The 248,091-nt window shown below is 40.9% G+C and overlaps 8 protein-coding genes across 14 annotated transcripts; 4 read left to right on the plus strand and 4 right to left on the minus strand.

Annotated features, from left to right (window-relative positions):
• The first annotated feature begins 55,260 nt into the window (after positions 1 to 55,260).
• Positions 55,261 to 56,924, plus strand: hes1 (hes family bHLH transcription factor 1). Its single transcript, XM_088313106.1, has 4 exons — positions 55,261 to 55,586; positions 55,688 to 55,783; positions 55,902 to 55,989; positions 56,098 to 56,924. The coding sequence occupies exons 1-4, from the start codon at positions 55,479 to 55,481 to the stop codon at positions 56,628 to 56,630; spliced, it is 825 nt and encodes a 274-aa protein (XP_088169232.1). The 5' UTR covers positions 55,261 to 55,478; the 3' UTR covers positions 56,631 to 56,924.
• Positions 56,925 to 118,202: 61,278 nt separating this feature from the next.
• On the plus strand, positions 118,203 to 122,050 carry LOC148324196 (uncharacterized). The gene is made up of 3 exons (XM_088314087.1): positions 118,203 to 118,999; positions 120,032 to 120,145; positions 121,394 to 122,050. Exons 1-3 carry the CDS (start codon positions 118,360 to 118,362, stop codon positions 121,483 to 121,485), a joined length of 846 nt encoding a protein of 281 aa, XP_088170213.1. The 5' UTR covers positions 118,203 to 118,359; the 3' UTR covers positions 121,486 to 122,050.
• A 1,565-nt stretch (positions 122,051 to 123,615) lies between these two features.
• Positions 123,616 to 146,316, plus strand: psmd1 (proteasome 26S subunit, non-ATPase 1). Its single transcript, XM_088313295.1, has 25 exons — positions 123,616 to 123,802; positions 124,424 to 124,467; positions 124,555 to 124,628; positions 125,682 to 125,851; positions 125,983 to 126,191; positions 126,281 to 126,424; positions 126,507 to 126,733; positions 126,865 to 126,925; positions 127,019 to 127,147; positions 127,595 to 127,683; positions 127,775 to 127,853; positions 127,986 to 128,159; positions 128,250 to 128,361; positions 128,596 to 128,792; positions 128,943 to 129,038; positions 129,260 to 129,324; positions 137,295 to 137,409; positions 138,458 to 138,574; positions 139,200 to 139,302; positions 142,660 to 142,829; positions 143,681 to 143,773; positions 143,867 to 143,953; positions 144,181 to 144,348; positions 145,911 to 146,062; positions 146,183 to 146,316. The coding sequence occupies exons 1-24, from the start codon at positions 123,787 to 123,789 to the stop codon at positions 146,055 to 146,057; spliced, it is 2,886 nt and encodes a 961-aa protein (XP_088169421.1). The 5' UTR covers positions 123,616 to 123,786; the 3' UTR covers positions 146,058 to 146,062; positions 146,183 to 146,316.
• Positions 131,369 to 135,480, minus strand: htr2b (5-hydroxytryptamine (serotonin) receptor 2B, G protein-coupled). Its single transcript, XM_088313296.1, has 4 exons — positions 135,445 to 135,480; positions 134,433 to 135,027; positions 133,071 to 133,271; positions 131,369 to 132,555 (listed from the first exon to the last, which is right to left on the minus strand). The coding sequence occupies exons 2-4, from the start codon at positions 134,689 to 134,691 to the stop codon at positions 131,603 to 131,605; spliced, it is 1,413 nt and encodes a 470-aa protein (XP_088169422.1). The 5' UTR covers positions 134,692 to 135,027; positions 135,445 to 135,480; the 3' UTR covers positions 131,369 to 131,602.
• A 4,441-nt stretch (positions 146,317 to 150,757) lies between the features above and the next one.
• acap2b (ArfGAP with coiled-coil, ankyrin repeat and PH domains 2b) lies at positions 150,758 to 183,217 on the minus strand. Of its 5 annotated transcripts, none has more exons than XM_088312474.1 (26): positions 182,736 to 183,217; positions 174,475 to 174,532; positions 172,445 to 172,564; positions 171,902 to 171,955; positions 170,817 to 170,875; positions 170,000 to 170,183; positions 168,226 to 168,270; positions 168,046 to 168,141; positions 164,429 to 164,503; positions 163,637 to 163,648; positions 162,340 to 162,396; positions 160,803 to 160,915; positions 160,476 to 160,527; positions 160,279 to 160,379; positions 159,989 to 160,094; positions 159,543 to 159,751; positions 159,324 to 159,393; positions 159,047 to 159,141; positions 158,601 to 158,794; positions 157,949 to 158,050; positions 157,262 to 157,354; positions 156,668 to 156,900; positions 156,441 to 156,550; positions 156,257 to 156,367; positions 155,586 to 155,647; positions 150,758 to 151,578 (listed from the first exon to the last, which is right to left on the minus strand). In XM_088312474.1, the coding sequence occupies exons 1-26, from the start codon at positions 182,786 to 182,788 to the stop codon at positions 151,475 to 151,477; spliced, it is 2,568 nt and encodes an 855-aa protein (XP_088168600.1). In that variant the 5' UTR covers positions 182,789 to 183,217; the 3' UTR covers positions 150,758 to 151,474. The 5 variants fall into 5 exon arrangements, with proteins under 5 accessions (XP_088168600.1, XP_088168599.1, XP_088168603.1 ...); XM_088312473.1 differs by having other exon boundaries at positions 158,592 to 158,794; XM_088312477.1 differs by lacking the exon at positions 157,949 to 158,050 and having other exon boundaries at positions 182,736 to 183,216.
• A 944-nt stretch (positions 183,218 to 184,161) lies between these two features.
• On the minus strand, positions 184,162 to 192,849 carry ppp1r2 (protein phosphatase 1, regulatory (inhibitor) subunit 2). The gene is made up of 6 exons (XM_088312238.1): positions 192,465 to 192,849; positions 188,254 to 188,361; positions 187,981 to 188,064; positions 187,046 to 187,155; positions 185,738 to 185,905; positions 184,162 to 185,400 (listed from the first exon to the last, which is right to left on the minus strand). Exons 1-6 carry the CDS (start codon positions 192,593 to 192,595, stop codon positions 185,381 to 185,383), a joined length of 621 nt encoding a protein of 206 aa, XP_088168364.1. The 5' UTR covers positions 192,596 to 192,849; the 3' UTR covers positions 184,162 to 185,380.
• A 5,306-nt stretch (positions 192,850 to 198,155) lies between these two features.
• On the plus strand, positions 198,156 to 227,059 carry rnf13 (ring finger protein 13). 3 transcript variants are annotated; one of them, XM_088313548.1, is made up of 11 exons: positions 198,156 to 198,375; positions 200,314 to 200,431; positions 203,090 to 203,276; positions 203,394 to 203,474; positions 207,204 to 207,326; positions 217,918 to 218,005; positions 219,043 to 219,133; positions 219,220 to 219,325; positions 219,516 to 219,609; positions 224,900 to 224,980; positions 226,421 to 227,059. In XM_088313548.1, the coding sequence occupies exons 3-11, from the start codon at positions 203,163 to 203,165 to the stop codon at positions 226,783 to 226,785; spliced, it is 1,143 nt and encodes a 380-aa protein (XP_088169674.1). In that variant the 5' UTR covers positions 198,156 to 198,375; positions 200,314 to 200,431; positions 203,090 to 203,162; the 3' UTR covers positions 226,786 to 227,059. The 3 variants fall into 3 exon arrangements, with proteins under 3 accessions (XP_088169674.1, XP_088169673.1, XP_088169671.1); XM_088313547.1 differs by having other exon boundaries at positions 200,369 to 200,431; XM_088313545.1 differs by lacking the exon at positions 200,314 to 200,431.
• Positions 227,060 to 228,353: 1,294 nt separating this feature from the next.
• LOC148324202 (profilin-2-like) lies at positions 228,354 to 234,793 on the minus strand. Its single transcript, XM_088313164.1, has 3 exons — positions 234,502 to 234,793; positions 231,623 to 231,806; positions 228,354 to 229,662 (listed from the first exon to the last, which is right to left on the minus strand). Exons 1-3 carry the CDS (start codon positions 234,643 to 234,645, stop codon positions 229,565 to 229,567), a joined length of 426 nt encoding a protein of 141 aa, XP_088169290.1. The 5' UTR covers positions 234,646 to 234,793; the 3' UTR covers positions 228,354 to 229,564.
• Positions 234,794 to 248,091: the final 13,298 nt, after the last annotated feature.

Raw genomic sequence — 248,091 nt, forward strand, 5'->3', positions numbered from 1 at the left:
CCAGCACCTCTGTAGAGTGGTTGCGACACACCCCTCAAACTGCCAAACAATCAAGTCATTTAAACAGAAAAGATTTCAGGAATGTATCGTAAAATTATCAGCTTTTATTCTTTGATTTGATTCCGTGTTCCATATTGCCCGTATGACTTTGATATGAAACAAGTGTGGTAGGAAAAAATACACAATATGTAGAGGCCATAGAGTTTTACCCCTCACTTATGGGTTGACTTGGGTTGGGGGCTGGTTTATAGTGGGCCCCCGGAAATTTTTCTCCCCAAATCTACACTCCTACTCACAGGAATATATTCTCGCCCTGGGAGAACAACGATTTACTGTTGTGGATGACAGTATTAGATGAGGACATTCTCTGCCTCTTCTTCTTGCTGCGGCTCTTTTTTCTGATCATACGACCAAAAAAAGTACATTATCTTTAAAAATGAAATGAACATTTACATGACTAAATATTAAACGAAAACTGCAATCTGCAATCCGAAATCAAATTAGTGCGTGTAAATGGCTGAATGAATGACATTAACTTTGTGCACTTTGTAGGGTTTGGACCGTTTCACAAATCATGTCTGCTTGTGCACTGTAAAATCTCATAAATATCGATCACTTAAGTATGACAGAGAGAGCGTGTGACCGGTGAACATGGGTTCACTGTATATCATTATTTAAAGGTCTTTCTACTATTAATCGGCGTTTCCAGGATGCCAGAAACCACCTGCCGGCTGTGTGTGTATGTGTGTGTTTGTGGGACCACAAACTCAAATGTACCCAGCTTCTCACGCAGTGTTCCCGCAACAAAATCTGCTCTTGTATCGGGGGCCGCCACTACAAACTGTGTATGAGAGGATTAGGGGCTCCTTGACCGCTCCTTCAAATGCACTCCCAGCACGGCCGCCTCGATTATGACCATTAGATACCCCGACCATGAGGGCCACATGAAAGGGAGGAATACACGCGGCTTTTCCCAGGGCCAAGTTTGACCACACGCCTGGCAAAAATGAATGTATAATCCGAGAGCGGACAAAGGCGAGCGGAGAAGAGTGTTGTGCTAGCTTGCTGAGAGAGGCTTTATGTTTCTATTGCCTTCATTGAGCCTGCGAGTGCAATAATAATGATTCAAGGCCAGATTAAAGCGAGGACAAGGGCAGTGTAGTCTGTGAAGTAATTTAAGGGGTTTCTTAATGGGAAAATTCTTGTGCAAAAAAGGACTTCAGATGAGAGAACACACTCACACGTGGTCGTGCATAAGTGTCCAGTGGTGCTGCAGGCGGTGCAACAAGATCCCATATTATATCCTAGCCGCCTTTTCTCTGTAGGTGAAAATGCTTCGGGGCGCTGCATCTTAACGTAGCTACTGTGTGTTCGACCCTCTGAAGAGGAGCAAACACCAGCTGAAAGGTGGACTGCCTCGGAGCATCCCAAGTGTTCCATGCAGACAGAAACAGTACAGAAAGCTCAATAGCACGCATTCGGAATACACGTCAGCGTAGAGCAGTCAGTTAGTTCTGTGTATGATAAGTACAATTTTATTGCTGAGTCTACCATCACACCTCAGCTACAGTCATAACTCCTTCTGAATATTCCCCTACGGGATGCCGACAAATCCCCAGGAGATCCTCAAATGCCCCGTTGCTGTCTCCCTCTCCCTGAGGCAGAACGACTCCCCACGCTGCAATAATCTCTTGTGTGTTCATTTCGGGTTAGACAATGTATTGCTGATAATATGAACCTCTGCACTATTGGGCCCTTGGGGAGATGAGCTCATCACATTTAGGTTCGGGATTAAGTGAGAGACAGGACAATAACTGAGGCGTGGGAAGGAGGCGAGGGACCCAGGTTAGGAAACGATGCAGGTTCACTTGCTTCCATGTGACTCAGACACCTCTGGGAATGTGCTTACAATATAACCAAAAGCAATGTAACAGTACTATACTGGTACATAGCTAGATTCCAATATTCAAAACTTTTACTTGTTCCAAAACCTCTTTAACAACAACTGTGACACAATATTGATTGAAGAAAATTCAACTCAATTCGTTCATTTTTTTTTTGAGCTGTTAAGAATTAGCTGTTGCACTGTATATCTATAACATCAATGACAATAAACATATAATATAAAAAAATACAATAAATATCCATCCATCCATCAATTTTCTATCTATCTATCTATCTCCCAAAACGTCTAATTAAAAATTAGCTGAAATGTATGGACTTCAAAATCAAGATTTATTACTATGTTTTGCTTCTAGATGCTGTGATTTGAATGACTTCAAAAAAATGAGTTTTTGATTTTGTCACAGGCTACAGTTGTTTTTTTCGCCGCTAGAGGACAGTGTTGTTTCTGATTGGTCAGTGCGAGGCTGATGGATGACAATAAAGCAGGAGGCAGCAGAAATAAATAAACACATAAATAAACAGGAGGAATCGCATTGTGAAGTGAACTTAGTTGCTTATGGGATTCCTTCCGTTTTAGTTGCTGAAGCACATCGCATACGTTGTCATATTTGTGTTAGTGCAGGGATGTCCAGTCCTCAAGACCCCCGCCCACTTTAGGTCTATCCCTATACCAACACACCTGATTCAAGATTTGCAAAAGCCTAATAATGATCTTGATGATTTGAATACGGTATGTTACTGTAGGGATGCATCTAAAACAGGCTGGATAGGGGATCTTGAGGACGGGACTTGGGAGCGCATGTGCAGGAACAAAAAAATGTTGGTTTACATTGTAAAGGAGTTCAATATTGTGCCAAACATTAACATCAGAGGTACGCCATTACCCCTTTTTCTCACACCGGGTTAGCTGGTCAGGTTAATAGTTAATTATTGACTCTTACTTTGAAACCTAGCATTTAATGCTGCTTGTTATGTTACCTGTTTTTGAGTTTCACGTGGTAAAATTTTAACTAAACTTCAAAATGCCAAATTTGTTACACTGCATTGGCACCTGGATATTTAAAATTTAATGGTTAATATCCATAGTGTCATTTTCTTTTTGTTATTGTGGTTAATTTCTCCCCAGAAACAAATCTGCAATGTGTGTAGTTGCCATTTACAAACATAACATTAGTTGTTGATCATTTTCTCCGATATGAACACGTATTTATTATTATTATTATTATTATTATTATTATTATTATTATTATTATTGTTTCCAACATCCTTAAACCACCGTGCGCTATGAGAGATCATCAGGTGTGCTGTGAGAACTATTTTGTCAGAAAACCTCTTTGTTCAAATCTTTACACAAGGAATGTATTGTGACAGGCTAAAATAATAAATGTTAATATCAAAGACATAAGATATACAGCCGTCAAACTTAAATATAAATGTGCCACAATGAATTTCTTTAATGAGTCAAACCTTTTTTTGATTACAATATGAATTAAATATATCATTTATTTAAAAAAAAAATGCCCGTATATAAATTAAACGGTAGATACATTTATATGCCACCAGTTCCCCATCCCTTGTATACAGTTTACTTTTTGCAACTTTTATTTTTGCTGGTGTGTGGTAAGATATTTCCCAATGTAAAATAGGTGCCTTGACTCATTTTAGGTGGGGAAAAAACTGCTTTAACAGATGTTTTCATAGTTTGGGCCACTATTCGTAGGTTGACAGATGTATATCCCCTTTGTGTTAATTTACTGATATGAACCCCTTGGAGGTGGCACGCAGTTGCTTGCACACTTTGTACATCAGGAAGTCTCATGTTTGCTTCGGGGATCACATTACCACACCAGAGGTCTACCAGACAGGCCGACAGACAGCCTGTATCACCACCCAAGGTAACAACAACAAAAAAAAGCCGCTGATGGTGGGTGCAGTCAACAGTGTGGTACTGGTCCAAGGATGTCTTGGCGTGCTGGTCTTTTCTGTGTTGTTCATCCTTCCGGGGGAGTGTGTTGACTCAGATGCAACGAGCAAACAGAACCGGGGTGAAGCCGCGTGGGCGCTCCATTCTTATGGAGCCGCGGCCCAGTGGATTAGGCTAATGCTGGACCATGAAGGGGTGTTGCAGGGCAGCCTTCAGTGACAGGAGGTAATGGATTAGGGCTTTGTCGGGGCCCATGTTGGCCAGAGGGACCTGACGATGAAGGATGGACAGATTCAGGGGGGGGGCAGATCAGAGTCCAGGGGCAGCCCAATCATAGATTAGGTCATGTTGACGAGGGATTATCCCATCGCTGGAGTTGCTGAGGTCTGATTGATAGTCGGAGAGATATTGAGCAAATCTGTTCTGAAAGTTAATGTGACGTTACAAGAGAAACCCATCAAGAAAGATCGTCTTTGCAATGTGGAATAATAAGCGGGTATAATGCCACCTAAATGTCAACCAAGTAACGTTAGTTGCATTTACAGTATGCTGTGAGGATTATGTCAATAAAATGCTTCTGGCTTGGTGGCATTGTGAAAATCAAGGTGTTTGAAAAAGGTTCCAGGGTTGTTTTTACAAAATATGCACTGTATTTCAAATCATAACTCCCAAGTTTCCTCCTTTGAAATCATCTTCCTTGAGCCTCTGCCATGCATTCATGCTTTCCTTGAAGGATTCTTCCTGCATCCTGCGCAGTGCCGTCACCACGGCCAACCTTATATATTGACATTGTTCATGTCTTTAAATTGGACCTCCTGATGATTTTCATGGAGCTTGGGAAACAGGAAGCCGGGTTGGGTGAGTCACGAGGTTGCTCCAGCACGTCGCTACCAGGAACGGTGAACACAGCGTTGTTAGCAGGCACTTTGCCATGGTGAAGCAGCAGCAAGTTGCCCTGCAGCAACCCTCTCCTCTTCTCAAATCAGTGACCTTTGTGAGCGTGAGAGGTTGTTCATCTTTATGTGCCCTGCAATTGGCTGGCATCAAGTCCAGGATGTACCCCACCTACTGCCCGTTGACAGCTGGGATAGGCTCCCTTGTGAGGGAAAGCAGCTTAGATAACGGATGGATTTATATGAAGAGCGCTTCAAGACCATAAATATAAAACAATCAAAGGTCACTGATTTGAGAAGAGAAGAGAGCTGTTGCAGGGCAACTTGTTGCTGCTTCACCATGACAAAGTGCCCGCTGCTCTCAGTGTTCACTGTTCCTGGCCTCGCCATGCTGGAGCAACCTCCTGACTCACCCGACAAGGCTTCCTGTTTCCCAAGCTAAATGAAAATCATCAGGAGATCCAATGTAAAGACATGGACAATGTCAATATATCAGGTTGGCGGTGGTGACGGAACTGCTCGTTGACAGCTGGGATAGGCTCCAGAAAGCCCGCGACCAGCGTGAGGATAAGTGGCTCAGATAATGAATGGATGAAGGTATTATCCTACTATATACACAGCAAAAGCAGCACAGTGTCCATGGAATTGAAACATGACATATGGCAAAAAACTTTAATTTCTTTGAATTATGTCATTGATGATTTTATAAAGTACTATATTATAGAGTGCTATTTTGTTGTTGTTTTTATGGGAAGTTGTAACATCTCAATGTCATTTCCATTAATTTTAATAGGTAAATATAATTTGAGATATGAGTGTCCATGTTACAAATTCGACTCTTATCTCAAGGCACCACTCATAAAGTATTAATTATTGCCCATGTTAATTTAATATGTTGAGCAGTTCATCGTAGCAACATGCTGTTTGAAAAAGAAGCTGTTTGGGCGTCCAAGACCTGAAACAATGTCTTAGACAGGTGACCCAATAAATCACACAATGTACTTCGAATAAAAAGACGACTACTGACTTTATAGCTACTGTAGATTTAGTAGCCCTAAATCCCCACGCATGAAGAGCGATCAGGTTCCCGTGAGCTCTGGCGATAGCACTGTTCACCGGAAGTTGCTGTAGTATGATATCACTCTTGTTTTTTTTTCTGTCTGAAATGTGAAAACCAGATTTGCTCTTTTTATTGGTTGCCTTTGAAATTTGGCACACTGACCCTCCTCCACTCTCGGTTTTTACTGCCTGCTGTGGTTTATTTCTGGAGGCCTGCCCAAGTGTGCCTGGTGTTTACTTTGCCACTTGGGCTAAACAGTTAATTGAGGTGATTAAACGTTTACACGAGCTGTTGGAACACCCCAAGGAGGACAAGAAGGAAGACTTGAAGTTAACCTTGTCAGTCCACAGTTGGCGGAAGCAAGGGAAGAACAAATCAACCATTCTTGGCGTTGTGGCACTGTTTTTACATCCAAAGGCACTAAATGTGAAAAATGACATCCACGTTTAGGGATGGAAAATGAAACTGCAAGGAGGTCAGGTTACGTTGTGTTTGTTCGAAACGCCAATGTTTTTCCTATTCTGAGCTAGAGGAATAGTAAGCGGCCAAGTTGAGCGAAAAGAGTGAGACGTGACTGACATGTGGCGAGAAGGCACCGATCCATCTCTTGTCGAATTTGTCACCTCACCACGCTCCGTGTGTCACGGCCAGGCACTCTCCTGCCGTCGGGCGTGGGTGGCCTCCTGACACACGCTTCAATGTGTGTGTCACGTCCGTCTGGGCTGAAAGAGCTCCCGAACACGCACCCACATAATGACGCTGACATGGAGCCATCAGGCTCGTCACAGAGCCCAGACGGAGTCCCTGGCAAGCGCAGCTCATCTCATCTCAGCTTCAAGACACTTTTTCACCACCTCAAAGTCGTGGCGGTGCCTGCTCTTCCTCTCTGACTCTATCACTTGTCAGCAGCATGGGCGTAACCAATGACTGGCAGTGTAGGCGCAAATAGTTACATTTGATGTAATTACAACAATAAACGTATTTAGCCTTGGAGAGCAGGACTCTGTTGCGAATTCCAAATTTGCTAATAGCATGCTTTTCACATTGATTTTCTTGGTGTTCACCACGGGGCAAGGCACATGGACAATGATGCTCTGGCGAAAGCTTGCCCATATTTGGTAGTGGTTGTTTAGCGTCCGACGAGGATTTATCACTTCGCCAACCTCTCTTCTGGCGGATACGCTGTCTGACATCATAGCGATTCCGCACCCAACTTGAGCATTTTCCAATATGCCGCGTCCTCGGAGCTCATATACAATAAATGGTCAATGGCACGCTGAGCCCTGAAAAGTGCTTTTTGAAAAGCCTTAAAGATCTCTTGTGAAGTTAGTTCGGAAGATGACGAATTAAATCTTTTTGCGTCACGAGTAAAGTAATTACCCCAAATACAAATAACAAAGCATGGAATTTTTTTTTTACTTGGTATATTTGACAAAATCATGGTTTTCCCAAAGTGAGATATCACCGAGCGACAAATACGGAAGTATGACCTCTTACCAAGAGATTTATGGCAGAGCTCACATAGAGAGTATATTAGGCCAGTCGAAAATTGACTCGGAAAGCAAAATATCAAACGTATCTTAGTGGATCCAGGTATTTGAAGAGTTGGAGCAAGAGGAGCTTGTTATATTTATTGAAGATCCAAGGACAAGTAGAGGTTCTTGAGAAACCTTTCAACTAGCTTTGAGCTAGTACAGAAAACGGGTTGCTCAGTGGTTGCGCTAATGCTTCACATAATTCGTTAGAAAAAGTCAAGATTAGCCTGGGAAGCCAAATGGAAATGTATAAAAAACGTATTTGACATATGACAACCTGTTCAAGTATTTTGTATTTAAAGGCTGATATAATGCCAAAATGTTGTGGGGTGTGAGGCAATTCATTAGGGATCCATTACAAGACATTTTGATCAACAATACATAAAAAGTGGAGGGAAAAGGGCAAATGCAGGCTGAATTCATGTCTCATGCAGAGTTGCTCTCTTAATGCTCTGAGAACAATTCTTTATTTTCGGGGCATCTGTCGAATGCAGGTGCACCTTGGCATGAAATAAAACCAACTGCTGTCAACTGACAGACAATCAGAACATGCTGCTGTTCCCGCTGCTCAGACTTAGCCGAGATTCCGTGAATTCATCTGCAAATTTGGAGCGATCATTCATATTCACTGAGGAAGGCTGCTTGTGTTCACATGGCAGATGCCGCTCCATTTGCTGACGCGTTACATATTCAGTGGAGTGCATTCCTGCAGGTGTGTTTGTAGGCAGCGATCTGCCTTCGATGCACCCACTCAGCATTAAGAGTCAAAAGAGGAGGAAGGCTGGATCTTAAGTGACAATAGCCCCCCTCTGGACTTTCTCCGTGGGTGTGAGTGGGAGGCATTTAAAAGCCATTCACACCCTGTCGAGACCCCCCAAAGACGCCCCCACATTCTGGGGATGACTACCTGCCCAGGAGCTCCCTCTCAACCCATCTGTCCCCTCTCGAGGCGGAAGGAGACGCCCTCCTACTCCCTCCGCCTGACTCGGTTCTCCACGGTGCTCCTGTGAATTGCTGCATGCCCGAACGCACAAATACGCCACTGGCTAATTGCTGACTCAGCTCTGCATTAGGCTGACAGTGCAAGTGAAGTAAGGCAGGGTGTGTGTGTGGGTGTGTGAGAATACGTGTAGGAGGTTAGTGGGCTGCTGTTTGTTATATTGGTGGACTCTGTTGGTATGCGTGGGAGTTAGTCAGTGGGTGATCATTAGTGGTGATGGATGTGTGTCCGTTTGAGAGTGTGTGAGCGGACAGATACACGTGTAGGCGGTTGTGGGTGTGTGTCGGTGTGTGTGTAGGAGGAATTCAGTTGTTCATAGCAGGCGTTGGTGTAAGTGATTGTGGGCTGATGAACTAACTGAAATTGACCATAGATTGTTTCAATATCATCCATGACACTTCACTTTTAAGTCTTGGCAACATACTTTTACCCGTTTGACATTGTAAAGTTAATCGCAATTCCAATAGATCCATTAATTAGCCCACTGGTGTAAGAGTACATGGTACCCCTATTTTTGGGTATTCACTTCAAATATAATGCATATTAATCTGCTGTTTATTTTTATAGGTGCCCGTAAATCGTTGTTATCCAGCTGGTATGTTATTTGACGTAACTACATGTGTGCATCTAAAGTTGAATTTAAGAAATATTTTGACCCAAGATGATCCATCCATGAAAATTTAATGTTCACTTGTTTGTTATTTCTTGCAACATGGTCTCATTTCTTGAAGAAAGGTCGCAGGTTATTCCCATAAGTGGCTCTGTAGGAACAACCACACTGTGACCTTCATCCCAGCATGCTCGGCCCATTAGTCCAATTTAATCAGCTGTCAAACTCCAAATGCACAAAATATAAACTTTTTGAAAAGCGGTCGGTTAAAAGAAGGCGTTATGGATTCCTCTCAGCCTCCTGTTTTTAAACCTTAGCTCTTGCACAGAAACTTGCAGAATAAAACCCCCTCTATACAAGGCAAGGGAGAAGCTCAACCTCATCCCCATCCCCTCCCTAAGTGGGAGGATGACTGTCGACGTGAACACTTTCTGGCAAGCGGGCATGCCGCCGGCTGCACACGCACGAGGCCTGCAGGCGTGGGAAAGACCCGACTGATTATAAGCAGCATTTGGTCCAGTTCTAACCTCTGCAGGCTTTGGCTTGGGCTAGTTGCCCCCCCCCCTCTCCTTACTTGTTTTCCCTCATTCTCCATGTGTGAGTGGAGGAATCACAGGAGAGGAGGTTAGTCAGGGAGAGGCCCACAGCTGCGGCCGCGAGGTCTCGGCTTGTTTATTTGGGCAAGCCAAACCAAAATAAGCTCCAGCCAAGCGTTGCTCCTGAGGACTGGGGCCACTGCAGCACTTTTCATCCCAATAACGGCGAAAATGCTCAGCTTGTGGATGCCGCACGCCAAAGTTCACATTTGTGGAGGAGGAAGTGAAGTGCAGATGTGGACAGGATGGATGCCGTTGTACGGTTCCTCTCTCGTGCTCAGCGGTCACTGAATGAGTTCCATTGTTTAAAGTAACAGCGGTTTGCCAAATGGAAATGCCTTTGGGAGAAGATCCAGAAATATTTTCGCTTTTTAATGCAAAAAGAAAGCTCTGTCGTAGGGTCAGAAATAGGCCATCAGAAACCTGTACAGGAAATGTTTCAAATGTTTTTTCATGATTGCTAGCTAAGATAACTTCAGCACATTTAAAAGTTTTATTGTTTTCTCTGTAAATTCTGAACATGTCAATCAATGTGCACCTTCCATCAGAATAAAGTGAGCAAATTATTGACCAATCTCAAAGGTTCCTTTCTGAACCAAGATTGTCGAGAAAGTGGTTTTTAATCAATTTGAACTCAAACAGACTTTTTGATGAATTCCAATCTGGATTCTTACCTAATCAAAGTAGAAAAACAGCTTTTCTTAAAGTACAAAATGATATAAAATTGCACACTGATGCAGAGAATGTGCTGGTGCTCGTTCATAACATACTGTTGAAATGGTTGGAAACTGGGGTGGGATTAAAAGGAACAGTCCTAAAAGGATGCAGGCCCTTTTTGGAGGAAGTTAGTTCTTGACAATTTGAAGTTTAGAATCTGATCGAATGGCCATGACATATGGGGTCCCTCAAGGGTCACTCCTAGGACCTCTTTTGTTTTATGACAGATGACACAGCAAAATTTATGGCAGCAATTCAATTTGCAAGTTATGTCACTGCCTGACCAGGTATTCTCATTTGAATTCCACAATCCAAAAATATGCTTGTAATGGGTAATTGAATACAACTGTGCTTAGGTTTGAACGTGAGTGTGAATGAATGGTTGTTTGTCTTTGCTTGTCTCTACAGTATGTGGACTGTGATTGGTTGGTAATCGGTCTAAGTTGTGGCAATAATGAGAATACGGGGCATGGGAAATGAATGTAATGATGGCTAGTTAATGCAAAGCATAGATAACAATGACAATCTTTCTGCTATGAATTATGCTTTCTTTGAGTAACTTTTGACGTGTATTCTTCTTTTCACATGACGTCAACCATAGAGGTGCTTCATCTTTTCCAGTAACTGTTGCAAAAAAGCCAAGATAAATCAAGATAGCCATAATGATTCATGAATTTCATCACGAATGAATTTGATACCCGCTAGGTTGAAGTCCTACAAGATTTGTTGCTATTGCAAGACAGCGGTTTTCTGGAAATTTAGATCCCCATTTTTCTGAAAATGTTTGATAAATTGTGATTAGTGCAACTTCCAGGGCATTCAACTTTAGAAAGTTCCACTTTTTTTATATCCAACCTTTTCTGCAGACCTTTGCCTCACGACGAGAGTGTTACCTTTCACTGAGCCGTGAAAGGCTGTGAACCTTAAGGCACATTTGGAAGGTCCATAAAATGTATAGAGTCACAAAAAAGTCTTTGAATTACCCACCTGCCCTACTATCACTCAGGTGATCTATATTGGGGGCCTCTTTTTATATGCAGAATAACAATATCCCCGTCCTGCTTTAAGTCACAACACTATTGCTGTCCCCCCAATTCAAAAGGTCACCTGACTCAAAGGTGAACAGGTGTGCCCCAGGCCTTGCTCAGCTGCGTGATTGACAACAGCCCGCCCACGATCCCTCCAGCCGCCAATCAAGCCGCCTTGCCCGGCCCACCTCCTCTCTGCACGTCTGTTGCTGGCTGTAAAGTTGACAGCTGACTAGTTGTCCTGCTTATCTTACTTGCCACACCCATCCCACCCACTCCTACCCTGCTGTGGAAGTCAGCAGTTTGCTCTCTATTGTTCTTTCATACTTTGCACATGCTCAAGGCCTTACTTGCCATACCTTCTCCTCTTGACCTACGTACGGCCCCTGCAAGAGTTAACCCTTCCCACTCCAACAAGTCCCTACCCCTCCTTCCGCCAGTCAGTCAACACCTTAGGTAAAAGCCCTCCGAGTGTTTGCACCTCGCGGCTCTGACTATGCGGCCCACAAGAGAGGACATGTGTCAGTGGATCCCACAGACAAAGCTGATGCTGTTGCTGGGGTTAAAGGAGGGGCAGATGTCCATCAGACCCACTCCACCTAAACATTGACCACCACCACATACGAGCCTCACATCAGCTTCTGTCTGATTGATAGCCTCAGTACTAATGCAGAGTTGCAGAATTCTGGTAGCCCTGTGAAAACAGTTGCTTTGTGAAGCTAAAAAGAAACTCTACTGTGTGTTTTATTCTGTTGATCACTTTGGAAATGTAGGGTCGGTCTACCAGCCAGTTGTTGGATGCTCAAAGCCATTAACCACCTGATTCTTAAACACCCTCCTCACGCCCTACCTCTAAGCAACAATTTGCACACTGCTCCATGAGATTCCTGCGTGTTATTTGCTGGCCTCCGCCTCCCCCAACCCAGTCTCCCCTGACTTGTCATTCTGAAGTCTGACAGCCAGTGGGTGACTTTAGACAGGTCACATTGATCTCCGAGCAGGAAAGGAGTTGGCTTAACAATAGAGAACATGTCTGTTGGAGGGCAAGCCTCAACTTGTCTGTCCATAACAACCACCTACAACATCCAACACCCCCCAACACACACACATACAAACATATGTCGCAGCCTTGGTGCGGTCCTTCCATACATATGTGAAAGTTGTTCTATATAGTGGCATTGTTGATATTGTGTTCTGAATATTTGTCTTAAGGTTTATAAAAGGGGTCTGCAAAAAATCGATTCACTCAACGAGATTTTATGTCAAAGTTCACAATCGTTTTTTACGATTTTTCTATGGTGAAGCTAACACTTTCCTCCAGCAGATGGCAGCGCGGAGCCAATTTGTTGTGGTGAGTCAGCAGGCGTAAGCATTAGCAGAGTCACACACACGACGTCATCTAAATGAGCCTGTGCCCTGAACCATGCAGTCGGAGCAAAACATATAGTTCTAAATGTTATAAGAAAACAATGTTTGTGAAAAATAGCAATAACCATCATATTAAATCGCAAATCGCAATATAATCAAAAACGGTGATATAAATGTAATCGTCATACAAGTATTGTAATTTGAATCGGCCCGGGAGGTAAGTCAATCATCCCACCCATAGTTTGTGATAAACTCACGCTTTAAGGTTCAAACCGAGACGATTACAGCGGGAGAATACATTTACATCACGCACGTTCAGCATGAGACATGAGGTGCATTCAAATACCGCTTACACAATAGAACATTTCAAACTCAGAAAGAAAAAGACTCCCAGTGTTGAACATCAACTTCCAATATCCAACCAGTGTGGGCTCGATAAAAGGTGACACATATTCAGAAGAATGATGTTGGGGAAATCACTTTGCTATTTTTCTTAATTGCGCTCAATCTTATAATTTATGTTAGAATTTTAGAATTAGAAATCCCTTTATTGTCATTGTACTCAAGTGTGCAACGAGATTAGAGAGCTCCCCTCTCCAGTGCAATACAACAATAATACAGACAAATATATAAATTAGATAAATAAATAAGAGAGTGCAACGGAATTTAGTACTGAATAGTGTATGTAAATACAATATATTAGAATCAATTACTCAACTTCCAATGTGACAATACTTCCATCCGGCGTTCTGCAAGTTTCCCCAATATTAGTAGTCGGGATGTCAAATGTTCAATGATACTTTATACTGACGAAAGGCTTAAAAAATAACTACTTTAAAAAAAAAAAGACTCTTTTTACTTTATCAAAAAAACAAACAAAAAAATTATTATATATATATATATATATATATATATATATATATATATATATATATATATATATATATATATATATATATATATATATATATATATATATATGTTGCCACTTTTTTTCCTGTCACTGCCAATACTTTTAAGAAATTTTTTTATTCATGTCAGAAATCCTCCTTTGTGTCATCATCCCTTCCATTCAAGAGGTCACTGTTATTTGATGACGTTCTTTCTTGCGTCACGCACGACGCTACGTGTTGAGGTTGTTGCGAGTATGTGTGAAAACAACAGTAAGTGTTTTGAGCACATCCTGGTGTAGGAGGTGATGATAGTGCACTAAATACTGATGGATATGTCCCTGTTCCACAGATACAGTTGTCTGTCTAAAACACAAGTCTGCATGTTGGCACACAGATATATTAACATTATAAAATATATTATTGAGTATATCCCGCTAGCTAATCCTTTTTTGTGATGTGTTTACATGCATGAATCACAACCTGTTCAACTCGAAAAACTTGTGTGAGTGTGTTGGGTGGTTGTGATGTAATTGGTTGCTGCTTTCTGACTTTATAATTTCTCTTGACCTCTGAGGCATCGGGGCTCTTACACAATAAACCACAGTTTCACAAACCTCTCCATCTGTCACCACTGATAAGCAGTCATTTTGAGACCAGGGTCACATAAAAACAAAAATCAATATTCTGTGTTGCTTCGTCACTATCTCCACAACCAGAATTGCCTAATTGGTCCGGGAGGATTGTGTAATCATCTGGTGATGCTAATTTACAGCCTCTCCTCTTCCTGTCTGAGAATACTCATTACTCATAGTTTGTTATTGACCCTGTTTAGATGTTTTGTATAAGAATGTGTAGCCACGATCTGTTGTGTGTGTGTTGGTACCTTTTGAGTTGATCCTGTCTGTTGGCTGACAAATGTCCAGCATGGAAGTCTAGTATTTCAAGCTTGCCTGTGAGATAGCACTTTGGAATTTGTGCATCTCGTCTATTTCATATGATCCTCTCTTGTTCTTAAAAAAATCTGTTCAATTCAAGCTTCAGTCCAATATTGACTTTCTAGATTAACATTTACAGACAGGACAAAAAAATGACACCATACCATCAACACCTTAAAATGTAGTACTCTAATAATGCACAGACACTAAAGTGGCTGCATAAGCGTGATAATCGTTTGCCAAGGTTTTCAAAATGGTTCAATCAAGCAAGACCTACTGCTTGCCACCGTACATGTATAAATATAGTGTATGTAACAATGTTTTAAAATTTGTTCTATACATGTCATTTTGTCAGAAACTCAGAGTAACGACTTAAACATTGACTGAGGGCTTTGTGATATGGTCTGAAATTCATATTATGGTATAAATTGAGTACCTTCACTCTAATGGTGAGTGTAATAGTCTCAAATTCATAATGGGAGTATTTCTGAATTGGTTATTTAAATGTGAAAGGTAAATATTTTCTGTTAGATGGGCCAGAAAGCATCATATTTATGCTTCTGTTTGCGTCGTGCGCCATCACTGATCCATTTTAGTTTTTCAAGCATGCGCTTACTATGTAGTTGTTGTCTTATTTTATTTCTAGATACTTATTAATTATAATACAAATTTGCTGTTCAAAGCTAATTTCTATTCACTCTAATATATATTCTCAATAGACTTCTGAGAAAAGTATAATGAACATCAAAGCACTTATTGTGATTTTTCCCTGACTCTGCATCTTGCATTAGCAATTAGCATTAGCTTCTCAATTTTCTTATGTTGTCTCTTCCTGCTCCTTGTTTTGTGTTAGATGACTTATTGTCCGTCAATAATGGTAGCACTAATTTTTAAAAGTGCCACCACGGAGGCAAGCATTGGTCACTTAGAGGAGAGGATCCGCTTAGCGCAGCTCGCCGAGCTGCCCCATAGACATTGTGGATAGAGTTGTGTAAGATTACGATTTTGATCCAAAAACGATAAATCATTCAGCCCAAGACTGGACCCGTGATGATCAAAACTTTGGGCGTATGGCAAGCATCAAATTGCGACTTTCTGTCGGCACTCTGGTGACAAACTGGTGGCATTATCCACAATTTCTCTTCCGTGGATAAACACAGAGTTGCTGGCTTTTACCTGGAAAAGAAATGTTCACCTGAACTCCCCGGCCCCGGTGTGTGTCTGTAAGGGCTTTGATGGGTGCCACTCTGGGTCAGCCCCTCTGCATCTTTGTGTGACCTGGTCGGCCACGCTGAATAGTTTCCCCTGTTTGTGGTGGCTCCATGGGGAAAATACACATATTCTCTTTACAACAGGCTCTGTGTGAAGACATTCCCACCTGTGACTTGAGCTGTGAAATAGGTTGAAGGCATGTGAGAAATATCAGTCGGAGAAGCCTCACAGCTGTAGATCTATTATCACCTATAGCTGCGCTCGATAGATAGGCCTGTCTAATATGATACACATGAGTCATATCCAGTCTGGCAAAGACACTGCATGTCTATTTAAAGCCAGCTGGGTAGTATTTTTATACTTAGTGATTATTTAATATCACTGATTATAGACTTGACTCACACCTAGGGTCAACTTCGAGCGTCCAATCAACCTACCCTGCATGTTTTTGGAATGTGGGAGGAAACCGCAGTACCCAGAGGAAACTGGACAAAAGCAAATAATAATAATCATTTCTACAAAAATAATCGCAGCAGTCGCTGCTCGGGCCCTAATAATCCAACGTCCACACTTTCCACAGTCTGGCGGTCCACAGCAATTTCACATCGGTGTTCAACGTAGCTCATTGCTTTTGAAAGCGTTTAGGCCAGAGAAGACGGCACATCACTGAGTAATGCAAATAAAGATATGCCTTTCTTTTAAAGTTCACTTTAACACTAATTGACTCTCCTGTGGTAATTGATCAACTCTTTTCCTCCTGAGGATATGTGCCAGAAAAGAACAGTGCCTTTGATATAAATCCTCCATGGGAGTTTACGGCGCTACCCTGGCTGACACCCGTGAGCTTTCCATGGAAGAGGAGCATTGTGGAGAGCACATTAAGGGTTTCCTTAGAGTCTTAGTTGATAATACCAGCCGGACTATCTCGGATTCATCCATATCCCTAAAACAGCGACCAGTATAACAAGGCTTTGATGGCTTGTAATTAATTACCAATTTACAGTCCACAACTTTTTATTCAACTCTGGTGTAAGCTGTGTGCTGCGATCCACTGTCAGTTTAGTACATCATCAACTAATTTTTTAGGTAAGTAGAAAATGTTGCAGGGCCAATTAGGGAAAATAAGCGCAAGATAGACGAGCCAGCTTGGGTGATAAATCCTCAAATAAAATCCACATAATTAAGACGTTCTCATTCAGTGCTCTTAATTGGTAATTTCTCTTTGGTGTGTAGTTCTCCTGTGTCCATAGTGCAATTATTTAAAAGGTAGTGATTCTTTGCTTGGTTAGTGAACTGCTCCATTGTGGCTGGGTGACTGATTACCATTGGCTCAGCACGGGCTTTCGCAGCCACATGTGCAGCTTGTGCAGGATTCTGGTCTCCCAAGGAGAGGTTAAGGAGAGGAGTCAGAGGCTCCCTGAGAGCTACAGACCTGCTCTTTGCCACCATGTCATCCATTCTGCACCCTAATCGAGTTATCATATCAACAAATCTCCCATCAGGGGCACCGCAGCTGACAGTCTAAGAAAGACATCCACAGGAGCAACAAATTTTCAGCAGCGGGGCATTGCAAAGAAGAGCCGTGGCACCTGTAAAGGTCTCCTCTTCTGCCCACGGACAAGGCACTCCCGCTGGGCATCATGCAGCTCTCTGGCCCCTGGTCAGCCATGGAGCACAAGAGCAGGCAAGCAGGAGCCATAGTTAATGCTGTTCACAATAGGCTACGTACACAATAGAAGCACTATATCACCAAGACTGTCAATAAATTTAAATACGACCCACAAACAATTAGCTGAAAGGGCAACGTAGTTTCATGGCCATGGGCATCCGCTTTGCAGAAGGGCGGGGGGGGAGGTGGGGGATGTGCACCCACACGTCAATGGCAGCTGCTGATTGTGCCAAGAGAATACGATCACGATCACCCATACATTACCGGCTGACCTCAAAGTGTGTCCTGCCAAAATGAAACACATGCTTGGCCATTACACTCGTCGTGAGATTGACTTTTATTTACTTATTTTAACAGGAAATGTCAGCCTATTGTTAGTTTTTGTGGTCATGTAGAATTGTGTAGTTTCTTTGTTGCTTGATTTACATTTTTCACAATATCAAGCAGCTGGCTGCATATAATGAGCTTACCCATATATATATATATATATATATGTATATATATATATATATATATATATATATATGAATTCATCCTTTTTCTACATTCTTCCTTGAAATCAAACTGTAGTCGTGTGCCTGAAATGAACCAATAGTAATCTTTGATTTGGGGTTGTTGTTTTGAATTACCTCAGTCATGACATATTCATCCAAAGGTCGGTGAGGCATTTCTTTTATGATCAAAAAAGTGTACAAGCTTAAAAAAAGTGCCAGTAAACCAGAATTTCTGTTGATGATCACGTCTCCAAAAGGATATCACATTAAATTCTTTTACTTTTAACAACAGACGGCTGTTTTATAAACACGTTTCCAGACGAAAGAAACTTGAACAACAAATCAGAAAGATTTAAGGGCAGTCTCTTTGCATTCGCTTCATTGGGCCCTTCCATAAATCATACGTCTGCCCACTACAGCGCAGCTTGATCCATTGGCCGAGAGCCAAGCCGGTGTCCGAACAAGGCCCTGACCCGTGAACCTTGGCCAGAGCTCTTGGGCCAATGGGGTGAGGCCATCAGAACTGCGACCCCAGCAGGCAGGGCTACCTGCTGCTCCAGCACAATACAATTGGACACAGCCATCAGAATGATGGAGCACTGGGAATTCTCCACGCTGACCACGCCAATGGCTGCTGACCGCTACGCCTAACGTTAGTTCGGCCATTCCACTATTCAAAAGGCTTGTGAAAAATATTAGAGAATAAATAGACTTTACTATGTTTTGGTCTAAATGCCCTAGTACTTGCTCTTGGTTATGTTGGCCTTTTTCAAGAGATGAAAGTGGAGGATATGTGCTGTTTCTTTTTTTAAGTTTATTTCAGGTTGTGCAATACATAAACAGATTTAAGACAATCGAGAACATTTCCATTAACGCCTTTGCCATTTATCACTTAATTTGCATATAATAGTTATTTTTTTTGCCCGAGGTCTTGTCTTTTCAGTCACATTGTTTTAGGTGGTTAGCGCTTGCTGACATTTATTCCGTCTGTCTCCTCCTCTGTTTTGTTAATGACACAAAGTTCACACTGGTAGTATAATTCCCAACATTAGACCAAACTAAGAAAAACTCTGCAGGATGCTCACCCCATGAAGCGCTTACCTGCTGTTTGCCTATCAAGAGGGAAGGTGTGCCAGTGATTCTCTGCTTGGCTCTGTGTAAACTGAGGGCATGCTTGGGTATTCACACAGACATCCCCCTGCATACACCTTCATCTAAAACACACACCTGAGTGACCCCCTCCATAGTTACACAACTGGCATCTTCCATGCCCTGCCGAGTTAAACGCTCCGTGCAAACAAATTCACTTAACTGACAGGCAGCTTAGGCAAATGGTTTGCTTGGGCAGAGGGTTGAGTCTCTCTGGATTTTCAGAAAGGCTTAGTGAAATTCAGCTTGAGGCATTTGCATTACAGAACGATGCAAGAAAGAACCACCTGGATACAGCTCACCTCACCTGAATTGACAGGGGATAAGTGGTTGAGAAAGGGGTTAAACATATTCACTGATTAATATATGTGCATGCTTGATTTTAAAGTGAATTCACAATTCCTTGCACTGATCTGGTTTCGCAAAGACATACCTCTTTGCGTACGTGATTTTCGCAAATGGTTGTTGGAACAAGTTGTGGAAAACATTCACATACTATATATTAAATGTTCAAATTACTCAAGTGTATTTTTTTTTTCAAACTCGTGAATTTGATGACTGCAATTTGCTTCTGTCACAACTGTGACAGGAGAATGTTTCTTTAACTTAATTTTAACAAGACTCAAGAAGCATTTGGTGACTGAAGACAAAAATTGTTGAAGCTTTGTAGGTGGAATTATTTCCTATTCTCGTTTGACGTAAAAACTCAGTTGCTCAACAGTCAGGGGTGTCTGTTGTTGTCATAATGTGCCACACATTTGAAATAGGAGACAGGTTTGGACTGCTGGCAGGCGATTACTTGCACTGTTTTACAGTAGGCCTCACCGTTGCAACACATACAGAATGTGGCTTGGATGGCAATATTGCTCAAAAATCTGCATCTACAATTCAACATTAATTTTGTTTTCACAGCCATCATAGGTACTAACAATTATATCACATGGCTTTTGAATTTTGTGCAGATAACAATCCAGATTGTTCCTTTCCTCTTTGGTCTGTAGGGCACGATGTCCACAATTTCCCAAACCAGTTTGAATTGTGGACTCGCCAGACCAAACCACACTTTTCAATCTCAGATGAACTCGGGCCCATAGCTGGCAGCATTTCTGGGTGTTGCTGGTGTCTATGGCTTTCGCTTTGCATGTTTAGAGTTTTCACTTCCAATTGTAGCAGTGAACTTTGTAATGGTTTTGTCGAGCCCGCCTGTCAATCAATATCCATTACACATTGATGTCGGTTTTTGATGCAGCGCCGCTTAATGTATAGAGGTCTAAAATTAAATTCCTAAATTCCTGCAATTGTCTGTTGCGAATTGTTGCTCTTAAGCAGTTGGACTATTTGCGCGCGCAGTTGTTCAGAATGTGATGAACCATTAGAAGTGTGTCAATTTTGAAAGAAGGACAATATTTGCAGATGGCCGTTAGTGGATTTATCACAGTCTTGACATACCGTTTCCAAATTCCGATAGACTGTGTGCTTTTATTATATATAACTAATATTTACTAATTTCATATAGTTATTACTCCAGTCAAATCAACATATGTGGTTTTATTTTTTTGCTCAATAAAGCACTAGTTAATAACTCCTCTCCTCAAAACTTTATGAAATTAGTTGTTACATTTTTCATTGCTAATGAATGCACATGTCCCGCTGACCTAAGGAGCATGAAATCTAATCAATCCGACAGCTTGACCACACTTGGAAATGATCTTTTGTGTTATTTTTAAAAAGCGTCAGAGTTGCCTTCAAAGCATTTTAGCTTGGGGCCCGTAGATCCCATTACTCATCTCTGGAGAAGTCTAGTTTGGGGTCTTGACACTATGAAAGGGATTGTGGACATTCTGCCTCCTAAAGTCTTCTAGCTGCCCAGCGAGATGAAAATAGAGGGGAGGTGGGCGTGATATCGGCCTTTTAATAGGCGAAGCTGGACAGGCAATGCGATAGCAGCATCTGCCCGCTTTGTTAAACTCAGAGAACTTAATGGAGGAATGAAGCACCAAACCCTTAACAGGACCAGATGTGGACAGAGATGGATGGTTGTGAGGTCACAGGCTTCAACTGGCCAGCGGTCGTTGTTTCTTATCTCTGCCCCGTACTGGCCAATTGATTGGTTGTGGGCCGTTAGTCATCAAATATGCTCAGGTCTCTCGCTCACAGTCGAAAGCTTTGTCAGCTCTCATTTATATGCCACCTTATAAACGGGTGAATGTCAGTATCACAGTTAAACCGTAATATCATGCCGCTTCGCATATTACATTTAGATATGAAAAAGACCAATGCCAATTTCTGCTGTCAGATTTGTAGGGATTTTATTCTCTTTCAGAATAGAGAATATAAATCAGAGTGTTAATACAGCATCCAGGCGTGGGATGCTACAAACAAACATCATATATTGTATTTTTGGGGGGCATGAAATGCGACAGCCAAGGAGGATGTCTGCACTCCAGGGATCTAATTCAATTCTTAGGTATTACCCTTGCAAAAAAAAATAAATAAATAATAAAACAGATCTGCTGTAGCTGAGCTCCTTTGGGTTCTAGCAGGTGGTTGAGTCAAACAGCAATTAGTCAACTTTCCGGTTTGGCCCAAAACTAAGCCCATAGAAGCATTACCTCTGTTCACATGAACTCAAATGGAAAAGCCAGCAGGGATTCTCTTTTTCAGGTTGGTTAACTTTATTGTTTCAATTTAGTTTTTGGGATGTTAATACCATCCAAATCCCGACTTAGTCCCGTGGATCTTTTCATACAATGTCAACAAAAAGACTGGATCATGCATGTACGGACAAATTGCTTCACCGCATGGTCATTCAGCTCGTTGTTAGTCTTTAGCGGAGTGCTCAAACAGTTGATACTATACAGTAAAAGGGTGACTGTTAGACTCCCGCCCTACTTGCTTATTCTTTTACTCAAATCATTAAGTTCTTTGGTTGATGGTCAACTGTTCAAGAACCTTTGCTGCCTCACCATTTAATCTTGGTTCTCCTCTTTTTGGGTAGTCTTGAGCTGCTGGATGAGAGAGAAATTAATTGTGTGTTAAGCAGAGTGGAATTAATAGCGTCTCCTGAAACCTGTTGCCAATGCTGGCTTAGCCCTTGCCGATCCTCCTGATCCTGCTTGTTACAGGAGCTTGGCCATTGTGGATGGTGAGATAATTGTGTGGTTTCAGCCTCTTGTCTCTGGTTGTTTTGTTTTGGAGGGAGCGCAGGGATCTCCCCCTTTGTCTGTGCTCATGTTCCTTTCAGGCAGTATCACAGCTGGCCTCTTTAATTCACTAAAGACACTAGGTGACCCTACCCCCCAGGAGGCTACTGTAAACACACCCACTCACACATAAAAATACTGTCAACCATATTAGAGCATTGACGCGTGTGTATCATCAACAAGGTGCTTTTGAAGATTTGTCAAAAAACAAAAAGAATCATGTTGTAGTGGGTTTTTAGACTAGAAGAAATCCTGTAAAATATTTACGTCTGACATATCTGTTATATCTACTAAAGTAATCCTTTTCTCATCACATTAATTAGCCCGACTTTGAACAAAAACATCTTTTGAAGGTTCCAAATGTACGCGGTTGTTCCTGGGAATCCCCTGCATGTGTTGTCTAGCCATCTGCCAACTCTAAAGATGCCGACTCATTGAGCACCACAAATGGTACTAGTATACGGTCAAACAATTACCCTAAACAGCTTGGTAATGGTTTTACGGCGTCTAGAATGAGGGCCTGCAAAATAAAACGACAGGATTCCCACAAAAACCTTACATGGCTGTAAATATGTATTAACCAGAAAATGGGCCTTGTGTGGGATCATTTAGGAGAGACAAAGACAGGCCTTCAGACAAAGAGACAAGTTGTGGTAAAAAAGAGGGAATTCTACTTAGCTAATGACTTGCTCCATAGAAATGTAAAGTTTCTACTGAGTTTTTTAGGAGGAGCGGTGGTCCCACTGGTCAAGCCTGATAAACTGTAAAGTACCGAGGTTCAGGCCACTTTGCTGACTGACCATTGTGACCATGTTAATTCACTCAGCCTCAGTCATAGCTTTCATGCATAGTTCAGGAATAAACTAATAAACCACTGAAGAACAAACCTGTTGTTGAGTTTGCTCAATATGGAAATAGCTCATTTCTCTACTTACAAACGAAAATTTAAGATGATCTGTAGAGTACAAGCCAATTGAGCTGAGGGTCATTCAGCATCAAGGGCCATCTCCCAGAGTGTCGACTGAAACTCATAAGAATGGCCAACCATTAAGAGGAATTGACGTAGGAACCCTTGCGTCCATCTAACAGAAGGTCATTGATGAAAGATACAGATGAGCAATGATGGTGTCTTTTGTCAGCTTCACTCTCAACTCATTGTGAAAGTCATTTCTAGTACAGGCCATTTCGTAGAGAACCCAAAGGAAATACAATACCGACAACAAATAAAAATACATAGAAAGTACTTCTGAGTTAATTAAATTATTCTGAGAACCTCACAATGATATTGAAAGCAACGTATAAAGTACAAAATCGCGGAACTGTTGACTGTTCCCTTAATTATCTCATCTAAACTGTCGAATTAAAGGGCGATCAGTGTTTTTGTGTTGGTAAAATGGGGACTTGGAGATTATGCCATCGGTTGAAATGTAAAATAGTTTTTTCCATTACCCATAACCTCAGTGCGAACCTTGCTTGAAACAATCCACTGAGTTTCAAAGGCTGAGAGGCAGGGGCATTTCTGACAGGCAAAGCTAGAAAATTGTTAGGAATCATGAAAGGTAAAAGAACTGAACGTGGTCAACTGAACACACTTGGAATATTTTAACGGGGAAAACAATCATTTGAGGTTGCGTTTGTATTGTTAGTTTAAAAACAGAGGAAATTATTGGGATTTATATTTACCTTTAAAACAAAAAAAAGGGTTTGGTGTCCCTTTTTATGGGGCTCTTTCAGCAGTTCTGAATGCAACATGAACTGTTTCAGAACACATCCAATTTGATCTCCCTGCTTTCCACAGATGACACGGCTTCTTTCTGTATTCTTGTGTTTTTTTGCTGCCCCCTTAATTCCAGCCTTTGATCACACGCTGAGGTCACACAGACTGAAGCTTGCCCTCAACCCACTTGAGCACCACCCCGATCCCTCATGGGCAGATGTGGGACAAGAGCCTGCTCGGCTCCATCCTCTCAGTCAACACATTGCCTTCTCCGCCACTCCAAGCCTCATACAATAAGAAGTTGAGCTCTTTTTTTTAAATCTTCAGTCACAAAATGGACTCCAATAAAGAAGTCTTTTTCATACTTTTACAACAGTCGGCATATCGTTCAGAAAGTGGAAACTGCAGATCTGATAAAGAAAGACTACATTACTCACAGGCCCACATTTAATTTCATACCAATAATTCAGTGAATTTCCTTCAATCATGGTAAAAGTATAATTGAGAAAATTCAAATGAATGAACGAAATAAGTTTGCATGCACAGTGAGTAGAATACAATAGGTGATCTAGGCTCTTTTTTGTGGAAAATGCATATTTTGAGACTTATCAGCATTTTATCACAAATTTTGGATGTGGCATGCACTGTGCTGTCTAAATTACGACCGCGAAATACAAACTACACCATTTCCAGAACAAACATAGTGTCCCTAATCAAGCATGGAGTACCTAATGTACTGCTGGAAAAAAAAGTTATCATTCTAATTGAATATATACTCTCTAAATCGGAGCAGAAATTGAATACAGCATGTTAGCTGAAAATGATGACTGTTGCCCTGATTGCTAAGAGTCGAATCTTGTAGCCATCTGGTCATGTGTGGTAGTACAAGGTGCTTATTGGGATGACTGAGTCTTAGAAGAGTAGATGGATGCTACTGTTTAGGAAATGGAATTTGTGACTCATGCATGTCCTTGGCTGCCGGGATGGCCGAGTGGTCTAAGGCGCCGCGTTCAGGACCCAGTCTCCCCAGGAGGCCTGGGTTCGAATCTCGAATTTCCCCATTGTGGGACTAATAAAGGGCAAATTATTATTATTATTATTATTATTATTTAGACCTGCAAGTGAAACACACATTAACGCCTCTTTAGTGCAGTCACACTTGATTATGCATATGGTAGCAACACCAAGTAGACGGGGGGCATTCTCTGTTCACGGGGTGACGATGCATCAGCTGACCTACATTACAAGATGACGTGACAAGCTGAGGCTTGTCTGCAATAAAGATGATTACTCTGGTCCCGTGACTGTCCCCTGGCGATGTTTCACTTCATGGTTCAATTCAGTAGAGGGCCAAAAGCAATACATTCTGAGCATGTGGCTTTGTTTTTTTCAGGCGGAGCTTTGAGGATTTGCCTCACCATTGGAGCCATCTTACACTGATGGTCAAGTCGTGAGAGTCATGGAATTCCATGAGTCTTGAGAAAGATGATATTGATTAGCAGATCTTCAACAACGAAGAGTAGAAGCAGTTCCTCTTGCGGTAGAACTGCATCCACGACCTTTGGCTGTATGATTATGTGAAAAATAATAATCACAATTGCTTGATATTAAAATCATGGTTAATAAAAACAATTATCCATTGTTTTCAAAACTTTTCCTTTTGTAAATTACCAAAACACAAGTACTCAAAACTATCACCATGGTCTCATGTCCAATCATCCCTGTACGTTGAGTACATTTTTTCTTAAACACTGGATTCTCTTTGTCAACATTAATTTCTAAATATGTGGAATTCAAGTTTTCTTCCATTCCCATTCTGGTACAGCCACACGATTGCTGTATTGCTTCTTCACACACATTCAAACCGTGAATAAGCATTTTTTTTTATTATTAGTATCTATTTAGCCTTTATTTAACAAGTCTTGGGACTTCATGGGCGAACCTGGGATCTCAAGTATCATATTTCCTTCCACATCATGTGAAACGTACTTTTCATACACATTACCATGCGCATGGATGACTAGTACATCAATGTATAAAGATTGCCAAATTAGCCATTTTGCCAAAGCTTATATACTTTATAATCATATATATGCTGCCTATCGTTAACTGTGGAGCTCTAGAAATAACATCATATAGGCCCGCTCAGGGTGGGCTGAATCATAAATGCACACGCTTCCTGCACAAGTAACATGGTGCATTCAGGTCAATTTAATGACAGAACTTGCAGACATTCTGCACCATTTATCTTTATTTAGATCAAGATTTTTAAGATCACGAGAAACCAAACTCGAAATCACGATTTAATTTAATTTTTTAAGATTTCAGAACAGTTATCTTGCTACATTCCTGAACGAAAAGGCCGGTTAGTGGTTGTTTTTCATTATTTTGAGATTTCTCAGAGAAGCCAGCTACAATTTGGGCATACAAAGGTGCCCGCAGTTTGAAATGTTCTCATTCCTGTTCAAAGGGTCAAAAGCTCGCTGATACTGGATGAGTCCTCAGTCCACGTTAAAATACACGCTTCATGATGCTGGATGGTCTCATTGTTTTTATGACAGGTGGTCTAATAAATGTGTTAAGCACTGTAGCTATGCTCTTAACTATGTTCTATTTCTGTGTTTGCCCGTTGCGGGGAAGTAAAATTGATCTAGAGCTGCTATGGTTATGGTTGGTCGTAAAGCGGATAAGTACGCCTCTAAGGTGCGTCCAATCCGTGCTACTGATGTGTAATGACTGTTTAATCTCTGTATTTGCTCTTGGTTTAGTGTCTGATTACAGGCCACATTTTCCGTTTACATTCATGTTTAGCATCTGCCAGCTTTATACCAAACCACCATCCATAACTCCTTTACACTGTTACGCCAGTTAGCTGCTTTATTCAATGGAGACGCGCTATGGCAGTCGTTTGGGTGTGTGGTGGTCTGCAAGGATGGCAGTAAGTGTGCCATCGATCAGCCAGCCTTGCCCTTACTGTCTCCTAATGATGATATCACTGGAGCCAGACAAGCAGAATACACACAGACCCGCACAAATCTTGGCGCCTCGCCTCGGGCTGCACAGGTGACTCACCGTGGCCCCGCTGCAGTGTGTCATCTCAAGAGTCTGCCTGTGAGTGGCGTCACTGTGTGCGTTTATGAGCGCAAGAGAGTGTTGCTGAAATGGACCATGATTTAGCCAGTGACCCCCTGGAGTGCGCCTCGCTTATGAACTCATCTGTGACTCAACTAATAGCCAAACCTGCCGCCCATTTAGCCGTGACCTCATCACCTCTCAGTCGCACTGCAACTTTATGGACGTCACCGTCTGCATCACTCCGCTGGGGATAAGTGGATGTGTACATAACGTCCTCTTTAGTCATTTTCTCACCTCATCTCTGTAGGATCAGGACCAGACACGGTCAAGTGAGTTGCACTTTCACAAAGCTAGCACACAGCTTGAGTTTGTTTTCCTGCTTTGGGAAAAGTATCTTTTTGCAGTGCAGGGGACAATCACAACCTTCTATAATAATTGACATCCCTCCGAAAAATCTTTTTATGATTGCTTATTTTAATAGGTCTGATCATATTATACTATATATATGTATGTATTATAGATCTTGGCGCTAGACAACATTCCGTTCTCTAGCGCTAATGTGGATGTCAATTTGAGACGTAATGACGTTTTGTCATGTTGTTGACCTTTGACAGCAGCTTTAAAGAATCATGGATTGCCTAAAAGCCAAAGCAGAGGGCAAGTGCAAAGCTTGTCAGACAACAATCTGGAATAAATACTTGCGTCAAGTGATCAGTGTTGTTTGAAGTGATGGAATGGCAATGACTTTGGATTTCATTGCGGCACACAGAAGTGTCTTTTATGGCATCATATCAACCCAACATGAGAATAAAGTGGTCGGTTAGGGTCAAAGCTCTCTTTTATCATCCCGAGTGGGTGAACCTGCACGCCTGCTGTTGGATGATGTTTATAGTTCTTATCAGGCACCACAGCAGCCATGCATACGTGCACACACAGACACACTGCGGCGCACGAACACACACACTCACACTCTTGTCTAAATATACAATCCTCTGCCCTCTTGATTGCTTTACTGGGAGAAACTGCACACAAACCAAACAAACATGTGCACAGACACGCTCATGCTTAAGCACAGTTCCTGTGGCCTTGCAGTCTTTTCCCACACTGATAGCAATCTGGAGTATGCCATAAAACGCCTTCTTGGATCACAGGGCACAACAGAGGCACTCCTCTTGTCTCTCAGCCCACTTAGATCGCTCACAGCTTGCACGCCTGATAAGATGACCGTGGTGCCTTTCTTCACCCTCACAGCACCTCCTTCTTCCTCATCCAGTCACGTTGCCCCTTTCAGTAATTATTTTATATTTCCATTAATAGAGACTATATACTTTAGAAATTTACAACTACGATCCACTAGTTCAGCGTACAGCAACTTATTTAAAATTGGGCTTCAACAGCCATAGTCTCCTTGGCCTCACTGTCATTTAAGATTTAAAAACCTCACCAACCGCCCCAACATAGATAAGGTGGAATATCTTAGCTATTTCTATGATGTCATGATTTAATGTCCAATTAAAAGGAAACAGAGCACATTGAGATAGTTTAAACTGAACTCTTCCGAATATTTACTGGTGTTCGGGCATGTCCAGCTTTTTGCCCAAAGTAAATTATATGACCTCTCTTGAACCGCAGGGTGCCATAAAGCAAAGCCTCCTCGACAGGACCATTAAGTGGGCTTTAATGGAGCTCCGAGGGTTAACCCTTTATATAGTTGATTGTTTGAAGATGTTTGTAAAATATGTCATGTAAAGGAAATAATAGCCTTTGCAAAGCCAAAAGAAAATATATGCTTTGGAATTATGAACACCTAGCCAGCATCTTTACTAATTCTGCGAAAGTTATACTCTCCAGCGAATGTGACTCAATTGGTAGAGTCCAGTCCAGAGCCCGAAGGGTCGGCAGTTCAAATCCTGACACCGACAGTCCGCTGTCGGAATCTCCTTGAGCAAAACAACACTGAACCCTAAATTGCTCCCAGCTCTGTATTGTTAATGAGAAGCCGTTCTGGTTTGCCTTAAGTCCTAGACGAGGGGTGAGCAAACCATTTGATTGGTGGGCCACAATGGGTTCTAAAATTTGACAGAGGGGCCGGACTAGGAGCAGATGGATGGAGTGTTTTGGTAATCGCACCTCATCGGAGAAAAAAAATACATTTAATTTAGAATGAAAATGAACAAAAGCATGACAACAAAATATCTGTGTTTGACACACCAGAGCATTTAGAAAATAAAACATTAACAAGGTTTATTCGTGTAATTTTTTTCAAGTTTGGCGGGCCGGAGTAAAACGTTTAACGGGCCGCATGTGGCCCCCGGGCCGTAGTTTGCCCAAGATCACGATTTACGGTGCCAATTCAACATGCTGCAATGTTCACTAGACAATCCTGACGGGATCCGATGTTACGACGGTGTTCACTACATCAATCAGACAGTGAAATCCGCCAAGTGGCCATGTCGGACGTCGGTCTATCTAGGCCCTTATCTGGTTAAATAAAAAATTAAAAGAAAGTCTCCATTTAATTTTCTTCATCATGGATATACAGAAAATAAAACAGCGTAACTCAATGCAAATTAGCAAAACTATCCATGTCCATATACACACTTTAACTTGAAACAAGTCAGCAGGTTGATGAGGTGTTCAGCAGAAAGTTTGTAGAGGCCGTATCATCTGGTTTCCTTTTAGTTCTGCATCCTTGAGCAAAATCCCATTGTGGTTGGAACATGCGACGTAGTCACTGTGCAGTAAAACCTGAAACTCTCTAGCACGTTTTTTTGTAGCATGAAAAAAACATAGTTCATTTGATTGTTTTCTCACTTTCTTACGCAATAACTTTATGCTGTTTCGCTGACACACTTGTTCTGCATTTTCTCAGTCGCATTAAGATCTAGCAGAGAATTATGTCTCAAGAGTGGAGCCTCTTTTATGGAAGTGTCAAGCCTGATGATCGGAGTAATACATAGTAGGGGAGAAGGGTCATATTTGAAGGATCTACTGATTTGTAGGGGTGTGCAACTCTCCAATAAAAGAAAATACGATACATGGGATGTGATAAGATTCAACCATTGTGTGATATTAAAGTTGTTCTATTCAAATCTGTTTGATTCTGTGGGCTAATAATTTGATTCAATCTGGTACTCCTTAGTTCGAGAGGATATAATTGAATACATTTCTTGTTTTCATCTCACATACATGTGTTTGAATTTATCAATGCTGCAAATACGGCATTTCCTTCAAAGATATATTGCACCAATAAGACACTTCGGTATTTATATTGATAAAGGTATTCAAGTGAAATTTTTAGATTTGATGTATTTGCATCTTTTAAAGCATAACTCATTTTTTTATTCCAAACCTTTTTTATTTTTTGTTACACCACTCACCAGTAGGTTGTATGAGGGCTATGTGCATTCATTTGGAGGAATCCCTGCACAAGTCACATATATCAAGCAGCCTGGATCGGAGGTCCAAGAGTAATTGAGGGGGTTTGTGCACAGATGAGGTGAGGAAACACCTCTCACTAAGTCTTAAAGTTTTTGTTTTCAATATTATTTCATGTATTCTTGACAAAATTATTCTAAGAGCTGTACACTTGTATTGCCGCATCCGTGTTATCGCCGTTAAATCTTGAGGAGCAGAAACTGGAGAGCAGTGGTCAGTTAGGGACAGCGAGGCAATTATGGGGCAGATCTCTAGGGGAAGCTACATCTCAAGTCGAGCTGGAATCTGAGTGGACATCAGTTTTGTTTTGGACACTGTGGATATCTGTGACGAGACACAGCGGACATAGTCGTCCTTCTCCAACTGGAAGACAGATGGAGAGAACTGCTTATGTCATCACTACAGTGTGAGTGAGAGTGAGAGTAAAAGTGAACGTGCCTCAGCAGACATGTTTTATGACGTGGGTAGGCCGGCAGACGTGTGGCAGGTGTACATATATTTTTAGACTTTGTTGTAGCGTATCATTGGGGAGGTGGAACTGCCTGCTGCTTTTTGCAAAACGTGTTCAGTGACTAGTCCATTTAAGCATAGTTAGGTTAAGCAAGCATTTTTGACTTTTCAGACTTTGCATTTGGTAAAATGTGGGTAGGATGAGTGTTTATATCATGACATGTTATGTCCTTGACAGCCTGAAAATGCAATCTGATATGGACAGCGGTTTTAATAAAATGTCATCGTCGTGGAATGGATTTTTAATTTTTTAACCTGGAAACAGGAAAAACATCTGACAAAAATCAAGCAAAAGCAACCTTTGCACAAGGAGACGATGTCAATATTTGTGGTGGGAAGACAGAATGGGCCGCCTCCAAGTCTCTTAAGGCTGTTTCTGACAAGCGCTTTGTGTAGTTTGGCTGTGTGTGTCTGTGTGTGCTCGTGTGTGTCTTTGTATGTTGTGGAGAGTCTAGTGTTGGCATAGAAACTGTCTGCAGGAAACAGCAGTTCAGGCGGCGCTCCGCTGGCAGACGCTCTCTGCTCACTTCCTGTGAGCTGCGAGGCAGGCAGGCAGGCACACGCACAAACACATACACACACTTGCACAAGGTTGGAGCGGGGCTGGACGCTCGCCTGGAGAGCGGTCAAACGGAATGAGAGAGCCAGGGAGGAGGGAGTTCAGCAGAGAGCAGCACTTTCCCACAGTCGAGGGATTTGACACATGGCTCTCACACATTCCTCAGCCCTGCGGCCGACCAAGCAGAGGCTCTCAGGGAAAGTAGGGAGGAAGAGAGTCAGGAGGAGGAGGAGGAAGTTTCCACCCTTGGCACTTAAAAACAATATGGATATATTGTGTGCCTGTTTTAGTACATCTTCACATATATTTACTGTAGCTTGTGTTATACATGCAGTCAACCAGAGACAAGTGTGAGTAGACATCTGATGCATACAAGACTCCCTGCATTGTTGCTTTGCACATGTTTACAGGGGAAGTCAAGTCAAATGTTTCCTTTACAATAATAAAAAGTCTCACCAGTCCAAACACATTCTGATTAATATTGCGTTTGTGGGATATTAACTAAGTAGAACATCAAACGTGCAAAGTCCCATGACCAAACGTAGTGAAAGTGACCCTTTTGGAACTGTGACGTAATTTCCAGTCGACGGCAAGCGTCAGGACAAGGCAAAGTAGCAGTCCCAAGATGGATAAAAACGAGTACATTTTGCTGCTTAAGTCATGTTCAGACTACTGGGCCGCATCGAACATAGTATTGTAAAGAACATTTTTGACTTGACTTCTCTAGTGCCTATAAAGTCCAGATGGCCAAAATTTTACTAAGGAGTGAAATTTCACTTAAAGCCAACTTTTTCCTCCAATTTCTTTTTCTGCAAATGTCGTTTTTAAGCCCAGTAAAAAAAAAAATCTTTGGCTTTTTTACAAATTGTATAAACTGTAATAACATAGTCAAACAAAATTCAGGTTCACTGTCTGTCACAAGAGCATAGGCACACACATGGTTAACAAAAGTTTGGAAAATATTAGTGAGTACACCCATATATCAAAGTATTCATATGAGCATATCTTATTTCACTTAGAGTATTATCCATCGCTTGATTACTTTGTAACGCAAACACAAGCTAATTAAGTTGCCAAATGAGTGAACGTTTTCTCCTTCCACTTTTCTCACTAAATGGGGCTCAATGCATTTTCTTTGCTTGAATTGAGATTTTCATCCACCCTAGCATGTTGATGAAAAGCAGAGATAAAACAGTCACACGACTTGATCCATTTCTTCCGTGTGTCCGCCGACTTAGTCAAGCTCATTTTGTAAAAGAAGAACCATGGTATTAATATTAACGAATAAGTCAGGCCACAATGATCTGCGTGAAATTTATAATAATCCAGAACAGAGAGAAATCAGGAATGCGGTCTTGTGGTTCTGATTGTCACTGTCTGCCTCTTTGATGTGTGACCTGTGGGTCTGTCTTGTCGCGCTTCACCCTCAGTGCTTCCTTAAATAAATGTTCTGCTTGGCAGCATTTTAAAAGGAAGCCAAGGTCAAGCCCTCCTTGACAGTTAGCACATAGCGTGCCCCCAGACCACCCATACGCACTTATGATTGAGCGTGTGCATGTTAGTTCATGCGCGAGCACCCGCACCAAGGACCTGACAAGACGAGGGAAAGGCGTGCCGAGTCGAGTTAAACGTAATCAGACACAGTCGCTTTTTTTTTTTTTTCTTTTTACTTGAGCGCTTTGCCACTGTGGAGCTTACTAAATTGCCAATTAAAATGTCCCTTCTCCTTCTTCACAACCCTTCTTCCCACTTCCAAGCATGAAATTAGGATCACTTCACTTGCGTGTTCGTTTACAAACACAGAGTTAAAGAGTGTGGTCTGTGTTGGTAAAAATAACAACAGTAAAGCTTCACTGGAGGGAATTGATAGTGGGACAGAACCGTGATGTTATTCCGCCCAGCCTGCCCGTGACACCTTGACACTGCCACTTCCTGCTAATTAAGAGTCAGCAGTCACTTCCTTGTCAGCACATCCTCGTGTGTGCGTGTGCATGTGCGTGTGTGTGCGTGTGGGTGTGTGTGTGTGTGTGTGATGTGCGTATGATGGCCCGAGGTCAGTCGAACTGATGGGCCAGGTCAGTAGAAATAGGAAAGGATGGGTGGGAATGAATTTAATGTGTTTGTGTGTGATGCTGTAGTAGTCATAGGTGCGGTTCATCGGCCTCGTGCTTCTTATCTTCTGCCAGAGGTTTTTCTTTCAATGCAGGCTTGAGGAAGGCAGCTGCTGAACAGCTTAGTGTGCTTGTGAGACAATTTTTTTAATGAAATCATACATATGGAAAGAGTTCAATATCAACAAGCGCATAAATCTAGCATTTTACAAGTCACAATTAATTTTACTTGCACATTTCTTAAGTAGCAAGGTAAAAAAGGTTCCCAAAAAGATAGCAATGTCAGTCATCAGCTCAAAACATTGCGTTCATGACCCAAGGTTGTTAGCGGCCGACTGATTTGGATTTTGTTTGAGTCAATTGCCAATTCTGATAATTAACTGAAAAATATTCCGTTAATGATTAATGTAAAATATATGCTGTAAAATAATGTTTAAAGCTCCCCTAAAGCTTACAACAAAGATCTGAATTACAGGCAGAACAGCCCGCTAATGTCTTATGACCCAATTCAGGCAATAGCTGGGCAGCGATTGATCGTCACCTGAGCCCTGAGCAACTGTGATGTCATTTTCAGTCGACAGCGAGTGTCAAAATGGCCACCCACTGAAATGGATTAAAAAGGTAGAATTTTGTGGCTTGATTGACATTCCACAAATGCAATTTTAATCAGAAAAGTGGAGGTGCATACAACATATTGTAAAGAAAATGTTTCAGTCGACTTCCCACTTTAAGCAATGTCTTAATTTGTATGTTCCTATTCTTATTATTTAATCCGAATTTACTCAGTAACTCAATATTTTTTTATATAATATTATTTATTTTTTGAGGACTACTTTTTACTTTTACTGGTGTCATATTAATAGAGTCACAGTATTTTTGGCTGCTCTACCCACCTCTGATTATACAGTCGTACCAAAAGTGACGACTGCTTCCCACTAATGTCAAATGCTCTTCAAGGCAAACACAAATGATCTTTTGTTTCCAGATGACTTGGCAGCCCCCCCCCCCAAAAAAAAAAACCCTCACTTTTTGATGAGCAAATAGTGGTACCATACCACACAGATATACGCACACAGTTCCACACAAGTCCTAGTTTGGGGACTCGTATGACGTGTGCTTTGATGTTTCCTCAAGATGTTTTGTTCAGCATGGCACACACCAAGTAGGACAAAAGCATTGGGTGAGCCTGTGTGTGAAGGCAGCGGATTAGAGGCTTTCTAACGAAGGCTTTTTTTGATCCTCGGGCCCCATTTACCGTTCGGGCCTCGTGAAAGAGGCGGTCGCAATGGGGAGAGGGCTTTCGTGTATGGGATACTCCGAGTCCGTCTTGTGCGACAGTTAAGATGCCCTCGCCATTCGCCCCTTGACTCTACATTACTTCATTCCTCATTGAGTAGTGGGACATGGAAATTTTGTCGAAGGTTTGTTTTTTTGTTAAATATGCAACTCAAAATTAACTGAATTTAACACAACTCTGATAGTAGATTGTTCAAAATAGATCAATATTGGAATCCAATAATCAACATTAAATATATTCCATGATTATAGGCTTGCACCTCATTTAATGGCTTGCGTTGAGCCATATTTTGTCAGACTTCCCTTTCTTTTTCCAGGCAACACAGGATTTCACTGACAGAGCCTACGGTGCTTCCATTGAAATAACTGAGTAGGGTGCGTTTTTGGATGCTGTTAATGTCAATCAAAATATGCCTTTAAGCAGTCCACAAGCCAAATTTTGATCGTATGAGAATAAAAGAGATGAAGGGCGGAAAGAAACTGCTGTAATATCCCCCTGTCATTCAGGCCCGTATCTCATCATTAGTAAATATTTAGCTTGTAGGCAGGGAAGAGGTTGGGCGTCTTGCTGTAGGAAATCCTTAAGGATTTGCTGAATGCAAAAGTTGAATGCAGTGAGTGAACATGTAGAACATGTTTGCATACGTTTCTGTGTACATATGTGAAATTGTAACGCTTATGCAAGCAATGTAAGTAAAGCTAGCTTGATTTTTGTCTCTCCACCATCTGGGCTGACCGTCGTCTTGGGATTTACCTTCAGACCCTTTGTGGTTGCTTGATTTTGTTATCCCATGCAACCTGGATTGCTTACTGCATATGGTTGATAAATTCCTTAAGTCCGATAAATTCAGATATTTTCCTCTCCAAATGGGAATAGCACATAAAGGGCATGGCAACTCAAGCTATTTGGGGTCATTAATTGCATTTTTTCTTTGCCCTTTAAGCAGATGATCAACTTTGAAAAAAATGATAAAAACAACAAAATATACTCAAGCCGGGCAATAAATACACAAATCACTTCAATATTGTTGACAAAGTGATACTCAAAAGAGACAAATATTTCTTACCAGCTGCCCATGTGGCCAGTGTCTTTGTCGGCCTGAACAAACTTTTTCAAATGGTACCACCCTTTTAAATATCGCTCACATGTTAGTCACTAAATGAGTTCCAACAGAACGTACATGAGGATAGGTTCACAGTCAACTGAAAGCTAAACTCACCTAATTCTGAACTGAACCAAAATCTCTAAATAATTCTCGTTGACATATCAACTGTTAAAAAATGTGAACATATCCATTTCATGGCAGCCATTTTGGAAATTATGTTATCCGTGAATGTCGATCAGAAGCAAAGTACTGTGACTGACTTCCTTGTTTTGGAAACCGAACCACCAATAAAAATTTGAAAAAGATTGTAACTCGGGTCTCATCTCCTGTCACTATACAGTTGAGGACAGTTTTGTCACTTCTGTGTAACTCAGTAGGCTCCGAACAAGCTTTGACACAGGCTTGCTTATGGGTGTTCGCAAATTGTCTTGGAACCCACCTGGCACAAACAGACACCGTCACTGAGTAGGAACCGATCCCACGCTGCCAGCATACAAGCCAGGCGAGTGTACCACTATATATTCGCCTCGATTACGCCATCTGCGCCACAATTTAGACCCGCTTCCACCTGGTCTAAAATCTAATCTACTGTCTGTCACAGAATTGTCAAGTGCCCCCGGTGTCGGTGTCTAAAAGAAATACACCCTAGTCTACTTGAACGCCCAGTATGGCACAATTCTGCCAAGTTCCCTAACATGCTAAATTTGACTTGCTCTGGCCCAAAAATGAAGATCCACCAGTTTTTATGTATAAGACACATTTGCGACAAAAATTGTGTTACTACAGTTTCCCCTTTTCATTAAAGCTGCAAGAGTGCTTCACGGTAATTTATTGTTCTAAAACTGGTCTTTGGCAGTTATAATCTTATATTTACAATTATGGGTTTTATAATCACAAAATTTTTCATCTTAGTATTAATAATGCTATTTTCCATATTTACTATCGACGGATATCCTCGTAAATGATCTTACAAATTTTGTGTGTTTAACCTATGAAGTTCAATTTGTTTGTTTTAAAATATACATTTGACAAATCCAGTTTGACCACATTTTAATCTTGCAAGCTTTGAATGGCAACATTATTATTGTGGGTCACTTTGAAATATGCAGTCATGCTAAAGCAAAACTTTCCATGTCGCCAGTATAAAATTAATTATTACAACAACAAAATAACTGCCAGTTTTAATAATGTAGCCTATTACATTTCATTGCCGGTTGGCCCAGATGGCTGATAGGAGCATTCTATAGGATGGATGATGTCATAAACAAAGGCAAGACAGGAAGTAGATGACATGCGCCCTAATGCATGGCCGTCCATGGTCAGTGGGGGTGACAGAGGATGTGTTTGCGTCTTTATGTTTATGTGTACGGGGCTATATGGGGGAAGGGAGGGCTGCTGCGTGCCAGTAGGGTCCTGTTTGCATCTGTGGAGAGGCCCAGAGAGGCAAGATCTTATCTGGCGCGTGCCTGTGCCGCTCTTTCCCACACTCTGCATGCTTCACTGCCAGGAGGGGGCCGAGGGAGGTTGGGGGGGGGGGGCTTATGATTAATGGTTCTGTCCTGTCAACTTTACGTTGTTTTGACTGCCATGACATAATGTGCTTCAATACAGTGACCCCCTACCTCCACGCTCACACACACACTCTTTTGCTTTCAGCTTTTTTTTTTCCTGCTTCAAAGGTTCCGCACAGCAACAAGGGCCCCCTTTTCTGTGAATGTGGCATATTTGGCTTTTCATCAGTCTCCCCCTTTTTTATTTTGCTTAAAAGCTGCCCGAACTCTCCCGTTTGCCTATGTTTTTCACTTTGATTTTGCACCCTCCCCTTCGCTAGGTCCCCCACTATTAGCACCTTAGCCTGCTTTTCTTCTCATGAATTAGAAGTGGCGGAACCTTGCAGCACATATTGCATAGATTAAATTGCGGCATTGTCCTTGTCTATTTCAATGACGCATTGACAGGGACACACACAGAGTGTCTATCACATTCATACTGTATGTATATATCTTCGTACTGATGCCTTTCCAGAAGTAAAAAGGGATACTTGTGATGAGTTGAATATTTCTGTTTAAGTACCTCCAGCCTGGTGTGTTAGAAGGCGCAATTTGTTTGAAAATGTATATTATCTCTTAAAAGGAGACCTTAGAATAATCAATTTTTGCATATCCATCCTCAGGCTATGACATGTTTATATTGACTTTATTACTTTATTTTACATTCTAACATGTATATACAGTACATTTGTCAGCCTCTATTGTATGATGTGAACACACCCATGTTTAAATTTCAGGCTTTATGAAGAACAAAAAAAAAAAATAAATCTCCTGATGGTAAATACTGTAAGTTACACAAAACTGAAGGTAGTGTTGCTTAGGTAGTACAGTCAAACATCCAGAAATTGAACAACTTGTAATTTCCTGTATAAAAAACAAAAAAAAACAACAAAAAAAAAACAGAGGACCCCCTGCAATATTTATTAGCTGTCAACGACCCACCCAAAATGTCAACATGACCCACTTCTGGGTCCCATTCCTCCACTTGAGAATCTCTGATCTAAAGTGCAGCCTGGAGTTCAATGCAAACATGGTGAAAGAGCATTTAGCTGTTATGCTGCGCGCAAATGGAATAGGATGCCAACAGAAGAAAAATCCACCTCAAGTATAAATGCTTTTAAATGCAGGTTAAAAAATATGCTCCTTTTCACAAATTTATGAATAAGGTCTTTCAAAGCATTTTTAAATAATTTTCTTGCTCAGTAAGTTTGCTTAGAAATTAAAGTAAAGCCACGTTTATTTACTTTGCGTTTAAATGTCTTAAACTCTTTTGTTTGTAATGCCTTTCAATGTTTTGCTTTTCATTTTGTTAAGCACGTTGAGTTACCTTGTGGATGAAATGCACTATTAATAAAGCTACGTTGTCTTGCCTTGCCTTGTCCTACCTAAAGAGTTAACTCCATAAGTGTCTTTTTCTTGTACTTTGGAATTTTGGGGCGGACATCAACTATATTCAGGTAGATCACTATACCTCTGCAAGCAACTTCCTTTGTTCTTTTTGGCATGTTCACAGGATGAGTAGTTTGACTTAATTCTATTTTTAGTTTTTAGTGTTAAGTATTGCACAGGTATGACATGTTAAGTAATGTTCCTTAAAACTATACAAATGGTTTTATGATGGAGACAGTTTGAGCCGAGAAAAAACAGACGGGCGCACGATCCGGAGATGCAAGGCAGTCTCCAATTTACCACGTCACACTCACAGCCGACTACATCATCCGAAGGTGGCGATATTACAGTTTCCGTGCCAATGTCTACATGAGTCTAATATCTGTTTACACATGTCAAGAGCGCCTTACTTGGGCATGGCGTGCGCTCCGTACCTCCCTGATTTTGATGCAAATTATAGATTGTGCTAGGCTTGAACAGGAAAATTTCCATCCCATAATGGCGCACAATAGCGCCTCGTTACACACAATTCTACCGAGTCCAGCAAAATATCAAAAGAATGAAAACACCAACCCTTTGCGCTAGACTTGCGCCCGAAATAAAAATAGTGCCTAATGTGTTAACTTTGAAGGTTTCACTTTATTTGCTTTGTAGTTTGCACGCCATGCGTGTATATGTTTGCAAATCTGCTTTTGGTCTCTCAACTGAATTTTTTGGACGTGATTCCTCATGGTCTCACAGGAACATGTTCAAAATCCCTATGCGCGACACGTACACTCATGCAGCCTGCATGTGAACTTTTTCCACCATTCATGCGACAAAATTGTTACAACTCATTTGAGGAAAAAAAAAAATTGGGAGGGGAAAGTACAATCAACTGAGACGGTCTCATTTTTATATCACAAAAAACAGATGAACCAAGGGTGTGTTCACTTTTTATAGCCGCTTTCGCAAAATTTTTAAAAATCAAATGATATCAGGTTTTAGGGAGTCAGAGAGAGTGTTCATGTGTATTTTGTAGCCGCCCCCACAACTGGAAAAAAAAATCGATGCATCCTCCACCGGCAGGCTCCTCTCCCCAGCTGCTACTGTCTGAGAAAGAGAGGCGGGAGGATGCGAGTGCAGTCAGGAGCGTGCACAGAAGAATGGACGGAATGAGCATGTAGCAAAGGGAGCGATGAGGGAGCGGGGCTGATAGAAGGCAAAATCGGCCCAGGCTGGCTGACTCACTCTCTCTGCACCTTTCCTCCCTTCCTCAGAGACAGATAGATGCTCTCTCTCATTCCCCGGGCTGCACACAAACATGTACATACACACCCGTGAGCACACTCCTCTCAGCTTTCTGCCAAACCCTCCTGTGCCCCCGCTCATCTGCGTGGGGGGCCCTGCAGGCAGTCTGGGCCCTTACGTGCCCTCGCTTTACACACACGCACACACACATTTACACAGAGGAGCGTATGTGTAAGACGCGCTCTGATCCTGCATGCTGATGATGAAAGACAGGCAGCCAGGCTCCTGTCTCAGTGCCAGAGGGTAGCACCTTGGAGAAGCCTGTTCATTCATGCACCCCCCCCTCCATCTTCATCACAATTGAGCAAATCATATGAATTTCATCTATCTATTTTTATTTTGTTCCTGCATGATTACTCCCCCTTCCAACGATTGAGTTGTGGTCACCAGTCAGTGTTGACAATTTGAGTACTTTGCGTGGAGACAAGTAGGAAGTTGTTCTGTATTGATGTGTGTGCTCCACTACTTCGTGTTTTTACCTGCATAGCCCCCAGCCTCACACCTGGGCTGGCAAGAGTTCTGGTCACACCCGTCGTCTGCTGGTTCCCCCATTCAACACCCCCATCTCCTTGTCTGCCTCCTAACACTCATTAACTGGAAGGATGGTGCGAGACCCTCTCTGGCCTTTGGACATGAACAGTTCAGTACTCAGAGGTTTAAATAAAACCTGCGAGCCACATTCCAGTATCATTTAGGGGGAGGGTTTCTCACCTGTGTGGGTCTGCTGCAGCTGGTGGAGGTGATGAAGGCATGAATTAGCCTGCGCAAAGGAGGGAGGAACCCAATTGTTCTGGCTGATTGCACACATACTGTACACTCGCACACTAGCCTTGGACTTGTGAACCAAGCCAGAAGATCACATTGTGTCTGTCTCAACCTCTCAGATCGCACTGCCCGGCGCTGTCTCTCAATCAATCATCTCTCAAACATAAATTATGAGCTGGCGCTTTGTGTGCCAACTCTGCGGGTGACGCAAAAGATTGCTGGCGTCTCCTTGGCTCATCAGATTGATCATTGTGTCATTGGAGGATACGGGGTAAGATTTGAGGGTGGTATTAACGGATATTTAAAATGGCTTTACTATACATTATGTTGCTGTAGATTTGGATTTTGGAATGTTGTACTTATTTTTGGATTGACATTTTATCATAAGCATTGAATTGGCTCTCACACTGCAGTTGCTTTTTTTGTTCAATTGGTGGCCACTTGTTGTGATGTGTGCTGACAGCAGGTCGCAAGTTTGGAATAAGACGTTTGAAAATGCCCATGTTTGTAGCATTGCTGGGTGAACAAAACCGTCCGGGGCTTGCCCTTTACATCCTGTGTAGCTTCAAGATGTCGCCACTTGACAATCCCACTGAGCCCAAGGCACATCCTTTCAAGGTACTCCCGATCTGTTTGCAACAAGGGGGTTGATTTCGAGATAAATGGAGGCAGGATGATTCTCAGGCAAAGCAGTCAAGTGGCTCATTTGACAGATGTTGTTATCCCAACTGCATCTGATAGGCCATTGTTTAATCCTGTTAAGTCACCTTGCTCCAGGACATGAGAGCAACTTCCTCAGTGACGCCCTTTCTTTGAACCCTCAACTCATCAATGCACCGTATGAGAGAAGCTCAATATGTTCCATACACATTTCATCTGTATTATTGGCGCTACTATAAACCTTTGGGCTGAGGGTGTGTGATGGGAAGTGTCGGCTACTAGTGTGCTGCTGTATCTTTACATAACGTCTTGAAATTGCAATTTTAACCTCCTTTACTTTTCGAGGGTGCAGCAAGAGAGCTGAAGACCATTTACCACCCACAATCCATGTTACATGTGCCACAGGCAGAATAACAGAATACAAATGAGCAGGAGGCTAAATAGCGCAAGGACGTGTAGTGCCTCCGTCCATAGCAATCACTTAGAATTCAAAACATGTCCTTGGTAAACTGCTTTCATAACTGCTTGTGAGCGCTGGTCATTCTTTTATCAAGAAAACTAAAGTTCTGCTGAACATAAATGGTTAATTGAAGCATTGTTTTAAGTTGAAACAGCCAGGTGATTTGTCGTTACCTAATATTTTGTAAATTCTCTAGGAACATGCTCTCTTTAAAAACATGAACCATGAACACTTTTCATGTATTTAACATTGCTCTAATCCAATACGGGGGCCAATGTGGGGCTTGTACACTGCAACACTTGATGAACAACCAGGTATGTGTCAGTGAACTTTCTCATGAACCCAGCCTGCTGAGTTACTGTGTCGAGGATTGATGATGGAGAAGCGAAACTGATTGCTGAATCCGCGTGAGGCTCAGACTTTTAGCTTACAAGTCTCCCCGATCGTCTGGCAGTGTCATTTGGCGCTTCTCCTGGTTGAAAGGTGACGCTCTCTGATGGCGAACAATGGAGTGTGAGTTGGGTGTGGCTGTAAGGGAGGGGGACGAGGAGACAGGGATTGAAACTGACTATGGTTTGTTGGGGGTGTAGCAAGGTGAAACCTCCGATGCCCTGGTGATGAGGTCATACCGTTGTGAGTTCATGTGCGCATTTGTGAGAGGATTCAGTTCCCAGTCCCTCGTGGCTCCATCAGTGTCGTAATGTCATGGGAAAGGATTACAAACACTATCCCGGTTGTGTGCAGACGTCTCGATTTCCTTGTCAAAACCTAAGGGCCACGTTAAAGCCACAGTTTTGAAATGTGGCCTCAAACTAAAGCTCGTCTGAAAGCAGCGTGCTGCAATATTACCACAGTCAAAGTACTGGCTGAGAAGAACTCTCCCATTTGTACAAGATGTAAATCATTACTAGGCTTTGATGTTCATCCCATCCGTTCCTCTCGGCCTCCCGCTCGTCTTCATTACTTATCGTCACTCGTAAACCATAAACATTAGGAGCTGTACCCTGCTGCTATCCTGCACCAAAACGGGGCCCCTCGTCGCGGCACGCTGAAAACAGATCAACTTGGGGAAGCCGGGTGCATGAAAGGAGCACGCTAACTACTGGGGGGGATAAACGCATTCCTGCTACTGCTGCTGCTGCTGCCACCCCTGCTGGCTGGTGGCAGTGCAGGGGAGCTCGCAGCGAGGAGCTTTGTTGCCACAAAAGCGGGCGGCTGAATATTCCTGAGCTCGCTCAGATCTCACAGGCAGTGAGCAGCACTTGACCTTTGCAGCGCTAAAGGAATATGACAGCCGTGAAAGCGACTGAGAGAATAGCGAGAGGGCAAACGAAGGGGTGTGAGAGACTGAAGACAAAAGCCACGCAAAGTGCAGGCTGCCACCAAAACAGTTAGTTTGCAATCAATGTCAGTCACCCCCCCACCACTCCTGTCGGGACAGTTTGATTCCTACTTTTCAAATAAGGCGTCTATTTTTGGCCTGATAACAGGGCAGGCTAAATTGAAATTGGCAGCTCGACATTCTACAAATAATAGTCATCTTTGCTGGAGATCATGTGAACAGCCCCTTCTTTCACTTTGCTCGAGCCCCCACCCTCTTGCTCCTGTCGAAGACGAGAAAGAAGGAAATGAGGGAGGGAAAGAGAGAGAAAAAGGGCTAATCTTAGTGACAATTGGAGGAGGCTGAGAAGGCAAAAAAGGTCCAAAATTGAAAGGGGGGGGGGGGGGACTAGTGCAACAAGGAAAAAAAATAGTAATGTCCCAGCGATCAGGAGGAGGCCTTGAGGGGTGGTGGAAAGGGGGTGCACCAGAGAGGTGAGGATAGAAAGACAAAAGGAGGGAAGGAGGGAATTTCTTTAATGTTTCTGGCAGCCGACCAGCTGAGGTCTCAAGGTTATCCTGGCTTTGCAAACTCCCACGGGAAAGGTGGAGTGCTGAGGGCCGCAATCGGGGGGGCGCTTGATGAGGGCTGGAGGTGAAAGAGAGGAGGGGGAGATCTCCAGGAAAGAGGCTAATGCTCAGAGGGAGGGTAATCCTCAGGCCCTCTCGTCGGATAAGGTTGGCCTTGGCCCAGGTAGGAGGAAGAAAAAAGGCTCCGGGGCCTCCCAGGGCTTCCTCGCAGACTGCGGCGCCCAGTGCCAGTTTAGCACAGGAGGACGACTCTGTGAATGATTGTTGGAGCAATTAGTTGGATCACACTTCAGTGATAACAGTAATACCTCGCCGATTCCCATGTTGACTTATGTTTTAGCATTCTTCCCTCCAGGGAGGTCAGAGGTCAGGGCCAGTTGCTGTACAGAACAGCTGCTCTTGATGTACTTCGACTTCCACATCTTGCTTAAGGACACTTTTCAAGCCTAATTATATGCTGCCGTGTTGATTTATTCATGAAGGGTGGCAAAATTAGGCTTTCTATCCAAGCAAAGACTTTCTTTTCTTGTATTGCGTTGTTGAGAAGTATAACCACAATCCGTTCTGTGACACTGGTGGAGATTTGGTTTGAGGTCATTGGAATAATTTATTCGTAAACACAAATTGTCATCAGCACAAAACCATTACTAACAATACAGTCAGTGTTTAAAGTAACATTTCAAGATTAGCAAAAGGCATTAAACAAACTGCGCTTTTTGATGATGAATGAGGGGGGATAACTAACGTTACCGTCACTGATGCACATCATTTTTAATGATGTGCCATAAACGGTCATAAAAAAGGATCCACTGAAATCAACCGTGAATGTCATGTATAAACAAACTCCTGCTCCTTGTCAAAGAGCAAAAACGGACTGATTCAAATTCGCAACACCTGCAACAGTAAGTAATTTGTTTACAATAATCTGAGTGTTATGGCTGGATGGACGTACCACACAGCTAATGGAGCACAAAAAAAAAAAAAAAGGAAGTAGCAACCAACCCAAAGAAAATATAAACATCACGCAACAGAGCCAACATTTTTGCCGAATCGTCCACAAGACTACTGGTGATTATTTCCAACAGGCATGATGCTGACTGCTTTGTCTCTTCTGCTCAGAATGTGAGACATCTTACTTATCCAAAAGATTTTTTTTTCCTTCCCACTGCACAGTCCTTCAGGGTGTGTGCTGCAAAAACTCAAAGACAACCAAAACGCACAGTTAAATGAGACGTTTACAGTTTTAAAACTGCAAGCAATATTTGAATGCGGCCTCACTTTTAATTATCCCTCCCTCCCCTCGAGTCTCTATCTAAAGCCACGCCCCCACTGATGTGTACGAGACATGTACTGTTATTCAAATGGCATTAGCCACGTCTGCTACGATGCTTGCATGACATAGTCGTAACAGAATGTAATGCTAAATGTTATTGGTTGTAACTTTTATTTTATGATGTTCCATCCATTAGAAATCCATAAGAGGTGATAAGCGTACCTGTCGAGCACCTGCCTGCGTCCACCCCTGAAAGGCAGCTCCGAAGATGACCCTCGTTTTTTCTCAAAATTTGACCACTCCCTTCTTTTTAACTTCTGTTGATAACTGTCAGTGGATATTCCACAATAGTTTGAGCAAATCCCCTCAAGCCCAACATAACAGATCAAAGTGCCCACTGTGAGTATGTGGGCATGTGCATGAGAATAATTGACACACTTCTCTGTCATGCTGTCTATTATTTGTTGGTTTTTCCTCGGGTGCGGTGGTTTCCTAAAAAAAAAAAAAAAAAATCTGAGAGGTACAATATGTTTGAATAATGTTCTGTAATGTTTTCCCACAGATCATTTTTCTACTGTCAACTCACACTTCCAGTCAAGACAAAAATGACAAATAGTGACGACTTTGTTTTTGTAAACAGTAAATTCCACCTTTAATCCTTTCGTTCTGGCTAAAATTATATCCGCTACACTAAAGGAAAATAACAAAATGTGGTAGACACCAAAACCATAGAGTCAAAAGCCAAGGTCTGTTGAGGTACACTGTTGGCTCACATGATATGCTGACACGTGACATCTCAAACCTTGAAGTTGTTTTAAGTTTCAGGCATATTTTTCAACAAAATGTTGGTCGTGCTCAAGGACCTACACCACGGCTTGATTTACATTATTTTTGTTGAATTCATCCAGGTGATCCTTCAGCATGCATTGTGTTGTCACTGCTGCAATATTTGGTAACAGGAGGTGAGAAAGACCCCCCAAAAAAGTTCCCTTTCTTTTTCAGGCCTGTATTCAAAATCATCACCTTTATGCAAATGTGACCCTTATTGTGACATCTTTTATCTGTGTATTATGAATGTTTGTGGGGAGGGAGTCATTGAGTGCATGGGAAAGAGATCTACAATGAAGCTTTGAATATTTGTTTACACTAAACGAGGCTTATTAGAGATAATGATTCGCAGCATCAAGCTGTCAGTACAGCGTGTGTGCGTGTGTTTGTGTGTGCGTGCTCACGCATGCACTGGCCTGTCTTCAAAGACAAGCCTATGGCCAACAAACGGCCTCCTCAGGAGTCAGTAAGGTTCGATGCAACTGTAATTCAAATGTCACAAAGGGTGCACAAGCCACACTGCGATTATTTAAAAGTTATACACTCAGACCACTGATGGTTACTGAATAGAAAAGAGCCTGATTGTTTGAGTTTTCATTTTTCCAGTCGGAGAACAGGGGAAAGTGTATTTAAAACAAACCGTTGTAGCTTGCAGAGCCAGTAGTTTAGGAAATAAATACAGTGAAACAGCTTAGGGTCAACACATTTTTCCTCGTTATGAATCATATGGATTTTGAAACTATAAATAAATCTTTTTTTCTCTCTCAGTAAATAATCAATACAATGAGCAAACGATTGCCATTATCCATCCCTCCATTATCCAAGCCGCTTTTCCTTACGAGGGTTGCGAGCGTGCTGGAGCCTATCCCAGCTGTCTTTGGGCACTAGGCAGGGTACGCCCTGAACTGGTGTCGAGCCAATCACAGGGCACACGTAGATGAACGAACATGCCCATTCACAATCACACCTCGGGACAATTTGGAGTGTTCAATTAACCTAACATGCATGTTTTTGGAATGTAGGAGGAAACCGGAGTACCTGGAGAAAATCCATGCAGGCACGGTGAGAACATGCAAACTCCACACCTGAAGGTCGGAGCCAGAAACGAAGCATGCGCCCCTACACTGTGAGGAGCATGTGCTAACCAGTCGACCACCCTGATTGTCATTATAAAAACTTTTATTTACTGTACAGTCAACAAGTTCAAAATACAGTGTAGCAATAAAACATGCCGGCTTAACTTTGAGACGGCATAGAAGACTTTTCGCTTTTCAGTCTCACTTTAATAGTCTCACTTTGGCAGTGTGTTAATGCTGAAGTTAGTGCTTTGAATGTAAGTTTGCGTCATGTAACTAAAATAGCTTTTTTTTTCATCATCTCACAAACTACTTCGCTTATCACCCCTTCTTGAGGCTGGCCCTCCTTTTGGACTGTTACCCCAAAAAAACAAAAAAATTAAATTCACAATCAAATGCACAGAGTTCATCAACAGGGGTTCATGAACTGAGTTTTCTGCAAGATATGTCGAGTTCTTTGATGATATCGCGCAAGATGTGATTCAAATTTGGAACTCTGGAAGATTTTGGCCCGATTCGGACTTACACGACCTCAGGGGTGTTGGACTTGAGAGACAGAATCCACTGTAATGAGAACTATATTTCAGATTGAATCACACATATGGTGTCCCGAATGCATCACTGTTAGCCTCTCATCTTTCGGTGGTTTGGCAGTGGTGGTTAGCCTGTATTTGCATGAGTGGCCCTTACCCCCACCCACCCCACTACCTGCATCACCCGCTCCAGCTATATTCCCAGTGTACTCCAGCCTCAGGCATCCTCACCACAGACCCAGGCCAGCTCGTGGGTCCTCTCCCCGACCGCTTCCTCTCCACTGCTGCTGGGTTTGACTCGCCGTGACCCCTGACCTCCAGTGTAACGCTGCCTCCCCCACACATGCAAATGCCGCTCATCTCCTTCGTGAGGCATCAGAGAAAAGGCGAGCCTCTGATGGAGCTGGCGGGAAGGAAGAGAGATGTAGGAGTGACGTGGATGGAGAGTGAGGTGTTGTGGGGGGCTGAGCAAGAGGAAAACAAAGCAGAGGGGAGAGAGGGACCCCTAAAGGAAGTAGAAGCATCAGTGGCAGCCGCTTGGGGAGCCTCCGGCCTACAGCCCAGCGTTCAGGCCTTAAAACATTTTTCTCTGTTTTAGCCAGCCAAGTAGAGCCCAGCTCTACTGACTGCGAGGCTTGTGGTGACCCTCGCTGATCTCACTTTGTGTTTGAGTGAGAGAAAGCTATCATGAGTGCCTTCACTTTACTTGTTGTTTTCCTTGCTTCCAGGCTGCTCCAGGCACTTCTGTTTGTGAGTGCACGAGGAGAGGTAAGCGATGTGTGCAGTTATATCTGGAGAGCTTCCAAATCACCCCCCTTCCCCTCTCCTCTCTCCTCCTTCTGTTCTCGCTGCTCCGAGGATCTGTCAGTTCTCCTCTCGTCTATCTCTTTGTCGCTGCTTTCATCCTGCTCTCCGAGCCTTGGCTGGCCTCGCTAACAGCGACGGAGCACAGGTCCTACTCCACTCCCACTAATAACACGCAATCAAGCTGTGCTGGGATGTTGTGTATGAACATACACACCGTTCACTGTTGATGCACACCAACGCACACTCTATTTTCTCTGCAGTCCAAAATCAGTATCCACAATATCTGCTTTTAGAATTTTACATGGAATGCTTGATATTTTACATTCGTGGAATCAACAAAAAAGTCTTATCAAACATGGAGTTTAAAACATTTACACATCATAAGGCTTCAGCTGAGAGAACTAAATGGGGTGCTACACAGATGGTGAAGAGTGACTAAAGTGAGGCAGAGAGTTCTGTTGCTTATTGGCAGAAATAAGGACTCTTTTTTTAGGACAGTCTCAACTAACCTTTATTTATAAAGCACTTCAAAACAACCATTTCTCCATACAAAGTGCTGTGCGTGGAGTAAAAATTTGTCATGCATTCACAAAGACAGTTAAAACAAATTAGTAACGTAAAAACAGTAAATACCATAAAATACTAGAACAATGTCGAACCTCATGCTGAGTAAAAAGCCAAAAAATTGAAATGTGTCTAAAGACAAGTTTTAAAAATGGACAGAGGGGGGGGGGGGGGGGGTTCGATGCCTTTGGTAGCGTCTGGTCTGCTGACCTGAGGCAGCTGGCAGGTGTGTAGAGGTGGAGGAGCTCAGGGAGGTAAGGTGGGAGCAACCATTTAAAGATTTGAAAACAAATAAAAAGAATCTTCAAGTGAAGGGAGGCCAGAATTGGAGTTATGTGCACCCTCCTACGAGCATATCAGCAACAATGAGGGAAATATAATTAGGATGCACCCTATCAGGATAATGACTTGCATGAAAAGGACCTGAGAAGTTTTCCAAAGGTTCCTACACCCTTTCGGTTAGCCATCGGTAAAGTAGTAGTAGTTTCGTGTGGTTTTCACACCTCCTGTCTCATCCCTGCCATTTCCATTTTTGAGGTGTGTAGTCGAGAGCAAGTTTTAACGCTTGGTTCGACCACCAGGGTGAGATTCCTCTTAGTCAGGCCCCCAGAGTGCTAGCTGCACTCCAGGGAGCCGCTCAAGCCTCCACACGACGGCAACGTGGGAATCTCGGTCGTGGAGGATCGGTAAAGTTTCTTCAAACGGGTTTCAAAAGTTTAACGTCATTTTACTTTTATCTTATTACGATTGACTTGTCTTATTTTTACTTTATTTGAATGCCAGTTCGGATTGGTCAAGATTTTTTGGTGGTCGCAGCTTGAGCATAGAATGCAATAATTTACTTTAGATGAAATCGGACAATGTTTAGAATGTGCTCAAGACTCATTCACTTCTTCTAAGAAGTGGTTTGTTGTCACATTAGTCTTTTTATAAGGATGTGAACCTCTTGTGACTTTTTCAATGTGCTCATCACAAGTGTGCCTGATTACCCACCGTGTGAAGGCAGATGGTGTCAACAGTGCCTCCCTCAGTTGAACCACGGCAGCCGTACGGCACGACACCCTACAGTTGGCTTTCATGCACTGCCCGTCTGTCCGATTACCGCCCGCTTCTCCTGCCAGCCTTAATGAGGCTTAAATGCCAGTGTAATAATCTGTGAAGTCACGCAGCAGTGTTACTGTCGTGGCACCGGGGCCACCTTTTTGGCAGCAAAACCTGGCCACTACTGGTTTACACATTAAGGAATGAGTAATGCACGGGGCCTGGATGAACAAATTGTTTAGTGCGCCTAGTATCGCACACTTTCACACGTACTCCACCCCACAATTACTGTCTAATTTTGTTATTGCATTGTGTGGAGTTGCATGGTGGAGAGGACCTAAATAAGATTGTAACCCCCGGAGTAGTGGACTCAGGAAGAGAGGGGGTTACAGGGTAAGCTGAAGAGGGATGAGTTTAGAGAGTACTCAGTAGAGAACATTTCTGCCAAGACTGAACAATTCTAATTTTGATGAGCAACAAAATAATCATACACCTTCATTTTTGACCACCTTCTTTGCCATCAAGATTGAAAATACCCTGCTGTATTGCAGTTCCAACTTTGTGGTAGCAGCATGGATTTCTAGTCGGAATGATTTTTTATTTCCAGAATTTCCTGCTATGTCCAAAGCCTGCCTTCTAAAGTTTTATTGAGTTATATTCTTCTGAAGAGCTGTAAATGATCAACTTTAGCGTGGAGCAGAGGGTGATGATGGATTCATGTTCTTTCAGTCGTTAAAAAATCAGAGTGCCAAGTCATTGCTTGTGCCGCAGTATGCCATGTGCTCTGCCGCACCCTCTTTAGTTATAGATGTGTTGAGAAGCTTTGTCGTATTGCACAGCTGATAGATCATCATCATCTTTGTAGACGTTTCATGTTTTTCCAGTAAATACAGTGACTTTTAAAAGTCTACTGCAAAAAAAAATAATAATAGGGACCTGTCGCTGTCAGGGCAGATTTATAGTACTGTCAAAATGACAACTGAACAGGAGGTCAAAAAAAAATAAATACCAGCTTGTTTGAGTGCCCATGCGGCGCTTTGTTCAAGTTGTATTATACCTCATAGTGCTATTGCACACGCACGTAACTATAATACTAACTAAAAAATACACTCAATGGCTAATTTATCACTAGCATTGATTAAGATTAAGTTGATTAAGTAGAAATATGAAACCGGGGGCAGCAGAGTACCTCAACGTCCGCGTTCATGCGAAGCCCCCCCATTATGGAATTATTTGTGAGAAACTCTGGGCGAAGCAAAACTTTGTCTTCGTTCTGAAGTAGCATAAACAGGAAGAATTAAAGTGATACAGTGAAAGATAGTTAAGAAGCACTGAGCTAAAAGATCTGTGCTGTCAATTTTTCTCATGTTGTTGTTTCTGTGCATCAGTAAGGGTAGCTACTCCATCATCATTGCTTTGCTCTTAATTAAACTGAGAAGAAAAACAGAATAAACACTCAATGATTCAAAGAAAAAATGTGACATCAAACAAGTTGCATTGAATCAGTTTGTTAATTGTGCTAAAGTCAACCAATGAATTAAAAAATAAGCAAAAGGAAAAAACTCCCGAATGAGATTACCCCTGTTATTATGGGAACCAATTAACTGAATCCAAGGTTCTGCAGCATATACAGTAAATAAATAAAGTTGTTTAAATGAATATATTACATCCATTATATTCATTGCATCTGTGATTGTACCCAAAATCCTGATCGTGTAAAACCTCCTCTCGATTGACAGAGGTCTTTTAGAGGCTTGTGTGCTTCCCGTAGTTTCCATAGGATGGAAAAGCCTTTTAGTAGTAACAGGTAACACTTGAGGGGACAGACATCAGCCAGGTGCTGCCTGAAAAACCTCCGAAGGGGGCGGGCTGATGCAGTTCACCGCCGGAGACCTTTTTTGCAACATGAGCGTGAGAAAGTCGTTCAGGCAGAGAGTGTCTCAGAACGCGCGCTCTGTCTGATCCACATGGCTTCATTTGTTTTGGGGGGCCTTGCTCAGTCTTTGTGCAGGTGTGCAGTCTTCAACAATGAGACCTGCTGATGATGTGTTTGACAGAGGCAGCATTGTGGTACATGAAAGATATGTTCGGCTGACAGCCGTTTTGGACACCTGTACATAAGACTTGCATAAGACCATACACACTGTATGACACATGTGTGGCTTATGGTGTTTTCTGAAGCCTCTTTTGATGACATCAGAGCCTTTTCAGAGAACTCAGCAGTTGTTTGGCATTGTTTTTTTTACACAGAATAGATTAAAAAAAAAACAATTGATACACCTCTATATAAGCATCATTCGTCGCATGTGGCAAATCAAGATTGTAGTTAATTTTTCGGTCCTGTTCGCCTCGTCTCAATGGTGGCGATGAAATCACTGGTTTTTTGGGTTTTTTTTTTTTTTTTTTTTTGCTTCAGGTTATAAATACCAATGTATTTGTTAAAGAGCTTCAAAAAATAAAATTCCACAAGTCCCAATTCAGAGTGTTAAGTCTTAAAGAGGAAGACAACCCCAAAACATTCTTTGGAAAAATATGTTCTGTGCGCCTTCACTAGTCTCAACATGGTAATGACCAGTCATATGGCTTTAAGAAGTGTACTTTTAATAGTTTTTTTATTGTGTTTAAAATAAATGAGGGTGAGGCACGTATTTTTAAAATAATTTTCACAACTTTTAATGTTTTGTTGTGTTTCCTATTGTATTATGTAACAAGTAAACATTAGGACATAATTACAACAAAGTTGAATGATAAAGACAAACTACTACTTTTTGCCCCAGTTTTTTTTCTGTATGCAAAGTGATCACCAGAAAACAAATTATATTTGTTCCAGCTTCTGTTAAGAAACTCTAATTTAAAAATTCTCAATTCATTGCAAATCTTTTGTGGATTTTTTCATAGATAAACAAATTATTCAAGGTTATCACTTCAAAACAACAAAACAGAATAATAATCATTTAAGAAAAAAAAATTATCTGTGTGTTGAGGGAATCTAATAGATAAAGAAAACAAGAGGAGCAAACTATGCCTGCGCTGCACTCAGGCAGAAGTGACAAACCACAGCTGTCCATGCAAGAGTAAACGGGCACTATAAAGCCTCATCGCGAAGTATCGATCTGATAGTAATACATACTTGGTATCGATTCAATCGATAATTGGATCGAGTCGCCGACCACGAGTAATTGCCTTTTTTATCCAAATACACATTGTCACTCAACAGAAATTGCACAGACTCTTTTATATTCACAATCTTGAATGAATATTCCTTCAATGTTTGCGGTGGATGAACAACCAGCCATGATTCACCCTATTAGCAGTTTGAATGTTAGTGGAGGGGCGAAGCCGTCATTTGTCTCTCCCCCTCCTTTCCAGAGTCAAAGACGCATGCGCCTGCCGATTAAATCCGCGCGGCGGCGGGCTGGCGGTCGGCGACGCCCCGCGGACGGAGGCGGCAAGCCGGCGAGAGGCGCGCCTTCCCCACGGTCGCCTGCGCGCCACGTGTCGCGGTCTGTGAGGCGACTGCTGAGGCAGAGAGTGGGGAGAACAGTTTTACGTTTTATTTCAATTGAGATTATAATCTAGAGACACAACATACACGAAGTAACCCTGAAAAAGCAGAGCGATTAGAAGCCCTATTCCATCCAGCCGCCATAAAGATAAGCGAATGGAATTATTAAGAAGCCTGTCTTGACGGGTGGCTGTGTGGTGGCCACAGGCGGGGAGGAAGGCGGCATCTGCGAGCAACAAATCTCTCTCCTTGCTCTGGCTCGCATTCCGATAAGGAAGCCCGGGTCCAGCTCGCTCGGTAGGCGTGGTTTTCCCAGGCTTTTAAAACAGCAGCTGCTATTTACCTTCCCCTCTAATGTAAACCACCGCAGCCGACGCCGCCGCCACCGCTGCTGCCTCAGCCACGCAACCCACACCCTCCTCACCTCTCCCCTCCTCACATCACCTCCCTCCCCTCGTCTACGGCGCGGCGGCCAAATCTCCACGCACCGTGCTCGTAAAAACAACTTGGCACGTGCTCCAAATGCACGACTCCACGCGTGATTAAATGACAAACATCTGTACAGGCGAGCACACACAGAGTGCACAATTTGATTTGATTCCAGTCTACTGGTAGGAATAAAGACGCACTTGTTGTGCAGACCTGCTGATTTCACACAATTCCACGTGTTTGCAAGTTGAATTCCTCACCTAAAGCATCTAGTTTAGCAACATATCCTCCTGTTTTGTCATGTTCTCATTGAGGGGGTAAAACTCGAAAGACGACAACACTGACAGTCACCCACTGTTGTAAATTATTTTATTCACCATCAAAAAGATTTTTGATTAGATGTCTTGGCAGACTGCGTTTGATTATTTTATAAGGTGTAGTGTGGTTATATAGATAGATAGATAGATAGATAGATAGATAGATAGATAGATAGATAGATAGATAGATAGATAGATAGATAGATAGATAGATAGATAGATAGATAGATAGATAGATAGATAGATGGATGGATGGATACTTTTGTAATACTTCTTTGTGTATTTTTTAGACAATCATAAATATTTATATAGATTGACATTTTAATGTCTGAATTAGACAGATGGCAGTTTTTCAATGTTTTGACGATCAAATAAACAGTTGCAGTTTCGGTGGTCTGGCTGTGTTGCGTTGCCCGAAAGATGGACAAATGAACCCTTTTCAATATTTGAAATAAAGTAGCCTACATTAAAAATATATATTTTAATGACTTTATAAAAATGAAGTAAACCTCAAGTTAAGTGGAACGTGGCGGTGTGTTTTCTAATGTCAAGACCGAGTACGCCGCAGCGTGGGTGCCTTCATATCGAGTACGTGTGCCGTAATTGTTTATGTTTGCGCTCCGGGAGCGAAAGGGTGCCTCGCCGCTCGCGCCTGCTCCCGTGCGGGTGCCCGCCGTGTGATGATTGAAGACTGGAAGGCAGTTTCCCGGCTGCGCCCTCAGCCCGGGCGGCGCGCCATTGGCCGCCAGCTGCGAGCCGCCACGCAGCCAATGGGAGGGCGCCGACCACGAGCCGTCCTCCCCCGGGCCGCGTGCGCCTCGTCCTGATTGGTGGGAAGTTAGTGTGGGAAAGAAAGTTTGGGAAGTTTCACACGAGCCGTTCGCGTGCGGGGCAAGATATAAATACACGCCACACGCAGACGCGCCGACACACGCAGACGCACACTTGCAGCGGCACGTCACCCTATCGGATTCTAACTTGGTGCACTGACGCGGAACTTTTTTTTAATCAATTATTCTTTGCATCGGTGGACCATATTTTGCTGCATTTTGAGGGATAATTGATTTTGCCGTAAAGATGCCTGCCGACATGATGGAAAAATCGTCCTCTTCCCCGGTCGCTGCCACCCCGGCAAGCATGAACACGACCCCCGATAAACCTAAAACAGCCTCCGAGCACAGAAAGGTGAGTTTATCGACATCTACCACTTCCATATTGAGACACGTTAATATGCCTTTTACGCGCACTTTGGTGTTTATTAATACCACACTCGTTATTTCCTAAAGTCTTCTAAGCCAATAATGGAGAAGCGGAGAAGAGCCCGAATCAACGAGAGTTTGGGGCAACTTAAAACGCTCATCTTGGATGCCCTCAAGAAAGATGTAAGTACTTTTAGGCTGGTGGAGTCAAGTTGGGGGGGGGGGGAATAAAAAAGCTGACCAAAATGTGGAGATGATCGCCTGGATCCTGACTGTGTGTTTATGTTCCCTTTTCTTGCAGAGCTCCAGACACTCCAAGCTGGAGAAAGCAGACATCCTGGAGATGACGGTGAAACATCTCCGGAACCTCCAGAGAGCTCAAATGACCGGTGAGTTGCGGATGCACGATCGACTCTTCGACCACATATTTCTCCAAAAAAATAAAAGAAACAAAAGTGTCGGGAGCTGATATTAATTGCCGTCCTCTTTTTGCGCAGCTGCCCTCAACACCGACCCCACCGTGTTGGGCAAGTACCGCGCCGGATTCAGCGAGTGTATGAACGAGGTGACCCGCTTTCTGTCCACCTGCGAGGGCGTCAACACAGAGGTCCGAACGCGGCTCCTCGGTCACCTCGCCAGTTGCATGACGCAGATCAACGCCATGAACTACCCCAGTCAGCACCAGATCCCCCCTGCAGCCGGACCAACGCACCCCTCGTTCGGCCAGCCCATGGTGCAGATCCCCGGGTCCTCCCCGCAGGTGTTGCCCATGAGCGGCGTGCCGTGTAAGGGAGCGCCCTCTCCGGCCACTTTACCCAACTCGGACGCCACCAAAGTGTACGGCGGTTTCCAGATTGTGCCTGCCACGGACGGACAATTTGCCTTCCTCATACCCAACGCGGCGTTTGCCCCCAACGGTCCCGTCATTCCTGTTTACGCCAACAGCCCCGGGACGCCGGTGTCGGTGCCGGCTGCTGTCTCCCCCGGAGCTCCGTCGGGAAACACGGACTCGGTGTGGCGACCCTGGTGAACACTGCCAAGGAGCGTAAAGACTCTCAAATGACACTTGCTAGTTCTCTTTTTTGCTCCATGTTAGATTTTTTTAATTGTCAAATGGAAAAAGAGTATGCACTATATTTGTACAGCTAACAAAGCCAGTAAAGTTCATATTGAAATGAGATTTGTATTGTGGAAGTCCGTTCACTGCATTTTTATAAGAAAATATATATAAAGTTGTCTTTCCTACTTTTTTGAAGCCAAAGATGTTTAATGCGCTTATGTCGTTCTTCGTTTTGGAAGGCAAATAAATTTGTTACTTCATGAACACACTTTGTTTGTTTTTTTAACTTGTTTTTTTTTTTATTTATCAACAGTAATATTGTTCATTTGGACCTGACGATTTAGGAAAAGTTAACCATGTGCTATGAAATGTATGAGTTAACTGTGGAATAATGTTAACTTAATCACTCATGATTTCCACAAAATCATGACATGGAGGCATTTAACTTTAAAACCAAAGGGATGCTGGCACAAATACAGTTTTGTATATTCCAGCTACTTGGCGAATCCAAACAAGTGTTTGAAAATTTAAAAGATCGGAGCATATAGTCTGACGCTTGACAGCGGGCCACCATCACACCTGAAGTGTCTTCCAGTGGTCGCGGACGCCATCTAGCAGCGCAAAGGCGCATCGCATCCTGGTTACTGTGTAACCTCACTCGTGTCTGACTGTGTTCTCTCTAAATTGTGCTCATTTAGGAAATTATACTTCCATGGTCGTATTTGTATCATTCAGTATAATTTTATTGCAGAGATTTTGAATGTAGCTGCATGTTTGTTTAATTGATAGCACTTGTGCCTCAGAGTTTTGAAGTTTAAGATTCGTATTGGCTTTAATTCTCTCCTTTTGGTACTCTGGCTCCCTCCCACGTTCTACAAACATTCATATTAGGTTAATTGAGGACTCGAAATTGTGTACTCTTTAGTCTGAACGTCTGTGATGAATGGGATTTAAGTTTCTAAAGCACACTTAATGTAAATGCTCAAATGATGTCTAAAACATGCACACTCAGTCCATCAGTGTGCATGTGAGTGTGAATAGTAATCTAAACGTCCTTGTTTGGATGGCGACCACTCCAGGGTGTGCCCTGCCTATTAACCCAGATTTAGCTCAGATAGGCGTCAGATCACCTGCAACCTTGATAAAGACATTTTGTTTTGTTACACATGCCCAATATAAATGCTGACATCTTGACCTGTGACAACGTCTGAACATTTTGCTGTTGTGGATGAATGGCGTTATTTTTTATTTGATGGTGATATTAGCTAAAAGCATATGGCAATAGAAGATATGAAAATGTGTGGAAAATTTTCACAGTAAAAGAGCTCCTCGTGATCCAAGACTTCACTGGATAGGCTATTTGGAGAAAAGTACTTTTAATTTTCTTTTCTGTCATAAATTGAACTAGACTCATCCATCCTCATCTTTGTGAGAAATGTTTAAGGAAGGTCCCTGCTCTTCTGTTTCAGCACTTGCTCAAAGCAAATTCACCAAATTATACTTGGATGAGTTTAGCGTGGAAGTGTGTCCCTATACTTTTGTCTGTGTGGCGTGTGTGGCATTGAGTTAACAGAAAAATACTGTGAATAGCTGTAGAAAAGCTGACCTTGGTGCTGAATGCCAAATTGGACCAATTTGGGGACGTTCCACTGTAATCCTCACAAATGTGAAGGCAGACAGAAGCATTATATTACTATGGATATCCTATTAGCAAGGCATTCTTCAGCCTTCATGTGGCTAACAGCATCCTGACATCGTGCGCCGGCTATTTAATCAGAGTTTTGGCTGCCGCGTGATGCCAGGAGGTTTCATGTTTAACATTCAGCCATGTGGTAGCGCTCTGCTTTGCCCAGGTGTGTGTGCCCCCTCCAGCTATCCCAGTGTGGCCCTTCTTCTTTGATGCCTGTTTTGGTGTGTGCGTGTGTGTGTGCAGGTGTTTGCAATTATCAACGCGCTAAGAGGCACAAAGTGTGGATAAGTGCCATCATTTTGAATTTCCATCACACCTTTATTCGGGGGGCCATGCATCCCTGTTTGATTGTAGCCATGTGTATGCGCTGGTGTCTTGTGCTGCGTTTGAGGACGTGCCTGGCCAAAGGGCACAGCGAGGAAGGCAATGGGGAGTTAACTATGCGTGTGCTGTGCTCTTGTGCGTGAGTGCGTCTGTGTGTGTGTGTGTGTGTGTGCGCGCGTGAGGGATGGTGGTGGAGGGTTAAGGAAAGGCCTACCACACAGGATAGCAATGGGCCTCCGGTGAGTGCGAGCATCGCCACACAAACACTGACTCACTTTCAGACACACACACATATTCAAACCCGTTCCCACAGCCACAGTGGTCCAGCTGCGCTTGAACGCAGCATTGGGCTTCCTGCCCCACGAGCCCCGGGGCCACAGCTGGACACAGGACGTCTGGGAGGCACGTGGTGTGACCCGAACAACACCCAGCTGCTGAAGCCCTCCCACCCGTCTCTCTTAACATCTTCATGAGTCCTTCCCGTTCGCAGAACAGCTTTACGAGCCTCTCCAATTACTCGGCGCAGTGGCCGAGCTGCCGCACTGACCGCACACATGTCACAACACGACCGGGGGGTTAGCCGCCATGCGTGTCCATTAACTTTTCCCACACTCCGCGTGCGTGCAGGGAGCAAAGGGAGTGGGGAGAAAAAAAACTCTTCTGCTTCCTCTTTGGCTGCTAAGTGCTACCATATGGTCCTCTCTCTCTCTCGCTAACTCATGTTAGGCTGCCTCTCTCGCTCCCTCTCTCTCTTGGCCCATCACTGGGCCTGTCTTTGATTGCGGCCCAGACAAGCGAGAGCTTTATGATTTAAACCCTGGGCTTGCTGTACCAAGCCCTGGACTCATTTCGAAGACAAGCCCCCCCGCACCCCCCCTCCTCCTGCAGTTGCAGAGGAAGGCTGTTTTCTGGCAGGAAATGAATAGCTCCCAGATGAGCGCAGGAACCTGAGAGGTCGTGAGAAACAGGCGAACCCCCCCTCCGCAAGGCCCGGCCTGCTGCCAGCCGCCAGGGGAATGTGGGAGAGCGCCTCTCTGACACACGCATCAACCCCTCTGCCGTCCACCGCACCGCCTGACTGACTGGCTGCCTCCGAGCCGGGCCTCGCGCCCACAATAGACTCCAAGACAGGGCGAGCGCCACCGAGGCCCGCAGCACAGCTCGTCGGCCAGCCAGCCAGCCGCCACGGAAAACTGTGGGAGTGGGGAGACGGGAGCCGGAGCTGCGTGGGTGGAGGTGGATCAGCGCATTTCAATCCCGCCCCGTGTCTATAAAGCCGTGGAAAGTTAGGAGTGTTTGAGTTGAGTTTACATTAGCCTCACATATGACCCCACGTGCACACTTACACGGTCTCTCACAAGCCTTCCTCCCGCTCTCCCAAAGGCAAACACTCGGTCCCTCGCGCAGGTGTTCCTTCTCAAGAGCAAAGGGTTTTCCCCTTCACCTCCCCGTGTGCTACACTAACATTTATTCCTCATGATGTTGACACTGTTATGCTTGGATGTGCTATGATGTTTAGCTGCAGCTGCACGGGACTACTTGAGGGTCTTTGTGTGCACGTGTGTTTTAATTCAGCTTACCTCAGCGTTAGCTTGAGACAGTCAGTGACATTTTATTTGGAGTCCTTAAGCAAATGGACCATATTTCGAAAATAGTAGAGTCATTTAGTGTTGGGGTTCTGAAAACAATTAGTTTTAATAGTAACCCATGGCACCGGCATGGCTGACTAGTGGTTAGCAGTGTTGGGGGTAAGGCACGTTAAAGTAATTAGCAGGATGAGATTTATGCATTAATGAAGTCATATAATGAATTACTTACTTCTTTGTTTAGTTTTTTTTTATTACAATTACCAACTCAGTCCAGTTAAAGTGCTTGTGTGAGGTAAATTCAGAAAATGGCAAATTGAATCTATTTGTGTCACAAGTAATGTAATTACTCCTAATCCAAATAATAAAGCATGATTTTTTTTTCTTTTGTATATTTGACAAAATAATCGCTTTTCCAAAGTAAGATTCTGCCGTGCGACAAACCCGGAAGTGTGACGTCATGCCGAGGGAATATGGCAGAACTCACCACTGAAAGTGTATTGGGCCAGTCAAAAATTGGCCCGGAAAGCGAAATATCAAATGTATCTGAGGATCCAGGTATTTGAAGAGTTGGAGGAAGTGGAGCTTGTTGGAATTATGTTTGTTGGACCATGTATGAGCCAGATGCTCAGGAGATTGACAATATTGTGCCTGAACGACCAGACGTTGAGTGGAAACTAGACAGATCAAGGCTGGATGTAATGGCAAAATATGTAACGTTATGGCGTTCATCTTGTCAATTAGTTTCAAATTTTCAAGTTTTCACATGGAAGTGTGACGGCTCTGACGAAGGCTGAAGTGACAGCCGAAACTGTTAGCGAGGTAAGAAAGTTTTGCTCTCCTCCAGAAAAAAAGTTATTTGTCGGAAAAAAAAAGATGTGGTTAAGTTTTTGTGGGTTGATCATTTGTCATTGGTAAGGTATTTAAGATGGACACACACTTGCTGTTCAACTCTCGACTTAACACCCGCCCGTTCAGTTTAGCAGCTCACTGGACAATAATCAATGCATTACAATGGCGACTGGCAGCTCGTGGTTCTTCGTATGATGCAATCCCCGAAGAATACCGGCGATTGCCAAACAAAAAATTTTTATTTTATATTTATTTATTTGTTTTATTTTACATTTTAAAAATGACATCTTGTTATCGATACAAATATTAATCAAAGACAGTGGTCCCGCCATAGAGTCGAACCATTTAATATTGTACCCCTCAATATATAGTTCAAGATCCTCATTACAAGTTAACTTAACCCATCTACCATATCAAGCTGTGCCTTTTTGAGCCGTGCTATGTCCACTAATGTGCAAGGCAGACCGGAACAAAAAAGGCCTTTCCCCAACTATTCCCACAAATGCATCCAAAATGATATTACCAAATGGATTAAACATCATTTACTGATTAAGAGGTTTTCCCTTACATCTATAAAGTGCTGTTCAAATAAATGCTTGCGTCCAAAAAAAGTTCATTCATGATGCTAGCAATACTATGTCCATCTTCTCTTCGGAGCAGTTCGAATGACTCATTGCCCGTTTGCATCTTTTTCCCAGTACTTCTATTCCGACACACACACACACACACACACACCCACACTCACACACACTGTTTGTGCGACGCTCCTATGGTAACCTGTTGAGCCAGCAAACAGGGCAAGCTGTCGATACTCCAATCCCACAAGTCGGCTTGCCCATTTTCCTTGGCTCACCCTGCAAGGCGACAAAAAGCCCAGCAGAGGCTCCCACCACCAGCAGCCCATTCAAATGTCAGCCACCTCGTTTGAAGTCGCACACTGCTATGTAAATCCACTGTTTTTCTCACCAACACAGCCCCTCAAGCACACGCACTCAGGCGGTGGTGGTCTATGACGTCCACGGATTGTGTCTTTATAGTCAGCAGTCTTTACAAGTCGTCTCTATAGCATATCCCCCACCCCAGGTTAGCGGTACGTAAACATGTCAATGTGGGCATGGCAACTTGAGCAGATCAGGACATGGCAACCATACCAAGCTGTCATTTACCAAGTTGGCACCCCCACCCCCCCCCAACTCTGAGCGGTGACAGTGATGACCCCATCACACTGCGCCTTTGTATGACCTGTCCTCCAGTTACTCTAAAACCCGGCGCCAATTGAGTAGGAGGGTCCCCTTTATACATCCCCTTCTGAACCTTCACAACAAACAAACAAACAAACCAAGCAAATAAGTTCCCAGCATACCATCATATACAATACAATATGCAAACTGTCGAGCTGCTTTTGTTGGTCGCTTGTGAAACAGGCTCTGGTTGGTCTTTTATTTTTTACCCATTTCTGCGTCAATCCAAAGAATACAATAAAAATGAAACAGGCGGTGACCCTATCGCATTTAGGTTTTAAAGTATATGACATTTCAGAAATCAGAATCAGAAATCAGAAATCCCTTTATTGTCATCGTACAGTGTGCAACAAGATTAGAGAGTGCAATGCAACAATAATTTAATCAAATATCTAAATTAGATAAATAAGAGAATAAATAATGTGATGGAAAATAATACGAAATTGGATAAATAAAACACATTACGTCGCTGTTCTGCAAGGTAAGGGTGGTCGTGTGTGTGTGTGAGAGTTCAGAATGGTGATTTGAATACAGTAGTGCGGTTACTATATCAGAACGGGATCTTTTCAAACATTTCATTATGCCACTAGTGAAACATATTCAAACTCTTGCTTGCTATACATCTGTATAAAATATATAAAACAGACCTACCTGGGATTGACAAGGGATCAGTCCACGGTGAACCCAGCCTCACACCCAAAGTCACCTGGGATAGGCATCAGCTCCCCCATTATCCAAATGCCAAACTCTGTATTAAACACACACAAAGGATAACCGCTTTAAATAATTTGTCAAATATTTTGGTGCATGTCCGCCACAGATAGTGGATTAATGGGCACGTAGAAGGAACTGTCAACCTGCTGCTAGCTGTGGCAGCTAACATTAGCCATTGACTTCCAGTACTCACATGTTACACACGTTGCATCATCTCCGCCATGTAACGTAAAGAACTTTGTAATTTTGAGGTTCTGTTGTATCTCACGTGTGTGAGTGTGCTGCAAATGGACCCATGCATGATGAGTCTACAGAGGTCACGTGTGCTCTCCTGGCTTGCTTGACAGTAATGTTTTAAGTGTGTTTGGTGTTTGTTTGCACATACACGCAGGGCTGAGATCAATTACCATGGCCTGGGGGAGCAACACACTCAACTTACCGCGTTTGGCTCTATGATCTATGTAGTCTGCTCTCGCGTGTCCGCTTTATTTTACTCTGGGGGCCCCTTTGAGATGAAGGAAAGGGAAAGCAGATTTTTTTGGGGGGTCTCTTGAATACATCAGATGGATCTGATGTTCAGTATTCATCTTTTGGAAATGAGCTGGAATATAGCCAGCGATGTCAATAAATCAGATACTGACTTGTAAAATCACAATGGTGGTGTTTAAGGTGTAACGCCGGCCACCCACTCACACATGCACACGCACACACAAACACACTTACACACGCACGCGCACAGGATGCTGAGGGAAGTATCTTCATAAGCCTGCTGAGTTTATGGATTCAAATTAAGTGCAGCTTGTCTTCAATTTACGACGGACCCAACAGTGCAAGGTTTTGAGGTCATGAACGCATTCAATTAGTTTGTGCAGTGGCGCAAGAATATGTTGTCACACGGTAACATGGCACAAGAAGGCAACGCACCACTGCTACTTACTGATTTCCATTTGACTCTTTTAGATTTTTAATGCGGGAGCATTTTTTATACGAATGTTTACTCCGGGTGTCGCAGCCTATCCTTGCAGTCATCGGGCAGTAGGTGAGGTACACCCTGGACTGGTTGTACTTAAGTACAGCGGCAGAATTTATTTTAGCTATTTATTTTATTGAATCTTTTCTTTTTCATTTTTTTTAACAATAAAGACATATTTTGCTTAGTTACAGGACATACAGATTGTTCAGATTTATAAAAAAAGTAAAACAAAACAAACACGCCCCCAAAAAAATCATAAAGAGCCCAAACATAATAAACTCACATAACACATCTCACGATAAACCTCATGTCAGCCAGCAACAAAACATTAAGAAATGTTGCTTTTTTTCTTTTGCAATTGTTCAGCAATGTTACTCATTATATATAGTTAACTACTTGCTGTTGTTTGCTGTTGTCTGAATACGACTGTGGCTCTTGTTGACCGACATTAGTTGTGAGTAAAGGACTTCATTAACTTTGGTTGTCCAGCACTTGAGTTGATCTCTTGGTGTTGTTGTTGACTCCTACATTACCTTCAATAACATGTGTTAGTCCTCATTTGTGATTCAAGAGTGTTTCATTGTTCCTAACATATTTATATTGTACTTTTTATTATTACTTCTCCATTAGAGTAAACCTGCTTAATCGCAGGGGATAGGCAGATAATCACAATCGTGCTTGATATCCAATTAAAAGGCTTATATCGATCTGTCTGTCTGTCTGTCTGTCTGTCTATCTATCTATCTATCTATATCTATATATATATATATATATATATATATATATATATAATGTTTTTTTTCCCCAAAAACAGCATTTCAAACTCATCGCATAACTTTACCCTTTAATGAAATGGCATACAGATTATTTGATTCAAATAAATTGGTCAAAATGCAACGAAAGTGAATGTCACGGAAAAAATATTGTCCATAATTTCCAATAACAACCCAGGCTAAACTTTGTTTTTCCCTGACATACAAAAGTGTCTCGTTGAAAAGAATCATTTTAACAATACATGCTTGATACAAATTATTACTTTCCTATAAAACATGGGTATGGTGCCATTTTGTGACATTTTAGCATTTCAGAAAGAGTGCATAAACATGTAAATAGTGCCACAGAAGTAAAATGCAAATTCCTAAATAGCAGACCGTGAATAGGTGGGTTTCAATTTTGTTTTGCTTGTACTTGTATAACAACATTGTTAAAATGTTACTTAAAACATTGCCTGTAAATCAAGTTTCGATAATGGTGACACTTGGGCTCTGGAACAAATGATTTCATATGTCATTTGTCTCAATGAGAAGTGCCGTTTTGAGACAGTCAGACTTTGAGAAACCATTTCTCCAGTTGTCAGTTTCATCCAAAAAATGCTCCCATTCGTGCGCATCCTTTGTTTTACTTTTTGGCTTTACTTTGGACGCTGTGTGGTTCACAGCAGACATTTGTTGCATCACTCGAGTGTTCTGAGACTCAAAATGGAATTATCCCACCTCCCTTGGGTCCATCCACGCAAACGCAGCCTAAAATGTGGCGTGGACCTGCGTTTAATCCTCTTTTAGGTGTTAGCGCAATAGTGGAGCTGGTCGTAGAGATACGACCACTCTGTTAAAAAAAAAAAAAAAAAAAAGCAAGCTGCTGGTGCTCAGATTGTGTGAGGCTATACAAGCATTGAGCATTCAGAAAAACCTCAAGAGTGGCTTTATGCTATCCTGTTTCTATTATATACCTCCCACCTCATGACTCTCTGTTGCCTCACCTTTGTGGTCTGTGTTCCCAAACACTCCCACAAAACCGTGTTTACAGTTTGCGTCAGAAATGTGTGTCTGTGCATTTTGTGCTGCAAGCCTATAGGCTAGTGTCTTGTTGTCTGGGATGTAGGTCCAAGGAAATCAGCTCTGAGGTTATGAAAAACCACCAAGAGTGGGTAGAAAAAAAAGAGTCATTCTTTGCTGTGTGGTCATTTCTTTTTATTCTTTTCACTTGTTTTGTCTTAAGTAACATTGGAACCTTTCCTCTCAGCCCAACATTAAAATTAGGCAAGGCGTATTTCCTACACAAGGTAACCTTATGTGCTTCAAAAAATTAGTACACATTTGCGATGTCTGAAGTTATAAGGGTTGCTTCATTACGCCACAGCGATGGTCATATTGTTGGAAAAAGTCAAACTCAAACTTTTTATGTCCTATAACATTTGCACAGGTCACTACTCAATATTGTTTTATGATTATGACATCATTTTATGTATCGCCATTATTCTTAAGTTGAACTACACAGAGTCCTCTGTTTGCAGTGAAGTTCCGTGTCAACATGTGTGACATAACCCAAATTTGTACGCAAGCCCGAACGTGCCCAAGTCTATCACTAATCTAGTAAAGTCAAAATTGCATTAAATATTTGAGTGAAAAATGTGTTGCAATAGAAGGCTCAATCAGTTCTTTCCAAAACAGTCATGCCATGCCACATTTTGTGGCTTTAGTGTTTTGCCTCTTTTTCAAACATATTCATCAAAAAATAGAATAATAAAATAAAATAAAATATTACCTTATTGGGGAAAGACACGTTGCTTCAAAGAGAATTACTCACGGGCACTCATACAATTAGACTTTCACCCCTCCTCCACACTTTAAACACATTTGAACTATTAAAACATCCTTTTAAAATAATTCTTGCACTCACACTGTTGCACAATTCTCGAAATAAGAGGCTACTTTAACTGACACATAAAAGAAAGTAAAACTGTGAGTGCTGTAAGTAACCACCCAAAATGTTCAACCGATCCATAGTCATTTTGACTAACCAAAGTCTCCTAGCTTAGTGCTATATAGTGTGAAACGCCATATATGGATGAGTGCACAGGTGTCCAATTAAAGGCCTGAGGGCCAGATCTGGCCAGCCCCTTTTTATGATGTGGAAAGCCTCATATGCACCGACTAGAAACTGAATATTTGAATTGAAGACTGAATATTTGAATTGAAAACTGAATATTTGAATTAAAAACTGAATTATTGAATTGAAAACTGAATTATTGAATAACAACAATTGTATATGTATTGTTTATTTTAATCACAATTTTTCATTTACAATTCATGTAATTCAATAATTCAGTTTTCAATTCAATAATTCAGTTTTTAATTCAAATATTCAGTTTTTAATTCAAATATCCAGTCTTCAATTCAAATATTCAGTCTTCAATTCAAATATTCAGTCTTTAATTCAAATATTCAGTCTTCAATTCAAATATTCAGTTTCTAGTGGCACAAATATCAGCCCATATTCATGTTTCTTGCTAAGTACAAAATTGAAAATTGTCTTCACTTTTAAGAATTCTGAGATGTTCCAAGCACTTTTGAAATAAATGTAAAGATTATTGAGCATTTTTTTAATGGCTTCTGATTTCAAAAGTTTTTATACATTAATTTGTTGTGTTCTGTATGTGAGGTGATCATATATTTGTTGTATGTGGCTTCACAGTCCTAAAGGCTCTCTGAGGGAACCCATAACTACGATGTGGTGCACGACAAAAACAACTTTGTCACCCCAGGTCGTGGAAATTAACATTGATATTTCGGCAATTCTAAACTGTCAAGCAACTGCTTCTTAAACGCACGGAAAATATAAAAATATCGCACACAACAAAACTCACATGTATATATATACTCTATTCTCTCCGCTCTGTGGGAACAATGACATTTTCTGCAGCTTCGTCAGAGACGTTCTCTGCATCTTTTTTCTCTTAATTACAAAGCCAAGATACAAGGTGTGAATGTTGAACTAGTAGTGGAACTCTCTAAATGTACTCAATACTGTTTTGACTGTGATGCACGTGTCATGCGTGCTTACAGACACTGCGTTAAATTTGTCGATGGAGACTGTAACGTTTTTTTTTTTTTTTTAATTTTACTGAAATGGGCACAAACTTTTGTGTCATTGGGCAGGCGTGAATGTGATGAGCAGTGTCGCTCGGCCCCCAAAGCCGTGCCTGTGCTTGACCCTCCACACACGATGTCAGAGTAATTGACAGTGACTGGAAATATGCGGCATCATTGAGCGGCGACCTGTGTGACTAACAGGGTTAGGGCCTCCCTCTTTGAGAGTGACCCCTCCTCTGAAGCCATCAGTGATATTCAATTTGTGTTAAAGCTCCCTTTGAGGAGCCCCCAGGGGCCCGATTTGATTAACATATTTTATGGAGAGCCCTCGGATGCCGGCAGTGTTTGGCTGCCTGTATTAATGATAGTCAGAAATCATTACGGCTGCCTACGTGATGACGGTGACAGCCTGCGAGAGGTGTATGAACGCCTCTGTCGTGAAACGCGAGGGGGGCCTAGCTGAAGCTGATCCCGATTTCGCTTACGTGCGACCGCGCTGCTTTATTGACGGCTCGACCATGCCCGCTTGAAGCTAATCAAAAGTGATTCATGTCGGCGAGTCACAATGCTGCAGAGAATTGAATTTGTTTCATCTACGCTTCTCTCCATCACTTATCAGTGGAATGAGCCCACAAATGGAGGCGAGACAATAGGTGCCGTTTGTAAGGGCAGTTTTCCCACAGTTCTATCTGTCACCAAAATGGACACACACTGACATAAGGACAAAGCGTTAGACAGACGCACACTCAACCTCGACTTCCGAGAGCCTCTACTGTAAGGGCATTCCGGTTCTCTTCACGCCTCCATCATTGTCTGCTGCAACCGTGCCACGAACAAAAGACGCGTCCTCCCTCTCTCGTTGCCTGAGCGCCTCAGCGCAGTAAAACGTAACCATGTTGCGCTGTAAAGAACAAAACTTTTTATAGCCGGTTGGTGGGATCTATATGTGTAAGGAGTCTCTTTCATTGTCTCTTGTTAAAACCCCGAACTTTTTTATTACTGCTTCCGTCGGCCAGAGCGCCTCGTGAATCTTTTGTTTCCAGAAAAATACTCACCCGGTATTATTCAGATGCAGCGGGACATCCTGGAACTGTAAGAACACTATGACCTTAACAGTAACTCTTTCATTTTACTCTCATGACGACAGACACATAAGTGGCCCTGTGAGAGAGGAATGTATAAGCTCACACAGTACGTAGTGCGGCAAGGGTAAAATTAGAAAAGGTGAGGTTTCGCCCCCGGCCAGTAACGGTTTGAAAGACAGCTGTGACAAAAGCGAGCACATGGAGAAAACGAGAACAGGTGGTCATTGCTACGAGCCTGCATTGCCTCACTCCCACTTGCAGACGTGAAATCAGACAGAGGGTTTTAGATTTCAGTGATAATCACCACGGGTTTGTTTGCTCTGTTTATCTGCAAGATGTGTGAAAAGATGCCCAACCTCCAACCCTTCCCCAAGTCTGACTCTAGCCCAACAAATAAAGCAGGCTGGAATTGTTCGTCTGGGAAGACCTAATTAGTAGCAGAACTGTTTTTAGTTTTGTTCTTGGTTTAGATCTATTTAATGAAAGTCATCTTAGATATGCTCCAGTTCACTGTGACCCTAAACATTATAAGCGATGTACAGAAGAAATGAAAACGGTAAGTTGTTAGGAAAATTTAAAAAAAAAATGATATATAGAGGAGAATGCATTTTGGAGTACTTCTCTTCCTGTTCAGCTGATTGGTCATGTCTGGTTCTGAATTTGCCCTATTATGCTGGAACAGTTTTGCATAGGAACAGGGAAGTTTGAATTACTTCTTCCATTCATGACTGTATGGGTTTTCTCCAGGTACTCCAGTTTCCTCCCACATTCTAAAAACATGCATGGCAGGTTATTCGAAAACTCCAAATTGTCCCAAGGTGTGATGCGAATCGTTGTTTGTCCATGAGTGCCCAGCAATTGGCTGGCAACCAAGCCAGCGTCTTCCCTGCCTACTGCCCCGAACCAGCTGGGATAGGCTCCAGCACACCAGCAACCCGAGTGAAGAGAAGCAGAACAGATAATGGATGGATGTTTTAGCAAAAAACATGAAGTAGCCTTGCACATGATTTGCCTTGTGGGCCTCATAATATGATGTGGCGGGCCGAATCTGGCCCCCGGGCCTTGCTTTTGACACCTGTGTTCTACACCAACTCATTTGGACATACCTTTGGAGCCCTTGCTTTGTGCAATCGGGTACAGACTTGTTATTAGACTAAATGGTCTTTTCCAAAAATTTGTTTTATGCTTGACTTTTAAGTCATTCCTCATCTCTTTATCTTAATCAAGCATAATATACTTTTTAAAAATGCGTGAAAAGCAGTTTGCTGATTTCGGGTATTTCTTGACCCATGTCTCTTGGAAATTGGTTTAGTTCTTCCTGCGTAATCACGATGACACACGCAAACTTTGTTAATGAAGTTTACTGGAATTGTTGCTTCAGTGCGTCACTCTGAGCTGCAGACGGAAACAGCGAGACAATGAACAGTGGTAGGCTGGAGAGAGAAAGAGTCACCGTAGATGACTCAACCGCAGTACCTGCACAGATCGAGGCAGATGAGTCTTCTGGGGTCATACGGTGTTAATCTTAGTATGCATATATGTCAAATACTTATCTCTTTTCATCTTTATTTGTGTGTGCGTCTGTTGGGGGCGTAGGTATGCTGTAACTATAGGAGCACGATGACAGATAAGTCAAAGGAAGATGAGGCTAACAAATCAGGCAGTAAGCAGGCATTCAGGTGTTTGATGATGCGACTCATGTGGGTCATACGGTTAGTAAACTGTTTATGTGTGTGTATACGCACATGTGTGTTTGCTAGGGTTCTACTTGGGCGAGCTTGAAGAATGCCCATGTGGCGGTAAAAGAAGGAGCCGCTTTCATCACGTCCAGCCCCCATCCAGTTTATTCCCCCGGCTCATTTCCTTCATTATTTGCAGGAAACATTCTTTAGAAGAAAGTGGACACACACTTTCCAGTTAATTTAAAATTCACCTCAACCTCATCAGCCCCCACCACCGTCCACCCGCTCCCATCTCCCTACTTCAGCAATACAGCTGTCAGTGACACACACACACCAAGACCCCCGGCAGCATGCAGGTCCTGCCTCTTTAAAGGGCAGTGTCTAATTAGTCATAATGACTTCCATTTTGTCCCGGCCTTGCGTCACATCTTTGATGCCAAACGCTCGGGGCAAATAATGAATAATTTTCCCCATGGATTTCTTTGAAGTGATGGTGGGCGGGATGATGGAATGATAGTATTTTAGTTTGTTGCCATTGAGTGGTAAGGTCACTATACTTGCATTCCTGACAAAAGTACAGGAAATTGAAAGTTATTCACTTTCACCTTTTTTGTGTCAACAATGTCAAATTATGAACTGCTGTAATACTTAGAACCCACATTTTTATACGTTATAAACCCACTTGTAATATAGAGAAACCATCTGAAACGTATATATTGTTTTAGTTTTTTCCCTCCCACATCCCTTAAACACATTTGAACATATTATAACATACTTTTGAAATTCATAAGTATCTGTTTTCACGCTCTCGCTGTCCAGGCATAGGACATGCGTTTCTAAATAAGAGGCAAAGCTTGCTTGCTTCATGTTATTTGTCTCTCAAGGTTGAAGTTAACTGTAAAACTGACACAAAACAAAATAATAATTAAATAAAATTTTTGTTGGCAGGTGCAAAAAGGATGCATCTTTATTATGGTGCCGGCGCAATTCTAGCTTGTGCCTTGCGAGTGTCCGGCGCACGGAGGTGTGTCGCCTTTGACGCACCTGATAATTAAATGAATAAACCTTGTAAATGTTTTATTTTCTAAATACTATGATTTTTCAAAGACATATATATTATGCTTTTGTTCACTTTCATTTTAAATTAAGTATTTTTTTTCTCAGATGAGGTGAGGTTACCAAAATACTCCATCCGTCTGCTCCTGGTCCGGCCCATCGGTCAAATTTTAGAATCCATTATGGCCCGCCAATCAAAAAGCTTGCCCACCCCTGGTCTAGAGCCTATTGCAGCTGTCTCAGGACACACTGATTGGTTACGAATCAGAGGGCACACATAGACAAACAACCAGTCACACTCATAATCTCACTTTAAGACAATTTAAAGTGTCACATTAAAATTAGCCATCCATCCATTATTCACGAATGGGAAGTTACCTCACTGATTTCTTTTAGAACGCAATAGCGTGGCAGTATGTTCAGTAAAATCCCATCTCCAGCTGATGCTGGCTGCTGATTGGTTGTTTGCGAAGATTGACAACATGCACGTGGCAGAGCTGAAAAGAACGACGAAAACAACGGATCACTTGAGGAAGTGATCCATTCACTCACGTTCCCTGAAAAATTACGTATTGCTTAGCATATATTCTAGCCAGGATACAAATGCTTGGAACGACTTGCAGCATTTTCTCGGGTTAACAACATTAGCACCTTTTAAAATGTCCCTTAATGTCACCCTTAACCACGTGTGTCCTTTGAGGATTGGGTGGATGGGGTTCACTGGCGGCCTAAAGTGGTAGATCCCTGTGACCACGCGCACATGCGCGCACACACCCTCAGGCAATGATGCTTCCCTCCCCAAGAGGGGATGGTGGAGATGAGGAAAGACGAGGCAAGAGGTAAAGGGTTGGTGGGTTTAAGGTTCCCCCTCCAGCATCCCTAAAATAGGTTTATCTCTTCCAGGGAGGTGTCTTTTTGTGTTGAGGAGGGAGAGGATGCAAGCAGAGAAAGAAAGCTAGATGATGGATTCCGGGGAGGAGGCTGGGGGTGAAGGGACCACCTGCGTCGCCTCCTTTTCCGGGAGATTATGCGGGCACACAAAGCGGCACAGGGAGGAGGGCAGGGGCGTCGAGAGAGCCCAGCCTTGGGAGTGAGGAGCGTGGAAAGTGGAGGTGATGTGTGCACCAGGGGTCGGCCACATACTGTAACACCGACATCCCCCCCCCACCCCCCTAAACTCTTACCCCCTCTGCTGCATCTGCTTGTAACTGCCTCCTCTTCTGCATTGGCCTTTGCATGCACAGAACATCAAAGAAAAATAAATAATATATAGATATATAAATAAAATATAATTGCTGAGTTTGATGCTTTACGTGAAGTCGATCATCTCTCGTGAGGTTTAGGTTATTGTGTCACATCGTGCAGTGATTGAACTTGTTTTTTTTTCTGGCGTATTCTCTTGGGTCAGATTGAATTGTTTGACTTGCACTGTGATGATAAAATATTCATGCCTGCGTAGCAACAATAAAAGACGGAGCAGCAGATGATGAGCATCTTCCAGTTTTAAGGAAGACCAGAGCTGCATTGTCAGCAAAATGAAGAGTTTCCCGCTAGTTTGATGTGTTACTTGATCGGTCATTCAGTCACTTCCCTCATCCATCAGTGTACCCAGTAAAAGTGATGCAATGTGGTTAAACTACCAGGTCCGTCCTTCTTTGTGTTAGGCACAGTCCCACAGCTGTGGCTCATGTTCCCTGCAGTGGAGGTTATCATCAATGATTGGTCAGGCGCCTTTGTCTTTGACACTGTCATTGGTCAAGATAAATGGCTGTTTCAGGTTAATTATTTCATCACTGGACATTGGACTACATCTGAACCTCAACTAACCGCTAACTTCTCTATCAGCGTTCAATGACTGCTTCTAGACGTCTCCTTTCACTGCAGCCTGTACTAGAGTCTAATCATTGACAAGTTGCTTTTGTCTTTCTGCTGATGCGAGCTATTAGCAGAGCAACAAGAGCGTCTTGGGCCAGTTCTGGGCTGCGCCAATTTTGATGGAGCTTTTAGGTGAATGTCCCCATCAATGTCTTGTCACTTTACATCAACCTCCTCAGGGATCTGTGAGGAATCTGCTTTACTCAGCAAATTGTTAACGTAAAGAAAGGAACAGATGGAGGAAGAACAGAGAAAAACAAAGTCACGCTGTGCTTGTCAGGTTATTCTTATTTTAATATCATTTTGTTGTTTTATAACGCGGTTAGGTTCTGAGATAGGAATGTTAAAATGTTGGTAAAAACATGACCTGAACTGTTTTTTTTTTTATCTAATGGCCTGCAACAATCAATTTGAATTTAGGAACTATAGGAAGTCAAAAAGCATCATCGGGTATATCGTTGTTGTTGTTGCTTTACTTTGGATGTTCCATTTCACTTGTAAAGCTATAGTACAGTATCTCCAGCAAGGGAAAACAACCACTTTGCACATCCAACCACGAGCCAATGAAGGAAGCAGAGAATTTATTGAACGATAACATATTTCCTCAGCTGTTAAAGCTTTGGATTTGGTCCAGGTTTTACCTCCCACAGTCAAAATAGACATATCCTGTACCATCAGTGCACACGCATGCCAATAAAAAACATTGACATGAATGTCTCTGTGAGCCAACAGTACAAACTGATGAATATATTATTAATTTTTACGGTAGAATAACAATACATTGTATTAAAGACAAACCGTGGCAAATTTATGCTTAGAATATAACAAATATTTATAATGTTTGTGAATTTTACATGAGATCAGTTTGTCACACAGTGTAAATGTCCTAAAATGTTCTAACTATGGTGTATTTGTGTGTCACATGTAATGTAATTAAGTATAATCCTCACGGAAGGGTGAGCATGAAAATGACCAAATTGGTTGTTAACGTCACTGTGATGCAAGTAGATCGCCGTTCCTAATGGTCCGAGTGAGTTATCTTCATCGCATGTCCTCGCTTTTGCTCGTGTGTGTGTGTGTGTGTGAGCGTGTGTCTGTGTTTGTGCATCGCAGTGACACCGACAAAGTGTGTGATCGTAATGATGAGGATGAGCCCGCATTCCTCTCCTCAGCACGCTTCCCTCTCTTTCACATCACCGCCGTGCAGACCTCCTGCTGTCATGTAATAAATATTTAGGGCCATAATCAATTTGCAATGCTTGGGGAGCCTCTCTCATCATTTGGCCTATAAAGGAGAGGGAAGATAGAAGAAGGGTCCCTGTGAATGTAGCGAGGGTGCGAGGCAAAGATGGGAGAACAGGGGGGCTATTAGGAGGAAAAAAGGAAAGTGGCTTCCCGCGGCTTAAATCGTATTCATGGATTGACAGAGTGGTCATGGAGCATAGACGATGGTCCTCTGCTCTGTTGAGCCGAAGCTCCGTCATTCGCGGGCTTGCTTTTCTTCCTGATGCGCCGCGCCAAGGGGCTCCTTTGTGGCCGAGCAGCAGGTAGCGCTGGAGTGGCAGGTCAACTGTTGGGCCAAGCCAGCAACCCCCTTTCTCCCACTGACTCCTGCTGAGTGTTGCTGTCAGCACGCTGGGCACAGACGTGGGAGCGGGAATTCTCTGCGACCCAACAATTGTACTTTCGGAGCATAGCCTTGCACGTGTGACTCTTTAATTTGATGTGTTGCTCCCCTTGACTGTTTTGTCCCGCGGCTGCCTGTCTGTCTTTGCTGAAGCAGCACCATTTAATCTGAACATCGAAGAAATAATGACTCTTCAATGACAATTTGCAGTCACTGCACGATATAAACCATCAGAATATTCAAACACTTCTCCGCTTTTAAAGGTTTCCACCTTTTCTCTCTGCATTTTTCTCAGTGGGTGGCTTGTAGGGCCACCAGGTAGCAGGATAGGGTTGCCCACATAACTGGAAGCCTAAATGAATAACAGCCTCAGCGTGGTGCCCAGCGTGAGTGTCACTCCCAGAGGGGAGCTTGACCGAAGGCCGCAGGTACCTTTCATTGGCGCCTGGCAGGCCAGTGCCTTTCTCTCAGTGTCCTGCTGCTCGAAATTTGTTATCCCCCTCGGAGTTTCTTTCTCGACCGTGTCAGCCACTGGGGCCCCGGCAGGGAGATTTGTTGATATGATAACTTGATTAGACGACAAGATGGATGACGCGGAGGCCATCGGCAGCACCCAGGAAGGTGATGACTCTTCTCCTTAACCTCTCAATCAATCAGCCTTGCTTCTTCGGGTGCCTTTTTGGATGCTGAGGTTGAGACTTGTTGCTCTGTAGCCTGAGGTCACCAAAACATTTGCTCAGCATCTCTCGATGTGTTTTTAATTCTTTCTCAATTGACGTAAACCACAAGGTTTTCATTGAATTTCATCAAGCCGGTTTCAGTGGCCTTGCAAGTTTAATCCCTTCCGTGACCAAGCTTGTAATTTAATTTTCTCAAATGTCAAATCGAGTTTCCCCATGGAAATTAATTAAAATGCATTTAATCTGTTCCAGCCCCCAAAGAAGCATATTGTCAAAAACATCCATCCATACAGCCCTCCGTTCTCTGTTTCGCGTAACCTCACTGGAGAAAAACAGGAAAACAAGTAAGTAAGTAATAAAGTCGACCCGAAAAAGAAGACGCTTGAACAGACAAAAAAATGCATACACGCATACGTATGCATGTGGCATACACACACCGACCAAAAATGTGTTATAAATAATGTAAATAAATTTGACTTGCAAGCTCCAATGTTTTCTTTTTCTTCACTGGCGCCGATGCTCATCATCATCATGAAGCGTCACAATCAGGGAAAAACAAAATATTCCATATGGCAATAATGAGCCCACTAAAAAGATGAAGCAGTCCTAAGATGATTGCTCAACCGTCATGCATTTGCTCCAAAAGAGTACTATTTTGCTACACTTACATTGGAAGGACAACAAATGAAGGTTAATTAATTAGTTAAGTGAGTGATGTTAAAAGCTGGAATCAGATTGCCCTGCGTGTGAGCGTTTGGATTTGAGGTGTGGCCCTGAGCAGCTAGTTGCGAGTGACGTGATTATGTATTTCAGTTTTTTTGTCTGTCCTGTCCAATAACTTTTTTTTCACTTCACTTGAATAGCTGCGTAGCTGAAGCTCCCTCGCAACTGAAATTGTGGCTCTCAACATAAAGTAAAAAAGCAACTAAGCTACGGCACATTATTTAAAAGTATAAGTCAAGTTACCACTGTAATTGGTTCCCGTTCACTACCCAAGAATTCAATAATCATGCGGTGTGCACAATCATTTGTACAATGGTGTTCGCTGTCACGTAATGACGTTATTTCAACAACTGTTCACATACGATCTCAAATTCTCCAAGGTTTGATTAGCAACTGTTGACCTGTTCCTCGCAGATCCTCAGCATCCTCGGTCGTGACGGGCAAAAACACTTGAGGACGCACAATACCTTCTCTGTCTCATCCAGGTTATTGGTTACGCGGTGCACTGGGGCCACTTAAGTCACTTAAGTTCACATCGCCACTTTGGCCAAACAAGGGATTGTAGCGATATGAGCAGCGCTAAAGACCAACAGTATCCTCCCCTTTCCAGCCCAGGCTTTGAGGAGCAGCAGAAAGGAGACCAAACAAAGGGCGGCTCCTCTGTGTCTCAATGACTCCTCTCTTTGTTGCCTTCTTCGGCCCCATAAAGGAAGAGGGACGCTCTTGTTTGCCCAGGAGGTGGTTTAATGGCTGCGCAAAGAACAATGATGCCACATTCAAGCCACGCAGAAGGGCTCATTATATCGGGCTGTCCCAAAGCGCGGGGTCCCAGAACGTTCCCACTGGAGCGCTGCGTGAATGGTTGCGATGGGCGGATCGGGCCACGGAGGCCACGCAAAGGGGTAAAAAGGAGACTATTGAGGTGACAAGCAGGTTCCATCTGCCCCCAGTGCCTCCTCACCTTGTATCACGATAGCTAGGGGCCTCCCCGTGCACAAAGGCTAAATTTGGTGTGTCGGGCCAGCTTAAAGTGCTCACTTTAGAAGAAACCATTGAGGCAAATATCAACACTGTAGACAACGCAGTGCTGCATTCAGCCACTCCTGCCCCCTTCCCATTGACTGAGTTCCTTTTCCTTTCAGCCCTTTTCACTATTGGAATCCATTCACATTCCACTTCTCTCATCTCTCAAACTCTTCTGTCGGGGCCATTTTTCCCATACCTTGCAAAGGGGCGGACGACAAGAATTAAGTTAGTTCTGGCTCGGCCCAGAGGTTTTGTCCTCTCTGAATTGTGGCAGGTAACTGCAGCCGCTAAGAGATGGATCATCAATCTTTGCTCGGTCCCCGATGTTGGCATCAGGGATTACGAGAGCATTTTTCCCTACAAGGGCTCTGGTCCTGAGACATTTTTTGCTTAAATTCATTATCGCACTTCCAGTCAGGTTTTTAGTGGTGTGTCACTGTGTAAAGTCACTCTCTCTGGTGTTAATCGCTTGTGTAGCTTGATAAATGTATATATTATCATACAGAGGTTGCAGAAAATATATCAACTGGGTTACAGACTTGTAACGTAGACCACAACAATCACAATAAAAATAATAATGACAACTTTAATGCTTGATTTGAATTTACCAAACAAGCTTTGCAGTCATAACACATTGATAATCTACAAAATGAAAATCTTTATTCACACAATTAAAAGAAAATAAATGCTTGACCAGTCTATTTTACTACTGAGAATGAATTTGCAAAGTTAAAGGGATACTTGACATTTGCAAAAGTAAACGTAAAATTAGTTTGATAACTTCAGTATGTTTCATTTAAATTTAATAACTTTAAAAACAATGTTAAAAATAATGTCGTTGGCCACCGTGTTCATTGAACACGTTACTAGGTTACCGTCTCGCGTGTGTCTCCTTTGGACTAGATTGCACAATGATATACACGCAAAGCTACTCCGGATGGAATATATCTAGAGCGTGAATCTAGGAAGAATGAAGCTGTATCGTTTCCGGCCAAGACTATAAAATAAGTCTACCAAGTGAAATTCTAAATTTGATTTGAAAGATGCATCCCTGGATGGTTTTTCGACGGCACAAAATACACTTTAGAGCACATGTGTCAAACTCAAGGCCCGGGGGCCAGATGTGGCCCGCGACCTCATTTTATGTGGCCCGCGAAGGGAAAATCACGTGCTTCAACTTGCTGCTTCTAGCACATTTTCTTCACTTTTAACAACATTGAGATATGAGATATTGCCATTTATTACTGGCTTTTGATTTCAAAATTAGCTTTGTATCAATGTGTTGTGTGTAAGTGATAATGTAAGGTGATTTATATGAGTTCGCAGTCATAACGGCCCTCTGAGGGAAACCAGAACCACGATGTGGCCCGTTCACAAAAATGACTTTGACACCTCTGCTTTAGAGAATGAGTTGGATCAGAAATTCCAGCACATCGCATTATGTCTTCTATGTCACGCATGTTGAACAGAGTGTCGCTTTGGTCCGACGTCTCAGCAGCTTAATTTACAAGCGCCGACTGCGCTCGCATTATGGACATAATGACAGACACGCCGCCATCTGCGTCGGGGCAACGCAGATCCTTCTTCAGACTCTTAAACTCAACTCCCACCTCTTGCTTTTTAATGTCACAGACATAGCATGTCACCTCCTTAACTCTAAATCACGTCTTGCCCCGTAAATGTTCACTGCATACATGCACGTGCCTGCCTGCTTGTCCTTGCGCAGAGCGGGGACTCGCCAAAACTTGCATGAGTACACTTTTGGTAAACAATGTTTGCTCTTTCTGGTCAAATCTTTGCAATGTATTTTGGCATTGTTTTTCTTTGTGTTCACCTGGTTGTGTAATATTTGTCTATTGTCCAGTAGTAAATTGCACGTTACGTCGCGTGTTGAAAATGTTGCCATGAAAGTGATTCATACCAATATTTCAGCTCTTGTGCTTTTTTTCCAAGCTAAACTAATTCATTACAACCAGTCATGAATGAAGCCTTCCTTTTACGTGATTGTTCATCTTCAGCATCACAAAACTCACAATATTAAGTGGCATTGATCTACATTTAATGTATTTTGCTGCACAAAATGCTGTTTCATACAGACTAAGGTGCTACCAGTTTTCAGTTATGGTAAAACGAAGGAAAGAGAGACAGCTGCCCCCTGTGGTTCAAGTGCATTAACCTCAACTCTTATCACAAATGACGCATTTGGTTTTGCAATTACTCTCAGACGTATGAAATCTATTCATCGTTAATTTTTAGTCATGGGCGTTTCGTGATCCCAATAATGATTAAGCTGTCTGAAATAATTTCTCAGGACCCTTTGGGTCGAGGCCATGGGAACAACGTTGGCAAAGGAATGGACACAATCGTCCATGTCTAAAATCATATGGCGTGGGCCTGACAAATGCTCGCTTTTTACAGGCCTGTTTGAGGCGCAAGGCCTTCATGGTCACCACACCGCCCTTGGGCTTATAGTCTCTTGGACCGCATCTCCATGACACCCCGCTGAGCAGCTACCCGCTAGCGGCGGAGCTCCCACTGGGCAGTCTCAGCAGGAGCTGTGGGCGGCGGGCAGGCTCCCAGGGGGCAATGTTGCAGCCTTGTTGCTCTGGACTTTTCTTTGTGTCTGTATGTGAGAGAGTGTGAATCTACAACTACGCTCCCAGAACATACAGTAGAGTATATTTCAGAATGCAGGCATGAACATATCTGTGTGCCTTCCTACTTGGCTCAAGTATGACAAGCAAGACGTCATCCACCAGATGCTTCCGCTCCCAGAAGTCATCGCGGGGTGCCAGGGGGATTCCCGCTGGGCCCTCACAGGGAGAACATACATCTCGCCACGGGGGAAGCCCACCAGCCTTTAATGACGAAACGCATCAGTCTTCCTCTCAAGCCCTGTCTGACATGCCCAAGTGTCTTGGTCATGGTGGCATATCCGTGGTGAAAGAATGCATATGGCGGGGGTGCTTTATAAAGCCCTGTGGGACCCTGTGTTCAAGCTCAGCAGTGAGAGTATTAAAGATTGTTCAGCACAGTTGGTGCAGTTTGTTCGCCTTGTGGGAGGTTGTGATCTCATTTCCCTGCTTCCGACTTTACTCTTTTATTGCTACTGAATACTTGGGAAAAAAGTCATTCTAAATGGAATCAAGGTGTTTTAACTTTGTATAAAGCAAGGCTGACGTGTGGTTAGCATGCCTTCCTCACAGTTATTGAGGTCCCAACTGGCCTTCGTGTCTCTCTGTTGGCTTCTTTATTCTCTCTGTGGCTGGTTTCTTATACTTTCTAAAAACATGCTTCTCAGGTTAATTAAAAACTCTAAATAGTTCATAGAAGTGAATGTGAATAGTTGTTTGTCTATATATGTTTTGAATTTGGCTGGCAAAGAGTCTTCTGTGTTCCCCATCTCTGACTCTGAGGCAGATGGCTAAGCTAAAGGTGGCTGTAGTAAATAAATAAATAAATAAATGACCAACACGGTAGAATTTCCTGAGTTTTGGGAGATAATTATTGAGAGGGCAAAGAACATACAACAATGAGCATGCAATGGTCTTGCCTAATGAGATGAATATAAAAATGAAAAAAATACTGCATGTGATTAAATCACAAAACCTCAGCTTAATGGTTTCAGGGAGCCTTGAGAAGATCAGCATGTGAACTCTGTCTATTGCCCATAAGGCATCAAACCTTTTTTTTTTCTCCGCTATTTCAGTGATGATACCAGTGAGGCTTTTCAAAAATGAGTGTAGAATATCAGAGGTGATTCTTTTCTGCCTCTCTGGATCACATCACCGTGTTTTGCTTAAGGAGGTCTTCATCACTGGAAGCGATCCACATCTGAAGATTATATAACAACAAGTGGTTCACTTGTGGAGCTAAAGCACATTTAAACATGATGATGATGATGAGGAGGAGGAGGAGGAGGAGGAGGAGGAGGAGGAGGGCACACAGCGAAGAGACCACAGACAAGTCCAGAGGTGTTTTTTTTTGTATGAAAGCCTACCTCACATTCTTTATCTCAACTCTCCTTTCTCCTTTGTTTTTCATGTTTCCTGTGTAGAGAGCAAGCGGCGCTTCGCTTGCCTCAAGCCAGGAGGTAGACGTGAACAGCAGAGCCAGGCTGCCAAGTGATGAAAGACTCTGGCATCCAGGGACACCGTGGGCCCGGACCAAAAGCTCAGAGCAAGAGAGAAAACGCTCGCTCTTAAACTTAATGCTTTTTTTCCCGGCCGCGTTCCTTCTCTGGCGCTATTTTTTGTACGTGTCCTTTTTCCATCACTTGCTTGAGCGATTGCTGTTTTATTTTCTCTTTTTTTGGGTGAGCGATTGTACCAGAGGCTTGGAGCAAGAATTCCTCGTGGGAGACAAGTGGATGAGAGTAGTGAGGAGGAGGAGCAGCAGCAGGAGGAGGCCAGAAGAAGGCTATTGAGTTTTGGTGTGGGAGTGTGTACGTGTGGATTGTGGGGATGCAGTTTTGAACGTGGGTGTGCAATTCTTATTACTGGCAACTCTTACATGGCCTAAACACACACACACACATACATACACACCCCTCAACACATTGTTAAAACATTGTGCTTTGCATTCTGAGAGGAGATGATGCTTAGTTGTAATCACTCCAAAAAAAGAGCTGACGATACCAATTATTTTATCCTTCAAGTCCTTTTTGATGAGATTTCGATACGATGTATTGGTACATATGGCCAACACTACAATATGTTGGCGTGTCTTATTTACATCCAGAAAAATAATTGTGACATTAGAGGCTACCTGATGTTGGCTGACATGCTCTGATCACTTTCAGACGAAATAAGTGTTTGAACTTTTTTTTCACTCTAAAAATGTGTTTATTTTTTTTATTTTTTTATTTTTTTTTACCTTTCTTTGTGCAGTCATGCTGTCCAGTGATGCTGGAACAGAAAAGGGGCTTTCCCAAACTCTTCCCACCGTTGGAAGCAGGCTATATGTTTTGGCAACATGTTAATTAAGATCCATGAGGAACTAAAGCAGCCATTTTTGATGTCACTGTTCATTTGTCTGATTCCCGTGCCGGCAATGCAGGTTCAGTTCCCACTCCGTGATTCTGTAAATCAGTTGCTATACTCTATGTGCCCTGAACTTGGCTGGTCACCAGTCCAGGGTGCCATTCGCCTTTCACCCAAAGTCAACCGAGATACAGTCCAGCTCACCATGACTCTGAACAAGACGGGGTCGTGAATGTATCGATGGATGGTTTATTAACTCACGTCGCTCCATTAACTCTCCCATGTAGTTACCTCACTTAACTGGTCAAATAAATGAAATGAGCTTGGGTGCTACTGCTGGGGAAAAGCTGCTGTTCATTCCCAAGAAAGTCGACACTTTAGACCCAATGAGATCCTGTGAGCCTTTAACTCCCCCGTGAAAGAATTGTTGGTCAACTTCAGAAGAACAACACCCATCCCTCCATTTCCTATACGGCGGCTTGTCATCAAGCTCGTGGGAAACAGGAGCCATTAATACCAGTCCATTACAGCGATGTGATCACTGATCAATTTGTGAACACAAACTACGGCTGCTTGTAAAGGTGGTGTCAGTCCGCTTGCAAGTTAACTCTGGTGATGTTTGGGGCGTGTGTTATGTTCACTTGAGCAACAGATATGAAATTGTTTCAGGCACTTATTACAGGAAAAAGAAACAACCAATGCACTTTGTGGTAACAGTGCTGTTGTCTGTGAGACAGGAAGCACCAACACCTGGTGGCATGCATGGCAGCCTAACTAATAGATGGGTCATCACAGTAAAAGAGAAAAAAATAATTATCCATCATCAGAGAGACAGAAATCTGAACAACCATTTTTTAGTTCCCCAAGTCATGTCCTTATACACGGCAGCAGGTGCAATAGAAGACTTGAACGAAAGTGACTAAATCTACAGCTTTGTTGGAATTTGCTAAAGCTTTGTGTGCTTGAGCTTTATTCCGGTTTGTGGCGACTGCATGCTTGAGACAATGCTGAATTCAAACACACTGACACAATCCCCCAATTCTCAGGTCAGGCTATGAGCGCCCTGCCAAGACTTTGGTTTCTTCACATAATCCTGTCTCATATAATATAGAAACGTGATGCAAGGTGTCAGTAACACCATCAAGATTGTGTGTGCTTTTATTTTATTTTTTTTTTAACTGTGCAGCTTTTCCAAATTCCATCTAGGGGTGTAATCCGCCATCTTACACTGTTCTGTCTATTCATCACACTCCATTTTTCATATTCGTATAAAGAAGCCAAGGTGAGGAAACTAGAGGAAAGACTTCACAGTAGTTATAACCGAAAGAGAACACACGATCCGAGAAGAGACTCAATGGAGGAGTTGGATCAGAACACACCGCGTCTGGTTTTGTGTTCCCATTGCTGGAGACGTGAACACCTATAGTATACACACATATTCAGTCTGCGCAATGTGTGAGTCATCCTTTCGGCTCTGTTTGGATGTTTCCTCCCTCTCATGTTGTCTACTGCTTTCGGTCATGCACACATTGTATCGTGTGTGTGTGTAGGTGTGTATGAGTTTTTAAAAAAGGAGGGGCGGGGGCAGGGGGGAGTCTATGGAAAAAGTCCAAAATCAAATCAATCTCACATGTGGAGGCTGAGTGCGTTGGCGGTGCTGATGCTGATCGAGGGTCCTGGACAGAGTGCGCCGTATGTGGATGTGTGTTTGCTTGGGTGTGACTGGGCCTGTTTATGTACCTTAAATTGGAGCTGTGCTGCAGGGGATTAGGACTACGCTACAAAAAAAATATCCCACTTTTCCTCTGGAACTGAATTTATTTTATTGTATGTCCATGAGTGTTCAAGACTCCGGAATCAAAAATCTGTGCAGCAGTAGCTCATCTATCAGGACTTGGGCTTTGGAACCAGACGGGCATGTGTGATGTCTGGTTGTGTGCGGTGTGCAACAAAAACACCATAACCAGTATAAAATAAAAAGAAATAGAAATACTGAAAGGACATAAATAAAGTTTTTACTATACCTCGTGTACAAGTAAGTTAGGGGCAAAGCGGGAAAAAAAGAATATGAGGGGAAAAAAACATCCATCCATCCATTATTTGAGCGACTTATCCTGAAAAAAAAATTGATTCACTAAAATAAATAATCTGATTACATTTGTAGTATCAAAAAAATGTTTCCTGTCATTGCAATTAATTGCAAAATAATTTGGGCTCTTTGCCCTTAACAAAGGATTTTATTTTTGTGAAATAAATTATTTATATTATTTGGTTGTTGATTTTCTTCTGTCCGATGACCAGTGGTTGTCCAGAACAAAATGAGCTTGCTTATTTTGCCGCAAGCAAAAAAAATTTATTTCTTTCATCCATCCATCCATTATCTGAGCTCCTTCTCCTCACAAGGGTCGCGGGGCATGCTGGTGCATATCCCAGCTGTTGCCAGGCAGTAGGCGGGGTACACCCTGAACTAGTTGCCGGCCAATCACCACACAAAGACGAACAACCATTCACACTCACTATCACACCTTGTGAAAATTTTGAGTTTTCAGTTAACTAATCAAGCATATTTTTTGCAAAAGTAAAAACCCGGAGAAAACTCCACACAGTTTGTTCAAACTGTGGTCCCATTGCAAAAAAAAAACACATACCTTGCCCATCTAGGACCTGTTAAAGAAATTGAAGTTTTGTCTTTCTCATCAGGCTTGTTTTGATAGAAACATTCTTCACAGGACCACATATGAAAGTGACCAAGGCCGGATTTAAAAAAAAAATGGAATCAAGTCATTCAGACTGTAGTAAAAAAAAAATAACCTGATAACGGTCACATATGGACAAAACATTCTGATTTTAGTCAATTTTGCCTACAGTCTGACCATTACTGTATTTCCAGACAAATTCAAATTCAATTTTCACCTGTCCTCACAATAGTTTGTCAGTCGCGCCGTGGAACAGGCAGGCGCTACCCAGTGACGTCGGTGGTTCCCTCCAAATGTCCTCCATTCTTGTTCAATGTGTGTCAATGTAGATGTGTTCGTTTCATCCTTGCTGAAATGCTTGGATTTTTAAAAATTTTTTTTTAGCTCAATCAGCATTCTGCGCTGCGACTCACCTTCACAGGATGGTCACTCGTAGGGAGAATAGCAACGGTGCTTAATGTTCTGCAATTGTAGACATTCTTATCTGTTTTTTTTTATTTTATTTTTTTTACCATGGACTGATAAGAATCAAGGCTTTTAGAGATAATTCCGCTTTTTTTCAGCCTCATGCAAGTTACCTCTTCTTTTAATTGAAGGTATTCTGAGAGTTCTTCTGCGAGGAATGGTTCAAATCGGGCAATGCCTCTTGAGAATAAAAAACTAAAAAAAAAAAACTTTATCCACCACCTCCAATCTCCAATTAGCTTTTGGACAACGCATTAGCTTTGGGCTTCTTAATGTTTTCCCAACCTGCACTGTGAATGTTGACATGATGTGAATGTATAATTGCTTGTATGTTATTAGTTTAAGCAGACTGTTTCTACACATCTATGACCAATGAAGAGTTTTCAATGAATCTAACATGCATGTTATTTGAAATGCAGGAAGAAACAGAATACCTGTGGAAAACTTCCATTTAGTTACATATTTTCATTTATTTTAATTTTTTTGTTCAACTTTATTAATCAATTCACACTAAAGAGGCATAATTAAGAAAAATAGTACAATAAGTTGCGGAAATAGACAAATGCAGATAGTTTCACTGGATATTTCTCACTTGTTGCAAAAGTAGCCTCAAGTAAAATTTTGGGTAGATATCCTCTCAAGCAAGACATAATTAATCGCGTACCTACCGCAGCGAGCTGGCTCCAGGCCAAAATTCCAAGTTTGGTGGTCTTAATGCAAACCTTCCACGTGTGTCTCCTGAATCACTTCTGAAAATATGTGAGAATGTTATAATTATAATTATAAGAAGAAAAATCATTGGGCAAATGAAATGCCATTGATGACTTGGTCGTTTGGGTCAGTTTTATGTAAATTATTTTTAATCCATTCATTTTTTCAGTATCAGACTAATAGCATGACTTATTTCTTATTGCTAATCAGGCAAAAAAATTGTTGACACAATCATGGATGAAAGGTTTATCGGTATGCATTTTATATGGAATATATTAAATTGCATGGTGATGACTGTGTTTTGTATTGCCAATGAAAATCAAGAAGCCAAGTTTTCTAAAAGTAGTTTAATACATTCAGCATGTATGTAAATAAGAAAGCAGCGATTTCAAGGTACTTGGAAACTGCTTACTATTTTAATCTGTTTAGACACTGAATTATGTTACAGGTTTTTGTTTGTATTGTAGTATGACTGGTAGTGGTGTTTTTTCGGGGGTCACATAATGTGGATGAAAATACATACACATTTCTTCTAAAAACATTTAGTTAGATGCCTTCGGAACTGTTGTGGAGGTGTGCGTCAGATGAGGATGGTCAAAAAAAAAAGTGAAATGTTCAAAAGGCTGTGAGGCAACCAGGCAGCCAATGAGCCCAGGCTGAAAAGATCCCAGTGCAGTCCGCCATGTGTGGCGGATGTTTTCCACACGCTGATCAGCCAGCTTGGCCACAGCTGTCCAAACCGCAGACCCCGGGAGAAGTAGAGGAGAAGGCGGGGGGAGGCAGCACAGGAGTGGGCTGGGGGTGGAGGGGCGGTGGACTTGGCAAAGGTCAGACACGCTGAGGCAGCCGGGAGTGTGGGAACTGTCCGGGAAGGCATGTGTGAAATGCTCCGAGATGAGGTATCATCTTACAGCCAAAACCACCTTAGGGAAAGTACGCTGTGCCTGCATGTGTAAGTGTTTTTGCGCGTGTGTGTTTATGCTTTATGTGTGCTCACATTTGGAGGGGGAGCAGGCTACTTTTGGGAAATGACGCTGAGCGGGGAGGGGAAATGCCGTGAAAGATGAAAAGAAAAGGAAGTCGTTTTATGAATGATGAGAGACAAGCATTCACACTAAAGCTGTTGTGAGTTCCACTATATATATATATATATATATATATATATATATATATATATATTTACAACTTAATCTAAGAAGAAAGTTTCATGTTTTTTTGTGCTGGACTGTACTTGCTCTTTGATGACCTAAATCACCATTGCTTCTGAAATGTTGAGTTCAAGGCAGCACATCGCCCTAGTGGTTTGTATGTCTGCCTCACAATCATGAGTTCCTGTTCGTCAGAGTTTCAGCCATACTGAAAAGGAAAAGAAGACTGATGTTACCAGGATCAAACATTTAATAAAGAATTAAGATGAAAATACATTTCTAGAATTAGAAGAACATTTGGGGATGTTTATGAGAATAAAATAAGTTAAATTGAAGGATTATCAAAGTGCAAAAAATATATAGAGAGCATAAAGTCATGATATAAATGGAAATATATAGTATAGAATTATGTATAATCCAAATTTTTTAATGAAAAAAATGTAGATATTTTGTCATGTGACTGTAATGATATTTTGTGATATATGCATCAATAATTCTGCCAATTTCTTCATTCAACCTCCCTTAACTATTTATTTCGAGTTGTACTAAATGCGATGCAAGACAAACACATGTAATGGACTACTATTCTTTGCGTGTAATGTGTGTGTCTCTATATGAGTGCGTGTGCATAATTTATGACAATCTAAACTGCCTCATCTCTTATAAATTAGCCCAATTCACTGCTATTATGGTTGCGGTTCGAGGTCACGTGCGGCGTGTGCTGTGTTGTCTGTGTGTGTTGCAATGCAGATTCCTTCACATTTGGGGGGAAGCGGTCTTCCCACTGATCCATGTTTGTCTGCTGCGGAGGGACACGGATGGTTTTAATGAGACACAGACATCCTCAGTTGAACTTTTTGTGCACTCTAACTGCAGATAAGCGGTTTCCACGTACACACACACGCGCGCACACTTCAGTGAAGTGACGCGTTCTCCTGCTGTCCGTGCCTCAACATGTTATCTTCCTTCTTAATGATCCACCTGAGGCCCACACCTCACTTGTGTGGTTTTTCCATACATCATCCAAGCCTTCCGTGTGTACCTTTGTGTCATAACAGATAAGATATGTAAGTATTGCTAACCCCCACCTTTGTCCGCTCCTCCCGCTTCCATCTTTCTCATGGCCCACCCTTTGAAGAAGCCTAATCCGCATTATTTGCTTTCCCAGGCTTGTGTCGGGTCCCGCTGTGAATTGACTGTGGAAAATACACTCCAGTGTGCCGGCCGCTCCCCGTGTCCTTGATTTATCCGAATAGGATGTGGCTGATGGGCGCACATAAAGCAGTCTGAATGGTGGGTAAATATGATCTCTTCAGCGCTCTTTCAGTGTGGAGGGCGACACTGTGGCTGCCGGTCAAAAAGCTTTATGTAGCCTGACGTGCATTCAGACCGTGTTTCATTCAACTACGCTAAATTTGAGGTCTACAAAGAGCACTTTGCTTACAATGGGGCCCCACTTCATTACAGTAAATAACAGTGGCAGCCGTTGCATTGTCTCCATGGTTGATGTTGATTCAGCGCGCATTAAATGGGGAATTGTTTTAGCGCCAGTGCAGCTTTGCATGGGTGTGAGGCTTCTTAAATGGAGAAAGATAAGTCCTCATCCTCAAAATGGAAGTTGGGTTGACTTATTTGAGTTCACCAAGGGCTGAGCGATTCAATATGTATCGAGATAGATTCATCAAGATCTATGAAAAATGCCTTCAGTAGAAAAAATAAGAAAGCAAACCCTGACCGCAGCAACGGTCATGCTTGCTCTACAAGTGTTTTAGTTCAGTACACTTACATTTTATGAACAATGATTGAAGAGGAATGTAGATGACCTAGCAATGCATTTTTCATTTGTGGTTACACTTACTTCCTGTGTTTGTGTAGTATTAAAAATTGACTGAAATAACTAAATAAGTCCTAAACTTTAAATTTGTCCAAGGTATTATCAATTTCCGTTAGCTGCCTGCAAAAATTGGTGCTAGTGTGCTGCCCCCTGCATCCCCTGGGGATGACTTTGAGCCCGCCATCTAATCAAGCTAGTGACGGCTCGGTTGTTAAGTGCTACAGAAAATGGATGACTATTGTAATTTACAAACCCCAGTTGAGTTTGACACCTTGTGTAAAACTTCAGTTGTTCATCAGTCCAGGCTTCCCCTGAAATTTTGCACTTCATAATGTGGCGCACATTCTCAGTGGGACAGAGGTAAGGACTGCTGGCAGAGCACTCTAGTACTCACATTTTTTAACCACAAAGGAATGCTCTTGCCATTGTCTTGTTGAAACAAGCAGAGATGTCCCTGCTTATATTGCTCCGAAACGTATTTGCAACTTTCAGGATTAAGGGCACCTTGTCACTCACATAGTGATCATGGATGCTGGATTTTGAATTTGGTGCTGATAACTATCTGGATGGTCTTTTTCCTCTTTGCCCCGGAGGACATGACATCCATGATTTAAAATAACGGGCAATGGACTCGTCAGACCACAACGCACCTTTGTACTTTGTTACAGGCCCTGGACACTAACACAACCCCCATAGGATCCCATACTGTATACTTTGTGCCGATAATCTGGATGATCCTTTTCCTCTTTGGCCTGTAGGACATGACATCCATGACCCCCCCCCCAAAAAAAAAAAAAAAAATGGAAAATTTGAAGTATGTAATCTTCAGACCACAGCACACTTTTCCACTTTGCGTGTATCCATATCAGATGAGTTCAGGCTTAGAGAATCTGGCAGCGTTTATTGGTGTTGTTGATACATGGCTTTTGCTTTGCATGGTAGAATTTTAACTTGCATTTGTAGCTGTATGAATGACAGTGTTTTTCTGAAATATTCCAGAGCACATGACAATATCCTTTACACAATCTTTAATGCAGTACTGGCTGAGGAAACAATAGACCCTTGCAATCAGTGTTGATTTTCGTCCTTGCTGCTTACGTGCATTGATTTTTCCAGACTTTCTGAATCTTTTGTTGGTATTGTGGACTATAGGTGATGAAATCCCTGAATTCCTTGCAAGTTTGAGTGATTTCAGTGCAGCGTTGCATGTTGTCCCCGTGCCTGCGTGGGTTTTCTCTGGGTACTCGGGTTTCCTCCCACATTCCAAAAACACTCATGGTCGGTTAACAAAACACTCCAAATTGTCCCTTGGTGGGATTGTGAGTTTGTGAGTTTGTTCTTTGTCTATGTGCGTCCTGTGATTGGCCGGCAACCACTTCAGGGTGTACCCTACCTACTGCCTGAAGACGGCAGGGATAGACTCCAGCTCGCCCCGCGACTCTCTTGAGGAAAAGCGACTTAGATAATGGATAGATGAATGTTCTTAAAGTGTTGGACTATTTAGTCACCCAGTTGTTCACAAAGGGGCATATTCTCTCATTCACGCTTTGGTCAATTCCTTTCCATGCCTGTCTTGGGCCCTTTGAATGCACGGCGATTCTCCCATCGAGGCTTCTGACATACCCATCATGCAAAACCGGTGAAAACCCGTGCAGTCACCAAATAGGTATGACACATTGAATTCCCGGATTGTGGACTTTTCCTGAAATGTGAATTCCATAGCAATCCATTTGGAATATATGCCACACAAGCTCCCATTTGATGTCAATAAATCCATAGTATTGTGCAGAACTCTTTTATACACAGGTAGAAGTGGACAAGAGTACTACTGTGCTTGTGCATTTTGGTGGCGACCGGTTGCCGTTTTAGACACCAGAACTGACCATTTGAGTAATATTACCTCGCTTGCCTCCCTGCTGTGACACTCAAACCGGAAAAAAATAAGACGAGCTCCAAAAGAGGGCTTGCCAATTTGTCGTAAATCTCATCACCAAAAAAGCCGAAAATCACTACAGTGTATTTTGGCGTTTTAGTACTGATGTAATTTTTACATGTAAATATAAGTGCCTATATGTTGGGAGAATGCACGTACTGACAGATTTCTCAAGGAAAGTCCTCATTTCAACGTTGCCCCACCCAGAGTGGGTACATTTCATGAAGGTGTATATATAGTGCACATATAAAATAATTTGTGTTTATATTCAATTGAATACTGGTTGAAAATGTTTTGCAAATCATTGTAATCTGTATTTATTTACGTTTTCTACACTGTCCCAACTTGTCTGGAACTGGAGTTTGTAATATTGAAGAGATAAAGGTTTTAAATTTAATTGAAGTGTCCTTTAAAAGTTTTAAATTTGGCAACTACACTTTCCAATAATGCAAAGTCATGTGAAAACTGGAAAATAAATTGTACAATGCCTTTAAAAAGTTTATTTTTGTCCTAATCCAACTAACTGTACGAATTCTTCTATTTACTGTTTTACTGTGTCAAAATAACTGCTGTGGAAAATACCATTAAAACAACCCAAGGGATGATCTCAGACTCTTGCACAAGACAATCCAGTTGGATGTAATGGTGGGTGTGTTCCTCGGACACTCACGCTCATTCAGTGTTACGCTCTGGTCATCTTGCCTCAGTCACGCAACAGCCGTCTGTGGATGTCTGCCAACGCCTCTGTTGGCCTCCGCAGTGTCGCTGTGTGCCATTTTGTGTCCCCGGGGGCTTTCGGAGCTGCAGCCTAGCCTCTTCTCACTGTGTTTATGTCCTGCGTAATTGCAGACCTCAGCCCGAGCAGGAGGCCAGCGTCTGTCAAAATAGCTGCGTGTTCGCTTCAAGTGAGACCTCAATCACATCGCCTCCCGTAGTCAGACCGCATCTCCCATAACCCCCTGCTTGGCGAGGCTGGTGCCCCCTCCCCCCCCCCCAGGAGAGCTGATTGGATCGAGGCGGAAGAACGGCGTGGGGTTTCACTGTGGCGGCCGCTTCTTGTCCACAGACACACACATCCACAATCCAAACACCTTTTTTCTCAGCTGCTGAGGGGCCCACGCTGGGTCCCACACCTTGAGCATGCAGCCGTGAAATGGGGCCTTGTGTGGGAGATGTTGGCAAGCCTCGTGGAAACAGCCACAGCGTGCTGCTCGTTAGCGCTGATGACGCCAGCAAACTGGCCGTCTCCCGGGAGCGTACCGCACCGCCACTGCCAGACAATGAAACCTTCACACACACACATGATTCAATTTTGAATGTGACCTCAAACTGTACCACTTTTGCTCTCGTTACAGCATCAGCAGTCATGACAACACCCGTCCGAGCGTCCGTCCGCCCAACCTCCTGACCTTTCCCAACCGGGGAGGCCTGGCTACATACTTGCGTTGACCTCAAGCACGTCGCTCCCCTCCCACCCGCTTTCTCCTTCCCTGTTGGGAGGCAAGGGCAGATCAAGGAGTGGGTGGGGTGAGTTGTGGAAGAGCGACAGGCGAGCATGAGGCGTGGGGGGAATTTTTGCAGCGCTAAATCCCTTCACATCCACCCTGGAATCAGGGAATTGGGCAGCCCACACAAACACAGCCTGTGTGACACTCCCGGAATGCTGGGCCTCCCTCTCCCTTTATTTTTCTTCAGGTAATTACCACAGTGGTCACGGTGCTCAGAAAAGAGAGCGTCACCCAGGGCGGCGCAATAGTGACAGGAGCTGAGGCAGCACTCCGCTTTGTGCTGGAAAAACACACCACCTTTGGTCTTTGGTGGTTTTTGCCTGCCGACTTGAGTTAGGTGTTGGATCAGGAATAGCCAGCATAGAATGTAAACGTTTTACAACTTGTTACTTTGGCTAAAGCGGAGTTCACACAATTGGGCCAAATGTATTTGCAGCCATTTCTAACAAAGTCAGCAAAGACCCAATTATCAGGCATTTCTAAAGGTTTCGGAAGCCATCGAACGTTTGCGCTACCTCAATGAATTTTGAAATAAATTGTACTTGTCAGAGTACTTTTAGTGAAAGGTTTTACTTGAGTTTTTGTTAAGAAGAAATGCTACATTTACTCCATTACATTGAGCTTCATTCTACTGGCTACTTTTTATAGCTGTGTTTGCTCTGGAATTTAAGTTGCACTGTGAAATTGTCATCTCTGCTTTATACTATTATAAGACGGTTTCTTGTTGCTGACTTTGCCTTATTTTTTTTTGTTTCACAAATATTTTATTTATTATTGTTTTAGTTAAAGTGGTATTGCTGAGCAAACTTTTAAATTGCGCATTACTATTTTCCATTTTTATTTATTTGCTGTTCATGCTTTGATCACCTGAGGTTCCTGGTTGCGGCAACTTTTTGAATTTCTCGCAAGTCATTCGCCACATCAAAGAGGACAAAGAGAAAGATTTGCAAGTGCACAGTGGTTACCTGATAAGCTTAGAAATAACTTAGCTATATTTATTTCATATTTTACTGCAGTCTAGATGTGCTGTGTAGCCGTGCTGCCTCTCTCAGGTTTGTCTTGGTACTTTGCCAGACATTTGGTTTGGTGGGGACTTGCAATTGTTGGTGCTGGATATTTTTATTTATTATTATTTTTATTTTTGTGCTGCTTTCGTCATCAGGAGTTGGCCTACGCCACAAGCTACTGTAAGAGCAGTCTGTGCACACACACACGTACACAAACGGGGAGTTCCTTCGAATTTTAAAATGTGGTCAAGATACTAGAAATCTTATATTTGTGTCCACCGGTTGTTGGGACTCCTGTTGCCTATTTAAGAACATCTCATCTCAAATTCGATTACAAACAATCTATCAACATCAAATAACAATCATGCTGCGAAAGTTACACTTGGCAAATGCGTGCCAATAAGTTGATGCCTTTAGATGAGTTGTCCTAAAATTCACATCTCGTTTGGCTTTTTACAAGTTGAGCGTGAGTGTGAGGCAACAGTTAGTTGTTCTGGCCTGGTTCTTGCCTGCAGCTATGAGCTACGAGTGATAAGAGCAATCTCTTACATATCTACATTTTCATCGCCCACTAAGCAAGAAATACAGTAGTTTTTTGGGGGGCGGGCGCTCAAATAAACGAATACTTTACAATAACAAACTTCCATATGGCCCTGTGACTTTGGCTTACAAGGGCTCTTGGTAATGTACAACCAGCCCTGAAAGTCCAGCACTTTGCGTTGTGGTGAACGAGTGTGGGAGTGCAATTTCTGGCTTAAACAACTGATTTTTTTTTTTTTTTTTTTTTTTGAGTTGGCGTCTGTAAGGCCCACCACACACCAAGCGCCGTGACTGAACGCTACTGAAATGGAACATCGTCAAATAATTCAAGCCGACGACTTTTTGCCCACAAGTGATTATGCACGAACGACGCGTTTCAACGGAAAAACTGCAGCCTCGTGCCGGGCTTTGAGGCTCTACTTACAATTTACTGTATTGTATTCTTTTTGTTCAAAAACAAGGCGCTATTCGCTCATTTTAATATTGGTCAGCACCCACCTGTGTCTGTTATTTTTTTAAATAAAAAAATGTATATTTTTGCATTCTTTTTTTTTTTTTACATTTATGAAGGAACTATCAATCCTGTAGGTGTAACATCATATGTGTCCTGACTACACTGAGCTTCAAAGGCAGCGGTGTCGATTATCCGTCCAATACACACCCAACCTCCTGACCCCTGACTATCCATATGTGTGTATTGCAGATCCGATTTCTCTGCAGCAGTTCTACGGCAGTTACATGTGAGTGTGTGCAAATAGTCACCCAGTGATTAGGCCACATGCATACGTCACTGATAAACATCATGATATGGTCAGAGGTGTCAAGCCAAGGGATTGTGTCAGCCTCCTGGAGGGCCCTCCACCCTCCTTCCTTCCTCATTCCTCCTCTTCCTCTTGTGCTCCCCGGTGCTTGTAATTGAAAATGTATTTATTGCAGGCCTCGAGGCTGGTCTGGGGAGAGGGAAGAGGGAGGCGCTGCAGCTTATGAAGATGTGGTTGAGGTGAGGGCCGCAGGCTTTGGCTGCTCTTCAGTCTCCATCCACTCACTCACTCATACTTTTTTCCTTTCTCTTTTTCTTTTTGGCTGTTCTCTTTGTTTGCTGACACTTGCACATATGCACACACACACAAACACACACACACTTTCCTCCTCAATATTTTCTCAACTTGCCCATCATTCCTTTCACTCTTTTCAGTTGGTTTTGCGCCCTTGTCTACTGCATTCATTCAACTCCTTGGCATTTCTGAGGGTGCATGATGTTCATTTCAGATGCAAATATAGCAGTTTGACTTGTTACAATGCAGCCAAAATCTCCCCCCACCCCAACTACAAACAAAAAAGAAAACGTGTTTTTCATAGTTGAGTAGTTCTCTGATTTAAAGGGGAAGTCAACCCCCAAAAAATTATTAACACGAATGTGTTCTATACAGCCCCACTAGTCAAACAAATTCTGATTAATATTCAATTTGTGCAATATGAATAAAGCAGTGAAATCCACCTGTTTTTTGTACATCTCACGGGGCGGCCATCTTGCCACTTGCTCTCGACTAAAAATGACATCACAGTTGCTCAGGACTAACGACCAATCATGGCTCAGCTTCAAAAACAGGTGAGCCCTGCACGACGCGGTCATGTTGATAGTTTTCTTGGCTGCATTACTGAACTCCAATTACCAACAAAAGTTACAAAGAAGGAATTGGACAGCTCTCATGACAAAAAAGAGTAAACACATTTAATGATGCAGACGGTTGCTTCAAGCCTGGAAAACCACTGCACACAGATTTGTGTGCATCTTACTGTGTGTGGTTGTTTCTCTGTGTGTGTTTAATTTCATGTATTATTTTTACTGTGTTAAACTTATTTTTTACACACACGATTGGTAGTTTTTTCTTTGTGTTTGTTGTCACTAGTCTTTCTGCATCACAAAACGAGTGGAACACCAGAAAGGAAGTTTGTGAAATGTACCCTCTTTCAGTGAACGCTCAGAAGTGTCGAGAGTCGCCTGAGCGCGCCTTGAGTGCACCACGACGAGACTGTGGCACCGTAGTGATGCTTGGCTTCTCGGTTATCACTTCCGTGAATCCTCCGCCTCACAGTCACGGCGAGTGACACGCCGGCACTCATGGAATCTGTCAGCCGCAAACAAAAATGAGAGTGGAGTACGTTGATGGCAGAACGGAGAAAAATAAGCCTCTGCAAATGTGTGATTGCTGGCTGGCCCTGAGGAGGCATCTTGGCAGGCGCCAGCATGACAATCGCACTTCTCAAATACTGTAAGATGGAGAGCCGTTAGCATTGTCTTCCCAGCAATTCCTTGACTTCCCTATGACCAATCCCAGTAACACAGTCATTTGGCACAGCGAAGTGGGCTGCCTCGCGCTAAAGAAGGGTCCGGCAAGGAGAAGATGTAATGCAGCTTTTTTATGCTCATTCTGGGCCTGTGATAGCTGCGCTGGCATTGGATTTGTATCCCGGCTACACTGAAAGGCCTGCTCAATTGGATGGAGCTTTAAAGTGAAGCAAGAAAGCTCTGGAAAATCGGCCCTCAAAGGCACATTTCAACCGGAAAGCCTTCCTTTTAAGATGTCACTCCTTGCTGCTCGACAATCCTATTATGGCACCAACTTATTGTAATTAAAAGGCGAAGGAGATATGCGGGCAAAACACCTCCGTCTGACCAACTGAGACACAAAGAGCCGTGTTGTTGTTGTTGGCTGGCCAGTCAGAGCGCCTTTTTCGCATTGACATGTGGGTTGTCGACAGAAGCCAGCGCTCCCTCCGTCCGTCCCATCACTTTTCAGACGTTTCTCCATCCTTTTCATCCGCGCTTCTCTTTTAGATGTCACACAAAGGAGAGCCATCAAAAGAGAATCACCTCATCAACTCTTCCACTGAAGTTCAAATACGCTTTGTTGGGAAATTGCTCTGGAAGCCCTCCTCTGTATGCTGCTTTTTTATGTGTCTGATAGTAAGAGGATTGTGGCTCTCTCTTCTTTGCTGTCTCCACAAAGAGCAACTTTTGAAGGAGTTGACAGACGGAAGTACTTAGATCGGTGCTCTTTTTTTGGCCAGTCGTGTGACCGCAAGCTTTAATTAAAATAGCGATGTATGCTCAATCATTTATTAAATTGTTGACATGAAAATAATAGGAGCAATAAAATAGAGGCTTCTACTTAAGTATCTCTTAGATCTTCACCCTCCATCTCTTCTCTATGGACCTATCTTGAATTACAAATGATGATCGCTGGAGACTGTCGAATATGCGGATATACCTCCAGCAGCTGCGCTTCAGGCTCATCACTCATCCTACGAGAGCCTGTCCATATTGACACTCAGCAGCTGTGTCATGAATCACATTCGAGAATTGTTCTTTGGAGAAATGTCCATATAATCTTCTTTTCAGGAGGTTCACACACTACATTATGTGGAACTGAAAAGGGGAAGAAAATGTGGAGTTAGAATTTGTAGCTATAACAACCTTCATACTTTGTGGAAGACTTTCTAGGAGATGTTGGAGGAGTTTGTCCATGGGGATTTTTGGGCAACGTCTGAAGGACCTTCACACCACATGTTTTTATAAAGGACTTGGGTGAGAGGCAGTCCACCACACCCATTACTGGTTACCAACCAATTGCAAGGCACACAGGGACAAACAACCATTCGCACTTATGGACAATTTCAGAGTCTTCAATTAACCTAAGGCATGTTGCACAATGGCTGAATGCAACTGAAGTGGTATGTTTTTGGAATGTGGGAGTATCAGGTGAAAACCCGTGTAGGCACGGGGAGAACAGGATGGATTGTTCTCTTTTTACATAGGTATTACTTTCAAGTACTTCAGACATGACTGCTCACTGAGCTGAAATGTCATGAGATATGCAGGGATCTAGGATGAGAGTGGGAACGACAGTTGTCCAAATTCTTGATTTTTGTGTGATTTTACAGCAGCTGTCTTAAATTAACGGCCCAGGGGCCATATGTGGCCCGAAGGATTATATTTTGCTGTCCCTTACTTGGCACAAAAGTTTAATATTAGTGCGGCCTCAACCTTTTTTGACATGTCGTTGCTTTGGGCGTTTTGTGTGTGTTTTTTTTTTTTTAAATGTCTTATGAACTAAAATAGCTCTGGCTCATGTCAGCTTTCGGTGAAACATAAGTCTGGTGTTACGTTGGAGGAAAATAGATGCTTGTCATTCATTTCTAGTCATATCTTATTTGCACAAGAATTCAGATGTCGTGGCTGCATTCGACGTGCTGAGGAATATGTAAAGTACCGTATTTTTCGGCCTGTAAGACTCACTTAAACTCCTTTAATTTTCTCGAAAATTGACAGTTAGCCTTATTACCTGGTGCGTCTTATAACCCTTTTATATGGAAATTTACCCAAAATGGACCTGCTCATTGAGACTGTGCCTTAACATCTGAAAAATATAGTACCACGATGATGAGAGAGAGGACACAACTGTTAATATTTATAACGATTGAGAATATTGGCTTAGTTGTACTTTTTCTGAAAATCTCAACCCCTTTTTTGTGGAATACTTTTTGATGGGGGCTCAGACACACACAGACTCTATCTCCAACAGACCCCTCATAAATTGAGTTTAAGACCCCTGCTGTAGAGGCATGTTTTCCCTGAAATTGTACTACTGCCAGGGTAATACACGTTAATGTTCTTTCATATTGTATTTGGAACCACAATTCCCCACTCCCATCTTTCCCTGATCTTTTTGCTCAGTGATTTACTGTACATGGTGCTTAAACTACGATGACTGCCTTTTTTTTGGGTCACAAATGAGTGAGAAAGTTAACAATTAGGGTAAGTATTATTCCGTCTGCCCAAAGTGCCTTGACAACTTCCATGACAACTGGAACATTCATACTCTCACACATTCTTGTACATACATTGGAATGCAGTCGTTGCTGGAGTTTTCAAGCATAGATGCCAGTAGCCAGTAGTTGTGTGCAAACAGATGCCCTGTCACTGACACGCCCACTTGCAATCCAACACGTACTTTCTCAATCTGCGTCTCACTCCCACATTACATGGACCCTGACTGATAGGCAGTCAATCTTCACTTTTGCTGACATTCACTTGTGGATGGCCAACATCCAGCAAAGCTGCTGAACATGTCACAGTGTGGTAACACGCTGATAAAGACACACAATAACTAGTTCATCATCATCAATCACGTTTTGAGTCTCCCTTGCGTCTTAATTCTTCATCTTATCCAGACATTTTGGACAATTATAGGCTTCCAGTTTTGTGGGAACAATTTAGCAAAGTTCCTTTTCTGGTCCAAGCACGGCCGCAAAAGCTGCCTTAGAGGAGTTTGGTATGGATTACTTTATTGTCTTAATGTTTGCTACTGTCACTAGATAATGTACTTGTTCAATGAAATATTATTTTTTAGGTTTATTTACGGTGGTTGATTGATTTGGACATCCGCCTCACAGTGCAGAGGTCGTGGGTTTGATTCCAGTCCCAGGCTTGCTATGTGGCGTTTGCATGTTCTCCCCATGACTGCGTATGTTTTTTCTAGGTACTCTGTTTTCCTCCCACATTCCAAAACCATGCATGGTAGGTTGATTGAACACTAAAAATTTTCCCTCGGTATGATTGTGAGCTCGGATGGTTGTTTGTCGTTGTATGGCCTGCGATTGGCCGGCAACCAGTTCAGTGTGTATCTTGCCTACGCCAGACAGCTGGGATAGATTATAACACAATACAGTACAACACGGACAATGGATGGATGGAAGTTGTTTTTACCTTCTTCACCTTTTCCTTTTTTGTGATGTCACAAATTAGTTTTAGGAAACATGCTATTGTAAATAGCATGTTGTCAAAAACATAAGGGAACTGCAGAAGGTGTTTACGAGAGTAAAAAGAGTAAAATATTACTGGGTAAACTCTCTTAAAACAACTTCTTGCTCTTTTTGCATTAAGTGTTAGTCATCGTCTAAGTGTGAATAGTTTTACTTCAGTTTATATGTATTTATCATACAGCACCTATAACTTCTCTATATCCATATATTCGTGTATGGTGACAGTGAGCATAAAACAAATGAATAAACTTTGCATCATTTGCTATGAATTATTTTGAAACAAGAACAACTTGGAAGTCGAGGAGCTACAGATGTCTATCCTTGAGTTTCAATTGCATAGTGTATTGCTAAATACTTCTGCTAAGTTAGATTACAATTTAACTAAGTTCCAACTGACATTCCTTTGCCAGTGAAAACGCCTTCGACTGTTTATGCTCAGCCATGCCACCTTTTATTAAGTTTATGCTTAAATTGTTAGCGTACTGCACCGCATTACCAATATAGGGCCTTATTTTCAGACAGAACGTAAGTTGAGCGTAAAGAGCATGCAGTCTAAGTCTTTGCTAGACTTTGTGCTGATAGAATTTGGCGTAGCGGGGTGTCTTTATCCACTGTTCTAGAATGGGAGTAGTCTTTTCCCTGCCAATCTTCGCGGCATCAATGATAGAAATGTCCATCTACATGTGTTGCTCCACCGTGTGTTTTGCTGTATCTTGAAAAACGCGTTAACTGGGTCACTCGTATTTCAAGGCAACTCTGTCCTTCGAAAATAATTGACACTTGGTCCAACTTCGGGGGAAAAATAGCTCTCTCTGTGCCCACACAATGATGACTAGGAACATAGCATCCCTGTGCTGCTGCTGAGACTGATAAAACCACCTCAACACACACACACAACAAGTATGGCCATCCCCACAAACATACACAAGGGCTGCTGTCTGTTTCTGGGAAAGCAAATAGAAGAAAAAAGAGGTGTGTGTTTGACTCACCTGAGGGTTTGTGTGTGTTTGAGGTTTGGAGTGTGTGTGAGAACATTCTAATGCTGCGTGACCATGTGCAAAAGCGTGCCGTGACTTTGGAGGCAAAAAGCGCCAATAAATGGAAGGATGCTGTTCATTCTTTTTGCAGCAAGGGAAGAAAGATGGCTGCCCATGAGGGGTTTTTGATGGTCCCTGACATTGTTTGTGCTTTACGAGCCAGCAGCTGCTCCAGGTGCCTGTCAGCCTGTGAACACGTGCATCATGGTTGGCCCTTATGGCGTAGAAGCACCGAGTGTGCACGCGTGTGAGCGTGGCCATGCCAAACCACAAGACTGCCTGGAAAAGGCGGAAACACAAGTTGAAGGAGAGGTCGGCTGCCTTGCATTTAAAATACACCTCAAAACTACACACTCATTTATTGGCTTTTTATCTTTGTATATAGTCTGGTGTTTACCACCATCACAACCACCTAATTTGTGTTGTTGTTCAAGCGACCTTTTATTGCAGCATCTCATCCCAGACTCAGGTCTGCTGTATTAACACGAAAGCCAATGATGTTTGATGTGGTGTTGAGCTCATGCATGCTGCGGTCTGACATTTTCCCGAATGGTTAAGTGTGTGTGGAGGGTCGACTGATTCAGACTTCCTTTGTGGGAGTGCGTGTCACATCCTCAGGGGAGTTATCAAATGCAATACAGTGAGCCCCCATTTATCTCGGCGGATACGTTCCAGACCAACACGCAATAGATGAAAATCTGTGATTTGAGAGAACATAAACACATTTTTTTTATATACAGTGGTGCCTGTATACAAGTTTAACTCTTTCCGTGACTATGCTTGTAACTCAAAACACTTGTATTGTAAATCATTGTCTCCCATTGAATTGAATAGAAATGCCATTAACAGGGTTCCCACGCCTCCTGGAAAATGATTGACCAATTTTCCCATCATGGAAAATATGTGGAAATTTTTGAAAGAAAAAAAAAAGTAAAAAGTCCTGTAAAAGGTTGAGTTGTCACCTCAAACAATATTGTGGTCAGATTTATGTCTCCTCAGGTCTGTTAACAAATATTACAGAGCATTTCATTGACAAGCAAAAGAGGCTCGCGAGCTGCTTAAAGGAAGTTTTCTCATTCAATTTTTTCTTTCTTTTGATCTTAGTCTTCTTTTTGCCTGTGGGAGCGGAGACAGGATGGTCCCACCTTTACAGAAAAAACACGTTCCTTCCATTTCACTATTAAGTGCCAGGAAATGAACACTGAATGAAGCTTTGTTAAATCTAAGACTGGATTTACAACTTGCACGTGCAGGGCTTAAGTGACACAGTTCATATTATTTTTCCCTCAAAAAGTCGAACTACGATATACGTAATATGCATAGCAGCAATATAAATGAAAAAAATACAGACGGAAGCCTGTTCCAAATGTGAATAAAAATCAGATATGAGCCAATGGGAGTGCGACGTGCACGCAGTTCTGATACAGATAACTGAAATGCTATAATTAACAAAACGAAAAAATAACAAGCATCGAAATTCAAACTTGATTAGACAGCATTTTGCGTATCATTGAATAAACAAAATAATTGCGAGTGACAGACCAGGTCATGAAGACATTAGCCTCATTTACATTAAAAGAGTCAGCCCTGGCCAACCAAATGGTATGTAATCGTTAATATTTGTACTCTTGATGTAATTTTTATTTACATGCTGTCACTTATCAGTGTTGACACTTGTAAAGTCATTCACACGCTATTAGTCTGTACATGCAGGTTGTTTTTATAAATGTTATGTGTCTTCTGTAGTGTTCATTGATATGAACCAAACATTTGAGCATTAAAATCTTAAATCTAAGGTCTAACCCAAACCATTTGTTCCCATAGCAAATAATAAGTCGATTCGCTCCGGGGTCAAACTGTCGGCACCACAAAAACTTTATTAGCTCTATAGGCAATGTTCAGCATTCTTGACTGTTGTACAATTGTAGAAACGAAGTTAGCCACAGCTACTACCAGTAAGCATTAATGCAATAAAACACGGTCATAACTTCACTGCCAAAGGCCTAATGCAAAGCTTTGCAGCCCAAAGCTCCAATCGAGTACTGGTTTGGCAATAGTTGATGTCTTGTTTTGCTGAAATCGAGCCATTTCAGGGGTCTCTCTGTCACATGCAAAACACCGGCCCTCATCCCGCCCCACATACTACTGTACAGATTACATTACCATAACGACTTGGGGTGGAGCCCAAATTCTAAATAAAGCGACTGCAAACTCAAAGTACACCTATAAGACAGCGTTGGTTCTATTTTCCTTCATGGAGGCAGAGCCACGCCTGTCAAATGACACTTGTCAATTACTGTGTCAATTTTTGTTTGTGGACACATTGGGAAACACAAACACTCAGCTCCCACCGTGTCGATAACTTTGCGGAGGAATCAAGTATCAGAAGCACGTGGTGTTAGCCAACGCTAAACTTTAGCTAACAACACTCATTATAGCTCTGCTTACCTTTTGGCTTTGTACATCAAAGTCAACCTCAGATTTGTTCCCATAGCAAATAATAACTCGATCCGCTCCAGGGTCAAAATGTTGACACCATTAAAACTTCATTAGCTATATGGGCAATGTTTACGATTCTTAACTGTTGTACAAGTATAAAGCAGAAGTTAGCCACAGCTACTACTCGTAAAACATAAATACAGTAAACATTACCGTGTTTAACCCCTCCGCGTCCAGTCTGCAAATGAATTGCACTTGGCATAGCCATTCCTGGAGGCAGCTTTTCGGTGCAGATTAGAATGGAAATTCTCATGCTTTACCCGTTTCCTCATGTGAAGACCACTTATTTGGTCAAATGTATTATTTATCATTGTGATGACATCTTTGCATGGTTTTATCAAGCAAGACCAAAAACAATCGGGTTTGCGGATTGAAGGAGAGGCTGTTCAAAGTGGTCCTGAGCGACAGTAAAGATGCTGAGCGCAGAAACGGAAACCTCCAGCTGCTCCGACACCCACAGAATGTCTCTTTGATCGCAGTAATGAACGCGTCTATTTGTGTCACTACCAAAAACATCCAACGGGAAGCACAAACGGGCCCCGGTCATCTGTCGAGGCGGTTAATATTCAGGATGTGGTTTTTCTGGAGGAATTTCATCTGTGATGATACACTCGGCCACAGAGTGTCTTTGTTTGTCATTAGCCTTTTTTTCCCCTTTTATCCCATCAAATGCTGCGAGCCTACTTCAACGCCACCAGGAACAGGATACAAAGTTAAAATATCTTAATGGTAACGCAATATTTTCATAATCTGAAAAAGGAAACCAATGTCAAACTAGAACAATCAGTCCAGCATAGACCTCCACTAAGGCCAAATAATGATGACAGATACGAGTAGATTACGCACTCAGAACTAAGCTAGTACTGTAATACTGGATGTCAAAACTTGGTTGTAAAAGGCAATACAGTGAATGGGAAGTAGGGTCCAAACCCTGACACAAATTACGAGTAAGGTTAAAAACTGCCTTTTGCAAGTGGTCACTGCACAGTGAAATATATAAAAATGAATACATTTAATGTTGTCCATTTAAGTTCAGTTGGCCAGCATCCAAGTATTACTTTTGCACGTGTTTTGCTTTTAGGTATAAAATGTTGGAGTTGAAACTGCCAAATTTGAGCATATTATGCAAGTTATGTGATAATCTACAATAAATATGCATGCTTTGCTTTTTCCATGATATATTCCCAAAAAATGAATCGCCCTTACAAGGCTGTGAAGGGAAGAACACACAAAATTTATAATGCAAAGCAATGCAATTCCAATTTCACACACATTTCACTTGTTAGTCATGTTTTAGTGTTAGAGTTCAAATTAAGACCACAGCACCCATGTGTTCAGCTTGCTAAAGTCACGACAAACCCCGTTTCTGGTTATGGTCAAGCTGAGCCCGTATGCATTGTGATGTCACTTTCACTCGACAGCAGGCTGAACAGTGCAAAATGGCAGCTGCCTGAGGTGGATAATTCGGGTGGATTTTTCTGCATAATTCTCATTTCGCAAACGTAATATTAATCAGAATGCCATGGTTTAGACTAGTGGGCCAGGGAAATGTTGACGTCTCTTCCACACATAAGGTTTTTTATTTATTTTATTACATATTTATTTTTAATTAATTATTTAATCTTTAATTAATTTAATGGATATATTTAATCTAATTATTGTTATATTGCACTGGAGAGGGGAGCTCACCAATCTCATTGTACAATGAGTACAATGACAATAAAGGGCATTCTGATTCTGACTTTAAGTACAGAGTGAAACTATCTTCTGTTAATGTTATACCCATAAGAGCACGTAAACCCATAAACAAAATAAACCAATTTAAGACCTACACAGCTGTATATCGTCGCTGACGGGCAAAAGCCTCGTACCGTCAAAATGACAACTTTACATAAAGTCAAGTAAAGGCCAGCTTGTTTGAGTTGCCAGGCACCACTTTGCTCAGGTTGTATTAAACCTAATATTGCGATTTCACACGAGGTGAACCTAACATTACCTGAAAAATACATGCAATCACTAATTCTATGCTGGCATTGATTAAGACACAGTCAATTTTGTAGAGTGCCTGTACATTTAAACATTATATTTGATCCCAGTAAACTTGAAAAATTCAGAGTAAAATATTCAACATAAAATTCTCAGAGTAAATCGTATGCTGAATTTTAAACTGAATGTTTTACTGGCAAATTTTACTCTGTTTACTGGGAGCAAATAGAGTCTCTTTAGGGTAAAATGCTCTCCAGGTCTGTGATAGTGCAAAAAGTCTTCAGTCACAGAAGCAAACGTCTGCCGTACAACGTCTTCACAAACATATACTGAAAGGTCAAAACACTTGAGTGATGCATTAAATGAACTAATAAACCAAAAAAAAACATCTTTTAAGCGGATTTTACCTCTGTGATATTTCTGCAACGAAGCATCATAGCGATCAATTTTAAACAAAAAAGCCAATGTAAAAGTAGCAAAACAGAGTATTTTCACTTGTTATTATCTAAAAAAAAAATCCATAAAGACGTTAAATAGAGGCGACCACAACACAGCTTCAGTAGAACGAGGAAACCGAAGTTGCTTTGCCACACTTCTGCAACACTTCTCAAACATCAAGGGCAGCACTGTATTTTTTTTCAAGCAATATTCCCTGCTCAAAATTGGCTAAAATTGCAGAAAAATGAAAGATTAAGTGGGGATCGAACGTTGATGTTGATTTTTGTGGGGGGAAAAAAATGACCATATTTGGACATACGAGGTTTCCGCCCGACAGCGTCAATTTGTACTTCTGTGTGCAACTGCATGTACTGCATGTGGATGTTGTGGATGCAGACGTGCAGCAGCGTGACACATCGTTCCCTCCCTGTGTCCTCAGAAACCGCAATGATAAGCACCTGGACTCCCACACGCTCCCACTTAGGCCCAATTGGTGCTAAACTGCTAAATTGGAGCGGCGGCTAGCATTACTGCAGGGAAGTGCTGAATGAAGTCTTTTCACGACTGGATGCATGCTGTAACTGAAAGCGTGAGATCAACAGATCCTTTATGTGCACACGAAAGGAGCGCACACGCCAGACAGAGTGCGGTTGAAAATGGAAGGACACTTTTTCTCAGCGGATCTAATACACTCGCACGTGTCTGGGCCACACGCACAGACACACACGCCACATGTGTCCGTGTTCACCCCTCAGAGCCTTCGCTCTCTCAATCCGAGCCACACTCCTCGCCGACTTTGATGCAGCCTTTATTCCTGGCGTGTACAACAATAATCTTCTTCACCCCTCCAAACGGGGAAGAAAGGCTCTGGTCTCGACGCTTTACTTTATCTGGTGCCCCCAAAATGCTTGTCGGCCACGACTGAAAAGAGACCAAATCCGTCTCGTATGCAACAAAACAACACTGTAGCCCTTTCAGTTTGCCGGCCCACATGGAAACAGTCCTTTCTGTCCTTGGCGGACTCTGTGTCTGTCATTCCATGTGCTCCCCACACATGTTGACACTGTTTGTTGTGGGTTAAGATGCCCTCTATAGAGCATTGTTCCCCTTGTAGCTTCTCTCTTATTGAGTTTTTCCTTCCTCGCTTGCTGAGGGAGAAGGGACCAAAAGCACTGAAAGACCCCCAGATAGCAGTCAGCACTCCAGGGGGCCTTTCTACGCGCAGAGCCCTCGCCAAAGGGCTTCATTGTGGGTCGCAGCAGGCTGCCAGTGAGGGCTGCGCGCTGGAAGTATTGTGTAGTTTCATAGACCCACGTCACTCTCGGCAAAAGGGTCAAAGTTGAACCCCCACCTCCTCGCGGGTTACTCTGTACCTGCCTTGCCCGTCTTCTCTTCCTTTTCATACACACAGAGACTCAGCTACATACAAAGAAACACAGCAGCACACTACTAATCAGACTCTTAACATGGAGAAGTCGCAGAGCGGAGAGGCTAATTCAGTGCACATTTTCACAAATGCTTAATGCAATTTACGAGGGGACTAACGAGCGGAGCAGGTCACAAGCTCCTGTGCGCAATTTACCAGCTCTCAGCACTCGAGCGGGATTAAAATCTTATCAAAATACACAAAAAAGCCTTGATGGCAACCCGACATTGTTGATGTGGGGTTATGAATCACAAGTGTGCGAATGTGTGTGTGCGTGCGTGTGTGTGTGCGTACAGTCAGATGGTGAAAGAGCTTGTCAAACATTTGCATCTCTGCTGAGCCAGGCTTCACCCCTATCGTCTCATCTTTCTGAACACCCTTGTGCATGGAGGGAATGCTGGCTCTCATGCCTCCATGCGCCATCAGCATAAACACGAGTACAACACAAGAACTGAGGGACAAACATCTAGGAAATATGATTGCATCCTCTAAGAAGGATATATACCATACATACAGTACCAAGTGAAAAGTTTGGAAACACCTCAGAGTCTATTTTGTCTTTCAAGGTTTGTATTTCACGGGCCACATTTCAGTTTTGAAAACTGGACTAGCTAGATGTTTTATAGATGTAGTTAAATAAATGAAAACATGTCAAGTGTAAACAGTATGAGAAATTCTTTATTTTAGTCATATTTTATCTTGTTACTAACACTTAATCAATTAATCAAATATATCATTAATAAAATAAGATATTGTAAATTAAACAAATGTTAAATGGAAAGTGAAACACATTTTTTTAAATGTCATCATTTACAATGAATATATAAATAAGTAATATAAATATTTATGAAAAAAGAAAATTACCAGATTTTCCGGACTATATGACACACTTGCATATAAGATGCAGCGACTCTTTTTGGGAAAAAAAAAAACAAAAACAAAAACAATGATATACAAGCCACACCAGGCTATAAGCTGCAGTTTTTTATGTTGAAAAAAAAAAAGTTATTTGCTGCATGTACAGAACGATTTTGTTCTGTGAATTCACATAAAGGTACATAAACAGATTCGAAAAACAGTGCCTTTTAACACGTCAACAACTTTGCTCATTAAACCAGCCACACCGTGCTCCAATGTATGTATGATGTATTATTTGGAGTATTCTAAGACTGGTATATATTAAAAAAAAACATACAGAGAAATAAAACATCCAACAGCACATTTTTTTTGTCTTTCACCAGACAAGTTTTATGGACCACAACATTAATATGAGCTGAGAGATGTATAATGGAAAATATAGGAAAATGAATAATAAAATATAATTAAAGTCAATCTTTTTTTCTATTTTTTAAAAAGTGTATGTCTTTATTTCCTAGATCTTGTTTACATGCTCATAGCCTCTATCCAGATGTTCAAAGCTAAGGGAGCACATTACACCTTTGACCCTGGTTATATCATTGCTAAATTCCTCCAAAAGTGAGTGAACCTCTTCATTCTGAACATTCCTGAGTGCACAAAGGTGACTAATGTCACTAAAGCACCAATGTGGTGTTTAGGACAGAGCACAGCCACGATGCAGAGATGGGTGCTGTCAGTGGTGATGTATGAGTGTGACCTCACATTAACAGTACATGAGCCTCTTAAACTCTGACCCATGTCCCCTCACACCATCACAGTGGGCCTTCACAGTCAACTCTGTCCCCTCTGCAAGATGCGCATTGTGTGGGGAAGGCCCATTGTGCGTGTGTGTGTGTGTACGGTGCTAACTCATGTACATTCCCCATGGTAACCTCTTGGCCATGTCCAGCGCCTGAGGCCAAGAGTTTGGACGCACCATGAGCGGGATCCCCCACAGAGGTCACTTCCTTTCAGGCCTCCCTGGACGACCTTCTGAGTGTCCCGCTGATAGAAATGTGTTGTCTTCTCTTGGAGTCTTTTTAGGAGTGTCACCCCTTCGGGACATTTGTTGATATTGATAATGTGATTAGGCTTCAGGACGGATGACATTTTGTCAGCGGTACCCTGGAGGCAAATTTGTCCTCTGCTCAGGAGACGCAAATTAGGGAGAATCATCGCAAAATTAGCACTGATACTTTTCTTTTTTCACACAATGGCCAAAGAAATGAGCAAGGGGACCTGTATTGGCAGGCAACCATGACGAGAAGCTCTAGAAAATCAATGGACAGAGTAAAACAACCGCTGGACAGACATGTAATGGAAAGAAATCTTGGTGAAATTAATTAGTAAATAATTGATAACTCGTGAATGTGAGATTAAATAGATGGTTGACGACCAATCCAAGGCGTACAATCTGTTCCTATGATCTGTTTCTGGTTCTTTGGCTATATACGCAATTATGCTTTTTGCCATCACTTTCTTTAGTGATAGAAAAATAAAAAGCAGAGTTAATCCTTAATTGGCGTCTCAATCCGAGAAATAATTGTGTTGAGATCCAAATTGTTTATCTGTTGGAGCAGTTGACTTTAGGGATTCCATTTTAATCAGCAAAGCATTCAGCAATGCCACACCACACGAGCTTGTTATATTTTGTTTCTGGGCACAACTTTTGGCTGCGTCTGACTAATGGGCTTCGGAACTGAAGGTTGTTTTTCTTGCACCTGCACAACAGAGCCCAGGATTCAATTAATGCCACCAAGGTCCACATTTCAAATGTGGCCTGATTTGCATCATAGAAAGCCGCCTCAATAATTGACCTTGGCGGCCAGATAGAAAAAAAAAAAATGTTCACACTGGAAGCAAGACGCGGCCCTCTGAGGCTTTGCAGCTTGTTCAATGTCACCGTATACAATTGCTGTGTGCTCGAATTTTTTGTTTTATATTCTGCATTGTACTGGCAGCTGTCTGTCACAACACACGACAACAGAAGTGAAAAAAGTTAATGACTTGATTTGAATGAGAGAAAGATATTGCACCATTGTAAAACTATCAGGGATTTTGCAGCTCCTAGCCTACTTATGTTAATTTAAAAAAAATAATAATAAATATAGAAGAAAAAAACATCAGTTCAACAGAAACTGACAATCATGCTGCACTCAATCAAAAAGGACACTCTTTGCATTTTGTTCATTCAACATAAAAATGTTAACTCGGACCATCTTTGTGACGATACAAAACGGAAGTGTGTGGAAGATCTGGATAAAAATTAATTAATTAATTAATTAATTAAATAAATAACATCAGTTTGAAGCCTTGGACCAATTGTTTCACTGTGCCAGTACAAAAGAATAAAAATGTCTAATATGACTACTGTTTATCTTTTTTTTGTCTTTTTTTTTTTTAATAAAACGATTTGAATTGTATTTTTTTCACTTACTAAACTTAAAGATTTACTAAAGTAAAACATTATTGAGATAACAACAGATAAGTGTTTAAATTAATGTTCCATTCTAAAGTATAAATGCACATAATTAAAAAATCTAATGGCGAGGTCAGAGAGCTTCGACGACATTTTCTGTTATTGCTTAGAATGGACTATCTTTGTTGTCATTATATTGTGTACAACAAAAGTTGTTTAAGTCTCACATTGCAGAGATCAGCAAGCAAGGGTCATGGTTGAGCCGAACATGATGCATGTTTTGGAAGGTGGGGGAAGCTGGAGCAAGGGAGGGAAACCCATGCAAGCTCAAAAAACACTGGAAGCCCAGATTCAAATACAGAACCCCCACGAATCTAACACATACACAAAATTACATTTTTGATCAGGAGACATTGACTTTAATGACAACACTGTATCTTCCTCCGTGACCTCTGACCAGGCATGGAATGTGAGTTTCTTGTGATGTTTTCAAGATTTTGCCATCTGTGACAACCCCACCTCCCGTACTCTCACTCAGCCCCATCGTGCCTGGACAACTGCTCTATGTCCACACTCACTGTCCTAAAAAAGTTGCTTATACTGTGGCTTGTTTGTTTGCTTATGCATGGTTTACGTCTCGGCTGACCACGCGGAGCCTGTCGGACGCTCTCGGCCTTTGCCTTTTATTTTTTTTATTTTCCTTTAGTTTATGAGTTTATTTTTCACACCGTAACTGCACATGTTCAATTTCCATGCACATACTAAGTTAGGCTCCCTGTCAAAACCATCTATCCATCCTAATTGGATGACTTTTTGTCCAGCAGAGACTCCTGAAGATATCCCGTATGAACACAGAAGGGCGCCCTAGGTTCTTTACAAGTGAGATGCATTGAACATTTTTATAGCTCAACTTATATTTGATAGTAGGATTCTTGTCAATGTCAGCAACGGTATTGAACTCATCAATTATGGTTGAACTCATCATAAATATAGAAAAGGTTCCTACATAGAAATTAATAATGTCATTAAAGTTGTTTGTGATAACATTTCACCAAACATTTTAAATGAAAAAAAAAGTCACATTCTTTTTGACGAAAAAACAAAACAAAATACACTACTTTAGCGTTTAACCTGGGTAGCATGTTGAACTAGTCATTAGCATGCCCGCCTGTTTTAAAATAGCTCACCATTGATAGGACATCGAAATTTCCTTGGAAAGTTGTAGAAGTGATGATTTGAAAATGAAAACATGCCGAGATTTATAGAACAGTGGTATCTATCTGTTTCCAGTCTTGTTAAATCATTGGTGATAATTATTGTGAGAAATCATTACCATGACCAGTGTCTTCAAATAGATGGATATCGTTCATCATTAATATTTGTATATATTAAAGGTAATGTGAGCAGATTTATTATTTCGGGAGTTTGTATCAAACCACTCACCCTTTGCATTAATCAATGACAAAGAAGCTCTCAGTTTCATAAAGTTTGGTAACCCCTGTTCCAAAGTCTCCATAGTACAAATGATGGTGATCGGGAATGCTTATTTCTCTCTATGTGCCTTGTGATTGACTGGTGACCAGTCCAGGTCAGCATGAATAGATGAATGGGTGGCTAGAATTCAACATTTCAGCCACTTCATCAAGTTGTCAAACCACCTTATATCATGATAACGATACAGGCTTTAAACTGGAACAAAACAACATCATTTGAAAGGGAAACAATCAATTTGCAAAAGCAGTCCGCTAGATGAAATTATGCGTCTGGGATTGGACTGCGTTCACGCCGCTATTAATTGGGATGTGCTGCCATCTAGCGACGATTAAAGGAACTTCAGGTATACAAAATTTTCCTCCACTCAAATTATGGCGCGACAGCGTCATCTCGAGGAAGTTTGATGGTAACCAAACATAATTTAAATACATACGGGTATGTTTCATGACATTAGTATATAAAATGGCACAACCTGTACATCCTTCCCCAGGACAACTTTATGAGCACAGGTTTACAAATATTAAGTACTCACGTGTATTATATTTCAAAATAAAGTGACCAGTGACCACACAGCTTGTATACCATTTATGTATTTTGACACACAAACAGTTTTTTCCTGCCAAAATTCAGCCATTGCCTCTGGCCAAAGATTTCTGCATCTGTAATTTCAAACCTCTTATTCCCACCACTCTTGGGATTTCCAGGAATCGGACAGATTGTCACATCCCACACGTTTCAATCCACTCCACCATTGCAACCTTCACATTCCTACTATGACAACCAGGATAGATTTTTTAGGCGTTTTTTCCAGCATGGAGTGTTCCTGTCTTTGCTTGCTTACTTTGGACTGATTGTGTTGGTCAGTCAGAACGATGCAGCTAAGATAACTACTGTACATCTAGTTAACGCTCCATGGTTCAAGTGTGTTTTATCACATATTTTAGACCAGGGTTGGGCAAACATTTACGTCATTTTATGTCAGTTTTGAAACAGGCGGACAAGCCAGTTTCTTCATAAATATTGTTTAAAAAAATAAATAAAATAATGTGTGTGTAAACTATTACTTGATTCTTGATATATGCAGTAAATAGTCAGTAGGTGTGGTAAATAGGATGAAACATAAATTAACTATCATACTATAATGAAAAGTGTTATTTTAGTAGTGGTGAGCCTTTTCTTTTATAAAATCTTTAAATATTAAATGCGAGAAATTACAAGTGCTCTCTTAAGGTTAAATTAAGCTTCAAATATCACCACATGTTTTCCTAATATCCACTCTACTGTGACTGTTTTAACCTTAAATATGGTTAAAAATGTAAAAAAATGTTCAATTGTGTACAAATGTGGTCCTTTTTTCCAGAGAATACCACAAGCTATTGTACCACTCATGGTGCTCCATGCATGTTTGGGTTCTCATTTTGTTTTTAAAGACATTTTGCAACTGCGGGACACGATATGTGTGTGTTTGTTGGGTGAGGCTTTCTGTTTTTCCATTTTTTGTTTTGTGTATTTACTGTTTGACAAATACCTCCCCTCAGGTTTTGGGACGTCATGCCGTGGCGGAAAACTTCCTGGTGGCCAGTGGAGGAGCAACCTCACCTGCAGCATTCTTTGATGACAGGTGGTTGTTATTATAATGTGTCTGTTTGTCATTGACTGAGAAATAGTTCTGGTGTCGCCGAGCAAAAATACAAGTGTTCAATTTAATTTCCTTAACTCATTACGATCTGTGTTGAGCAACTTTCCATTTACAAAATAAAATCAACTACTTTATTTTTATGTTTTTTTTCTTTTTACTTTGCTTTCGAGATTAAAGGTAAAAGTTTGTTGACAAAAATTCTGATTTAAAATCCTTCCAAGCAGCACGGCGAGTGAATGTTTGGCCCTTCTGCCCCACGGTCAACAGATCCCAGGATTGAATCACAGCACTGTCTCTGTTCCCTGTGCTTGTGTGGATTTTCTCATAGTACTCTGAGTTTCCAAAAACATGCTTGTTAGGTTAATTAAAGACTGTGAGTCTAAATAATTTTCCATTTGTTCCCTGTCATCGACCAGCCCTGGGTGTATACCTCAACTCTCAGCCAGAGGTGGTTGGGATAGGCTTTAATCCACACATGTGCATAAGCCTTCACACTATAAGACAAACTCTATAGTAATGGATTGAATAACAGTTGCAGTCTTCCTATTTTGGCCAAATAATCTTAATTCTTAATCAACCTGAACTAAAAAGCTTCCAACTTTTCAATAAAAATAATATACTGCATTTATTTGTACATACTAAACACACACAAGGTTACTTCACAAGCAATCAGTAAATCAGCTATAAAGTATAACATCTCTTTGGTCTAATAAGGTAAAGAATGACTGAAGATTTAGTGCAGCACGACTAAAGGTAAGAAGTCACCAACATACCGTCTCCGGCCCAGAGTCAGCTGACAAAGGCTCCAGCACACCCGTGACCCTCATGAGGATTAGGGGAACAAAAAATGAGTGGATGACATATATGAGAATTTAAATAGGAAAATGTTAAATATTAATAGTCGGCTGTATTTTGGGGAATTTCTGCAGGTCATAGACAAACCGAAACACTTTTTTTATTCAACATTTTTCTTACTTTAAAATTTCAAGTGGATGTTATAGTGAATGTTTGTTTACCATATGTTTGATACAGTGGGATGATGCCCTGAAATGCAGTGAAACCTCTGAGTTCAAATCCCGCTGAAGTCCTTAACATTAAACATTTTTTGGGGGGCGGAGGGGGGGTTCTACCCTAGAGTAACCTTGGTGACTAAACTGCCATTTTCCATGACATCACAGGAGACCTTTGCAAAGCTTGTGTGACTTCATATCAGTGAGCATCAAGAGTATTAACTCCTCAAGAGCCACATTTTTGGGCTTTTGTTTGAGTCCATCACCAAAGCGTACCAGTGATGGCAAAGAAGCAACAAGTGAGAGAAGCGTGATGACTTAACTCGTTGTGATGCAACGTTTGCATAGGTTCTCAGTCAAGGCTGCTCAGTACAATATAGCTTGATCAACAATGAGTCAAGTGGGCTGCATTTACAGTAAACTTTTTCTTTTTTTTTTTACTTGAATGACAGTTTAATTAAAATGTTGCTTAAAACATTGCTTGTTCAGTCAACAATGGTTTTATGATAGTGAGTTGTGGTGACACGATTTTAAGGTTTCTAGAAAACAAAGGATTTTTTTAACATGCTGATTTTCATAGCTAACAATGTTCCCCCTCTACACCCCCAGTTCGTCTCGGACTCCATGTCACTGTGACTGATCCAAGAGGCATTCTTGACGCTCAGATGTTGGTTCTCTTAACCAAAGACGTCAGTCTATGAACAACAAGCACAAAGACAACACAGACTTTGGAAACAAACACAGGTCACTCAACTAATCAAAGGCGGTCCAAAGGTTTGTATTTGTTTCAGTATTTGTTTTGGTCAAACCGACAGGCTGTCATTTATTCTTCATAACTAGTAGTGAAGCTTTATTTGAAGTGTGCAATTGTATTTCAGGCTGACAGCACCTTTTTAATGAAGGAAAATGCATTTGTGGATTAACAGATTAGGGGTTTGGGAACTCTGAAGCCTTTTTTTTCCCTTTTTCTTTTTTTTTTTCATAATAGAAAGTCAAGGGCTGCTTTAGCTTTTCCCCACAAGTAAGGCTCTTGAGTTTAAGTGCTGCTTTGGTCACGATTTTGTCTCTTCTTTTCACCGCAAAGGCTGGCCTCTACAACATACCAGGGGAGGCAGGACTTTTCTCCATGCGTCAAAAGAGTGACCTTTGTATCATGAGATTTCATCAGTCAAACTGTATTCAATTTATTAGACCACAATTTGTGATTCTAGTTGTAGTTTGCATAATTTACATAATTTGTCTTCAGTTACAGAAAACGTGAGTTTGCTTTTCTTATTTAAACCTTTATTTCATTTTGGTCCCATTGGGAACTGATTGTGTGGCATGTCATAGATTTAAGATCATAGAAAACTTTAATGACCGGGTAAGGCCATTGTAGCGGTACATCAGTATGTCTGCCATATTGGATGTGGCATATCTTGGTAGTTGGGTTGCACTCATTTCTATGGTTACAGTCAATGCCTCTCGCTCTCTCTCACACACACACACACACACACACACCCACTCACAAATATAATTGCCACCTAAAACAATCCAAAAACAATGTTAATCTGATGGTTATATATGTTAACTCCTTATATTTAGGATTTGTATACACACTAATACAATGCATGTGATTTTCTAATGTTTTAAAATGTTTGCAAAATCAATGTATGTTACACTATTTGTGACATAAGACTCGCGGCAGTGGTATCGTATCCGACTATTTCCAGGATCAACAAGCATAATGTATAAAGCTGTAATGATGGAGGGGTTACTATACGTGTCTCTGACAGTGTGGAAGAACTTCACAGCAACGGACAACAAGAATCAAACAACGCTGTTATGTCACAAACATGCATGCAATACAGTTGCAACACACTAACTATTTGAGGGCGCAAATTTTTACACCTCCATTTGCACTCAGATTGATAATAATTAAATTATTTAATACCTCTGTAGCGTTTCCGTTTACCAAAGTCTTTCACCTTGTATTTTGCTGTTGTGGCGATGCAGTAAATGATGAGACAAGGAGACGAAGGTGAGTCTGGTGTCTTTTACTCTCCACAACAAAACCATTTGTTTACAAAACCAGCAGCAAGCTACTCGTCAAATCATTCATGTCTACCATCCCTTTGAAAGTAGGAACATGACAGCTCCCTCCTTTCTCTTAAACCTACAGTGAACGTCTTCCCCTTGTGGATCACCATACAGCCCAACCCATGAGAATTCACCATGTCAAAAGTGTATAATTAAACACGTAATTATGAATAATGTCAAGAAAAACAATCAACAGGGTGGAGGGTGGCATAAGTGGCCAAAATGGCTGCCCTTAACAGTTGGGCTTTTAGGGGCCAGGAGTGACCCATTGGAGACAGCGGAGGTTGTCACCCCCTCCGTGGGTGATGTCCATGTGAGCAGGTGTGAGTATGGTCGATCGTGATCGGTTGTGGTTTACCTCTACTGTCCACCATAAAGATTCCAACCAATTCGACATAGCTCGGTGATAGGCAGCAGATCAGGGGGCTACGGCATAAGGGAGGAACTCTGGCTGACTGTAAACCAGTTCAGCAGAAGATGTCTGAAGGTGATCCTTGGGAGCAGAGCCGAGACCAAGCATGACCTCCAGGAGATGTTTGGCCCAGGTGGTCTCTGTGTTGCTGGCCTGCAAAGTAGCTTTCATAGAACAGTGACTGGTGTCCACATCTCTAATGTGAACTGCAAACCCGTCAGAAGTAAGGTCCACTAGCATGCTAAAGTGGTCAACCCAGGACGCAATGAATGCCCAAGCCATCTTGGCTGAGGTCAAGGCCAAGGGATCAATTACTCGCCATGTGGTGATCCTGCCTACCATGGTGAGGAGTTGTCTGAATCCCATGCGATCTTGCTTTGACAAAAGGTACTTCTCTGGCAACATTAAATCTTCGGCGAATGCTCCAATCTGCCACATGCAATATGGCGGTGACATCGCTGTAGCACTCTAGGCGTGGTATGCCAATGCTTCATCTCAAAACCCTGGAGTAGGTAACGCCCACCAAGTGACGTAGCCAATAGAAACTGATTTCGAGCTACGGGTTCCGCTCCTCAGCCACGCCCACTGTGCGTGCAACTGACAACTGTGCGAACGTGTCCGGGCTGCCCTCATGGCACATTGGCACCTTCTCTCGTTCTTTTAGTCTGATTTGACCAGTCACCGCACAGAGTAGCTCGTTGGCAGCCATGTCGGAGGAGCGCGACTTTGAGGAGACGCTCGCCTCAATTGGTGGCAAAGAGAGGATCTATTTCGTGAGCGATGCGGCAGAATTGAATGAAGCGAACCAGAGCGACACCGAGGTGGTGCGGGAGTTCATCGACCATTTGTTCGGCGACCGACGGGCTCGTTCCACCTTGTCTGGCGGGGAGCAAAACCTAGTCTGCACGAAGGGCTCCGGCGACAAGCCTCAGCAAGGGACGCCCGGCGATTTGGGCTCGGGAGCCCGCACTCAGAGGACAGTTATTCGGCAAGCGTGCAGTTCCAGCCGGCAGAGGAAAATCGACTGCCCTGCCATCGTATTCCTCTTCAGGCAGACTTTCATCTGCAGCGGGTTGTGCTTGAAGGAGGTCCTCAAGGACGTCAGGACGCGCACCATTCGAGCCAGCGGCGCCTTGCCGGCCTTGATCGGATTAGTGCGCGTCACTGGCGGAGAGAGCGACGAGAGCCGCCGATGCGTAAAGCGCCTGGAGACGGTCATCCGCAAGGTGTTTCCGCAACATCCTGAGGACGCGATCTGGGTGGGCTCCTTCATCCCTGGCTCGCCAAGCAGCGTGCTCGACATCAAGAAGAACGTCCTCAAAGTCATAGCCTGTTCCAAAACTGCAGGTGGGAACCGAGTAGTACCTCATAGTTTTTGTCGCCGGGCATGTCAAAATGGAAATTACCAGAATTACCCATTAATTTAATGGTTGTTGTTATATATATTTTTTTAGCAACAATGAGAATTAGACTTGAGAAGTGATGTAAAATAGTTTAAAGTAAATGTGATAGTTAAGTTGTAGAACTATCCAAATTATGCAAAGAAGGGATGTGATGAAAATAAATTATTGTAAACACAGTTAAAGTGAAGAGTAATGCAATTTTGGTCAATATTTCTACCAGAATGAAAAGAACAAATCGATAAGCAAGACATTTCTACGGTAATGCAGAATGTAAAATAAATAAATAATGTTTAAGTCATTGATGGTGTACATTGGCCTTACTTGGGGTACTTTATGTAGAAAGCAAATTTTTGTATTTTCTGCTATTGAGAACTAGCAAAAATGAAGAATAAAAAGTTCTGAATAGTCAACTGCTGTTGGTCACCGTCGTTGATCATGCAAATTTAGTCAAACGTTCATCATGAATTAATTACTTCTCAAATAATAGTGGAACATGCTGCATGCAAACATAGAAGCCCCTTTCATTTGCTAAAACCAAAATTGCTTTTGGCTATCTTCTGCCATTTGTGTGACGAGAAAAGCCAGATTGTGAAACGTGAACATGTATAAACATTTTTTTGTATCATCTACATTGAACTCAGCATGTTTGTTTTCAACTTTAGGGTCTTTAACCCTGAATAGAGAAGGACAAAATGCAGCTTTGACCGCCCATCACAAAATAGACATTTTGTATGACTATTACTGCTTTCGTCACGTGTTATTGGTGATTATGTTGATTAAAGTAAAGGACCATCAGACATAAATGCACTAATGAGTGCTAACACCGGGCAGACAAATGAAAGTAGGTCAAAGCATGACATTCACAAGACCACTACTTTTCCTGGGAAAAAGTCCAAGAACAAAAGGAGCTTTCATGGGATAATAAAACATTTAGGATACGTTTCCAACTTGTTAAATACTCATTATTGCCTTGCAGATATTACCCAGGATCGCGGGAACCTGCTTTTGTGGCCATTCCGGTGTTTGTTCCAGTCTAATAGAGGAGGAGCCAGAGGAGCGGCCAATACTCTTCCGACAAGCAATCAAAGAGGTTAGCAACAACATGTCAATGACGGGACTGCGTGACATGAACACTCCTGCACCATGTTTTGCAACCTTGATCCAGACTGCTACAACACTTTCACTTGTAAGCTTATTCCATCTCAAACACCGTGGGTGGAAAGCAGGCAACACCCAGTTAAGACAACATGTTCTGCATCCTGTGAGGACCCTCTGTTCAAGGAGTGTAGAACGCATTATTTTCACAGCAGTTCTCAAGTTTTTTGACTCACATTCTGGCAACCGTACTGATCGTTTGTGAACAAGCTTTTACAGCTTCCAGATAAAAAAAAATCACATTTAGCTTCAACAGGCAAATGGTTAAAGGGGAAATCAAGTCCAAATTTGAAAGACACCTATTTTTAGCCATCTCAAGGGGCAGCCTTTTTGCCACTTGCTATGGACTGAAAATGACATCACAGTGGGTACAGGATCCGGTAACAACCAATCGTGACTCACCTTTTTTCTGGGTTTGTTCACAAGCTGAGCTATTAGGCACTGTCATAGGCATGACTAAGCCATTTTTTGGGTGCTGAAGCCTAACAAAAAAAAAGAAATTGAGATTGAAGGATTGTCTTATGTCAATAGCATTTGTTTTAGCATTTACGTGACAGAATGTCAATCATTAACAGGTTTATATTTGCTACAGGTGTTAAGCATTTATTAAACAAAAGTTATTTGTCAAATGAAAGTAAAAGTATCATGCACAGTAATATGTGATTGTGTTTATTGATTATTATATTATTCTCATATGCTAGATTTATATTACTTTAGTTTGAATGTTTTGAACTCTGTATACTTTTCACAGCACTGTATGTATTATTATCTTATGTCTTATTACTTATAAAAGGCACTGCTTAGATTTCTGCCTGTTGGTGAGCGTGAGACAGAGAACAGGGAGAGGGATTTATACAATGTATCAGTATTCGATTGATGATTATTTTAGAATTTTATGTCAATTGTTTTTATATTTGTGTCCTCAATGCTCTCATTCAAATCCAGACAGACGCGTTTCAGTGGAGTTCATTCTCAACAGGATTACATGGGTTACGAGTTGCTAAATATGAGGAAGAGATTAAATAAGGAGAAAGAGGAGAATGCCTTTCACAAAGAAAGAAAGAAGTGATTTCACAAAGATCTTTGATCAGATTTGATTTACATGCAGATTTCCCACCCATGTTTTTGGGAAAACTACCTTACAGCATTTGGTACTTTTCTGACAACACCTGTGTTTCCCCAGGTGATGCTGAAAACGGAGAGGAGAGCGTCCCTTTGAAAAGCAATTCCCCGTTCACTGGGTGTAATGAACAAACAGTTGGAGCTGATGCCTGATGTCATGTGACAAAGAGACCAACACTGTCAACAATAATGTTGGGACTCTTAAGGAAAGAAGTTTGCGTCAAGAGCGTTTAGGTTGTGACAGATGTCAATTCCTGGTGCTCATGTTTCTTAGTGCTGAGACAGACAGAACATATAATATAGACTTGCCTTATCACAACATTTAAATGCTGCTTTGCACATCTTCACATTTTCAAGAAGTAAAATAGGGTGTCACACACAATTTTATTACCAAATGACCAAAACTACTGTAACTCATGCATTCCGAATTTTGCGTTAAACTTATTTGAGCTGCAGAAGACTGAAAACTGGAATTAATATTGGCCTTCTAAATACACAATCTACATTGTTATATTTTTGTTGTAAAACTTATCTTCGTCTCGGGGCTCAATCACTTTGCTCTTTTTCACCCAAATTATTTAAAACATATATTGTGCCTTAGATTTATGCTTTTGACAACTGTAAAAGTGAACTAATTTGTTCTACTGTTGTATGTATTTATTAGCATGCATTATACTGTAGATTGTCCAATGCATATTTGAATAAAAGATTTTTGCAATTTTGGGTCTGTCAAAGATATTCACTTTTTCATATTTCATGGTTGCTCCTAACCGATCGTGATCAGAAATCGGGCCAGATCACCGGATTTTCGGCTGATTGTTGTCAGCTGAAAAAGATCAGATTTGTTTTAAATTTCATAATTTCTAATGTGAAGAATAAACTATTTTAGTTCTTTACTTGATTTGAACGAATGCTGGTATATAGCAACATACAAAGATATCATCATGGTATGCATTTATTTGAGAAAAAAAAACCAATTGAGACAATTTGGATGTGGTCTTCCTTTTGTTTATTGCATTGCAGAGGTTTTTGAAAGACTCTTCAAATCGGCAGATACTCAAAATCAAATGACTTGGACTCTGACTTGGGTACAAAAAAATCTGATCGCATCTTCTCAACTTTTTTCATTATAAGAACAGGTGCTAGGACTATGCATAGCGAAATAGTAATCAGAGGCATTTGTTGCTCAGCTATCATGTGTCGTTTAATGAAGTGGAATGTGGTGCCGACTCATGTAAGTCCCTAATCATGAATAATGGCTGATCATCTGTGGAGTGTTGTTTAAGCCAACATTAAATACAATTAGTCAATTAAAATATAAAATACATAGTTAAATGTCCGCGACCCTTGTGAGGAGAAGCGGTACCGATAATGGATGGATGTATAATAAAATGGCATAATTCAACCTATTTATCATATTTCATTTGCCATTATTAGGTTTTATATATTTATTATATTATGCCATTTAAAATATGATGATGGCATTTATTGCCTATGTCACCTTTCAATTATATTGGAAAACAATAATTTATGAACCACATTGGTATTTTTTTTATTTATATTATTATGCTATGTGGCAGGCCAAATGTGACATTCGATTTATATATAAAACAGAATTTCAAATTTGAAATTCAATGTATATAAAATATAATTTCACATTTGGCCTGCATAATTGGTTTAGTCACGTTTCACATTTTCAGAAAACAAAGGAAATTATGTTTTGAACACACACTGGTATTTTAATTTAAATAAAATGGGTCTTGTTCATTTTGCCTGCTTGTTCACGCATCCTGTTGAGTTTATTGTTACAATATCTATTAAAAAAATCACTGTGTTCCATAAATTATTGTTTTCTTGTTTTCCAATATCATTGAAATGTGACATGGGCCATAAATGCCATCATATTTTAAATGCCATAGTTGAATGCATTTTCACAAGTCAAAGGCACAGTTTAATGAGGTGCTGAGTGGGAAAGTGTATTATTTCTTGTCTTTGTATGTATTTGTTAAATTTCTAAAGTGTTTTGAACACACAGCTCCTACTCGTGCCCACATTGAACGGTAAACTATCTGACGCACGGCAGCGCGTTTCTGGAAAGGCCTGTTAAAGCTCCGTTATATTTATTTTCCATTCCCCTTAATCTGTCTTACCCTTATTCTTTCATTATTAAACATGACCTAGTTTTAAATACTTTTTCCGTCGTAAATTGTTTTCAAAAGCAGAACAGATTGCACACATTTCTATTCCTTGGTACTTATTATCAGGCTTCGACGAGGGCAGCTAAAAGTATAGGTCTAGCGTCGGGGACCTCTGGCTTTGTCAAAAAGAATTTAGCAGCGGCTACGTTGAGTAGCGCTGTTTTGCATCTCCTCATAGTTCCATTCATTAAAAACTCCACATATAGCTACGTTTTTTAACATTTGACCGGGACAAAGGAGGGAATACAGGATAACCATGATAACATCTGCTGGTAAGTGGAAATTATTGTTTTTGCTAGCCTCAAGTTTAGCTAGCTCCCATTGATATAGCTGAGTCACATAGCTCACTGTATGCTGTCAGTTAGCATCTAGCCTACAAGATCTACCAAAAGCGTACATTTGTCTTTCGTTCACACACGTATACAACCACAAAGCCAGAATATTTACTTTACAATCTAACAGCCCGTGTTCGAATTGTAGTATGAAGTAATTTCTCCTGAACGCTACTACTGCTGATTTTACTTAACGAACGTTACACCATTTAAAACATGTATTACAGTTGGCGTCTTATTTAGGTAACTATTATTAACACTATGCTTTTTCAGTATCAATTTTTTATTTTTTTGCTCCATGTCACTACGATTATAGCTCACAATAAGAAACGTTTTCCAAAGAGGGCCGTGATGATGGTGGTAAATAAAATTGAGCATTCGTGTGTATTAAAATGGATTACCATTACGTTCTTGATACAACTCTGGTGATGCCCTTTCAATAGTGGGAGATCCTATTAATGTATACAATGCTGACTAATACAGCAAACATGCGTAGGAACATATACCGTTTTCCATAAAACTCAAATTGCGGGATTAAAATTTTATTTTTTTCCCTTCCAGCTGGAATTATTTCCCTCCTTGATGAGGAGGAACCACAGCTCAAGGTAGGGAACTTCTCACAACCCAGCCTAGAGCTGCTACCTTCAAATGAACAGTCTTGTTTAAGAACTTTTTTTGAAATATATTTGCAGGTGTTTGCTCTGCAGAAACTTGACTACCTTGTCAATGACTTCTGGGCTGAAATTTCAGGATCTGTTGACAAAATGTAAGTGGCACACTTTTTAAAACCGTTTCTGTGTCAACATTGGGTCAAAGGACAGGGCCGCCTTTATTTATGATGGAGTTCCATTTATTGTATTTTTTTTAAGAAGCAAAAGCATGCCACTGATGTAATAAAGCCATAATGACAGTATATATTTATATTGGGATTATATTTATTTCTCACCCAAGTTTTTCTAGGCATGTCATTCTAGTGTATCCTTGGTTTCATCCTGATCCTGAAGTGGTGCCAAAACATGCCCTAGTGTAGAAGTAGCCTAATGCAGTTGTAAATTCATAATTATATTTGTATCAAAATAACTTCTGTTCTAAAATTATCAAACAATCAAATGAAAAACAGTAAGTATTGCATTAACCGAATGGGCCTTCTTGTGCAGCCCCAAAATGTATTTTGGGAACATCTTGACTGTAGGAAATATTATAAGTAGTAGAAGTATTTGAATGTTACGTCATGTGAAGGCCAAAAACGGTAATCAAACTGGATGCATGTATGTGTTGTGTGCTCAGTGTAGGCACCTGTGAGAATTTGTTGTGAAATGCGCTATATAAATAGAGTTGTATTGTATTTCCCAACAAAACACAGTTTGAACGCTTGTGTTATTGTGCGTTTGAAATACTTCTCCAGAATAGTATACTTTGACACATTATGTATGTTTGTAAGTGTTTCTTCTCACTGATGTCAAGCGGAATCCTTGCATGTCCAAAACCCTAATTTTTGAGATAACAATTACAAAACGGCATGTTTGTTGTCCTTAACATTTAATTGAGAAAGAGAGACCCATTTTCAAAACTTTATATCAGTCAATAATTTGTAGAAATAACCCCCGCCACACACACACAGTCACACAGAACTTGATGTACACATTTAATGTGTTCACTATTGACCTCATGTTGCATATAAAATAAAGTGTTGTCAGTTATTGTGTTGGTTCAGAAGAACCAAAGTTTATTAGACATCTTATATGACACCACTGAGTGGAAACCAGTATGCTTGTGCAATCATGTTTCTTTCTTTCACCTGTGTGCTTCACACATGCAGCGAGGTCTTGTACGAAGATGAGACATTCCGCAACAGAGAATTTGCCGCTCTGGTGGCCTCGAAGGTCTTCTATCATCTTGGAGCTTTTGAGGAATCTCTGAACTACGCGCTTGGTGCTGGGGATCTCTTCAATGTCACTGATGACACAGAATATGTGGAAACCATTATTGGTGAGAGATGAAAGATCATCACTACAATATATATTATTATTATTCAAAATCCGTGATGGCGGTGGATGGCTCTCTCTACTAGAGAGAGTAATCTGACACTCCCCTCATGATATACTGTTTTGTCCTGCTAGCCAAATGCATCGATCATTACACCAAGTTGCGTGTGGAAAACGCTGAGCTGCCAGAGGATGAAGAGAGGAAAAGTATCGACCCCCGCCTGGAAGGCATAGTCAACAAGATGTTCCTGCGCTGTCTCAACGACCACAAGTACAAGCAGGCCATCGGCATCGCCTTGGAAACTCGCCGCCTTGACATGTTTGAGAAGACTATCTTAGAATCGGTAATCCTCCTCCTCCCCCTACACGACTCATATAAGAGATATGATTTGTGTTAAGCGCTGCTAAATTTGTCCAATTTCCTCCTATGCAGAATGACGTCAGTGGGCTTCTTGCCTACAGTCTGAAGGTGTGCATGTCGCTCATGCAAAACAAAAAGTTCCGCAATGAGGTGCTGCGGGTTCTGGTCAAGCTCTATATGAACCTGGAGAAGCCGGATTTCATCAATGTCTGTCAGGTAACTATCAATGGTTTTTTGAAAACACCATTACCTTTTTAGTGAACAAACCTAATTTTTAATTCTGCAACTACTTCTATAGTGCCTGATATTCCTGGATGATCCCCAAGCTGTCAGCGACATCTTGGAAAAGTTGGTAAAGGAGGACAACCTTCTGATGGCCTACCAGATCTGCTTTGACCTGTATGAGAGTGCCAGCCAGCAGTTCCTCTCCTCTGTTATCCAAAACCTGCGAACGGTTGGAACACCGATCCCAGCAGTTCCTGGGTCCACTAATACCGGCACTGTGTCCACTACAGATAAAGACAGGTGAGCATGAAATTAAATGAAACGGAGTTTGAATAAATATGAACCACTCTCCTATCCTATGCATAATCATTAAAAAAACATAAAGCACCTTGTTTAGTTACCTGTGTAGATGAATAATTTTCTCTCCCCAGCGACGCAATGGAGACAGATGACAAAGCTGGCAGCTCCCCTGCAGGAAAGCCTGCCGAGACGGTAAAGGGAACTAGTGTTTGTTGTGTGCCTTTGTAGAGAAACCTGAAGTTGGCCATGAGCAGCTCATCATTTTGCTTCTCTTTCCATTCATAGAAGGAAGAGCCCAAAGACCAGAACGCCAAGATGATCAAAATCCTCAGCGGGGAGATGGCCATCGAGTTGCACTTGCAGTTCCTAATTCGAAACAACAACACTGATCTTATGATCCTTAAAAACACAAAGGTACTGTGTGAGTCCAGAGCGCCTATAATAAGAAACAAATGTGTAGGGGCCAAGTACATGGAAAAAAATGAAAATAAGTGTATACCTTCGCTGCTCTGATGCATGTGTTGTATGAGTATGTCTGTCATTGCAAAAATTAAATCTTCATGTGAGGGGATGAAGTCTCAACATATATGGCAAGTATATAATCACTAAAGGTAAATATAGTAGTCATTTACTGTAAAATAATTTTAAAGGGAAGAGTGAGAAATTGTGCACAAAAAAAAACAAAAAACACACAGATCTCTAGTAGCGCTCTTTTTAGTGTTGTAAAACACACTTTGTGGACAAAAAGGCCAAATAGAAAGAAAGGCCTGTGTTAGTGTGGATTTGGTCATAATTTTGAAAGTGTTGCGTGATGTCTTTTTTGTTTGCAATTCTCATTTCAAATCTCCCATCTCGTTTCAGGATGCGGTCCGAAATTCAGTGTGCCACACGGCCACCGTCATAGCCAACTCTTTCATGCACACTGGCACCACAAGTGACCAGTTCCTCAGGTAAGCAATTTATTCGAAAAGTAACATACGGAAATATATCCACAATTAGTATTTCTAGCTATCATATTTATATCACATATTTTCTAAACAGAGAAAACCTTGAATGGCTTGCCAGAGCCACGAACTGGGCAAAATTCACAGCAACAGCAAGTCTTGGTGTCATTCACAAGGTCTGTTTGAAGTGACAGTAATCAATAGAAACCATATTTTGTACAATGTAATATTTAAAGGCAGCACACCAAAATAATTGAAGTCTCTAGTTCTGCTTGTTGTTAAATTTGTGATTTTATTTTATTTTTTAGGGTCATGAAAAAGAGGCCCTTCAGTTAATGGCCACATATCTGCCAAAGGACACTTCCCCTGGCTCTGCCTACCAGGAGGGAGGAGGCCTGTATGCTCTGGGCCTCATCCATGCCAATCATGGCGGAGACATTATTGATTACCTGCTCGGCCAACTCAAAAATGCCAGCAACGATGTAAGTTGGTCTTAATATGTAACTTTTGCTTGAGGTAATGTTATTGTGCTTCCTACCCAACAGTATGAGTCATCTTTTTTGTTTGAATAGATTGTTCGCCATGGGGGTGGGCTCGGTCTTGGTCTGGCTGCTTTGGGTACTGCTAGACAAGATGTGTATGACCTCCTCAAGTCCAATCTGTACCAGGATGATGCTGTCACTGGTATGTGGAACCAACACAAGTTGTCATGTTTTGAGAAAAAAAACTGGCCTCTATTAATTGTCTGTCTTATTGCGATCTAATGACATTTTGGTTGCACATTACTAGTACATATTCAGAACAACGTCTTCAAATGATTCATGATATTCATTCATCTGATGTGATTTATTGCGCAGACCTACGTAGAAATATTCCTCGTGTGAAGAGTTAAAGTGCATAACATGTGTGTCCTTCCAGGTGAGGCTGCTGGCCTGGCCCTGGGACTAGTCATGCTGGGATCTAAATCCGCTCAGGCCATTGAGGACATGGTGGGCTACGCGCAGGAGACCCAACATGAGAAAATCTTGCGTGGACTGGCGGTAGGAATCGCTCTGGTCATGTATGGGCGCATGGAAGAGGCCGATGCCCTCATTGAGAGTCTCTGCAGGGATAAGGTAAAGATCACAAAAGTGTTCTTGTTGAATTTCTTTTTTCCCACATAAAAGGAAATGTCATGTTTGTTACCAAATTGTACGAGGATCAAATTGAAGTTGCAAATTCAGACCCCGGTTCTCAGAGCCCTGCTTTCCCTTTGTAATTTTTAGGACCCCATCCTGCGGCGTTCTGGTATGTACACCGTAGGCATGGCTTATTGCGGCTCTGGGAACAACAAGGCCATCCGACGCCTGCTACATGTCGCTGTAAGTGTTTATTGCATGGTCTATTTCACAAAGTTAATCAAATGTAAATGTTGCATTTTAGAGCTTCTCCCATATCCGTCCTCTAGATGGCACCATCTGTGTGCTAGTATTCATAGTAGGGTGCTTGTTATCTAGAATCAAGTGTCACATGAGGATTATTTGCCGGGTTTGAAGAGCTGCTATATCTACATTAATGAAATGACTGCTTCCTTCATCTTAAGGTGAGTGACGTGAACGATGATGTCAGGAGGGCAGCTGTGGAGTCCATTGGTTTCATCTTGTTCAGGTAAGGACCAGATGGTATAAATTAAAACAGTATTATCTTTATAATTCAATCATATACATATACATATACGTATATGTGTATACATATACGTATATGTGTATATATATATATATATATATCACCAAGATAATGATTTTCTAATGGAATTGAATTCAATTGTTTCACCAGAATTTGACCAGTCAGAACTTAAAGACGGTTTGCCACACAAAAAGTGGAAATTATCTAGCGGAATTATAATTAATTAGCTTCCTTTTTTTTTTTTGTTGCCGTGTTCATTTTTTATTTTACTACTTTTAATTAATTAATAAAAATGTAAACTCCTTGGGTCGACGTTAAATACCGTAATAAAATTTATCATTACAGTCAACATCCATATTGCATGTTTTTCCAATATTATGTAGCCCAACTAGATATTATAAAAGATCAGTTGGGATTGGCTCCAGTATGCCCACAACCCTCATGAGGATAAGCGGCTTCGATAATAGATGTATATTGAAAAACATATAGAGGAACCCCAGCTATTTGCAAGGGATAGGGGTCAGGCTGGCCCGCGACTAGCAGAAATCTGCATAGAATTGACACCCACTAAAATGCATTGCAAAAAACATTTCTTTCCATAAAACCCCCAAATTCTTAAAAAAAAACAAAAAAAACTCTGTTAATCATTTTCCATAAACAAGAGGAGAGGAACCCCAAAATATTTTAGAACATTAAAAAAAAAAATCTGCATTTACCGAACCACATGCGTGCACTGTACTCAAGCTATTTTAATTACAAAAGACTTCTGGATTCTTGCACGCGCAATTTGTATTTGTTTCTTAATCAGCGCTTATTTTCCTTGTAAATAACATACAAACTTACTGTGAGTTACGAGTCAAATGTGATGAGTAATTTATCAATCAAACAGTTTATATTGCAGAATTTATAAGAATAATATATTTTTACTTTAAAGTTCATATGAGACTGAATTTCAAAGGCAACATTAAAACATTTGCCAACTTACTGGCTCTTTGCATCATGACATGCAGATAGGGAGGTTTACCTTTTAACGGCTGGCCGAAATATGACAACCATGTATTCATAGCCTTGCAAAAGCAGTTTAGTATTTATCCTTAGAGGGGATAGATTATTTTCAGTGGCTGACACGGATGGTGCCATGGGCGTTGTTGTATTCTGATGTGCACATCTTCAACCAAAATCGCTGCCATTTATAAGTAGTTATTTGTGGGTATTCGTCGTGAGAAGTTGACTGTCAGAACACTACACTCAGGAACAGAGTATTCAGCTGGAAAACCTCAAGGCCTAAACAAAAACGACGTCCTGGGATTGTTCTAGTGGAATAATTCTTCCATTCAACCCCTAAGGCTGGGTGTTTTGGCTCGAGTAACCAGACCTGATTTTGGAAGGGAAGTCTCTCTCTTTTAGGTTGAAGACAATGTATGTGCGAGTTGGTTAGTTTGGACAAGTCCTGTAAACTATCCCCCAATAGCTATTTTTCAAAATCAGAAAAGACACAGCCATATTTCCAGCGACATGGAAGTTGATGTGCAAAGTTTTAACAGTCAGTGAAAAGGAGGGAAGACAGGTCAGTTTAGCAACACATTTTATTCAGCTTGGTTAGTTATTTATAACTTCAATTTATAAAGCCATTTTATACAAAAATCATTCAAGCATGTCAATACGAAATGCATCGTCTCTAAAGATTGTTTAGAAAGGAATTTACTTGTTATGGTTTGAGATGGGTTTTTTTATTTTATACTCCCAATTAAGTGCATTTTATGTCTTACAGTTGACCGAATGTTAACATTATAAGGACTACAGGTTGAATGGGTTTGACCTTTTAAAACCCCTTCAAAGAATTTTGTCTGGTATCTTGTCTATCTCAAATGTTTCTTGTTCTTGCAGTTTTAAATACTTGGTATTATTTGTCTGGTCTTTTTGTCAAGTATTGAATGATCTGTTTGGTAACACAAGATGGACTTTTACTGTAGATGGTTATCTGTTTGTGTTTCTGAAAGGTAAGAGTGTGTTTTGGGTGGTGGCATAAGATGACAAAATGCATGATTTAACTTTTCTTTCCCTTTACTGTAACATTGTACAATTGTGCGATCAGTAGACGGGTCTAGTTTCAAGAAAAGTACAAAGTGCCAGTCCAATCAATCCATCTTTTGAAATTGGTGGTGGCGCAATCATTTAGTTTTGAATTAAAAAAAACTAAGAGTTGAGCAAGTTCCAAGCCGCTCTCTGATACTTTCATGTACATTAGATTGTTGTAACTTCACAAGCGGCTCACATCTTCTTCTTGCTTAATGTCATAGTTGTCAGGAAAGTGCATTGTGTCAAGCACAACACCGCTAGATGACTGTGCTTGTGGCTGGCATCTCAGCGGACTTTGGGAGCTCACTCCCCCAATTCCGTTCCTCATGCCCCTCTTCATGAACAGTTTGGAGTTTTCAGCCATGGAAGATCTGAATGAAATTCTCGTACGAGCCCGAGCGATGTTTGAGGCCTTTGGATTTCTGTCCGGCCGATGACGCGTGCAGGTCTTATAGTTGCAGGTTATGTAGCGTGTGAACGCCTCCCTAAACGTCTTGTTGAAGAGCGTGTAAACCAGCGGGTTGATGCCCGATGAGACGTAGCCCACCCACACAAAGATCTCCATCAGCCGGGAGATCATGTTGACATCACAGCTGGTACATAGCACAGAGGTGACATTAGTGATAAAGAAGGGACACCACATGACCACAAACAGGAGGAAGACTATGCCCAGCACTTTTGAGGCGCGCTGCTCATTGCTTAGAGTCTGCATTGATTTCTTCCCCATGGTGGACATTCTGCGGAAGGGGATTTCTCCAACGTTAGGAGAGTTAGCTGTGCTTACATTAGGGTTTTCTTGCATCTTGGAAAACCTGTCCAGCGCATGAAACTGGTCAACTTGATTAGCGGTCCCAGGGTTGTCCCTTTGGAATACTGTGGACACCGCCGAGTAGCTGAATCGCTGGATCACCTTTGACCTGAGTAAATACACCTTTCTGCGCAGCACGTGGACAGTAAGGAAGTAGATGACCATCATTATGATCAGCGGAACAAAGAATGCTGCCATGGAGCCAAACATGATGAATTCCCGGAAGGTGTCCGTTTTAAGCTGGCATGTGTGGTTACTGTTGAAGGTGATGTTGTTTCTGGGTTGGTAGTTCTGGAGCCCCTTCACTGGAATCGGGATTGCTATACCTGGGGAAGAACACAAGACAACATGTATAAGTCTTGAGGAGAACCCTTGTCAGTTCAGTTTGTTTCAAGTAAAACATCTTTTTTTTTTTTTCTTTTAAATGTCATGTTGGGAAATTAAATTGTATGATGGGAAATGCCAGTTTTCCCCAGTATATGGTTGCATACGCCAGCATTCATAGCCAATGAGGCTACTTTAAACAGGCATCGTTGACTCCTATATGAGACATGATTTTATTTATTTTACTTTGGTTTTGCTTTTCCGGCCGGTATTGCCGAACCCACAGTTTGTCCCTCCCAATGCTGCAGAGATTGTAACCGTTTTTATTGCATTTGCTTTTATTCCATCCGGCCTGTGTTTATGAGCCTATAAACCAGGTCTGCCATGGATCTTGCGTCAAAAAATGTTTTTTATTTCAAAACCTTGCCAGTGTTTAAAATTTCCCATTGTAGAGATGGCTACAAAGCTGAATGAAATGTATGGCAAAGTGAAAGAAGATGTGAAGTGATATGCTTACAAATGGATATTAGCCACACCAGTGCTATCTTGACCATGGCTTTGGCTCTGGATTTGTTCTGACTGTGCTGTATGGGCCTCTTGATGGCAATGTAGCGATCCAGTGAGATGGCACACAGGTGCATGATGGATGCAGTTGAAAACAGCACATCCAGGAAGAGCCAAATAGGGCAGATGAAGTCTGGAAGGGGCCAACCAGAATCTAAAGAAACAGTAGAGAAGAGCAATTCAACACTGACAGTTCTTTCCCACTCAAGTTGTAGTTCTGTCATATTTTTAATTAATAGTGCCACTCAATAAGATCTGTCTTTGTGAGGTATGACGAATGGTCATAGGCTGTTGACGGCGCTAAAAGCTCTTTATCTTGATGTCCTGGAGACTTACAGTAATATTTATTTCACTTCCAGGCATTCATGTGGCACTGAAAACTTTTGCTCCAGCACCTTTTTATTTTTGAGTGGGGCCGCTGGATTCATTTTATGGTGTTTTTGATCTTGGTTTCCTATTATATACAGATGATATTTGTTCTCAAAGTTGTTTTTCTATCCATGTAAAGACTAATTCAGAATAATAAGTCAGTATCTTGAGTAAAAGTAAATTTAAAAAAAGACAACTGTTTTCTAGTGAAGAGCAAAAACTCTTACCATCACTACCGCCTTCTTCGTCTGAAACTGTCAGCACGGTAAGAGTTTTTGCTCTTCACTCAGTTTTTCACTTCAGCCAAAGAAGGCTGAAGTGACAGCGAAAACTAAAAAGATGAACACAATAGCGCTAATCCATGTGTCAGTTTCCTTCAGTTATTTGTTCATACGTTTTATCTTTTAACTTTCCTACTGAGTTTCTGACATTTACAAAATTGTACTATGTAAGTGAATACATCTCCGGGTCCTTGGTCTAAGTGTTCAGAGCTGACTCTAAAATATGATATATAAATACTGTATGTGATAACTAAACATTGACTTTTTTGCCCCAACTACAATTGACTAAAATGGTAAGTATATCACATCATTACAAATATTGTATAAAACTGTATTACTCTTTTTCATATACCTACAACAATTGACAATTGTAAGTCTGAAGAGTGAGACTCAAATGTCCAGGACACCCACATTTGTTTGTTGATTAAAGCAAAAATCTAAAATTGAAGTGGAGGAATTGTAATTGCAGCCATTTTTTTATTTACATTAAAGGAGAAAATATATATTAAGCAGCAAAATGTATGCATGTCAAGTTTGATATTCACTTTATATACGTGGAATCAAAATGTGTGTAATTAATTTCCCGTTGATATGTAATTAAGTGCTGTTTAGGATTTCATCGGATAACCATTTTTCTCTGCTAAGAGTCGACATGTTTAACTTACTGTAGAGGACAGTGACCAGGGCAATTGGCATCACCAGGAGTCCCACCAATAAGTCAGCCACAGCAAGTGACATCAGGAAGTAGTTGGTGGCATTCTGCAGTTTCCTCTCAAGTGACACAGCGAGGATGACCAAGATGTTTCCACCAATGGTGGGAATGATGACCATAACAATAAGCAGGGCAGCCCACTTTAACTGAACCCCAGAGGTTTCTGATAGCGAGCCGTCAGCCTCCAGTGGAGCCGCATCTGACTGGGACATAGTGCAGGGAAGGGTCCAGCGGGCCTTGTTGTGGATCTGGGCTCTGATCTCTGTGGTTTTGCAGGCTCGGTCAGCATTGTCACTGGTTGCCACTGAAAAGGGCAGGCAGGTAGGCCAAAAAGCTCAGGGGCCGTGCGCCGGATGTCCCATTCCCTCAGGAACTATACTATTATTGAAAAAAGAAAAAAAAAAACAGACAACCTCTGGGTAATTGTGGAAAAAATCTCCCGTATTTTTAATCCATAGACATGAAGTATTTCCACAGGGAGACACCAGCTGGAGTTCTCATGTTCCTTCCTTTTCCCTGAAAAGTTATCCACTATCCATTCTTTCCACCTGTAATGGCAAAGAGATCCATCAGTACAACAGCAAAATCTGATATCATTTTCTCAATAGCAATGTGACAACAGAAGGTGGTTGGAAAAAAAAGTGAGAATTTTATCTATTTTATTGAAGTTGTGAAAAATGGCTTTTCCTTAAAACCAAATGCTAATGGAGTGTGCCTCAAACATGTCTTTGAGAATTTCCGAACCAAGAAGGAGGCAAACTGTTTCAACATTGTCTAGAATTTGAGTGTGTGTGCGTGTGTATTTCTTTCAACAAATTCAACGCAAGTTTGGGTTAATGAAAGTGCAGAAAAGGTTGCAACTTAAATTTTACACTACACCCCGTAAACAGTCATCCATTCCGAAATAAGTCCCATCCTTTTAACGCCATAAAAATGTTTTGTATAACTTTGCAAAGGCTTCTTACCTCTCCCGAATGAGTTGCTCAAAGATGTTTCAGCTTCCCTTCCAAAAAGGAGCACAGCAACATTATATTTGTAGCCCTCCTGTGTGAGAACATGACACAATTCTCTCCATGTGCAAGTGGTTTTCCGTCCAAAATGTCTGGCTATGCATCACCTCCCATGATCACAGCTTTAGAACTTTCAGATGATGTGGCTTCTGCCTTCCCTTTTCCTTCTCACTCTCCAGCCTCTAAAGAGCTTGTAATCGCTACTTCTTCACCCCTTTCTCATCCCCTCCCTCCTGGTGAGTCACACCGTGTGCATAACATGAATGTCTTCATGGTGGCCGCGTGCCAGTGGTTCCTGGGGGTCTTCTTTTTTTTTTTTTTCAACCCAGTCTCCCCACTGTTTAGATCTTTAATTTTCTCTTCTCTCCTCCATTAGAAGTGACACAAACACTAGCAGTGCATGGGCTTAAGTAGTAATCCATATTAAGATCGATTGTACATTTTTTAAAATTCCATTTTTACTCTTTTGATCTTTTGAGTGAAGCCATAAGTCTTCATCAATCTTAAAAGCAGATGCGAGGTTCTTAAATATGTAAAAGACTTTACAGATGTTGAATGACTATTTTCCGCACCTGAAAATGTTACCACCAGTAAATCTGTGTGGTCGCGTATGTCCTTAAAGGGTAGTCTCCTCTTTATCCAAAATATTTCTCTTATACGTGCTGAGCTTGCCTATAAAAGTCATACTATATCATGTTGTGTTTATTACAACACTGTCCAGGTGCGTTCAGTCTATATTTGAGTGATCATGTGTCACAGCCAGGAAGCATGTTAAAAGATCTTATCTTTGAAGTATTGCCACAAATACATCGATAATCTGTTTTCCTGCCCCTTTGGTGTACTTCCTGACGTATCTTGCAAAGGCTTTGAATATGTAGACCGAAGGGGTGACCAAACCACAGCTGTATCAGCTGCTGCCACTCCTCTTTTGATATATCTGAGGCATGCACAACATGATTTAGTACTTAATTAAACAGTCCAATGATACATTCAGAGGACATCACAGGTGCCATTGGAGGACGTCACTTGACCACCAGAATAGAATAGTTTATCTCTCTAAATTAAATCAAAAGGCCATCTTGATCTGGCGCTCAGCGCCACGTGAACCCAGTTTGATCCTCTTGTGTGTTTGAACTCATCTCTTGAGTCCAGAACCAGTTGCTAGTATGTGCAGAAAAAAAATCTTTAATGCAGAGCTTGACACACACACACACACACACACACACATACACACACATACACATCAACCCATTCACAATTAAATAAAACCCAATCATTGCCTTTGGATCTCTAAAATAGCGACCTAAGCCGTCTTTGGTTTCTGTTGTTTCTTTCCACAACATGCAGTCCTGTTAAACGGGTGTTAAACATCTTGGAACAGTGGAAAACATTCATTGTATGTCTACCATTGTTTTTGTCCTTAAATAAAATAAAGTGGTACAGCATTTGCAAATAACATCACATAGTGTGTTGCTGAACACCAAACACATTTTTTTCATTTTTATTCCCGTCATAGTTGTGTACAGAAACAAATTCCTTCTTTTTGAAAGATGGCTCGAACAGACGTTCCCTAACACAGATCTACTGTCTGGCTGTGGAGGTTTGACTCATTTGTTCAATTCCTAAAACACATTCTTTGGAACAAATCCTGTTGACAGACGTTCTGTACGACAAAGCCTTCAACATCTATTTTGTTAAATGTCAGCATCCACCCCAGCTTGTGACTTTTTGTGACTCCAATACCACGCTTATTTTTGGTTCTGTGTTCTCTCTGCATCAGACTTTTTTTTAACTTCTCTTTTCAGAACTCCTGAGCAATGTCCCAGTGTTGTGTCCCTATTGTCAGAGAGCTACAATCCTCACGTTCGCTGCGGAGCTGCCATGGCTTTGGGTATCTGCTGTGCTGGAACAGGCAACAAGGTGAGATGCCCTGTTGACATTTCCCAAATGAACAATCTGGGTTAAATTAAAGTTTTACCGGAAACTAAAAATATGAGAACAAATGAGAAATAACAATCTCACGACACTCTTTTAAACAACAGACCATGTTGAATGAGTTGGCAACAGTTGCTGTTATCAAAGTAAACCACAAATCCTCAAGGCTGTGTCTCCTGTCCAGTTACAGAGGATCTTTGGTTTACAATAACCTTGATTATAATCAACCAATGTAAATGAGGCCTTTGGTAGTTTTCATTTCAAGTTTTAAAAGCACCAGCTAGAATAGGACGAGCTGAGTGTGTATACACTGCTGCCCCAGCTTATTAGGCCCTTTACTGGGAGAATGATGGTGTTTTTGTGAGAGAAGTAGGTCACCTATTTAAAGGAATCAATTATTTTGTCATTTATACAATGTTCTTGGGAAAATTGTTGCTGTAACACTGTAGCTGTTTTTTATTTTTTTTTTTTAAAAACAAAGGTGTGTTCTTGATTGTATTTTTCGGGAGACTTTTATTAATTATGCATTTTTAATTAATATATTTGTATATTAGTTTATGACCCCGTGAACCCATCCCCTCAGTAACCCGTGAGGCGCACCTTGTGGTCATTTGATGTTGACTTTGCTTTCTAACTCGTCGTCATGACTCGGGAGACGTTATGTTGTGAAGCTCCTCTCTCACTTTGACCTGACGCATTGGTCGCCTCCCCCGAAGCTTGGCTGCAAACGTTGCAGAGTAAGAACTGGAAGAATGATCACTCTGTCTTAATAGGCGCAAATTGTGGAAGGCGGTCTTTGTTTTAACAGTAACACAGTTGTCCTGGGCAACCAGATATGGATGCCACTAATCTCATTAATTAGTATGGTCTTGTTTCCTCTGTTAATAATGTTTGTCCTGAACACATGTTCCCCCTGTTGCGACAATGATGCCGTTACAAATGGCAAACAGGCCCCCACTTTTTTTTTTTTCAAACCGTGAGAGGGTGAGTTGAAGTCAGTAAAATCTTTTTCTTGTGATGGTCATTTTTGCAGGAGGCCATCAATCTGTTGGAGCCCATGACCAATGACCCAGTCAACTACGTGAGACAAGGTGCTCTCATTGCCTCTGCACTCATTATGATCCAGCAAACGGAAGTCACCTGCCCCAAGGTTCGTCTCTACTGTTTCTCTATCTCAAATAGACGTACTAGACTACAACTCATTTTAATGAAAAACAGTTCATCAATTCAATCAATTGTAACAACTGCAGAGTTTTTGTATGGAAGCTGAAGGCATCAGCTTTAGAACGATAGAGGGAAAGAAATGTGTCATGGCGCTACTGGAAAATAACTCGTCCTAGCATAACTTCACACACGCGCCCTGAGAGCACCTAATATATTGTCACAGACAGTTAAGAAATGCCAGACACCTTTACAAACAGTACAGCAATTTTTTTTATGCCTATGCCGAATTGTGCAAGAGCTGTTTTTCCAAGCATTCGAATGTTTGGCATTATTACATCCATGACTGTTTATTTTAAGCTAGAGTCTTTTTAATCTACAGATCGTCTCGAGTGGCTGGCAGCCACCACAACCACTTGCGTCTTTTAAGATGTAGCCCCAATAATAACTTCACTGTTAGGAGCATGGAAATGCTGATGTTGCTTTTACATGTTTTGCACAGCATGGTAGTCGAACAGCCTTATTATAGCCAAATTTCTCCCAAAATCTCTACAATAATTGAAACACTGAGCCTGTAACTTGGATATTCAAACACTTTCTTCTTTTGTCTACAGGTGAATCAATTCCGGCAGCTTTATGCAAAGGTTATCAACGACAAGCACGACGATGTTATGGCCAAATTCGGTGCAATCCTGGCCCAGGGAATCCTCGATGCAGGTGTGTACCATATGCGCTATATAAATAAAATTGTATTGTATATATTATGTTTACCATTTTTTTACACACAGTGGCCTGGTAATGTTGAACTCGCAAAATGTTGGACTATTTTGGATTGTTCTGTTCAAGGTGTTCTGCGAAAAATGTGCCCTATATGTTATAAAACAGTTTCACATAATACATGCGAAAATACTGTGAAACTTTACTCTTTTTTTTATAATAGAATCGTAAAATTGCTTATGCAGTCAATATAATTTGTATGTTCCTGGAATAAATGTCTTTTTCTCTTTGCAATATTTTGCACAAATTGAAAGTCAACAAGCACCACGGAATGCCCAGTGTTTGACTTAATTTTTCCTCTGGGCTTAAACTGACCCAGAAAAAGATTATTAGTAGTCATGGAGGCCAATATATGTTTGCAGTAAAAGGGGCAATATTGCCCTCAAAACTTTGCATAACGCAAACTCTCAACACTTTTTTTTTTTTTAAATGCCTTTGAGGACATGCTTCCTAACCAGCTTTTCAAATTTGCAACCGGTTCAATTTTATAATATATATATTATATAAGACTCAGTTTTAAAAATTCTAATGGAAAGTGCAGGGAGTTAGCAGGCTAAACAACATTTATTAAAGTAAAATGGAACATTTTATTTAGTTAATTTATTTAAAAAAAAAAAAAAAAGGGCAATGCCAATATGTGACAAAATGCTGAATATCGGCCCAATACTTGGGATGTCATTACTGATTGTTCAGCATGCCAGATATTAGCCACAATCTGTTCCTCTCCTCTTCTGTAGCCTGCGTGGCCTTTTCAGTGGAGTTGACTTTCTTCACAATTTCGCCTTGTGTCGTACCGTATGGGGGATCAAACTGGCAGACAATACCCAGTTTTCATCCCTCAGTGTATGTGAAAACTGTAATCACACTGTAAAACAAGCGCTCGGTGGATTGGTACGAGTGTCTCCTAATTTGAGTTCCTTTAGGCAACCAGAGTAAGTAAGCCTCCATGCCTGACCACCCGCACACTGTGACTCTGGAACAGATCACATTAAGGTTCATCAGCAGCCGGCGTTTAGCGCGGCTCTGCTCCACTCTCAGCCATATGGCCTGCTGGTGTCCCGCTGCTAATTGTGTTTGTCTGATCGTCTCTGCCGTTTGTGGGCTCAAGCGCACAAAATGGCTTAACGTGTGTGAGGTCCTAGCGCCACACTCTCGCGACACACAACACACCAATTTTCTCATGTATACACCAAGCCTTCGGAAGACGCATGTTTTAACATACTAGATGTTCCAGTGTGCACTCTTTAGCATTTTTCCACATTTATCAACTGTCTGCCAACGTCTTTCAGCCTTTCTGGTTGCTTTTAGTTGTTGACAATGGACGATGGCCAAGTCATCGATCAAATGAGGCACTGTAGGTGCAGTCATCAGTACGCCATGATGAGCTTGTGTGGGAGCGTCCAGACTGCCGGGATCATTTTTCACACTGTAGACGTGCTTCCCTCTCCTTCCAACTTGCAGAGATTACACATGCTTTTACTACACTTGGCATTGTGGCACCTGGAATTTAAACACATCCAAGCAGGAAACGCAACTGCTCGTCTTCCCGAAACACTTGCGTGCATATTAAGCCATTTACTCTTTCTTGGAAGTTTGGAGGTGTCATGGTAATTGTATTTAATTTGACAGGCGGAGGTGATTAGCTCGGTTTAATTATCACTACGCCTCATTAGCAAGGAAATGTCAGTCCCTGTTTCATGTTCCCTCATTCCCCGTACATCTCGCTTATACATCTTTCCTTTCCCTAATGTCCTTCGCCAGTAGAAAGAAAACATTTTGTTGCACTTCCACTCTTAAACAAAATGTATTTTGATGGTGTCTTAAAGACAGAGGGGATGCTGATTGTTGATTAAACCGAAATCTCTAAGACCCACCAAAATCTGTTCCGGGATGCTGCTCCACCTCCAACTTCTTTGAACTTAGATCATATTTTCCCACAGGAAAGGGTAAAAATAATTTGATCTGTGTTATTAGTATTTTAGATGTTGCACTGTACTTGGAATAATCTAATGTCTTGGGAACTCAATGGTCAAGTGTTCTTAACCTGTTGCCACATTTTGAAGGAGACTCTTAAGCAGCATTCTTGGCTCTGTGACGGCTTTTTCTCAGCATTCAATCAGCGGATTGGAAGAGTTTCAACACTAGGTCATGTCACTCTGCCATGACTAATTTAGTTGATTGACCTCAAATCTGAGTGATTTACCTTTTAATTGTCCTGGCTGATTTAATTTGAAATGGTAAGACCCATGCCCTTGAACCATCATTTCTGTTCATCACGGCAGGACATGACAGATTCATCCTGGTTCCCTCCTATCCGTCCTTCCTGTCGCTGTCTTGCCTTTGAACTTTTTCAAATCCACCCTATTGTATGCCTATGATCGAAGGAGGGCGTTTGCGCCCAACTTGTTTTACATTGTTAAGATACTGTCCATATCGGAAGTCACTATTAAAGGTCAGATGCCTGTCTTAACTCTTGGAGAAGTTTCAACATTTTTAAAATGTTCCTTCGCCAGTTATTAACATCTTCAGGGATGAGCAAGTGAGCGCTCTGAGAGATGAGCACCCTTTTTGTTATTTTAAATACAAGTTTGAACATTTTTCTTTGCCAATAAGGGCACTGGAGAGGGGAGCCCTCTAATCTCGTTGCACACTTGAGTACAATGACAATAAAGGGATTTCTATTCTATTCTATTTCTATTCTATTCTATTCTTTTTGGACCAGCAAGCAGGCACAAACATGCACATGAGGTTTGTGTGATTTAATGCAGGATGTTACAGACAATGCATTCTTTGGTTTGATGGTTTTCCATTACACAATGTCTGCGTTGTCTACAAGCTACAAAGCGATCAATAGATTACAGGTCGCGGCATTAACCTCTCACCTCCCGTATCTTGGGCCAAGTTTGAAAGGGTGTGGTCCGCAGTCAGTCTTGAATCACGATGTATTATGCGACCGAGGATGCATGTCAAGTGTTCCTCTTCTCGGTCCTTATTGTATTGCCTCTTCGTATTCTGATGATCAGATGGGACATCATCCAACTGTTTATTTGGTTGTGTTGTCACACCAGGTGTGTAAATGTGCCATTCTTGTGTTAACTGCTCATCACCAGCACTCTGAGTTTAATTTTCGAATATTATACCGCTGTTACCATATGAATTTACAACCTCCCGCCCAACCTTGCCAGCAAGCGTCATCAAAATAGTCCCCAGGTGTCTTGCTCTGTCCGAATAAACAATTAGAATTGTCCACATGTAGTGGTTATAATAAATCTGAACGTTGTGCCGTCTGTGTTGTAGGGGGACGAAACGTGAGCATCTCGCTTCAGTCCAGGACTGGCCACACACACATGCCGTCGGTAGTGGGCCTGCTCGTCTTCACCCAGTTCTGGTTCTGGTTCCCCCTCTCCCACTTCCTGTCCTTGGCCTTCACACCCACAGCCATCATTGGCCTTAACAAGGACCTCAAGGTACGGACAAATCCCAGAACCTACTGACTCAGCACTAGTTTTTCATATAGGCCGTATATTTTCTTTCCCGTTTGTAGGTTGAAGACTATACATTGTGTTTGTTTCAAGATTCATAAGTAACCCTCGCCATGTTAAACTCAAAATGTTAGCTGTAGCGAGCAGGGTGAATGTGATCCAGCAGCTGAAAGCTTAGTGAAGTTTAATAACACTTGCAGTCATCGCTCATCACGCTGAGATGTTTTTCTCTACCGCATGAATCAGAGCTGCAGGTCTGCTTTAAGTCTAAACGCAGACTTGACCTTAACAGTTAAACAACAATGTCATCAATAAAATCCGCCATAGATGAGCATCGATCATGTTTTGACTGGCATGTATTTTTCCCTGGAAAAGGAACGCTAACTCATTTATCTGCAAAGTATTACATCCTGATTAAAAAAAAAAGTGGACAAAAGGGTGTCATCTATCAGTTTCAGTTTCATGTTTTATTTACATCTAAATTTTAGTTCTTCATCTTCCACTAATTGAAACGTATGCCAAACTAAAGGCTTCTTCTGTGATGTCTTACCTGTCCATTTGTTGACTCTTACAACAATAGTATGCGCCTTTTAATGAGCTGCGTGACTCACCGTTACAGTCAACACAGCCTCAATGAAACTTAAATCAATTCATACAATAAACTTGACACAAATGAAATATAGTTCTGGATTAGGCCCTAATTAAGATTTCTCTCAACTCTCTTGATGACCTTTTGAAACAACATCTCCTTTGCCATGTAGTGTAGCTTGTACGTGTTCATTTAGATGCCTGGCATGTGTCAAATAATAATAATTCTTTCGCTTGATCCTGTTCAGATGCCCAAGGTGCAGTATCGTTCCAACTGTAAACCTTCCACCTTTGCCTACCCGCCAGCTTTGGAGGTTCCCAAAGAGAAGGAGAAGGAAAAGGTGAGCAAGACGCACAAGTCTCTTCTTCCTTTGACATGTTGTCTTGTAATAATGTGCATCTATATGGCTTGTATGTGTGCGCGTGCCTGGCAGGTCTCAACCGCTGTTCTGTCCATCACAGCCAAAGCAAAGAAGAAAGAGAAGGAAAAGAAAGAAAAGGAGGAGGAGAAGATGGAAGTGGTGAGTGTCATTTTTATTGTTATTTAGATATGTCTGGTCTTTCATTTTTATTTTTAAGATTTCTGAATTCTTCACCAAGTCGAACAACGGCCAAATGTTAAATGAGAAGAATGGAGGAAAACGAGCAGGGAAAGAATGGCTCAACTCGTGAATAGATCCTCCTTTATTCTGTCGTTTTGTTGAAAGACAATAATTAACCCACTGTGCTTGTCCGTGTGTGGCGACAGGAAGTGCAGGAGGGCGAGAAGGAGAAGAAGGATGAGGAGAAGGAGAAGGAGAAGAAGAAGGAGGCGGAGCCTAACTTCCAGCTGCTGGAGAACCCGGCCAGAGTGATGCCAGCCCAGCTCAAAGTCCTCAACATGCCTGACACGTGCCGCTACCAGCCCTTCAAACAGGTAACGCAACATAACGTAACCAGCATACACGCACAACCCATCCCAACAACAATACACCACTACTGTCATCGACACATGTGTGGACAAAATTGTTGGGAATGAAAAATTAAACCAAGTGGTGTCAGAAATACCTTGAATATGACAAAAGAATAAATAAATATTTATTGAAAATTAAACAAATTCAAACATTACCTTTTGAATTGTGGTTCAACAGAATTATTTTTAAAACCTCAAATAGGATTGGACACAAATGATGCCTATAGATAATTTCCATTCTCATTGACGATGTCTTGAATTTGAATTTTCCTCCCGCGGTCATGTCTAGTCAGGTTTGGCTACATTCCCGTGGAATATGAAATAAAAATCTGTAATAATATTGTCACAGGAACATCAAACTGCTTGGAGATGGTCTTGTCGCCTTTGCCTTTAACGTGCTTGTCCATAATTTTCTTTCTAATCTAGTGGGTCAATTTGCTCCTTCACTTCCTCTGGTCCGTGCTTCGTGTGGTACACGCCACGTCACCAATCAACACAGTGACTACTTGTCACCCTTGAAATAGTTTGCAAACACCTGTGATGCCAATTAGAAGGCATACCTTACTTCAAAATGTCCTTATAGTCAAATTTTCATTCTTTTTTTTAAGGTGTACAATAATTTGGTCCAAGCCTGGTTTCATGAGTTACTATTTGATGTTAGCAATTCAGTTTAATTTATAATGACTTCAAGTTATTTCTGCGACCACTGTGGGATTTTCTTTGAGGGGTTCCATCAATTTTGTGTGCGTGTGTCGGAATGCAAAGATGAGAATAGACACAGCAGCAGAACGTGAGGCCAATAAAAGCGCTCAATGGTTCCTGCTGTAAACGCTAGAACCAATCGACAAGCAGCGCCATCCCGCAAAGAGGAAGTATTATTGATTAGCCTTGTAAGGCTTTGTTTTGTCATTCACAGGAAGTGAACACTTTTATAGACCTGGCTGGACATCTGCTCCTTGTCCGCTGCACTGCAAGATTAAACATGCGCATCAGCTTTCATTCATGAGAACGCCATTTTGCACATAGTTCAGTGGAACGTCTCTGATCTCATTCACATTACCGTACCCCCAACCGTTCCACAAAGTATATAATTCTGGGTTAAACATTTCAACATTTGACCAACATTTCCTACAAATATCTGCAAAATGACATAATCAGAAACGTATGCTTGGGAGGCCGTGCACTCTGAAATTGTCCAACAGTGTGAGGACATGAATTTTAAGATGTCACCAAGATATCCAGGAAATATACACATAACATGTATTGGAAAATATACACCTCTTTGCCATGCAATTCAGCACTTGACCAACATTTACTGGAACTCTGCAAATTGTGAAGCTGATCAACATCTCCAAGAAAAGCACACATCTGAGGCCAAAAAAAAAAAAGATCAATCCACTATCAGATATTTCTGGGAAATATTCGTAAAAGCTTGGCGTTTGATGCTTCTGGTGTGACATTGCAGAAGAAGGACCAATGATGACAGTTCAAAGCTTTTTATTAATGACGCCTTTGTTTTTGTTTAGCTGCACACAGGCGGCATCATCATCATGAAGGACACCAGCGAGGAAGAGGAGGAGCTGGTGGAGCCCGTCTCGGCTCACGGCCCCAAAATCGAGGAGGAGGAGCAAGAGCCTGAGCCCCCCGAGCCCTTCGAGTACATTGATGAGTAGATCAGGTACCAAACAAATTGGCAATAATAATAATAATTAAAAAAAAAGATGATATAATGAATTTCTGCTGACCAGGACGTGTACGCGTGTGCGCGTGTGTGTGTGTGTGTTTCTCTTGTCTCCAGGCCTCAGAAGAGATTTAGTCCTGTCCACTCCTACTTTTTCCCCCCTCACTTTGTTCCTCCTGTGGCTCCTGTTGGTCAAATAGGAGCATGTTTTTTTTTTGTGTCCATACAATAAAAGGCGTATATACAAAGGAGTGTTTTAGTTTCTATTTGGCATTTGTCCGTCTTTCCATCCATCTAATGCTTTCCCAGCTGACTTTGGGCAAGAAGCAGGGTACACCCTGGATCTATCACCAGTGAATATTTGAGGTTCCTCTCCCCTAAAGATGCTTTTATTGGAGTCATGTCCCTCCTACTTTACAGTATAATGAAAGTCTTGTTTCTTCAGCAAACAAATTACATTGGCTTGGAGAGTTGGTAGCCACACAACAATATTTAACCCCCTCTAAGTTGCGTGTAGAATATTATCACATCAGATTTCAATGATGGTGTCATACTGAGGTATAGATATATTTCAATGGCACGTTTTACGGTACAATTATATGGGGTAGATATGGTTCGTCTTCATTAATGATGAAACTTGCGAAGGGTTTTTAACTTGGTTTTCCAAAACTTCCCACAAAAGATCTTTGGGATGGAGAAAGAAGATGGTCCCTCCAGTGCAAATTGTCTGAAAAATATTGTGAATTCAGACTGTAACGTTGTTATAAATGTATTAAATTTATCTTCCTGTAAAGTTGCACCCCCCCCCCTCTCATTTAAAACTCCTCCCCCGCTCCCCATCTGTGCTCTAGCTCTTCCATTTTAGTCAATTCCACAGTCGACTCCACCATGTCAACAGACCAAAAACTATGCAGGAATTGATTCTATTTTCATCTCTATTTGCTTTCAACATGCCAAGTTTCCAGCTCAAGTTCACTTGGACAAATGTGGCTCCATTTGTAATGTGGGGGAACACAAGAGGCCCAAGATGTTTCCTGCGTGACATGGCACATTGTTCACTTTGGACCAATTCGGGAAAAGGGCCAAAATTCGTCAAGAGGTGACTTGTAGCTTCATCCCTCCCTTATGTCACCACGTGTGAGTTTCTGTGTCTGCATTTTTGTGTGTGTTGTAATAGTTTTGGACTACTTTTGTAGTTTTTTCAATTTCTGTTTTACTTTTGTTTTGTTTTTAATTCGATTATTTTTAATTAGTTTTTAGAGCCTTTTTTCACATTTTTATTTATTTTTATTTTTGGACAAATGCTTTGTTTTGGTTAGTTTTTAATCAGTTAGTTTTTTAGTATCTGGATTCATTATCGGGTGCAAATGGAAAAGAAACGGTTACTAAGTGTTGGATAATAAAGTAAACTACAATTTTCTTATTCTGAAATAACTGCACTTAATATCGACAAGAAAGCTCATGTATGAAATTTGTATGACTGACAATTATGAAAACAAAGGGCATTTTGCTAGGATTAGGTTTTTTAAAAGCATTTTTATTTTAAGAAAAAAATATTTTATTTTTAAACGTTATTTTGTTAGTGTTCTTTAAAGACAAGAACCTTTGTGTGCGTGTTTGCGTGTGCGTGTGTGCGTCTTCTAAGGAATCCCCAAGTCGTGTTGACTTTTGCAACTCCGGGATGAAGAATAGTGGCGCGGCAGAATGAAGGGACGCTCGGTTGAGTTTAGTGCGGACGAGCCGAGCTTCCCATCAAACACGCTACGCTCATCGGCTTCTCGGTTACGTCTTCCTTCCCAGAAGGAGGGAAGCCGCTGGAGGACTGCGACTTTTCTCGAGGCTCCCGGAGACGTTGTGCCGTAGGTGGTCCAATCCTTGGGCCAAGTAATTTTCTGTTCCCTCATTCTTCTGCTGCTCGTCATGTCCTTCTACTCGCCAACTCAAGGACGTGACAGATGGCGTCTCTATCACCTTCAGATGGGCCCATCCTGTATGTTCATCAGATAATCTCGTTCGATATTAAATCCACAATGGGACGAAGTTGATGATTTCATTGTTGGTCAAATTTTAAGTGTACGTAATTTCATTTCAAGCCCCCTCGACTGTCCTCATGTCGAAACTGGTGTACACTTTAACTTGTAATGTTACAGCATTTTTCCCAATATAACGTCATTATTTTAATATTGGGACTTTATTCATAAGGATTGTACATTTTGTTCCTGTTTAATCCTTGTCAAATTTAGTTTTTCATTGAGTTCGAAATACTTAATTGTCATTAAAAAAAAAGCTGATGTCACAACTTCATTTTAGTCAAATCAAATCAATCACCGCCCCACCCACATAATTCAATTTTTGCAACTTTGGCACCCTCCACTTTATTTTTTTTAAAGCATAAAAAAAATATATATATATCATAGAATACGTCTACTAATCTAAATAAAAGTTTGTATCTCCTTGTAATGCTTTAGTTTTGTAATATGAATACTTTATTTTTGTAAAATTACAATTTGATTCTCCTAAGGCTGTTACATCTTAATTTGCGTTTTTAAAGTAATAATACATAATTCATTTGAAATAAAAAGAAAAGTACAACTTTTTACCGTATAATTTCATCATGATGTAATTTGCATTAAAATTCCTATTCAATTTATTCCTATCTAGGTGTTCATCCCATATATTGTAATAGAACTTAATTTGCATAAAATGAAAAAGGAATATTCATAGCTTTATTTGTGACTTAATTGTAAATACAAAAATCATCTGATTTTATTCCCATAAAATGACAAATGAGCCCCCTCATAAATTCTGACTTCCTTCACTATTTCAACTTTTATTGAGGTTTCTCCTAGTGCAACTTTACTTCTAAAGTACAAGTCAACCCTTCTCGAAAATTACTGGCAATATTTTATTTTTATTTTTTTTTACCTCAAAATCAGAATTTCTTTTCTTTACAATTAATTTGATCATATAAAACGTCATTTTCTTTGTAATCCCTGTTCTTTCTCCAACGTTATCAGAGAAAGATATGACTTCCCCTCCTAACTTTATCCACATCAAATTATTTTTTTGTCTCATAAGATAACCACTTTTTAGGGAGGTATTGTATTGAAGCGTCTTTTGCTCTTAAACCCATTTTCTCACTATTTGTATTTTATTGTAGCAATTACGTCATCCTTCAAGTCAGAAATTCACTGACACTTTGATTAAAAAAAAACAAAATCGCATATGGTGTCCACGTGTAAGGAGTCACTTATTGATCCACGAGAGAATGGCAGACCTTCAAGTCAACAGCACTGATTCAAAAAAAGTTTCACTCAAGTGTGTATGTGATCATGTCCGAGCTCAATTGAGTTTTGTCTGGGCTGAAGATCCACTGAGTGATGTCTCACTTGCCCGTGAAGAGTGCTGACTCATCATCTGCAGACACACTCACCAGAGCAAGTTCCGAGTTGAGACATTTCAACCAGAGCGAGTATTATCTTATTTTGCCCCAATCTTTTCACAATGCACATTTAATGAGTCCATCCATGCTTAGGAAACATAATGTAAAATGAATCTGCGTACATTTAAATGCTGCCTCAGTGTCATCATGTTCCAGCGAGAAGAACAAAAAAAGTTTCCACAGTGAGGTTAAACAGATGCACGGCACATCTGGAACAGTGGCAACACGCCTGTTGCCGCCTGGTCGGGAAAGCTGCTGGAAAAAAGGCGGATTGCAAATGGCTGCAGGTTGAAATGATCCAAAAGGATCACATAATGATAATAATAATGTGCGGTGAAGTACAAGAAAAATAAATGTATTCAGAGCACACACTTGATTGTTTGGATTCTCAGCACAAAGCAGTTCCAGAACATGGAAAGTTGGAACTTTTCAATTGACTGTGAACATTATTGACAGTCTCTTTTGCGCTGCAGGAACACAAAGTACAACTAGCACTAACATATTGTTACATCATTTTAAAGTGAGCTTTATTACCTTTGTACAATTTTTGATAAAAGTGCTTGATTAGACGGACACGTGCACCTAATGTGTCCAATGAGTCAAAGTATGTCCAGGGATAAGTGGAAGCTTTTAGGTCAGTTAGATCTGGACTGCAACATGTTTTTATGGAGGGGAACATCTCATGTGGTGGCCCTTCATTTCTCCACAGGCGGGCACACCGCAAACTTCATGGAAAACAACCAGAACCAAAGCCAAAGCTTGGGCGTGTGTGCGTGTGTGGGCCGCCACACATTACAACCCAACACCTTTGGCCAACGATCATGTTCCCATCAAACTCCTTTTAAAAATTCCCCCCTTATAACTAGGATGTGGCTGTAAAGAAATTCACCAAGTTCAGATGTTCTAGTCAGTTTTTCCTGACCTTTGCTCTGGGGTTGAAATCTGAAAGTTTTGTGCGAAAACTTACTGCAATTTGTTACTGGTCGTAATTCCCTCCCCTTGTTGAAGGCCCCAGTTCCAGCCGAAGGAAAAGAGCACCTCAGTTTTTACTTTCCCTCTCCAAGAAATTACAAAAATACCCCAATTGAGTTTTGAACTATTCACACACAAAGCAACACAAATGACTCATAAGTTTGTGTATTAAAGTCCAGCTATAATTTTGCTAATCATATACAGTGCCATACATGTAACAATATAAAAAGCACTATGTGAAGAAAAGGGAGAAAGAATATACAAAAATTTCATTCAAGTACCAGTGAACAATTGCAATGTTTATGTACAGTATATCGATTTTTTTTTTTAATCCCAACTTGTCTTTTCATTTTACATTGAACACAACAAGGACGCAAACATACACGAGGGACTTGCACAAAAATAAAGACGATGTCTTGTTTCAATACTATAACACAAAGGGAGAATTTTTTTTTCTTCTATTTTTCTAGTCAGACTTCATGTTGTAATAAAAGTTCAGTTAAAAGTATACGGCATAGTCCACTTGAAAATCAGAAGGTCAAATCAAGAAAAATAAAATAAATCAAATGTGCGGGCGATATCAAATCACAAAGCCGGATGCGGTTTTCATCCTCCGTCATGAGCAAAATCGCATGGTCGATTGATTACCTCACTGGCAATCGCCACCAGATTCATCTCGAACATGTTGACACACACGACTTACCTCGAGGTAAACACTGGTGGTCATGTAAGACAGATTTGTGCAAATGAAAGTACAAGCTTGATAAAAAGGTCCCAACTAAGGCCTCGAATAAAAAAAGAACAAGTTTCCAGGTGACACGAAGGAGCTGAAGTGGCTTCAATGGCGTACCTTTAACTTGCTCGACTTCAGGCCGTCGTCCAACATTGGTCCTTCACGTGATTGCGCAGCCTGTGTCCAGCATCGGCAAGTCAAAAGAATACAATTTGGTGTCACATTGGAAACAAAAGAGCGAGGGCTGCAGGGGCGTTCATCATCAGGGTCTCTGAGGGTCGTAGTGCTGGTAGCGGTTCAGCTTGTCAGGGTCATTGGAGGCCATGTGGGTGAAATCCTGGAAGATGTCCTGGTAGGTTTCATCTCCTGTAACGAGACAAACAAAAACAATTGCCTTCAAAATAAATAAATAACACCACGTCCTATGTTGACATATTTTTCGATCTGTATATTAAAAGAACGAAAGGATGGATGGAGATATGTATGGACTGCCAGATGGTTGTGGATCGATCACCAGATAAATCTGAATATGCATAAAAGAGTATTGAAACACAACTCTAAAGATGTGACAAATGATCAAATGAACAAAATTAAAGAAAAATAATTGTAAAACAAATGCTTTAAAACAATGACAGAATGACAGCAAGAATGCTAAGTCGTCTTCTTCTTGGTTTCTGATTAATTTTGGTGACGAGAAAACCGCCTGTATGAAAACTGAAACATTTTACAAGCACGTGCATCCTGAGGTATACGTTTGTATTTATTTCATGGGTCTCAAAATCGTGGCCCTAAAACCCACACAGTAACAACGTCCATGGAAAGTTGTTTTCTTTGCCATCTAATGTGCATAGCAGCATCTCTCACTAGCAATTCCTGGGAAGTAAGGAGAAAAAAAAAAATCGCTCGAGACCAGTTTCAACCCTAAATTGGATGGGTGGGATGATATTGTATTACGTGATAAGACCCATTTAAAAGTCGCAGGGTAATTGAACAGGAAGTCTGACCGAATTCCAAGGCTGCTTTTTTTATAAAAATCTCCTACGAGTAAATTAACCAATATGAGCATCTGAACACAACATGTGAAAAACCCACCCAGGAAAAGTTTTGCCCATTCCATCTAAAGCAGATGGAACATCGCAGGAAAGTTTGAAATTTCATCATTCACTTCAATCATTTATGAATTGTTCCTTACATAGTGAGCTTATCTACCTGCTTTCGTCACTCAGTAAACTATGAGGGTCATTCAGTAAATAAGGTGAATTTTCAGGGATAAGGATTTCTAATATATATATATTTTTACAGTTAAAGTTTGACTTCTTTTTCACATGGATTTCATTTGTTTTGCAGATTAAAAAAACAAACAAAAAAAAAAAAAGAAAAGAGTTTTGGTGATTAACAAAGATGGCCGACCAAGAAGCATGCCCCAGGATTGAACAGTGGTCAGTTATCAGGTTTTTGGTTGCTGGAGGGTGCAAACCAGTTGAAATTCATAGCAGAGTGTCAACCGAATATGATGCGACATGTTTCAGCTGAAGAAATGTCTAAAATTAGGCTCAATAGTTTCAAGAAATATGGAGCAGTAGTGAGGATGAAGTGAGGTCTCCTGAGGTGATCGAATCAGTCAATGACCTCATTTGGTCTGACAGAAGGGTGACATTGCGAGGACTTTGACCTTATCTGTTGGGACAATACATAAAACATCATCACCATCATAAGTTGTGAGCGACTGGCTGAGACATCAGTCCAAATATTTTTACGCTGAGGGAATTCGGAAGCTTGTGCACAGATGGGAAAAGTGCGTGACAGTGCTGGGAGACTATGCTGAAAAAAAATAGCAAGCGTCTATCTGCATTAGAAGTCATATATATATATATATATATATATATATATATATAAATATATATATATATATATATATATTTGTCTATATAAAACACCTTATTTATTGAATGACCCTCGTATTAGGTCATATCCCATCATTGTGGAAATGACATGACATTACATTACATGAGAAGTGATCAGCCAGTCAGCAGAGGAAGGTGGAAACAAAAGGGTCACATTTAGAAGCAGCAGAAGGGAAAAGAAGAAAATGTCAGCCATACCTGTCAGAGCGCCGGCGTGGCTGCACATACCAAAGAGAAACGAGGCGCAGAGAGACCAAAAGATGGAGCAGAAAGAAGCAAGAAGCAAGCAGACACTCACGCACACACAGGAAGTCAGCTTATTGATAGAAACTGTATTGGGTTTAAAGTGCAGCCTTGTATCGACAACAAATACAGTTGGGGCAAGAAAGATGCAAACACAAAAAAAGGCACAAACTCTGGAGTGGGAATATACACCAACCGAAAGAACCAAAAGCTCTTAATTAGCCACTCAGAAATATTTTTTTCCAAAAGCTACAATTTGTGAAGTTTTAATCATACAGGTTTAAATGCGTTGATTGCACACTTAGTTGGAAAAAAAAAAAAAACAGGGATGAGGCGACATGTCTCGCATTCGTCATCTGATTGGGCGACTGATGAGGAGGCCCTCATCTACCAAGAGCGATTGTGAAAACGATGACGTTGGCATCAGATCACCAGTTTGTGTTCCTCTCTCCGTGATTGCTGACTGCTCTTGAGACGTGCGAGCATCCACAGTCACTAATCATCGCTTTCATTCCACTTTTTAACAGCTCGTACCAAGAAAAGAAAATTCTTTTCCGTCTTGTCATAGGTCCATAAACTCATTATTCCAAAAGTGACAAACTATTGCTTCTTGAAGAAGAAAAAAAAAAAAGCTGTGTGCAAAGGCAATCAACAGTCTCGTAGATGCCTAAAGAGCACCAGAGGGCGCTGCGGCATCATAATCATTTAAAGGGCCAGTGTGTAAGGGGGGGGGGGGGGGGGGGGGATCCTCGGATTCATGATAGAACGCAATCTAGGCAATCACTAACACAGTCAAAAATGCCTAATTACAGTAAAATATGTGAACGAAAAGACACTTGCTTTGATTGACTGGCGACCAGTCCCAGATGTTGTCAACTAGGAAACCTAATGAGGACCGGGCACCAGAGAAAAATGATTGGACACCTGTAGTCCATAAATGGAGAACAATAATCAAGAGTGACGCTGTTCATAAGCTCAAAAACATGTTGAGAGCGTCTTAACTGAGTGTGGACACATTTGTGTCGTTTGAGGAAAAGGAGTTGCAGAAAAGCAGGCCCACGTGTGAGTGAATGAGGGACACTACATCATCCTACACACTGCTCCTTTAATCAAAGTGCTTGTGCGCTGTCCAAATATTTGGGGCTGCCGGAGCAGCAACACCAGATGAAAATGTGGTCCATTTGTAGAACTGCTCAATCCGACAGCCCCCCTCCTCATATGCCGCCATCAAAAGCTAATTAGCTGTGCTGATTTGCATGAAAAACAACAAATCGCGACCATCACAATCTATTCTGACAATTCGGGATTTGCGGCCATAACATTGGATGAGCGCAGACAAATGCCTCATAACATAAGCATCAAAACCAGAGAAACTTTGGTCCAACAACATCAGTCAAATCTGTTTTTCTTTCTGTTCAATAAAAGATTGTTGTATGCACATTTGAAGTGCGTACACTACAGAATTGCCTGAAAACAAAATAAGACATCAAGATTGTTGCATATCAACATCGTAACAGATAGGATGTGTCATGTTTGGATGTTTGGACATTCGACAATAAAGTGGCAGTGGAAGATTAAAAGACACACGTTGCAAAAAAACAACACCCTAGTATAGAGTATAATTACACTACCGGTACTTTATGAACTAGACAGTCATTTGAATAAATATGCATTCCCAAAGAGGGATAAATAATTTGCCCAAAGATTGAGGTGTTTCATACTGTGTAACTAATCGAAACTCAGCAAGTGTGGTCACTCTGAATTGAAAGGGAGGCTGCAGCTTCTTTCTAATACCCTCGAGCAGCTTTTCATTGTGCTGCCGTCAGTAAATATTTCAGCATCATGTTGAAACAGAATACTGCAGCAAGGTACGCTTGCAACTGACACTGAAGCATCCCCGGGTGCTGCTAGTCACTCACAAAGTCGGGCTGCGATCATTTTCCATTAACTGGAAGTGACCTAAGAAAAATGGCTTCCAATTTGCAAGAAGCAACTGAAGAAGATTTCAGTCATTTACGATGACCACAAAACGCTGTTAATTATGTGCCTCCTCAAGAAACATACTTCACAAGCAGGCCCTTGTGGTTTTTTTTTCCACCCTCCCCCTGAGCCTGTTCCTGTGACACGCAAATACTGTGCATTAGGTGTCATCCAGCTGCAGACTGATAAACTCCTGCATACACTTCCTGTACTGCAACTCAGTGGGGCCGTTGGCGTTATATTGACCTGTCTGGCTGTAGGGCCCCTCCGCCTCGCGCATCTCCTCGTTCATCTTGGCCAGTCGCAGCCTGCAGGGCGGGGAGAGAGAGAGAGAGAGAAAAACAAAATAACATTAGAAAGATTCTTATCAGTGATCAATAATCCCCTTTCGGACAGTGCAGCTTTACACATGAGAGATGATTCGGATTGGCCATTACGCTATTGTGTCTTTGTATGCACCAAATAGCGGATGAGATCAATATGCGCATATAGTGACACCTTGTGGCGGATTCTCCTTCATTCATGCAGACAAAAAATAACCAGAAGAAAATGTAAAATAGGCTTGAGGGATGATGGCTCAGACTCATCCAACACAGGAGCTGAGATTGAAAACAGCAAACCTCAAAAGTGTGAGGTAGGCCTCCACGTTGGTGTAGTCAATCGTCACTTTCAGAGCACCTGTTCCATAAACCTTCTGATACAGTATAATATCCCGCTGTCAGGGTTTATTTACTGACAATGAGCCCCTCACAGTGAGTCACATCTCATTACAATGATGGAGTAGCCAGCAGAAATGTGTGCTGACAGTCCGTGTTAAACAAAACCAATGAGATGTTTACGAAGTCAAAGCTTGGGGGACGGTTCATAAACAAAAGCTCAAGACAGCATTGACCGATCAAAAACTAAATGACACTCACAATGTAACAATGTCTGCATTGGCTGCCTCCACTGCGATGGCCAGCGGTGTTTTCTCCTCAATGTCTGCAGCATTTTGATTGGCTCCTCTTTTCAAGAATAAACACACTTGCCTGAAAGTGAGACAAGTTAAACGTATGGTGTGCCGAAGTTTAGTCTATGAGTCAAAGAGCGCCAAAAACCAACCCTGTGCGTCCCAGCATGGTGGCGTGGTGCAGGGGTCCTCGACCTTGAGCGTCCTGCTGATTCACATTGGCCGCGTTTTGGAGCAGAAATTCACAGGTCACCAATGAGCCCTGGAATGAAAGATTGGACACAAACAATTGAAAAGGGATATATACATTATTACATAGCTGAGTAGCAATAATTTTTATTTTCCAAATTTAGACAATGAGTTGCTAAAGCCTGCTTACCCCGCGCACGGCCATGATGAGCGGCGTCCTCTTGTCGTCTTCCGTGTTGACCCAGTTGACTTGGGCTCCATGGGCCAGCGCCTCAGCCATGTCAGGTAGACTGCGGGCACATGAAGCCCAGTAGAGCTGAAGACCTGAACTGTACTCCTTGGGCTCGTAGAACACCGTCTCCTTACAAGGTGACGGTGGGGGCAGGGTGGCCGGCATTGCCATGGGCGGAGGCTCAGCAACATCTTAAGAATAAAGACAAAATATTTGGATTCACACTTTGCAAACTGAAAGAATGATAGCATCTTGAGACATGTCCACACATTGACATGAAATATGTTTTCCTAGCAAAAATGTAAAAAAAAATATAAAAAATAGACACATTTTGGCCAATGAAAAAGCTTAAATGATATTTCACTTTCATCATATGGTGCATTTCAAAGGACACATGTTTAATAAAAGCTTTTTTGTCTTCACCCAGACAAAAAACAACATTTGCGCGTTAATAAAAAGCAATGTTTTTGTTTTCTTAAACACTCGTGTTCATGTGCCTTCAGTTTAGGTTAGAGGTGATGGCCAAGTCTATGTGAGGATTGTTTTTTTTACCTGCATCGGCCAAACTACTATTAGAGGGGGTAGTGGCCAGCATTTCCCTGCTGCCATCAGCACTATGCTGGATTCCACTGTCTGCACTTTTGACTGTGGAGAAAGAGAAAGACCACCAATGAGGAACACGGATGTAAAACAACCTGAAAAATTATGTTCAATGAGCTTAATTGTTCATTCAGTGTAACTTCAACATTTTAGAATGTTTGATAAATATTGTTTTAAGAATTAGAATTATTGTCTCTAATAAGTTTAATATTATTACTAAGAAGACATTGGCAATTTTATGAGCAAATTTCAAACCGATTTTACTCTCACTGACACCTCGTGTTATTATAGGTGCCCATGAATAAAACCGTGTATATTATTCTGGATGATCATATAGTGTCAAGAAGGGATGCGTGATGACAGATCTCAACAATTAGGTCTCGATATCACAACAACATGAAGACACAACATATATTAATCAGGGAACCACAACCGTGTGAGCATCATTGCCTCCCCCAGGAAACCGACAACATGGAATAATTCTCTTTACACAAAGAAATCCTCTATTAGTAAGAGTCAGGATGAGGGAGCAGAAGGCGAGAGGATGAAGGGTTGTTAGGATCACAGCCTCCAATTAGCAAGAGCCAAATGGACAAATGGGATGGAGAAGCAGGCCAAACATTAACTGTGAATACTTACTGCTCCTGAGCTTGGAGGAGTTGTCAAAGTAGGAGAAGAGTGAATGAAGCTCGTCAGGACAGAAGAGAGAGTCCCGCCGGGCCTCCGAGCCACTGGCAACAGCTATGCGAGGGATGATGGGATTTGGGGAATGGGATATTGGGTCGCGCAGGGTATTGAAAGGCAGGGGGGAGTGGGTGGGTAGGAACGGCGATTTAAGGTAGGCGGGTGGAGCAGGTATTAGTCCGGTAGCAAAGAGCAGCCAGGGGGAGGAGACAAAATGAGACAAAAGAAGGAGAGAGGAGAATGAGAGAAAGAGCGAAGGCAGAAATAGTTACAGTAGCTGCTCGGCTGACGTTGGAGGAGACGAGACTACAAGAGGCAATGGGAGGCAAACAGAGCTTAGACATATGCTGTTCGCGGAGAACATACACTATGCCAAAATGTTTGGTCACAGCGGTGCAAAAAGCACACTGAGCACAGGGTGGGGGGGGGGGGGACAGGCAGCGATGAGGGAAGGAAGAGTGACTCTTAAGACGTTGTGCAGGTGTAATCACCTTTGTCACCCGCAAACCTCACTACACTCATGTAGTCAAGTTGAACAGTAGGTTTAAGACACACGCGTTACCATCGAGGGTGCTTTTTAACGTATCGTTCCACTGACCTGACTGACCAGAGGTGTTGGAACCAGGTCGAAGTTTGGGGGTGGGCGGCGGCGGTCTTGGGGGCAGGTGCTCAGAGCTGCTGCTGAGACTCTTCTCCTGTTTACTGAGGGACACCACCTTGCTCCGAAGCTCCTCATCAGACGGCCTGCGCACAAACCTGCGATCCACATACTTGGCTTTGATGTAGGCCTCGACTTCATGTCTGGTAAAATCACAAGAAAAGACAATTCAGAACATTCAGGAGTTTGTATTCCAAAACTGGCTGATGCATGCTGCCAAATACCAAAAGTACATCATCACTGCATTAATACATTCCAAGAAATGATAGCGGGCAATTTCAAGTCAAAAGCAGTTTTCGTATCGAGTCAGTTAATTAAAACAGTATGTCAATAGCTTGCTTCTTGTTTAAAAAAAAATAAATGAATGCAACAATCTGGCCCAAATAAAATGATACCTTGGGTCTCCTGGCTGTGGTTTTCTTGCTCCCAGCTCCTCTCGCCGAGCCTCATATATCTGGTTAATAACTCCATTTCCGAGTTCACACATTAGCTGCGAGAGAGAAAACGAGAGCACCTTTGGTTTGAACAGATCCTGCGAGCGCTTGTTAAACATCATGAAATAAAAAAAGAACGTTTAATTGTGAATGAATGCAAATTAGTTTATGTGAAGGAACAGAGAATGTGTCTTAGATGGTTCTTGTTCATATGTTTATGAACATTAACTCTCTTTACCTTAAGTAGTTCCGGCTCCCATGAATCCAAAGTCAGCGACCGGACCTTTGAGAAATGAACTCCCAGACTCCTGCAGGTGAGGAAAAATTTACAAAAAGTTGATTACAACCTCGCTAACTTTATCTCCTAAAAAGGCTGCGCTGGGTTTCAATTACTGTCATTTTGCTTCCATTAATCTGAAACTAAGTTTTATATTTGACCATATCACAATGTGATCACCTGTGAATTCCAGAGCATTGAATACAAAGGGTGATGCCGAGATTGATGCTGGCCCAGCGTGGATCTGGCTGGCCGCAGTCACAGCAACAAGCGTTGCCCGGGATGGCGATGACTTTCTGCAGGGCGCTCTCGCCTTTTAGTGATCTCTCCTTGGGTTCCCCGCCGGAGTCTAAGCTCCCTGTTGATGTGGAAGACTTCCTGTCCAGCTTCTGTGGTGGTAACACAGCAAAGAAACACTCATCATTTGTTGAAAGGATTAACCCATTTTTATACAATGTAATGATTAGCATCTAAAAATCGAGGAATGCAATGGATATTCCAACACATTTTCCTTTTTAATTGACCATTCCAAGATTACTCGTAATGCCAGCCATGTGTGTTTTAAAAATGTAAATCTCCCATCCAAGCAGTCAGCCTTGTCACATTTATTTATTTATTTTTTTTACCTCAGCATCATCTCCCTTGTCGCGGAAGGCAGTGGCGATGCTGTTCTGGACTGCTTTGATCCACGCTTGTCGCAACTTCTCAGAGTCTGCTTGCATCATGCAACTCCTGTTGGGGGAAAAAAAGCGTCACACAACTGCTGCTTAATGCGTATGAGCAGGTGTGTCACTGTGTGTATGTGGTAGGATGTCGGTACATTACTACGTTTACAGATTCCTGTGCTCATAGAGTTAACTAGTTGTGCCTCAAAGGTTAATGTGGCTGATGTGCATTTTGCTTTGTGTGCACTTACTTGGTGGGTGACACCACCTCAAAACAGAAGCGGCGCTCTAAATCTTCACAGTGTTTGACTGTGCACAGCCTCAGGTCTTCCACGACCACTGTAGGGTTGTCCTGGGGCAACATAAAACAGAGAGTTGAAAAATCTGAGCCTTGAGCGGTCATGTAAATGGTCAGTCTACTAGTTGAGGTTGGCTCACTCGGACATACCTTGAATTTCTTCTGGTAAACCAGCTGATTGTTTTGGATGGAGAACCACCGCCTGAAAAGTGATCACAAGATTGAAATGCATACCTCTGCTAGGTTTGCAGTTTTAAAGACAACGGCAAATTCATTTCAATGGTGTTCGGTTTACTTTGAGCCTCAAATTAAAGGTGATATCATATTCGCTCTATCAAAATCAACTAAATTCAAAAGTAAATGTTTTATATATCTCTTCATTCATAAAGAGGTCCAAACCAAGCCTGGTCTCGCACACCTACTCTTGAATTGTTTATGTGTCCATATTCATTTTTATCAGAGGAGGTCCTGTCATACCGATTCCATGTCTTGAAGGCATTGCTGGCCCGCTTGAAAAGATAACCCTCCATGGCGATGCCGTTATCCGCATCCACGTTGTATTCCAATTTGGTGTCGTCATTTGAGAAGTCCTACACATGGGGGAAAAGATTGGAAAGGAAATTATGAATAAAAAGCAACCCGAATGAAGAAAATAAATCAAAACAGACACAAACACATAATCCTTGCAAACACTGGTGCAACTGATTGCTTTCAGGTGATGAGTGAGTCTGCAGTTTTGCCAAAGCCACTAAACCTCTTTAGTGTATTGAGTGCCAAGTGAACTCTCGCTGTTCAGTGATGTGGATGGTCACACTGCTCCCAACACAAAACTCTTGTTTTGAAGTTGAAGTGAAAGCAGTCTGCTGCTGTCAAACGATCAGATGTGCTGTCATGGGACCTCCACTCCGTTCGTATGACTTCGACTACCTCACTGCTCTTTTGTTACACTGCGATAAAACCTCTCCAGCTTCATTTTCTTCAAATGACGCTGAATACTGGGATGCACGCATTCTGCGTGAGTATGTGTATCCTTGAGCACTCAGTTTACATCAAGGGCAAGCGAGCCGTCAAGCAATTACAGCTTGGGTAAAGAACACTTCATGGAGAGAAGTAATCCCTTATTTGCACGATTTTGTTGATATGAAAAAGAACGAGACCAAGATGCATCATTTTAAAACTTTTTCTACCATTTCTCCTGTTCTTCTAGTATCTATTGTTTAAGTGGTTGAATTTGGGTTCTAATTCCCCGCTAATTTATTACACCATATGGAAAACGTTTTGTTACAGCTCCAGCTGTTGTGACAAACGCAATATAAATAAAGCTGTACGGTATTGTATTGGATAAGACCATTTAAGACATCAGGGATCAGTGAAAATTTCTTTGGCCCAAATCTCTGTTCATCCCAAAGCACTGGCAAAGCTTGGACGATAATTCATTGAATTGTTGGGTTACCATGATCTGGATGACACACACTCGGATAACTGGGGTTTATTTTTGGGTGCACAACAAAGGCCCTGAAAAAAGAAAGCAATAGGAAAAGTCCTACACACATTGAACCTGTCACTTCTTGCTTCAGATGGGACGTAATTCATCTGTTGGAGAAACACGACTGAAAGGTAACGTTGGGCAGAATGAGGAGACTCCTCAAAAAGTAACTTAAGTTTGGGCCATGTAAACATACACACACACTTAACCGTGTGCACCGCTAATTATTGAGACCAAAGAAAGAAAAGCATGAAATGCAACAATGTCGGTGACTTCAAATCCAATGACATGGCTCCACAGCGGAATGGTCAAAACAATGAAGCATCACAGTAAACATGCCACAAAATGAACACGTTTACATGATCATGTGTAGCACTTTTAAATGAAAGGCGCAGTCGTGGGTGCAATCGGGTACACAGACACTGCATTGCAGTCTTGGTGGGTTAGTACGAAAAAGGAGAGAAGATGGCCAAACGTTGGGTTAGTAAACGGAAACCAAACAGAAATCAATGTCGTGATACTACGTACGGAGGATGACCTCCAAGCACAAAAGTTTCGGTGGTCTGAGTCGAACTCCGTCATCTCCTAAATGTCACACAGCAAAAAGAAAAGAAACATGTACTTCTCGGCCCAAAAGAGAAAAAAAACAGGCTGAAAGTAAGGCAGAAACACATTTCTCAACAGACATGGGCACTGGCTCCCAATCAAATATGAACACAAATGTACACCACAGGCTGACTCACCAGATACCAAACATAGTGGAAACGACTGAAAATCTTCATCCTCAACAATCCTGTCAAGTGCGTACAATAGTTTGTGATACCCTTAAGGGGTCGAGTCTTCTGCATCAAAAGCTTTAAGTGTAGCATCTGGAAGCTGCATGCCCATTTCCGAAACAAATAGAACTCCTCCTTTGGCTGTGTGTGTGTGTGTGTGTGTGTGTGTGGGGGTGCGTGTGTGTGTGTCCAAACTGTCACAGCCACTGCTACTGATCCTCCTCATGAGGCCTCACTCTCTGAAGGTCACCTGCGTGCCCGTTTGTGTGTTTCTGTGTGTGTGTGTGTTGGCGATCCGATATCCAAGGGGACCGTGCTAAACAGCTCAGTCATCAAACATTTATATGCTGTTGAGGTTAGCAGACACACACTCGGCCTTTCCTCAGTACAAGATGTGGAAAGTCCTCATGAAAGCAGCCATGTTCTTTCCACTGTGGCCGTCGTGTCATGGGTGAGTAATGCACAATAGTGGGAAAATGATTCAGAAAATAGTGGATGTCCCTTCTTTTGACTTTTGTTTCGGGAAATATGCAGAAATAAAATGAAATAACGTGGCGACATAACTACAACATATCGCACCAGGTAGACGCTAACTCACCTCATAAAATGTTCTTTACAATATGAAGTACGCAGCAAAATCTGCCTGTTTTTCTCCATCTTAGGGGGCGGCCATTTTGTCACTGGCTGTCGAGTGAAAATGACATCGCAGTTGTGATCGGTCGTTAACTGAGCCCTGAGCAACTGTGATGTCATTTTCAGTTGACAGCAAGTGACAAAATGGCCAATCCCTAAAATGGACAAAAACAGATGGATTCATATTCCAATATTAATCAGAATTTAGACTAGTGGAGCCGCATAAAAACATTGTTGTTCTTTTGAGAAAGCAATTGAGAACAAAATGTAACTCAGAAATCAGTTTTGGTGATAATCTGATAAAATGATGGAATCCAGAAATGTTCTGATGATCTACTAAAGCCCAGATCTTTCGAGCAATTTGTCTTTTGCGTAGTCTTGAGTAGCGAGGAAAAGGGTGCTCAAACATTGCTTACCTGTAAAGCAGCCTGAAGCAAGTAGAAGAAGAAATTGAGAAAAAGAGCATCAGACATTTTGTTAGGAGGCTAGAGACGGGAAGCATTGGCAGACAGACAGCATTTAAAAAAGGAGGATGAAGATGAGGAGGAGAGGTGTTAAAGTAAAAACATGGCCATAAGAAGAAAGAGTGGACATCAAAACAGCACAAATTGTGAGCCAAGATGACAGAATGCGATGAAATTGTGAATACATGAAAAAAAATCCACTGACAGACGAATACAGGAGTATAATACATCTGTATGTAATCTTTGCATGTCGGTTAACACAGTACAGTGTTAGTATATGACCAACTGAAATGTTACGCAGTTTACAGTCAACATTTAATAATGCATCAGAGAGAGGTTGAGATCATGCAGGGGTATCACGTTATCACGTTACATACACCTGAGTGTGGTGTACTACCTCAATTAACTCAGTGTATGGTGAGTGGTTGATATCTTGTCATCCCGTCTTGTATCACTTGTTGGTATCACACTGAGTGGTAAATACTTGCGAGTTGTAGCGAATGTTGTTGTTTTTTTGTTTGTTTTCTTTTGTCAGGGTTCGTTAAATGTTGCAAAAGTTTTTCTTGTTGCCGAGAAATTTTGAACATGTTCAAAAATTTGCAGGGCAGGGGCAACATTAACGAGAAGGGCATCATTCCTAACTGCACACATTGAATTGATGGTCCAATTATTTGACTGCTATTTCAGTTACTTTTAGTATAAAATGGAGTGAAATCACGGCCATATTTTTACACAAATCTGTACCTTTTGCTGGATGGTGGAGTGTTTTTGCTCCATGTCCCGCTTTTCTTTGGCAGCATCCACAACCAGCTGGTCCAACTGCAAAGGCAAACAGATTAGTAGTCAGACATGCTAAACCACCTGGTCACACTCAACCCCAAAAACAACCACTAAAAGATCGCACAAAAAATGACAAAGATATGTTTAACAGCAAAATCTCTCATGCTAAATACAGAACTGCTTAAAAATGTTTCGTATACCCTTTAGATTCTTGAGATGAGAACATAAATTAGAGAGGCGAAGGAGAATCCCTCTCCAACTAACCAAACTGACTCATCAGCAAAGGAGTCATCTTGTGTGAAATCAGGTGGGAAATGAATGATTCTCATGTCAAGATCACATTCGTAGAAAGAAAGAAATGTTCCTCCGATCGGAGAAAAAAAGCAACAAATGCCTGCTTTCAAAGGGTTTCGCCACAAATGTGCCAGTTTGCCTCAAGGCATTGAGGTTCAAGTCTATTCATAATTTGTTGCCACAATGCGACCTAAATCAGAAGGGAAGACACAAGGATCATTCTCTGCTCACTGGTCACTGAGTAAAGAGGGCAAATTTAACAAGCGGTGAGAAGAACTCAAAATGTGAGACTGAATTATTGTTTGATCGTGTCACTAAGACCTTGTTTCTTTCATACCAATGCTGAGACAGAAATCTTTTTTTAATCATTATTTTGAGTAAATTTTATGTTCATCATTTAAAGGTCACTTTACAAATATGGGAGAAAGGAACAAATATTTTTCCAGAGGAGGCGCAACTTGAAGTCAAGTCAAAAATGTGCTTTACAATAATATGTTCCATGCGCCCCCATTAACCTAAACACGGCATTCTCTCATGACTAGGTTTGTGGAAAATGTACACCGTCTACTGCTTGAAGACACCCTTGTGAGGATAAGCGGCTGAGATAATGGATGGATGGATGAATTAGCAGCAAAATCCATCCATTTTCATTCAGCTCCAACTCAGATAACAGGTGGTTTTCATTTTCATTCATTTTCAGTCAACAGCAAGTGACAAAATGGCCGCCCCCTGACATGAATAAAAATGGATGGATTTTGTTGCTTAATTCAAATACCACAAACATAAAATGAATCAGAATGCTGGGGGTGCATAGAACATATTATTGTAAAGCTTTCTTTTACTTGACTTATACATAATAATACAATTTCATTTGTATAGGGCATTTCAACTTCCCCTTTAGTAAGACAAACTTATGAAATTCTATCATATAATTTAATTTGGCAGATGATATTGAAAACAGAGATCTATCTGGTGTTTAAAAAAAAAAGATGCTTTGTTTTGGGAGCAGCTAAGCCTTTTGTTTTGTTTGGGCAGGAAATGGGTGGACGGCAGAGCAGCAGTATGATAGCATCAGATGGGAAATATTTTCCTGCTGTCACAACCATAACAACAAGTCCAGTCCAGTCCACATTATCTATTTACATACATTTTATTCAAATCTGTGTGCAGCTCCCCGCATACTTTTAGAGAGTGACACACCTAGAAAAAAGTTTAATGGTTTATGTCTATAAAGGATTCTTATAATAACGACACTGAGTTTAACCTATATTCCGACATCTGTACCTACGCGTATCACTGCTTTGGCCATGTTAAGACAACAGATATATTTACTGGTCTCAAGTCTTCACTCAGCCACAATAACACAAGTAGAATTAGTAGTAATATTTTTTGGGGCGTATTTCGTCAGACATTGATAACAGACCTGTTGACAGCTCCTCCACACCTCCCTGCACAGCCGCTCCACCTTCTTCAGCTTCATGATAGAAGGAGTTAATCCTCTTGTACTTGCTTCCCACTGTTTGGATGCCGATTCTCCCCCCTTTGTCACTTCTACACACATCTAAGCTCAGTGCAGATTTCCAGTTTCACTCAGCAGGCGTGCGCTTCATGGTTGCATTTTTCCTCTCCCAATTTTCCTCTTCTGTTCTTTGACTGTTGAAGCCACGCGTTTCCATAGGTGCCTCTTCCTTCTGCGTCGATTACTATGGAAGATTACACTCCGCCTCTCATCCTGTCCTAAATTGGTGTCAACAAAAGCTTCTATATTCCTGATACTGTTCTCTCTTGTGAAGGATGGTTCCAATTTCAGCACATGAGAGTTAAAAAAAAACCGCACTGGTCTCACCACTCCAGTTTAGAGGAATGTGGTTTGAACTGTTAGCCCCACAGAAACACTATTTGCTCCCTACTTCTTTTAACAAACACGCTCCACTCAACAAATTTCTTGGGTTTCTCCACCACATTCTCTCAGCTGACTCGAAACTCTAGTGAGACTGACGGTGGGAAAATACGACTCAAGCCTTCGAGCTGCCTTCTTCCTCATTCTATTGAGATCACCATCTCAGAGTCACACGCGGGCTAAGAGGGAGGGTTGTTTATCATAGGATGCACGCACATTCACTTCACAGAGAGCAATTACTTCAAATAATAAAACTTTGAAACGATGTAACTCATATTTTAAAGAATTATAATACAGACTCTGCCTCAGACAACATCTAAATGGGTCCATGAACAGAAATGCTTTTCTAATCACACTACTCATCCTCCCCAAACATGATAATGAATGTTTATCTACCACACGGTAATGGTATGTAAACATTTGTTACAGTTGGTCTGCCGCTTCACTCACATGTGACCAGTTGTACACACTATTGATGTACCTGTCGAAGTGTTCCATTAAACTGGCAGGTATTGTTGCACACTTCTATTGAAAAGGAATATGTTCTAAGTCGTGCTATCAAGTGATTACAATTTTTAAAACTAATTAATTGCAAGACTTTACATAATTGATCGCGATTAATCATGTTTTTTCAATTACAATTTTTTACAAAGCTTGGAACCAATATTTACTTGTGTAAAATCTTGGAATTAATAAGGAAAAAATAAAAGTACATTTGGACGCAGACCTTTTTAATAGCTTTCTATGATCTTTGAATATGATTCTTTTCCTGTATAATACTGGAAAAACAGTTAAACGACACAAAAGGCGTACAACTAAAAGTGTGCAAATTATTTTGGATTTCTTCAATGAACCGTCGAGCAATTTTTTAAAGTAAAACGATCTAAAATATTTGTGGCAGTAACTCTCCTCAAAGTTTGACTACACAGTGAGCAGAGGTTAGCTACAGGAAGTAAATACAACTGAGTTAATTCTTTTTAGTGCGTTAGAAAATTTTAATTAATCTCCATAGTTAATGCTTTAACTTTGATAGCCCTAGTTACAAGTTATGTTGCAATTTTCATCCATTGCTATCACCAGTATAAAATATACAGGAAAGAAATTTGTGGAGCGTGGTAGGGGCTTCCAACAAAGCGAGCAACCCTGCTCAAAAAGACACTTTGACGGGTTGCTTCATGTACAGTAACTACCCTGCTGATAAGGAATCTGTGCTCAGATAGACACCACCCTCTGCAACAAGGTATGTGAAAACAGGTGATAAAAGGAACAAAAAGAGGGGTGGGGGCGGGGGGCGTTCTTCTGTCACCTCTACAGGAAAGTATACCTCAACCTAAGGAACACCAATATTGTATGTACTGTATTTTGTGTGTGCACGTCCATGCTGTACCTGTCCTCCGAGTTGTTTCATTAGTGGCTGTAACTCACTGAAGAGGTCATAGCCTTGGTGGAAAAAAGTCAGGTGGGCATACATGAAGGACAGCATCTGTGGCGAGGACAGTCATTATCCAGTGAGCAAAACCAACTGGGTTAATCTGGATCATGAAACAGTGGAGGGTACTGTACTTACAGATTTGAGGATTTCCGATCTTCTCTTGGACTGTAGCACATTAATCTGCAAGAAAATTTAAAATATTGAGCCTGTACTGAGTGATTGTGGTTATGATGGAGGCCACAATGAAAACATGAACGCAAGCGAATAAAACTTCCTTAAAGTGACACCAGGGGGAGCTCTGTATGACGGCAGACGATTACCGGTGTTACCAGCAGCTTTTAATTCTTGCCTCAAGCCTTGCTTGGGCTTCACTCTATATCTGTTTTCTTCATGTGCACTGGACTGGCGTCTGCATCCTTCAAAATTTAACTATTATCGCTTTGTTAAATGGGCATGCAAAGCCATTTGAGGATAATGCTACAGAGCAGGGAAGAGATGTGCAATTATTGTTTGATGCTGCAAGACTTTTCTGAACTCTTGATATCTATATAACAGAAGCAGGTGGACTGTAACCTAACAATATTTGAACATCCGTGATTAATTTATTGTTGCACCAAACTTCCATAATGAATTTCTATAACATCACGGAAATTAAATGATTTTATGAGGGAAATTGTGACGATAATCTTAGAACCAGAAATGAAACTTAGCATGAAATTGGAAGTTAATGAATGTGGTTTGTTAAGTTTTTAAATTCCTCATTATTATTGCATGCTTCATTCTGGGGTTGTGAAGTTTAGATACCTGCATTTTAGTAGTGGACGATATACCAGCCCAGTAAACATCTATTATTACGATGTATTTGTTCCTCAAACTACCACGATAAATTTAACAATAAGGGATCGCTTCATGATGTGACGTTGGAAAAGTCTTTGTTGCACAACAGAGAAATGTCATAAAAGCGGCAGGCTTAGAACTTCTGCCTCCAACTTGCATGTCACTTTACATTGTGCAATACGCAATTAAAATAAAAAACTGACGAAAAGCTAAATTCCAAGTCGTAACTCTTTCCCACAAGACCCATAATGGGAACATTTCTTTCTGCTGTGCCAGCAGCTTGCCACATAGATTTTCAGTATGCAGACACGAAGGCAAAAAAAAAAAAAAGAAATCATGAAATGAATCAAAGGAGAGTACTACCAAACCTATTTTCCACATCTGCATTTTTTTACTTCACATACTCGCCTTTGAGGCTTTTTTGGTTAGCCTGACACATGCGATAATTTTACTTCAGATGTGGCTGTGAGTCTTTCAAGATTTATACTCATTCTATTGCTCACTTCCTTTTATATATTATTCACTATTGAACGATTAGGAAAAATTGTCGCAATGTGTCCATCTCCACGCTGGATCATAAGCACGATTCCTCACTTTTAATAGTACTAACTACAACTTTAGCTAAATAAAACCTTCTTAAGTGCAAGAGTGGAGTACTTTGGATTTAGTGGGCTCAAACAGATCTGAGGCGCATTCTTCCTTGTACCACATCAGCATGCTAAACCCTGACTCAGCAAATTAGGCTTTCAGTCCAAATCTATGACTGCAAGAGTCAGCATTTTAGAACTCCGAGATAAGGGGAAAAAAATCTCATCAAGATACATTTTTGACCTGAAAAAATGTAGATTGATGAATAGGTGTAATAATATGATTATTTAATTAAGAACAATTTAAGTACCCATCACATTTTAATGGTGTTAAACATTATGCTTTCAACACAACAACCAATGAGATATGTTAGATGATATCCGACACTTTTGCCTGACAGAGAAAATCTTAAAAAAAATAAATAAATCGCTTGATTTACAGCCAGTGAATATTACATTGTAGATAAATGAATATGCCGCCCTACCTGCAAAACATAGTCGAGGACGATGTGTCGGAAGCACTTGCGCGTGGCGGTAAGGATGTTGGTAGCTTCTTCCACTTCGTGCTGCTTGTTGCGGGGGGCCTGGGCATTTTTGATCAGTGCTGCATCCTTTTCTTCACTCACCTTGTCAAATTGCTTCTTGGCTTCTTTAAACTTACGTAGGTCGCTGCCAATTGGATAGGGTGGACAGACAGGTGGAGTTTTAGGTGGTTTGGCCATAAAGACTATGGTAAGTGAAAGTGAAACTTAAAAAGAAGCCAACTTATCATTCTGACCCAAAAGTTACACAACAGGGTTCATGATAAATTAAATTAAATTAAAAATCCACAAAGACACCAGTCTTTCATTATGCTAATGAAGTTGTGTGTCAGAGTGTCTGCGGCTCACACACATTAAATATTCTTGTGCTGCACCTTTGTTCTCTCGTGTCTTTGGGCTTAAGAGAGATTAAGTCATATTTGAGTGGGCAATTATGGAGAAATGCACTTCCTTGCTCTGTCAGAGAAGCATCGTGACTACTGATGTGGGTGTTAAGCCCTGGTGAGCCAGGGGCAAAAAAAGGCTAATTCCTCAAAAAAAAAAATCTAATTAACTAGGGTTAAGGTCCCACTTCTTCTTCAAAGTACAAGCCCACCTGGAGCTCTATATTTGGAAATAAGTCTCCATAGGAACACTTATAGTAAATAATTCCGCATCCTCCATCCTCTCTAAAATGATACTTTCTCTCTTCCCTCTGCAGACTGCAATGTAATGTACCACCCATTTCTTATATTAATGATTTTTTTTTTTTAATACTCACTCTTTAACAAATGTTTGAAGCTGGGTCTTGATTGATCGCTGTGCCTGATCGAACAGTATCTGCACAGTGAAAGATCATTTCATTTAGATGAGCAACTGTATGAAGCAAGAGAAGCAGTTCTCCAAGACAGTCACAAATAGCAAGTATTAGAACAGGTGACAACAGGCGACAAGCTGCCAGGCAAGTCGTGGTGCTCCATTCGATCGGATAGGAATATGATTTCTGTGGGAAAGTATGTGATCGGCATATGACCCGCAGCTCACACTTTCCTGCCTGCAGAGCAGCCTGTGTGCAATGTCATGTCCCCACCCCTCTTCCTTCACACTGTGCAGGCGCGCAACAACGGCAACACTAACAAACATGTCTGCCGTGTGGATCAAAGCGTGATATTAAGTTTGTATCCGTCAACACATGTCACAAAAAGATAGCGGGGGAGAGCACTTTAAAAAGCTTTATAACAACTCATGTAATACGACGGCAGAGACTTAAAAAGAAGGCAGATGGAGCGGGAACCATTGAACAGCGGCTTAAGCAGCCAACACCAGGCGACCGTGTGAGCCTAACAGTGAGAAGAAGAAACAAACAAGCCCAAAAAATTATTAAAGTCATCAAATTAAATGACCAGCCTCCCTCATGGGTGACTCAGTGATGACAGCAGGTTCTTCACTCTTATTATGGATTCTATGCGATTTGGAAAACAGAGAGGACAATACGAGCAGTGTGGCTAGGAGAGGCTACCACTGTCAAACAGAGTACTGTTTGAGATCATGTGCTGAAAAGACCGCTGAGTGGCAACAACCACTCTTGACAATCAGCTGACGTGACCAGTGTTTCCTCAACAGACTTCCTCTCATGCTCAACTATTGGTAGTTGATCAATTTGAAATATACATTTTGAAACTGTACTGTATTGATTAGCCGTTTCTAGAATGTATTGAAGTCTGCCATGCTCATGTCTACTAGGGCAGCAAACCGATTTTTGAGTTTCGGGTACAGTTCCAGACTGTCATACCAGATGGGTTTTGTCATCAGCCAGCTGTCAATGGGGGAATTCAAACACATCCCGTTTCACATGGATGAACATACCGTGTGATAGTTGATCATCTCCTGAAGGCTTTCTGCAAACTTCGAAAGACTGGACTGCAGAGAGAAAAAGAGGGACGAAATTCAGTTTAAAAAAAGTCAGTCAAAATCAGTTACAGAGGACTTAAAAAGCAGTAATACATTGTCAAGTCGAAAACACTGATATGGCGCCATCGAATGAAAACTTCATAATGTGACATGAGGAACAGAGTCTGTGGTCAAAAAGAATAGCAAGAAGCACTCGTTCTTTTGGGAGAAAAACAAAACCAGATTCTCAGAATATCTACAGCAGATATAAAAAATATATATCTACACACCCCTTTCTAAATGCCTTGTGATTTAAAAAAATAAAGCATTAAAATGTTTTCCAGCATTAATGTGACATAACCTGTAAAACTGAATTGAACAAAAAAATCAAGAGGTGAAGTCAAATAAACTATTGAAATAATGTGGTTTCACAAGTTATGAAAATATTTCCCGGTCACAAAAGCACAAAACACAAAAAAACAAGACAACAACAACAAAGCGAGCCAGATTGGTATTTACCTCGATGACTTCATCTTTGGTAGACTGCAGGGCGAGCTCCCGGATCCCGCTTACAAACTGTTTGTTGGCAGCATTGTAAGCTTTCCCAGCATCTATCATCCCGATGCACAACTTCACCAGCTAAAGAAAGAAAATATCAAGAAAACATCATGAAAAAGGGGGGAGGAAATTCAGGAATTTTATATTGCGGTGTCAAGTAAAACATTGCTTGCTAAGAAACTTGTTTGCCTTCTGAGTCACTTGGGGGGGGGCATGCGGAGATAATTTCAGGTTATGTAAACATAAACAGAGCTTGACTATACAGTACACCATTTCCTCCCACAGAGATGTCTGAGCCAAAATGAAAAACAACTTCAATTGTCAAGATCTGACAGAAACATGCATTCATCCATTTTCTGTAAATATTAACAACTTGCTCTGCACTTATATAAACGAAGGATGTATTAAATTACTGTTATATCAAGTTATTTGCCTTTATTGGGTGCATCAATCCATTTTCTCCGGCCAATCCTATTTAGGGTTAAGAAAGAGCTGACGCCTGTGCAAGATGACTATGGGTGAGAGGCAGGGTACACTTTGATCAACGGTCAATCACATGGCACAAAATCATACAAGCACGGGAAGCATATGCAAACTCCACAGTCCCGATATTTGAATGCAGTCCTGAAAAGTTTTGAAAATGCTACTGTATTTCAAGGTAACTTGAACAGACTCAGGTCAGGAATTTCACATTTTGCACACGCTAGAGTCAAAACTGCTCATTTATACGTCAATGGAACGTGGTTGTGGAATCCCTGATTAAAGCAAGCGGATAGGAACTTAAAATTATGTGAAGAGAGCTGCAAGCTTTGAATACATTGGCAAGTATATACTTAAAATAATTTGACACATACACAATGAAAACAACTGCATCAAGACATTCACGGATTGACAGGTTGCGTAAATATGGGAAGGGGTTAAGACGGAACAGAATATTCAGCAGGGAGAACATTTAAGTGTCTTGCGATAATTTACTAACAATTATGGGAAAGTAATCCTTTTGCATTGTCTTTTAGTGGGTTGCTACCGTACGTGTGGCTGTTTGAAGTCTCCACCCATCAATACACACACACGCACGCACCCCGACACACGCACATACACACACACACACAACAGCTGACAGACACTCCCACTCTCCAGTAGATCCTTCCTCTTTATAGCAAGAAGGGAAGTGAAGGCTGGACTGAGTCACAGAGGTGGAGTTTTAAGTGCGGGTGGGGGGTGGACACACTATTAAATCCAGAAACAATGAAGATGAATAGTTTGGGCCCAAGGTCTTCCCTTCACTGAGTAAACATGGGCGGTACTCTGCTTGGCCAACAGATTGGATTGCTAAAGTTTATATGATGATGACACAAAACTAGTCTATATGAAGTATTAGAGCCACATTAAAGAAAAGGGGGGGGCCTTGAGTAAAATGATGAGGGGGAAATGTGTTGTCAGCACAATAGTGTTTATTAAAAGAAAGAGAAAATGTAATTTTTCGTGAATAAAAAGATACAAAGAGAAGCAGCTGCCATATCTCGAAAGTCCTGACATATGAATTGGGTAATATTGTTTACTAACATTTCGGGAAAATAACACAGACTTAAATAGGGTACGTAAAAACTTAATTTTCCTTTCCTTTTCCTTTTTTGCCGCCATAGTATGAATAACTTGTAACTGACAAGTAGTTAAACCTGATGTAACCTCAGAAATGTCTATTAAACTAGTAGTCCTTTGCATTAATCAATACCCAAGAGTACCTCTCAGTTTCAAAAACATTGGTGAATACAACATAGCTCCCTCTTGTGTGATGTTGCATAATTATTGTTTAATTGTTTCGTTTAAGATTTAAACAATACTAGATAAACAACTATCATCGGTTAAAAATAATAATCAGGGAAAAATATTCTGGAGTGTGTTTTAATGCAAAATAGTGTCATCCGATTATTCTATTAATAGATAATAATGCATTCTAAAACTATTCAATAGTGACAGGTAGTACTCACTTTGTCAAGTTTTGATTCCAATTCGCACACATCCCCCTCCACGTCCTCTATGGTGGCTCTGCAGAGGAAAAATACAACATTTGAAAAGAAATGTTGGCTTTGCTCAATACTTACTATTCAACTGTTATACATTAATGCGTAATAGAAATGTTAAACACTAAAATGTGAAAATTATCATGAGAGAGACTGGAATCCCCATTTTTTTTTTGTTTACTTTTCTCTCATCGGATTGTTATGTTAGGTTAAGATGCATTATATGTAGTACACAAGATACGGCGTTGTTTTTAAGAAACACACGAGGTCAGCGATGGTCCCCTCAATGACAGAAAAGCAATGTTTGAGAGTGATTCGGTGAAATTGAGCAGATTAAAGCAGATGGATTAAGAGCAACACTTTACTGTAACAGCAGCGGGCCCTTTGCCAAACTCCCGGCAGCTGTTTGTTTTTTGTCCCTTGAGCCACAGCAACAACCGCCAACATCATCTGGCATCATGTCAGAGCACAAGAGGCAATCTCGTCCAGCGCTCTGATTTGACAAAACCTTCTACATGTAGGGTTTCAGAAAAAAATACAATGAGTAACAAGGAATTGTGACCTACTGCATTGAAAACACTTAATTTCCTCAACCTTACTCAACGATGCTACGACCATCTACAAGAATCCTGGTGCAGTTGACACACATTAAAAGTGCGGCCAAAACATGCTGTGGCCATTGTTCGAAAAAGGACAACATGACAATTACCTCAAAGCTTGTGAATGTACTGCTACCCAGGAATGTAGACAAAACAGCTATCACGTGTATTTAATGTGGAAAAACATGCACTGGCAACAAGTGAAGCTATAGACTATAAACATTCCAAACCATACCTCGTGCACCTCTACAGACTTGCAAATAAATTAATTCGGCCAACTAAGTTTAGTCACTATTACCAAATATTAAGATAAACTGTGTAGCAAATTATTATAATACATAAAACCTTTTTTTTCCATCACAATACATTAAAGTAAACACCAAAGATAAAGACTTTTTAACATTCTTGACCAGGCATGAGCGTTTCACTCCATTTTCTTACGTCTCAGGCTAGAGCCTTGGGTGGATTTATCTTAACTCCCCATTCAAAAAGGTTAGGAAAAGTCTTTTCCTTTCCGAAAGGATTTCACAACGCGTAAACTTTCCACCGCAGCTGTAAATAGTTTCAATTGCCTATAAACGCGCACAATCCGCATCATGGCTACATTTGCGACTATATCACTCTGAAACTGTATGTCAAAAGATCACGGCTGCATTTGTTATCACTTCAAATGTATATGCCATAACGGCACTAAAAGCTGTATTTTTTTTTTTAACCGTCTGTTAAAGACCGTCCCCAAATTATTTTGTACATACCTGAATTCCACGATGACATATGTGCTACAACTCCATGTATATCATATTATTTATTTATTTAGTTTCAATTCTGACTGCTGCCACAGAATCATGTTTACTGAAAGAACCTTGGAAGAAATTATTGCATATTGAATAACAATCGCGATATTGAGGGAAAAAATGGCAATTATATGAATTTTCCAAAATTGGTCAGCTACCATCAAAATATTTGCCTATTTTATGACACATTATATATCAAAACAGTAAATTAAATATCAATTAAGGTTTATGCAATATTAGATTAATGATTTGTTGCAGCCCTAAACTGCATGCAGATGAAGAGTACTTTCAGAAGTGAAAGTGTAGGACACGACTTCACAGCTGTGACCTTGAAGCACATTCAGGCAACCTAATGAGCTAAGGAGGAAAGACACTATTCGTTTCAATAATAAATTAAACTTGTTCTCACCGAAATACATCAAACGTATTATGAGGGCCACAGTTGTATACAGCCTTGCACAACACTATTGCAGTTGGTTGATTATTTTAATAAATCTGCTCATACAAGGCAAAAAGAATGTTCTATAGAGAGTAACACACACACAATTACAATGATAATTAAGTTTGAATATGTGTTATGCAATGGATGCGTTAACGGTGTCATCCAACATCGTAATCTCCCTTTTGGGTTGATGTTTCTTTGCAAATCCAATTTCATTTCCACAGTGCTGCGTGGGTCCTCTAAGGACGCTGCAGCCTCTTTTACACGGAGATCGGGTGAAATTGAAGATCAGAAGTCTAAAAGAAGGTAGAAATTCACACACGTTTACCAAATCGATCCCAGCGAAGACGAGAAATTGCAGCAACTGCGTGTGCTTTAATACAGCAACACAAAATCAATAATTAGCCAACGCCTGACGTGATGAATAAAATACTTGATGGACAGCATCAATTGCGTTCAAGTCAACTGGGAAAAGAAGTTCAATAAGTATTGTTTTTTTACAGGCAGTGTAAAAGGGCCTATTAATGAACTCAAGGATAATGATATTGCATCAACGTAAACTCTAAACTACACTGGGAAGGAGCACTCAAATTGTGTTGCCAAGACTAGACCCAAGACAAAATATATTACCAGTCAGAACAGATGTAATTAATACTTTAATTAGCCTTTGACAATAGAACATAAGTGGATCATGTCATCAAATATGGTTAACCGCATTTAAGAGGGACCAACAGGAATATATATTTTTTTAAACATATATTCTCAAAATAGTTGCTCAAATAAATCACAATTTTCAAAGTGACATCAATAAGCTTGCATCTGTGGAGAGCCCACGTGGTGCTTTGAAGAAGGGCGAGTGATGCAGGTATTTTGCTTCAAGTGCAGAGCACTTTTGGAAAATCATCTGACATCTGGCTAGAGCAAGGCAACAACAAAAAAGAAGAGTAAGGGAAGCTGCCACAAAGCTCACAATTGCAACCAATTTTGTTCTAATTTCATCACAATTAACTAAATTGTGATGGATGATATGTAAAGCTACTCTCCCATACAGGTGAACCGTCCACAATAAGCCTGCATCCGTTTAGTGTATGCAAACTACACAAAATACAGTCTTCGTCTACGACATTCTAACTTTTTTGTCCGAGACAAAACAAAAGTGGGAACTGAGACAGTGTGGTTAAAAAGCTTGGTCGTGAGGGTAAGACTGAGGTGTGGTTCGCTGGAGTCTACAGTCCATCGAAAGGAAGAAAGCCAGCATTGCAAACCACATCAGCAAGGAAAAGGCCAATTCAGCATTCAAGGAATGTTTAGGTCCTTGTTCTCACTGAAAAGGTATTTATTTCACAGCAAGCATGGTCCTTCTTAAAACTGCGCTCTTGATGCAATCAAAAAGGAAAAATCTACTACATTCTTAAAAATTTGAAGCGATTCAGATGAGTCAAAATTTTGTCTTGTTTAAATGTCAAATATATCACCTTTGTTTAATTCATTGGCACGTTACATGCTGCTATAAAAACATGATATAAGTTTTTTAAACCTGTATTTCACTTTTGTTCTGAGTGCAAAGGTTTGTAGGGCAGCCAGTAAAATTGAGTCATGCCTTACTTAGGGTTACGGGTAACTCAGTCTTAGTTCAGGTTTCAGGTAATTGATGCTTTGGCTTCCTTGCGAGACATCATGCATCATCTTTTTAATTGAGTGACATGCAGAAGGCAAATGGCGGTCAGACTGAGAACTTAGTTCATGTCACACCGTTGACATGTTACTTTTTGAGCATTATTTTTACAAAATTTGTAGGCCCGTCAGCTGGAATCCTGAATGAGAGCCGGCAAGACGGTTATCTCTGTCTCACTGCGCTGTGATTCGACCGTCTGTCAAATTAGATCTTTAGGCGAAACAAAAAAAAAAGTACAAAAAAAATTGGTCACTACCAGACAGTAGGAATGTAACAATATCACAATGCAAGCATGAGACTGCCATGCAAAATGCATTCATAAATGTAAACTGTAAGATCTTCCCTTGCAGATAATGAAGTCGGCCGCGGACCGCCGTGCACAACAAACTCCTCTCATGCTCCAGTTTTTGCCTCATTGACCACTGAAGCTCAACTTGGTCACCCAGTACGCATCAGGCCCGACAGGACTCCTTCTGCTTGACGGCATCTCTAACATCTGGACTCCGCCAACAGGTTTGAGGGGTGCTGCCACAACAGGCACTCATTAGCTAACGGCCACAGCTCCGGTCAGCCGGAGACCCCGGTGACCCGAATCCGGGGTAATGGAAATGTTATTTTGTATTTTCACTACTTGCAGCGTAGCCCCGAGATTAGCAGGAGTTTGCTGTATGCCGTAAATGCTGATTGGTGAAAGGAACTCCACAGTGTTTCAGTGACAAAAAAAAACAAACACTCAACACGATAACTTGGATATTGTGGACAGAATTGTGGAGAATGGGGTAAGCTGAGCGCATTGCTATGACGGAGATCCTGTAATTGTTTGAAATTACAGCAGTGGTTCTTTAGAGAGGCATCCTGCAGTTGTAAAAAGGGGGTGAACATTTAGAGCACCCTGATGATATTGTAGGCACGTTTTCCCTTTGAGGTGTACGATGACACTGTAGCGCGAATCCTGTCAGTCCGCGCTGTTAATCGCCAATTACAAATGCCAATTAAAAGGAAATGGACCGCAGCGTAATTGAATCACGACAACATGGCCAGCATGTTAACAAGCACACAGCTTGCCTCCCACGAGACTCTCATCTATGGCAATATGAGCACTGCTCACCAGGTGCACGTTCAGCGCCTGTGATTTCCTGACTGGACAGCTGTCAGTGACTCCGGAGAAAGCAGGAACGGTTGGGCAATTCCGTCATACAACAGAACCAATCCAAGCTCCAAAAAGGCACCACAGACGTTCAAAGACCAATCATGTTATTGTAATCTAGAAAGAAATGAAGAAAAGGAAGGAGGTCACTGCTCATGACTTTTTCCTTCAACCTTACTTTCCAATCCTAGTTGTCGTGTTTATTTTGTCCCACTTGGACGCCGAAACGCTGCACAACTGGCACAGTCACAAAACTAATAATAGATAGTCAAAAAGCTTTTTGCTCTTTATGTAGTAATGGTAACTTTTAACAGTGTTAAGAACTATTACTGGAGTATGAGTGGTGCATGCCGGGGCCACAGTAGTCCTAAGAATTAAGTTAGTTAATATTAAAACTGGTGCTGTCATGTGATTACATTTTTAACTAATTAATCACAAAAAATCCATGATCAATTGCAATTAATCATATTTTTCAACTACTATTTTTGTGGCGCTTGTAACAGATATTTACTTGAATAATATCTTGGAATTAATGCAAAAATCACCAAATATGAAGTATATTTAATTCAAAGACTGTTCTGAGAGCTTTCTTTGATTCTTGAATACGATCTAAACTAAGACATCTTTACAGGTATTTTCCCTAGAAACATTTCTCAAAACTGCCCACAAGCTCCTCACGCCAGCAGTGTTGGTTTGCAAGGCCCAGTGCTAACTTGAGCAGGGTGTTTGCAAATTATTTTTGGAGTAAATCAAACTGAGTCAACAGCCCTATAATTAAAACATACAAAATACTTTTTAAACAATTAAATGTAATTACAAATATGACGGCATAGTAAAAATTGGGTAGCTCATCTCCTTTCGTAATATTGACGATCACAGAGTTTTTGATGTTCATCATAACAAAGCATGCAGATGTTCCACTTAAGTTGACAAAAGTAAAAATACAACATTGTTTATGAACATAGACAGCTCCGGGGCAAAATGAGGATTAGAGCGAAAAAAATAAAAGATAGTGCCAAATTACCACTTGAAAACAAGCCTCTCTCTTTGGGGGCTCCATATTCTCTGGCGCAAAGTTGAAAGCAAACACTAAAATGGAAACAGATGTTGAGTAAATGAAAGCTGCTCCACTTTACTGGTGTATGGATCACGTTTTCATCCATTCTTTCCTGCTTTATCCTCCTTGCTGGCCAGAAGCAAGCCATTGAGTTCGGGTGGGAAAAAGAAAACGAATGAAACATGGTATAAGTGGAAAACTGTCCGTGAATAATCTGTGATTCACCCCAACACGTGATAAGCCTACAGTAGCGTGAGGAAAGCCAAGTGATGACTTTACTACATGGCTAAAGGTCACCCAAGTCATGGATGAATGTGGTCATGACTGCACAGTATTCTGGGAAATGCATTACCATGACATTGTAGCTACAGACCGGATAGTGTTGACAACTTCACATTAACGTCAACATTAACATTGATGAGATACAAATGAGTTACATAAAGTAATGAGCGCAGAATAAAAATTACTTCCTAAGTTAATGCATTTTATTGAACCAAAAGACACTTAATATTTTGTCGCTATATTACTTTTATAATCTGCTACGTTTGTCAGTTCAATATCAAAACACCACAACACTCTAGCAATAATCTGCATCTGAACATTAGTCACCTAACGCTTTCCACTTCCTCATGTTCGTCCAGCCACAGTTATCCAAGATATTTTTTTCCACATGAAAGAGATTCGACATCTGAGCAGACTGGTCAACCAACATCTCCCATCAGGTGGTCAAATCGCACTACAACACTGTCCTTCATCAGGAAACTATGGCACGCTCAGCTCCCCCACACCTGAAAATAAACTTTGACCATTGAGAGCCTCGTGACCTACTGTTGCACAAGTTGCTTCAACAGCTTTACTGATAACGACGAAAGTGACGTGCAGCAGGTGGTGAAAGCAGCAGAGTGGGTGACTGGGTGTTCACTGACCACCCTCAGAGACATTTACACCGGCAGACACTTGTTTCGATCCAACTTTCACTCCGGAAAAAAAACACACAACATTAAAGTCTAGAACACAAGGCTCATAAAACAGCGCATTCTACCAAGTTGTTAAATGTATCCGCAATTTTTATTGCTATAATGACCTTACTGCTGCAGAAATTCAGCTTTAATCGCATCAATAGGAAGTTACTGAACTCTGCTGTAAACCAACGACCGCCTGTATTTTTTATTCCTAATTTTAAATCTGCACAAAACAGAAGTAGATTGCCCCGCATCCTGGAATGATTTGTACGTGACTTGATTCAACTGTATTTACAAGTGCACTTTCACACAATGGAGATATATCACACGGTTTCCGTGGTATACATTTAGTTCATCACTGGTCATCCACGTCACTGATAAAAAATGACCCAGTTGACCTGACCGCTCGTCTCGGAGCTTTGAGAGAGCAAATCAAACCTCACTTATGACAAGATCGAACTGACTACAATGATTCAGCATTTTATGTTAGTGTTGAAAAAAAGAATGCAACCATGTTGTAAAGAAAAGGAAAGAAAAGACATAACTGATCACACATTGTTTTGACCAGCCAACTTAAACAAGCACAACAGATCAAGACACTCTCCTTGTATATATGTATTTAAAAAAAACTGTGCAATGCTAAAATGCTCAACAAATGACTCTTTTACATCTGTTCCTCATTTGTATGAGGAGAGGATGTTGCAGCATCACAAAATGAGGAGGGAACATTAAAGGTGGTTTCTTGGATGTCTGGGAAATGTAAATTGAGCACAAACAAGGAAGTTTAGAGCTAAAAATGCTGATTTGAAACAAATCAAGCTGACACACCGAAAGAAACTTTAGCTGCATCCAGTGAACATAACCTCACATTAACTTAAAACAAAATTAAAAAAAAAACTGCCTGTGGCTGTGAAGTGTGTCCAGGCATCAAGCAAGGATCACACCCTGATGAAATCGGGTGACATCATACACGATGGGTGACATACTGACAAGATTGGATGAATTGTGGGAATTTGAAAGGCAAATAAGTGGCATTAATACGCACAGTGTGACTTTCATTCCTTGGAGTAGTTGACTGCATAATTTTGTGAAAACCTTTTCCACCGAGTGCAGTATATCAATTGAGCATATTAATATAATTCAATCAAATCGTAAAGAGGTGTAAAAGCAGCCCCATTAAAAAGTGCTAGTGTCAGTTTTCCTGTAATACGAGAACACTGCAGTCACACTCCATGGTTAACAGGTTTGTTAACACAACGCTACTTGATCAGTTATTACTAAATAATCCGTCTGACTACTCTTTACATAACTCATTGACATTAAAGAGACCCACTTGCAACTATGGCGACTATATTATATTGCTCCGTAAATTTTGTTTTACTGCCTGCTAGGTTGGCTTCAGTTTTCTTGAGAGACCAAAATAGCAATGAGGCAATCGTCAAACAGCTTGCAGTGTACTAGTGCTGAGCACAAAAGCTAACAGTATACGTTTATATCCAATACACAAAATGGGTACGTTTACGCACACACGCAGTCAGTTGTCATCGCTCACCTGAAACGTGGGGAGTCCTTCAAACATTCCTCGAAATCCACGGTTATCTTCATTTTGCCGTTGTACGCGTGAACCTTAAACGCCCGATCGCCGTTTGATTGTGAGGGCAGTAATCCAGGGTGAGTCTTTGTGGCTAATTAGCTTGTTTGCTAACGTTAGAGTCGCGCTGCGTAGCGCTGCGCTGTCCGACCAGCTGGCTCCTGCCTCCGTCCGTCAAGGCTCTGTTAGCAAGCTCGCCTCAAAAGGCCAGCAGCTACGTTTCAAAAGTGCTACAAATGTAACCATAAACGAGTGTACGTGGACAGCGATAACGCCGAAACCGAATGTGACTATTTCGGACACGGCAATCGGTCACGGGATCGGAAAGTGTAGCGCTGAAGCTCGCTCATTGCAGCCAGTGAAGGGAGAGAGGCTTTTCTTCCACGCACTTACTATGGACTCGTACGGAGATCGTCTATACACGCAAGGCACGATGTGACGACGCTCACGTTTCAATCTTCAAGTCAAATGATCGGGATGCCATTCACAAAATTTATTTTAAAAAGTAACAAATGAACAACAGGAACGGATAGCATTAGGTTAATTTGTTACTCGTCAATATTCAATTTTATATTTTTATTTAATTGGTTAAAAAAACGCGTGTGCGTGGGGGGGGGTGTGGAGGGGGGTGCGTGTGTGTGCGGGGGTGTGTGTGTGGGGGGGGGGGGGGGGTGCGCGTGTGTGTGTGCGGGGGGTGCGTGTGTGTGTGTGTGTTGGGAGTCGAAAACCAAGTTAACACAGCCCGGTAATAAAAATCAAAATTTGCTTAACTAACGAAAACCCCATATTTATGATTCCACACGCAGACTGCATTATGAGTGAGTTGTTACTCCCAGTATTTAACATCTTTGCACTCAGGGACAGGCTTCCTGATCCTTTGGAATTACTGTTGATGAGTCCTGGGACAAGCAAGCTTCCCTTGCCTTACTTTTCGATTGAATCCATTTAAGGGATTGTCTGTATTAAATGGATATATATCGATCGCTTTCAATCAAGTACTGAATGCAATCTGATGATTTAACACACTTGTTTATGCATTGCATGGGAAGGAGTTTATGAATTCCAGTTTCTACAGCTAACGTGGAGGAATAATCCGAGCATGAACTCGGTGGTTGTTTTTATCCTATTAGCAGCGAGAAATCCAAGGAGACAAATCCAAAATGCTGTTGAACAGTGCCATCTACTGTCGAGCAGCTAGATTACATGTCCAGATGCAAAAAAAAAAAAAAAAAAAAAATTGAAAGGTTTGTGCAAATGGTCAATGAGTAAATCCAATGGAATGGAATGGAAAATGCTAAATTCAAAATGACAAGAACAAACTGCATAGGTGAGTTTGCAGAGGTCACGATGTTCTGTACTGTATTTCCATAACACAATGCTCAGCACATCACCAGTCACAAGAATTTAATTGGTCAACAAAAAAAAAAGACACTGTCAGGGCTCCGACATATACAACTGTCAACATTTCCCTCAACATTTGAGATTATAACTTATATTAGGAACCCAACATTTATTAATTTATTAATCAGTAGCATCATTTTCCCCTCCTGCTTGAACATTATTCATTAGCAAAGCGCAAAATGAACCAGGCCATTCATTGCATGATCCTCATTAGAATTTACAATTAAATTCTGCATGATGAAGCTTAGACATAATGGAAAGTCAAAATTATCAATACGCAGTGGTTGTATTCAAGCTGACAAAGTAGCCTCATGAAAGAAACACACAGTATTTCCTCCAGCATCTGACTTCCTGTGGACATACACTAGTTCACGGTTTGTGTAACTTAATACTGTTCTGTCCTTGAATGTTAGATAACATTATTACTCCACCCAAGCAGCAGGGAACTGAATCAGTCCTGTCTTTTACACTCATCACTTTGCGGCGCAGGGGGAAAAACAAACAGTACATGCAAAAGTTTTCTTTAAAGAAAACCACTCTTGAAAATCTTTCTGTTTAGGTCACTCAATAGGATACTCTTAAAATTATAAGTGAGGCTTGGTGCTTTTTAATGAGCCAAAAATCAAGTGGAAAAAAAATAAAAAAATCGGTGTTGGTTGATTTCCTTTAAAAGGTCGTTTTCGACCTGTTGTGTGACACTGCAGCATCCACAATGTCTACCAATTATGGGCGTCAAATTAAAACTGTCAACGATATCAAAACAAACCAGAGCGGTGAGTCACAGATTCAAAGTCCATCTGAAATGCAGCCGGTCGGTACAAGCACAGTCATCTGAGGGGGTTTCCCCTTGCTTGACCGTCTCGCACTCGGAGCCTGAAACGAGGGAAGTCCCAGCAATTTTCCTCAAAGGCCTTCAACTCCTTTTTCACTTGTACAGTATATTCAGTGCGTGCCAGTTCAGTGAGGAGGGAGATGGGGACCTTCATCGGGTCAGGGAAGGACATTTCCACTAGGTCTGAGGTTCTATTGCACTTTTTTGGAACAGTGTAGACCGATGAATTGAAAATTAGTGGCTGTTCAGGGGAGTTTAATGGGTGAAGCGGGGTCTGGTGTTGGGCCTGACATTGAAAATATGCGGCGCAGTGACGTCGTCTGTCAGCAATGGTGAGCCGCCACACGTACTGGAGCGGGGAAAGACGCCTCATCTACGAGTCCAGAGATTCAGCTGGAGAGAACAAAACATAAACATTTACATTACTAATGTGGCTCTACAGTAGCAACCTTGCTCAGCTCTATTCAGTTTGAGCAGAAGAGGATATTCATAGAGGGGACACTGTGGAGTAATGCTGGAATTAAATGGTACATTGCAAGTCCAAGCGCCCATTCTAATTGAATGCCCGAATACAGTACACCTCTGTTTACGTGTACATTTACACTTAGTGTCACATACTTTACTGTATATCAGCATGCACAGCCACTCCAACTGGAAACATGAGGCGTTAGTGAATGGTTTCTTCACTTGAGGAGCTCAATAAAAACTTTAATCCAACTCAAATAATTACCTTCCTGTGGCGGGTCAACACTGATCTCCTCAGCCTCCTCCGTCTCATCCCTCATCTCCTCATCTTCGTCCTCCTCAAGCTCGCTAGCGATGAGCTGTCGAGCCAGCTTGATGTTGAGGCCCTCATTGTAGTGCTTCTTCCTCATCATTTGAAAATGTTTCTTCTTGGCTGAAAAGGAAAGGGGAGAGGGGAATAGCAATGTAAAACAAAAAATAATTGACACATTCATCTAGCCATGATGAGCCCTGATGAAACGGAACAATATGGTTACATCTTTATAAAGAGGAAACCACCCCCCACCTCCCCCAAGGAACTCATCCCTGGGGTGTGTCAAAAAAGACGACGATGGGCAATGACGTTTTGACAATTTATTCTTCATACACCATCTTCACCAGCGAAAATTACATTTCATTCAAAAAGTCAAGGCTTAATTGCGAAGACCTTTTCTTTGAGCATAATAGTTGACAAAAATATGTGACCAGATCTGGCTAAATAGTCAGACGATTCAAATTAGAGATATTCATATAATTTGTGTTCTAATTCAGGAAAGGACATCGTCAGAGATTTTAATCCTTTAAAGATGAGGAATTGAAATGGGCCAAAAATGGTGATTCAGCCTCATCCAAAAAGCAACTTTGAAGATTCCATTGAGCGTACAATTCATCTCCTGAGGCATCACCAGCCAAAGTTTGGTTGTTTGTGTTGTTCAAGGCTTTTTCTTTTTTTTTAATTAGGTCAAGTTTTTTCAGTATCTGTCCATATATTGGAACATGTGGACTTCACCATTTTGGAATTACACATACATTTTCATGTGGTCAATTAACCAAGACTTTTAGTATCTGGATGAAAATCTTTAGCAGCTAATGAATACCATATGTTCCCATGCGCTCCCCAAAAAAGAAATAGTAAATTGTAAACGTAATATTTTGGAAAAAAGATTTCAAATTAAAGCTGTAAGTCTTGACTAGAGTCGCACTTTGTTGATTGTTACGTCCATTGCGGTGGGGTAAACAATTAATACACATAAGCATGAAATTATGATTTGTTGGGCCTGAGATTGGTAGGCAACTAGTCCAGGGTGAAACCCGTCTCTCGCCAGGTGTCAGGCACACTAATCAGGACAAGACGATATTAGAAGACATAATTAAATATATAAGGAGCGACAACTAATTTTACCCTACATCATGTCAGACTGCAATCAATTGTTGCATTCTGACTGAGTGGCAGAATTAAAGTATGACCGCCCATATCATTGACGACGGTTCTATTGAATAATGAGGTTGAGGCCGAGCAGATGTCTTGGCTCACCTTGTTCCTCGGGGGATAGCTCCTCTTCTTCTTCACTACTTTCCACTTCCTCCTCCTCCTCTTCCTCCTCTTTCATAAATCGAGGTTCTGCGCCTTCCGCTGCTTTCAGCCTTGACAAAAAGAGTAGAAGCTTCTTCAGTATATTACCTTTAGACATTCCATCACACCTCAACTTCCCTGTAGGTTAGTCAATTGTGAATATCTGGTAAACTTTCAAACAGGCCCTATTTGGAGTGAGAGCAGATGGGGAGAAAGCAGAGGATGAGATTAAGGGGGAGGAGAGCGCAGGCACAGAGCGAGAGGAGAAGAAGCGAGCGTGTGAGTACTCGAGCATGAAGCAAAAATAACAGATTTACCATTGTCGTCTCTCACACACAGCAGCAGAGGACAAAATGAAGAAAGGTTTATGGCTCAGCGGATGGTGGTGAATGGCCGTGGGGGAAAAGCCCATTTACAGTACTACTACACTCAAACCAAACTGGCCTGATTCAGCCTGTCATCTTAAATCTGATCGTCACACAAGATGTGGACAAAGACAAGACAAGACAATAAAAATGTAGTTTGAGATAAGGTGTATAAATAAAAAATTTTAACATTTGTTGGATGAGCGGGTGGACATGGTGATCGGAGATTGCAGGGAGAAATGAGCAGCTGATATCTCGAGGCCTCAAAAGGAAACAAAAGAGGCTAATTGAGTTGCTAGCCTGGAGCGAATCACCGTCCTCGCTGAAGCCTGTCTTGTTCCAGCATCAATGCATTTCCATCAGATGGCAGAAAACAAACATCGCTCCCTCAACACATTAGATAGTAAGGCTCAAAAAGGAAAGATTGCAATTTGTCCATGAGCGTAACTAGCCTATTTTTGTTTTGTTTTTTATTCACAGACTTTGACCTTGTCACCCTTTTCATCTGTTGCATGCTCATCAAATTCTTACTTGGATGTGAGGTCATCCACTGGGAGGGCACTCCGACCTTCCGAGTCACTCAAGGCCCCCTCATCCTCGTCGTCCCCAACCATCCTAAAAGGCACATAAATTCCAGATATGACCGGTCAAAAGGATGTCATGTAACAAATAACTGTGAGGCAATTCATTACAAACCAAATTTGTAAAACGTTATTTACTCGATTGATTAGGGCTGTGAGCATGTGACAAATATTCAGTCAACTTTTTTTCCATTTGAAATATGACAGTACTAAAAAAGCAGACCTGTTATAAGGTGTGCTGGGCTCATCTATCTTCATCAGTCCATAATCTTTGTCTGCTGGATGATATGTGGCCAGGATATTCATCTCATCCCATTTCTGGGTTTTCTTTCTGTCAAAAAAATATCAGAGCAAAAGCAGTGAGAAGTAAATTAAAGATGAGAAAAGTGTGACCGCCACACACCGCTACCGACCGCCATCCTCAATCCCAAAAGATATTTCCAAGAGCAAAAACGTCCACATTTTAACTGGGGCTGAACATGCCCCAGTTTTCACTTTTGACGGCATTCTTTTGGGAACACTCAAGATTAAATGCATGAAAAATATCATGAGCATCAATTTCTCAATCAGTGCAAGAAGTGACTTAACATTCGCAATAAAACAATGTTTGTTTTTTTTTTTTTTGCAAAAATACTGATAGTTTATTAGAAGCCAAGGTGGCCGATAAGAATTTGGAACCAATATTTGTTTGCAGTAAAAGGTAAAATATTGGGGTCAAAATGTAAAAAAGTATAAACTCCAAACCATAATTTTGTTTGCGCTAGTTTAACAGCTTTAAAGATGAGAATCCTTTTTTATCGTCTGCATTTTTTAAAAAATTGTTTGACAGACTTCATTTTTTTTTTATTCAAACAAAAAAATAGCATGGAGCTCCCAGGGTCAGCAGTATGTTTTACTGTAAATGAATACCTTAAGAAATAAAGCGGTGCCTAAAATTTTCCAAAGTGAATTAAGTTTTCTAAAATGTCAATATAACTGAAATGCTCTGATGCAGCACCAACATAACCCAGTTTTAAATTGATCTCTTATCGGCCATCAGACTCCTATAAAACACAGATGCCGATTCGCAACAAAATACCAAATATAAGCGACGATAATGGGTCTCTCTCAACTTTACAATATTTCAGCAGTAATACAAGTTGCTTCATTTCTGCTCTGTCATGAAAAACCTGCCTAACCAAAGGCAGGTGTACAACCAACCACAGCTCCAAATAAATATAGAGTCATATGCTGATGACTTTACCCGGAGATGGTTTACAGCTAGCAACATTTCGCTTGGAGATAACTCATTAAATAAAGTGAGTCATGAGAGAGAGAGCTGAGCACCGATATCAGGTGACAGAGTCGCAGGGCAGTGAGGAAAAGTGCTCCTCTACTGACTTTCGTGAACCCTCTGTAGCAGCCGGTCAAATCATACGTTACGGGAAAGCATACAAGACTCAGGTGGGGGGGTAATTGTTTTCACTGGGGATAGGCATAAAACTGATTTGTTGATTAAGTGAAACATTGGAGATTTAATTGAAAAAAAAAAACTGTTGTATTCATGTAGAAACCAATGTTGGACATGTTTCGGGCTTGATTCAAAGTCATCTGACACATTTAAGCGAATTCAAGTCAAATTGGGTCGTTTGCCTTGCAGTGTCCAGGAGAATGCGAGAAATGATCGGCAGCTTCTGAAAAACGATCCAGTTCCTCTTATGCAAAGTAATATCTGCAAGCCATCCACTTATTGCACTCATTGGGTGGGACAACTTGAGGATTTGCGTCTTTGTTTAAAATGTGCACAGGAATGTTGTATTGTTTAAATGGGGACAGCTGACGGGATGATGGGTGGCTTAACCAGGATATCCTTTGGTTGGAGAATGAGAAGAGAAACGGGATTTGCTTCATGAACGACACATAAGCAGGGAAATGTTTAAGCTGTTTGAAAAGTAAATGAGCGTATAAGACGGCCATTGTTGAGGACGGCTGGGGAAAGCTCATATTAGACATTGTCAAAAAATAAATAAATAAATAAATAACTTTGTTTTTCTACATGCATTTTATTTATTTAGCTCAACAAGTATCCCTGGGTTAGTTGTGGACACGCATTTTTCTTATTTCTTTGGCTTTTTTGTCCCACTTATTCCAAAAATGGAGTCGTCAAAGTAGCTATCTTTTGATTTTACCATTTGATTTGCCACAATGTCCTTCACAAGATCTCAGTACAGACTGTGGTTCAAGAAACTGACTGCACACTTAGTGTATATTTCCATCATTTATATGGGAAACCTGCTCATTACAGATTTGATCATGGTCCTCTCAGTGTTGGGTGCTGGGCTCCACTCCAGGATCCTTCTAGATGCCTTTTTCCCCTTTACCTCTCCACTCACTTAGAGAGGCTATTTTTGGGATCAACACAGAAAAAGCTTGATTCGCTGCCGGGAATGGAATTCACTAATAGCTGTCATCTCTGCCCTAATTTTACTGAGTGCTGCTCTGACATTACTAGCGCACGTCTAGAGCTGCTGGCTTGGTTAGCAGAGGGACAATGGGTGATACTCACTAAATGTGAAACTCACCCACTCACAAAATGACTGATAGAGTGATAAGACCAGTGTGGCTATTGTGGGAGCCTCCTACACAATTTGGTAAATAACTACATCGCAAAGCACACAAATAGGATTTGAAAATTCTGTGATGACGTTTCCATTTACTTGCAACACTATGAGAGCTACAAGAATGCTAGTCTACCCCCAAAACTGAATTTTTATGACAGGCATCTCCATTTCAGCCATTTACATCCATCAACAAAGATACATTTATGAAAAACAACAGGACCAATAGTCACATAATATAAAATTCAAAGCAGGGTAGACATATTTGTTCCTAGTTTGTATTTTTGGCACAGGAACGATAAAGTCTAGGGATGAAAGGCAAATGGCAAATGGCAAATTTTTACAGATGTTATAAGTGCGGCCGGGCCCTACTTTGGACTGATTCATAAATATGCATTAAGTGTTGATATTGTATGATGCTTGTATATAATGTTGAATACAAAAAAAAGTAGAAACATCAAAACATTTGTATTTTCTTATTGTGGCCAAATGCATTTGACGAAGTAGCAGCCTAATTTCTCAAAATCTTACAAACAGGTGGTTGGTTAGGCATCGTGCGAGCAGCGTGAGTCTGTGTAACAAAGTCATGTAATGAACACACTAAAGATCTAATGATAATGGCGAACATGCGATGTTAAAATTGCCATTATATTGTCGTCATCGTTACGTTAAGACATTAAAGGCAGAGCATCTCTGACAACAAAAAAACCAACACTTCAGCCGAACACAGCAATGTAAAGTACGTAGTCAATGATACTTTGCGACAGGCTGAAAATTGGCACTTATAAAATGGATGGATGGATAATAGGTCTGTATGTAAAAATTGCATCAGGATTAAAATTCATCCAGTCCTAAAAGACACTGTAGTGATTTAAGATAATTTTAATTTAATTAATTTGTTATTTATTCACTGATTTCTCCAATACAAACTAAAAAAATCCTGAGGTAAAAATAAAAAATAAATTTAGTTTGTCATTGAAAATGGACCACCCGGCTGGATGATGCCTTTAATATTCCATCCATCCATCCATCCATTACCTGTACCGCTTCTCATCACAAGGGTCACGGGGTCTTTAATATTGACAATTATAAAGATTTTTACATTATATCATGTTATTTTTCATAATTTATTTCGTATAGATTTTGGTACCTTTATACGCTGAACTATGCTATTCATGTCAGGGATTGTTCCCTCTCACCCACAAAAAGCAACTCACTGTACTGAGTTTTTGATGGTTACTGTGATGGATATCGAGAGATGTTCGAATTAATCATATTTTCATGAGTGTTGCTGTAATTTAAACTAGTGTATAATACCATTGCTATGCCCGGTGGGCACCTGGAGATACAGAACATTTTGGGGAGGTTGTTGGGGTACGTGCAGTATTGAATTAGTATTTTGAATTAATCAGCAAATGTGTTTTAGATAGAAAAATAAGGGCTGTTAAATAATTGATTCTGTGTCGATGAGGAACTCAGTTACCAAGACAAGTGAGAAGGTTGTAACGTGATATTTACATGGTGGCAGTAAGTAAAGTCAATGAAACAATATAGGGGATCAAACAATATAAAATAGTGGGCCATAAAAGTGACCTCTGATACCTTTGGTCTCAATATGAACTTCGATTGTTAGCCCGTTGATTGTAATCATTTGGCATTTATTTAACATGAGATTTATAGAGCATAACTTTGGGGACAAGAAATAACTCAAATGCTAAGACTTTCGCGGTCGTAAAGTTACGTTCGTCTACGCTAACAAGCGTGGCTGTTATGCTAGCCGTCGTTAACGTAACCCATTCATACACACACCCGACAGACGGCGACAGGGAACACTCACTGCTGTTCTTCATCGGAAAGTCCGGGAGTTTGTTCGAGTTTGTCTCCCAGGAAGTCGCCAGGCGCAGGTGGAACGCTGGCGACGTTATTCTTATTTTTCAGGATGCCTTTTATCGGCCGCGGAGCTGCCATTCCTTCTCCCACGCTGGCTGTCAAAGCAGGCTGCTCGCGCAGGTGTTGATCCCCGACTGCTTTTGCCAAGTCGATTTCTTCCTCTCAATATTCAAAGAAGGGATCAAGCATACTCGCTTGGATAACTCAACGGTCTTCGGTGCGTTCAGGAAAAACCTGGATAGGTGCCACAGAGAGAGAGCACATTTCTGCTCCGTTGGTTCACGACTGGCGGGGTGACTGCTGGGAGCGAGTGTACTTGTGACATCATATCGCGATAGTTTACAAACGCGAGTTCCGTGTAACGTTTCCTTCACTCCGGGAAAAAAGAAACATTCTCTTTTTAAACAGACCGATGTTGTCGTTTTTCATTTTAGAAAAAAGCAATACTCTCTTGTTAAAAAAAATACAACATGTTTACTCCCCAAATATGACAAACCGAAAAAAACATTTTGTTTTCAAGTCCGAATTTTGTGAATAAATTAAAAAATAAAATAAATGCAAAATAAATACCTACATATATATATATATATATATATATATATATATATATATATATATATATATATATATATATATATATATATATATATGTTTTTCTTAGCTCCAGTTTAACAAGGACTGAACATAAAGCTTCAAAGGTCGCATGCAAAAGACTTGTTTCCCAGAAAAATTTTATTGAACATCTGTTAAGTTCAATCAAAGGACACTCAAAACAAAAGTGGCTTTGACTCAATACAGAGCGAAAGCAGTAAATAATTATTTTCTTTCACTCTAGTGCAACAGAGAAAGGAGTTGACGTCAGATGGTTGCGCTTAATTTATTTTTTTTGCCAAAAAATAGACACAGCAAATAAAAACTAACTTTGTCGGTACTGATAGCACTTTTTCTTGATACACCTTCACAATTCAATCGTAAAAAAATAACGAGGTTGTGATTATAGATGCATACTAAGTGCTGTAATTGAGTAAAAATAACTTGTACGACAAAGAAATTTTAAAAAGTACATTTAAAAAACACAAATTAATACATGTTCTAAAAATTAATAATATTTAACTATTTAATCAAATAATCAATTTGTTAATTAACCCACCAATCAATTAGTACCAACATAAATACAGCAGACAGCAGAAAAGTACTATATTATAATACAAGTATTTAGTTTGACCAGGCATAACTGCATTCCAAATATCTGTTGTTTCAACCATGCACAATTACATTACAGATATCAGGAAGAAAAATCAAGCTTTAGTAATCGAAATGTAATCATGACTCGTCAGAAGAATGTTTTTTGATGTCCAAAATTTTAATTCTAGATTGTTAGACTTAACTTTTAAATGTTAAATCCGCATGTCATAGAATAAACTGAGCATATAGTGAGACAGGCAATCATTCACGCACACACATTGACACTGACATAGAGTGGGAACTGAATGCACAATACTGGCACTGAAGTCAGGAAAATAAACCACAACACTGCCAGTGACTTATTTGTGAACAGTGTGATTCAGAAACAGAACTTTATTGTTGGCACGAAATATGACGATAGCCTCGTGATTATAAATAACAAATTCAGATGGACAGAAAATCGCTTTGCTTCGTCTTAATCACAAGCAAAACACCGAGCAGGGGCAAAGAGAACAAGGATAATTCATTCATGCCAGCCATCTACTGGACTGTTGTCACTAAGTCTTCAAAATATATTCACAACGTTAAATATTTCCACAATGACTAACGCCTCACTCTATGTCTCAAAAAACACTCAATGAAATAAAATGTCTATTACTGTTCCTTATTTGCATTTCAACTTTTCTTTACTCGAGCACTATTTTGTGTGGTCTATATTGTAGCAGTATGATTTTGAGCTGCCTTCTCACCTCTTCCTTATTTTGTTTGTTATTTTTTAAATACATCTCATATTATAATGAACAAATTCTAACAGAACAGTGGCGAGACGGTGGACAACGCTGAGACATATCCTAAATAATTTCCCAACTGGCAATGAGTCAGGAGCGTGGCTGCCACAGTCTCATTTGTTTATTGTCACACTTGGTGAATTGGTTGGATTTAGGACAGAACAAACATTTTTTTTTGTACTAGACGGCTGAAGGTACTATACAAAGTTAAGAATCCTGAGTATATTTTTGTGACAATTGTTTGGTGGTATGCCCTGAGATTTTCTTACTGTGTGTAAAATATGTAAGTTGCATTAAAAAAAGGTTGGGAAACAATGATATAAAGTAGGAAAGAAGAAACTTGGCCACTGTCAAGCAGTAAATTGCATTTTCTCTGGCGGTTCGGCCTCAAGACTGCAAAGGCGTGTTGAAGAAGCGGTGGGAGGCTGGTGATGGGCCAACAAATGCTTGCCGTGGAATGCGTTTTCTGGTAAGAGGCGGGAGAGAACATTGGCCGGCGCATAGGCCACCGGGTCCTTCTGGTGTCACCCATTACACCATCCTGTTTGACCATCCATCCATCCATCATCTATACCGCTTCTCCTCACTAGGGTCGCGGGGGGTGCTGGAGCCTATCCCAGCTATCTTCGGGCAGTAGGCGGGGTACACCCTGAACTGGTTGCCAGCCAATCGCAGGGCACACAAAGACGAACAACCATCCACGCTCACACTCATACCTAGGGGCAATTTAGAGTGTTCAATCGGCCTACAATGCATGCTTTTGGAATGTGGGAGGAAACCGGAGTACCCGGAGGAAACCCACGCAAGCACGGGGAGAACATGCAAACTCCACACAGGATGGCCGGAGCCGGAATCGAACCCACGCCCGATGCTGTCTCTCACTGTGAGGTTATCGTGCTAACCAGTCGGCCACCGTGCCGCCCTTTTATTTATTTATTTATTTATTTCATAAATTATTGATGTATATAAATAGTTGAAAATGGATGGCTATGTTATGGATGGATAATAGGTCTGTATGTAAAAATTGCATCAGGATTAAAATTCTATGCTATGTTATGATACGTTAATGGTTGCATGTCTATTAACACCCTCTACTGGTAAAAAAGTTTTCACAACTTTTAGAAGATTCTTTCTACAGCATGTCAACTAGCTGAAAAGAATAATAAATTTACCATCAACAGAGGTCAAAATGGCATTTTTCAGGATGAAAGTGGGGATTTGATCACATTGTGTGACTATAATTGATGCCAGCCTAGAAGTATCCATTTGTCAGAGAATCAGAGAGAAATTAGAGAAAGAAAATGTGCCCAATAGCTTTAGAGGATGCTCAGCAATGACAAATGAACAATAGAAACACACTGTCAGCGATAAAAAAATCAGATACTGTAACTAGGGCGTCCACAAAGTTTTGCAGGGTGGCGTCATTAGTCAGTGTAATTTAAAGTGGACTGAGAGAATAGTCTGCAAAATGAAATGCACGCTTTAAATACCAAATCTGACCTTTTTCAGATGGAAAAATCATGAGGGTCTAAGTGTGTTTACAAATTTACATTTGTGCGTGTGTTTCATTTTGTATCTTATTTAATGGTTGGTTAAAATAAAGTTCATGGGCTGTGCCATATGACAGCCCATTTTTTTAAACTCCTGATAAGGAGGAACGCCGACCCTGAAATTCCATAGTTAGTTCACAGTAGGTAAAATGAAACTGTAACCATACTATAATACTTATTTGTACATTTTTCATCTTCGGGCAACCTTTGAGTCTGAGAAACACAAACTACAGCAATTTTAAATTGCTAATTAAATTAAGCCTTTTGTCTATAATCACAACCTTTTTTGGTGCGTATATTTTTTGTCAAAAAAATTAAAGCACCATCTGACGTCAACTCCTCTCTCTATTGCACTAGTGGGAAAGAAAAGAACTATATATTGCTTTTGCTCTGTATCGAGGCAAAGCCACATTTGTTTTGAGTGTTCTTTGATGGATCTTAACAGCTGTTCAATAAAGTTTTACTGGGATACAAGTCATTTGCATGTGACCTTTGAAGCAATATGTTCTGTCCTTGCTACACGGGAGCAAGAAGAGATCCAACTTTAATTGTTAAAGACAAACATTGTGATTCGCAGTAAATTTAAATATGCATAATATATATGAGAGAGAGAGAGGGAGAGAGAGAGAGAGAGAGCAACAAATATGGACAATGGAGTGTTCAGTTTTCTAACTGTGTATTTTTTTTTTCAAATGTGGGAGGAATCTATAGTAACCACGGAAAGGCCACAAAAGCACGGAGCAAACATATAAACTCCAAGCAGCGCCTGAGACGAGATTAGAATGCGGGGCCTCTCCAATTTGAAGTATACATTTTAACAGGTAGACTTTATATGACATTAAATTACTCTATGTTTCCTATGTTCAAACAGAATATCCTGGGTCACTGGAAAGTAAAATAGACTAAATCTACGCTATCATAAAAATATAGAATATGTGCATGTGCAGGTATGTGATGATCACATGAAGCAGTGATTCACGACCATTGCGTCACACCAAATAGGTCCAAAGGTTTTTATTATTATGACAAATGAGTGAGATGATAATGTCAAGTTGTTTACAAGTGATGAGTGATGTGTGTCTGTGAAAAACTGATGGTGATTTCTGAGACATTTTTATCATGTAAAATACACTTGGCTCAATAGAGGTTGAAAAATTATCAATGCAGAAACAACCCAATTCGTTGCACTAATGTAAATCTATAATACAGTGGCTGGCTATGCATTTGCTCCCCGGCTCTTCAGTGGCGATTTACCCAAATCCACCACTATCATATTTTAACTATACAAACTATCAATACTAATTTGTACATAAAATGCAACATAACAGCACATAATCTTTATTTGTACATCATCTGTAGCGGTTCTGAATGACAATTTATGTAATAAGATTACAAACTGAATAACATTTGAATGCATCAAACTCACCAGATATACTGATTAATATTTGTATTAATGTGTCCAGATTGTTACTGATGTGTTTAGTTAGTTGATCTTGGTTGTAACATGTTTTGTTATGACCAACCAATCAGAGAACAGAAAAAGGATGGTTATTTCGTGCCAGCTAGCTGGGCCGATCAGGCTTAATTTGAAATCAGATCGAGAAAGAAACAGTCCCATTGCTATCATAGTTGAATGAAGACATTGTGATTTTCTAGGAACGTTGTAGTAGTGATCGTTTGAAAATGATGATTGGTGCCTTCACATGAATTAATATAATTATCAATAATAACATATAACTTTCTTAAAGGGAATTCATTTGATCACGCTTGTTATTTCAGGAGTGTGTTTGAAAGCATCAATCTCTACCAAAGTAATAGTTTGTTGGTGACACCTGCACTAGTGTGGGTGCTGCAGATGTGTTTGAAGGGGAAAAACGATCTGGACAAACATATGAAAAGATAGAAATGTCCGCAAATGAAACTTTTTTGAAAAAAAATCCACACGTTATAGGGCTATAAGATATGAAATAAATGAATGAATGAATGGACTCTAAGCTATCTCGTCAGACGAGAGCTGCTCGCAGCTCAATATGTTGTTTAGGAACCATCACGTGTGAAGTGTTTACGTCTGGAATCATTTCCGGAAAGAAACGTGATTGACAGTCGCTTTGCCCAATCAGAGGCAGGACGTGGGGTTGCGCGTGTGGCGGAAGTTTGTATTCTCGCATGAATCGCGAAGATAGAAGACCAGAGTGGATTAGCTGTTTGGCCCCAGCGTTCAAACGGCATGACGTTCATCCACGATCGATGTCGTTACCCTCAGTCATTCACATGACTTGTATGTCCCTGCCTGCAGCTTCAATTGGAAGAGAATAAGCGCCGCCGAGAAATCGAGGTAAAGACCCTCTGCTGCAGCTAACGCCCGTTAGCATGTTCTTAGCCCGATTTTTTTTTCTTCTTCCACTGCTCATCCTTAACGCGTCCTGTCATTTATTTGTGAGTACCAGCCTAGAAGATGCAGTCTTGCCTCATTATATTTGATTTACACTGCTTGTCAGTCCATATTTGCATATTTGTTAGTGGGCGTCTGAAATGTGTTTGTCATCAGCTTCACCTCATAATATTTAAGGTTCTGATTAGGTCTGCACGCCCCCCGCCCCATCGTCAACAAATCACAGTTACATGGAGTGTGTTTGATAATTGCAAGTCACTTGATTTTTAGTCATCTGCTCACAGCTGTCATGTGCAGTCTAGCTTTTGCTTCCCTTTTATTTTAATTCCCTTTTATTTTAAGTAAGAATGCAGTTTTGTTGTTGTGGCACCAAACTAAGAGCATTTATTTTTGAATGCCACTGAGGATGACGTCTGCACATTGCTTTCTGCATGACCTGTTTGCATAAATATGATTTGTCGGGTATCTTAATATTTTGTGTCCTGCAATAATCGATTTGAAATAGTTGGGCATCGTTTTGATGATGGATTATCAAGCAGCTGCACGATATGGCCTCAAAATAAAATGACTGATAATTTTTTTTTCCCTCCCACAATAACCCTTACTCTGTTAAGAGAATTTAAAAAATTATAATGACATTCTTTAAAACAAGATCTGCTAATAAGAAGCAATCTTTGAAAGTCAATTTACTAAACAATTTCAATTATTTTCTTTTTTTACAGTTGTGAAAAAAAGGTAATCTTTTTGTCCTTTTTGTCACAACATGTATGTAAATATGTCTGTATTTCTAATACAGTAACAGTTGAAGTAATTTATTCAACGCCAGGTTTATATGCCTGTGGAAGAGTAATGTCCCACCCCCTGCAGCTCTCTCATGCTTTTTTACTCACATAGAGTTCAGGTGAGGCAAAGCGACCTTGACAAAATATTTGTGGCTTAGAAACGTAAACTTTTTTAACACGTCAACAAGTCACTGCTTTTGCAACATACAAATGGACTCTATCTAAGCACTGAACAGTGTAAAATCTTTTATTTAATGCGCTCATGTCCGTTTTGTACCGGGAATCCATTTTTTGCTTAAAAAAAGCCTCCCTATTAGCATCTATGTTGCTAGTGTAAACATGCTATCTGAGACATTTTTTAAACTACGGAAACACACACAAAATCAGAAAAACAAGTCAATACTGCTATATTTTGATTTTTGAGGTAAAGTAAGGGCAAGTGAGCATTAACGGTAGAATATTTGATGAAACTATATTTTGAAAATTTTCTGAACCATGTGTGATGTACGGTATGCCTCACATGAGTTGTATCATGTGATTAATTCTGCTTATACTGTTAGGATTTTATTTCCCAAAATCATCTGATAAAAGTTATTGTTCATTGAAATAGCAAGATGAAGTTCTTGTTTTGTGACAGAAACACTGGCATTTATAGGAAAACGAAGGATGGCATGTTTATATTAACATTAGGTCACTAAGCTTCACTTTCCATGAATGCGGTATACATTTGAATTTCAGCACTTGGTAAGTAGCCACACAGTGCGCTGGGTGGAGTTGCTGTGGTTTTATTAACACGATCTAAAATTAAACGTGCTCTGCCTGTGGAGTGTGACATACTCGGCCAAGGGCATTGCTTGCTCTTTGTGCAGTGTATTTACAAGCATTTTGTAAATGTCTAAAGTTTAAAAAGCACCATAGGAAGTAAAGGAAGCACGTCCTCATGGCAGGCAACAGTGGCAGTTGGCTTCTTGCAAAACCTTGAACTTTACTGAAGTTTATAACGTCTTTAGTACTTTATGTTCATGCCACTGTCATTTACTGTGAATCACCATATGACTTCTGCTGACAAAAGAATTCTCTTCTGTCTCATGTAAATAAGCCACTGCTCACCCCGGCCTCCTCTTACTATGGCTTTGCATTATTGTGGCGTCCAGGGTGTTGAGAGGAGGCAAGCGGCTTTTTGTGCACGAGTGGAATTGGCGGTTTCACTCCTGGAGGTAACACAAATAATCTCTTACAGTTTTACTCCTGGAGATTATTGTTACTCATACCATCCATCCGTCTATTATCTGTACCGCTTCTCCTCACTAGGGTCGCGGGGGGTGCTGGAGCCTATCCCAGCTATCTTCGGGCAGAAGGCGGGGGGCCACCCTGAACTGGTTGCCAGCCAATCGCAGGGCACACGTAGATGAACAACCATCCAATCTTACACTCATACATAGGGGCAATTTAGAGTGCCCAATCAAGCTGCCATGCATGTTTTTGGAATGTGGGAGGAAACCGGAGTACCCGGAGGAAACCCACGCAGGCACAGGGAGAACATGCAAACTCTACACAGGAAGGCTGGACCGGAATCGAACCCACGACTTCCGCTTTGTGAGGCCATCGTGCTAACCAGTCGGGCCACCGTGCCACCCGTTAGTCATACCAGAGCTAAAATATTCCAGCAAAAACTTCTAGTTCATGAATTAATAATATTTGAATGCTACTCTGGCGGCCGAATCTCTACACTAGGGACAGACAGACTATTGGCCGGGCTGATGATCTGCACCCATATTCTGGATTTTGATGCACATTGGCATGTGCCTTACATAAAAAAAAACAAAAAAAAACTCATATTCAATACGATTTTGGCTCTGCTACACCACACAGTCTGCTGTTACCTTGTCTCCAGCATTGTCCCAGCCGCAGTATCATCTGATTGGCTACACACAGCGTCCCGGCATGACAAACAGCCAAACAGAAGTAATAAGCTGTGCATGCATAGTGTTCACACCCAGTAGAGGAGGAAAAGGTTTTGTCAAATGGAGAAGGTAGGATATGAAAACAAAGATGTCCATTCTTTAAGATTAAAAAAAAAAAACTTTAACATGTATCAGATCTGAAAAGCTTTTTTTTTCTAAGAAATACTTGCCGAAAGGCACATTCCAATGATGATGCCAATGCATATCGATGACACAAAAAACAAAGGAAAAGAGACCAAGCCCAGCATTTGATGTTGTTTCTTCTTGTGATTGGGTTGTTCATCAGACAAAGACAAGATTAGTTCTGTAGTGTCAAGTGTTCCCATTGAATCAAATCAATAAGCTGCCGTGTGTCTAACTAACTCCAACCTTTAGCGTGTTGACATCCAAAGCAGAAGGCTGCCATGCTGTTTGCAAACCTAAAGTGGTATGGTATGGTATTCACTTGCTACCCTCTCCTAGTACCCTTAACATTTGTAGAAAACCAGTAAAAAATAATTGCATTCAATGCAGCACTGATTCAGTACATTGGTTCATTTGAGGCAAAGCTGAATTGTTGATTGAATACTGAAATGAATAAACTCACTTTTTCTCTGAAAGTTCTGAACTCCTGCTTACAGGCCATGTGTTTGAATGAATAGTTGCATCATAGCGGAGGTCTGTCTGGTTGTAGGCCTCAGCACAAAATTGTAATTCCGTTGTAGCAATGACAGGAGGCATTTTTTATATTATTTATTGTTTTTTTATTTTCGTTACAAAACTCATTGAAATATATTATAATTATCACAGAAGTCAGGTAAGTTTACACTTAAGATTTTGATGTTAATTCTTAATGTGCCGTACTTATTTATGCTCCGCCCATTTTAGCTTTGTAATCGTTGACATCATCAGGCAGGGCATTTCTACAGGTTTTTGTCACTAAAATAAGCCCGTAATGCTAGCTAATGTCTCCGCCTCCATTTTTAGATGCTATACCACTGGGCTTAATAAATTGCAGTTAAAGTAAACGACAATTAAACCACGTCGATATATTGAAGTTAGTCATGTCATATTTGCGCAATGGAACATTTTTGCTTACATTTTAATTTTTAATTGGACAAAAGGCTATGTAAGATAAACTTGCCATGTGATTGGTTGCAAACCAGTTCGGAGTGTACGTAACTCACCTCAGGCCCAAAATCTGCCGGGATTGGCTTCACTCCAGCACACCTGCATCCCTCGTGAGCATAAGTGGTACAGAGAATGGATGGATGTAACATATGTCTTATTTACTCATTCACTGCCATTGACGGGAATAAAAAAAAAAAGAAAACATACTCAAATTAATAGAAACTCAAAAAATACAAAAACCTAAACATTAAAAAAAGATACTTAAAAACGAGCAAACTCGTTGTTAAAACTAATTAAAACTACTTGAATATGAAAGCAAAGTTAAAATAGAAAAAAAACCTTTAATAATATACTATTATAACCTTGGTGGATACACAGGTTAAGCTCATTAAGTTTCAGCCATTTTGAGGCGCTCCTTTGCCCAAACACTTTAAATAATAAACAAGTGTATATATACTAAAAGGTACCTGGGATTGAAAGTTGTGATTTATACTGTTTTAGAGTTAACGACTTGTTTAATTGTGCCTTATGACACCTAGTGGAAAAACATTTAATTGATCTATCGTTATATGTCACTGGCATGGAAAATGAAAAATGCATTATTTGTTGTAAATAAATAACTTTCCAATCAAAGTAAAATTAGATAATTTTCTGCATCTTATCACCACAAACGAGTTGAATTTTAGTTATTGTCCAATTCCTCACAACTGTAGTAATTAAGTGACTAATTGGCGATTACCCACCCCCTGAAGTCCTTACTTGTACTCAAAAAAAGCCTTTTCTTTTTTCTGGTTGCGACAGCAACACGCTGTATCACGGTGTGTTTTTGAGTGAGCGGTGCAGCAGCAGCTGAGCGTTGCAACGGGATGCCAAGATGCTGCTATCCCTGGGAATGCTGATGCTGTCGGCCACGCAGATCTACACCATCTTCACAGTCCAGCTCTTTGCGTTCCTCAACCTGCTGCCTGTGGAAGCCGACATCGCAGCTGTGAGTAACTCTTAATCCCAATATCTCTCGTAAAACTGCAGTTAGTGATGGTTGGTCGATGGCCTTTTTTGTAATAATAATATGTCTTAAATGAGAAATTCTTAATCTTCTTTTCAGTACTCATTTGACAACAAAACTAAGACTTTTGATGACCTCCCGTCGAGGTTTGGATACCGACTACCGAGCGATGGATTGAAGGTGAGTCTGAGTGCATCTGATGTATATTATTTCACATCCAACACAATCACAAATTCCCAAACGAAATAATGGAAGTACAAAAAATAAGATTGATGCTCAACCTGGCACCATGGGAAGATCATTATTTAACTTTGCAGGAAATTTGACATTTGTCACAAGTAAAATGAGGTTAACCACTGTAATAGGCTGTGAAATACAGGCCAAAGCAACAAGTGGTATTGTATCCCCTCTAATTTTTGCAGCATTTTTACTTTTTTTTAAAACGGAATCATGCCTGCAGCACTGCCTCTTGCATCATAAGGCAACACAAGACTGAGGATTCCCCTCAGGGCAACAGGCGACAAAACAAAGCCTTCTCTGTTTTCACTTGCACAACTGCTGCTGTGTACACTTGCCACACGTTTCCAAAACAACAACACGAGTTTCAACCCGCGGAACGCAATGCTCCGCTTTGTTTGCGTCTGATTATTTTTCTAGCTTAGTGCTGGGGATCAAATAATAATAAAATGTAGCATAACACTTAAATTATCTTGCAAAAATTGGTTGATGGAGGCTTCTCAGCAATTCTAAGCAGCATCTTGTGAAACCTTGTTTTCCATGTAGTTGTTCATTAAATATGATTTTAACAGAGATGGCACACTTGGGCATATGACTGGGATGTTGGCCGATCAGTCAGAGTTTGTTGGTTTGGATCTCCCTGTGCTTGTGTGTTTTTGTCTCTGGAAATCCGTTTCTAATTTTTTGAAGACTTTAAACTGGCCATAGGTGTAACTGTGAATGGTTCTTTGTCTAAATCAGGCGTGGGCAAATTACGGCCCGGGGGCCACATGCGGCCCGTTATACGTTTTAATCCGGCCCGAAAACTTGAAAAGAAATTAAATTAATAAACCTTGTTAATGTTTTATTTTCTGAATACTGTGGTGTGTCAAAGACAGATATTTTGTTGTAATGCTTTTGTTCATTATCATTTAAAATTAAATGTATTTTTTTTTCTCTGATGAGGTAAGGTTACCAAAACACTCCTTCCATCTGCTCCTGGTCCGGTCCCTCTGTCAAATTTTAGAACCCATTGTGGCCCACCAATCAAAAAGTTTGCCCACCCCTGGTCTAAATGTACCCTGTGATTGACGGGGGTCATACAACCTATTAAATTCAGCTGGGATACCCTTCAGCTCATCTGTGACCTTGAACACAATGAACCAGGGACGGGCAAACTTGTGCTCAGGAGTCTTATTTGATTTTTACAGACGGGGTAAAAAAAAAAAAAAGTTTAAATGTGTTTGTGAGATTGTGCTATGACATAAGAATCCGATGGACCCTTTCCCTATTTTTCATCTGATGCCAGAGCTTTCCATTGTAACAATGGCAAATACATATTGCCAAACTGTGGCCTACTTTTCAAAACCAGCAGGAAAAAGCACAAGTCTAGTTCCTGTTCAGTCACTTAGCAACCAGTACCAAAAATGGGCGCTGGTCCGCCTTCCCTGTTCTGTCCCCAGCCCGTAGTGGGCACTGTGAAAACAAAGTGCAGTGTGAAAGCGTCTTAACATGAGTGTCCAGTGCATCCACATGAGCTCTTTGTTTCATGCTCTCAGCCTCTTTGATACAGAGACCTCACATCAGAGCCACATCAGAGCTGCAGCACAAATTCCCTCATTGAGAGGAACTACGAGTCGACATTTGTGCAGAACTCTGCGAAAGAGCAATATTTCTGCAACTGTGTGTCATTTTACGCAACAAGTAGACATTGCTGATGCTATTATGTCACCCTGAGTGTTTAGCGCGAACTATCAAGTACACATCAAGTTGGGACATTGCTTTTAGTACAACAATGGAAGAAGTGAGTGTCAAGGTGTTTGTTTGTCATAGCACGACATTGTTTTCAAATTTTCAAACTGCAGTATAACTGCTGTAATTCATATACATTTTATTGGTCATTATATTATATATTTGTATTATATAGATTGTGGCCATCGATAGGCTGTGTAAAAAGGCCTCTTTTGTGCAAACAGTGTTAGAAATAGGTTATTATTGCGTTACTTACAAAAAGTCTCTCTCTCTCTCTCTCTCTCTCTCTCTCTCCCTATATATATATATATATATATATATATATATATACATATATGTATATATATATATATATATACATATATATATACATATATACATATATATACATATATGTATATATATATATATATATACATATATATATACATATATACATATATATATATATATATATATATATATATATATATATATAGGGAGAGAGAGAGAGAGAGAGAGACTTTTTGTAATATATATATATATATATATATACATACATACATACATACATACATAATGTTCATTAAAATGACATGAAGCTTGGATTACTTGTGCGTTTACACTGCACTCCCATTAGCCAATAAACATCGGCTTTTTACTGTACTGCCATTCTTGTTCATACGTTACAGCAGCATCCTTTTTGATTGAAATAATAACAATATTAACACAAATGCAATTATGATTACTGCAACCTAAAGGTTGGCACAAAAAATAACTCACTCCATCCCCCAGGTACAAATGATTCCGTTCACTGAAAAGAACTGTCATGCCCTTTGGTAGACTCCACTCCCTCTGTCATTTCCTTTTGTACATCCTTTATGTCCTTATTTGGCCAACAGAGGGCCCTTCTGCTAAAAGTTTCCACCTGCTGTGGAGCCTTATTTGGCCTCCAGAGGGCGATCTTGTCACGGCTTTCACAGTCACGAGGGCAATAAGGCAGTAGCACAGTGAGGTCATGGAACTCCAGTCATGGAGAAAAAACGGATGAGGGTAAAAAAAAAAAAAAAAAAACTAATAACGGGGATGAGGGTAAAAAATAACTGGGATGGGATAGCCAAGGTTCTTCGTAATTGCTCACATCTTGTGAAAAACTAAATTTTGGCGGATTGTCATGAAGCCTGTCTGCGCGTGCGTGTGTGTGTGTGCGTGTGTAAGAGAGAGGAAGTGCTGATATACACGGTGGTTTTTTGAGCCGTTATCTTGAAGGGTACTTGACTTCCACACACTTCCTGTTGAAACAGCATTTGACACTTATAGTATTACACACTTATATATGTATACTCCCCCTCCGTCCCTCTCTTCTCTCTCTCTCAATATATATATATATATATATATATATATATATATGTGTATATATATATATATATATATATATATATATTTTTTTTTTTTATTGCAATAATTATAATAATTATTTGTTTTATTTTTTTTTAGCAAAAATGATTTGAATAGAAGAACTTGCAAGCGCTGACTACACATCCATGTTATATAGCACCTGTCCTCATTAGCATTGCGGGTGAACCTCCAATCTCGTTGTACACTGACTACAATGACAATAAAGGAGATTCTGATTTTGGTTCTGATGTGTAATCTTTCTCAGTTGACTCAGAGCAAGAGGTCGACAGTCAATCGTCAGGCACCTACGTATAGACAAACAATCATTCACTCTGGCATGCCCACCTCTGGACAATTTAGAGTCTTCGGTGAACCTAACATACATGTTTTTGGAATGTGGGAAGGAGCCGGTGAGACAGAAACGATAACCATGTAACCCACGGTTAACCATATCTATCGGGGTCCTTACTCACTCGCTGTCTGCTGCAATATATTGGGATCATTTATAACCAGCATTTTTTAATGTGATGATGTCACAGACATTAATGATGTCTTGTCCCACAGGGTTTCCTGATTGATGCACGACCAGCCAATGCATGCCAGCCCATCGAACCCCCGCCCAGGGACAACTTGACGGGTGCCTTCGTTGTCCTTATCAAACGCTTTGACTGCAACTTTGATATTAAGGTTTGCCCTTTGTCACTGCTTGGACAAGATGTGCTTATTTGAAATGGAGTGGTACCTTTTATATTTTTTATATCAATGGGAAATTCTATTAAACGTATGCGTAAAATGAGTTATGAGCTTGATTCGTGGACAAATTAAACGTGTAAGTCAAGTCATGTAATGTATGTGCTTGGAAAAAACAAAGTTTTTTTCAACGCTGTGATGTTCCACTTGTCAGTATTCAGTATTTGAGGTTTGGATTATCTGAAACGAAAACAGGATGTGGGCTTTTCTCTCAACCCTACATATACCATACGTGCCTGTGTTGCAATAGCTGACAGCGGAAGAACTGCAAATAATTTTTAATTGTATTCATTCAGAAAATTATAAAGGAAAAATTAAAGGTCTTGAGCCAACAAAAGCTTTATTGTTTTAGCAATGTTATCATGATCATACATTATGTATGATGTATAACAAGCTGGCTATTACCTGGAGGACGGGGAACAGACAATTCTGTGATTTACTTGGTTTTATAATTGCAGACCTGATGGATGAGGAGGCACTCCAGAGACCCAAATACTTGAATTGTTAGTAATTTAAAAAAAAAAGTCATTTAAAAGTCAGTTTTCCATATTGCAGTATGCCCCCCTTTATTGCCATCTTTTCCTTTTTTTGTCCTTATCACGTTCTGTTAAAAGTGATGTAAGGGCGAGATGTGATTTAAAAGGAGTGGGAGAAAGCACTGGAAGAGGACGTGTGAGTAATTGTTGTGAGACAAGCAAAGCATGCTGCATCTTGCCAGTCTCTCCTCACCCTTGTCGTAACTGAGTTTAGTCTTCAATTCTACCTCCTCTCTTGGATGAGCTTCCTCTCATCCATTCATTTATTCAGGTTGTTCTTAGTTGTTTGATTTTTTTGTTTTGTTTTTTTAATGCTTGGTTACTAGGTACTTCTGTTACAATAGAGCCTGTTTGCCCGTTTCACTTTTTTGTGTCTTTTGTGACTGAACCAGCCCTACGACCTTATAAGGTCTTAGTGCAGTACATACGTGCACACACACGCACACACACATGCTTTTTTTTGTTGTCTTTTGCCTGTGAGGACATTTATTGTTCCAAACCATTTACTGAAGGCAGGGCCACCCTCACGCTCACCAGACTAGTCATGCGCGCACACACACAACACACACAGACGTCTGAAAGTCAGGTTTTAGTCAAAATGGTGTCACATTCCTAAAATCTTTCTGTGATCAAAATCCACCTGAAACACAGACAAACTGGCGGAGGTCTAACCGGATTCCACCTCACATATCTTATTTGTGCAAACACACACAGACACAAGCCTCGATCGTTTACTAAGATGAGTGCTTTTGCCGTCATTGTCTTTTATTGGATGAAGCAATGCATTACATGGATCATTCAATTTTACTTGATTTGTAAGATTCTGTATTTGTATTTGTAAAGGCCTCCCCCAAATAATCGGGAGTTGGGTGACTCAATGCCCTTGTCCAGTATTTGCTTGAAAAAATTATTTTAAAGATCTCTCTCTCGCTCTCTCGCTCTCTCGCTCTCTCTCTCTCTCTCTCTCTATATATATATATATATTAGGGAGAGAGATTTTTTTATTACATTTTTTTAATACTTTGATATATATATATATATATTTATATATATATATTTTAGGGAGAGAGATTTTTTTACTACATTTTTTTAATACTTTGATAATAAGTGGGATTGCACATTCACTTCAGCAGATGTGTGATCTATGTATTGTATATCACAATATCTATACTTTGTCCCACTTTTATTGTAGATGTTTGCAAGCATGTGTCACCATTCAGAATTGTCACCCCAATGTTATTTCCATAGAGCCTCCCCCCTAGCTATTAGCATCCGGTGAGTCAACATCCTAATGGATCTGTTGCTGTAATGGACAAAAAAAGAGACATGTGCCCACTTAACCTTCTGTGAAGTGTGAGCACTTTCATGTGTTGTGTCTATGCGTGTACATGCATTCTGAGATATAAGAAGAGGTCAAATGTCAAGAGAAAGCATTTGAGATGGAGAGGGGAGAATTGAATCAAGTGAAGGGGTGTCACTCTTTGGCCAGTGTGTGCGTGTGCGTGTGTGTGTGTGCCCGCTTGTGCGAGAGAAAGCAAAATGGCATTCCTCCTGATTTCGTTTTAGAAAAAAAAATCTCCAGAAAAGGGTTGCATATCCTGTATACTGAGATTTTTTTTATGTATTTCGGGTTGATGGGGCAGCACATAGCATCAGTGACCTCTATGCAGGAGAAGGGGGGTTGAACAGGAAACTGGATACACCCCCCCTCTGTTTCCCATCGCGTCCTTTCTCCCTTCCTTCAATGTTGGAGTCTTTGCTGAGTGACTGTCTGTTTGTTCCCCCTGCATGCATTTTCAAGTCTATACACACTGAGACATGAAGTTCTAGTTATGCAACGTGAACAGCCGAGGCCAAATGTTTTGACACATAAGTTTGCTGGCATCGGACCAACAAACGAGCCCCATTTGAACATTTTCCTTGACTTGCAATCCAAGTCAGCAAATGCCCGATTGTCAGATGTCTCTTAAAGCTCATCGTGAGCAATTTCTACCTTGTGGTATGAGCTGTGTTAAGTGTGACTGCTCAGAAAATGGGCAGCGCCTGCAATCGTAAATGTTAAACCTGTTCAATATTTCCGATTGCAAATCCTGGATGAGGTCAATAGTGAGTTTGGCCAAGCCGTGGACTTGGCGATTGTGATGTGCAACAGAATTGTAGACATTTACAAGCAACCTGACGCTTGCACTGTTGCCAGACACAAATAGAGGGGCAACTGGTTGTGTTTTGTGTTTGTATAACATGTCTCATAAGCCATTTGAAACAAAAATGAGAAGAGTGTGCAGATAAACTACCAGTTATCCTTGCTTCTATTTTTTTCCATTTCTGTTTGTTTTTATTTTTCAGTCGTCCTGATCTCTGCCAGTGACAGGTCAGTGTTGGTACTTTGACCAAACTGTTTGTGTATGATGAGCTGTCTTGGTTGCCTTCGATACACCACACAGTAGTAAGAACACACATTTTCTTTTTTTCCTTTTAAAAAATCACTATGTGTACTCCACTTTCATTATCACTTTTGCTTTATGGCAACTTGCGCTGGAAAAAGCATTGATCGTCACCAAATAAGCGCTTAGAGGATGTTTTGGTGCTCTTCTGTAATCATGACTTCATTCATTCCTTTGGTCTATTTTAAGTTAGCTCACTCCCTTGGCTCGTCACACGTGAATGGTCACAGGATGCTTTATGGTTGGCATAACCGTGGACTGTCAATGTCAGTGGGGCTATAAGGATAAAGTTAGGATTGTTTTTGCATGAATACATTAGTCGTAGACCTTTTTTCAGGGCCGATACCGATTATTAGTAGTCATGGAGGCCGACAACCAATATTTCAAGCCGATATTCATTGGTTAAACAAAAGGGGAAATGGTGTTAAAATTTAAAAAAATAAAAACTCCCAAACTTGACCTTTTTTTAAATGTTTAAGCACATGTTTATTCAACAACTTCCGTGATTTACAACGTGTTAAAGCTTTTTTAGATCTTAAAAATCAGAAAACTTAATTTTAAAAGTCTAGCAAAAAAGTGCACGGAAGGTCTTATAGTTCAATGAAAAAATATCTCGTTAAAGTTGACTACGGCGAATAGTTTTCTATTGGTTGTGTGTTGTAGTAGACTGACATTTATTAAAATTTCTGCAAAGTCTGTTGTAGTGCGTGTGACTCGAGGTGAAAAAGCAAACAGGCAGCTTAATGCTGATTGCCTGCTACCCACTGTACAAGGAAACAATCAGATGGTGTTGTGGGCGGGCCAATCTGCTTCTGCAGGCAGGGCCACCAGCACGAGAGTGAGTTGAGGTTGAGAGAGAGAGAGGTAGAGAGAGAGAGAGCTTTTAATTTATTTGCCTTGAAAGTAGTTATTAAAAAGGCCAATGCTGACTACCAGCAAAATGACGAATATTGGCCCTGATAATCGGCGGCCGACATTCGGTCCATCACTAGAATACGTGCAAGATAAGATGAGTGCAAAAATAGCACTGTGCACTCTGAGTTAAGGTTTGGCGGTTCAGTGCCTTTATCAAGGACACCTTAACTGTATTCACAAATCAGACTAAGAGTGCTCCGAAAATGACTTTTACATTCTATTTTCTCTTTGGTTCCAAATTGGTGTGCAAATACTGTTCCTTTTCTTCTCTGGACAAACTTGTTTTCCAGATGCCCCAAAATATTTTCAACTTGCTCCCTTCTTAGTGTTGGGCAATTCTATTTTTGGGATTCTCTCCTTCAAGCTTTTGATGATGCAATAAACTGCAGATTTAAGGGTAACATTACTAGTAACAATATCCTAAACCCCTTTTGGTGCAGCTTACAGGTAACTGTGGTTAAAAGAGGAAGTCCAAGTAAAAATAACGATTGCAAGTCCTGTCAAACATCCAAGCTGTTTGATAACTCAGTCGTCAAAGGAGTGTGATCTCCAGTCTTAAAACTTTTTTTAATTATACAATGTTTAATGAGTGTAAAAATGTGATTAACTATTGTAATAGTTTGCGACATTGTTTTTGATTCTGAGAACATATATGTTTTCATGAAATGTAATTATGTAGTGATCTCGACCGACAGCAAGTTTCAACATGACAGTCTCTCCAGTGAAATGGTGTCTGCAGGGCAACAAAAAAAGTACCTCAGCATATCTTTGCTTTGGGTGTGGCAGTGTTACTTCCTCTTCAGTTCTATATCGGCAGATCAAACATTTGCGACGCTTTTGCTTACTAAGGTGTGGCTTGGTTACAAGACCATTTTTCAGCACCCGTTTAATCTGTTTGTCAGTAGAAAGCATATGAATCGGTTTTTAGCAACCGAACTTACCCATTCACCTTCTTCTTACCTTTTTGTTTATTATTATTTTTTATAAATAAACCTCATCTTATTCCGTGTACTGGTAGGAAGGAAAACTAACCTCGCAGCCCTGAAGCTATACACAATAACAAACACACACATACAGACCTAGCTTTTATTAATGTGATGATCGAGCTTGCTGCACGCGCTCACTCGGTCTCATGACTGCGTATGACTATGCCTGACTGGATGTATGACTCGTGAATGTTTGTGGGTGCTGATTCTCCGAGCTGTGGATTTGTCCTACAATGTGCTGTGGCAATAAACACAGCACAGTCTGCTCCCATGGGTTTGCATGCGTGCCCACACACACACACACACACACACACATATATACATATGTATGTGCGTGTGTGTATATATATTTTATATATATAAGAATAAGAACTTGGTGGTGCCAGGCACATTAAAATGTGTTAAAGCTCACTGTGGTTACACGGCAAACAAAAATATCATCTCTCACACAATAAAATCCCTCTGCAGTTGTGCAGGATTATAATTGAACTGGACTCCTCCCTGCAATTTGCAGGTTTATTGAACCCTTTATCAAATCAGTCATCTGGACCTTGGCGCTACAACCCTTAGCAACATTCATCAGAAATCCAAGGAAAAGTTGGGAAATGGGGGTTGGGTTCCAAGGAGGCAGACAAATGAGGGGGAGGCAAAGAGGGAGGGAGGCAAGGAATAAAGGCGTGAGTTTGATTGCGTCAGAATAATGGATGGCAAGACATAAAGAGATTATGAGAAGATATAATAAATAGAACAGCCAGAGTATCATGGTGTATCATCATGGGGCAAATATTATCCAAAGCAGGCACATAGAAGATAAATTGAGAGAATATGAGTGGAATGAGAATAAGGGTGAGATTTTGATACTTTGACAGAACAGAACAGGGCATGAGGCAACTTGCTTGGGCTGCAGTGCTGCATCAGGGAAGAGATCATGTTCAGAGGAGGAATGTGCCGTTATCATTGACGCACACGCACACACACACACACACACTGTGCTGATGCAGCAACGATCGATGATGCCATCAGTGGTCTGTTTCTACACAGGTGTTGCTTTAGAAGAGTGCAACGGCAGTTATGCTGTCTCACTTAGTTGGTCACTCCTCAATATGTTCGATGCTATCAAAAAGTTTATTTGGTGGATATCATATAAACAATAAGAATTGCTTTAGAAACAGTATTCAGGCAAAATTGCTTTTTAGTTATTTTGATGCCAAATACAATTTAAAGTTTCACTAATTGTCCGCTCTTGTTTGGTTTTTCATCACATTTTTGCTTGTGGAAAGGTTCCACGGCATCAAAGGGACCTCTTTGTTCAACATTATCAGTCAGGTCACGGGTACAAAAACATTCTAAGGTGTGAAATTAAGGCTGGACGATTAATCGACTAAATAGATAGAATCGATTAATCACGTTTATTTTGGTCGGGACGATTTCTTCTTCAAAAACTGAAATGATAAGATTTGAATACCATATGTGGGTTTTAACATTTTTACAAGGTAGAATCTGGCACGTAAACAACATGTGTTGTTCAAAATGGGATCGCCAAAGCTTGGACTGGGCCATGAAGTTTAATACTCAATACTCATGTCTCTCCCCTCTTAGTGTTGAAAGCTGTTGCTGCTGTTCAAACATTGTATCCATCCATGAGCATAAGTATGTTGATTTAAACACATAATACACTATACATTTATATACATACTTGCTAATATCTTACATAAGGTCGCTTCACGTTAGCTACAAGCTAAACAGAACAAGAATGCCGAATAAACAAAACATGACCACAAAGTGGCAGTAAAACAATGGATTACAACAACTCTTCATTTCATGGAGTCCATCAGTGACGTCGTTGATCCAGTGGCCAATTAGAGACATTACAGCCGCTCCAAAAAAAAAAAAAATGTATCCCATCCAGCCAATCAGATCTCAAGTCTTACACAAGGTGACCCAAACACAAATGGGAGAGGTGGGACAATTTCTCACTCACAAGCGTGGAGAATGAATGATATTTTCTGCTGGCAGTTAATGAGGATAATTGTCCCTTTGCTCATTCTAAACCTGAAGAACCTGAAAAACTCCATGAATCTCTACGCATGCATGCGCATAGAAGTAGTGGTTGAGTAACTAAAGATTTTTTGGGGAGTTCTCTATAATGTTAATGAAAGTCAAGTCAGTTTATTCATGACATCACTGGTATTTTTTCAGCATGATACGTTGCTACTAACCTTTTTTTTTTTTGTTTTTTTGTTTTTTTTATATATCTAGATAGTTTCATGTAAATGGGTAATTTTGACTCTAAGACTGAGACCATTCTCACTGCCTTGCTAAAAATAGATAAGAGGTTGCACCGGTGTGACGAGCCTTTCGACGGCTGGCAATGAAAGATGTTAGTGACTCTCTTTTTACTCTTGTAGCAAATGTTTGATATTTGCTGAATGCAATTTTTGTGAACAGATCCCGAGTTTGTCATCCTTATTATTTTTTAATTTAAGATTTTACTCGACACCAGTGCAAGAATTTAGTCCAAAGCCCTTGACCAAAATACAAGCAAACAAAAACAATGAAATGAAAATACAACTCTTTGGGCGTAGCCTAAGAAAAAAATAAGAACGTGACGCATTTTGTGCACACCTTAAACACCTTCTCACCTGCGTTGTTGAAATGCTCCACAGGTCCGTGTTTGGGTCTTCTTGCCATCATCAATTAGCTTTATTTATAGAGCACATAACTCGGTGTAGTGAGCATGATTGAAAGTGCAATTGCTGAAAATTGAAATTATTAGCATTACCGGCACTTCCGGTCAGCGAATCTGCGAGCGAGCAGAGCTGCCGCCTGAGTTCATCTAATGTTATTGGGCTCGTAGTAATGTTACCTGTCTTATTTTATTTATTTATTACAATTTCCCGAAGGTTTATAGCCTCAACTGACCTTTGTTATGCATCTGCTCACTGGACTGCCCGCAATATTTTCTTCTCTCCTGGTGCATGCAGCTTTCACTGCTGATTGGCCGTTACCCATTGAATGAGCAACCTCTCACATGGTGCTGTGTTAATCGATCGCATATCGGCCGTTGGATTAAAAAAAAAAGTCCGATGCTATCGGCTGAGTCGAATATCCAGGCTGATATTTTGCGATCTCTCACGAATTGAAAGTCCTTTGGAAAAAGATGGCAAAAAGGTGATTGTCCACCTCAATCTTTAAATGTTGATGTGTAGTTGTAAAATTGACTCGTCAACTAATCGTTTCAATCCCACAAAGTCAGGAAAGTTGCATTAATAGTGTTGTGCTATGATTGGTCAAGCGCGGTGCGAGGTTTTAAAACAATAACGTTTGACATTGAAAGCAATATAATTCATACTTTAATGGGGACTTTGGACAACTCATTTTATCCCCCATACTTCAATCAGACTGGGTTCAGTGAAAATGTAACTTTTACTTTCCATTGTCTCATTAAAACATTCATTTCTTTTTCCAAGGTTTGCCCCCATTTTATTCATTATACCAAAGTCATGGCAATTAGTTTGTCTCTCATGTGAAGTAGATGGCTGAGGAATGGTATCGACCTGAATGTAACTGCTCGGAAAACTGGTTATTCTGCCAAACCTTTCAAGGCCGGCCTTGAGTGTCGTCTGAAAGTGTTTACAAATGTGTCATACTCCTTGTTGGAGCTTTCTGTAAACACATTGTGTGTTAATTTTGCACTAATGATATACATGGAATGAATATACGATACCGGTAGTTTGCAAGTAGAAGAGCAGCAATGCACAAATACCAAAGAGAGTTTCTAGCCCCACATGCAGTATATTTCTTTTTCTCTGTGAACGCCCACTTCTCTTTTTCTTATTCTCTCACTTCTGCTCTCCTTTTTGAGCTCTCCCCCCTTCAGTTTCAGGAATGTATCAAATGTCCTTACCTCTGCATAGGCTGAATTCCTATCACACGGAGCGCTTGAATTGAGCTTTTTTTAAATCCAATGGATGATTAAAGACAATAAGGGACGCAAATGAACATTCTCTTGTAGGTTTTTTTTTTTTTCTTTTTTTTGTAGCAATACAATACTCTCCACTTTTTCTCTGTCCATGTCTGAATGCAAATGTGTCAAAATGTGACTATGGCTTTGTTTAAAACAGATGTTTGGCGCTGGCTTCACCGCTTCCACCATTTTGTTTTGATACGCTAATATCGCTTCGTGACAAGCTGTCATTATTAAAAGTTTTGTGATATGGTTTCCCAGCACATTATCGTTAAATAGCAGTCCTGAAGAAAACAACCTCTCTCTCTTTGTCAATGCAGGAACACAAATTATTCCAAGATTATTTTGTCACATCCTATTTCCTCCTCAACATCTGCTGTCAGCGGACCCGCTATAACAATAGCTAAACAGGATGCCACAGCTTCTGTCTTGAGTTGGAGCACCACAGAGGATGGATGGTGTTGAAGGCACTGGAGGAGTCGGAGAATGTAATCTGTCCAAGTGAGAACTCTGTGCATTGGGGCAGAGCTCCAAAACGGAGCTGAATAAAAGAAAACACTTAATAAGAAGAAACCCAGTAGTCTAAAATACTTGGAATATAACATGTGTCTTTCCTAATGTTTTTTTTTTTTTATACGGCGATATAAAAGCTAATCTATGTATTTTAAGTTTTACTGCACACGTTAAAAAAACATCATCCGTGTTTTTTCTTTAATGAATGTTTCCTGAGGGTTTTCAAGGGACATGTATGGGCAAGATGAGTGCTTATTGTCTCGGGGGGGGGGGGAGTGCTCCGGGCCTTGCGTGTGGTGTGTGTGAACCGAGCATGTTGTTTCTTGTACAGGCTCTTGGGGAATGGGCTGCCTGCGCCATTCTTGTCTAGAACATGTTCAAAGCCACTGTTGCAATAGAATCGTTTCAGTGGATTGACTGTAGGGATCATTTTTGGCAAGGTGTCTGCTTTTCAAGTTCAGTTAAATCTTCATCTCATGAGGTTTCGATGGGCCCACTAAGAGTCTTGCTGATTCTGAACTTCTTCCATATATTGATTAGGGTGGCCACAGATTTTAAGTCCTACTGAGTCCGACTTGAGTAAGCGCGAAGGCCTTACTGCCACCAACTTATGATCTAATTGGCTATCGCAACTGTCTATCAACTGTAAAAGCCCCCTTGAGACACAGAACAGAAGACCCCACAATTGTATCTGAAGGCCACGGACAAATAGTGCGTGCTACTGGTATTATAAAATCTGCCTGGCAACACGAGCTAACTGAATTCTGATTGGATAAAAACTCTAACCTAAAAATTGAACACTTGGATATAATTTGACATCAACGTGAAGAATATGATTATGAATTATTGATTATGTTAGGCCACCAGAGAAGGCCTTGAAAGCTTTGACTTCCCACCACGAGTCAACTGTGTGATTTCATATGCAGTTAACTCAATTTTAGCAAAGTCAGTGAATACTTGGAATTTCTTTATTTTATTTTTAGTACATATGCAAAACCCTGACAAAGTTTTTTCATCTTGTAATTAGTGTTATGTGTAGACTCTAATATCTAGAATACGTCTGTGAAATTAAACAAAACAAAACAAAAAAAAAAGTCTGGCACTGTGCTTTGATGATGCCACATAGATTTGAAGATCTGTGCTAACTAGGATGTTTTCATCTCCCAGGTCCTCAACGCACAGAAAGCTGGGTTCAAGGCAGCTATTGTTCACAATGTGGATTCTGATAACTTGATCAGCATGGGCTCCAATGATTGTAAGTTTACACGCGCCGGCTTCTTCTTACTCCGTACAAAAGTGTTCTCCACAGCTGCCTGCCTCTCTGTTAAGTCCAAAGATGTTTCGTGGAATGTTGCAATGCCCCGCAGCAGGCTAAGCACAGCCCACTTAGTCACCGTGATAGTATCTGTGCCCTGTCCGAACTTGAAGGGGCGCAGCACATTCATGAATTATTGTCAAGGTTTTTTTTTTTGTTTTTTTTTGCTGAAATGCAGCACACACTCTCTTGCAGAACTGCCGGGCATGTTTTTTTTTTCTGGCATCTATGTCGAGACATGCCGCATTTAATCATCGCCCCCTTCACGCCTGCCTGACAGCTTCTGGTATTTTCCAGTTGTGAAGCTCCTGTAATTGCTGCGAATTCATGCAGAGTAGCTGGTCAGATGTGCTCAGGCCAAAAATGACAACGTTAATTAGAGCTCATCCCTGACGCGCTGTTCACTTTGCTTGCTACCACCGCTACAGACAAGTCAACTTTATTTGAATCATGATCAAACTTTGGAACATTGGAGAATTTAACCAGGGCTAAAAATGAACTCCATCTTCAATTTCATTTTTTTCCGATAGATTGTATGCCATTCAAAAGAATGTTCACAGTTTTGATTGAGTATATTTTTGGCCAATATTCAGTCCTGTCCATGTTTTCAACAGAACATCCAGCTTGATGAAGTGCTGTAATGCAGACTCTCTCAATTTCCAAATTTAATACAATTTTCAAATGTAATACATTTGCTAAGCACTTTCTTTGTCTATAACAAGTGCAAGCAGCTTGGAAAATGGATCGAGATAGAATTACAAAAAACATTGCTTTTGACTCCACAATAATACCGAACAGTCAAACGAGTCATCGGGGGAAGAAATTGAGTTGAGTTTGCCATAAATCACTCTCAGGACTGGCGACACTCACCAACTGAATAATGCTTGAATCAGAATCGGTTCTCAATACAACCAGTGTGACAAAGTAAAATGGACCCGATTTATTCTTTTTCTGATTTCAATGACTCTTGTTTGCAGTGGACATCATGAAACAGATTGATATTCCCTCCGTGTTTGTGAGTGAAGAGACGGCCAACTCTCTGAAAGAAGACTACCTGTTTGACAAAGGGTACGTTGATATTGATCGCAATTTACCGCGATTTAGCTGTTGGTGTGGCTCGTTCTCACTCTTTGAATTTGTAACTGCCGTTTTAGGGGGCGTGTGATCCTCATGCCAGACTTCAGCCTTCCGTTAGAGTACTACTTGATCCCTTTCCTCACCATAGTTGGAATCTGCCTCATCCTCATTGTTGTCTTCATGGTACGTGTCTAGTCCAGATGTCAAGTTGGAACAAAGCTCCTCTAGTAAATCCGACTCGTGGAAATCAAGCAACTGCACTTTATCGGTCCACTTTGGATTGACCTGGACCTCAGAGGTCAATCTGCTCAAGCTCAACCGCTATGATATAATGATGAAGTAATGGAGACTTTTATGCTTTCCTTGTTCCTAGAGCACAAAGTTTATCCAGGATCGACACAGGGCTCGGAGGAGCCGCCTCCGCAAAGATCAGTTAAAGAAGCTTCCGATCCACAAGTACAAAAAAGGTAAGTCTCCTATTCTTTGAGTATTATCAAAACTTATCTCTGTACTGCAAGGAGCTTTCTCACGATTGCACTCAGATGAGCGTGATCACCGATGCGCTCTGACATATCATTCTGCCATTTTAGCGCTAATCGGATTATTATCGTCTCAAAAGTTTTTTTTTTTTCCCTTTCAAGCTCTCCCTGGGTGATCAGACGTATTCTGAGTGGAGAGTGGACACATGACTGATGGTTAAGAATGTGTTGTCAGGCCAAACTAGGTGGAAAGTAGTTTCTTGCTCCTGAGTGGATGAACAGGCGTGTTGTCTGTTGACACATAAGCCACGCTTTAGCTTTTTGCTAACTGATTAAACAGTTGAGTTCATCACAGTTCAGTTCAGGTAAACACTGATGAGGCTTGATGTGTCAGCTGTGTAAACAGACATCATAGCAAACATACCAGCAAGACTGTCTGTTAATTTGCCGCTGAAGCAAAATGGCAAGTGGGAGAGTGTGGTGTGTTCACAATACCTGTAAACAAGAACGACGACATTCTTTTGTCGCAATGCTCTTTGTTACTTTTCTTCCCATTTAATTAATTAAGAGAAAGGCGATAAGTCTCTTTCAACCTAACACTCCAGTCAAGGCGTGCTGAAAAGCGATCGATATGATGTCTGTCTAATTAGAGTTTAGACCTGGTGAAGTCGAATGTGGCATCATGTCCGAGGTTATTTTTGCGCTCTCTGTTCCAAGTAAATATGATTTCTACAGTGTGTTAAAGTCTGTAGGGGGTCATGTTTCGTATGTTGTTAGCCTAATAAAATAATTGCCTTACTGTTGCCATATCAATATAAAAAAATAATAATACACCAATCTGCTTGCTGAAAATTTTGTTGTATTCCAAAAACATTCATAGGGAAAAAAAGTCTTAAAAAGTCTTCCAATTTTGTTAAGGAAAGATAAAGTAGTACAAGCTGCAATCTCTGGAAAAAAAATTATTGGGTGGCCTTAAATTGGCTTACGGATGTCTTACATTTGCGTTTCTTAAACCAGATATCCAGGAAACGCGTACCAAACTGGACAACTTGGTGCAAACAAAGCGATTGAAAGACAATCTGAACGCCAGACAAGAAGATTAAGCAACAGATGAGAAACTCCTGTAATCAGGATATCACTTTGCAATGCAAAACCGCCTTTTGTTTTTGCATATTTGACTGTGTCTCTTCGAATAGAATCCCCAACTACAATGGTCCCTGCAGGGGATCTTTTAAAATCGAGTTGTATAGGTCCTCCCTCGTAAATGTGCAAGGAGGTTGTGAGCCATGTTGCTCCTTCTCATGTGTGCCAAATGCTGCATGTGGTGCTTAGATGGCTGTTTTGGCACACCACGAGTGCTCACTGACTTTTCTGCATCGGTCTGGCGAGACTGCTGGGCGGTGGGAATTTTCTTTTTTTCTGCGGTCCTGCCAGCTGAGTCAGAGTATTGGGTGACAGGGAGGAGCCACCAAATGTGAGCCGAATCACATTTAAAGCAGGCTTGCGTGGAAGCAAACCAAATGATGACTTAAGAGTATGTCGGGGGTCCCACAAGTGAGCTCTGTGATGGGATTCATTAGTGAGTGCTTTTTGGTTGAAGACTGTTAAAGGAGCCGACTAGTTGAAAACGTGAAGCGAAGCAGTAATTAGTCAATGGCGATTACTTAAATCCAGGTACTGAGTGTTTGCAAACAGGCAATATTGTAAAGTCATTAAATCATTATTGATTTTAAATTTAAATGAGTTTGTCATGTAAACTGGCATGCATTTTTAACACTAATATGTTGTCTTTCGGCTCTTACATGGTGCTAAAAAAACACATTTTTGGAGAGAGCCTTTGCTTTGATAAACTTAATACACTTGTACCTCTGAAAGTTTCAAAACTTTGCTCCTTTGCAAATCCTGAAAAAAAGGAGTTGTCGTGCTAACCACTAGGGCACAAGTGTAGCAAAAATGCAACTGAATGACAAGGAAAAAGCAAACAGTTCATCTTTTCATGCCTCTTTTTGTCATATTTGTACGAACTGTTATTATGACTTGACAGTAGTTGATGATAAATAAGATCCCCCCCCCCAAAAAAAGAAGAAGCTGTTCTTTGGCCCCATTTTATATCTCCAATTTTCTATTTTTTTTTTCGAAATCACTGCGGCCTCGGGAAAAACAACCAATCGGCAACAAAAGCCGTGACTGCGCTTGCGGGCACACCTGTAGGAGCTGAAACTGCTGAGGAATATCCACCTTTGGAAAATAAAAAATCCTCATCCATCCTTAGACAACAACTGGGCATACGATTACGGACTAAAATTATGATAAAAGGAAGTCTGATTTATGACTTGCTGAATGATGTTTATGTGACACTCTGTAAAATAGTCACACCACACTCGTTTGGTAGAATTTTGTGGCATTGTCGTACCGAATGCTTCAACAACTGTGAGTGTTTAGTAGTATATCATATTAAATCATGTTTCATTTGCCTTCATTTTACCGTAGGCCTAACCTGTAAGGCTAAAACATTTATTTATAATGAATATGATATTCTACAAAGATAGAACGCCCGGCTGACGTTGGTTCATTTATGGCGCTAATTAATGCTAGCTTGGTATTGCTACGCTGCTATTTTTTGCTATTGGAGCTGGCTATGCGTTCTGTGTGACTCTTTATCATGACTAAGCACTGCGGGTTTTTAGAATTTGGACGTTCCATTGTGTCACGCTTCTGCACTTACAACAAAAGAGCAAGGGAGAATTTGATTTGCACACTACGTTTACATTGAATTGACAAAATGGACAACATGTCACATTTCCATAGATGGTGTAAAGTCCAAAGGTGACGTACAGTGAAGTCTATAGTGTCTGTGTAATTGTTACACAATAGCAGCGTGAGACATAGGATCTGTGTCAAAACCCAGGATTACGTAACAGCAGCTGCCGCGCCTGTCAGCGTCGCGCTGCCATTTTAATATCTTTGGTTGCAATGTGATTGCAGAGCCTTGCATCACCCTGGCTCACCTTTAGTGCCGTGCCAGCCCACTTGATGGATAGATTCATCAACTTGTGGCTATAGGGAGAGCTTGTCTAACATATTTTGGAGGTGTCTCCTTCTCAAAACCGATTGACCTCTATCTTGATGCTTAGACACGCACAAACACACCGTCGCTGTGAAGAGAGCAGCTGCAGTGTTTTAGGACTGGGCACAGAGCAGCTCTCTGATTCAGCGACTCACTGCACACTTCTTCAACTGTGTCTCCTTGCTCGCACGCTCCACACTGCTCATCTGAAGTTCAGTGGGACAGCGTGACTCCTCCGAGAGGCGAGAATGCTGCTGCAAGGCTAGCTGAAAAATACACCCCAAAAAATCTAAAGGAGGGGACAAGAGTTGCGATGACTTGTATGTGGTGTTTGTTAGTCTGTTTTTCAGGAATGCTGTGAATTTTAGATGTGGCCGAAATGTCTTTTGCGAGTGTATTGAGAGGGAAGTACAACTTTTTGGGGAAACGCGTTAATAAATGGGGGAAAAAAAAAGAGAGCAATTATTATATAATTCCCATAACCTTGCTATTGGAGAACAAAACTGTACAATGCAAGAACAGTGACACTCGTAGTTTGAACAGTATTTGCATGTACAAATGTTAAAGCATACACATCTTATAATTCCTCCCCTGTCTAGAAAAAACACACCAGACCAGTTTGTCAAGTTTTACGGAAGCCTTTCATGAATATCAACTTGCTGTATTTGTCTTTGGGTGGTTACGATTCTTGCACAAGACAAAGACAAGAAAATTAAATCCACCATTAAAAAAAAAAAAAAAAAAAAATGTACACCGAAACTATTAACTATTAACAATTCTCTTTTAGTACAACTTGAATCGATGCGTTTGCTAATATAAACAGAAAAACTGTTCTTTACGCAATTACAGAGTAGTAGTGAATTTATTATACTTTTCACAAATTAATAATGATGCTTGATTCAAGTCAGTGGTCAGCACGTAACTGTGCGTCATATAGAACAATTCAGAATTAATTTGTCTTTCTGTGTCTAATAACATGACCAAAACAATACAAATTGATGAGAAATGTGTGAATAATAGCGCCTATGAACTGAGATAACTGTACCCCCCTGTTTTTATCCTTTAGGGATAAAGGCGCCTATTTTGAGTGTATTGCGCAACCAAGGATTATAAGAGACCTGGCATCCGTTTGAGCGGAGGCTACAGTTTTCGGGAATGTGCGACTGTATTTATTTTTACCTCCACTCACAAATGAGCGCCTCAAGTCAAGTCAACTCTTCAATGGGTGAAATTGATCTTTCAAATTCTTAATTCGTGGATTCTATTGTTCATAGTTGAACATTAAGGAGTTGAGCCTAGGAGAACAACGTTGCTAACCAAAACAGCAGCACCTTCCGAAGATGATACAAAATGTGTTGAATTATCCAACATTATACAAGTATATGTGTCCATATAAATGTTTGATAACTTGAATAAATAACTGAGCACTACATGATGAATTTAGGTTGTGTTCCTGATTCGCTGGCCCACAAAGGAAGTGAATGTGTTTTTGTAGTTGTGCTCATTTTTTTCTTAAATGAGGAAATGAAACTGAAACACAAAAAACAAACTAATTGTTTAACTTAACAGCCGAGAACCAGTCTAGGGGATGCTCTTATTTGAATTGAAACGGCGCCTATGATATCCTAACTTGGTCTTGAATGTTCTATAAAAGATGAAGTAAAAACTTTGCCGTTAAGTTTCAATTGCTGACAGCGGGAGAGAAAAGAAGGAAGGAGGAGGACGGAGCGTGGGGGGGGGGGGTTGTAACTGGGCGTCCATATAAGGTCACATGCAGTCCTGGCATAGACACCAGAGGAAAACAAGCTCACTTGGAGCTTACGTAAACACAGCAGCTCACAAGAGTCCCGCCTCCCTCAACCACGGGCCTGGAAGAGAGAATGGGCTGGGGGGAAACTATGGAATTTGAAAAGGGAGTGCATTGGTAAATTCCTCAACTCACCCCTTTGCCAGGCTCGGATGTAAGGACTTGCTTGGTAGAATCCGACCAAGATTGTGAGGACAGCTATAAACGCCGCGTGAATGAAGGGTGTGGAATCAATGGCGGAATTTGTTTTGATACAAAACTCATCAATTGTTTTTCCGTATTGTCAAATGTGTCCATAAACACTTAGATTAACAACACGTTCAATCTTTTGACATTTTATTCAATTCCATGTCCTGGTGATTGAGATAGGAAGGGAATGTGAAAATGTGTCTTTTGTTTCTCAGGAGACATCTACGACGTGTGCGCCATCTGCCTGGATGAGTACGAAGAAGGAGACAAACTGCGGGTCTTGCCATGTTCTCATGGTGAGTCCAGTCTGCATGGACACACAAGATGGAAGAGTTCAATACTTTTTGCACTTTTGGAACCCCCGAGCCGGCCCACGAATCGCTAAAATCTGTGTGTAATTGGAGCCCACTGAAATGCATTGGAGGAGGATTTTTTTAAAACACCCCAAAATATTCCAAAAACAGTAATAAACTCATAATTCACTAATTGTTTTCTACAAATATTGGGAAGGGAGGATCCCATGCCACATTTACTGGAAAATGTTCCTTCCTATGTATATAAAATGACAAGAAAATTGCATCATACCCTCTCTGAGCCTGACCATATTGAATCAAATGATAATCCCACTGAATTTTAACCAAATTGAATCATACCACTTTAAAAAGCCCTCGTTGAATTGTATTGCACCCCATGTGTTGAGATACGTATCGAATCATCTTTTCATTGGAGAGCTGCAAGCCGCTTTTAAAAAGTTTTCAAAAGATGCAAATCCACTGGTGGGCAGTCAAGGCCTTCAAAGGCCTTCTCTGCTGCCCTAACATAACCAAGAAATCATGATCATATTCTTCACATGGATGTCATATAGCCGAGTGTTGAATTTTTAGGTTAGTTTTTTTATCCAATCAAAATTCAGCTGGCTTTTTTTGTCAGGCACATTTCGTAATACATACTATTTGTCTGTTCTGAGTCTCTAGGGGGCTTTTTCCAATTGATAGACAGTTGCGATAGCCAATCAGATCACGAGTTGATGACAGTAAGGCCTTTTCGCTGGCCTTACGATGAAGGTGATGAACGTGTCTTGTGATTGGATACTCACTTGTGAAGGGGCATCACTACGCGGAATTACACACCAGAAAGTCGGAACTGGTGACTATTCGAAAATATAAAATATATTGCTTTTTTTTTTTAACCACAATGGCTCGAGGGAAAAGTGTGGATTTCATTGCACATACATTGCAAGGTAATTTTCAAGTCAGGCCTTTTTGAGCCACTGCGCAAAGCCACAATAAAAGCCTGTATGAATAACTCAAGACAATAACGAGCTTCCCAGTCTGCTCAGCAGCAGTGGGACAACGTTGGTGTAACATCTTGTCAAAAGCCAGGCCTTCAGAATAAAAGCTTTGACCCCATGGTGGCTATATGTAGCAGTTTGTGGTCTAAGAAAGTGAGTTGAAACTTATTATACACTGTGTGCTCTTATTTTGAAAGTGACAGGATGTTACACAGTCACCCTGAAAGGGCAATAAATGTGCGTTGTTTGAGTTGCGTTTTTTGGCTTGAAAACTGTGCATAAGGAAACCGAGATTCTACTGTACCATACTTTTTGTGATTGCAGTTAGGTTTAGTGCGCAGTCATTTGTGTTTCCAGTGGGAACAAGCTGACGTCGTTCTCTTGGTTTTTGGCGCAGCTCTAGTTACAAACCACACGTAATGATTTGTAATGGTTGTCCCCATAGCCTACCACTGCAAGTGCGTGGACCCCTGGCTGACCAGAACCAAGAAGACGTGTCCGGTGTGCAAGCAGAAGGTAGTCCCGTCGCAGGACGACTCCGACTCAGAGGAGAGCGGCGGAGAAGAGAACGACGATGCATCCGAAAGTACCCCGCTGCTGCGCTCGCTAGCCTCTACCAGCGCCCACTCCTTCGGCACCATGTCGGCGGCGTCTCGCTCCGACCGCGACCAAGAGGAATCCTCCGAGTACGAGGACGATGAGCTGGATGAAAGCAGCGGCAACGAGGAGGAGGAAGAGGTCACCGTGGAGACCGTGGTGGTCCAGATGCAGCGGTCAAGCCCGGAAGGCCACGATCATGACCTGCTTTAAGCTTGACCCTTTGTTGGTGACCTCTGAAAATTCACTGCTTAATTTGATATATTCTTCTCACATATTCATATGTACTATATGTACTGTGCTTTTGATTGCAACCTGGCCAATGAAGCATTGAAGAAAGTCTGCTGTGCACCTGTGACAGGACTACACACGCACGGACCATATAAGAGTCACAAATACAAGACGCACTCCTAAGGGCCAAGACGATGTCTACATGAGCATTGCATAAATACACACCTCACTATATGTATAAACTGGTTCTCCGTCATCAGCGTTTTTTATTGTACATACACACACATGCATACATGCAACTGCTATGCAGCCTCTTTTTTGAAGTTGCATGTTTAAAAAAAAAAAAAAAAAAAGTAGTTTAAGGGCCTCACTGGAAAGAAAGTCATGTTGAGATTTAAGTTATAGTGTTACAAATTACAATAAAGTTTTAACCCTACAAGTAAAAAATGGCATTTCATCATTGTAACGTTATGAGAGAAAAGAAAATTTCACCAAGTGCTCTTTGTCCATAAAATGAAAAGGAGCACAGGTGCAAGTTCATCGACGTGGTCTTTTCAAACGAAGACTCTCTGACTAATGTTCCTCTTCCCTATAGTGATTGTCACAACGCAATCTCATCCGCAGCTGCCACCCCAATTAATCTATAAACACGAAATAGAATGCATTATAATTGGGGCGGCACAACGGCCTCACAGCAGAGGTGCAGGGTTCAATTCCGGTTCTGGCCCTCCTGTGTGGAGTTGGCATGTTTTCCTCGTGCCTGTGTGGGCTTCTTGGGGTACTCCGGTTTCCTCCCACATGCCAAAGACATGCTTGGTCAGTTGATAGAACTCTAGATTGCCCCTAGGTGTGATTGTGAGCACTGATGGTTGTTTGTCTGTGTGCCCTGCAATTGGTGAGCAACCAGGTCAGGATGTACCCTGCCTACTGCCCGAAGACAGCTGGGATAGGCTCCCCCACGCCTGTGACCCTTGTGAGGACTTGCAGCTTAGATAATGCACGAATGTATAGATTGTAAATGTTCCTTATCTTGTCTCCATAGTCTAAAAATCTCTGAATAACCAGTTGAGAGTTAAAATGCATTAACGGTTCACTTTGGTCCAAGTTAAAGAACGTCAAAATGGTCCTTTGATCAGATTTGGAGAAAGACTTCAAATTCAAGGCTGCGTCATTATTCTTGCAGCATTATGACAGATCAGCCCTAATCATTGGAACTTTGGCAATAACAGCAAATAAGTGCTAAAGAGGAAGGAAAGAGTGCTATGTTATTTCTTTATATGGTTTGAGAAATATGTGGTTATTGAATGCATCTTCACATTCACAAACTAGAACCATGTTAGCTTTGTAAATTGTTTTCCCTGCAAATTCAGATAAAATAAAACACATTAGGAATCATCAGCGACGTTTGGCTGATCCATACTCCTCCACGACTCAAAAAATGGTAACGGTTCTCAATCACAAACAAGCACACCGCTGTGAAAATGAATCCACTTTCGAGTTGTGGAGCATTGATGAGTTTGAACAAAATGCAAGAACAAGACAGGAAACACTTCTCTGGTTGGAATAAATTTATTATGATCTGTCTGTAAACAAGATAAATCAATATATGGCATTCTTGGTTGTATGCACATGAAATTCAATGCATTGACAGACTATCCCCGACAAGAAAATTAAAGGGAGAACGGAAATCAGCAAAGAAGACTTGGAAACAGATTTGATGTTTACACAAGGCCTGAACATTAGCACTGAAGCTAAGGAAATAAAACGAGAAAAAAAAAGGACAATTTATGGGTGGGCAAAATTAATCTTTGAAGAGCAAGACTTCTCTACATTATGGCACAGGATACACAGGTTTTGATCAACAGTACATGTTGGTTTCATCCAACCAGACGTACAGTTTTCGGGTTTGCACTGAGTGGACGATAAAAGAAGGCAATTAATTCCACACTATGTTGTCAACACGACATAAGTTTTTTGAATAGGGGTGAAGACAAAAAAAAAACTAAAAAAAAAAAAAACTATGGTCACCTTCCCTGCCACATAACCTGTTTGGTGCTTAGTTGCAACACCTGAGCTTTTACTACACTTGGTCCTATCTGGGGAACAAGAAAACTCCAGATGGTTAGAAAGCAAGATTTATCCACTCTCCAACAAAATAGTAGCCTTTCATGAAATAAATTCCAGGAACTGATAAAAGAACAGTAACAAGTGCCTGAGCTGGTAAGTGTGGAATGTCCATCGATTTTTTGGTGTGTGTACAGGAACAGTAACACTCTGCTTGATGACGATGAACCGAGTCAAACAACTAGACATTGAAAAGGGCGTGTGTGCGCGCGTTTCAAGGGTTCCATTATCAGGAAGGGCAGAAAAGGGAAGACAGTGCATGAACACACAGTCCGTCCACAAGGAGGAAGTAATTGTTGTTGAGAAGGGAGGAAGACATGATGAGCAACTGCTTCAGCGCTCCAATCCAAATAAAAGGCAGTGGCCACTCTCAGAGAGCGTATGAGACTTGTGTCAATAGGTACCAAGGAAACAAAAGGGCTGGCTTTAATTCTGCCTGACTTAGTCCAGTGACGTGCTTTGTCATGCACTTATCATGGCTATGGATCAACTGCAAGGGCTGAGACTTTTTTTTTTTTTGGGTGGGGTGGGGGGGGGATAAAAAAAGGAAGGCAAAACAAGGACAGGAAGTGTGAAATGCAACAGGGTAGTAGGTAGACAGGTAGCTGGTGGGGCAGGTGGCCTGGCAGGCGATGCTTCAGTATCCAGCTTTCCTGAGGTAGTCGACCATTTTGAATACAATCTGGTTGACCGTCCCTCCATGGACACCTTGTTTGCCCTTGAGCATAATTAATGCTAGAGCGCAAAAAGGACAAAAAGACATGGCAAGAAATCAATGATAGACAAAAAAATATCTAGACTCAATCGCATCTTTCATACACGATTTTGGTTCTATATCATTTCACCTGAAACAAAATCATTTCAAAATGACATGACTTATGTCCTTTGTTGGATTCATTTCTGACTCGCTAGAGTCTTTCATATTATCTATGGAGCAAACATTGCCACAAAAGGTCAACGGTAGGGCTGCCACAAACTATTATTTTGGTGGTCGACTAATCACACCTGTAGTTGCGATTAATCAACTAATCGGATCATATGTAAATGGCGGCATGTCGCACCAGCCAGCAGCTGCTCTTAACCAGAATTAGTTTACAGCTTCATTCTCAATGTATGTACAAATTAATGAGATGCAACATTGAACTGATTAAACTTTGCAGCTTGTACCAGCAATTCTGAGACATTTATAAATAATGGTGCATCTTAAATGGAAGGCAACAGTATGGCCTTAAAATTTTCAGCTGCAATTGATTAGTGCATTGTAAAATTAAAGCAAAACGATACACAATGTAGAGTTGCACTAATACTATGAAACCATCTACATATACAAAAAAATACTTGAAAACAAATTTCACTCTTCTTGGGCACCAAGCATTTTTTTAATGTAGGTCGTGAAATCAGACGAGTAAATTAGGAAAATGCACGGCGCTTAAGAAAAATAAAATAAACACTTGTATTGGTTTTTAAGTTTGTTTTCATTTTAACGTCATCCTAAACGTTTTGTTTTTCTTTACTGATAAGTGTTATTTAATAGTCGGAATTTGGTCAACGCTATCAATGCAACAGGGGAAAAATAATCTTTCAATATTAGGGACATATTTTGTAAGTACTTATAGTAAATATATTGCAACAAATACTGTGAGTACTGGAATTTCCCAGTTCGTGAACGCATCGCTCCATTCGCAAGAGATCTTTTTGTGCCAATGTCAAAACAGCATACACAATCTATTTTGGTTGTTAAAAACTGAGGTCGCTGCCTAATGTTTCCTTAATTAGATGGTAAATTATGCAAGCGTCGCAATAAGCACATTGTGCGCCAACTACAGCTAGCTTGCAGACACCTGAACGTGTGAGGAATGAAGGCATCAGCCACGTGCTTCCATTCAACGATCGCGCATCCCCAACGTCCTGCCATGAAAGGGAGGTTTGTATCTTAAGTATTCGTGGGTGTAATGTGCCGTAACTTTAACTGTTGCTAACCACAGGTTGCCATGATGCCCCACTTCATTACCCACAATGCTTCTGTTTTGATCACGGATGGCCCGGATCACCACTACTCCGTAGGGCGCATGGAGCCAGCGTGGAAAAGCATGAGACAAGGCCGTTACAAGAGAAAAGCAATGCACCAAATAACTCGTCGACTACTTCGATTAATTGTTGTCGTCGTCTTTATTAGTCGACTAATCTTGGCAGCCCTAGTCAACAGGCAACGAAATCTCGAGTTGCGAAAAGGTGTGGGTCATCTTTTTACGTTGCATTTTGGATATTTTAATTGTACAACGGATTGTAGTCCGGGAAAATACAGTAGTCTTGCAGACGTCACGCAGCCCCCAATGCCATTTTGCCCCCTTCGAATTTGAGAAGTCATTGGAGTCAGAAAGGAATGCCGAATGAATGTCTGGATGGCAAGTCCAATCTCATTGTGAAGAATTTGAATTGAGAAACATTAGAAACTGGAATAGTCCAAATTAAAAAAAAATTCCAACCATAGTTATGTTTTTGTATTTATTTTTACGAGAAATAAACCATTTTGATTAACACACAGGTGCAGAGAAAAGCTGGAAAAGAAGCTCATCGTGACAGATTGTTTCTCGACTTTGTAGGTTTGCTAAGTGCATCTCAATGAATGCAATCTGGAAACTGACATGAGACCAAAAGACACAGTGATGGGTGTCATGTGTTTCACTTTACGTACCTTGGTTAGTTGCACCTATAGAAATGTTGACACCTCCTTCTGAACATTTTGTCCGGAGGTCCATTGTCCACAAATCTTCCGTTCGCAACTCGTATCTGAGCACAGAGCATTTCTCACCTCCGAGAGTAAGGCCTTTGGTGAGGAGTACAGACTTATCTGATAGGATTGTATCGATTTCCAAAGTCTGCAAAAGAAATACAAGTGGCAAAAGTGTTCAACTGCTGGGTTAGGATATAAATGTGGGTTGCAGATTGGTGGTTGAATATTAATTAGTATACTACAGATGCTCCTCAGTTTACAAAAGTACCGAAATGTAGAGGTTGCAAAGACCCAACTAATTCGCAGAGTACGAATTTCACTATGTGAAATGAGAAGGTGCACACTATTACTGCCCCCGAGCATCACTGACCAGGCAAATCCACGTGTTATTTGGGCCATAATGATACACCTTGGTACGAGGGCTAGGCAATATCTTTATCGTATCAAAATCTGAACATTCAAGATATCAAAATGAGGACAATATCACCATTGCCATGCTTGTGGACTGAAAATCGCAATTTAACCAACCACATTCCTCCTTCCAAGTCTGGCGTTGGTCGACAGTTAAAAGCAACAGATGACAATCATTTACAGAGGTCGAGACAGGGGGGACACATGCAGAACATGCAAGGGGCATGCATACACGCAGCCGGTACTGCCTAGACAGCACTGGCAAGAAATCAACTTCAATGCTCGCTGGGCAATAATTCTATGTAAATATGTTTCACGCGTCACGTGGTCGATTTCAATAGAAAAGGCCTTCGTTAAAATGTTCGAGAGTGAAAGGAAAAATAAAATCATGAAGCAGACCATGACCGCGGTTGTGCGTGTTGTAGGTAGCGCGCAGCGACCTCTAAACATGAACAAAAATCATTTCAACCAACAAAGATCAATTGAAAATGATGTCCAATTATTAAATGAAGGGATGCAGGATACTGAATTAAGCCTTTTTTGGGTGGTGGCTCTATAGGGAAACAATGAGGCATGTAGTGGCCCTGCCAGAATCGTCACTGGCCCTGTATGTTGCTGATATAATATGGCAACTTTCAATGATTTAATATTTTATCTCTATACACTATATTATTTAAGCCTCTAAGAAATTACTCGTGTAGTAGAGTTTTTATATGTTGTTTTTTTGCAGTATAAAATACCTGGAGTTTTTTGTAATTACCGCAACTCCCGTTTACATGAACGTAAAGGCATGGGGCCGATGGCTTGCTCGCCCGACCGAGCACCTACTACTACTGCCTTACGACGATATGTAAAAGGTCAGATGTTTTCATTTTGACTCAGGTAAATGTAATGTAAATTGTAAATTTTAATTTATACCTCAAGTTCACTTGACATCCATTTTGGAGTTGTAATATAAATGTATTTTGCACATGAAAAAATAAAACAAAAAAAAAAAGTTGCACCTAAGTGTGGCCAGCAATGACGCTAACTAGTCAAGCGCTAAATGATGAAGCTGGATCGGAGGCCAGACATTAATTAAATAGATATAAATAGCATATCACAGTTTCAAAAACATGAGTTCAAATACTGTGGTCAGCCTTCCTGTGTGGAGTTTGCAAGTTCATCCTGCACCTGCTTGAGGTATTTCGTTGTTCACACACATTCCAAAAACATGCCAGGTAAATTACTTGAGCACTCTAAATCTTCCGTAGGTGTGAACATGCGTGTGACTGGCTGAGCGTCAAAAGTGCCCTGCAATCAGTTGGCAACCAGTTAATGTGTACCCCGCCTCGCTCCCAAAGTCAGCTGGAATAGGCTCCAGCATACCCGCCAACATTTGCAAGGATAAACTGTAAAGAGATTGGATGGATAGGGAGTCGCCGCTGCAACTATAAAGCATTGCATGGGTCGAGCCGACCAGCGGAAGTGCAGAATCAGAGTAGCATGCACAGCACATGCTTTGTGCATTCAGAAAGCGGAAATGCAATCGTGCGCTTGCCTCGAGACAGGGCCCTATACACTCCGCAAACAGCAGGGCGCATCGCTTCCCATCCAAATCTGCCTTTGGACTTGAGATGGGGAAGAAAAAAAAATCTAAATAAATAAGAAATAAAACTAAGTTTTAAAAAAATAAATACACACATACACAATTTGATGTTAACAATTGGGTCGAATGGGAAAACTAATGCACTATTTTAAATGTTTGTTTTTTCATAGCGCAAGTTACCACGCACAACTGACAAAAACGGACATCCGGGGGAAGCCAATTAACTTTATAATAAGTCAACCGAACGTCAAAAAGTGAGCGCTTGTGAGTAGAATGGTTCGGCCTTAATGTTTCCACACACAAAATATTTCAACGAGGAAAATGGTCTGAGTATGCCCTCACGTCGAATGAATAAAAGGAGCACCGTATGGGACAGGAGACTGACGTTCGACAATTACGCCAACGTGTTCAGGTCACAAGTAACATCGACACACTACTAATGTATATAGTCTGTCAATAAAATTACACAATTATAACTCTTCAGAATTCGATACGTATCGGAATCCGGGCACGCCTTTCGGCTTCCGTCTTAAGTGCGCGGTTTACAACGCTAAATGGCTGACGCCTCTGCTAGCGAGCAAGCCTCACCGCGTTCACACCACAACTCGCGTTAGTAATGTTTAGGCTTCACAACTTGCCACTTAACCGGTTTTATAAAGTCCGTCCACAAAGGCCATGACAATAAAACCAAGTTTTGAAACAGGAAGTCCAAGCACTGGAGACCATGTGTACAGCACTATCCGACAAGGCCTGCTCAGAAGAGAAACACACGCGCAGATGTGGACGGCATCTTAATACATGAGTCCAGAAAAAAGTTCGAGCAGGTAGGGAGCATACTAACCGAGATATTAGAAAACTTGCCGCCAACAAAGGACGCCCAGACGCCCTTTTTTCCCGCAAGGTAACCAACAATGGCAGCGTCACTGCAGTTTTCAGAGCTCATCAAGTTCACCACATAGGGCTGCCAAGTACATTGGTCCGACATGGTTGAAGATAAAAGGGGGGCTGGGTCAAAAAGTTCTCGCGAGCGACGAAGAAAGGGAGAGTGCAGCAGTACTTGTCAGTTCCAGTCCTGCGGCTTTCTACTGCTCTCAGCACCCAAGAGAAGCCTCGGCGGCTAGACAAGGGTTTGGGTGTAGTCCTGATTAAATCACTCCGCGAGGGTGGTGATTGGCTCGCTGTTTCATTGCGTAATACAACACGCGGCGGATGAATACATTCGTGACCGACTAACTTTACCGTGTGATTCTTCTCATACAGTCCACACTATTCGGCAGTGATTTTTCTCAAACCCAAATCAATTCTGCATTTGTATTCGCGACACTTTGAATTAACAAACTACTATATGTGACTGATTTCAAGTCCGTGCTCGTGTCAAATTTCAACAAGCGTGTACTACTCGCAAGTCACGTTTTGAAGTCCGAAACACATTCTCTTACCAACTATGCACTTGAAGAGAACGCACATTGAACAGAACACTGTTCTCTTTACATGTGAACGAAATAGAGCAGAAATTATATCAATGCACGTCGCGTCGAGGACGGCTAAACGTGGCAAAGCAAAACTCTTAAAGTGTACAGAGCTGCGTGGTTGACGGAGGGATACGGCCAGCGAGTGGTTACGTTGCCACTGATGTGTGTAAACACGAGTTCAACTATCAACGTGCGTGCTTTCAAGGTACTGTTTCATTTCTACGATGTGAACTGGTACGTCTGTTCTGTGTTCCTTTGCAGTTGACATGTATCCAGAGGTGTCCAACTCATTTTTGTCACGTGCACAGTGTACTGGGAAACCATATAAATGTATGATCGACATATCACACAAACATTTCGAAGTATATCGTTCAACAACTTTTTCAATTTGTTTTATCAAGGGGATTGGTAACAAAAGTTTTGCAACATCTCAGGCAGCTGTCACCGAAAGCCAGTTTGCCAACCCAACTAATCTATAAAAACGAAATAAAATTTTTATAAATGGGGCGGCGCAGTTGATGAGTGGTTGGCACAATGGCCTCACAGTACAAAGGTGCAAGGTTCGAATCATTAGAATTACGTTATCATATCCATCAGTATTTCTATGCAAATGACACCAAAAAAGTACTACAAATTTCACAAAAGTGTTTATTTATCACGTCTGCCTCGGAGTGCAGAGGTGCAGGGTTCAATTCCGTCTGCGTTTGCATGTTCTCCCCATGCCTGTGTGGGTTTTCTCTCTGGGTGCTCCGGTTTCCTCCCACATTCCAAAAACATGCATGGTAGATTGATCGAACACTCTATATTGTCCCTAGGTGTGAGTGTGAGAGCAGATGGTTGTTTGTGATTGTGTGCCCAATTCAGGGTGTACCCCGCAAACTACCTGAAGACAGCTGGGATAGGCTCCAGCACCCCCGCGACCCTCGTGAGGAGAAGCGGAACAGATAATGGATGGATGAAGTCAATAAAGTTGCCTTAATGGGTCACATAAAATGATGTTGCAGGCCAGATCTGGCCCCCGGGGGGGCTTGAGTTTGACATCCGTTTGTTAGTCAATCTGGAGAGCTCTACAGTTCGGTCCACAAGTACATTTATGATGTATGAGGATATTAACACTAAGTTTTCTTGCTTTTTATTGCCACTGTGTATTTGAAATGAAACAATAAGCTATGTGATGATAGTGTGCTTTACACTTTTAGCTTTCACAACAAGACATCACAATTTTACATCGTGGAAGTAACAAAATACAAGTACTGTACTTGAGTGGATTTTTCAGGTATCTTTAAGTTGAGGACATGATAGATTTTTTTGGGGGGAGACAACTTATATATATATATATATATATACATCCTGTACTTGCACTTGATCTCTTAAAAAAAAACAAAAAAAAAAACACATGCCGTCTTATCAGGTGGAGACTGAGCATATTTAAAGACGTGAGCATACAGGCCTCGGTACTCGAAAAATACCACTGTTGATTTTTGTAATTAAAGTGTGTCTCATGAGAAGAAGAACTAGTGTGATGCAAAATATTTCCATGATGTTGACTGATCATGTGAAATGTCTGTGAATGTAGTTTTGCAATTTGGGAATGCATCTTACGCAATATCCAAGAAAAATGAAGTACCATATTTTGTATGTACTGAAGGAACCAGATTATGTTCATCTTTGTGCAGCAAGAAAACAATAAAAAGGTGTCTTGGATCAAACAGTATTTCTTCCGTGATTATGAGAGAAACTTAAAGCTTTCTTAAGGACAGGGGCACGCCTAAGCACCTTGTATGAGCATGTTCCAATCTAAATGGAATGTAGCATTCGGCGGCGCGCTCTCGGTATCATTTCATGGCGTACAAAACAGGTTTGAAAGCTAAACTTAAGCTCATGTTTGTAGCTCATCATGATCACATCATGGACCTTTAGCTTACCGTACATGTGAAACTTTATTTTCTGTTCAATTTTATAAGTTGCTCCTTCCTCTTCCTTGTTTGATATTTTTACAGCAGGTCTGTCTTGTGTTCTGGACAAAGCGGTGGGAACATGTCATTTTATGGTGTTAATGTTTAATTCAGGGACTACGTATTTCAATGCAATTGCAGAAAGATGCGGAAAATCAGCATTGCAAGCCTGAATAGCCTGTGACAGCAAGAAAACAAGGCCACACATACTTCACATCCCTAAATGGGCGGTGGATAGTTCAGCTGACACATTCTTACCCCGTGTTCAGGCTCGTTCAGGGAATAAAAAGACATTCTTGAAGGACAACATATTCTAACTTCTTGTACTAATGGTGAAATGCTAAGCTAATCATTTAAACTCACATTTATATATATATATATAATTTTATTATCTGAACGGAACCTTTAGCATTGTGAATATTTTTGTAATGAAATGTATCCATCACTCTTTATTATGAACCAATTATTGCTGTTTATTTGGTATTGTTTAATGATTTAAAAAAAACAAACACTTGATATAAAGCGACTATGCAACATTATCATACAAGAGATGATACAATCCATGTGGAACTCACCAACCTTTTTGAAACTGGGTAATGGTTCGCTCATTATTTCCCAAAATAAAAGCAGATGTTTTAAAAAAGATAATACAATACAACTTTAGTCATCACTCTGTTTTCATGAAGGACTATCAAAAATCAGAGAACGATTCCTGTTGAGAGGCTGCAATCAGAGGATTTGGGGATGTTTAACTTAAACAAGCTCTATTACTCGATTATTAAAATGGTTGATAAAAGAGGGCCTTAGGGTGTGTGGCCCACCACACACGGCAGTCACCATATTACTTTCCTTGGAGACATAATTTAAACAAAATACTAATACTTAAAAAAAGTCTAACTAAAAAAGTCTTTTCAGTGGCTTTATTCTTTATATGTGTGATGAATAAAGTAGTTTCATTGTGTTTTTTTGTGTGATTTCATGATGCATTTCTGATCTTTGGCCATTGACTCTTGTTAAAAGTTTGACATACGCAATGCAATAGATACCACGTGGGACCATGGTTGGGCGCAACATTCCAGGTGTCAGAACTGGCCGACGTTACATTCCAACTGGACTCTATGCTCACAGCACTGAGGGTGCGTTAAAAACTGAGTAACAAAAGGAGAAGCGGAAGCATGTTGTTCCTCTTTGTTCTTAGCAAATGTCTCCTCTTGACTCACAAGGCTTTGGCTTAGACACACACAAAGAAAATCTATAACGGAGCAAAGAATTTTACGCATTTTGTGTCCTCTAAACTGTTAACTTCCCCTTTCAGGGCTATTTTTAATGAAGTAAGTGATTAAAAAAAATATAAAATGTTGATGTATGGAAATATGTTAAGTAAAATATCCATCAGTCAACTGGAGTGAGGTATTGTAGAGATAAAAAATGGCCCATCTGCATGTCAGTGTACGTGTGTTCCACACGCACGCTCATCCACATGCACAATTTGGTCTTTTCAGAAACCAGCTTTGGGCCTACATAAGCTATCTGTGGAATTGATCAACACTTCCATTGATTACAAATAGATGTCACGCATTGGCTGCACTAAAAGGATCCATAAATAACACGTTATTCTTTATTGACTGTAAGTCAACACATAAACAAGGTGAGTTAGTCTTCTTGCATAAACAAGTACTTGTTACAAATTTGAGAACTGGCGACGGTGACACAAGAAGTGTTAACAGTCATCTTTCTGCTTCCTGTTCCTCCACGAGCTGAGAGCCTTCCTGATTGTGAGAAACAGGAAATACAACGGTATCGCGTTCCCACATGACATTTTTCTGAGCCGCATCTACATTTGGCAGCGAAGCTCGTTGTTGTTGTCCTACTTCACATCGAGTTGGCCTCACACTGACAGTATTGTATGATAATGTTGAGGCTGCAGAGAAAGGCTGCAGTGTTCCTGGCCGATGAATAGTCATGATTCACAGAGTAGGATGAAGTGAGTTCATCTCTAGATGGACATTCTTATGGCGCTTCTCTCATCATGCTCTCTTTCACGACTTCATTGAAATGGGTGGTTAATATATATATATATATATATATATATATTTTTTTTTTTAAATTGGGCTGACAGCTGCCTGCTTTGTTTCCTTTAACAAATGTGGTAAAAAAAAATAACATTTCCTGTGCAACCATTTTTTTCTATCCAGTCAGCTTATTCTGACTTGAATGTATGGACTCAAGGTACCTGTTTTACTATTATTGTTGTAGACGCAAGCACAGGACAGTGATATTTATTTGCAAAGTTGAGCAGCACATTGGTACAAATGGATAGCATAACTGCTTCTGAGGTTTGGGTTTTGCATCTGGGGTCCAGTGTTACAGAAAAATTTGAGATTTGTCTGAATTTACCAATCCGAGGGGCAATGTTACCAATCTGGCATGTGTTTATGCGTATTTGGCAGCAAAAAAGAAGAACAATATTCTGTGACGTGTAAAAATCTGAACGTTCACAAATTGTCACTTCTGTATACTAAACTCAAATGGGGATCCTGTTTGAGAATATTTGTGTCCGAACGAAGGTGATGTCTGAGAAACAAATTTGTTTTTAAAGTGAATTTTTTGGAGCATGTTATATTTTTTATATATATTTATATTTTGTGCTTATTTAAACATTGCAATAGTCTTGGACTATTATATACTAATATGTGTGTCGGGGTAAATTAAAAGGGTAGAAATGTTTCTCATAATTCAAACGTGCTGTAATCATTTTTGTTAAAAAATATTGAAACCGGGGAAGATTACCACAACTGCAAGGAATTCATGAAAATAAATCAATACAATATATTTTTCTTCCCATCCCAATTTTGATGGGCGTTAAAGAAGGTAAATTTACGTGGAGATTTGAGCAACAATGATTCCCAGTAATCTAGCTGGAATAGTTCTCATCGCCCCTTAAATGTCGAACCTGTGCTTTAAATGAATGCGTGCACTGTCGTCTAACATGCACGTAGTAAAGTACTGACTGCGTCTTGCGTGTGTATGCGTGCAAGAAAGATGTGCACTGTGCGCTACTTGCAGACAGTCAACAAACGTCTGCTGCAACCTGTTCTTCCTGCCAGTAGATGGCGCGCTTCACTCTTTTTCTAATTCCTGTGTCTGACGCCGATGTTTGTTTTCGCTAAAAAACAGAACAAACATAGAAAAAAATCAGGACAGAATATGGGTATTTATATTCCAAACTTATATGATTCATTTCTAATAAATTCTGATGATTCACGTTGCCAGCATGGCAACTCATGAGTCATTCATTTGTTTTTGTCTTCTGGTTGGGAGATCACCCGCAGTCCAAAAGTCAAAAGCATTCAGCACGTGGTTGTTCTTTGGAGGACCACACCCAGACTTACGGAATCACACAAGACATACAGTCACATCCATAAATGATGGGACATCGATACAAAGATTATTTTTGTCTCTAAACACCGTCAACATGTATTTCAAACTAAACAAACCAAATGTGCTTTACATACAGACTTTAACTTAATTTTATTTTTAACTACCAAATCGGATCAATTGTGTAGCAATGACAACATTTCGTCTACAAGTATGTGACTGCAAAAGTAATGGGATAATTGGCTGTCATCTGTTTCATGGCCAGGTGGACATGTATGGCTCTGTTTCTATACGGTGAGGACTCTTTCTGATGGTTTGAAAGGTTTCCCTGCATGCTCTTTAATCTGACTTGGGCGCTGATTCAACATCAGCGCAAAACTACATTCTCAAAAATAAAAATATCAAGTCACACATCTCTGACAGTGTCAGTCAAAAGTGGACATTATTATCATCATTGTAAAGGCACAAATACTTATAATTTTAGATGATAATTTTAGATTGTGTATGCACACTAGATGGCGTATGCACGCTAAAATTGATTTGCCCAAAATCTCAATCGTGACTGTTTACTCTGGCTACAGCCCTGATCACTGAACGTCTGGTGACATCTTGTGGACGTACTTGTTGATTACAGCTGGCGTGCCCCCACTTTTATTTTTAATCATGCGAGCGACTTATAAAATGACAAAGTACATATAATATACCTACTTTTAAAAATGTACAATGTACGCATATTGGTGTACCTCACATAAATGTATTAAAAGTGTTAACTTTTTTTCTTTCTTTTTTAAAATCTTTTTTTATTTATCTTTTTCTGGCATCCTTTTTTATCATTATGAATGATTAAAAAGAAAAGGTTAAATCAAACAAACACAAAAACCCCGAAACCACTGTACACACACACACACACACACACACACACACACACACACACACACACACACACACACACACATTTATATATATATATATATATATATATATATATATATACATATATATATATATTAACTCATATATATCATTCTTAGATTCATATCATTAGACATACAATTGTAAAAAAGCTTTCAAAATGATGGATGATTCTGTTTTTGATTAAAGTTTTCACCTTTAGAATCGGCATGGTGAGTTCAGGCGAACAACTTAAAGCTAAATTCTGAATAGGACAGGAAACAACATGAAGCATTAGCTGAAAACATGCACTGACAGAAAACTCCTACCGACATTTCATTGGCATGGCTTGTGTTTATTTTGTCCAATATACACTGCGAACTAAAGAAAAAAAAAACGTTTGGGCAGGGATATTTCTATCAACCCTAAAAAAACACTTGAAAACTCATGATAATATAATGTTAACTAAACTTACACAAAAGACAGACAACATTAAACAAGGTCGTGAATGACTTATTTATCTTGCTGTCATTGAGATGTCTTCAGAGGACAATGTGGTCCAAATGCCACAATGTGTTAGCTAATCCAACTTCATGGTGTAAAAAGGCTAATTGATCAGGAGACAATCCTCATTAAGTCATGTCTACACAGCAGTCAACACAGTCTGAGGCAAGGGAACAATGAATACTTCACTACATTATTGCTGTTAAAACAAATTGAACAAAAGGATTCTGTTCACCTAATATCTTGCAACTGCACATTCTTCCACTTCTTATTCCCACTAAAACTTGTTTAGACTCCCTGATCGACGGAATTACATCATAGAGAAGCTTAAAATCAAAGCAATTGAAAGAGGAAACAGCTCAAACCGTTTTTTCTAGATTTAGTCTCGTATTGTTGCACCATGACTTTGAACATTCCTGTGAAAATATTACATTGTGGGTGTGTTGTCATTCACTACTCCTATTGTTTCTATGCCTAAATACACAAATCACACATTCTATCAGACACACGTCTACAGGACGCACACACATATATACACCATTAAATGGAATCAACAGTACATAAATAAAATGACTTAAACAAATGAAATTACATATTGTGTCCAATAAAAATATGCTTTTTTTAGGTAAGCAGGATGGCCTTTCAGTGCAGAGGTCGTGGGTTCGATTTGGGATCCGGCCTTCCCGGGTACTCCGGTTTCCTCACACATTCCAAAAACATGCATGGCAGGTTGATTGGACATTCTAAATTGCCCCTAGGTATGAGTGTGAGTGCGGATGGTTTTTCGTCTACGTGTGCCCTGCAATTGGCTGCCAACCAGTTCACGGCGTACCCCGCCAACTGCCTGACGACTGCTGGGATAGGCTCCAGCACCCCTCGCGACCCTACTGAGGATAAGCGTTACAGATAATGGATGGATGGGTGACTTATATGTGTGTAAAATTGCCAATATTCTGCTAAATTTACATGGTGTGTGTGCGTGTGTGTGAGTGTGCGGGGGTGGGGGTGCGTGTGTGTGTGTGTCCTAAAATAGCTGTCCATGTCATTGTGGTTAATTTTATTGAATAAGAATAAGAATAAGAATAAGAATAAGAATAAGAATAAGAATAAGAATAAGAATAAGAATAAGAATAAGAATAAGAATAAGAATAAGAATAAGAATAAGAATAAGAATAAGAATAAGAATAAAGAATAAAGAATAAGAATTATCAGGCAGTGCAGGCCCAGGTGAGACAAGCCGTCTCTCTTGCAGGCTATGATTGCTAAAAACACTTCGCACCTGTTGACCACATTGATGTTTGACAGGAATGACTACTGCTCGGCAACAGTGTGTTGATTCTAGAGCAATATCAATGTGCTTTGTCTCTTTTGATAATCAAGAGGTAAAGCCTTGAAAATAAGTTCATGCTTCACGATACCGTGGTTGCCATCACACACAGTTTTATGTAATGCACATTGTTGTGAAAAGTGAAAGAATTTGTGAGGTTGTCAAAAACTATGCGAAGGAACACATCAGTGTTGAACAAAAAAAAACACACCCGACGATCTCTCAAAATACGCTAGACTTTAACTAAGCCTGTTTTTGGAATCAGGTAGATTCAGAGCTTATGAGAACAGAGACGCACCTTGACGCGAATACGCAATGGTGAATTCAGTTCTACCAACTTGATTAGTGGTCAGACAGTGGGAAATGAATCATCCAGGTCAATACAAACATGTCACTGGAAAATATGCCCAAAACACCACATACAATGTTCACATGCATATTTTTGCCATTACTTTTGAGTTCTGCTGGTCAAACCATCTGAATCTATGTACACTTGCCTTCGGGCAAGCCCTTTTTAGCAAGTGTTGAGTGATGTTTGGTCAATTTGTTTATTGATAGTGCATCAATGCTGCTTTGCTAAAAGCCGTAGGTCTCCCAAGTTGGGGCTGCTGAAAGTGACCACTGGCCTGGACCCTTAGGCCCCAAAATACAGACAGCACGTTTGTCTTGTTTCTGCGGTGGTGTGGTGAAAGTGGCCGGCATTTCGGTTTGTAACGCGCTGCAGCACAGCCTGGTAGTCTTCAGCCTCCAAGCAGGATAAATAAACACACACAGCTACACAAACACTTAGTCTGGAGCATGGAAAGGCAAAGTCAAGCAGGGAGCCTAAATATATATGTACTGACTGATATGTTGCAATATTGCCTCTTCCCACATTTTACATGTTCATTTACTAGCTATTTGTACGTATAGGGGTGGAGCCAGAGTAATTTGGGTCACATTTATAAAATGTTGTCTTTATATGCAAGCACACATGTTTAAAAAAAACAAACAGTATGGATTTGATGGGAAGATTTTATTTAACTGCGATTTGCTGTCAACCAGTCCAGGGTGCACCCCGCCAACTCCCGAAGACAGTTGGGATAGAATCTGCAACCCATGTGAGGAGAAGCGGCTTAGATAATGGATGGATGCATATTATTTAAAAGGATTCAGAAAATCAGCTGTAGTTCTGGCCTTGATATACGATCAGAAGCACTGACCTACGCAGGCAACCTAAATGTCAGCATTTGTTCCATTAAAGGGGACGCCAACTCCAAAAACTTCTTAACAAGAACATCTTTTATGCAGCCCTCCTAGTCGAAACACAACATTCGGATTAATATTGCAATTGTGGAATATGACTTAAGCGGTAAAATCTTCCCGTTTTGCGAAGCTTATAACAGATATTTACTTGAATAATATCTTGGAATTGATGCAAAATCACCAAATATGAAGTATATTTAATTCAAAGACTGTTCTAATAGCTTTCTTGGATTCTTCAATACGATCTAAATGGAGACATCTTTGCAGACATTTATTTTCGAAACATTTCTCAAAACTGTCCACAAGCGCCACACTCCAGCAGTGTTGGTTTGCAAGGCCCAGTGGTAACTTAAACACAATGTTTTGTTCTGAGACATGCTAAAGAGAGCTAATATGGCACAATATTTGCCAAGTATTTTTTTTAAGTAAATCAAACTGAGTTAAAATATTTGACTGAGTTAATGTTTTGGGGTATTAATCACCTGAGTTAATGCTTTAATTTTGACATCCCTAGTTAATACCTAAAGTAAGTATGAATAGTTAGTGCCCAAAATAATTAATTTACTTGGTGAACTCAATCCAATATAGAATTTTATAGATGTCTTATTTCATTTGCATTGAGGTGTCATTGAATATTACGGGCTTCCAAGACGTGTATGGAGATGCTCTCTGTTTCCAATATCTAATCTGAGGAATCTATGATTTTTCTTTTTGTCAGTCAGACCTTGTGAGTTGGCACCCGGACATTATGTAACCATGTAATTTGAAGGGAGTCATGTCGGGTTAATAATACTGTATGGCAGATCAATTTCTCCCCCAACTACAGTGTGTCCGCAGCTATTAGATTATAGATAACTGCCTCATACTGTCTAAATAAACTACATATTTTATATGGTGGGGTGCAGAGATCTTTGGAGGGGCAGGACCTCAACGTTAGAATGGAGTGTATGGAACAAGCAATGAAACACCTTACAGAAATACAATTTACTATATTAAAAACAATAAACCCTCTTGAATCTTAAACTGGCTGAAGTGGACCATATTCATAAAGAAGATTTTCATATGACCATGCATTGGCCTCTGAATCACTTTGCACAGAATATTTGAATAATGTGAGTTGGAGCCGATCCTCTCTGAGTGTTTGCCATTCGATCGTGTGGCACATAGAGACAAACAATTACAATCACATTTATACTTATGGATAATTTAGTCTTTGATTAAACTAACATGCATATCTTGGGGATGCGAAAGGAGGCCAGAGCACCCGGGAGAACATGCAAACTACAGTCAGGAAAGACAGAGGAGAGAGTCCTACCTCATATCCACCTTGCATGATCAGTTATTAAATGGATATATTGCGTGGTTCATGAGAAAACCGTAAAATAGATCAAATCTTAATGTTGTTTAAGCTAACCATATCACAAAATTGATCCTAACCGCGCGAAACAAGAGATGGCGGAATGAAAACATGACATTTGTGGTGGAGATGCACGACAAATTCATTTATACCATCTCAACTATCACCACTTAGGAGAGAATCGAGAGTATGACCCTTTCCTTTTTTCCTAATGTCATGCCCTCATCTTGTAACAGAATGTTCTGCGATCTAGAGTTAAACAATAAACAAGCAGCAGTCAACAGCCTGTTGCTCATACTAAAAAAAAAATGATAGAAATAATAAAACCACTCTGTTCAATGGAATATTGCCTATGGTGAGTATGATGTTGAAAACATAGTGCCCTAATAACAGCACCGTCAAAGGATGGTGACTCAGCATGGTCACATGAATGTAAGTATTGATTGTGAAATGATGCCCACACGGTGACCATACAGTCACTTGATAAGAAGCTTGTCACAATTTCTGCCATTTTCTTTGTCATGCATCGAGGCTTGTGTTCTTGTTATATTGGGGTTAATGTTGAACAATAAAGTAACCGTGTGCCTCTAGCTTTCAGTGTCATGCACTTTGCACTGGAAGTGAGGAGTATTGTTCTCAACAAAACATTACCTGCACAAATTAAATATTATGGCCATAAAACAATGAAAAAAAAAAAACAGTTCTGTAATAGCAATACAATTCGATGATATTTTCTCAAGACCGCAACTTGTTTAATTTTGTGCTTTCCTTTCAAGGGTCATCATAAGCCATATGTAGAATTTCCTGGATGTGAACAGTGGCCACACCAGCCAAAGAATATTGCGATACTAACCCTTCTAATTGATTCAAGGATAGGGAAATACTTCTCGAGAGTATGATTAGTAGATGATTTACCTGCACCTTGCTTATGTCAACCCATCGTCACAATGATAAAAACATTAATTCGATCATAGTAGGATGTGACAGCACACAACTGACCTAAGAAAATTCCGAATAATATTGCAGAGGAAAACAAGGCATTTTGAGATTAGTTAGTAATTTAGGGATTTGTCTAAAACATATTCATAGAATGTTGAATGCAAGCAAGTTTAATTTTACTGAACAAAATATAAAGGGATTTTGAGTTTGAGCTTACGGATTGCAACAATTGCGATTTTTTGTCAGTCCAACTTGGCTGGTAAAAAGTTCTGTTTGAATTTGAAATCTCATTGGTTAATGAAAGAATTCCATTGTTAATATAGTTGACCAGCACTACTTATCCAGAAAGCTTGGGGAATCAAGGTGGATCCCACAAAAGGCAGACACTCACAAACACAAAAGACTATCACGGAAAAAGAAAACGTAGGACCGACAAATTCTGAACAAAATGCGCAAGCACAACAGAGCCAGGAAAACCAGATTTGAAACATAAAGCGCTTGCAATACAGCCATGTCAATTTGTCAGAAAAAGTCCACAAAACAAAAATCCAAACTCACGAAACACAAAATGAACTATGAATACGAGCAACCAAAAATACTGGTAAAACCAGAATCTTGAAAAAACGTGTGCAAAAACACAAGAAGGAGACATCTAGAAAATGACACTTGTGCACCAACAGAAGGAAGGTCAATAATCTGACAAGGTACAACAGCAGTGGGAGTCCTTAAATAGTCCACTGCTGATCATGGTGAACAGGTGCACCACACGAGGGAATATGCCTTTCACTGCAACTGGAGCTAAAAGGAAAAAAAAGAAAAAAAAACAAATGAGACAAAAAAAAAATCACAAGATGGGACAAGAACCATGACAGTGCGTGCATGGATTTTCTGCAGGTAGTCTGGTTTAGGGCTGAATATAGCACAAATAAAGTCCGTACTGCTGCGGTGCAAAATAGTTTGGCACCTAGCATCCAAGCAGTGGCGAATTAAATTTCTTCGGGGACTACGGGTGACAGTGCAACACTTTTTCTTTAAATCAGTACGACACGAGATAGTGCGACTTGCTTGCTGTGTGGCACAAGAGACCCTGAAAAAAAATGCAGCTTTGACAATCGTAAAATCACATTGTCTGAGATTGCGACTTCAGTCCCGAAACAATAAATCGTTCAGCCCAACTCCAGCTTTCTTCTAAATTTCAAAAGTATGGATTTTAGGTTAATTAAAGACTCAAAATCAGTTCTGGGCAAAATATGGTCAGAGAGCTAAATCCGGCCTCCCCACTCTATTAAATTAATTAAGAACAAAAAAGCAACAAGATATTGCTATTTTTGAATGTTTTTTTTAACTTTTTTTTTTTTTTACA

This window comes from Idiotropiscis lumnitzeri, chromosome 13 (genome assembly GCF_059441095.1).
Source record: "Idiotropiscis lumnitzeri isolate Australia: NSW breed Sydney's pygmy pipehorse chromosome 13, RoL_Ilum_1.0, whole genome shotgun sequence".
NCBI lineage: Eukaryota > Metazoa > Chordata > Actinopteri > Syngnathiformes > Syngnathidae > Idiotropiscis > Idiotropiscis lumnitzeri.

Coding starts and splice junctions, on each gene's coding strand:
- hes1 (XM_088313106.1), top strand. CDS start 55,479: ATGCCTGCCGACATGATGGAAAAATCGTCCTCTTCCCCGGTCGCTGCC. Junction 55,587..55,687: donor CAGCCTCCGAGCACAGAAAG/GTGAGTTTATCG, acceptor TATTTCCTAAAG/TCTTCTAAGCCAATAATGGA. Junction 55,990..56,097: donor CCAGAGAGCTCAAATGACCG/GTGAGTTGCGGA, acceptor CTTTTTGCGCAG/CTGCCCTCAACACCGACCCC.
- LOC148324196 (XM_088314087.1), top strand. CDS start 118,360: ATGTCGGAGGAGCGCGACTTTGAGGAGACGCTCGCCTCAATTGGTGGC. Junction 119,000..120,031: donor AGCCTGTTCCAAAACTGCAG/GTGGGAACCGAG, acceptor ATTGCCTTGCAG/ATATTACCCAGGATCGCGGG. Junction 120,146..121,393: donor TCCGACAAGCAATCAAAGAG/GTTAGCAACAAC, acceptor GTGTTTCCCCAG/GTGATGCTGAAAACGGAGAG.
- psmd1 (XM_088313295.1), top strand. Junction 124,629..125,681: donor TCAGGATCTGTTGACAAAAT/GTAAGTGGCACA, acceptor TCACACATGCAG/CGAGGTCTTGTACGAAGATG. Junction 142,830..143,680: donor GCCTTAACAAGGACCTCAAG/GTACGGACAAAT, acceptor GATCCTGTTCAG/ATGCCCAAGGTGCAGTATCG.
- htr2b (XM_088313296.1), bottom strand. CDS start 134,691: ATGTCCCAGTCAGATGCGGCTCCACTGGAGGCTGACGGCTCGCTATCA. Junction 133,272..134,432: donor CCTGGTCACTGTCCTCTACA/GTAAGTTAAACA, acceptor CTGTTTCTTTAG/ATTCTGGTTGGCCCCTTCCA. Junction 132,556..133,070: donor GGTGTGGCTAATATCCATTT/GTAAGCATATCA, acceptor GTTCTTCCCCAG/GTATAGCAATCCCGATTCCA.
- acap2b (XM_088312473.1), bottom strand. CDS start 182,788: ATGAAGATAACCGTGGATTTCGAGGAATGTTTGAAGGACTCCCCACGT. Junction 172,565..174,474: donor TGGAATCAAAACTTGACAAA/GTGAGTACTACC, acceptor TTCTTTCTTTAG/CTGGTGAAGTTGTGCATCGG. Junction 164,504..168,045: donor TGAAACAACTCGGAGGACAG/GTACAGCATGGA, acceptor TTGCCTTTGCAG/TTGGACCAGCTGGTTGTGGA.
- ppp1r2 (XM_088312238.1), bottom strand. CDS start 192,595: ATGGCAGCTCCGCGGCCGATAAAAGGCATCCTGAAAAATAAGAATAAC. Junction 188,065..188,253: donor CCCAGCACACCTTATAACAG/GTCTGCTTTTTT, acceptor TGTGCCTTTTAG/GATGGTTGGGGACGACGAGG. Junction 187,156..187,980: donor GTGGATGACCTCACATCCAA/GTAAGAATTTGA, acceptor CTTTTTGTCAAG/GCTGAAAGCAGCGGAAGGCG.
- rnf13 (XM_088313548.1), top strand. CDS start 203,163: ATGCTGCTATCCCTGGGAATGCTGATGCTGTCGGCCACGCAGATCTAC. Junction 219,134..219,219: donor GACTACCTGTTTGACAAAGG/GTACGTTGATAT, acceptor CTGCCGTTTTAG/GGGGCGTGTGATCCTCATGC. Junction 219,326..219,515: donor TCCTCATTGTTGTCTTCATG/GTACGTGTCTAG, acceptor CCTTGTTCCTAG/AGCACAAAGTTTATCCAGGA.
- LOC148324202 (XM_088313164.1), bottom strand. CDS start 234,645: ATGTCGGACCAATGTACTTGGCAGCCCTATGTGGTGAACTTGATGAGC. Junction 231,807..234,501: donor GCAAGTTTTCTAATATCTCG/GTTAGTATGCTC, acceptor TTTCTTTTGCAG/ACTTTGGAAATCGATACAAT. Junction 229,663..231,622: donor TATAGGTGCAACTAACCAAG/GTACGTAAAGTG, acceptor TTTGCGCTCTAG/CATTAATTATGCTCAAGGGC.